This window comes from Phocoena phocoena, chromosome 13, assembly GCF_963924675.1.
Source record: "Phocoena phocoena chromosome 13, mPhoPho1.1, whole genome shotgun sequence".
NCBI classification, from domain to species: domain Eukaryota; kingdom Metazoa; phylum Chordata; class Mammalia; order Artiodactyla; family Phocoenidae; genus Phocoena; species Phocoena phocoena.
The window spans coordinates 64912404-65133125 of NC_089231.1; the positions used below are offsets into that span (position 1 = coordinate 64912404).

At 58.0% G+C, this 220722-nt stretch overlaps 9 protein-coding genes and 1 pseudogene across 12 annotated transcripts; 8 read left to right on the forward strand and 2 right to left on the reverse strand.

The window, feature by feature from the left end:
• Positions 1-7121: 7121 nt before the first annotated feature.
• Positions 7122-7936, forward strand: MIF (macrophage migration inhibitory factor). The gene is made up of 3 exons (XM_065889612.1): positions 7122-7322; positions 7504-7676; positions 7759-7936. The coding sequence occupies exons 1-3, from the start codon at positions 7215-7217 to the stop codon at positions 7823-7825; spliced, it is 348 nt and encodes a 115-aa protein (XP_065745684.1). The 5' UTR covers positions 7122-7214; the 3' UTR covers positions 7826-7936.
• An 18033-nt stretch (positions 7937-25969) lies between these two features.
• On the forward strand, positions 25970-27450 carry LOC136132604 (glutathione S-transferase theta-1-like). The gene is made up of 6 exons (XM_065889496.1): positions 25970-26081; positions 26165-26252; positions 26690-26741; positions 26824-26973; positions 27056-27162; positions 27444-27450. Exons 1-6 carry the CDS (start codon positions 25970-25972, stop codon positions 27448-27450), a joined length of 516 nt encoding a protein of 171 aa, XP_065745568.1.
• Positions 27451-27685: 235 nt separating this feature from the next.
• LOC136133242 (glutathione S-transferase theta-4) lies at positions 27686-35730 on the forward strand. Its single transcript, XM_065890475.1, has 5 exons — positions 27686-28168; positions 29250-29337; positions 33326-33476; positions 34147-34323; positions 35435-35730. The coding sequence occupies exons 1-5, from the start codon at positions 28057-28059 to the stop codon at positions 35630-35632; spliced, it is 726 nt and encodes a 241-aa protein (XP_065746547.1). The 5' UTR covers positions 27686-28056; the 3' UTR covers positions 35633-35730.
• Positions 35731-37704: 1974 nt separating this feature from the next.
• LOC136133243 (glutathione S-transferase theta-1-like) lies at positions 37705-46160 on the forward strand (annotated as a pseudogene).
• A 1741-nt stretch (positions 46161-47901) lies between these two features.
• LOC136132605 (glutathione S-transferase theta-3-like) lies at positions 47902-55380 on the forward strand. The gene is made up of 6 exons (XM_065889497.1): positions 47902-48013; positions 49394-49481; positions 50030-50180; positions 52307-52483; positions 52813-53003; positions 55305-55380. Exons 1-6 carry the CDS (start codon positions 47902-47904, stop codon positions 55378-55380), a joined length of 795 nt encoding a protein of 264 aa, XP_065745569.1.
• On the forward strand, positions 55349-57872 carry DDT (D-dopachrome tautomerase). The gene is made up of 3 exons (XM_065890126.1): positions 55349-55490; positions 55824-55999; positions 57615-57872. Exons 1-3 carry the CDS (start codon positions 55383-55385, stop codon positions 57685-57687), a joined length of 357 nt encoding a protein of 118 aa, XP_065746198.1. The 5' UTR covers positions 55349-55382; the 3' UTR covers positions 57688-57872.
• Positions 57873-64480: 6608 nt separating this feature from the next.
• CABIN1 (calcineurin binding protein 1) lies at positions 64481-158543 on the forward strand. The gene is made up of 38 exons (XM_065889499.1): positions 64481-64484; positions 65162-65253; positions 65730-65822; positions 66866-66979; positions 67609-67743; positions 68516-68696; positions 70854-70983; positions 72249-72398; positions 74133-74419; positions 75429-75597; positions 77337-77473; positions 77969-78186; positions 79291-79369; positions 79877-80064; positions 80803-80955; positions 82201-82395; positions 84926-85168; positions 85264-85420; positions 86391-86396; positions 90057-90166; positions 91820-91981; positions 92693-92899; positions 93081-93226; positions 95283-95544; positions 95932-96192; positions 99115-99266; positions 100751-100929; positions 111966-112148; positions 113332-113663; positions 120472-120585; positions 146881-147044; positions 147913-148009; positions 148770-149444; positions 150402-150476; positions 152915-153197; positions 156214-156378; positions 158083-158309; positions 158400-158543. Exons 1-38 carry the CDS (start codon positions 64481-64483, stop codon positions 158541-158543), a joined length of 6669 nt encoding a protein of 2222 aa, XP_065745571.1.
• A 2583-nt stretch (positions 158544-161126) lies between these two features.
• Positions 161127-167646, forward strand: SUSD2 (sushi domain containing 2). Its single transcript, XM_065890452.1, has 15 exons — positions 161127-161202; positions 162648-162855; positions 163022-163173; positions 163651-163818; positions 164315-164489; positions 164608-164809; positions 165041-165126; positions 165211-165479; positions 165569-165712; positions 165809-165967; positions 166321-166569; positions 166686-166958; positions 167074-167250; positions 167392-167494; positions 167622-167646. Exons 1-15 carry the CDS (start codon positions 161127-161129, stop codon positions 167644-167646), a joined length of 2466 nt encoding a protein of 821 aa, XP_065746524.1.
• A 13956-nt stretch (positions 167647-181602) lies between these two features.
• Positions 181603-197185, reverse strand: GGT5 (gamma-glutamyltransferase 5). 4 transcript variants are annotated; one of them, XM_065889843.1, is made up of 12 exons: positions 196591-197185; positions 189304-189434; positions 188905-189000; positions 188210-188405; positions 187468-187625; positions 186804-186950; positions 185823-185959; positions 185301-185491; positions 184797-184903; positions 184538-184656; positions 184293-184403; positions 181603-182039 (listed from the first exon to the last, which is right to left on the reverse strand). In XM_065889843.1, the coding sequence occupies exons 1-12, from the start codon at positions 196761-196763 to the stop codon at positions 181893-181895; spliced, it is 1713 nt and encodes a 570-aa protein (XP_065745915.1). In that variant the 5' UTR covers positions 196764-197185; the 3' UTR covers positions 181603-181892. The 4 variants fall into 4 exon arrangements, with proteins under 4 accessions (XP_065745915.1, XP_065745914.1, XP_065745913.1 ...); XM_065889842.1 differs by having other exon boundaries at positions 181893-182039; positions 184538-184728; positions 196591-196763; XM_065889841.1 differs by having other exon boundaries at positions 181893-182039; positions 184538-184734; positions 196591-196763.
• Positions 197186-199825: 2640 nt separating this feature from the next.
• On the reverse strand, positions 199826-210547 carry GGT1 (gamma-glutamyltransferase 1). The gene is made up of 13 exons (XM_065889264.1): positions 210385-210547; positions 209685-209849; positions 208931-209061; positions 208696-208782; positions 205734-205926; positions 205344-205501; positions 204261-204410; positions 203719-203855; positions 201188-201375; positions 200880-201007; positions 200673-200785; positions 200487-200600; positions 199826-200146 (listed from the first exon to the last, which is right to left on the reverse strand). Exons 2-13 carry the CDS (start codon positions 209843-209845, stop codon positions 200000-200002), a joined length of 1707 nt encoding a protein of 568 aa, XP_065745336.1. The 5' UTR covers positions 209846-209849; positions 210385-210547; the 3' UTR covers positions 199826-199999.
• Positions 210548-220722: the final 10175 nt, after the last annotated feature.

A 220722-nucleotide genomic window follows, 5' to 3' on the forward strand; every position in this document is an offset into this window, starting at 1 on the left:
AAGACTCTGTTCAAGTCTTTTGCCCACATTTTTAAAAGATTTTTTTTAGAGTAGTTTTAATTTCACAGCAAAATTGAGAGAAAAGTACAGAGATATCCCATATGCCCCATCTCCCACACATGCACAGCCTCCTATTATCAACATCCCCCACCAGAGCGGGACGTTTGTTACAATCCACGACCCTACATTGACACGTCATTATCACACCCAAAGTCCACGGTTTACATTAGGGTTCACTCCTGTAGTTTTACATGCTGTGGGTTTGGACAAATGTATGACGACATGTATCCACCATGATAGTATCATGCAGAGTATTTTACCTGTCCTAAAAATCCTCTCTGTTCTACATGGTCATCCCTTTCCTGCCCCTGCCCAGCGCCTGGTGACCACTTATCTTTCTATGGTCTCTACAATTTTGTTTTCTCCGGAATGTCATATAGTTAGAATCATAGAGTATGTAGCCTTTTCAGATTGGCTTCTTTCACTTAGTAATATGCATTTAAGTTTCTTCCATGTCTTTTCATTGCTTAATAGTTCTTTTTGCACTGAGTAGAATTCCATTGTCTGAATGTCCCAAAGTTTATTGACCTACTGAAGGACATTTTGGTTGCTTTTGGCAATTATGAATAAAGCTGCTATATACATCCATGTGCAGGTTTTTGTGTGGACATACATTTTCACCTCCTTTGGGTAAATACCAAGAAGCATGATTGCTGGATCGTAGGGTAAGAGTATGTTTAGTTTTGTAAGAACCTGCCAAACTCTCTTCCAAAGTGGCTATGCCATTTTAATTCCCATCAGCACTGAATGAGAGTTCCTGTTGCTCCACATCCTCACCAACATTTGGTGTTGTCAGTGATTTTGGCCATTCTAATAAGTGTGTGGTGGTATTTTGTTGTAATTTGCACTTCCCAGATGACAAACATGGAACATCTTTGTATGCTAATTTGCCATCTGTATATATCTTCTTTGGTGAGTGTCTGTTAAAAGTGTTTTGGGACTTCCCTGGTGGTGCAGTGGTTAAGAATCCACCTGCCAATGCAGGGGACACGGGTTCGAGCCCTGGTCCGGGAAGATCCCACGTGCCGTGGAGCAACTAAGCCCGTGTGCCACAACTACTGAGCCTGAGCTCTAGAACCTGCAAGCCACTGAGCCCGCGTGCCACAACTACTGCAGCCTGTGTGCCTAGAGCCTGTGCTCGGCAGCAAAGAGAAGCCACCTCAATGAGAAGCCCGCACACTGCCAACAGAGTAGCCCTCGCTTGCCGCAAATAGAGAAAGCCCGTGCACAGCAACGAAGACCCAACGCAGCCAATAAATACATAAATTAATTAAAAAAAAACTGTTTGGCTGTTTTTAAAAATCAAGTTGTTTGTTTTCTTATTGTTGAGTTTTAAGGGTTCTTTATATATTTTGGATAACAGTCTTTGACCAGATGCATCTTTTGCAGATATTTTCTCCCAGTCTGTGGTTTGCCTTTTCATTTTCTTGACAGTGCCTTCCACAGAGCAGACGTTTTTATTATTTATTTATAAAATGTATATATATTTTTTAATAAATTTATTTATTTAGTTTATTTTTGGTTGCATGGGGTCTCGTTGCTGCATGCAGGCTTCCTCTAGTTGTGGCGAGCGGGGGCTACTCTTTGTTGTGGTGCACAGGCTTCTCATTGAGATGGCTTCTTTTGTTGTGGAGCACGGGCTCTAGGCACGTGGGCTTCAGTCGTTGTGGCTCGCGGGCTCTAGAGCGCAGGCTCAGTAGTTGTGGCACACGGGCTTAGTTGCCCCATGGCATCTGGGATCCTCCTGGACCAGGGTTCGAACCCATGTCCCCTGCATTGGCAGGTGGATTCTTAACCACTGCGCCACCAGGGAAGTCCCTGTATATGTATTTTAAAGTCTTTCCTTTTTAAATTAATTTATTTTATTTTATTTATTTTTGGCTGCATGGGGTCTTCGTTGCTGTGTGCGTTATGTTTCGGTTTCTTGGCCTGGGGGCATGTGCGATCTTAGTTCCTGGACCAGAGATGGAACCCGCACCCCCTGCATTGTAAGGCGAAGTCTCAACCACTGGACCACCAGGGAAGTCCCCAGATGTTTTTAATTTTAAAGAAGTTCAGCTTATGAATTCTTTCATGGATTGTGTTGTATCTAAAAACTGATCACCACATCCACAGTCATCTAGTGTCCACCATTTTTTTTTTTAAGCTGCGCTGCGTGGCTTGCAGGATCTCAGTTTCCTGACCAGGGATTGAACCCGGGCCCCGTGAAAGCGCCGAGTCCCAACCACTGGACCACCAGGGAATTCCCTTATTCATTTACTTTTAATGGATGTCCAGTGGTGCCGGCACTGTTTGTTGAAAAGACCATCTTTTCCCCATTGGACTACCTTGGCACTTAGGTCAAAAAAACAATTGATCATTGTTGTATCGTAAAGAATTTGTCTGGCTTTCAGTAGGAAGCAGTAACCACCAAATCAGCAGAAGCGGCAAGCAGTAGGTTCTCTGGGGAGCGAGAACTCTTTGAGTCGGGGTCAGGAGAGGTCTCATGGAGAAGTCACCTGGAGCTGGCTTCCTGAGGACAGGCCCAGCTGGGGTTCCTGTGGAGGCAGGAGTGTTGAAGGATGGGACTGAAGGCCTGTGGGTCCGGTAAATGCGGAGCTTTCTGGAAGGCAGGTGTCAGCACTCTGGGAGCCCTCTGTGTGTTCTCCCAGCTTCTCTCTGCCACCTGCCCCATCTCCACCTCTGCTGACCCGCCTCCCCAGCTGCCCCCCCACCCTCAGCACCAGTGGCCACCCTGGCCGCTACTGGCCCCTGGTGAAGATTAGTGAGAAAGGATCCATCCCTCGAAATCCCGTGGTGCACAGGCTGTGAGCAGGGCAGGTGTCAGGCTGTGTCCCAGGTCTGGGACTGCACTGGTCACACTTAGGTGCCCTTGTCCCCAGCACGGACCATAGAGATGCCCCCAGCTGGGCCTAGCCCTTGGGCCGTGTCCCACTTGCTGTCCACCCAGCCAAATTGGCTCTGAGAGTGTGGGGTGGGCGTTGCAAGTCCTTGTTGCCCAGGGAACCCCTCAGCAGGGCAAGGAAACAGGGACAGGGCCCCGCAGACAGGAGAGGCCGTGCCAGGAGAGGTGGGGGAGACGCAGCTTGGCCTCAGGTTTGATGGGATGGGGGAGGGGCGGGGGTGGGGAAGGACCTGGCCACCAGGGAGGGAAAGCACAGTCGCCACACTGCCCAGTGCCACCATTAGGGTCAGGCCTGTTAGTCCGTTTTCTGCTCCAGGACACTTGATGACAAAGCAATAAGATCGGGTAGCTTTTACTGAGCACATACTGAATGCAGGCACTTCGCGCTTGTCCTTAATCTCGTTAAATCTTCACACAAATCTATGGAAAAAGAATTCCCCCATTTTGAAATTTTGCAGCTGAGGCTCAGAGAGTTTAAGAGGCTCAGCCCAGATCACCCTCTCTGAACCATGTCTCATCCTGTGGGGGAGAGCTGGCCATGACCGCTAGCGCCCCAACAAGCCTGGGCCCTGCTTTTGCAGTGTGGTGCTCTCCTGGCAGACACCCCTCTTAAAATCCTGTACCTTCAGCTACAGCTCAGGGGGTGGTCTCCAACAGGGATGATGACCCCCCAGGTCTTCTTCCGCTGTGACTGGAGGGGGAGGGTGTTTCCTTTGCTTGTCTTTGCTGCAACTTTTACCACATTCAGCGAACAAGGGCACAGGGACTGGTGCGTGGGGGACAGTCAGGGGCTCAAGGCTGGCTGGGTTCTTGCTGTGAGTGATGAACCGCGAGTGCCTGGGGGAGGGATGGCAAGAGGAATGAAGCTGGCAAAGGGGCTGTGGGAGCCGGTGGTCAGGTGGACCGTCCGTGGACGTGGACCGATGGCCAGGTCCGTGTCAGGGAGAGGCAGCAAGAGGACAGCAGTAGCCCTGCATCATGGAGTCAGCAGGCCCTCCCCCTCCCCATGCACCCCTTCCAGCGTGGGTGACTTGCGTCCTGTCCACAGAGATGTTCAGCTAGGGTGGGGGGCACGGCTGCCAGCTTTAGGGGCCTGCCGGGTGCTCGTATGGGCCGTATTCCTCCTCATCCAGCTGGCGTTTCCCTACATCCTGAGGTTTCCTTCCCACCCCCTCTCTGCCCAGCAGCCCTCAACTGTGGGGTGTGGCCCTCAAGAAGTCCTCTGTACCAGCCAGGAGCTGCCCTGGGGCTGCAAACGTCAGAAACCCTGACCAGTGGTGCTTCAAGCAGAGAGGGACTTACTTTTCTCCTGTAATGTAAAGGCAGCTGAAGGGGCGGGGCAGAGCCGCCAGAGCCCCAGGCTCCTCGGGGTTGCCACTCCCCCTCCTTTGCCTGTGTTTTTCCAGCTCGGGGTTGCCTGGCAGCTGCTGCACGTCTGGCAGTCCTGTTCAGGTTCCAGGCGAGAGTGCAGTCCTGTCCAGGTTCCAGGAGGGGGTAGGAGGAAGGGCGTAGGGTAGAGCCTCCATCTGCAGGCAGCTGCTTCCCTGTGGACCCTGCACATCACATGGGCCGCAGCTACCTCCGGTGGCCATGCCTGGTTGCCAGTGGCTCTGGGGCGGTGAAGGTTCTAAGGAAACAGAACTGGGATGCTGTCAGTGAGGAGGGAGGGGGAGAGGATTTTTGGGGCCAAGGGCTCCTGGTGCGTGTGCGCTGTTGTTCAGCAGGTGATTATAGAGCCCCTGGGGATGCCGGGGGTGTTACTGTTCTATTGCTCCTAGAACAAATTACCACAAATTGAGCAGCTTAAAACAACACATGTTTATTATCTCAGTTTCTGTGGGTCACAATCTAGTACAAAGTGACTGGTCTTCTTCTTTAGGTCTCACGGCCGAAGTCAAGGCGTCTCCAGGTCAAATAGGGAGGAACCCACTTCTGAGCTCATTCAAGCTGCTGGCAGAATTCAGTTCCTTGCAGCTGAACGACTGAGGCCCCTTCATCTTCAAAGCCAGTAACGGCACATCTGAGTCCTTCTGCTTCGAGGCTCTCTGACCACCCCTCCTGCTGCGTCTCTTACTTGAGCTGGAGAAAATTCTCTGCTTTTAAGGGCTCATGTGATTACGTTGGCCCCACCCAGATAATCCATGATAACCTCCCTACTGTAAAGTCTGTAGCCCTAATTACATCTACAAAGTGCCTTTTGCCAAGTAAGGTAACATATTCACAGGTTCCAGGGAATCGGGTGTGGTCGTCTTTGGAGGCCCTCTGCCTGCTACCTAGTAATGGGTCAGAAGGTAGGCCACAGCAATGTCCCCCACCTCATGCAGCCCAGAAAGGAAGCAGTAACTCGCAAACAGATATGGTGACGGCCTTGAAGTAGAGGACCTGATGGAGCCAGGAGCTCTGGGGCTTTCCTGACCAACTGAGCTACAGCGTTCCAGGACCAACGCCCAAGCCAGGAGCCAGAAGCCAGGAGCACAGGCCCCGAACAGTGGCTCACCTACACAGTGTCGCAGGTTACTTGCTGGCAAGGCTTCAATGTGTCACCTACTTCCACTATCAGAGAACCGCCAACCAGGTGCTGGCTCCTGAATCTTCTGGCTGGAGTCACTCGGGTCAGTTCTGTTCACATTTCACTGGGCAAGTCACATGGCCAGATCTGCTGCCAGTGGGTGGGGAGACAGACCCCTCCCCCAGGCAGGCCAGGCCAGGCCAAAGGTGGTGCCAGCTAACTTAGACTAAGGCGGGGTGGGGGCCGGAGAAGTGAGGATAAAGGGACAGTGGATGGAGGCACATTTCACTGGCAGGCGATCAGGGGTGGGAGAATAGTCATGCACTTGGATTTGGACACAGGTAGCAGGACATGCGGAGTTGGCTGCTGGGGCTGCAGACAATGCATGGGGTGCATCAGTGCATCAGTGGTAACAGAGCCCCGGGCACAGGAAGTCTGCTGGGGTGTGGGAGTGGGGAGGGATATGACCTGGGAGGGATCCACATTTAACAGAGTATTTGCACAGCTGGGCCATGCGACCTCCTGCCTGAGGCCACCTGCTCCCACAGGCATGGTGGCCTTGCTCTATCACATGCCCAGTGTCCAGGCCAGTGTATGCTGTGCCACCTTAACCAGACCACACCTGCCAAAGACCAAGGACAGGACCTCCCTGGAGAGCTCTGAGACTTGGCCAAACCAGCATGAGCCAAACCCCCTCGAGTGCCTGCAGAGCTCTGCTCCCCAGCACAGCCCCCCCACCAGGGTCTCCTCAGAGCAGGAGTTGGGTGGCCCTCCTGCCCAGGAATGGCAGGGCCTGCGGGCTCATCCCTGGCCCTGTCCTCTTCCTGCCGTGTCATGGCTAACTTCATTCATTCATTCAGCCAGTATTTAGTCCATGTCTCTTGTATGTTTGGCACCTGCTAGGTGCCCCCTGAGCTGACCAACAGTGGAAGAGAGAGACTGCACCCAGGGCTCTGTGAGAGGGCATCCCCACAGGACCTGGCTAGGGTGGGGCTTCCCTGAGGAGCTCAAGTTTCCAGACCTGCAGAGGGGTTGCCCAGGGGACCGGATGGGGCTTTGGGGTGGGCTCTGAGATGGAGTTGCTGACTGCCTTTGGAACCCCTCCTATTCCCTGCCCCTCCCCTGGGCACCTCCCAGCATCCTTACCCACCGTGAAGAGCAGGGGTGCAGGGAAGGCCTCTGGATGGTGACTCGCTTGTGGCAGCCCCCTCCCACCTGCATCAATGACCACCCCTGCCCATCACACACACACACACGCGCGCGCGGAGACTGCGGACACACAAGGGCTCAGTGGAATGAGCTGGGACTCCATCTGCTTCCCTGGCTGTGATCTGCTGGCGGGCCAGGGGCCATCTGTCCCGCTAAAAGCCGCATCCCCGCTATTCCCGGCACACAGACGTCGCTGTGACTAGATGAAAGGACAAACGAGGGACAGGCAGATTTCTAGCCGCCGCGTGGAGAAGGACTTTGAGGAGGTGCTCAGGGCCAAGGGCCGACTCTGCAGTGGCTCCGAGTTCCACCGGGCGGGCTGGGCCTCCGCAGGCGGTGACGTCACCAGGCGCGAGCGCACCGCGGCCTCGGGGGCGGGGCCTCCGCCGACTGGGGCGTCACGGGAGGCTGGGCCGCAGCCGCACTGGGCGGGGCGCCGGGCGGCGGTCACGTAGCTCCGAGGTTTCCCGGCGGTGTTTGCGCGCGAGTCGGTTGGTTCCTGCATCCCTGTCTTCGCCGTCCCCCGCCGTCATGCCGATATTCCTGGTGAACACCAACGTGCCCCGCGCCTCTGTGCCGGACGGGCTCCTCTCCGAGCTCACCCAGCAGCTGGCGCAGGCCACGGGCAAGCCGGCGCAGGTCTGCGGGGAGGGCCCGGCCAAGCGGTCCCGGGCTGGGGCGGGGGAGGTGGCCCCGGGATGGGGCTTGGGCGGGGAAGGCGGCTCCGGGATGAGGCTCCGGGGGGGGAAGGGATGGGGGCGTCCGGGCCGGCGAGGCCAGGAGGCCTGCAGGCCTGCTGACTGCTGCCCCTCCCCCGCAGTACATCGCGGTGCACGTGGTGCCGGACCAACTCATGGCCTTCGGGGGCTCCAGCGAGCCGTGCGCACTCTGCAGCCTGCACAGCATCGGCAAGATCGGCGGCGCGCAGAACCGCTCCTACAGCAAGCTGCTGTGCGGCCTGTTGGCCGAACGCCTGCGCATCAGCCCGGACAGGTGTGTGGGCGTCGGGGGATAGGGGGCGCGCGGCCACGGCGGCCACCTCGCAGCCGGCTTAGACCCGCTTCCTCCCCCGCAGAATCTACATCAACTACTACGACATGAACGCGGCTAACGTGGGCTGGAACGGCTCCACCTTCGCCTGAGTGTCGCGCCCCGGACTCCCCTGCCCGCGTCCCGCAACCTGCGCGCGGTTTTCTGCCCGCCCCGCCCCAGCGACCCCACCTACCGGGACGGAGAAATAAACGGTGTGGAGACTGCGGCTGCCTCGGGCTTCCTTGCCTTGCGGAGGAATCGGTGCAGGGCTGGGTCAGTGACTGGGGAACCGAGGTCGGGAGGGGTGCCCCCAGAATCTGCAGCCTAGCCTCTCCACGCCCCCAGCCCCCAGCAGGGGGCCCAGCTGTGGTTGGCATCCTGCCCGAGGCCGCAGACCCCGGAATCCTACGGGAATTCGTCGTCGATCGTCCCCCACCCCCTACCTCCCGCAGAGGCCGGACTACCTCTTGGGCTAGGGCTAGGGGGGAAAGGGGGAGGGGTCAGAATCTGATTGGGGGTGGGGGGGGAGAGAAGGCCTTCCCCACTCCATCCAGGGTCACTTTTCGATAAGCTGTTGCCTCAGTGTCTTGACTTGGGAAATCCCGTTGTTCTGGAACTTTGCAACAGTTTTTGGGTCTGGTAGGAGGGAAGGTGCCCAGGAGGTGGAGTTCCTGGTTATGTTGCCCTGTTCACCCCAGTTCTGGGCCTGGGCTCTGCTCCCCTCAGGCACAGCAGTTCCCTGAGATAACACCCCCTGTAATTTGGGTACCATTCAGGTCTTATGGCGCAGCAGCTCTGAAAGCCTCCAGGTGGCTAGTTAACCCCACTATGACTCTGGAGGTCCTGGCGCTGAGGGTACCCTGTGAAAACAAAGTCAGTGTCAAGGTCCAGTGTAACTGGGGTCTCCTGGCCTAGGATCCCTTCTCCAAGTGCAGGGGCTCGCTCCCTCGTGGGGGCAGCGATAGGGCAGCAGGCAGTCCTGGTGCTGCCATGAGGTGCTGCTTGCTCAGGTCCAGTCGCCTTTGGGTTGAACACTTTACTGCCCTGCAGCGTGAGCACCTCCATGGGCCCTGGCAGCAACTCCTTCCAAATGAGGCCTAGCCATGAGCACTGGGAATTTGTGTGAAGGGCCAGCTCCACCCTTCCTGCACTGCCTGCCCTGGGGGAGAAGTCCAGTTCATTGCAGCTGCTGGCACAGAGAAGGGGCTTCTCTGGCCACATGGACCCCATTCCTGGGGGCCTCACCTCTGGATTCCTGCTGGCCCCGAGCCATTGAAACCCTTTGTTCTTTCTCAGCCCCTAAGATAGTCAAGAACATCCTAGATGGAAGTGATTTTTTTAAATTCCACAGAATTTAAGTGAATTTGTTTTTGGAAGCTGAGGGGCTCTGGGGAAAAGGGTTATTACTACCTGGACCAAGCCTCTGGAGCTCTTCCCTTCTGATGCTGGGAGTGAGGAGCAGGCCCACCTTTGAGTGATACACAGTGACAAGGGCCACCTTGTACGTGTGGGGGCCTGGGGTGGCCACGGGTTCCTTCCTTGGGACGGCTGCCAGTGGCCCAGCCCATGTGGCACCCACTGTGGCTTCAGTGTGAACTCCCAGCAGGCAGGGGCAGGAAGCTTTGGGTGCCCATCCCAGGCTTGTAGCAGGCCACACTTGCCCTCTGATTATGGCAACTTCAGAACAGCCCAGGCCCTGGGGCTGCCTAGCCCAGTCCCTTGGCACTTTCCACTTGGACCCACCCCCTACCCCACACCTCTGGGGCAGCCTGACAGTGCCAGCTTGCGCATTCAGATGCCTGAGGGCTGCTCTCCTTCAGTCCAGGTCCAGGGGGCACTCTCCACCCTCAGCCCCCAGTCAGCTCCCTGGGTATTGAGGATTTACTTCCAGGACAGTGGGGATAGTCGTGGCCTTTGAAAGGAGGAGAATCGGTTCTAGGGAGTCTGGAGGGCGTGGCCCATCTTTCAGAGGGGACGCTCCTCTTCCACAGAGGTCTTCCAGTTCACCTCAGTCTCATTCTGTCCTCAGCGAGGGGACTGGAGTCAGTCTCCGTGCTGGGGGAGGGGGTGGGGGGGTGGCATGGCTCCAGCTGCAGCCAAACATTGCTCAGCCTGGCTCGTGGCCTGGGGCCTCCCTCTTGGGTATGAGCACCTGCCCTGTGACAGGCTCCTGCCTTGGCCTGGCCTTTGTCACATCCGCTGAGCTCCCAGCTGTGTGCCCCCCAATCCCCAAGTTCCCAGCACACAGCCTCTTCCCCCTGTTCTTGGCCTTCACCTTGATTCACCACACCACACAAGGTCGTGAGAGCAGGGGCCTAGGTGTCTGTGAGCATCTCATCCGACTCCTTCATTTCACAGGTGAGGACACCATCCCGGTTCCTGGGGTGTGTCGACACCAGGCCACCACCTCCCAGCGTCAGACCTCACATTCCCTCCCATTGCCCCCAGCTAGGACTTTCACCTTGTGGCCTCACATGAGCCATGGGGGTCTCCCCAGCTGCAGGGGTCTCTGAGGGCCAAGGAGGCTGGACACCTGCTGTGTTGGGGAGGATGGAGGGGCTCTGGAGGGCAGAGCATGGCACGCTGCCCCCATGAATCAGGGAGCGCCAGAGGCTCTGGTCAGCTGGGGTGTCACACAGCAGTGGCTCCTTGGACAGGAAAAAGGGGGCAACTGTGGATCAGGGTCCCACATTCTTAACCCTGCCCGCCATGCTCCCAAGCCCCCTGGAGCTAATAACCGTCCCTGCATGCCGAGGAGAGCGGCTGCTGCACCTCCCTCTCAAGACATCTGTCCCCAACCCCAGTCCTCCCCCACCCCCCGCCCCGCACCCGGCCAGCTCCATTTCCTCCGAAGCATGGACTCCGCTGCCCACCAAGCATCCGTCCCTTCCCCTGATGCCACCAGCTGCCCCAAGGCCCACAGGGGTGTCGTCAACCTTCAAAACAGCAGCAAAAACTCATTTCCAAATAACAGCTCGAACTGAGATGTGGGACAGATGCGGGTGGAGGCACAGACTGCCACCTGTTCTCCACCATTGCCCCAGGGGTACCGCATCACCTGCCAGCAAAGACCCCTGGCCTCTGGGGCAACCAGCACCTTCAGCCCCGCTTTGCAGCCTGGCACCTCCCTTGCCAGTGCTGTTCCTTCTGCATCGAATGCCTTTCTCCCACCTGCTCACTGGGAGCCCCACACTGCACCCTTCTAGGATGCCTTCCCCGAGGCCACCCAGTGCTGCACGATGCCAAGTACCCTGTGCTTCGGCCCAGGCCCTGTGAGCTGCTCCTGGGTCCTGTGTCCCCCAGCACTCTCTGGGTGGCTGCATCTGGCTCTGTGATCTTTGCGCCGGTGGCCCGGAGGCCACTCGGGGCTTCTCCATTCTGGAGAGCTGGGCAGTGTAGGCTCCCCCTCAGGCCTCCCACCTTGTCCTCTGCAGGCTTGCCCCACTGCCCTGTCCCCTGGTCTGAGATGCCTGCCTCAGGGCTTGCTTCCCCTGGGAGCCTGATCCGAGGGACCCTGGGGTCAAGAGACTGCTTGGCTCCCCTCTGGGCATCAGTTTTCCCTGTGAAATGAAGAGATTCACCACATGTCTTTCCTACATATTCCCTAAACCTCGGAGCTGACAGGACAGCTCAGCCTCTGATAGGAGTAATGTGGATCACCAGGGGAGCTGAAGTAGGGAGCAGCGGGCCGTGACTGCACACAGGTCTTGGTATTATCTGGGGAGGTCAGCCAGTCCCAGAGCTTAGGAAGTTTCCAGTGTTTCTGGGCCGCTGATGTCCTCCTTGACTCCTTGCCCCCCTTTGCACTAAGTGCTGGCCCCCAAAACTGTGTTTTTGTAAAGCTGTCTCCTGCCACCCAGCCCTTCTTCCCAGCCGTGCAAAGCCAGGTTCCAGCCCTCCAGGCCTCCCAGGGAGAATTCCAGAATGGGCTTAGAAGATGGGGGCGGGGGGGGGGGGGGGGGGGGCGGGGCGTGATGCAGCCATACTGCAAACCCACCAGCCATTTGCCCAGATTTCCCCTCCTAGTGAAGTGAGCACACCTCACTTCTGTGTTTGAAGCCGACATAAAAGAGACAAAAATGGTCAGTTTTCAGAAATTGACTCTGTCCCCTCACTACTGGAGCCTCAGCCCCTATCTGGGGACAGTGGGGTCTGGACTCGATATTCTCATAGGTCTACCCCCTAAACATCCAGACAGGGCTCCAAATCCCCAAGCTACAAATGGGAAGTCTCTGCCACCATGCCCCGCTGCCACCTGGTTTCTTTTCCTAATTCTGCTCTCATTTTAATAGGTAATATATTTACATGGCTCAAATTCAAAGCATTCCAAGGATCCCCAAAGAGAAAGCTCCCTCCTGCCTCCTCCCTCCACCAGGCAGCCCTCTCTCAAATCCCTCTAGAGCTATTTTATGCACATATAACACCCCCTCCCCTCCCCCCAACTTTTTTTTTTTTCCACAAATGGTAGCATATTCTACACTAGGTTGCACTTTTTTTTTTTTTTACTTGAAAGTCTATCTCAGTACCTGAAGAGTCTCCAGTATTCCCTTGTTGGGACTGGCCATGGTTACTCAGTCAGCCCCTATTGAGAACATTCGAGCCTTTTCCATCCCTCCACTCTTAGCTCTGCGCTGTTGGCGTCCACGCGTGTGTAGGTATATTTGGAGGATAGGTTCCTAGAAGTAGGATTAGTCAGTCAAAATCGATGCTGTTTTACTATGGCCAGATGTCCCTCCTAGAAGGGGGTGTAGGGCACCAACCCGCTGGGCACAGGGGCATTGCCACCTGTTTTGACTTTGGGCTTCCTGGTGGGGAAAGGCTTTTCCCCAGAAGGTGTTAATTTGCATTTTTCTTCTTCCGAGATGGAGTGTCTTTTCCTCTAGTGAATAGCCATTACCTTTTCCTTTTCTGGAAACTAGGTCAAATCCTCAAGTCCATTTTTCCCACTGGGTTGTTTTTTGTTTTAGAGCTTTTTATATATCAGAGAATTTAACCCTTTGCCATGAGTTGCAAATGTTTTCCTAGTTTGGGCCCCAGGGCCTCAGATGTCCCGAGTACGGCTTGGATGAAGCGCTCACGGGGCCACATCGATGATGCTAGCAGTAAAAAGGAGCTGCCCCAAATTCCAAAGCTGTCAACTTAGCTTATGAATTAGGACCTCTTGTAGGTGCCAGTGCCCTGCTCCCTAAGGAGCTTCTTCCCTCCCACCACTAGCTCTGCAGGGGATGGGGGGGTGATGACCATCTGAACTGTTACTTTAACACATAAGCCTAGACCTTCCTGAGGATAAAATTGGCCAGTCAAAAAAGCAATGTGGGGACTTCCTTGGTGGTCCAGTGGTTAAGACTCCGCACTCCCACTGCAGGGGGCATGGGTTCGATCCCTGGTCGGGGAACTAAGATCCCACATGCCACACAGTGCAGCCAAAAAAAAAAAAAGGCAATGTGGTGGGGAAATCAGGTGGACTCTGTCAGAACCTTCCAGTATTTCCCTAGGGAGAACCCAACTCTTCAGGGAGCAAGTCTCCTCTTTTTCTCTCTGATAATTCAGAGGATAATATTGATTCTAAAATAAGCCCATTTCCTTCTTGTTCAGAAAGAAGTGAAAAGACCCTTTGGATTTCATGCCTTTCGACTATTCTTTAAATTCTGGTGAACGCCCAGACTTCCACTCCAGCACTGGGAGTCGGGGGTGGGGGGGGGGCGGAACTAGGCCCCTTCCGGTGAGCTGAGTGCACGGCTTCAGAGAAGAAGGTGAGTGACCCTGCCCACCAGCACATGGGGCTGTGACGCCCAGGTGACACTGCCCCCGGGGAAGCAGCCAGGTAAGAGGTGGCAGAAGCCTCCCATCAGCTTGATCAGCTGTTCAGACTGAGTGACTGATATGATACCAGGGACACCTCACAGCAAAGAGCCCAGGGCCTCCACACCACCAACAGCAAAGCACGAGGAGAGCTGTGCTCTGAGAATGGTTCAGGAAGGGAGCCCCATTTCCAGGAATGAATCCTTCGGTGAAGGGCTGATTCCTTGGTGAGTTGCCGCCAGTCAGAACAAAACACAGTGACAAAGCCGAGAAGCAAGTTCAGGCTTTTTAGCCCCCATACCGGCATTTCAAGTGTAGACAAGGATAAGGACCCTGGTGATCATGGGTGGATAAAAAAGACCAAAGAAAGACTCGAAGGGTGTAAATTCATACAAGTTTGACATTTAAAGCCCCTGTTGAGTCACTTCAATACCATATTTACCAGACAAGCAAGACAAAGAATAGTTAGAATACAGTGAAGACTGGTGCAGAAACAGACATTTTCCAGAATAGGATATGACTTTACAGATACCATACAGAACATGACTTCATATGTGCAGAGAAGAGAAGCTGGCCGGGGAGTAAGGGAAACGAACAGTTCGAGAGTATATTGCTCTGTATCAGGGAATGAAGCCAAGAGGTGCCAATCTCTACAGAGCAAACTAACACCCGGGGGCGGGGTGGTCAATGAAGGACCACATAAGTGGGGAGACCACACACGTCCATGATTGGAGGCAGTGTGGTCTTCCCTTCTCTCCATTCTGCCCTCTGATACAACACAGTCCCAATAGAAATTCCAACAGATTTTGGGTGGAATTTGACAACCAAATTCTAACATTTATTAGACTCCAAAGGGCCAAGAGGAGCCAAAACATTTTCAAGGTGGGAGGACTTGCTTGCCAATGTCAAGACTTCTTAGCAAGCTACATAAGGTGAAGTGAAATCAGCATGGGGCAGACATCTACACACACATATGGACCCGATATAGGATCAGGGCAGCTTGGAAATCTGTGTGACAGGAAGCACAGTTCAATTAGCTGTGCAGGGCCACTGGCCACCACGTGGGGAGAAAGCGCAAACTGGACTTCTATTTCATACCCACACAAAAATCAGTTCTCTGTGAATTAAAGACAAAGATCATAGAAGAGAATATCATCTTAATGACTTCTTAAATGAGGTGCACAAAGCACAAATGACTAAGGAAAAGATGGACACATGTGACCTTATATTAGTAAGACACCATGAAGAGTCAAAAGACATGCTACACCTAAAGGGTTCATATCCAGATCATATTAAAAACTGCTACAAATTGGTAATAGACAACCCAATAAAAATTAGCAAAGGATTTTATAAGCCTCTTCACAGAACAGAATATCCAAATGGAAAAGGTGTTCAACCTCAGAAGAGATCAGGGAAATGCAATGAAAGGCCCCAGAGGATGCTACTGCCATCCATCATGTTGGCTGTCATTAATCCGCCCACAATCCCACTTCCAGGTATAGACCCTGAAGAAACCTACATCTGGAAACAACCCAAATGTCCATCAAGAACAGAATGGATAAATAAATTGTGGCCTCTTCACGGCATGGAATACAACACAGCAGTGCCATGAACAAGCTACAGGGACACTTACCACTATGGATGAATCGATTTCATTTATTTACAGTTCAAAACCAGGGAGCCCCAAACCACAATGTTCAGAGGTCCAGACCTAGGTGGTAAAACTGTGATGAAAGTCAGGCAACAATTCCCCTCCCATCAAGACAGTGGGCCGGCTGGCGGGGAGGGTGGGAGCTGACTGGGGCAGGGCACACAGGAGTGGATGGGGGCTGCAGTGATATTTTTCCCTCACTCTTCTTACAAGTGTCTGTGTTATACTTGTTAAACTGTTATGCATTTTTCTGTGTGTATGTTATACTTCACAGTACGAGTGACCACACACACACACACACACACACACACACACACACACACACGAAAGGAAAGGGAAAGGAAGACCATCACCACATACCATGCAGAGGTGTTACCCAGACCCCCACCCCTCTGAGACCTTGCCCGACTCTGGCCCCTGACAAGGGCCGCCCCACTGGCTGCCTGCTCTCCGGCCCACCCCCAGCCTCCCTGAGCCTCCAGCCACTGTGGGCCTGCTGAGGTGGGGGGCCCTTCCCCCTCAAGGCCTCACATTTCCCTGTGAGGTGTTTCCATCCCTAAAGTAGCCCTCCCACCCCCACCCCCCATGCCCTGCTGGCTAGGCCCTCCTGGGCTCTGCCGTGTGCTGCTTGCCTTCTGGCACACGCTGTGACTCCCACGCTATGGCCGAGGCCCCGAAATTGGAATTGGAAGAAAGCAGTGGTATACGCAGGCCCCTCAAACCCACCATGTTGCACACTGGCGTCAAGCTTTGAGTCCACACCAGTGACCCCACACAGTAGCCCGTGTGAAGTCTGAGGCTCTGGGGTTGCCTGGGGGCCTTGGCAGTGCCCCACGGGGTTTTGGTGCTGTGAGCTGATGCCTAGGCTGTGTGGTCCTGATGAGAATCTCTACCTGCTATGTAAGCAGGGTCCTTGTGGGCAGGTTTGTGAGCCGCAGGAGGTCTCGCCTGAGCTCCAGAGAGCTTCCACCTTCTGGGCGGTGGCGGTGGTGGGTGTTCTTCTGGGTCAGTCACAGGGAGGTGGTGGCCCATGAGTTGCTGCCAGAACTGGGGCTGTGCAAGGTCCTCCTGCACCTCCAAGTACATCCGAGGTTCATCCCTGGAGCTGGGAGGCAGAGTCTGCCTGGCCTGCAGGAGGTGCAGGGTTGTTAACTGACACAGCATCCCCAGCAGTCGGGGCCCTTCAGAGAAGAGGGGTTGAGATAGAAAAACAACTCAAGGAGATCACTGCAGACCCCAAAGCTAGCAAGGCAGAGCAAAAGGCGTGAGTGGGAGCCGTCTGCCTAGGCCTCAGGTTCACTGAGGAGAGCCAGAAGGGCCTGGAGTGGTTTGAAAAACACACCCTAGTCTGACTCCCAGAACAGGAGCAGCGGAAATAAGAGGAATGCCCTCAAAAGAACATGGGGTGTCAGGGGACAGCCTGGACAGACATGAAGGGGCTGATGGGACCCTGGAGTGGCCAGGCCAACAGAGCAACTCAGGCAGGGGCCAGCAACTCTCCCTGGGGGGCGGGGGGGGCAAGGCTGGGGACAAGGCAAGGCCACCCAGGGAGCCAGGTGACTCAGAACACTCCTGAGGGGCTGCCGCTCCACACAGAGTTGGGAGAACTCTGCTCAGGGCCAAGATGGCTTCTGTGAGACCCAGAAGCCATCCACGAGCCAGCAGTTCTCAGAGGCTGTGGAGGATACGGGCAAATGCAAGGATGGAACATCAGCACCAAACACTGAGAAGATCTGGGGACACCCTTTGGGACGGGAAGACTGGGGGGTAGGGTCCGGGATCACACGGCCCTAAGGGAACATGTTTTTAAATGTAGGGATTTGGTCTCAGGAAGGCTCAGCTGAGCCCCACCAGAGGCGAGCAGAGCCAGGCACAAGAGGGGCCCCCAGCGGGGAGAGTGGCCGATGGATCGTCACTCTTGGGTCTCTGGTGTGGAGCCCTGGGGCTATTTCAACAGTGGATGCTGTGACCAAGCCGGAGTTGACTGGTTTTTCTTTCTCTTGTCCTGGGAGACCCCAAGAGACAAAATCTAGAGGAATATGTCAGAAAAAGTAAAATGTGTGGGTGAGAAAGTATTAAAAGGAGGGAAGGCACTGGAATCCAACAAAAACGGCCAGCCCTCTGTGTGGTCAGGAAAAGGGATGAAACCACCACCAGGAGCCAACACAGCACAAGTGCATGGGCTCAGCCTGGAGCCGCAGGCAGCAGCACAGCCAGGATGCTCCCAGGGCACAGAGCCTCGCACCGGAAATGAGGTTGCAGAAACAGCTGCCACGTCAGGCCGGAGTATCCCAGATGGAGGACACACAGTGTCCTGAGAATCAACTGGGCAGAGCGGCTGCTCCCTGGTCCTTGGTTCAGGAACCTGCTCCAGGCAGGACGCACGGACACTGGGCAGAGCTCAGCCCTGGGTGCCCAGAGGGAAACCGAAAATTACGAGGTTTTGAACATTCTGGAAGAAAGAAGGTATTGTAAATGAGACCCTACAGCTGGGCTGTCCACAGCCATTTGTGAGAAGGCAGGAGTGGCACAGATGTGCTCAGAGAGGAGAAGGAACACAAAGTTGCTCCCTGCCCCGCCCAAAGCATCCACTGGGCTAAGCTAACCCTCCACCAGGTCCAACCCTCAGGGGGTGGGGTCGGGGGCTGACATCCTTTTTCCTGTCCACTCTCCTTCCATTCCTGCCTGGGTCTTGAGCCAGCAGAAAGAGGAGTCCACATGGGGCTGAGTACTGCCTGGATTCTGAGGACACCCAGCAGCCTGCAGGCTGCCCTAGGGGTTGATTTCCCTGTGGCAGGCAGGGCCTAGTAACTCTGAATCCTTTAAAAGTGGGGCACATGACAGGCTAGCGGAAATCCTGAGGTGTGGAGAGGGACCCCATTCCAGGAGCCATGTGGGTGGCTGGGCTGGCACAGATGCTTGGAGAGGAAGTTAACGGCTGGGCTCTCAGGGAAGGCTTTGGGCTTCAATCCTCGGACCTTAAGACTTTTAGTTTTTATTTCCTTGAACTTTAACCTAAAAGGGCAAAGGAATTTAATTTTTTGATTTGAATTTCACCCTAGGAAATTCATGAGAGAGGGCATTTCTGTGTTGACTTGGAGTATCTTTGTCATTTTATCTCTGTGCAGAACATCTGAGCCAAATTTGGACTTTGAGGCTGGCCCTGATTTAGGACGGAAAGGTTAGGGAGAGAATACTTGGTTTGGGATCTAGTGTGCCCGTGGGGTTAAATGACGCCTGGTTCTGGCCCATCCCGAGGTGGCTGAGGTGGGGGAATCTTTTTTTTTTTTTTTAATAAATTTATTTATTTTTGGCTGCATTGGGTCTTCGTTGATGTGCGCAGGCTTTCTCTAGTTGCGGCGAGCGGGGTCCCCTCTTCTGTGGTGCGCAGGCTTCTCACTGCCGTGGCTTCTCCCGTTGCAGAGCATGGGCTCTAGGGCACTTGGGCTTCAGTCGCTGTGGCTCGCAGGCTCCAGAGCGCAGGCTCAGCAGCTGTGGCTCATGGGCCCAGTTGCTCTGCGGCACGTGGAATCCTCCCGGACCAGGGCCCGAACCCGTGTACCCTGCATTGGCAGGCGGACTGTCAACCACTGCGGAGGTGGGGGAATCTTAACTGCCCACGGGCCCCAAAGGGGAATGGTTGGAATGGGGCCCGCACCTCTCCCCCTGGGAAACGGTTGAGGCGGCCTTGAGGGCCCTTTCCCTCCCACCCCTTCCCACCCACCACTCCGCTCAGCAAGCGGCAGCAATATCGCTGACCCATGAATTTGGGAAAAGAAAGTGGGCAGGTTTGATTCGGCTCCTTTGGGGCCTCTCTCGGGATCTGGCCCAGCCTGCCCTGTGGGTGCCCAGCGGTGCCCTCGCTCTCTTTGGGGGTGAAGGGGAGCAAGCTGCCCAGCGTGGGACAGTCTCTCTCCATCGCCTCAGGCCCCTAGCAGGCGGCTGACCTATCCTCCCAGCCCCACGCCCCGTCCCCACCTCCTCCCTGGCCTCCTCCTCCTCCTCCTCGTCCATGCGGCCTCGCTGCCCTGACCGCTGCCAGCCTGTCCCCAGAACCCAACACCCATGTTCTTGGCTAGAAATGAACTCCAAACTGTCACTTCAGGTAAGCTTTTTTGTTTCTTAAAGGGCTCACTCTGCACACATTGGCAGAGGCAGACTGTGTTCAGATCATGGAGGCACCAGGTACCAGGTGGAGGAAGAACCACCAGGGGGCAAGCGATCAGGCCCCTGTACCCCATTCCCGCCAGTGCCTGCCAGCTCCGAGCTGCAGCCCCCTGCTGAGTTGGACCCCTTGCTCCTCACTGCCTGGCCCGGGCCCCACGGCTGCCCTATCACCGCCTGTGCTGGCTGTCCTCCCCGGTCCCTGGCCTCTGCTGCTCGTCTTCCCTGCAGTCCCTGGAGAGGCAGCCGGGGCTGCACCAGAACAGCACCCCCTCAGTTTTCCAGGCTTTGCCAGCGGCCTGGGGCACTCACTTACTGAGCTTGGAGCTTCCGACCTCAGGCCAGTGCTGTCAGAACCGTCTGCTGCTCCGCCTAAGGCAGGGTCGGCTTTGAGTAAAGGCCGGGGCGGCTTCCCCTAACAGGCAAGGCCCAGGCCTGTGTCCAGAGCCTCCAGGTCTCCTGTCCCCCTTCAGCCAAAAGGATAATAAGGGGCTCCCATGTGAGTGGCCTTTCCCAATTTCCCAAGCAATTTCCCCAGACATTACCTCGTGGTATCCTCACAACCCTGTGAGGTAGGTGTTAGTGGCCTTACTTTAAAGGGGAAACTGAGGCTCAGAGAGGTAAAGTAGGAGATTTCCCCCACGGTCACACAGCAAGTTAGCCGCAGGACCGGTGCCCGTCCTCACCCCACTGCCCATCCTCACCCCACTGCCCTCGCTCCCAAGCCGAGGCCTTCTCGCTTTTCTTCCAATTCTTCTTCTTTTCCTCTCCCGTCTCCCCTCCCGTCCTATCAGAGGACAGGCAGGTTAAGAGGAGCTGGCCTGGGGCTCTGCCAGACCTGTCTGGGACCTGAACGGGAATCAGCTTTGCCGGCTCCCACCACCCCTCGGCCGCTCAGGAAGTGGCTCAAGGATCAGCTTGACCAGCTGTGTGTGTGCAGGAGAGGGCGGGGTGGGCCCAGCAGGGAGAACTCTGCTCAGGGCCAAGGACCCTCTTCCCATCCAGAGGAGGGCTTTGGCGGGGCGGGGTGGGGGGGGGACACAAATGCCAGGAACCTCCCTGCTGTGTGTACTGGAGGAGGAGAGCAGGGTGGGTAGGTGTGGGAGCCTGTGTGTCAACGCAAAATGAGGCAAAATTAGAGAGTGAACCAGTGCCTGGCAATGGTCAAAGGTGTACACTATCTTCCCTTGAACTCTCCGGTGGCACTAAACTTGAGCCTGGCACAGCTGTGATTACTCAGAGCAGAGGGGGATTTACAGCCAAAGTAAACAGAGCTGAAGCTTCAGGGCATGTGCTTATCCCTTCAGGGGCCCTAGCCATGCTTTCAGTTGTCAGGTGCTTTTGGAAAATTTGCAGAAAATACTTTTACAAGTTGGTTGAGGCCCATTGTGTTTTTCCACTGCAAATTTCCTCCGTCACACCTCTCCTGTGAGCATTTGGGCATTTGGGATGTGGCTAAGGGGAAGGTAAAGTTGGGGGATCACTAATGTGTGGGTTGAGTGGGATATGTCCACGGGCTTTGAAGTCACTCCTGTGTCTGCTATCTTGGTGCATAAACGGCTTCCTGGGACACACTTACTGCTAAAGGAGAGGTGGGGGAATCACCTCTTCTGTGTAGGAAATATAATTGTCACAATGAAAGGTAATCAAAGAGTCTGCAGCCCAAAAATACAGGGGCGGGCTTGGGGGAGGGAGTATTTGAAAGGTGAAGGTGTGTCCAGCAGTTAAGAAGAATGTCAGGATATTCTTCTTGAGTTTGTGGTACTTTTTAATTTTTTATTTATTTATTTTTTGCGGTACGCGAGCCTCTCACCGTTGTGGCCTCTCCCGTTGCAGAGCACAGGCTCCGGACGCGCAGGCTCAGCGGCCATGGCTCACGGGCCCAGCCGCTCTGCGGCACGTGGGATCTTCCTGGACCGGGGCACGAACCCGTGTCCCCTGCATCGGCAGGCGGACTCTCAACCACTGCATCACCAGGGAAGCCCGGTACTTGTTTTTAAAATTCATAATTTCTCAATCTAAATAATCGCTTTATATATAAAAAAAGGTTGCTTATCATCTTGAGTGTGTTGACAATGACCCGGTTTTTCTGTTCAGCCTGCTTTTCCAACAGACTCTTTAGTCAAGACTCAACGCCCACCCCCCCACCCCGCCCTGGTGCTTATGGGTCAGACTCTTATTGGCTGTTAACAGGGCCCCTGATGTTCTCCACATCTCTGTTCTCACACCAGGCCATCCCTTTTGCTGCTTTTCCAAGCTTACTGATTCCTGCAGGAATCATCACCCCCAAGTCACACAGGAGGAAACTAAGGCCAAGGCCAATGCTAAGGTTGAAGGAGGTGACAGTGTTGAAAATGGCAGGATAACATGAGGGATGAGGCCAAGGCAATTGGTGAGGACAAGACAGCTGAAGTGCTTTGTCCCATGCCATTCCAGCTGGTGACAAAATAACTGTCTCTAACAGATTCCTGGCAAGGGCTCCTCCCAGACAGCAGCGGCCTTCCTCTGGAGCCAGAAATGCCTCCGTTTATATGGTTTCATTCACAGGCCACCTTAGCTCTACTTAACCAGGAAAGCTGAAATGACTTGCCCAAGATCACTCAGCTAGTAAGTGACAAATCCAGAATTCAAATCCAGGTCTCTGGACCCAGAGCGTGGACAGGAAGAACGAGAGCAAACAGACTGGCAGCCCATCAAGCCAACTTGGCCCTGCTGGCAAGTGGTGGCAGCAGGCCCTGGCTGGGTAAGGTTGGCTCCAGTCCCTTCCTTCCCCAGTGGCTCCCCAAGCCACGTGGACTGGGCTTTCTGGTAACACGTCCTTGCATTACAGGGCCCCACACCCTTTAAAAGTACTTTCAGCATCTCACTAGGTCTCTGTAACCACCTCCAGAGAGGGCAGAGCTGCAATTACTTTACAGATGACAAGGCAGCCTCAGAAAACTCTGGGGAGCTCAATAACCTCCCAACTGTGATGTTCCCTGGCGTTAGCAGCGGTAACTTGTCCTACGGTGCAGGGGCCATTCACCTACGGCCATGGCAGTTTCTATTGGAGTAAGACCACCAAGGTCCTCACCTGGGACCCCAAGGTGCCCTGGCAAAGGATGAACAAAGCATGAACAAGATGGGGGGAGGTCCCGTGTGAAGTCTCCTATTGACAAGGGTTACTGTGAGGCTTCTTGCCCTGACCCCCTAGTCTTAGACTTGGTCCACCTCACCCAGAAGCCCTGAAATGGGTGGGACTGGGGTGTCATGACAGGGACTTCTCTTAAAACCAGTCTCTAGTTCTCACCAGGGTGGGCCTCCATGGTGCTCTCTCCTCCTCCCATTGGCATCCCTTCCTTGCGCTGCTACTGTCCATCTGTCCCTTCCTCTTTCCCCTGCTTAACCCAAAGGTAAGTCTCCCACAGGTAGAGGGAAGACTCAGAGTGGTTGAGAGCTCTAAGCGCCAGAAAGAGCTGTGGTCAGACTTCCACCTACACGTGAAAGCAACCTCTGAGGACCCTTCCTGCTTCAGAACTGGGCTCTTGACTCAGGTCTCCTCCCTGCCTGCTCCCCTTTCCCTGACCGTTCTTCCCCTCCCCTATCCTGTGCGTAAAAAATATTGACCTTCCAAAAATGAGTAGGGGTCTATTATGCTTTGCTCAGCGATGGGGCGTCTAGTGCTAGGGAATGACGCCATGGACTCAGCTTTGTTGGGAGGTCTGCCCAGCTCTGTTTCTTCCACCTCCCCTTTTCCCTCCACTTTTTGAGTCCACCCTCTTCTATTCGCGCCTTCCTGTCTCCCCCTCTGGGACCCGGCACAGTTCCTTCCACTCGACATGGCCGGAGACTGCACTCTCTCCCCTCGCCCGGCGGGGTCTCAGCTCCGAGGCCCCAAACCCTTCCCTTCCGCTGCACAGGGCCCGGCGCTTTCTAGGCCCCCCTCCCGGGTGGTTTTCCCGCCCCTTCCCTTCAGCCTAGGCCGCCGCCCGGCAATAACTGAACCACCCACAGCTCTCGGGGTCCCTGGGCAAGACGGGCGCGCGTGTCACCAGACCGTAACGGTCCAGCACGCGCCGACCGTTGCCATGGCAACACCCCCCTCCCGGCAAGCTCCGCGCGCGGGGCCTGGCAGGGCAGGGGCGAGGGCGGCGAGGTGGTGGGTCCGCCCACAGCACGCTCCACGCTCCCGGCGATGCTCTGAGAGGCTGTGCTCTGAGGGGCGGGGCGGGGCTGGCAGCTCCCAGCGTGCTCCGCGCGGCGGGGCGGGGCCGAGAGGGGTGGCCCTGGAGCCGGGGGGCCCGAGCGTCTGTGTGCTGGTGGTGTCTGCCGGAGGGGCAAAGTGAGGGCTGATGAAATGCTGTTCCAAGGGCCGGCATGAGGCACGCGTCCAAGAGAAGGGCCGTCTGGCGTAATTTTTGTTTTTGCAATGACCTTTTTATTAGTATGGAGGTTTTAATTTATTATTATAGAGAATAGTATACAAGTACTCGTGTATCCCCCACGTGGGTCGGGCTTAAGTGAAGCCCTCGGGTGCTTCCACCTCAACCTCCACGCTTGGGAATTTGGTGTTTGCCGTTAGGTATGTGTTTATAATTGAAGGAAGTCAGAACAGTCACCCCCAAATATGCTACTCTGGCATATTGACTATCTTGAGTCAGACGCTGGAAAAACAGCAAATGCAAGAAAAACACTGATTTTCTTTCTTTTTTTTAAAGAAAAAAAGTTCTTATCTTTTGCCCAGTTTTCTACTGCGTTGCGCTTTTTTCCTTACCGATAGATTCTCAGACTGGTTTCACTGGGGATTTACATTTTTAGGCGTAAACCTGGGGAATTTTCTTGCGTTTCCTCTCCGGTGGCCTTTTCCTGTCATTTGTGAAGAACGCTTCTTATTCCGTGGCTGCATCCTAGCAGGGTCTCGAGAGGACGCGACGCACGGTCTTTAATCATCACAAAGCCTTTGCCCTGTGTTATAGTCAAGGGCTCTTTACAACCAACCGCGAGCCCAAACTCAAACGTTTAGGGAATGGCCCATAAGCGTCCGATACAGCACAGGTGAAAGCACACCATGCTTTCAAGTTTCTCGGGGTTCCCTTACCCACATTTCTACTTTCTTTTTTTTGGCTGCGCCCTGGGCATGCGAGATCTTAGTTCGAGGACCAGGGATCGAACGTGTGCCCCCTGCAGTGGAAGCGGGGAGTCTTAACCACTGGACCGTCAGAGAAGTCCCCACGTTTCTATTTTCAACAGATTTATTTGCTTATAGGTGGGGTGGGGCAGGGAAGGGAGGGCAGTCTCCCAGGGCTCCTTACATGAGAAAGAAGGAAAGAGTTGAAGGGAAGGAGGAGAGAAAGAGAAAAAAAGGAGGAAGGGAGGGAGGAAGGAAGGAAGGAAAAAGAGAGGAAATCCAGAAAGAAAAAGAAAGGAAGAGGGAGGAAGGAGAAACAGAAGGAAGGAAGGAAAGAAAAAAGAAAGGTAGAAAGAGGAAATCCGGAAAGAAAGAAAAGAAAGGAAGGAAGAAAGAAAGGAAATCAAGAAAGAAAGAAAAGAGGAAGGGAGGAAGGAAGGAAGGAAAGAAGAAATAAAGAGGAAATCCAGAAAGAAAGAAAAGAAAAGAAGGGAGGAAGGGAGGGAGGGGCTTCCCTGGTGGCGCAGTAGTTAAGAATCCTCCTGCCAATGCAGGGGACATGGGTTCGATCCCTGGTCCGGGAAAATCCCACATGTGGCAGAGCAGCTAAGCCCGTGCGCCTAGAGCCCACGCTCTGCAACAAGAGAAGCCACCACAATGAGAAGCTCGCGCACAGCAAAGAAGAGTAGCTCCCACTTGCCGCAACTAGAGAAAGCCTACCTGCAGCAACGAAGAACCAACGCAGCCAAAAATTTAAAAAAGTAAATAAATTTATAAAAAGACAGAAAGAAAGAAAGAAAGGAAACCTCTGGTCCTGTGCTGTGTGCACCAGGATGAGAGTCTCGATGGAGGCAGGGCTGAGTCTGGAGGCTGGTGAGGCTGCCAGGCCATCGGGGTCTTGGTTGTGGGTAAGAGGTGCAGGAGGTGGAGGGACAGCACTTGGTGATGGAGGGTCTGGCCTGAGCCTGAGTGGCGGGGGTTCGGGGGGCACGCGAGGAGGGCAGAGGGAGGTCCCAGTAGGAAGTTGGGATAGTTACTCAGAGGGGTGGGGTGGGCATGGGAGTGTGTGTGTGTGTGTGTGTGTGTGTGTGTGTGTGCATGACTCTGTGAGTGTGTGGGGTTGTGTGTGTGGGGTGTGCGTGGCACAGGCATGGTGGGAGGGAAGACAGAAATCCTTAAGAACCTGACATGTGCGTCGCAGCGGACTTGAAGAACAGTGAAAGCTGTCTAGACTGAAGGGAAGTGGGGGTGGGGGTGGGGGTGGGGAGGTGGCCCCCCCAGCTGAAGAGAGCAGGGGTGGGAGTGTCCATCGGCTTGCACCGCCCCATGAAGGCGGAGGAGGACCAGGCTGGGGACCCTGCTTTTGAAAAACCAGTGACCGGCCCCTCACAGGGGCATAGGCCACAAGGTATGATGGCTTGGCGGGGCGCCCAGCCAGTTGTGGAGGGAGTAGGCTTCAGGGAGGGGCATGGATCAGACCATGGACCCCATTTTGGAGGCCTGAGTAGAGGGCCGACGGGAAGCACAGGGATGGTGCTTGAGCTCTTTCTGGACCTGTACTCACCCCCCTGCCGTGCCATCTACATTTTCACCGGGAAGAACAGCATCCCCTTTGAGATGCACCCTGTGGAGCTGGCACAGGGTGAGCAGAGCTAGGTGGGCTCCACGGAGGGGCGCCTAGGGGCCAGACCCTACGCTGAGCCTCCTCTGCTCTCTGCCCCCCAGGGGAGCACCTGAAACCCGAATTCCTGAAGGTGAACCCCCTGGAGAAGGTGCCTGCCCTCAGGGATGGGAACTTTCTGGTGGCCGAGAGGTAAGGTGCCCTGGGTCTGGGGCTCATTGCTGGGGGGAGGCAGAAGGAGGCAGACAGAAAGCTGGTAGCCCCTGGCTTGAAGATCTTTCCAGACTGCTGGGCCCCTTCCTCCTTTCAGCGAATCCAGCTCAGAGGGCTGGGAGCTGGACCAGGGGGCTGCTTTGGGGCTAAAGCTGGGAGCTTCAGAGTGGAAGGGGGTGTAGGCCACCCCCTAGGCCTGGACAACCTGGATGCAACCGGGGAAGACCCAGGCTTGAGGGGAGCCCCTCCCCAGATGTCTGAACATGTCCTTTCAGAGTCACAGGAGCTGGGCAGCCCTGGGGCTGCACTGGGCTCTGAATGCCCGTCCCCTGTCCTCACTTTTTGCCCATCACTAATCTATCACAGTTGTCTTTCCCCTGAGCCTGAATGAAACCTCAGAATCATTCTGAACGCAGAGCCCCAGAGGGCATCGCTGATAAATGGCTGCTGAGGGAGGATGAAGAGGAGGTTGAGGAGGCTTGGAGGGCCCCAAGATAAGCTGTCGCCTCTCTTCCCAGCCCAGTCTCTCCTGCCCCACGTCTCCGGGCAGCCTGTGGATGCTGTGCAGCTGCAGCAGCTGTTGGGGAAGCTGACGCCCGCTTTGCAGCCCCTGGATCAGGAGGTCCTGGCGGCCAGGCCCTTCCTGGCCACTGAGCAGGTCTCCCTGGCGGATCTGATGGCATTCACAGAGCTGATGCAGGTGAGGTTCTCCTGCCCACTTGTCCTCTGGGGCTGCTCTGGGCGCAGGCTGAGCCCAGGCCCCGGCTGCCCTGTCTCCCCAGCCCACTGCCGTCGGCTGCGACCTCTTCCAAGACTGGCCCTGGCTTGCTGTGTGGCGAGCCTGTGTGGAGGCCACCCTGGGCCTTGAGCTCGTCCAGGAGGCCCACAGGTGAGTGCTTCAGCCTCGGGACCCCCAAGAGGCCCAGTGGGACCCCCAGCTGGCCCAGAAGCTTGTGCAGAGGGTGAAGGAGCGGCTCCGCTGAGGGTCTGCCGCGCCCCTGCGCTCTGCCATCTGCAGTAAACACTCTGTGTGCCCCCCCCAACTCGTGTCTCTTTCTGTCCCGGGAAGTGGGCTCTCCCCATTTCCAAATGGTCAGGGGATCTCCTGAAGTCACGTAGCTCAGAGTGAGCAGCACTCAGGCCCCCACAGTGACCTTCCTCTGCCCCCAGGTGCTGAGTCCAGGTGCTCAGCCTGGCCACAGCCGGTCCCAACCCAGGCTGGAGGTTTCTGGGCTCCTCTGCGTGGCCCCTTGAGTCCCCTGTGGCGTCACCCCAATGCCCTGACGGCCCCCTGGGCTCCTGTTTCTTTCTCCCCACCCGTTTCTAGCCACAGTTCAGGCTAGATTGACCTGTGGATATCCCCGCTCCCTGCTTCTGGAACCCTCCTGGGTTAGTTCTCATCCCATCCTCACTCTGGACCCTGCAACGCCCCTTCGATTACGTTCTGCCATGAAGGACTGGCCCTGGGAGCGCCCACGTGGAAGCCCTTCTCAGACCCGGGCCAGGAGTACAAACGGACACCCCCAGGGAGGGGAAGGGCAAGGTCACAGCCACCCCTGACCCCTTGGCCCCAAGCCACAGGCCTCTCCCCAGCCTGTTCCTGGGTTTCCTCAGAATCTTTGCTGCTGTGAGAATTCCAGGCTTCTCGGCCTCATGAAAACGCCAAGTGAACAAGAGGTTCCAGAATGCGGGGGCCTGGGCCTGGGCTGGTGGGCACAGGGCCAGGGCGCAGGCTGCATTTTGGCTGAGGCTGGGTGTCTGCCGGCCGCAGCGGGGGCCCAGCATGGGCCTGGAGCTCTACCTGGACCTGCTGTCTGCGTCGTGCCGCGCTGTCTACATCTTTGCCCGGAAGAACGACATCCCTTTCGACTTCCAGTTTGTGGATCTGCTGAAAGGTCGGCATCCGCAGCTGCCCGGGTGGGAAGGCAGGACACAAGGTTGGGGTATTTCTGAGAAGCGGAGACAGAGACAGAGGAGACCCCCACAAAGTCCACAGGGGCAAAAAAAAGCTTCCCAAGGGAATTGGTGGTGGTGCTCCTGCCCCGCCTGCCTTTGCGGGTCCCCACGGACTCTGCCCCACTGTGAACAGGCTCTTCCGGGGGGAAGTGGGAGGAAGAGGGGCGGAGGGACCCCCACCTAGCACCCCACCTTCTCCTCGAGGGTGCCCAGCACCTCGTCAGCTGCAGCACCTGCCAATTAGTTTGGCAGAGGTCGCAGAGGTGCACGGTTATTCCTCATTTACTTCAATCCACACCCGTTCCCCCGCTCCAAGTGTTCAGACCTGCTCAGGGTGACCCCCAAGCCTGGGTGAGGTCCGTGGCCGCACTCTCCCTCACCACTCCAAGCAGCTCTAAAACCTCAGCTTTCAGAGGCTGGAGCCTCCAGAACACAGAGGAGGAGACCCGGGAGCCCTGGACATTATCGGGGTGGAAGTAGAGCCCCCTGAAGTGTTTTCAGTGGAGGCAGCTGACCAAGGAGGAGTTAAAACTCCCCCCCGACCCCCCCCCCCCCCCACACACATAGGGTTCTCTGTTCGGATCACTTGGATTGAGCGCCTATGGGAGGCTCCCTTTTGGATTCCATCTGTGTGCTGGGCCTGGGGCTCCTGTGCTGGCACCTGCCCTGCTCCCCTTAGAGGGGCAGGGGGTCTAGGGGTGGGATCCAGGCCCCTAGGGCTTCTGTTGATTCACAGGCTGTGGCTTTAGGCCCAGAGTTGGGGGTGAGGGCTGGAGGCCTCCAGCTTCTGTGAGCCATAAAGGTTGTCCTGGTCACGGAGCCTGGGATGGGGGCAGGCGTCCTGACCTGGTCCCTGTTGGGCCGCTGATTTGCCCCCTTACCTGGGGTGAGCCATGGTTTTCCTCTGGGACTCAGTTTCCCTTCTTGCGAAAATGGAGAGAAAGGCATTTCTGCCTCTGGGAGGCCTGGGTCTCTCTTCCCTGGGGTCCCAGCAGCCTCAGACCTTCCTGCACCTCTCAGGTCACCACCACAGCAAGGAGTACATCGAGATCAACCCCCTGAGGAAGCTGCCCAGTCTCAAAGATGGAAAATTTGTCTTATCTGAAAGGTAACGGTCTTCCCTGGCTCTCCCACCATGTGTCTGCTCTTCCTGGGAGAGTCAGTGGCAGCCCTTCTGCTGGTGCCTATTGATTTTTTTTTTTTTACTCTGGAAAAGTTCACACATACACTTAAGTAGAGTAAATAGTAAATAAGAAGGAGTATAACGGACCCACGTACCCACCCCGTAGTTCCAACAGTGGTCCACCCAGGGGCCCATTTTGCATCATCTATACTCCACTCTGTTCCCCTGCCTCCTGGCCACTCCATTCCTTCACCTGTAAATGTTTAGGAATGACCTTCTAAGAGATAAAGTCTCTTTAAAAAAAAAAAGCATCACCACAATACCATGATGACACCTAATAAAATTAACAACAATTCCTGTATTTCATCATATATCCTGTTCATATTCAACAGTCTCTGAATATTTCAGACATATTTTCTTTGCAGTTCGTGCCTTGGAATCAGGGTCCAAATAAGCTGCAAAGAGTGCAACTGATTGATCCACCTCTTCAGTCTCTTTTCATCTCCAGCCCCCTCCACGCCCCACCTTGGACCTTGGACCTTTGCATTTTTGCCATGGTTGAAGAAACCAGCTCCTTTGTCCTGTGGAATTTCCAATGGTCTAAATTTTGCTGACTGCATCCTCATGGTGCCGTGTAACACGGCTTTCTGTCCCTTCATTTCCTGTAAATTGGTAGTTGGATCTCAAGGTTTGGTAAGATTCAGGGTTCATTGTTTCTCAGCCTGCTTCACAGGTGGTCTCATAACTTGAAGTATATCTCCCAAGTGGACCATGGAGGTCTGGGTGGCCCAGGGCTAGGTACATTTCTAGGACTGTTGTAAGAGGGTACCACCGACTGGCTGGCTTAGAACCACAGAAATGTATTGTCTCATGGCTCTGGGGTAGAAGTCCGAAATCAAGGTGTTGGTAGGGCCATGCTCGCCATGAAGGGGCCAGGAAGGATTTGTCCCAGGTCTCTCCTAGGTTCTGGTAGCCTAGGGTGTTCCTTGTCTGGAAGATGGCCATCTTCTCCCTGCGTCTATTCACATCGCTTTCCCTCTGTGCATGTCTCTGTGTCCAAATCTCCCCTTTTTATAAGGACACCAGTCTTTTTTTAAAATTTTTTTAGCTGCATTGGATCTTTGTTGCTGCATGTGGGCTTTCTCTAGTTGCGCTGAGTGGGGGCCACTCTTTGTTGCGGTGCATGGGCTTCTCATTGCGGTGGCTTCTCTTGTTGTGGAGCATGGGCTCTAGGTGCACAGGCTTCAGTAGTTGCAGCACATGGGCTCAGTAGTTGTGGCTCTCAGGTTCTAGAGCACAGACTTAGTAGTTGTAGCGCACAGGTTCAGTTGCTCCGAGGCATGTGGGATCTTCCTGCACCAGGGATCGAACCCATGTCCCCGGCATTGGCAGGCGGATTCTTAACCACTGCGCCACCAGGGGAGTCCCAACACCAGTCATTTTGGATTAGCATCTACTCCAATGACCTCATTTTAACTTGATGACCTCTGTAAAGACCTTCTTTCCAAATAAGGTCACATTTTAAGGTACTGGGTATTAAGACTTCAACATGTCTTTTTTGGGAGACACAATTCAACTCATAACCGTCTGCTCCCTGGCCCCCCCCAAATTCATGTCCTGCTCATGTGTGAAATACATTCACCTCATCCCAGCATCTCCAAAAGTCATAATCATCCCAGCATCACCTTTAAGTCCAAAATGCCATCCTCTAAATCATCCAAGTCAGGTATGGGTGCGATTCAGGGTTTGATTCATGCTGGGGCAAAATTCCCTTCCATCTATGAACCTGTGAAACCAGACAACAAGTTATCCTGTTTCCAAAATACGGTGGGGGGACAGGCATAGGCTAGACGTTACCATTCCAAAACAGAGGATAGGAAGGAATAAAAGGCTCGTGCATCCCCGGCAAGTCTGAAACCTGGCAGCACAAATTGCATTCGGTTTTAGGGCTTGAGCATTGTTAAAAATCAAAATTCAACTGCGTAAAATTAAAGATTCAACAATTCATGAACGGAGCAGCATCCCACCTGGAAAGGAGCTCTGATGAGCTGTACAAAATCAAAGACTTGTTATAGGCAGAAGGAGGCAGGGAAAGGAAGTTTCTAGCAAAGAGTGGATTGTTTTGGTCAAGATCACCTTTCTTTGGGGGAAGCCAGGGGTCTATCAGGCAGTTGACCTCACTAGTGCTGGCCAGGTAACTCCAGATTAACTGGTTCAAGGTCACATTCCTGGGAGAGGCTGAAACTGCAGTTAGGTTAAGGTACTGAGTCTCGGTTTGCTGATGTGGGGCTTAGCACAAGTGACCCCATTTTGGGCCTTTCGTTTCTCTCTTAACAAAATGATCCTCTTTAGCTCCATACTCTGTCCTCTGAGCCTATCAGGGTGTTGGCCCCACCTTTTAGAACCAGTACCCCAGGCCTGTGGTGGCAGGACAGCCCTACTGGCCCCTGAGCCTCCCTCTGGGTTATTCTTTCCTCTTCTTGAAGGTTGAATAGTCCCATCTGCCCATTTCACAGAGGTGTCTGACAGTCTTCGTTCATTTCATCCCATCTGTCTCCTTCAGTACAAGCTGTCAGTGTTTCTGCTGAAATGGTCCCTTAGATTCACAAGTCACCTGCCTAATATCTTTACCAAGTGATTATCCAGCCACACCCTTGGTTTTCTCTCTAGAGCAGGGCCCCCACCTCTGCCCTTGGCCTTTTTATTATGCCACCTTCTCACCCTTCTGGTCCTTCCCTCCCACCTCCCAGTCCTGGGCCTTAAAACAGCTGTGAATCCACTACCATCCCCCTTAGACCTTCTCCAAAGACCCACCCTTCCCCCATCCCTCCAGCCTCCTGGCCCCTCTGCCCACAGGTGTCTATTAGGGCACTGAGTGAGGGGCTAAGGACACCAGCCACACAAGGCAGAAACTCTGCTCAACTAGTTTGAGTTTATTGGGGGATGTGACAAGCCAGGGGAATCTGGGCCTGGCTATGGTGGCACTGATGCTTTCCCCCACCAGCCCACCTGCCAGCTTCTCTCAGCATTTTCTCCTATTCCCACCACCAGCAACAGCTCTGTAGCCTCATCTTTGAAGCACCTGGTCCTCGCAAAACGAGCAACCCCTCCTTCGTGGGTGACCTGAAGTTCTCAGGAAGGACAGGGATGGGCCCAGTCGAGTCACCTGCTTACTTGTGGGCCTCTCACTGGCCAGGGCACTGGGACCCATGACTGCCAGTCACCTGGGCCAGGATCACTGTTGGTGGAGCGGGTCCCTGCGGGAAAAGTGGGGGAAAGGGTGCTGGCCAGACAAAAGGCCAGATGCCCATTCCAGGGTCATCCCAGGGACTGTGATGTGGGCTGGGCGGCTGTCCGCCAGGAGGTGAGGCTCCTCCGGTCACAGTAAGCTCTGGTTCACCCTGGGGGCAGGGGCTGTCAGAGAACGTGCTGGTGTGTGTGGTCCCCGCTTGGTATCCGAGCTCCCAGTGTGGGAGCCGGGAGGGCTGAAGGCAGGGAATAAGCGTTGAGGACTGTAACCTCCAGGTGCAGGATCAAGAGACACGGAAGGTGTGGCGGTGGGGGCGGTGGGCAGTGGGCATGGACAGAGCGGTGCAGGCCATCTCTGGCTGTCCCTGACCTCTCCCCACCCAGCCCGCACCCTCTCCCCGTCACTCATGGGTTCTGCTTTCTCCAGATTTCCCGCGCCCCCTCTTACCCTGTGTTTCCCTACGTGTTGTGCCCTGTCTGGTCTGCCCTTCCTGACGCCATCCACCAACTCCCACCTGCCCCACAGGGCCCCTCCCTGCCCTCGCTGATGGGGGCGGACTGACTGCCTTTCCCGGGGCCCTCGGGGCTCATCCTCCTCCAGGTGGGATGTCAGTGCCTAGAGCCCACCTGTGGCTGGAGGGCCCACATTGGGCCCAGCCCCGCTGGATGGTTCGTGTGGAGGGTTGGGGAGGCCAGAGGAGCGCCCTGACTGTCCTCTCTGCAGTGTGGCCATCCTTTTCTACCTGTGCCGCAAGTACAGTGCGCCCTCGCACTGGTACCCGCCAGACCTGCACACGCGCGCCCGCGTGGACGAGTTCATGGCCTGGCAGCACACAGCCCTTCAGCTGCCCATGAACAAGATACTCTGGATCAAGGTGAGCAGGGCCACAGCGGGGGCTCAAGCAAGTCTCCCTCCCTCCCTGAGCCTTATTTCCACAGCTCCCTTTCCTGCCTGCCTTACAGAGCTGTGGGGAGTGTGAACCACTGAGTAGGAAAGAGCCTTATAAAGACAAGGTGAGGGGTGCCCAGGAGGGGCTGGTATCACTGAAGCCGGGATAGGATTCAAGACATTTCATTCCAAACTAGAAAATATCACAGTTGGGAATTCCCTGGTGGTCCAGAGGTTAGGACTTGGAACTGTCACTGCTGTGGCCCAGGTTAAATCCCTGGTCAGGGAACTAAGATCCCGCAAGCCATGCTGCAAAACACTCACGCCCCCCCCAACAAAAAAAAAACCACCCCAGAGTCAAAGGGCCCATAAAGGCTACCAAATTTGAAGATGACAAATAACCAGTACATGTGTCCCTACTTCTTATCCTGTGCCTGTGACAGATATCAGTAATCAATCATAGGATTCTTTCCTGCTGGGACCTCAAATCCTTCTGAACAAGGGCCCCAGGCAACTTCTACCAACCAGAACTGCTAAAAGAGGTGACACCACTTTACATCCTTGGTACTGTCCACCACCTCTCTAGCAGAAAAGGGTACTGAGACCTGGAGGGTCAGATACGGCCTCCTCTCCCTCCCCTCCCCTCCCCTGGCCAGCTGCTGATCCCGATGATCACGGGTGAGGAAGTTCCAGCTGAGAAGACAGAGCAGGTGCTGGCAGAGGTGAAGAACAACTTGGAGCTCTTCGAGGAAAAGTTTCTGCAGGAGAAGATGTTCATCACCGGGGACAACATCTCCCTGGCCGACTTGGTAGCCCTGGTGGAGATGATGCAGGTGTGCGGTGGGGGGATGGGGGGATGGAGCCTGGACAGAGGAGGGACTCCTCTGTGACCATAACTTTCAGAAAGCCTGGTGAACGGGGAGATATGGGAACTGTGGGAGCCACGCCTGGGTGTCTGGCCTTGACCCGGGGGCCACAGGAAACACAGGTTTTGAATCGGGGAGGATCGTGGTCATTCATGCTTCACCAAGAGTCCTCTGTGGGGGCAGGAGCTGGAGGGCCAGCGTGGGACAAGGAGGAGAACACAGTGTTTCTTGGTCAGTCGGCCAGGATCCTGGACGCCTCCTCCTCCCACTGGACTCTCCGGAAATTGTCCAGAGGCTTCCAAAGTGTCCTTCCAGCCAAAGTGCCTCTTTTCCAGAGCTCCAGACAGATAGTTGTACAGAGCAGCTCCCTGGCTCTGGGTCTGAGGGGCATCCGCTGTGCATGGGGGACACACGTGGGTGTGGGGCGGCATTTATGTGGTTTCTATGTGCAGGGGAGGGTGACCAGTTCTGACCTAGCTGGTGTGCAGGATGCTGTTGAGACCCTGGCCAGTATGCAAAGTGGCCCTGGTCAGTGTGCAGTGTGGACCAGCACCGGGAAAAAAACATTCCAATCTTTCTGTCCCAGGTGATGCAGTCCCCTCAGTTTCACCCCACACCCCTTAAATTTCATTCACAACCCCCCAAACATCTTGTGTGCATGTTTCTTAGGCTGCCTGATGGCTTTCTCGTCCCCGCCCCTGTGCTTGATCACAGAGGGAGGTTCAACAGGGGGGAAAAATAACTGAATTCCTCCCACCCTCATCTGGGGACAAGGGGTTTCCCTGGAAGAGGGCAGGACCCCTGGGAGGTTTCACGCTGGAGAAGTGGGAACCCCTGGGCCAGGGGTCCCTTAGAGAGGGATTCAGGAGCCTTGGAGCAAGACCAGCGACTGAGAGCCCCCAGGGATCTTCCATCCCCACCCACATGTGTTACATGGCCTGCGACCCCCGACCAGGCCTCAGGGGTTAGCCAGCTCACTGTCCACAGGGACAGATGGGGAGAGCCCTGCAGCTGTAGGAGGGACGCAGGTGGGGCTGGTCCACAGGCTGACCATGTCTTCCTCTCTGTCTCTCCACAGCCCATGGCGGGCAACCATAACGTCTTCCTCAACAGCTCCAAGCTGGCCGAGTGGCGCATGAGGGTGGAGCTGGCCATCGGCTCCAACCTCTTCTGGGAGGCCCACGACCGGCTGGTGAAGTTGGCGGAGTGGGACTGCTCCACGCTGGATCCGATGGTCAAGGAGAGGATCTGCGATTTGCTGCAGAAGTTCACGTAGAAGCAGCCCAGCCTGCGGGCCTGGCCAGCTCAGCCCCCGGCGCCTCCTACCTTAGGGGAGACGCTGAAAATCCCTGTTTTTCAGTGAACTGGAACAACCGCCACGGTTGCTGAGCCTGGGACATACATCTGATGTGGTGGGTCTGGGGGGCGGTCACAAGTCCCCCCAGCTTCCAAAAAGAATTTGAAAATTAAAGGTTAAACATGATTAAACTGTCAATAATAAGAGTTGAGACTTCAGTGCTCTACTTTCACTAATGGATAAAATAGTGAGACCAAAGATCCCCAAGGAAATGGATGATTGAGCAACACCCTAAACCAATCGGCCTGTCACTGCACCCACAACACAGAATACACATTCTTCTCAAGGGCACATGTAGTATTCTCCAGGCTAGACCCTTTTTGAAGCCATAAAATAAATCCCAAGAAATTTAAACAGATTGAAATCATAGTGTGTTTCTGAACACAGTGGAATGAAATGAGAAATCAACAACAGAAGGAAAACTAGAAGATGAAATATCTGGAAATTAAACAATCCATTTTTAAACAACCAGTGGATCAAAGAAGAAATCACAAGGGAAATTAGAAAGTACTTTGAACAAATGAAAACAAAACACAACACACCCAAACTTATGGGATGCAGCAGAAGCAGGGCTGTGAAGCAAATTTATAGCTGTAAAGGCATACAGATCTCAAATCACAACCATCAGAAGAAAAGAAATAATAAAGATTCCAGTGGAGATGAATGAAATAGAGAAGAGAAAAACAGTAGAGAAGATCAATGAAACAAAAACTGGATTTTTGAAAAGGCTGTCTCTTGTGCTGTAGTTTTCAGCAAGACCCTGGATCAAACTTCACTCACAACACTCAGGTTGTGCTTTTTTTTTTTTCCTTTCAGCAGACAGTTACCATTTTTTGTTGTTGCTGAGAATAATTAAGAACTACTCAGCAAATTTCAGGTATACCATGCAGTGCTGTTAACTATAGTCACCATGCTGTGCCTTAGATCTCCATAACTTATTTATCTGGGGTATTCAAAACTTTATACCCTTTGACCAATATGTTGCCATTTCCCCCCTCCCCCTCCAGCCCCTGGTAACCACCATCTACTCTCTGCTTATTAGAGTTCCACTTTTTTTAGATTCCACACAGCATAAGTGAGATCAGGCAGTATTTGTCTTTCTGGGCCTGTCTTATTTCACTTAGCATAATGACCTCCAGGTTCATCCATGTTGTTGCAAATGACAAGATTTCCTTCTTTTTAAAGGCTAGATGAAAGATTCCTCTGTACGTGTCAGTGTATATTCTCCAATTTTTCTTTATCCATTCACCCCTTAACAGACGCTTAGGTTGTTTCCATATCTTGGCTATTGTGAATAATGCTGCAATGAACATGGGATTACAGATATCTCTTCCAGATCCTGTTTTCATTTTCTTTGGATATATGCCCAGAAGTGGGATTGCTGGATCTTTCAGTGGGATTGCTCCATCATTTTAAAGGTGGGGAAACAGAGGCCCAGAGGAGGGAAGAAACAAACCCAGGGAACGAGATTGAGGTACTGGGCTGGCAGGAGCAGGAAGACCTGCTGTCAGAGTCCAGGGCGCGCACCGGGGCGAAGTGAGTTAGCCCACCACGCTGACCGTAAGCCCTGAGGCTTTGCCTCTTGCTGGCGCCAGGATCTCTGCAGCTTGTGGCCAAGAGCGTAGATGCTGGAGTCAGACTTTCTGGACCTGTAATCAACTGTGGGCCTCAATTTTCTCATCCGTAAAACAGGAAGTTCTGACACACGCTGCAACTAGGATGAGCCTTGAAGACGTTATGCTCAGTGAGATGAGCTTGGGCCTGGGGGCCCTCTGAGCCCCCCAACCCGCCTCCCCCAGGGGGACCATCCGGAGCCCCCACCCAGCCCGCAGACTCGCCGGGCTTCCGCGATTGCACCCAAGTGCGAGGCCAGAGCGCCAATGGGGAGCTACCGAGGGTGGGGGGCGCGGGCCGCGCTGCTGCTCGTCAGACCCAGCACTGGGCTTGCTGTGTTCCGTATCCCGTGCTTTGCGAGGCTGGTCCGTCCCGCCATGGGCCTGGAGCTCTACCTGGACCTGCTGTCCCAACCCTGCCGTGCCGTCTACATCTTCGCCAAGAAGAACGGCATCCCCTTCGAGCTGCGCTCCGTGGACCTGCGCAAAGGTGGGCCAGGCCCGGGTCTGGGGGACCGAGAAGTCAGTGAGGGACGAGGAGGCTGAACACCAATTGGGGGACCCCTCTCCGAGTCACCCCCGTCCTGGGGCCAGCGCCGAATAGGTGAGCCACCAGGGAGATACGAGATTGGGGGGTCCCCAAACTCTGCTTGGTCCCATGGAATGGACCACGGGGCTCAGCTGAAGCGGAGTAAAAAGTGGGGGAGGCATGAGGAAAGGAGGAGGGACACTGCGAACAGAGGGGGTGCACCTGGGCATAGGGTTGGGGCCCCAGGGAAAGGAGCAGGAGGAGGGGGCTTTAGGGGGGACGCATGGGGGATGTGGCAGAGTGAGCCCCTCCTTTGTGGCCCCAGCTGCTGATGCTCTGGCCTGGGCTGCACTGGGTCCCCCTCTGTCCTTTCCTCCTCCTCCTGCTTTGCCTTCACTTACCTTGTCCTCTGCCTCTTATTCCTACTGGAAAGGGGGGCAGCCGACGGGGAGTTATGGGAGCAGGAGGGGGACTGCAGGGGCTTGGCGAGCCCTGCACTCTGAGCAAGAGGGTTTGTTTCTCTGACGGGTCCCCAAGGTCCCAAGGGCACAGCTGGCATGGCAGCTGGGGCAGGGGACAGCAGAACTCCCTTTTTGCTGGTGGGGCAAGTAGGGCAACTCTGCCTGGCTGAGCCTTCCACCCAGGGCCCCCAGCTCGGTGGGCCTCGCCTACCATTCTGCCTTTTGCACCAGCCTGTCCTTCTGCCTGAATCGCCATCTCTTCCCAGCCTCCTCTGGGGACTGCCCACTTGTCCTGCCCAGGGGTTACCTCTGCAGAGTGTGGGGTAGGGGAGAGGGCATGGGGACAAAGGGATGTCCAAACTGGGCTGTCAGAGAGAGGGTGCAGTAGGAGGTGTGTTTCACCAGGAGAGGAGGGGAGGGTCCCTGGTGAAGGAACAGTCGGAAGGGAGGGAAAGGGAGGAGAGAGAGTGGGGCTGAGGCTGGAGGGGTAAGGTGGTAGTGGATAGTTTATGGCTTTGAGCAGCTTCCCCCTGCTCCCGTGGCAATGGGGAACCACTGAAGGCTCTTGAGCATGGCAGCAGTGATGCTTAAGTGCCCTTCAGAAGCTTCTCTCTGGCTGCATCTGAAGGAGCAGAAAACACTCATATGAGCTTGAGCAGAGGTCAGGGTCCTGGGGGACAGTGGGCTGCACCCTTCCGGGGAGCTGTGGTGGGACAAGAATGCAGAGCCTAACGACAGGGCCAGCTCTGTCCCCGGTGCCCAGGGCAGGGTGAGCAAGGGGACACTCAGGGGCCTGTGGAAGTTGGTTGCAAGTAAGTGGACACCAGGAAGAGGCCACTTGTCTGTGTTTGGTGACCCTACCTTAGAGTCCACAGGGAAAGGGGCACCGTAGGGAATCACAGTCCACTCAGGGCACCAGCCTCCCGGCCCCTGCAGTTGGGGACACCCTGCTGGGGCGCTTGTGATGCTGGCAATGGTGGAAAGGCAGTGGGTTGGGTGTCTGTGAGGGCCCAGGCAAGGAGAGGCCCCACCCTGGCTGGAGCTTCTTGAGCTCTGTTTTGGGGGCGTGCTGTTGGGGGAAGGTTATGCCCACCAGGACCTGGCAAGGGGTATCAAGGTCTTTTGCACCAGCTGGCAGAACAGCCTCCCACTCCTCCCACAGCAGCCTTTCCCACACTGGAGAGCAACCCGGGGCTGGAGAAGAGCCATGAAATTGGGGCCTGGGCCTTGAGAGGGGGGTGGCGTGGGGGGGTGGGTGCAGCCAGGCAGGGCTTGGCGTTTTCCTCCCACCACCCACCACGATGGGCTCTCTGCAGGCCAGCACCTCAGTGATGTCTTTGCCCAGGTGAACCCCCGGCAGAAGGTGCCTGCCTTGAAGGGCGGGGACTTCATTTTGACCTAGAGGTAACTGGGGAGCCGGGGCTGCTACCAGACCTCGCTAGAACCATCTCGTCCTAGCTCTCTATTTTATAGACAGGAAACTGAAGTCCTCCGAGGTGAAGGGCCCTTTGCCCAACATCCTACAGAGAGTCAGGGCTTGACCCCCCGGCTCCTGCCTGTCCACGGTTTCAGTTCACAGGGATGGTTGGAAAAGAATGCATCTGTTTTACATCTGTACCAATCCTGTGGTTGTTGGTGATGGGTCCCCGGGCAGGGGTGTGGGGCAGGGCGGCTTCATCCCCTCCAAGGTTGCCCGCTGGCCAAACTTGTGTTTTGATGCCCCATTGGTTCCATCTCTGGGCTGCCCCTTCCCTGGGTGGGCCATGCCCGTGGGAAGACCACCAGACACGTGCATGTTTTGCATCACAACAGTCCTAAGAAGTAGAAATCTCTTTAGGGAGGGTGAAATTTTTTTCCACTTCTGCCCCCTTCATCACCTAAGTCACGCCTCCCACAACAAGGGGAACCTGGAACTTTTGAACTCATCTCTGGAATCTTGAGGTGGATGCACCCCCAAAGAATTCCTCCCAGCTTCTGCCAGCACCATCTTCCTTCCTACTGCCCTTACTGTCCTGAGTTCTGTGCTGCCCACTGTTGACCTCCCAAGCGTACCTGCCAGGGGCAGCATGCAATCTCTGCATTTCTCTGTCTCTTCTCCCCTATTTTGGGAGGTGCATGGCTCCCAGGGACCTGCAGCCCTCCTCGGAGCTTCCTTGAACAATTAGTTGGGAGCAAAAAGAGCAAAAAGACAAGTGAGCTGTTCAGCTGGGTGTGAGTGCAGGGTTCCCAGTAGGGAACCTAGGCCAGTGGCAGATACAGAGGTTTTCTGCCCCTTTGGCTGGGGTGCCCAGCCCCTGGGGTATCCCGAGTTCCTGAAGGCCTTCCTATGGCCCCAAATTCCCACATTCAGTGCCCTTCCGGGTCCACCCCCGCCCCAACACCAAGGCAGTCCTCCTAACCCAGGGCAGGAAGGGAGCTGCTGGAGCGTTGTCTGTCCTGCTGGTTCATGATCCTGCAGCACCGCCCCCACCCCGCCCCACCCCGTGTTTCCAGCTGGTGCTTTAGGAACAACAAGAAAGCCTTTTTGAACCACCAGGCCATCTGGGAGGGGCTGAATGTTGGATGACGAGAGTAGATGCAGACTGGAAAGAACTGAGCTTCTTTAAGGCTCAGCTTTGATGCCATCTCCTCCAGGAAGCTCTCTCTGGTTTTCCCATCAGAAGCTGTCTCAGAACACTTGGCAGGACTTGCTGTGGGATTTCGCCTGGTGATAGGATGAGCTTGGGTATTAGCCATAGACAGACTTTCAGTTCTGCCACCAAAGGCTGTGTGCTCTGGGCAACACCCATTTCTGTTCTGAGCCCGGCTTCCTTGTCTGGAAACCGAGCAAATACCTTGGCACATGGTCAGGAAGGTTAAGGAAGGGACTCTATAAAGCCCCTAGCTCCATACTTTCCCCCACCCATCATGTCCTCCCCTCCCCCACAGTATGGCCATTCTGCTCTACCTGGCCCGCAAGTATAAGGTCCCTGACCACTGGTACCCCCAGGACCACACAGGCCTGTGCCTGTGTGGATGAGTACCTGGCCTGGCAGCACACAACCCTGTGGAGAAACTGCCTCCAGATCCTGTGGCATAAGGTGAGGTGCCCCTCCCCAGGCGGGGGCAGTGAGGACATCGCCCAAAAGGGCTTGGGCAACATCGCATTTATTCTTCCTTTCAGTTTGAATAGCTTGTATTGACCTGACTTTGACTTCCTAATCCTTCCTTCTGTTTGCTGGTAAGCCCATCTAATACATTCTTTATTCGAGATATGTAATTTTCAGTTCTAGAAATTCCATTTGGTTCTTTTTAGAGTTTCCATGTCTCTGCTGAAATTCACCATCCACTCACCCACTTGGTCCATCTTTTCTTCTAAATTCTTTAACATATTTAAAATAGTTACTTAAAAGTCTTTGTCAGCTAATTTCAACCCCTGGGTTCTCTGCGAGTCTGTCTCTACTGGTTGTTTTTTTATCCTTCTTGATTATGGGCCACATTTTCCTCTTTCTCTGTATATCTTATAATTTATCATTATGTGCTGCCATTATGTATAAAAGGAGAGTAGAGACTGAATACATAATAAGTACCCGAGAAAGGGCTTGCACTTTTCTCTATCAGGCAGTCTTGGTGGGAGGTTCCTCCCTTCCAGCTAGTCAGGAATGGGGCTGGGATGTGGCATTAGTTAGTTTCAGTTCATCTCTGGTTTCAGGTGTCCGGAGGGTGCAATCAGGTTGCTCGCTTTCCTCCAGCAGGGATTTGGAATCTAAGCACCAACTACCACCGCAAGATGGCTCTACTTTTCAGCCCTGCCCTAAGTTCCCCACGTGGCTGCTTCATCAGAAAACTCCTATGCTGATGGCAGGCTTACACCTCGGCTTGCCTGGACCCCAGGGATGAATGTGGCTTACCTAGGGAGGGCTTGTGCCCTCTGGAATTTAGTTCATTTAGTCCAGTACAAAGTGAGATATATGCAGTCTTAAATCTTCTAGTAGCCACCATTAAAAAGTAAAAAGAAACAGTTGAAATGACTATATTTTACTTAACCCAGTGTACTCAAAATAGTAAAATTTTGGCTAATAAACACATGAAAATATGTTCAGTATCACTAATCATTAGGAAAGTGCAAATTAAAACTATAATGAGAAACCACTTCATCCCCACTGGAATGGCTATTACATATATATATATATATATATATATATATATATATACACACATATATATGTGTGTATATATATGTATATATATGTGAACAAAATAACAAGTGTTGGTGAGAATAAGAAGAAATTAGAACTCTTGTGCACTGTTGATGGGAATGGTAAATAGTGCAGCTGCTGTGGAAAACAGTATGATGGTTCCTCAAAAAAATTAAAAATACAATTACCACATGACCCAGCACTTCCACTTCTGGGTATATACCCAAAATAATTGAAAGCAGGGTCTTGAAGAGATGTTCATAGCAACAATATTCACAATAGCCATTATTCACAATAGCTGTGGAAGCAACCCCAGTGTCCATCAACAATGACACTTAACTGCCCCTCAGTGGTTCTGCCTATGTTTTCCTCTAGGAGTTTTACTGTTTCTGGTCTTACGTTTAGGTCTTTAATCTTTTTTTTTTTTTTTTTTTGCGGTACGCGGGCCTCTCACTGTTGTGGCCTCTCCCGTTGAGGAGCAGAGGCTCCGGACGTGCAGGCTCAGCGGCCATGGCTCACGGGCCCAGCTGCTCCGCGGCATGTGGGATCCTCCCACACCAGGGCACAAACCCGCGTCCCCTGCATCGGCGGACTCTCAACCACTGCGCCACCAGGGAAGCCCTTTAATCCATTTTGAGTTTATCTTTTTGTACGGTGCTAGAGAATGTTCTAATTTCATTCTTTTACATGTAGCTGTCCAGTTTTCCTTGCATCACTTACTGAAGAGACTGTCTTTTCTCTGTTGTATATTCTTGCCTCCTTTGTTGTAATTGACCATAAGTGCGTGGGTTTATTTCTGGGCTCTCTATCCTGTTCCATTGATCTGTGTCTGTTTTCTGGTGTGTATTTTACATGCACAGCACATTTCACCTAAGACCAGACATATTTCAAGAGCTCAGTAACCTCTCGTTGCCAGTGGTTTCCATATCGGACAGAACAGGTTTAGGCTTTTTTCTTTCTTTTTTTGTTCTTTCTTTTATTTTCCTTTTTTTAAAGTTCTATATTCTTTGAAGACTTTAAAGAAAAATAAGGTTATTTTCTTTTCAGTGTTATGGTGGGAGCAGTGGTTTTTTTGTGTCATATCCTCATCAGAAGTGCACTCCTCATTTTTGAAAGTGTATGGCTAATTCTGGGTCATGAGTTTTATTGTGTATTCTATCATTTTTTTATATGAAAAAGGAAACATTAGAGAACAAAAGTCAAAAGACCTCTTTGTTGCCCTTGTACCTTCCTGAGGTGCCCCCTGCTCCCCAGGATCTGGTTCAAGTCCTTTCAGTTCACGATTTTCTACATTTATGAGTAGCCATAAAAATAAACTTTTGCTTTGAGTGCTTACAATTTTATATAAATGCTCTCATATCATTCTGGAACTTGCATTTTTCCATAGTGCTATGGGTGGGTCTAATTTATTTTTTTCTAACTACTCTATAGCATTTCCTGATAAGAATAAATCAGAATTTATTTATTACCCTCTTATGGTCTTCTATATTTAACGAGGAATAAAAACACTCTTTAAAACCCTAAGAACTTTGGAACCACCCCATGGGAACAGAAGGGAAATGTAGACAGTCTGCTGCTGGGGTGAGGCAGAGAATACACGGGAGGTGGACTTATGTGGGGTTTGGCAAACTAAGAGCCGTTGTTCCCCCCACCCTCCCGCTTCCCCCACCAAGGAGCAGCTTCTCCCCAGCAGCAGCCTTAGATGCTGTGCTGGCGGCCAGGTAGGAATGCTGACCCTGTGTGGCCAGCACCTTTATGTTAAAAAGAAGCTAGAAAGTTCAGGATTTTTATATGAAATGTCTCCACTTTTAAATGTCAGCAAGTGATCCATAGTTTTAAAAAGTCTGCAGCCAGGGGCTGCCCTGGTGGCGCAGTGGTTGAGAATCTGCCTGCTAATGCAGGGGACATGGGTTCGAACCCTGGTCTGGGAGGATCCCACATGCCGCGGAGCAACTAGGCCCATGAGCCACAACTACTAAGCCTGCGCGTCTGGAGCCTGTGCTCCGCAAAAAGAGAGGCCACGATAGTGAGAGGCCCGCGCACCGCGATGAAGAGTGGCCCCCGCTCGCTGCAACTAGAGAAAGCCCTCGCACAGAAACGAAGACCCAACACAGCAAAAATAATAAATTAATTAATTAATAAACTCCTACCCCCAACATCTTCTAAAAAAAAAAAAATGTCTGCAGCCAAAGGAATGTCATTAGCCCAGCACTGGCCTCCAGGCCACTGGTGGGTGATCACTGACCCTGTCTACCTTGTTGTTTGGGGGAGGAAACAGAAGCCACCAGGGCTTGTGCACAATCTTAGTCCTGTTTACCTTTCCAGAGTCCCAGGCTCCCCAAGCAACTTTACCCAACAAAACACCAGACTGAACATGAAGCTCCCTCCCCTGCTCCACATCCACTGTGTCTCCCTGACAGCTCTGGCAAGCCTGAGGCTGTTGATGGCTTCACCCCAAATGCCCTCCTCCCAGAATCCTGCACGCTACCCTTTCCTGGCTCTTCTCCCTAGTCCCTGGCAGCTCCCTGGGTCAGAAGACATCAGTTTCACGCTTGGCTTAGTCTCTTCTTGGCTGTGTGGTCTCAGGCAACTGTCTGTCTCTCTCTGGGCCTCACTTTTCCATTTACAAGATGAGCCCTGTACTATTATTGCCATATCACAGATGTGGAAATCGAGGCTCAGAGAGTTTGAGTGTTTTGCTCTAGTTCACATAGTTTATAAGCAACAAAGTTGAGACCTTAAAAGCCCATCCTCCTAATTATACTGTATGAGGTACTGATTTTATAATCTGGGGGAAAGAGATTATAAAATAATTGTTCCTAAGCCAGGCCCTCCCTCCAAAGTATGAAACTCATTGTTCAGGTCCCCTCTGAGTCATTCTCAAAGGGGTTTGAGTCCTTCTGTCAGATGCCCCAGGTTCAGATTGTGGGAGCAGGAATAGTTCCGGGAAAAGGAGTCCTTTAGGAATTTCCCTGTAGGAAAAAAAATGCGTGGAACCAGGAGGCAGCTCTAAGGGCAGGGAGACTTGCCTTCCTGCCCCTGAGGCTGGACTGGGTCCTAACCCCCCACTTTGCCTGCCCACCCACCAGGTGATGCTCCCTGTTTACCTGGGTGAGCCGGTCTCTCCCGAGATGCTGACAGCCACGCTGGCAGAGTTGGACGTGACCCTGCAGGTGCTTGAGGACAAGTTCCTCCAGAACGAGGCCTTTCTCGCTGGGTCCCACATCTCTCTGGCTGACCTGATAGCCATCACGGAGCTCATGAATGTGAGTGATGTGGGCAGTTATTGGGGGGACTAGGCAGGGGAGGTCCTGGGTGGCTGCTGAAGTCCTGCTCACACTGCCTCACCTGGCCATGGGACTGTGCTTATGTGTAGAAACCTTCTGGGGTTCTGTGGCCTCCAAACCAAGTAGATGCTGCCATACTTGGCCTCACCCGTCCATCCCCATCCTGTCCCCTGTCTCCCTACAGCCTGTGGGTGCCGGCTGCCGAGTCTTTGAAGGCTGACCCAAGCTGGCTGCGTGGCACCAGCGCGTGGAGGCGGCAGTGGGGGAGGTCCTCTTCCAGGAGGCCCATGAGGTCATCCTGAAGGCCAAGGACTCCCAGGCTGCAGACCCCACCATTAAGCGGAAGTTGATGCCTAGGGTGCTGTCCATGATCCAGTGAGCCGGGAAGCCTCTGCTCTGCCCTTGGCAGTTCACAAAGCACCTTCCTTTCCATGTCCCATGGGAGGCAGACCCAGAGAGCAGGCGTGACTTGCCTGAGTCCCACTGCCCCTCTGCTCCCTGGGCCAGGTCCCCACTCATCTTCCACAGCTGCCTAAAAGCCACGATGAGAATGGCATACCCAAACCTTGTCTCCTTTAATCACTGCATCTTCTTTTCAGTTTGGGAAATAAACCTGGGCTCAGCCTGAGCCTCTGCTTCTAACTCTGACGTGTGGTTTATTTGAACTTCCTTCTGTCCTGACCTTGGTCTTGGCCTCTATTCGAAAGACAACCCCCTTTCCTAGGCCCCATGGATCAGCTTCCCCCTAATGGTTGTCAAGAGTGAAATTAACAAATGCCCCCTTGCCTACTAGTTCTTAGAGAAAGACAGCAGGGGTATCGGGCGTCCACTGGTGTTGGCTGTAGGCATGCCAGCTATCACTTTGCTGGGCCAGTCACCCAGAACGTGGCCCTTTGGCACCAAGTATTGTAAATCACAAGTCCTGCATCTGTCCTGAGGAATTGGTCGGGAGGGGAAATCCAAACAGCAGCTCTCCTGGTCAGGACTCAGTCATGAGGGGCCTTAAATGCCACACTTAGGAGCTGCAAACCATGAACAGGAACGGAATGCTCAGCTTGCATTTTAGAATAATATTCTGCCTGCTGTTGGGGGTTGGACTGGACAGTGGCCAGGGAGGAAGCAGGGAGATTTGGATATTGCAGTAATCCGGCCAAGGGTGACTTGTGGAGGAGGGCAGTCCACTGGAGGGAGTGGAGAACATGGCCCCGCCCTGGGGGGATAGGTCTTCTTTAAACTGGGAGCCTGGGGCCCAGGAAGGCCAAGCTATTCTCAAGTTTTGCAGTAACCGATCCTCTTGCCAAGGGGTTTTCTCTGAGTCTTGGGTTTGGGGACAGGGTTTTTTACCCAGGACGCTTGCTTAGAGAATGAGGGCATCATAGCCACAGGCTTCAGGAGCTCCAGGGTTGTAGTTGGAGGGGTTTGGCCCTGCAAAGGAAGTGGGCAGGTTCCAGGCCCCCCTGCAAACCTCCAGATGGGCCCCACAGGGCTTCTGCTTTGCTGGAGGGATTAGCCGGGAGTGTAAGGAAGGTTGGGGAGGGGCGGCTTCCTGAGGTGTGGACCTAGTCTTTGCTGGGTGCAGAGGTCCACACGCCCTCCCCAGCCTCCACCCTGTGCAGTGGGCCCAGGGGAGGCCGTGGCACCTCCTTTCTCCTCCTCTATTTGTGTTTCTGGGGACACTTAAGTCCCTCCTCTTTCAGCCCCCTCCGCGAGTGGGAGAAGGTGGCTTGGGCCAACACTTTCGACTCTAAATTCACTGAGTGTCTGCGCTGGAAGCGCCCTCAACGTCGTCCCCCCAGTATCATCCCCCCGCCCCATTTGACTCAGGTAGACATTGAGGTCCGGGTTAGGGGACTGACCTGCCGGCGAGAAACTGTCAGAGTCCGTCTCCCTGTACCCTCCCCACCAGGGAAGGGACCCCAGCCCAGAAGCCCTGAGAGGGAAGGCGGGAGAGCGAGGCCGCCGCTGATTGGTCCAAAGTTCTCCGGCACCATCCAATGGGCGGGGAAGGCGCGGCCCGGCTCGATTAATCAGGCTGCGCGCGGCCGCCGGCTGGGTAGCCGGTGGTCCCTGCCCGCCGTTTCTGCCCCAGTCCCGCACTAATCCTAACCCCCGCCCTCGCCATGGGCCTGCAGCTCTACCTGGACTTGCTGTCCCAGCCTTGCCGCGCCGTCTATATCTTCGCCAAGAAGAACGGCATCCCCTTCGAGCTGCGCACCGTGGACCTGCTCAAAGGTGGGCCCGGCAGGCAGGCCCGGGGTCTGGGCCCCTGTGTGCACTTGGACTCCCGGGGCCCCACGGTCAGGCGGCCTGCGCAGACAGACGGCAAGAGACAGACTCCAGTCGGAAACCGTGGCTTCGCCTATAAGTTGTATAGTTTCAGAGTCTTGACCTTTGTTTAGTGAATACTAACCATTCTTCAAAATACAGGTTAGGAAGGAGCAGAGCAGGTAGAGAGCAGTGGGTGTGTGGGGGTGTGGGGCCGCGGGAAGTGGAGTGACAGCTCCAACACCTTCACACCTGGGCTTGGAGGAAACAGTGAACTGCCTCCTCATTCCCAGTGGAAGCAGCCCCCATCTCTTAAGTTTCTGGGTCTGCTGGCAGGAGGAGGTTGGACACCTGCATCTGGTCTCCTCTTTACTCCTACCTATGCCTGCCTAGGTCCCCTCCACTTACACAGAATCCGGGGAGGGGGCAGGGCTGTAACTGGACAGTAGGATAAGCTCTGGATTCAGAGCCCCTCTGGCAGGCCCGGAGGGAGACCCCTGCTTGGCTGAGCCTGCCCACCTTCTGCCTCTGGTGCCCCAGCGTGAGCCACCAGCTGCTTTGATGCCAGCTTGCTCTGACTTTTCAATGCTCCTTGGGGTGGGGGCTGGGCACAGAGGCAATTTCTAGAGGGAGGATGGGTAGGGGTGATTCCGTCCATGCAGTAGAAGGGCAAAGAGGCCCACAGGCGGTCGTACGGCCAGGCTGGATCCCGGCTCCACTGAAGCCCTCCGACTCCACATACATTATTTGGTGTACCGTCTGCACTGGCCCGGGACAGGGAGGTATGCAGATGTGATTCAGACCTGGGAACCCCTGTGGAGGAGGAGCCTTGAAGGTTTGGCACAAGAAAGAAAGAGGAGCTGACCTGCAGGAGGTTGAGTGGCTGAGTCGGGCAGGTATTGCTGGTGAGAGCGAGGTTTGCTGAGGGCCGGGAGCAGGTGTGGCTGGAGCTCTGGGGTGTAGACAGGTCACCAAGTTTGCATAGAGAGGGGGACTGCAGTGGACAAGCCTAGAGCCCGGGGAGGAGGCTAGAGTGTGTGATGCGTGGATGGAGTTGGCTGGGGCTGGGGTGGATTACAGCTGCAGTGAATCACCCTCCTCCCAAGTCCAAGCTGAGATGCTACTTGACCCAGGTTCCAAGGTGGGGCGAGTGGACACAGGAAGGGGGGACCTCTGGCAGGCTCAGCGTGTATGATCTGCTGACCAGCAGAGTGGCCTCGTCTTCTCTGATGCCCCACCTGGTTGGAGGCCTCAGAAAGTTGGTGCCTGGACATTGGGGTAGGGGGTGGGCAGAGACCTCAGAGGGCTCAGAGTTCTCCCCACCTGCCTCACTGGTCTCTCCCACAGGCCAGCACTACAGCGATGACTTTGCCCAGGTGAACCCCCTGAGGAAGGTGCCAGCCTTGAAGGATGGGGACTTCACCTTGGCTGAGAGGTAACGGGTCCCTTGGCTGCACCAGTCAGCCATCTGTGTGTCCACCGTTGATGGCTTGGATCGTGGCTTCTGTGCCCTGAGCTCCTTACCAGCCCGAGGGTGGAGAGTGGATTGAAGTCAGCAGAGCTGCCCAGGGCTGGGAGGGGCGCCTGGTCATCCTCCTGTTGCTGTCCCTGCCCTGGAGATGTTGGAGAATGGTATTGGAGTCGCTCTCATCCTTCGGGACACATGTTGGGCACTGCTTCCTCATGGGAGATTTCTCTGAGCATACACCCACTTTCTGAAATCACATGACATTTTGTTTTTCAGTTGGTGCCCTTAGTTCTGATGATAGGATGGCCCAACATAGAGCTGTGTGATCCTGGCTGTCACTTAACCTCTCTGAGCCTCACACTCCTACTCTGTACCAGAAACAGTGAAATGTTCCACCCCCAGGAGCTGGGGAAAGATGTGTGAGGAGCAGGGACCGGCCTCACCCAGGGCCTGGCCCCTGTGGAATGGTTAAAGAGTGACTGGGGCATGTCCCCTGCACCCACCGTGTCCCCCAGTGTGGCCATCCTGCTGTATCTGACCCGCAAGTATGAGACCCCCGACCACTGGTACCCCCAGGACCTGCAGGCCCGAGCCCGTGTGGATGAGTACCTGGCGTGGCAGCACACGGCCCTGCGAACAAGCTGCACCCGGACCATGTGGCAGAAGGTGAGCTTCGGAGCAGGGAGCCCTTCCTTGGTGACCAGGGGATGGTGCTTTCTGTCTAAAGCATTCCATTCAGACCTGAGACCTGAGAACACTAAATTCTAGAATGCCAGAGATGCTCCAGGGCAACCAACTTGTTTCCCAGAGAGGAAACCAAGGCACAGAGCCTGGGAATGACTCCCCCAATACGTCTTGGTTCCTGAGCTGCTGGAAATTAATCTTCTGCCCTTTTGCACACTCCAGGCTGCCTGGGAATATTGTCTTTTGGGAGAGAAAAGAATCAAACCTTCACTTTGCTACACATGTACTTTCCAGATGGAGAGGTGTTAAGCGAAAAACCTCAAAGTAGGAAGAAATAAGATATTTCACTAAATGTTGATCTGATTTCTGGGTATGCAAGGATTTATAAGCCTAGTAACAGTGGGAGACTTAAAGAAAAGGCTAATCGATTTTACACAAAATCTGTGTAAGAAAAAAAAAGAATGAAAACAAGCAAAACTGGGAAAGATCTTGGCAAAGAAATGTTAGAAAGAACATTAAAAAATTTTTTTTAATTTTTATTTTTGGCTGCATTGGGTCTTCGTTGCTGCGTGCGGGCTTTCTCCAGTTGTGGTGAGCGGGGGCTACTCTTCATTGCGGTGCGCGGGCTTCTCATTGCAGTGGCTTCTCTTGTTGCAGAGCACCGGTTCTAGGCGCACGGGATTCAGTAGTTGTGGCATGCAGGCTTCAGTAGTTGCAGAGTGCGGGCTCAGTAGTTGTGGTGCACGGGCTTAGCTGCTCTGCGGCATGTGGGATCTTCCCAGACCAGGGCTCGAACCCGTGTCCCCTGCACTGGTGGGTGGATTCTTAACCACTATGCCACCGGAGAAGTCCAGAACCCACATGCCGCAACTACGGAAGCCCACGCGCCTACAGCCCGTGCTCTGAAACAAGCGAAGCCACCAAAATGAGAAACCTGCGCACCACAAGGAAGAGTAGCCCCCACTCGCCGCAACTAGAGAAAGCCTGGGCGCAGCAACAAAGACCCAACGCAGCAATAAATAAATAAATATGCTTAAAAAAAAATAAGACGCTCTTAGAAGCCCATCAAAACACAGGAGAAAAATGCGCAGAAGAAACCAGCAGAGATGTAACTGAAGGACAGAGAGAAAGGGTCAATAAATGGATGAAAACATGTAACTTCAGTAAAAATCAAGCAAATGCACATTAAAAGAGCATGCAGATACCATTTTTACTTATCAAATGTGCAGAGATTTTTGAAATGTGAACTCTGAGTTATTATTGGTAAAGCACTTAGTGTCTGGCACAGAGCAGGCTCCCTGCGTGTGTGAGGGAGTGTGAGCTGGCCCCTGTTGCATGTATGGAACCACTGTTCTGGGGGCCCATTTGTTGTTGTTGTTTTTGGCCATGCAGCTGGTGGGATCTTAGTTCCCTGACCAGAGGTGAAACCCAGGCCCTTGGCAGTGAGCGCGGAAGTCTAACCACTGGACTGCCAGGGAATTCCCTCTGGGGGTCCATTTGGCACAAAGAAGGTTTCCATAGCTTTACAAGCTGTGGTGGGGGAGGAAGCCCGGTGCATTTGAGGGCAGAATGGAGAGAAGTCCAGGAGAGTGAGTGTAGATGTTTGCTACTCAGAGTGTGGGCCATGGGCCAGGAGCATGAGCGTCACCTGGGAGCTTGGAAATGCAGAGCCTCAGGCCCCACCCAGGTGTACTGATTAGGACCGTACACTTGAACCACATCCCAGAGGGATCTGCACACACATTCCCATTTTAGAAGCCTGGGGTGGAGTGGGAGGTGGGGTGGGAGAGGATGGCTGCTGCCCTGTGTTGAGGCCTTTGCAGTGAGGGCACTAGGGAGCCATGGAAGGCTTTATGCAGGGAGAAGATATGGGCAGACTGGGATTGCCGAAGTATCCCCCGACTGCCCGATGTGATGACCCAGGAAGAGGTGGAGGCTATCTGTGCCTGAGTAAGGGTTAAGGCCTGGGCTGGTAGTGGCTGTGGGTGGGAAATGGTAGATGGGAGTGAGGAGAAATGCAAAGGATGGCTGATAGGTGGAATGAGAGCAGGCACCATGCTGGGCCTTGGGCAGACCCTGAGCCCTCCCTCTGCATGCCCGCCTACCAGATGTTGTTCCCTGTGTTCCTGGGCCAACGGGTGCCCCCTGAGACACTGGCATCTACTCTGGCTGAGCTGGACAGGTGCCTGCAGCTGCTTGAGGACAAGTTCCTGAAGGATCAGGACTTCCTGTCTGGGCCTCACATCTCAGTGGCAGACCTGGTGGCCATCACAGAGCTGATGCATGTGAGTGTCGTGGGGTGAGGGGCCAGCTGGGCATTGGGGTACCCTTGGAGAGAGCCAGTGTACCAGCTCACATTGCCCTTTCTGGCTGGGGGGCCCTGGGTGGGTCACTTCCCCCTCTGAGCCTCAGTGTCCTCATCTGTAAAAAGAGGCTTAAAAACCCCACCCTGCAGGCTTATTGAGCAGCTTCTCGGTATTTCCTGGAGGAGAACCCCCAGCCTATCACCCGTGTGGCAGAGGAGGGAAAATCCACCAGAGGGATCCCTAAGTTGGGACATGCTGCCTTGTGCTTCTCTGGGTCCCACCCCTCCACCCGGCTTCCTCTCCCATAGCCTGTCAGCGCCGGCTGTGACATCTTCAAAAACCGGCCTAAGCTGGCTGCGTGGCGCAAGCGCGTGGAAGCTGCGGTGGGGGAGGACCTCTTCCAGGAGGCCCACGCGGTCATCATGAAGGCTAAGGACCTGCCTCCAGCCGACACTGCCATGAAGGAGAGGCTGAAGCCCTTGGCGCAGCTTTTGTTGCAGTGAGTACCGGGTGGGCTTGCAGAGCCACCATTGGCGGAGCTCTGTCCTCAGAATAAAGAAATGGCACTGCCTCCCCTCGGCTGTGAGCGAGACACCTTCGCAGCATCCAGTCCACAGTGCCTTCCACACGCCAGTCCTGTGTTCCTTCTTCTGTCTGCCTGCCAACTTCACCCTTACCCCTTGCACGCTGACTTCCATGTAACCTCTGGAAATAGCTTTAGTAAACACAGATGTGACTCTGACCCCGCGGCCCTCTTCTGTTTGAAACTTACCCTGGTGCCTCACTGCCCTGAGGCTAAAGGACTAAGGACGAGTCACTGAACTTTACATTTGAGGCCTTGCCCCCGTCCCTCCAGGGCACCCCCTCTGGTTTCCCCCAGTAGCCCACCATTTTCCTGGCTCCACCCCCCCACCCCAGCACCAACTCCCAGCTTCCTCCTTGGCCTCCTGGCCTTGGCTCAGCCTATTTCTGCTGCTTACCGGGCTCCCTTACCGGGCTCCCCCTCACCCTTCCTGCCTGGTGCTCTTCCTGGTCTTTTGGCATTTGTTACCATGTCCTTCTCCAGGGAGAATTCCTCCAACTTCTCACCCTAGGCCAAGTCAGGTGACCCCTCTGGGCTCCTCAGCCTCTTCAAAGCTTCCCTCCCTCAGCCCTGGCAGGGAGCTGGTTCCATGCCCCCTGGACTGGCACATGTCACAGTTGACTTGGTAAAGAGAGTCACAATCAGGAATCATCTCAGTCTCCTGGGTCTGTCTCCTCCCTCTGGGGTGACGCTGTCTCCCACAGGTGGGGTGCAGGGCTGGTTCATGAACCTCCTTGCAGGGAGGGAAGTATCAGGTTAGTTCCTGGCCCTCCTGGTGCTGCTGAGGGGCTTTGCTCTCCCATGCCTACTCATAACCCCGGCCACTGTCTTCTCCACGCTACATCCTGGGTCCCAGACTTGTCACCTGTCCCTCAGGATGGTCACAATCTACCTGTCTTGTGTCCTAGACCCTCTGATATCTGAATCATCTAATAAAGGAAGGAGACAGGGTCATGGACAGACAGAGCCTCAGCCTGCCTGCCTCCCATAGAGGCTCCTTTAATATGTGCACTTAAATAGAATTTTAGATGTGTAATTGAAATTGTTCATATACACCCATACAATTTCAATTATCTTTGTCATTTACAATTCAAACAGCTTTACAACGTAGATGAGAGTACCATGTTTGGCTACCTCAACAGACTTACACGGTTTTTTCGTTTTAATTAATTAATTAATTTGGCCGCATTGGTCCTTTCTTGCTGTGAGCAGGCTTTCTCTAGTTGTGGTGAGTGGGGGCTACTCTTTGTTGTGGTGCACGGGCTTCTCATTGTGGTGGCTTCTCTTGTTGCGGAGCATGGGCTGTAGGCACATGGGCTTCAGTAGTTGTGGCTCATGGGCTCTAGAGCGCAGGCTCAGTAGTTGAGTGCACGGGCTTAGTTGCTCCGTGGCATGTAGGATCTTCCCGGACTAGGGCTCGAACCTGTGTCCCCTGCATTGGCAGGTGGATTCTAAACCACTGCACCACCAGGGAAGTCCGACTTCCACATTTTAAATAACAACTTTTGTTTCACCTATAAAAACATAGGGTCCTGTAAACATTGCTGGTAATTCTACTGGGACTTGGCGGCTCTCACCCCCCGGTGGGCTGTCCTTCACCGTGAGGTAAGGTTGGCACAGGCACAAGAGGCCACAAAGGTAGATGTCTTTGGGGGCCAGGTAGGGATGCAGGGAGCCCGAGGGTCTCTGCCCAGCCCCACTCGAGCCCACATGTATCACCAGGTGACCTGATCAAGAGAAATGCAGATTCACACATGGAGCGTGAAGTTGCTTGACTTGGAGGCAACCCATTTAAAAATAATTTTAAGCCTCCGTGACGATGTAACGTTTTTAGGGTGGAGACTGGGGAGGGCTTCTACAGGTGTGTGTGTTTGGGGGGGGTGTTCAGACCTCCATCTAAATATTGGCTAAGAAGCAGAAGACCGCAGCAGCGCCCGAAAGCTGCAGGAGACCGGAAACCTCGGCCAGTGTGGCTGGAGCGGGGGGCGGGGCCTGTCGTGTGGGCGGGGCCTGGAGCGGCCAATGTCTCCTGGGGGGTGGGGTTACTCGGAGCCGGACGGGCTACAGCACTTCCGGAAATCAGCGCCGTAGCACGCGGAGACTGTCGGCCGAAGCCGGGGGGTGTAGTCTAGGCAGCCAATCGGGGGGCGCTGTGTACCTGCCCAGCCAATGAGGAGCGGGTTTCCGCGGCGCCCCCCCCCCCCCCGCTCCCCACAGCCCTGCCCTGGAGATCACCCACCTGGATTCCGTGCTTTCTTTCTCCCTGGCGGCCTTTCGCGCGCCTTCCCGCTAGAAATGCCGTTCGTTGAGCTGGACACGAACTTGCCCGCCGGCCGTGTGCCCGCGGGACTAGAGAAGCGGCTCTGCGCCGCCACTGCCGCCATCCTGGGCAAGCCTGAGGACGTGAGTATGGGCAGGGGAGCACGGAGAGGGAGGAGGTTGGCGGATGGAGTCGGGCTCTGTCCGCGCTTCGGCTTCCCCACCGCGACCCTGACTCTTCCGCGCCCGCCTCCCGTCAAGTCTGACCTCCCGCTCTCCAAGACCCCGCGGCTCCACCCGCCACGTCTGCTCCCTGTCGCCTTGCCCAGCCATGACCCCGACGTGACCTCCAAGGACCCCGGCCCGTGCCCCCGGCCGTGATCCCGCGGGGCCTGCGCTCTCCCACTCCGCGCTCCCCGGTCCTCAGCACCATCCCGGCCTACACTGGCCTCAGGCGAAACTTTCGTGTCACCGCAGCGCGTGAACGTGACGGTGCGGCCCGGCCTGGCCATGGCGATGAACGGCTCGACGGAGCCCGGCGCGCAGCTGCTCGTCTCCTCCATCGGTGTGGTGGGCACGGCCGAGGAGAACCGCGGCCACAGTGCCCGCCTCTTCGAGTTTCTCACCAAGGAGCTGGACCTGGCCCAGGACCGGTGAGTAGGGGCAGGGAGAGGACCCTCTTGGGACTGCTGCGAGACGGGGCAGGGATCCGACTTGAGGCCCTTCCTAAGGTTGGGGAAAAAATTAATTCCCCACCCTTCGCTAGAAGGATGTGGTGCCGCAGGGCCCCTTGCGCCCCCCGGTGGTGGGCCCACCTTGAGAGTGGTAGTGGAATTGAGTGAATTCCTGGCTCTGTAGTGGTCCCTGTGACACCTGGGCAAGGTGTGGCCTCCAGGACCTCAGTGTTTCCATCTGTGAAGTGGGAAGGCTCTCCTTTAACCACTCCCTGGGGGTACTGCATGGGATGGCACTATACTGCACCTGCCTTGACACCTGGTAGGGCAGGATGTTGTTACCCTGACAAAACCAAGGCCATTTATCATCTGCCTTCAGGCTTCCCCACATCTTAGGGAAACAGGTGTAATTTTCTAGAGCGTCTCCAAGCTGGTCGAGGAATTCTGGGTATGTCCTGAGGCTGTGACCTTTGGGCCTATAGCCCAATTAGGTCCCAGGTAAGGTTCCTGGGAGGGCCACAGAGTAGTGGAAAGAGCATTGGCCTGAATGTCTGGAGACCTGGGTTGTGGGTCCCATGCAGCTGGATGATCCAGACAAACCTGGAAGTGAACCATCTCTGGTTTGTAGCCTTCTCTTCTCTGAATAGAGAGGCATGGATTAAACGATTCCCAAGAACACCTACAGCTCCCAAACCTGGGACTCTGTGGCAAGGTTAAAGTTTCTTCCTGGGTGAAAAATATTCCTGAGCCAAGTCCATGCCTGCAAGGAACTAAGTATATGAGAAGCTTGAAAGAACCTTCCAGAATGGAGCCTTCATTGGCCCAGAAAGGCTGGTGAAGAATGGTTACTTCTGGGGGGTGCTCAGACCTGGTCCTCAAGCTGGGGAGTGATAATAATTCTAACAACATAAGTAATGTGTAATTTACCATGTGCCAGATACTCCATAGGTAACTCACATGCCTGATCCCATTTGATCCTTAGAAGTTTTGTCCCCCTCTCCATACCCCTCGTGTGGACATGCCATCCCCATGAGGTAGATACCTCCGTTATGCCTATTTACAAATGGGAAAACAGGTTGTCACATATACCTCCTTGGTCCCAGGCTATCCCAAGTATCCTGTTTCTTCACAAGGAACTTCCTATCACTTCTGTGAGAGGGGCACACTCACTCACTCCACAGACATTACAGGGGTGATGGGGGGAATCACCTTGTGCCTGGCCTTCTTGAGCCAGGCTTTGCAAAAACAGGCAGCTTGGGCACTGCGCATGCCCCCATGGGGCCTGCAGTTTGGAAGACAGGGCTCCCCTGTGAACCCACAGACAGAGTATACAGTGACCACAGAGGCCGCCATGTTGAGAGTCTGTTCTTGGTGGGTGATGATGATGTGCAGTCACCATCCCAACCTTGACATGCCCACTGCCCTGTCGGGGGTTGGGCAGAGAGCATTAATGGGTTGAGACAGGCTTGCAAAATGCCTGGTGGGCTAAGGCAGGCTGGCCTGAGAGCCCATGGTGGGAGTACCTGGCTAGGGGTCTTGGAATGTGAGGCATTAGCCAAGGAGCTGATGACATCTTTTTCTCTGTCTCCTGAAGGATAATTATCCGCTTTCTCCCCTTGGAGCCCTGGCAGATCGGCAAGAAGGGGACAGTCATGACCTTTTTATGATCGGCGTGGAGGGCATCCAGGGCATCTGTGAGCTAGCAGCCCCTTCCAGAGAGGCCTCCTGGCAGAGTGAGGGCCTGGTGGATACCAGCTTCTGGCACCCCCACTTGCAGACAGGCCTGTGACCTCACGGTCCTCTTCCCCATCCTTATGACAAATAAATGAAGAGCGTTGTCTCTCAAACATGACTTCTCTACTTCCCTTTACCCTCCTCCGGCATTCTGGGCCACCCTGGGCAGCAGGGTTGGTTTATGAGGTGGGGACTTTAGGGAACCTGGGAGGTGGGATGTTCCTGTCTTCAGGGCCTCTGATTCATGTTTTGTATCTCGGCTGCCCAAATCAGGGTGGAGGGCTCAGCCTGGAGGCCCTGCTCCCGATGCCCATGTTCAGGCTGGTGGGGAGGAGCTGGCAGCTGGTCCAGCCTGGGCCTTCCTGCAGACTCTGCGGACCAGATGTTCCTGTCCTCAGCCTGGGCTTTAGGGACCTTCCGTGGACATTGCCAAACTTCACCTTCTCCAGTGAATCTTGATGAGAATTCAGTGTAGCTGTGCGCCTTGTAAAAATCCATGTCCCAGGGCTTCCCTGGTGGCGCAGTGGTTGAGAGTCCGCCTGCCGATGCAGGGGACATGGGTTCATGCCCCGGTCCGGGAAGATCCCACATGCCGCGGAGCGGCTAGGCCCGTGAGCCATGGCTGCTGAGCCTGCGTGTCCGGAGCCTATGCTCTGCAACAGGAGAGGCCACAACAGTGAGAGGCCCGCGTACCGCAAAAAAAAAAAAAAAAAAAAAAATTCATGTCCCAGAATGGCAAACCCAGAAATGCAACATCTGCTTCTAGAAATGGAATGAATGGGATCCCGCACCCCCATCTAAAGAACATACCATGCTTTTGCATTTCAGAGGATATACAGGTGGGGTGGGGGTAGCCCAAAGGAAGTCACCTTTTCAGTTTCCTTCCGGATGCAGAGTTTACATCTCTGGGTGCTATGTTTCTCTGCACAATTAAAGCTTTGATCATCCTGTGCACCAATGAAATACCAAATTGAGATTTGCAGTCTATGCAGTCCACCTGGTTAATAAGTTAGTTTCCAAAAGAATGTGCCTGTGCCTGCTGTGTTTACCTGACCACCGCTGAGGACTTGTTAAAAGCTATAGCTTGGAGTTCCTTTCCCTGACTCGCTGTCCCAGCTGTTTCTGCTCTCATTCCTTCTGCCAACATGGATGTCTTGCTTCCCAAAGGGGCTCAGGGAATGTTTGTGGGTTGAATGCAAATGAATGGTTGAAGTGCCTAAGGAGGGATTCATGCCTAACCCTTGCCAGGACCATAAGGTAAGATCTGGTCTCCCCAGCTTCAATCTCTCATCCCCACTATTGTGAGTGATGTCATCTGTTTGCTGTGAGGACTGGCCCCTCCCCCAACATGGGCATTACCTCTCCCCGTTGTGGCCCTGAGTTTTACCCCCTGATAACACCATGCTGCATGAGGCTCCTGCATGGCCAGCAGTGTTTCTCGACTCAAAACCTTGCCACACAGCTAACTCCCTGCTGCTTGCACCACCCTTTCCATCTTTGTTCAACTTTCACTCCAGAGCATCTTTCAAGATACAACTCAGTTGTGGGAACTGCATACAAGGTTGCAAGTCATCCAGGAAAGTTTGAAAGCATCTGTTTATGCTGTTTAACCCAACCCTGCCCCTTATACTCCTCTCAAAAATCAAGGTTGGCGATTCAATTATTTTTTTATCTACTAGCATATCATTAAAGCTTTACTGTACTGAACCGTCTATGAGTTCTTCACCATGGTTTTACTGTCTATAGATAAAGTCAAAGAAAAAGCCATAACATTCGTTCTTTAAGTCATTCTTGCTGGACTCAAGCCGCTATGAATGTCAACCAGTGTGAAGCCCTTCCCTAAAACGCTTAGCTCCCAAGAGCGTTACCCCTGTGTCCCAGGCCCTTGTCAGAAACCCGTCAACGCTGGGCCCTCCTTCCGGCTCTGTTCTGTCACTTCCTCCCCGTACGTTCATCCCCCGCTCCCCCTCCCCCTTTTTCTTTTGCTTCAGTAGTTGCTTGCATCTGTGACTTTTAGGTTTCAAATCCTTTTCGGAACGAGGTGAGGTCCAGGTAATGTGAGAATGCTCTTCCGGCCCCGGTTCCCTCCAAGCGTCCCAGGTTTCCACGGCCTTCAGAACACCTGTCGCAGGTTGTAACAGTAGTGCAGCCGTCACTTGGCAGCTGCTGCGGGCCAGGCCCCGAGCTCGGTGCTTCCCGGGTACGACAAGCGGTGGGGAGGGAGCGGGCGGGATTCGGGCAGCAGCGGGCGCTGAGCCCCCAGCCGCGCTCCGGCCGAAGGGCAGGGTTGCGCCGGGCACCTGCAGGGGCCTCGCGCGCCAGCTCCGCGGGGCGGCGCGTGAGCGCTTGCCGACTGGCTGGTGGAGCCGGCTCCGGAGCCAATGGGAGCGCGCCTTGTTGTGAGGCGCGCAGCCGGCAGGCGCGGGGGTCTGGCGGACAGGCGGTTGCCGTGGAGACGCCTGGTGAGTTCGGTGGCAGCGGGTTTGGGGCAGTCCCGGGTGGGGGCGCGGCTCTGCCCTGCCGGGGGCGAGGGTTTGAGGGGCGGCGGTGGCAGCGTCCGGGGCTCCTCGTGGGGAAAGCGAAGCCGGGACCCGGAGCGGCCCGGCTGGGCCCCGCTGCCGCGCGGGCCTCTAGTCGGCTCCTGTTCGTCCCGGGGGGCTGAGAGGGGCTCCGCGTGGGGGCAGGGATCACAGTGGCCGCAGCGGGAGCCGCCGTCCGGTCTGTGGCTGCGGTGCCGGGCCCCGCGCTGACCACCGCCTCGCGTCCTTCTACTTCACCTTCACGGCGGCGCTGCGCGGTGAGCGCCCCTCACGTGTGGAAACTGAGGCCGAGAGGACGTGCAGCCGCTTGTCCCGAGTCCCCGGCTCCCCCGCGGGCCGTTGGCTCCAAACTGCAAGCTTTGACTGCCCCACCGCCCCGAGGAGGCGGACCTGGGCCGGATAGAGCTTCCTGATGCTGGCAGGTGTCTGCACAAGGGGCTCTCGGGGCCCTCCACCCTTAGGGGCCTGGGTTACTACAGGTCGTGCTGTGTATGCGGATTCCATGCGGCTGGGCTTCCTTCTGGGTGACTCATAATCGTTCTTAGAACTGGAGTATCCGAGTAATAGTATTATGTCTTGTGGCTATAGTAAGTGTGAGTATACTTATAATAGTATAAGTATTCGGGTGCTATACTGTACTGAGTACTGTGGTCGCAGCCAAAGACAGTATGTAAGAGAGTGGTGGTGTTTCAATAAAATTTTATTTAGGGACACTGAAATTTGAATTTTATGTAAGTTTTATGTAATTTTCACGTGTCATGAAGTTTTTCAACCATTTAAAAATGTAAAAATCATTCTTTGCTCTTGGGCTGTATGGAAACAGTAGGCTAGTGAGCTTGCAGACGCCTGATTTAGTCCAAAGACTCATGCAGTAGAAGACACTGAGACCCAGAGGGGTTATCTTATGCCGTGTCAGTCACACAGCCGGGTAGTGCCCCAACTGAGCTTAAGACCTATTCTTCCCGACTCCTTCTTCCCGACTCCCAGGCCAGAGCCTGCTAGGAAACATCACCACTTACCACTGGATCAGGGTACGAGGTGCTCAAAGTGTGCTGTTGTTATGTGTTCTGAAGGACATGAAAACTGTAAAGAGTTTGTAAACTTGTGAGGTTTAACTCTGAATGTGCTGTTCTGAGAAAATGCAACTGTTCTGCTGGGAGACTGAGATATGAGTACCAGATACTTCCCTTCTCATCTTTATACAGTAGCTTTTTTTTTTTTTTTTTAAACTCCTTTTTGTGGTTTCTAGGGTTTGTGGTGAATAATATGGCTATGGTCCTCATTCTCACATTGCTTACAGATGATAAACATATAATCTCAAATGGTTATTTCTTTGTGAAGTTTTTATTTTAAACTACTTTGTGTGTTTTTATTGAAGTATAGTTGATTTACAATGTTGTGTTAGTTTCAGGTGTACAGCAAAGTGACTTGGTTATACATATATATCTATTTTTTTTTCAGATTAATTTCCCTTATAGGTTATTACAAAATATTGAGTACAGTTCCCTGTGCTATACAGTAGGTCCCTGTTGGTCATCTATTTTATATATAGTATATATCTATATATCTATTTTATATATAGTAGTATGTATCTGTTAATCCCAAACTCTCAATTTATCCCCCCCACTTTGGTAACCATAAGTTTGTTTTCTATGTCTGTGGGTCTATTTCTTTGTGGTATATAAGTTCATTTGTATCTTTTTTAAAGCGTTTTTAGATTACACATATAAGCAATATCATATGATATTTGTCTTTCTCTGTCTTACTTCACTTAGTATAATAACCTCTAGGTCCATCCGTGTTGCTGCAAATGGCATTATTTCATTCTTTTTTTTATATATTTATTTAATATATTTAGTTTCCTTATTTTTTTGTCTGCGTCTGGTCTTAGTTGCGGTACGCGGGATCTTTTCTTACAGGACGCAGACTCTTGGTTGCGGCTCGTGGGCTTCTCTCTAGTTGTGGTGCGCGGGCTCCAGAGTGCATGGGCTCTGTAGTTTGCGTCATGGGGCCTACCTTGTTGAGGCGCACGAGCTCAATAGTTGTTGCCTGTGGGCTTAGTTGCCCCACGGCATATGGGTTCTTGGTTCCCCCACCAGGGATTGAACCCGCGTCCCCTGCATTGGAAGGCAGATTCTTTACCACTGGACCACCAGGGAAGTCCCTCATTCTTTCTTTTATGGCTGAGTAATATTCCATTGTATAAATATACCACATTTTATTTATCCATTCATCTGTCGATGGACATTTAGGTTGCTTCTGTGTCTTGGCTATTGTAAATAGTGCTTCAGTGAACACTGGGGTACATGTATCTTTTCAAATTATGGTTTTCTCCGGATATATGCCCGGGAGTGGGATTGCAGGCTCGTTTGGTAGCTCTATTTTTAGTTTTTTAAGGAACCTCCATACTGTTCTCCATAGTGGCTGCACCAGTTTACATTCCCACCAACAATGTAGGAGGGTTCCCTTTCCTCTACACCCTCTTCAGCATTTGTTATTTGTAGATTTTTTTTAACACTTTATTTATTTTTATACATTTATTTATTTTTGGCTGCGTTGGGACTTTGTTGCTGCACGCGGGCTTTCTTTTTAGTTGCGGCGATCGGGGGGCTACTTTTTGTTGTGGTGGGTAGGCCTCTCGTTAAGGTGGCTTCTGTTGTCGCGGAGCACGGGCTCTAGGTGCGTGGGCTTCAGTAGTTGTGGCACATGGACTCAGTAGCTGTGGCTCACAGGCTCTAGAGCACAGGCTCAGTAGTTGTGGTGCACGGGCTTAGTTGCTCCATGGCATGTGGGATCTTCCCGGACCACAGCTTGAACCCATGTCCCCTGCATTGGCAGGCAGATTCTTAACCACTGCACCACTAGGGAAGCCCTCTAGGGAGCAGGGGTGGAGGGAGGGCCTTCCTTCCTTAGTCCAGAATCTGGCAGCTGAATCGGTTGCTGTGTAGCCTGATCTGTCCACAATCAAAGGCACGTGTGGAAATCCACTCCCAGAGAAGAGTGAGTCCTTGGGGAAGCTGGTTTGGCCTCTGTAAGGTCGACTGAAAGACACCACCCAGAGTTGATGGGGACTTCATTCTCTCCCTTCGCTCTTCACAGAGGCACTGCCCCTTGAGATGTGTGTGTGTTTTCCCTAGATACAGGGTTTTAGTGCTATAGTTTCTACTTTCATCGTCTTTTTTTTTTCCAGATTGTATGGTGGTCACAGTGCTCATTGTAGTATAGTTTATAGTCAAGCAGCAGTTTCCAGAGTTAATCAGCAGAATTCTTTTTTCTAAATGTGGAACCCAGGAGATAAAATAGCTATCAGCCATGTGGGGTTTGAGTCTTCCTCGTCTGCAAAGAAGACTACTTTCTTTCTTCCTTGTAGGAACCCTTGGAGAACTCAGCCCATCGTGAAGGTCTTAGCTGTGAACTCTGTTGGCAGTAGCAGTGGTCATTTTATTTTATACATGTGGAGCACGTGTTCAGTCTCTGCCAAGGCTCATTTCCCCTGCCTGCTGGGCCCTTCGGGGCCTTCTGCCAGCCTCTCAGGTGGGACTGTTCCTGGCTCCTCCTCTGCCCTGACGGGCTTGTTTGGTGGTGCTGCCTCTTCCTCCCCCGCCCCACAGGCCAGAACCCCCGCTGTTACCCGGCACCCCTGCTGCTCCCTCCAGCCTCCCAGGGGCCCCGTTCTGTGAGTTTGCCTCCTGGAACGTGTCCCCCCTCTGTCCCCAGTGCCACTGCCCCAGCCAGGCTCCCGGCATCTCTTTGTTTAATAGCAGCACGTAGCTCACAGACCATACAGCTCGCCTGTGTAGGGTGTACAGTTCAGTGAGCGTAAGTGTATCCATAGAGCTGTGCAACCATCACCACCGTCAATTTCAGAACATTTTCATCACCCCAGAAAGAAGCCCTGTATGTGGTAGTAGTCACTCCCCATGTGTCCCTCTCCCCTAGGCTACTTTCTGGTTCTGTAGATTTGCCTATTCTAGACATTTTGTATAAATGGAATCAGACAGTATGTGGCCTTCATGACTGGCTTCCTTCATTTAGCGTGTTTTCAAGGCTCATCCATGTTGTAGCAAGTACCAGTGCTTTAATTTTATTTATCACTGAATAATGGTCCATTGTATGGACATACCACATCTTCTTTATCCATTTGTCAGTTGACGGACATTTGGGTTGTTTCCACCTTTAATCTGCCATGAGTAATGCTGCTGTGAACATTCGTGAACAAGTTTTGGTGTGGACATGTTTTCATTTCTCTTGGGGGTGGAATCACTGTGTTTGACATTCTGAGCAATTGCCAGACGGTTTTCACCATTTTTCGTTCCCATCTGCAGTGGATGAGGTTCTGATTTCTCCATGTCCTCACCAATCCTGTCATTTTTTTAGCAGATTTCACACTGGTCTGCCTACCTCTAATTTTTTTCCTTTTATATTTCCCTCCCATCCTCCAGGCCCCCTGCCTCTGCCTCCCCGCCCTCCACCCCACTGCTGTCCCTTCCTGGGGTTTAACACAGGGCTTCCTCCTTTACCTTCCTCCATCCCTTCGAATGACTTGTTCTCCACCTGTTGCCTGTGTTTCTCTTTATTTCATTCAACTTTTGAAAAAATAATTGTTTATTGATCTGTAACCTCTGCTGAGCAGTGAGTCCTGGGGGCAGATGTCAGTCTAACTCCCCTCTGTCCCTGGCCCCTGGTCTGGCAAAGGTGGGCATTCCGTCCCAAGGACCAGGGGCTCCCCGGGTGACAGACTGAAGAGCCATCCCGAGGCCCACTAGCCTGTGTGCCCAGAGCCGGGAGGCCCGTGGGTTTGGACACGGGTTCCTGGTGGCCTGGTGCTTCCCGGGCCCTCCCTCAGCCTGTTCTCCTTCCTCCACAGGAGCCGCGTGGGCTGGCACTGCCCTTCCGGTGCTGGGCAGTGCTGGGCAGTGCTGGGCGGTGCTGGGTGGTGTGCCGAAGCCTCTGACTATGGTATGTGCTGATGCTCACCTGCTCTGCGGTGCTCCGGGGCAAGGGGCGTGTTCTCGGATGGGCCCTGACGGCTGTCTGAATGGGGCAACGTTCCTCCCCAGAGGGCTCTTGGCACCCTCGAGGGTGTGGGTACCCGCTCTCCTGTTGGGTGGTTTGCAGGGCCGCATCACCATGGCTAGAGAGGCACACAGTTATCCCGTGTCGTTGGAATCTGTTTTTCCGATGCCTGGGTCTTCTGCTGTGTCGGGCCATTGCTGGGGTGTCCCCAGCCTGTTCCTGTTGTAGTGGTCACGCTCCCTGAACAGGCTGGTGTGGTTCCCTCAGAATGTCCCAGGCCTCCTTTTCCTCCGCATCTGGGGAGGCCGTAGCTGTTTGAGGCCAAGTGCGTTACAGAGTGTTGTGCGTGTTGTGGGTTACTGAAGAGACGAGACACGTCTCATCTAAAAGCAACTCTTCCGTCAAACCTCTGCTTCTAGATTCGAATCGCAGCCTTAAATGCCAGCTCCACGGTTGAGGATGATCATGAAGGAAGCTTTAAAAGTCACAAGACCCAGACAAAGGAGGCGCAGGTGTGTGGTCAATGGGCTTCTCTGCAGCTGGACCTTGATTCTCATTTCTGCGGGTGGCACCATGTTTCAGATGCATCCCGATGTCTCCTGAATGGGATTTTAGAGGAAAACCCTGTTTACAGAGATGGCCGGCTCTCCATCTCCTGTTTGACCTGCTTCACTTAGAGAGGGTCACGCTGAGGATGGTCACACTGTTTATTCTGAGTGTGCGTGGGCCCTTCTGCAGCCGGGGCTGGCTCTTCACTCAGCTGGTTGTGTGGGCCTCAGAAGCTGGCACACCCAGGGGATGGCAGCACGTCACTTTCCAGGGGGAGGCCCCGGAGGGTGCTGCCTAGCCCAGGTCTCACTGGTGGTCTGTGGGGAGCACGGATTCTTGGTCTTTCCTCTCTGCCACGAGGCCCGGCACCACTTCCATTCCAGCCTGCCTGCCTTACTCTCGCCGGCTCTCCCCACACCTCCTATGCGAATATAACAAGGGTTTGCTCCGGTCTTTGTTTTCCCTGGAATAAGCATACACCTCCCCCTTCTCTGGAGAAGCCAGGACAGTGTGGAGCCCTCACAGACGCTGCTAGTCAGTGGTCCCCGGCCCTGAGGGGTGTCAGTGGGGCTCAGCCTGCCCAGTACCCCCTCTGCCCCTCCCGGCAACGAGCAGGCCGAGGCAGAGCAGCACATAGAAAGCAGTGGAAGCCTTCCCTGCTCTCTCGGAGTCCCTGGGTTATTACGGCTGGTGGGGCCACTCTCCCAGAAAGCGTCAGCGAGGCTCACAGAACCTTGGCATTGCTCAGCTCTGTGCCCTCAGCCTGCCTTCTGCTGTTGCTTAGACTCAGGTGAGCCCGTGCTGCTCGTGTCTCCTTGGGGGGCTGCTGAGGGGCTCTTCTCCCCGTGATGAGCTCCTGCGAGCTTGGAGCGTTAGGACTGTTTCCGGCACAGAGCGTGCAGCTGATGAGTAACATGGCCTTGACAGCAGCCCCCTCTCACACACTGTTGGCTTAAAAAGACAAACCTTTGTGCTGTGTGAAGATGTCTCCTGTCTTGGCTTGCAGGAAGCAGAGGCTTTTGCCTTGTACCACAAGGCCCTGGATCTGCAGAAGCACGACCGGTTTGAGGAGTCCGCCAAGGCCTACCATGAGCTCCTGGAGGCGCGCCTGCTGCGAGAGGTGAGGCCCCAGAGGCCCTCTGCCCCCCAGCTTCCCCGCCTGTGGAGCGTCCACCTCTCTGGCTTGCTCTGAGGGTTGGGTGAGTCCAGAGAAGCATGCAGAACGGTTCTAGGTGCAGAGTAAGAGCTCTGTAAATGCCAGCTGCTCTTCCTACTTGGTCTTCACAGCCACTCTGCCAAGTGTGGGTGCGTTGTCCCCAGTTCACAGTGTGGAGATGGAGGCTTAGCGAGGTGTTGTTGGCTCAAAGCCATGCAGCTAGTGAAGCATCAGAGCTGGGAGTGGCATGCGGGAGCCGCTGGCTGGCTTACCGATGCTGTAAATGTCACCATCTAGGCTTGGGCCCTCAGGCGTGGCGGTAGTGCCAGGAGGGTTCCCTCTGTGTCTTTTGGTGCCCAGACAGCCCGCAAACCGCCTCTTGGTGGTCTGGCCTTTCTCCTCTGTGTGCTCGGAACTGGGGGGTCCTTAAAGGACATCTGGGGCCACGCTTTCATTTTCCAGTGGAGGGTGGCACTGGACTGGCCCAAGAGCCTGTGGCAGAAGCCAGCCCTGAAGCCAGGTGTCCTGCTGACTGCCGGCTGAGGCTTCAGAGCCTGCGTGTCACTTTGCTCCTCTGTTTGCTTTGTTCTCAGGCAGTTTCGTCTGGTGATGAGAAGGAGGGGTTGAAACACCCTGGGCTGATGTTGAAGTACTCCACGTTTAAGAACCTGGCCCAGCTGGCCGCCCAGAGGGAGGATCTGGAGACAGCCATGGAGTTCTACCTGGAGGTGCTCCCCTCAGCCGGGTCTTTGGGAGTTCCTGGGGGAGGGGTGGGGTTGTGGTCTGGTTGGTTGAAGAGTGTGTGGTGCTGTGTCAGCTGTAGTGCCCAAGGCCCCAGGCAGTAGGTGACAGTAGCAAGTTCAGAGAGGGCTGCATGTGTGTTCTTCCTCTGCCACGCAGGGCACACATGACCACGGGTGATTGCTTCATTTCTCTGGGCCTCCAGGTCTACATCGTAGAGTTGGAGTGATATAAAGAGGGTGCTGAACACAGAGCCTGACCCCTGGCACCCAGTACCTACTCAGAATTGTACTGCCATTATTTCTGTCAGGCCGGCTTACCTGTGTGGGCACCTCTGAGGCGCCAGCACCATGCACGTGCTCACCCTCATGCCGTCTGGCAAGGAGGGCGTCTTTATCCTCATTTTAGGGATGAGGATACTGAGGCTGGCGGTCACGCTGCTGGGCAGTGTGGGAGTATGGATGTGAACCCACGTCTGTCTCCCACCCATGCTGTTTCTAGAATCCCAGAAGGTTTCTGTATTTTCTTTTAATTCTACTTCTTGCACTTCTTTTACATATCAAATACGTAAGGAGTACAGGTGTTCAGAGTGACAAAATGTGTTAAGAACATGTTCTGAGTTAGATAAATTGGTCCATGTGACTTCCCTGTCATTCCTTGGGCAGTCTGGGTGGCTGGGCTGGTGCTGTGCCCTCCTGCCACCACGGATGCCCGCTCTGGGGAGCTGACTGAGTGTGCCTCTGCTGTGCTGCTTACCAGGCGGTCATGCTGGACTCCACGGACGTCAACCTCTGGTATAAAATCGGACACGTGGCCCTGAGGCTCATCCGGGTCCCCCTGGCTCGCCACGCTTTTGAGGAAGGGCTGCGGTGCAATCCTGACCACTGGCCCTGCTTGGACAACCTCATCACTGTCCTGTACACCCTCAGCGATTACACCAGTGAGTGGGGTGTCTCTGCTTTCTGCCACGTGCTCGTGCACTGGGACCGAGGAGGGCGGGAGGCCTGGATGAGCTCGGAACCAGAGTTAACACCGAAGGGCTTTCTGCCCCGCCTTCAGGGGAAATGGAGATGCCTTTGCTTCCCTGCTTTACTCTGCTTGTCTTTCTTTCTCGGTTGAGACTTACCCCATGCATTGTAGTAGGAAGCATGTCTTCTGAGCGGTTTTCCCTTCAGTCTCATTTCGTCTCTGCAGTGTCCCACCCTGTGCCTATTCTTATAAGTTGCTGACAGACGGCCTAGCGCCTGCAGCCTGACTCCCGGTGCCGGGAGCTCACTCCCTCCTTTTAGCAGCTGGTCCTTCCACAGAGGAGCAGGGCTGCTGGAAAGATCTGTGCTAGACGGAGCCCTATCTGCCTTCCAGTTGCTTCACTCTCTGACCCCGCCTGGCCCTCTGCTCAGCCCCTCACGGGCTGTCCTGAGGCGGGCGCTGTTGGGGTTCTGGGCCTCTTGGGCCATCTCCTCCAGGCAGCTCTGTGGGAGGGCCCCGGGCAGAGCCAGGTGCAGGGCAGCTGGCCTCGGGCATAGGTGGTCCTGGCGCGGCCTGCTCATTCTTTTCAGGACAGACCTGCTGCCAGCACTTGCCCTCACATTGAAGGTTACAGCTGGAAGGCTGACTCTTGGAGGCTTTTCCTTCTCTTTCTAAGAGCGCATTGAGCAGGTGGAGCAGGATGGGGTAGTGGAGGCTGGGAAGCTGGGCCCTGCCCGCCACCCACGGGACTGCGCCCGTAGCTCTGTATAGTCAGGTGAACCGCACGCAGCACAGGGCTAGCGGCAGGGTCGGCGTGCCCCAGGGGCAGGCTGCTGTGGCCCCTTCCCAGTTGTCCCTGCCCGAGGTGACCCTGATTTCTCCCTGTGTCCCCGGAGCCAGCTCAGCCCTCTGTCGCCTCCTCCAGGTGGGCCCGGGCGGGGGCGGGTGCCTTCTCCCAGCCCCTTTGCTGTGGGGCCTCTGCTGTCTGTCCTCCTCTGCACCCTCTGACCATCGCGTGCTTGCACGTGGGGTCATTTCTGGACTTGGGCCCTTGTGTCCCTCCACGCAAACGTTCTCGGGCGTATCCTTCCGTGGATGTCTGCGCTCGTGCTGTGGATCGCCCGTTTTGACTCCAGTGCTTTCATCTTCGGTGACTATGGGTCCCTCCCCGGGCTCTTCCTGGAGCTTGGGCGCCCCCTGGAGGCCCCAGCCTCAGCGTCCCACCTTCTCTCTGGCACCAGGCTCAGTTCTCTCTCCTGGAGAAGCCGCACTTAATAAGCTGAAGTGTTAGTGGGAAGATGGGTTTGGGGGACAGAGTGGTGCATGTGTCTGTGAGAGCCGCAGAACCACATCGAAGCCCCAGAGTATGAGCAGCCGGTACATGGGCGCTCGAGAGGAGTAGGCAGGCCTCCGGGCGCGGTCAGCTCTGGTGCTGCTGACCAGCCCATCCAGAGGCTTGGTGCCCCCCTCGTTTTCTCTCTGCTCCCACCACCTTCCCAGAGGAAACCATGTCCTCCTCCTCCTTCCGGTTAGGCGGGAACCTCTGGGCCCCCTGTCCCTAGTTCAGTGGGTGGCTGGCGGGGCAGCCCAGACCCCCTCCTGCTTGTGGCGTGGGCACCGCTCTCCCACTGCCCTTCACCCTGACTTCCGCGTGGCATCTCTGCTTCTGCTCCAGCCTTCCTTCCTCCTCCCCCGCTCCATCCTTCTCTGGTTATTCCTGATGGGAGTGCCTTGCACCCATACTCAGACTCTGGAGCTGGGTGGGGCACAGGGCTGGCCGGTGCCCAGGCAGAGAGGAGCTGGCAGCCGTACTCCAGTTTGCCGACAGCTGGTTCCCGAAGGGTTTCCTCAAGGTGGGCTTGCTGGGCTGAGGCTCTGTGTTTGATGCCCATGTTTCCCCAGAAAGGTTGTTCAGCCGTCCTCCCTGGCAGTGTGGGCCTTTGCCCCTTGACCTTGGTATTATTATTTTCAAAAATCGTTCCCGATTGGATGGATTAAAGTGGTGTCTTGTCGTCATTTACCTGGTGTTTCTTGGACTCCAGAGCAGGGACTACTTCCCTGGCGTCACTGGCAAGGCCAGAGAGTCAGAGTGCAGCTTGGAAGTCACGCCTGTTTCTTTCCTGGCCAGCTTGTCTGTACTTCATTTGCAAAGCTTTGGAGAAGGACTGCCGCTACAGCAAGGGGCTGGTTCTCAAGGAGAAGATCTTCGAGGAGCAACCGTGTCTCCGCCAGGACTCCCTCCGGATGTTCCTGAAATGGTGAGTCTGCAGCCCGCCACCTTCTCCCCAGCGGCTGGGGGCCGTTGAGGCCCCTCGCTTGGCAAACGGCTCTGATCTGCTTGGTTTATTGTTTCCCTACGCACCTCATATGGGCGGTGCCTCCGCCTGTCCTCTGCCCTCCTTCCCTGCTGCCCTCCTTCCCCGCTGCCCTGCGGCTCTCCTCTGGGTGCTCACAGCAGCCTTGTTCACCTCACTCCTCGCTGCCCACCCTACCCCTTTCCGAGGCTGTGCTTCCTGTGTTGCCCAGCCCGCCTCTAATCGGGCCACCGTGCCTGCCTCCAGGATGAGGCTCATGCTCAGCAGCATCGCCCAGGAGGCCCTTTGCAGTCTGACCCCCCAGTTCTCCTCCTGCTTCTCCCTCCCCCAAGAGGAGAGCTGTCCCAGGGCCCTGTCCGGTCCCGCACCCTGGCTCCCACAGCGCCCTCACCTGGAATCCCCACCTCTCCCTATTGTGTCTTCGTGCCCCTTCGTATTCCAAGCCCCACATCCCCTCTTGGCAGCTTTCTAAGTTCGGGCTGCCTCCCCGCCCATCCTCCAGTGGAACCAACTCCTGTGCCCTCTGGTATTTCCTTGGCCCTGGGAGCTCACCGGTTGGGAGTTAGTGGTTATTTTGGTGTTTATCCCTCGTAAGACTGCGCCTCTTATTCACATCTGTCCTGACGGAGCTGACCTTCTTTGGAGAGGTGGTGGTTGATGAGCATGTAGGACAGATGATGAGTCCATAAGCGCGTGGCTCCACGGGGGAGCCTTGTGGGCAGGAGGGCACAGGGCAGTGGGGGCAGGTCTCGCCGGGCCACCACAGGCAGAGGTGTGCCTGTGGGAGGCATCCGGGGCCTCAAACTCCCACCTTTCTGTTGATTTCCATAGGCTTTGGTGAGCTTGGCTGGTCTGATAACCTTTTTTGGGATGGGTAGGATGGGAGCGATAAATTCTTAAAAGGTTTTCAGCAAATAATTGAGAGCAGCATTTAATTTTTCTGTGGTTTTTCTGCCATTACTATGATCCGGTTAATACAGATGAAGGTGATGAATTGTAAGCCGATCAAAGGGCATTAATCATTTCCAGTGTAACGTGGGTATTAAGAATGCTAATTATTGCCCTTTTCAGCCCAGACTCAAGTGGTTATTTTATTTGTAGGAAGAATTAATACAGATTAAAGGATATTAACTGCATCCCTCTGTGTAAGATTTCCATCTTGGCTCTAGTGTGACACGGTCACTCCTCTCTGTCTCACGCACTCTCAGTGACATGTCCATCCACGAGGTGTCGGTGAGCGCGGCCGAGTCACAGGCCATCATGGATGAGGCCCTGGGGCTTCGGAGGAGGCGGCAGGCGCTGACCATGCACGAGAAGGAGCCGGACCTGAAGCTGGTGCAACCCATCCCCTTCTTCACGTAGGTCGTCTGGGTCTGGGTTGCCAGTGGCCACTGGGCCCTGCTTGGGAGGAGGCTGAGCCCGCCCGGGCTGCTGCCGTGGCAGGAGCTGGGCGCACATGGGCGGGTGACTGCAGGAAGCAGGCCAGGCCTTCCCCGGTCGAAGTCCCACTCTGTTGCTGTCCTTGACCCACCACCTGCCATGTTCCTGTACGCCCCTCTCATCTGCCCACCCTAAGGGGAGAAGGAAACCAGCATTAGCCAAGCCCTGGATGGGGGACACCAGGACTCAAAGAGGCTAATGGTGAGGGGGGAGCTGATCCCAGGTCCTGGCTTCCCGATCTCTAGTCTATGCTCCCCTGCTAGGGCTGCTCGGCATCCTGGAAGGTGGGCCTCAGCGTAGCCCCGGGAAGGGTGGTCCCTGGAATTGGGGTCATTTAGCCCTTTGGTGAGGTCTGTTCCTAACATCCTGACGTTGACCCTCGTGCCTATAAGTTGAGAGTGTCTCATATGTGGAGGCAAGTCACGTGGTGGCCCGCAGCTCCCCACCGGGTGGGACAGACTGGGGTCCAGCCCTGGTGCCCTCACCGGGTCATTATGTGCCACTTCCTGGAAAAGAGGGAGCAGCATCCCTCTCTTGTAGGGTCATCATGATAACTGAATTGAGTGCTTGGGGGTCGTGCAGAGACAGCACGCAGGAGGGGCTGGTTCCGACCCACGTTACTGCTCCTACTTGTTCATTCCCGCACGTTTGAGTTTCCCAGGAAACTGGAGGCAGTCCCAGGGGTACTCAGTCACCAGAAGGAGGGGCACACGTGCAAAGCTGACAGGCCCCTCGAGGAGAGAAGCACAGCACCGAGAGCTCATAATGGGGTCTGCACTGCTGCGGGGGTTGGGGAAGGCTTAGGGCCAGAGCTGGAGTCTGGCGGAGGAGTGGGCATGGATCAGGCAGAGGAGCTGGGGGGTGTGAGTGGGGTGTTGTTTCCGGGCAGAGGGAAGCCTGTGCAAAGGCCCTGTGGTATGTGGGGGGTGGTTTTGTTTGCAGAACTGAAAGCAAGCTAGTGAGGCGAGAGTGCAGGGGGCAGGCGTGGGGGGGGGGCGGGGTTGCAGCGGTGCGATGAGGCTGGGCGCCACTGAGGGGACAGGCAGAGGCTTTGGTTTTTAGTCTGAGGTCCTGGGCTGTTCAAGGTTGGAAGGGTGAGTACGTCATGCTACACTGTGTCATACCATAACACAGCATGACATACAACACAACACATGACTACAAGTAAAACACAAAACAACAGACAGCATACAACATAACACATGCTACACCTCACCACAACAGGGCACACAACACAACTTACACACCACAAAACACACGACAGTCTCGGTTTGCATCCAGCGAGCCCCGGCCCAAGAGCTGTTCAGCCCCTTTAGACCATATCCCTGTCAGTATTCCTCCCCCAGAAAACCAGACTAGTGGCAACAGGTCAACGACACCGTCGTTTTAAAGATTCGACCTTGTAGGGAAGGGGTTTTTGAGTAAGTCTGTGGTTTCTCTGTGTGCCTGGTAGGTCTGAAGGGGCCTGGGACTGAGATGCCTCAGGGCTTCTCCTGCGGGCAGTGGAGCGGGTGCGGGCTCTGCTCCAGCCCCGGCTGCTCCACCTCAGCTATCAGTAAACTGAGACCACCCCGCCCTCATGGAGATGGCAGCCCTGAGCTCCGGGCACCCCGTGTTGTGTGTTGACCCGGGCGGTGACCCTCTTCCTGCAGCTGGAAGTGCCTCGGGGAGAGCCTGCTGGCCATGTACCACCACCTCACCACCTGCGAGCCCCCGCGGCCCAGCCTCGGCAAGAGGATCGACCTGTCCGACTACCAGGACCCTGGCCAGCCCCTGGTGTCCTCTGCCGTGGTGGCACCTGTCAGCGTGATCCAGCCGAGCCCCGTCAACGCCAACCCCGAGGTGACCGTGGCAGAGCCTGTGCTCTCTTACACCCCCGTGGCCACGGCCAGCTTCCTGCTGCACAGCCCCAGCCTGTTGGAGACGGGCATCCCCGCAGGTGAGCAGGCCTCGGGGTTGGCTTCGGGAGAGACCCCGTCTGCTGAGCAGGAATGAGAGTCGGGGTGCCCTGGTCTATCCATAGGGACGGGTCCTGCTGCCGCTCCTGGCCTCACAGGGGAGCCTCTGGGCCTGCTCGCAGGGCCTCCCTCGTCAGTGGTGACTTCTGCATTGGGGCCCCTGCAGGGAAGGGGTTGGCCTCAGGGATACAGCTCCTCAGACCACTCGATGCCCAGTTGCTCAGTCCTGGGGTAGAGTTTACTCCTGCTTGTGACCAGTGAGCTGGCAGGTCCCCCTGCTTGTTCTGCTCAGTTGCTGGCTTACGCCCTGCACCCAGTGCTGCTGTGCACTGATGTTCAGAGTTCTTTAGCTTTAAGAAGCACTCAGCATAGTTACCGCCGTATGCGGTAGTATATGTTGGAATGGTTTTATTGGTTTCTATTTTCACTGGAGTTGTAAAAGAATTTCAGACTAAAGTTCCTGAGCCTTTCCTTGATTTTTGTGTCACCGATGAAGAATATCTGGCAGTTAAGGAAGTTTCTGAATGAACCTGTATATGATTGTTTTCAACTTTTTAACTTAATCATACATGACACCCCTCTTCTCTCTGTATGATTTATGTGACTCTCTTGCCCACATCGTGTCACTGGGCCATGGCGATGGACAGAGTCAGTGTCATTGCTACTTGCTCTGTTCCATCCCAGGCCAGCCAGTGGGAGGGGCAAGGGGATGGGGCGTTTGACTCTGAGACCCTGGCGTTCTGTAGGTGTGGAAAGTAGCCTTGAGATCTGGCTTTTGGGCTCTGTGAGTTGGAGAAAGGGGTGAGACTTAAGCGGTTTGGAATGGACTTTTCCCAGCCTCCTTGTTAGAGCAGACAGATTTCCTGAATGTCAAAGAAGCCACAGGTTAAACCTGCAGGCAGGGTTATTATAAAAGAAGGGACCGAGTGCCTCGTGGTGCATTTCCCTAGCCTGACTCTTGTGAGATTTCAACGTGCTCTCTTTGTGAAGGTGATGTTTCTGGAGGAGATAAATCCAAGAAAGGGGTGAAGCGGAAGAAGATTTCTGAGGAGAGTGGGGAGACGGCGAAGCGGCGATCTGCCCGCGTCCGAAACACCAAGTGCAAAAAAGAAGAGAAGGTGGACTTCCAGGAGCTGCTGGTGAAGTTCCTGCCGTCCCGGTACGGTGCACTTTTTCTGTTTTAGAAAAGGGAGCACACAAACCTCCTGCCTCCCTTCATGTCTCTGGTTCCGTGGTCGCCCTCCCCTCCAGGCATGTCCTCCGTCTTCCTGTAACATCTGTACAAACGGCCAACGCTCGGGTCTTCCTGGATTGGGGGCTTGGGTTTTCTTGCCTCTCCTGCCTCTGAATGAATGTCCTGAAGGCAGGAACCGTGAGTTTTGTGTCTTTTGGAGCTGGAGGTGACCCGCTCACGCCCCTGGGCCTTCCCTTGTTGCCAGGAGGCCTGGGGCTGCTGCTCCTCAGGTGCAGATGTGGGGACGGCCCGTGGAAGGGACCCCCTGCGCTCAGGGAGGGCACCTGCTTGGCTTCTCCAGGCTCAGCAGGCTTCCCTCGAACTCTGAGAAGGTGGACGGTGGGCTCAGGAGTCATCCCTTGCTTTCACTGGTTCGCGGTGTTCCTCAGAGGAGCCTCCCGGGAGGAGGTGGGCCAGGCTGCATGGAGCTGGGGGGCTGCGCCCCCGTGCTCCTTCCCTAGGTCTTCACCAGCCCCCATGCTTTTGGTCCTTGCCCTGTCACCTCCCTCAGGTGCTCTGAGCCTTCCTGGGGTTTATGGTGCCAGTGCCAGACTTAATGCCCTCACTGAGGGCAGAGAGCAGCCAGTCTCTGCTGGTTGGGCATCTCTCTGCCTTCTAACATTTGGTGGGCATGTCTTGTCCGCTGGGGCTTCCTCTCTTACCCCCTGTGTCTTTGTGAGTTGACTCCATTTTATTCTTCCTGGTTACTGGAGTGGAGTTTGGGAGGTAACCACGTGTGTTACGTGAGCTTGTGTCCCAGGAGTCCTCAGCTGGCATTTTGGCTCGTGACCGTAGGTTTCAATGGTGATGCATCCAAGCGGAGGAGGAGGAGGAGCCAGGAGCTTTAGGTGGATTGTAAATCTGTTTTGCCACAAGGTTCCTGATTTTCCTAATTTGCTGCCTTTCCGTTTCTGTGTGGTGAGAGGGAAATGCTCAGAAGTGGAGCTGTTCTCAGTGAGTGGAGGAGGCGGGCTCTCTGATCAGTTCCTCCCTAGCTGCCCCTCCAAAAGCAGGTCTCCCTTCCGAGGGCTGCGAAGAGGAGGTGCCAAGGGGCCCGAGGACCATTTCCCCATCTCCCCTCCGCTCGTTGCCCCGCCCAGGGCCTTGCTCCCCAGCCCCCTTCGTGTGGAATAGTGTCTACCATCTTTTTTATTCTTTATTTCAACTGCTGGTTTCCTGTGTGGTTTTCACGTCAGCTTCCTCGAATCGTCAGGCAGGGGCACACGGTGGCTTGCTGGGTGTGGTCCCTGGGGCAGAGGCGTGCAGTTGTACACCAGGACGTCAGGAGGCGCCTACCTGTCCATCCTCGGCGAGGTGGCAGGCTCGGCTAAAGTGGAGTCCCTGGGGGGGTCTGAGGTGTGGTGCCTGCTGGGAGAGGCCTCCCTGGGCTCAGAGAGCTATGAGGAGCTCTGGAGGGGCCACCCACCCACCCACTTTCTCCTCGTCCCCCAGACCCACTTTCTCCTCGTCCCCCAGGCTCCCCTCGGGCCTTGGCACCTGGAGGCCTGGCCAACTGTGCTGCCCAAGTGGAGCCTTTCGGCCTCTGTCTCTAGCTCTCCGTGGGGCTGGGGTCAGCCTCGGGTCCGGCTCAGCTCTCCTCTCTCTCAGGGGAAGGTGTTGGAACATGCGCCGTGGCCTTTGCGAGTTCGGTGTGTTCCGTGCAGGTTAAGAAAGCTGGACCCCGAGGAGGAAGATGATCCCTTTAGTAACTACGAAGTCCCGTCAGAAGCCAAACTGGAGAACTTCCCAAGCGTCGGCCCCCACAGGCTGTCCTTCGACTCAGCCACGTTCATGGAATCTGGTAGGACCCAGGCACCACAGGCAGTGCTGTGAGGACTCCTTCCTCCCATTCTCCTGGAACCCGCTCAGGCCGCGTGCTGGGGGGATGGGTCCGGGTGGTTTTTCAAGGGTGGTCCAGGGGCTGCCTGGCTTTGTCCTGCCTGAGGTCTGTGGTCTGCTGGAGGAAGGGGGTGCGCTGGAGTGTCCTGGCTCACACTCCACCGTGCTCCCCTAGGGGTGCGGGCTTTGCTGGTCGAATGGGTACATCGCAGCTCTTGGGTACGGCCGGGAGCTGTGCCGCTGTGCAAGGCCACACCCAGGGGTCAGCCCTCTCGTACTCGCCTGGGCCTTGGAGGTTCAGATAGGTGTGCCCACAGCCGTGAGGCCCGCCCTCAGCGCCCCCCGGGGCACATGGGCTCTTCCCGCTGGCGCCCACTCTCATCTCCTGAACAAAATGGGGCCCCTGGGCACGGAGGGTCCTCTGTTGAAGTCTGGTCACTTCCCCCGCTCCGGGCAGAGAAGCAAGACGTGCACGCCTTCCTGCTGGGGAACCTGAGCAACGGGGGCATCCTGGAGCTTATGATGCGCTACCTGAAGAGCATGGGCCACAGGTTCCTGCTGCGTTGGCCGCCGGGCCTGGCAGAGGTTGTGCTCAGCATCTACCACAGCTGGCGGAGGCACAGCGCCAGCCTGCCCAACCCGCTGCTCAGGGACTGTGGCGACAGGCACATCCAGGTTGGCTGGCCGGGCGGCGGGCAGGTGGGGGCCAGGCATAGGCGGGGGACCTGGGCTGCAACTGCAGGTGGAGGTGTGGGGTTGAGACGGGGGGGCGGATCACGGGGGAGGGAGGTTCACGAGCGGGAGGAGAGCAGCGGAGAGGCTGGAAGGTGGAGGCTTGCTGTGTTCTAGGCGCCAGGGACCGTTGCTACCCGTTTTTTCAACAAGTGAGGAGACAGAAGTGCAGAGGTGGAGGAAGGCTGCCGAAGGGGTGCTGGGGACTGCCAGCTGTGGGGGCCGAGCCTACGCACTGCCCTCTGCAGCCCAGGCTCTTGCACTCAGTGCCTCCCAGGGCCAAGGGAGCCAGGGTGCTTTGGCCCCTTCTCCCATGAGAGGAGGGAGGCCGCTTCTGAGGAGGCAGCACTGGGAGATTTCAGGGCCCCCTGGGTGGTATTTCTTGCTGGGGGCACAGAGGTGGAGGAGCTCCAGGTTCACAGGTCCTCAGGGCCGTGTGGGTCAGGGGCCCCTGGCGGTGCAGCCTCCACTGGGACACCCCAGGGACTGCTTCCTGGCAGCATCTGCCCAGGCCTGCTCCCCCAGGCCCATCTGCTCAGACTCCCCTGCGTCATCCCGAGTCTGTTCCAGTGTAGATCCACGTGCCTCTCCTTATGTCCCAGCAGGGTGGAGCAGTGGGAGGGGCCGAGGCTTTGGTCCCTAGACAGACCAGCTTGGTTATTTCCCAGCTGTGCCCATTGACCAGGCTGGCGCCTCCTTACTGCTGAGTCTCAGCTTTCTGGTCCACCCAGGGAATGACGCGCCCACCCTGGGGGCTGTCAGGGTTGAGTGCCTGGCGCTTGGCAGGTGGCAGGGCTGCCTCTTCCATAAGACAGTCCCCGAGGACTGAAGGCGGGTCTCCCGGGTCCTCCCGAGTCTGTTCCAGTGTAGATCCACATGCCTCTCCTTATGGCCCAGCAGGAAGCTAGTGATTACCACTTATGAAATGGAAAGTAGGTAGAGGAAAACTTGATGTTCTCATCAGAGTAAATTTTAGTTTAGGTTCGTTCCATCCCCTGCCCTTGACCTATGTGACCCTGTTCCTGACCATCCGCCCCCGTCCTGCAGGACATGATGCTGATGTCCCTCTCCTGCATGGAGCTGCAGCTGGACCAGTGGCTGCTGACCAAGGGCCGGAGCTCTGCAGGTAGGCGACCTTCCATGTTCTGTGTGGGGCAACTTTTCTGGACCCTCAGCAGCCGGGAAGGGGCAGGAGTGGGGGGCTGAGTCACACCTACAGGGGGCGCATTTCCTGGGTCAGCTTGTCAGGCCAGGAAAGACCCGGGGCCTTTGAGAAGCAGCTGAGCCCCAAGGGAGCCACCTGCCTGCTTCTGTTACTCAGGATGAGGGACGTGACATTTCCATTTTCTCAGGTTATCACCTGATACTTTACGTGTCCCCAGTCATTGTCCCAGGTGATATGGATCGTTCTGACTTAAACCACCACCTGGTGAGCAAAGATATGCTCCAGATCAGTCTGCCGAATGAGGGCCTCTAGCCCCAGGGTCTCCGTATCCCCATCCAGCCCATCTGGCTCTCTGCTGCTCGGGGGCTGTGAGGCTCCAAGGGCTCAGGGCTGGGGGCAACCTCAGGGAGCAGAAGGGTGTCTGGGCCCCGCACATGAGGTTGACTCCTTTCGGCCGATGGTTTTCAGTGTCTCCTCGGAACTGCCCTGCGGGTGTGGTGAACGGCAGGTTCGGTCCCGACTTCCCGGGAGCCCACTTCCTGGGGGACCTCCTGCAGCTGTCATTCGCCTCGTCCCAGCGGGACCTGTTTGAGGATGGCTGGCTGGAGTTTGTGGTCCGCGTGTACTGGTTGAAGGCGCGATTCCTGGCGCTGCAGGTTGGTCTGTGGTCGGCTGCTTGGGGAGGATGCGCTGGCACCCAGCGGGAGGGGAGAGAGCTGGCCGCATGGTGGAGGGTGTGTGTGCGCATGTGTGGCACCTGCCTGGGCACTGGGCTCTGCATGAGGAGGTGGGATGTGGTGGGGAACGTGCAGCATCTCAGAAATCCCGACGCCCACCATCAGCACAGCTGTAGCGCCACGAGGGGCCTCATGGGCCCCCTATAGACCCAGCGAGGTTGCTTTGGAGCCTTGACCCTTTCCTTATGTTTCCCGAGAGAGCCTGAGCATGTGTGCAGATGGGTGCAGTTTTTTGGGAGGGAATCACTGCCCATCTGTGTGAATGGAGCTTGTCTGGAGGGCCCGGGAGGGCTGGCTGTTCCCCAGCCCCTTGCACACTGTGGCACCCAGTGCCCCACAGTCGGTTCTGGAGCTGGAACAGGCCTGGGTCTAGTCGCGGCTCTGCCAGCTTTGCTCAAGATCTGGAATAGATACTCAGCCTTGCTCTGGTGTCCCGGTGTCCTCACCGCCACCACGAGGGTCACGATGCTCCCCTTGGAGCTGTAGTGTGAATCATTCGTTCATGCGTTCATTCAGCAGATACTTACTAAGCCCCACCCCCTCTGTAGAGGGGATATGGTAGTAGTTGGCTAAAACCACCTTCATGGTGCTCCCAGTCTGGTGGGCTCAGGGGGCAGGCACCTGGTGCAGTGCAGCGAGTTCCCCTCCTCTGCCCAGGGAGACATGGAGCAGGCCCTGGAGAACTATGACATCTGCACAGAGATGCTGCAGAGCTCCGCTGCCGCCCGGGCTGTGGCGGGAGCCGAGCAAAGAGACGTCGTGATCCGCCTGCCCAACCTCCACAATGACTCGGTCGTCTCCCTGGAGGAGGTGAGTGGGAGCTTTTTAATGGTGTTTTCTTGGTCAAAGGCCTGACCTGTCCGTGCGGACTAGGAGAGCGTCCCACGTGCTGAGTAGGGCAGGGTGGGACCCAGGAGAGGCAGCTCTGAGGCACAGGGTGCCACAGACTCGCAGGCACACCCCCTGATGGAGTGCTCCTCTAGGGGCCGGTGGCTGGGAGCCGGGGTGGAGGTGTCTGCCCCTAGGGTGGAGAATGGCTCTTGCTCAGCTCTCTGGCCTGCGTGTGGCAGCAGCCCCAGAGGAACGAGAGGAAAAGCCCCGCAGAAGCAGACCAGTGCTGCTCTGGCCCTGGGGTGGGTCAGCGGTGTGTGGTTCTAATCCTGTCCTCACTGTGCAGCCTCTGACCGCATGCCCACAGTTCCACATCTGTGACTTCACATTGGCTGAAAGCCTTCAGACTCTTGCAGAGTGGTTTCAGGGCCAGGCCTAGTGCAGTGCCCCTGCTGCCCGTATCCTGCAGGCCTCCTGTGAGGAGAGGGTTCGGGGGTTGGTGGTGTGTGCCAGCCTCTGGCCTGGCTCCCTAGGTCTCCGAAGCCCCGTGCTCCACGGTTCTAGGAGTCTGGTTCACTGAACTGTGGCCATGAGGCTGTCTAACTATTTTCACAGACACTTTCTGGAGCCCTTCTGCTTCTGTGGTAGTTTTGTTTTTTGGTATATTTGTTCTTCAAAGACTTGAATGCCTTGCCCTTAATAGAAATACTATTTATAAAGTATTTTATAAGGTATTTACTTGCTGTAAATACTTCTCGGCTGGGTCTGTTAAATGCAAAACTCTGGGGGGCTTCCCTGGGGGCGCAGTGGTTAAGAATCCGCCTGCCAATGCAGAGGACACAGGTTCGATCCCTGGTCCGGGAAGATCCCACATGCCGTGGAGCAGCTAAGCCCATGCGCCACAACTACTGAGCCTGCACTCTAGAGCCCGTGAGCCACAACTGCTGAGCCCGTGTGCTGCAACTACTGAACCCCGTGCACCTAGAGCCCGTGCTCCACAACAAGAGAAGCCTCCGCAATGAGAAGACTGCGCGCCGCAACGAAGAGTAGGCCCCGCTTGCCACAACCAGAGAAAAGCCCGCACGCAGCAGCGAAGACCCAACGCAGCCAAAAATAAAAAATAAATAAAATAAAATAATTTTTTAAAAAAATGCAAAACTCTGGCTGCATTAAGGGAGCCCGTGAGGGCTTGGTCGTCAGGCAGTGATTCTGGGCCTTTTCCAGATCGACAAGAACCTGAGGTCGCTAGAACGGTGCCAGTCACTGGAGGAGACTCAGCGGCTGTATGAGGCTGGCGACCACCGGGCCGTCGTGCGCCTGCTCCGCCCCACCTTGTGCCCCAGTGGGTTTGATCGGGCCAAACACCTGGAGTTCATGACATCTGTGCCTGAGAGGCCGGCCCAACTGCTGCTGCTGCAGGTGTGTGCTGCCCCGGCCCTTCTCCTGCTTGTGCCTTCTGCTTGGCCGGAGTTTCTTCTCCGGGGGCTTGGAGGCAGCCCTGGAGAACGTAGAGAGAAGTGGAGTAAAATCCGCCCCCTCGGGCACCGGGAAGACGTGGTGAGAATATATGGGGGGAGGGAATTGGAACCTAGGGGTCTACTGGGCTCAAGGTGAGCCTGTGCCAGGCTCTGAACTTCCACGTGGCAGAGGGGGAAGGGAGACTAGTCAGGGCTTAGCCATCCATCCACCTGATGGTTCATCTGCATGTTGTTCATTGCTTTTTAAATTAACTATTGAGTACATATAAAATTGATAAAATATCTATACAATGTAAAGAATTAAGAGAAGGTAAATAGTCCCGTAGGATCAAGTAGTTGAAGGAAAGGAACACGAGTGTGGTGTGTGAGGCCCATGTGCCCTGTTGGCTCCCTCCACGCCCCCGTCCTCAGCACGTGAACCCCTGCTGAGAGCTGGCTGGGCACCAAGCCTCTGCTGGGCTGCAATGGTCACTCAGCCTCCCCGCGCCTCAGTCTTGTCTCTGGAGCGGAGATGGTTATTGTCTGTACCTCAGAGGCCTGCTGTGGATTTTCATGAGCTGGCGTGTGTGGGCATCACGCCTGGCATGTGGCAAGCCCCAGATGGGTGCTGGCAGTGACCACTGCCGCCATCCTCGGGACACGTAGAGATGGATGTGGAAGACGATACACAGGATGTACTCAGTGGTGTGGGGTGGGCTTTGATTTATTATCTCACTGGGTCCTTCCTCTTCAGTCTAGGGAGAGAGCCCAGTCTTCTCCCGGGCTTTTTGAAAATTATTATTTTCTTTAACCTTTTAAAAAATTTTTTTGGCCACACCGTACAGCATATGGGATCTTAGTTCCCTGACCAGGGATCGAACCTGCTTCCCCTACAGTGGAAGTGCAAAGTCTTAACCACTGGAACGCCAGGGAAGTCCCCATCCGGGCTTTTTGAACTGACTTTCTTGAACTGGGAAATGGTTAAGAGGTGTGACTGGGAACAAGCAAAGGTGAAAGGGGAAGAATGGGGAGAGGAGGGCAGGGGACGAGCTGTGATGACCTCAGCGCCAGTGGCTGTGAGGTGGACAGCTGAGTGTGCCAGGGACAGGCCAGCTCAGTGGCTCAGGTGGTCTTGCTCTGTGGTCTGGAGCTCCTGGGCAAAGTGAGCAGGGGGGGCGCCCAGGGGAGGGGGCTGCTGCTGGGGAGGCACCACATGGTGCCGAGGCCCGAGACGAGGCCTGGGCTGAATGCTGGGGAATCTGCTGGGTTTTGCTGCTTTTCCTCTTGAGGGGGTGTGTTTTCTTATTGATTTGGAATGCTTTTTATATATTAGAGATATTAATCTTTTTCTCATCGAATGTTTTTTCCCAGTTTGTTGTCTGCTTTTAAATTGCAGCTTGTGCTTTCTTTGACGTACATAAGTTTTGAATTTTTAGGTCATTAAATCTCTTGATGTTTTCAAACAGTGGTGAATTTGTTCATTATGCTTAGAAAGCCTTTTCGAGGCTAGAACAACATTCATCCGGTTGTTGCACACACAGGATGGAGCTCCCACAGTGTGCCTGACACTGGGCAGCGGGGAGGCCCTCTGACGGAACCTACTCTCCACAAGGGAGGCTGCAGGGGCGTGTCAACAGACAGACAGAGGCCTGTGTGCCTTGCTTCTTCCTGCAGCGTTAGGTGTTGGGTACATGCTTGCGTGTAACCCGCTTCACCTAGCTTTTGTAGGGTGGGGGTCTGACTTGGAATCCTCTCTGGGATATGCAGGAGGCTCAGTCTCCCTGTGTAGATGAGCTGCCTGCCACATTCTTCAATGTAAGTGTACAGTCTCCTCATGGTTGTGTTGATTCTTAGTCCTGATACTTGGGGTTGCTGTTTGAGCAGGACGTTTTTGCTGGTCATTATGTCTTCTAACTACGTTTACGGTTTATAGGAACCTTGTTGATTTTTGCGTGTTTATTTTAAATCTGGCCACTTCACTGCATTCCCTTTATTTCTGATGGTTTCTGTTTTGGGTGGATGGTCTGATGCCACAGTCAGTGGTGATCTGCTCTCCTGTTTGTTGGCAGTTATTCTTCTGCTTTTTAGCTCTTCCTAGCCTCAAGCACTGAGGATCATGTCACATTAGAGTGATGGGTCCTTGTCTTGTCTCTGACTTTCTGTCAACCAGCCCCTTGCGTGTTCTGATCAGGTGGGGTTGGCTCCAGCCTGCGGCCTCCACCTCTGCCCCTGTGGGCTTCACACCTCAGCAGCTCCTGCTCGGTGCTGGCTTTCCCTAAAGAAACACAGGCCCCGTTTTCCTGGCAATTAAGGCTCTTGTGTTGGGGGTGGTTTTGATCTGCGTTCAGGCGCGTTTCTGCCTGTCTGTCACCTCGGAGGGCGGTCGAGGTGGGCGGGCCTGCTCTGCATGCCCTGGGCCCCTGTGGGACCAGGCATGGCGAGCGTGGCCATAGCTCTCACAGCGCCTTCCTGCCCCCTCCTCCCTCATGCAGGACTCCTTGCTCCGGCTGGAGGACCACCGGCAGTGCTTCGAGTGCTCTGACGTGGCTCTGAATGAAGCAGTCCAGCAGATGGTTAATGCCACTGAGGCTGCCGCCAAGGAGGAGTGGGTGGCCACGGTAACCCAGCTACTGCTGGGCATCGAGCAGGCGCTCTCAGCAGACAACAGCGGCAGCATCCTGAGGGACTCATCCTCCGCCGCTGGCCTCACCCGTCTCACCAACAACCTCATCCAGGTAGCCTGGCTCCTTCCTGCCCGCCCGCAGCCCGGTTGGCCCTGAGGACGTACCCTGGGGGGAGCTGACTCTGCAGTGACGCCCGATCGCCCCAGGTCATCGACTGCAGCATGGCCGTGCAGGAGGAGCCCAAGGAGCCCCACGTGTCCTCGGTGCTGCCCTGGATCATCTTGCACCGCATCATCTGGCAGGAAGAGGACAGCTTCCGCTCCCTGTGCCACCAGCAGCAGCTCCAGAGCCCCGCAGACGAAGGTGTGGGGACGCGGTCCGGTGGGGATGGCCCTCAGCCCGGTGTCTCTGCCTCTCGTCTCTGCCTCAGGGCCCTGCGGCCCTGTCCAGGCACCGTGAGTGGGCTTGGGCTTGGGCTTGGGCAGTTGATGTTCCGTGGCACTTGGATGGAGGCAGAGGCTCCCCACCATGCGGTGGGGGCGTGGCCGTGGCCTGTGCAGTGTTTCACATCGGGTGCAGGTGGTGAGCACCGTGAGGAGTGGGCCTGCTCTGGGAGCCTCGTGCCGCCAGCTCCTCCAGTCCCTGCGCAGCCCGTGGGCCCTCGTGGGTGTAGGCCCGGGCAACTGGAGGGCAGCACGGGGCAAGCAGGCACAGGTTCCACTTCTTGGCCATGTGACCATGGGCCAGTCAGGCCACCCCCAGCCTCTGTTCCCCCGTCCACTCTGGGGATAGTGGCACCATCTCAGGGTTGTTGGAGGACCTACGGGGCAGTAAAGCCATCGTTGCCACGGCAGGTCAGTGCTGGCACGAGGGGTGCTGGTGCCGAGTGCAGAGGCCGCAGGGGCGAGCCAGGGCCCTGTGTGGAGATGGCACTTGAGCCGGGTCAGCACCGTGGTGGGAAATGTGGTCGGTGGAAGAAATTACATCAAAACAACAGCTAAATGACATTTAAGCAAAGAGTGTAGCTCTACCAAATGGACTTTATTCCTTTGGTTTTCTCGCATTTTCAATCTAAACTTGGCTGATATACGTATACTTTTTATATAGCTATGATTACAATACACGCATTTATGTGTATATTCAACCAGCTTAAAATTGAATTTATGGGGGTGGTTTTCTCAGTCATTTGACGGATCAGCAAAGCGCACAGGAAGGAAAGTCAGCTGTGTGGCCACAACCACGGAGCCCACACCAGCTTGCCTTCCTTCCACTTGCTCTCTTGCTCCAAGTGCTTCACTCCGCAGGTGTCTGTCAGCTGCTCTCTGCTTGTCAGGCCTCCGTGGGTGAGAACCTCTGGCCTGGAAAGGTTCACAGTGGAGGCGACAGACGGGACCACTAGCAGCACCCACAGTGCCACGCCTGCGGCCTGACGGGGGACCGGGAAGCGATGGGGCAGCTGGGCAGGGACCCGGAAGGGCTGGGCATGTGGCTGAACTTGGCAAGGAGCCAGACCGAGGAAGGCTTTCACACACACACACACCCGCTCCCCGCCCCGTGTATAAGCTGTGTGGCTGTGTTCTGTTGTCTTTGCGATGCTAGGAGAGGTGCCCTGCTTTTCCCAACTCTCAGGGCAGCGGTGTTTCTCTCTTACTGGTCATTCTTTAGTCAATACCTCATGCACGCCTTTTTGCTTCTGCTTAATGGATTTTTTTGGATAAATTTTTAGAACGGTTATCTTTAGAGTGCTTGACAAATAGTGCCTCTGTGTTTTACAAAACTTCAGTGGTGAAAAAAATTAAGCTTTACACCTGTAAATGTAGGTGTAAAAAGACTTCTGGATTAAGAGTCTCCTCTTAATTAATTATGCAAGCACAATATGGGTTTTTTTGGTTTGCTTTTTTGTTTTTTTAGTAACAGGATTTCTTTTGTTTTATTTTAAATATTTATTTATTTGGTTGCACCGGGTCTCAGTTATGGCAGGCGGGCTCCTTAGTTGTGGCATGTGAACTCTTAGTTGCGACACGATGTGGGATCTAGTTCCCTGACTAGGGATCGAACCCAGGCCCCCTGCATTGGGAGCGTGGAGTCTTATCCACTGTGCCACCAGGGAAGTCCCCACAATATAGTTTTAAAAAAAACTGCCAGTAAGCAAATAAGGGGAGGAGGACAGTCCAAGGCCATAAACTTCAAAAGGGTGGGATAGGGAAACAAAGATCCTGGTGGACTGGCCGCCGGTGTGGCCCATCTCCTCCTCCACCCCCTGGAGGAGGACTGAGGGGGCAGGGTGAGTGGACAGAGTCCTCTGTTCTGTAGAGAGTGGGCTGGCGGGGCTGCCCCCTGTATTGCCCTGGGCCTTGGCAGAGGCAGGAAGGGCTGCTGGGTCCTGCCCCTCGTGGTGGCAGACTACATGGAGGGCCCTCTGGCCAGCAGTAAGGGGCCGGCGTGGGGCAATGTTGCATGCTGAGTTCCCTGGAGCAGATGTTGGGATGGTATATTAGGAATCTCTGCTCGTGAAAGGAAGCGGGAAGCAGCAGGGAGAACAGGGTGCATCCTGACGTCGTCTCGGCCCCCGGCGGGGGCTCTGTAGCATGTCGGGCAGAGGAAGCCAGGCCTTTGCCCTCCCATCTCACTTCAGTCACTGGATGTGGTTCCCGTGACTGTAGCCAAGCCGAAGGAACTGCTGGCTGGGGCCGTGTGCTGGCCGCACTGCTCTCCCCGGGCAGCCATCCTACCTTTAGGAGATCTCGGAAGAGAGGACAAAACCCTGCTCCCCCAGTGCGGACTGATGCAGCCCTGGTCGAGCGAGCTCCCTTCTTTTCCCTCAGCAGACACAGGCGGCAGAAAGTGATGGAGAGCAACACCTGCTGCAAGCTCACAGCTTCGAGGAAGGGCAGGCTGGTCCTCTTTGTTGGAGATGCCCCAGAAAATTCCTTCATGGTGATTGCAGCGCTGCTGTGGTCCGAGGAGCCGCCCTGGCTGACCATGAGCAGGATAGAGAGAGGTGACATGGCGGGCATGCTGACAGGTCATGGCCCACCCCTACCCCACACCCCGCATCAAGTACAGGAAGGGAAGAAGGAACACACCATTCGAGAGACAGGTGAACTAGGCCTGGAAGAAAGCATACGGCAAGGAGCAGAGGCAGAGGCTTGTGGGTGATTGGCCCAAGAAAATCATTTGTTAAAATTTCTAAGACGATAAGCAGAATGAAATGAAAAGGACAACTGCAGAACTAAGGGAAAACGCTGCAAACCACATCTCACCATTATAAACTAATAAACTAAAACAGCGAGGAGCAGAGTGAACATGACTGAAACTGCGGGAGACGGATTAAGAGCTAACAGCACTGGAGAGAAGGTGGTAGATGTGGAAGACAGAGATGGTCCAGTGTGAGGGTGAATGGGGCCCCTGATGGCAGCAAGGAATCTGATGTCAAATACAGGAAGAGTTCTCTGAATTGTAATAAACACTGAATCTGCAGGTTCAAAGTATATACCGAGAAAAGTTGATATGCAACAGTCTATATCAAGATGCATCCTGGTGAAGGATCTATTTTAGGGGTAAAGACTTGTCAGGTTTCTAAACTGAAAAAACAATTTATCTTAATGGGACAAAGAACAGGGCTCATTTCAGATTTCTCCCTGGCAGTGTTCAGTGCAGTTGGGGTCATGTCCACATGTCTGCAGGGTTCTCAGGGCAGGAAAGTGTGGGCCCAGGCATGTAGCCAGTCATTTGTAATTACAGTGGATTCCAGCTCCTTGAGTGCTTCTTAGAAGCATGGCTGGAGGATGAAGTCAGTAAACGAACATGAGTCAGGATGGAAAAGCCACAGGAAAGAGCTTGCGATGAGTACCAGATCCACTTAGAACTGGAGTCGAAAGAGAGCAGTTGGGCTGATTACGGCTGCAGAACAGAATGTACGTGTTATAACCCTACTGCACTAGAAGCAGTATGTACGACCAGATTGGGAGCTGGGGGAGACGAGGAAAAAGCTACCACAGAGCCATCACTGACCTGATGTAACAGTCATTTGATGCTGTTGAAAATGGAAATGAAAGGACTTCCCTGGTGGCGCAGTGGTTAAGAATCTGCCTGCCAATGCAGGGGACACGGGTTCGATCCCAGGTCCGGGAAGATCCCCCATGCCGTGGAGCACCTAAGCCTGTGCGCCACAACTACTGAGCCCAGAGCCCGTGCTCTGCAACAAGAGAAGCCACCGCAATGAGAATCCTGCACACCACGATGAAGAGTAGCCCCCGTTCACCGCAACTAGAGAAAGCACGCACACAGCAACAAAGACCCAACACAGCCAAAATTAAATAATTTTTTTTTAAAGTACAAAACAAATTTCATGAAAGAATCTTGATTCTGTTTTCTCTAGTACTTTCTATCCTAATGTGTTCTGTCCTAATCCTCTTTAAAAACGTTAATTATAAGACCATGATGGGTTATGGCTCAGAGTTTCAAACACACCAGGGGATATTTAAGGAACTAGTCATAGTTCTAGTGATGAACAAACATTTAACTGAGTTTTGGTAGTTCTTTTTCCTTCTGTAGTAGTTAAACAGACCTAAATATAAGAATTTTTAAGTTAAGCAATGGTATGTGTAGTATGGGTTCCATTGTCATAAATGACTTGTCTCTCTCTTTCAAAATGTCTCATACATGCATAGAAAGATGCTTCCAGTGATGTTCACCAAATGTCAGCCCTGGTTATTGGGGGCGGGGGTGTGGGGTGGGGTGGGGTGGGCAGTGCTGCTCTTTGGTGATGGACCATTGCTTCTGTATACGGTCCTGTGTGATCTGAATTGTTTTTTGATAAGCATGTACTGCTTTAGTAAACCCAGTCACATCATTACTGATTTTAAAAGACAAAAAGATGAAAAAGGAAAGAGGGGGAACTCTGCAGCCCCTTGGTACAGAGAGAGGAGCGGGGCCCACTGCTCCCAGCCGTGCTGGCACTGACCCTGTGTGTCGCCTGGTCTTTCCCCAGTGTCAGCCGATCTGCCCATGCTCCCTTCCTCCCTCATGCTGCTCAACACGGCCCATGAGTACCTGGGCCGGAGGGCCTGGTGTTGCAACTCCGAAGGGGCCCTGCTGCGATTCTACGTAAGTTTTGCTGGGGCGTGTCTGCCCTTCTCTGGCCGTTGTCACCCTGGGTCTAGAGTGTGTCCCCGTGCTTTCTTGCTTTCTTTCTCTCTGTCCCCCTGTCTCTCCCCGCTTCTCTCTTGGAGTAAAATTTAAACTATTGACTCTTTTTTTAGTGATTTTAGTAGGTTCATTTAGATTTTTTCTTCCATGGTCAATTCTGTTTTTGGAATAGTGTCCATGTAAGCATAAAGTTGTTCACGGTATCTGCTGATGATTTTAAAAGTCTCTGTAGTACCTCTAGTTATGCCCCCTTTTTCATTGCTAAAATCATTTATTTATGCTTCCTTTTCCTTTTTTGAAAAACCAGTCTTTTATGAGGTTTATCAAAATTAGTTTTTTCAAACTACCGGTTATTGACCTATTTTTTCTTTGCTTTCTAGTTCACTAATTGACACTTTATTTTTTACTTTCTTTGGATTTGCTTCATGTTTTTTCTAACTTATTGAAGTAGATGCTTATTTTAGTGATCACCTTCTAATACATGTGTTGGAGATTATAAGTTTTCCCCAAGTACATTTTTAGCTGCATGCCATAAGTTTTGATATTTACGATCTTGATTTTTATTTATTTATTTTTTTATGATAAGGTCTTTTATCTGAATTTTTGAATTTTATTTTATTTATTTTTTTATACAGCAGGTTCTTATTAGTCATCAATTTTATACACATCAGTGTATACATGTCAGTCCCAATCGCCCAATTCATCACACCCCCACCCCCATCCCCCTGCTGCTTTCCCCCCTTGGTGTCCATACGTTTGTTCTCTACATCTGTGTGTCAGTTTCTGCCCTGCAAAGCGGTTCGTCTGTACCATTTTTCTAGGTTCCACATATATGCGTTAATATACGATATTTGTTTTTCTCTTTCTGACTTCACTCTGTATGGCAGTCTCTAGATCCATCCACATCTCAACAAATGACCCAATTTTGTTCCTTTTTATGGCTGAGATATTTGCTATCTTTATGTAACTGATTTCTAATTTTATCGAATTATGTTTGGAGGATGTGGTCTGTATTATACCTAGTCCTTGGTATTTGTCGAGACTTGCTTTTTGTCTAGTTTTGGTAAAAATACCGCAGATGCTTAAAAAGAATGTATGTTTGCTAATAGTTGGGCATCATAATGGTAGCCGTTGCTCTGACCTCTGTAGATTCACCAGTTGACGATCATTCACCTCCTCTGAGATCGTCACTAATGTCTGTCTGCCAGAGAGAGGTTCCCTCGGCCCTAACGGGATTTATCGTCTGACATTATAACTCTTTAATTCACACCCCTCCACGGGAGTCTGAGCTTCCCAAAGGCAGGGACAGTGTCTCGATGTGCCCAGCATAAGACGGTGCTCAGTAGATATTTGGGGAGCAGATGAATGTCTAAATGAACAAGTGTAGCTAGAAACTGCAAGAAACTGCCTGCGGTGCTGGAAGGAGGGAAGCTGGGCAAATCCTCAGCACGCCCTGCAGAGCGGGGCCCAGATGGCTCCCAAGGGGGTGGCAGGCCCGTTCCAGGACACAGGCCCAGACAGGCTCCTCAGGTTAGCAGAGCTGATGGGCCCACTGTGCAGGCGGCTGCCGGCCCTCCCCCAGATGCCTCTTCTCGCCCGCCCACCACCTAGGTGCGCGTCCTCCAGAAGGAGCTTGCTGAATCCACGTCTGAGGACACTCACCCATACAAGGAGGAGCTGGAGACAGCCTTGGAGCAGTGCTTCTACTGCCTGTACAGCTACCCCAGCAAGAAGAGCAAGGCCAGGTACCTGGAGGAGCACTCGGCTCAGCAGGTGAGGGCCCCCTGGGGGCGGGGCCTGGGCTCCCCTGGTGCGGGTGCTGTGGTGGTGGTGGGGGTCGGGTTGGGGGGTGGGATTTGCTGCATCAGGTGGACTAGTCCCACCAAAGAAAGTTCTTGGTTTCCTCGCAAGAACTAGTTTCATAAATGTTGACTAATTATTCAAAAATGCAGCATGGCAATTTTTCAGTAGATCTTTTCCCCCCAATTCGATTAATGCAGATAATTCCTTAGAGGGTTTCCGTTTTTTTGGTGTTTGGTTTTCAGACCGCTAGTGGGTGTGTTACCTCAGTGGTCCTGAACACGGTCAATTATTCTTTGAGGGAGTCCATCCCCTAAGGGCGCGCGACTCTGGGCAGGGTCTCCGCCGTGACCCCCATGACATGCAGAGCGCACTGGCCCAGAGCAAGTGCTCGGTCAGTGTTTGGCAGCTAGGTGACCTGCCCTCTGTCATGGCCATGTGGACTCAGAGCGAGCCCTCGGTTCCAGTGTTTGTCTCTATAAAGACCAGGTTTGTGCTAGTTCACTTTTCTGCTCGTCACACACTTGGGTTTGGGGATTGCAGTCGGCGAGCAGATGTTTTAAGTATGTGGGAGTCATTTGAGGCTCTCCTCGTCTACATTGGACACTGAGCGTTTCTGTAGAAGGACTCTCCCCCATGCACTCTACCTGGACCGCACTATGGCCTGCCTCTGCCTTCTTTCAGGTGGATCTGATATGGGAGGATGCCCTGTTCATGTTCGAGTACTTTAAGCCCAAGACCCTTCCTGAGTTTGACAGCTATAAGACCAGCACCGTGTCCGCTGACTTGGCCAACCTCCTGAAGCGAATTGCCACCATCGTGCCCCGCACAGAGCGGCCAGCCCTGAGCCTGGACAAGGTCTCCGCCTACATCGAGGGCACCTCTGCAGAGGTAGGAGCTGGTGTGCTGGCCGTGTCCTGTCTCCTCCAGCACCTCCGCCTGCGTGCCTTGGCCTCTCCCCTGCTCTGCGCCAGCTGGCAGGGCCCTGGGAAGTGAAGGGTCCTGGTCGCACCCTGGTGACACCCGAGTCCCTGACTCCATGTCCCCTCACCCTTGCCCTCTCACCTGCCAGGTGCCCTGCCTCCCGGAAGGGGCCGACCCCTCCCCTCCGGTGGTGAATGAGCTCTACTACCTCCTGGCTGACTACCATTTCAAAAACAAGGAGCAGTCCAAGGCCATCAAGTTCTACATGCACGACATCTGCGTCTGCCCCAATAGGTCAGCCACCAGGTGCTGGGCAGGCCGGCTGTGGGAGGGCTGGGGACTCGTCTCGGAGAGCTCTTCCCGGGGCGGTTTGGGGTTCCCCTGCCCACAGCAAGGAGGCCAGGAAGAAGGAAGGAGAGAGCAGGTGGGCACTCCGCAGAGGCAAGGAAGGGCAGAGCCTTCTTCCCCAGTCCCTGGGGTGGGGGCAGGGTCAAAGCAGGCAACTGTGTCCTTCTGGTCCCGGCCCGCAGCCCTGGGGAGTCGGCTGGGTGGACTCTTGCTTCTTCCACTGCAGTGTCTTTCATTGTGGTTGTTTTCTTCTTTGGGGGCAGGGGAGGGGGGGGCTCCTTCCTTCCTGGGATGCAGTGCGTTGATGGCAGGAGAGCCCATCGTACGTAAGGCTCATGCTTCCTTCCCAGTGGTCCCTGGTGGCCTCTTCTTAAATCGTACTGATTGGCCTGATCCTCATGAAGGGCCTGCTAAGCTCATAAAGTCTGACTCGCTTGATTGAGAGGGCATCTTTTCTGATGGCTGCTGCGCCTAGGAGGGCCTGGGTCAGAAGGGGACCACTCTCTGCTGGTGACCTGTGTCTGAAGGGTCCATAGTGGCCTCCATAGGCAGCCCTCCTGGGAGTTGTCGGGAACAGAGGGCTCTGCCTTATCAGGCAGGACCCACCTGGCTGGGGCAGGAGGGCTGGGGTCTGGGTGGAGCAGCCAGTGCATGACTCCCACAGCTGTGGGAAAGGCTCTCCCGCAGCCCCTCTTGCTCAGCCTGTGGTTTCCTCCAGGCAGGGGCCTGTGTGGTGGTGGCCCTGGCTGTCCTCCCCGTGGTCGCTGCCGACTGGGGTCGTGGGGCCCAGGGTCGCGTGGCTTAGGGTCGTGTGGCCCGGGGTGGTGGATCAGAGCTGCACTCAGGCTGGCTGAGTGGTCACTCCCTGCTGCTGCCACGTCTGAAAAGTGACAGTGACAACACCCACCTGTTCGAGGGAAGGGGGAGCCTGGCTCCTGGCAGCACCCAGAGGAGCGTTTCAAGTTTTTGTGACCATGTGTCTGTGTTCTGCTTGCTTGTATTTGCAACAGGAGATGGTGGTTTCTGTTTTGGTCTCATGCAGGCACGTAGGCATCTGCTGTGGTGTGGAAAGAGCTGCCCAGGTGCAAGGTCCCTGACCATTCCCACCATGCTCTCTCCCAGGTCCCACCCCTGGAGAAAGGGGTGCTCAGGACCCCTCTCGAGGGGGGTCCTGCACTGTCCTCTCAGGTCTCTCCTGCTCCCTCATCTCTGGTCGCTTGGAGAGCAGTGGAAGTGCCTGGAAGCTTTGTGAGCTTCCCAGGTTCCCCTGACCTTGCACAGCCCAGGGATGCCAGGGGCCGGCTTTTTTTTAAGTTTGTGCCTTGGTAGTGGAAGACTTGTCAGTCTGCAGAGGGTAGCATGCCCATGTGATTGCTGCCTTTTCTGTTCTCTGTGCTAGAGAATTCCAGACTCTTTCAAGGGCCCAGAAATGGTCTTGGTGCCTCAGAGAGGCTCCTGCATTCTCACCAGCAGTTTCTCTGGGGTGGTCTCAGAATGATGGGGTCTCATCCATCACATGGTCCCCTTGCTGTCCATCTTGCTGCTGGTGCCTGAGCTGGAGAGGGCAGGGTCCCAGTGGGGAGTGAGGAGCCCGCAGAAGCTAGGTGGCAGGGGTCTCGGGAGTCTGGGCTGCTCCGTGCTGTTGGTCAGGGAGGTTATAGGTCATGAGGTTACACCTGTGGAGCAGGCCCTTTCCTCCCACTCAGAGCCATCCTAGGGGGACGTCCTCCAGGCAGGGGAGCAGAGGGCAGCAGGGTGCCAGCGTCTGGCTATGCCAGGGGCGACCCTCTCAGGGTGGTGCCTGAGTGCCGTGAGGGGCTGGGTGACTTGTGCCCTGTGCTCTTCTCTGGACGTGGGCCTGCGGGCCCATGTTTCCTGGCTCAGGGATGCCCGTGGTGGTGGAGTTAGGAAGTCTGGGGTGGGGCCCATGTGCCCGTGGGCACCGTGTCTGCAGGGCAGTGAGGGCAGCAGTACGTTGAGCCGGGCTGTGTCATGACCGCAGGTTTGACTCCTGGGCGGGCATGGCCCTGGCCCGGGCCAGCCGCATTCAGGACAAACTGAACTCCAACGAGCTGAAGAGCGACGGGCCCATCTGGAAGCACGCCACACCTGTGCTGAACTGCTTCCGGCGGGCACTGGAGATCGACAGCTCCAACCTGTCCCTGTGGATCGAGTTCGGCACCATGTCCTATGCCCTGCACTCCTTCGCCTCACGCCAGTTGAAGCAGTGGAGGCCCGAGCTGCCCCCTGAGCTTGTGCAGCAGGTGAGGGGCAGGGGCGGCCGCTGTCCTGGGGTCCATGCCAGCTTGGTCCCTGGTCTCTGGACACCGGGTCCGGGGTGGGTGAGTCCAGGGCCAGTCTCCTGTGAGCGCTGGTCAGCCACCAGTTTCAGGGCCGTGGAGAAGCTGTTGTCTCTTCCCTGCTCCCTCAGAGGAGCTTGTTGAGTCCTTGTAAAATTCTTGACACTGTGCTCGGAAGTTTGAAGCCCCTCCTGGTGGGGGAATGTTCCCCTAGTGTGGGTGCCGGGTGTCTGGCCCGAGGTCTGTGTGCTGCAGGGGCTCCCTTGGCTCCTTGAAAAGGGACGTGAAGGAGCCACATGGCATGTCAGTGTGGCAGGTGTGGCAGTAGGACACCACGTGGTCTCATTCCAGATGGAGGAGCGGCGAGACAGCATGCTGGAGACCGCCAGGCACTGCTTCACGTCAGCGGCGCGCTGCGAGGGTGATGGGGATGAGGAGGAGTGGCTCATCCACTACATGCTGGGCAAGGTGGCTGAGAAGCAGCAGCAGCCGCCCACCGTGTACCTGCGGCACTACCGGCAAGCCGGCCACTACCTGCACGAGGAGGCGGCCCGCTACCCCAAGAAGATCCACTACCACAACCCCCCCGAGCTGGCCATGGAGGCCCTGGAGGTGACACCGCACTGGCCCCGGGCGGGGACATGGGGAGGGGACGGGCCAGTCTCACTGTCTCCGTGGGGATGGGGCACACGGTCCCAGTGACTTCCCTGCAACCCACTGGAAACTTCTTTGTGTGCAGTTCAATTAAAACAGCCTTTCCTCTCTCTCTCTAAGGGGTGCTCACCATCCTTTCTGGGGGAGGCAGCATTAGCACGCGGCATCCCCGGCTCCAGGGCACTCGCGCCTGCAGCCTGGTCCCCGGGTGCATGGGAGAGCTCCCAGCCTGCAGCGGGTGCCCCGAGTACCTCTCCTGGTGGGACTCAGCCGGGCAGCCGCCGGCCCTCTGGACCCCCGGCTCAGGGTCTTGCGCTGCTCCTGAGCAGAGCGCGTGTGCGCTGCCTGGATTTGCATCTGTGCTTCCACATGTGTGGCTCGGTGCTCTCACTGGTGCCCATGGTGGTACCTTGAGGGGGCCACTGAGGACGCAGCACAGGCATGGGCGCACCAGGCTTCCCAAGGCCCTGGGCTTGTCAGCGTCACCCTTTCTCAGGCTGCGTGTCCACCCCCACTGATCCCCCGCCCAGAAAGGTGCTTGAAATTTGGGGCAAAATCTGCTTGCGTATGCCTTTTTTGCATTTAGGTTTTTTTTTCCCGTTTATTAAATTAATACATGTTAATGGTTAAGAAAAATGTAATAATCAAATAATTCAGAAGTGTTTAAACTGAAAAGTTAAAGTCCCCACTGATCCTAGCTCCTCATCCGCAACAATCCATGTTGACATTTTGGCCCTGTCCTTGTTTTTCTAGACATGTTTCCTATTAACATGTAGACACACAGTAACATTTTCTTACCATCTTTTAATTTGTTCTTCTCATTGGACTAGATGTAGTGGAAGGGGCTGGGGCTTTCTTCATGTTCTCCTGCCCCCTCGCCCTGCTGAGCACCCAGCCCCTTCTTTGTGGGTGTGGCCTCTCCTCCACTCCCTCTGTGAAGGGTGCAGGCTGGGCGTGGCTTCGTGTGTGTGTGTGTGTGTGTGTGTGTGTGTGTGTGTGTGTGTGTGTATATCAGGAAGCACTTTTTTTTTTTGGCCTTGCTGTGGGGCTTGCGATCTCAGTTCCCCAACCAGGGATTGAACCCAGGCCACAGTGGTGAAAGCACTGAGTCCTAACCACTAGGCCACCAGGGGTGTCCCAGGGAGCACTCCTCTGAGCCCTTCCCAAGGTCACGTAACATTAGATCAACGACGGCCTGTGCCTGGAGCCTTGTGGTGATCTGTGAGCCTTGTGAGCAAACAAAAAAGTCACGTTTTAAAGAGTTCGCTTTTTTAAAGTGCTCCATGCTGAGTGGTGTATAGCAGTGTTGGGCCACCTCTGGGGGTTCCTTGTGGAGTGTGGAAGGAAACTTCCTGTCTGGTGCTTCCCCGGCAGCATCCTGGTAGCTGTCCACACAGCCCAGGCCCCATGTCCCTCCCCATCGCATTTCTTTCATGCTTTGCACTTGGGTCAGGAGCCCGTCCTTGGAGGGACTTCCGCTTGGGGCATGTGAAGGCTGCTGCCCAGAGGAGTGGCTGGCGTGCCCTGAGGCCGCTGAGAGAGGGCAGTCAGCACACTCAGCCTGGATTCTCTCACTCTCAGGAGAACGACTGCTCTCTTTTTTCCTGCATGTATCTTCCTTGGACTTTTGGCCTCTGCTGCTGTCTGATAGAACCAGTGAGCAGGCAGGATGTTGGCCCTTCAGGGCCCAGGGCCTTCCGGATGAGGGGCTGAGGCCACCCTCCCAGCACACCACCCGGGCTCTCAGGGGGCAGGTGCTCAGCTGGACCATGTGTCTATCTTGCCTTAAAAATAGGATTCCGGGCTTCCCTGGTGGCACAGTGGTTGAGAGTCCGCCTGCCGATGCAGGGGACACGGGTTCGTGCCCCGGTCCGGGAGGATCCCACGTGCCGCGGAGCGGCTGGGCCCGTGAGCCATGGCCGCTGAGCCTGCGCGTCCGGAGCCGGTGTTCCGCAATGGGAGAGGCCACAACAGTGAGAGGCCCGCATACCACAAAAAAAAAAAATAATAATAATAATGGCATTCCTCTTTAAGAATTTAACCTTGCCCTGGTGAAAATTCCCCTCTGTTGTTGAGCCTTCATTCAAAATACTTCACCTGCTGCTTGGATGACCTTTGCCAGTGGAACACTTGGCTTTCCCCTGAGTTTGGCCACCTGGGCACATATGAGTGCCCGGCATCGAAAAATGGACTTTCTGGGCCAGTTTCTCTGGGGCCCACGGGTTGGCTGGAGGTGGAGGGGCTCTGGGTGTGGGCTCCTCTGTCCGGGGTGCCCACTTGAGAGTGTGGCCTGGGCTGAACCACCAGGCATCTCACCTGGGTGGGTCCTGGCTGGTGTCTGTCTAGAACTGCCTCTGGGTGAGGAGAAGCTGGTTAATCGGGGCCTGTGGCCACAGCAGCCTTCGTGTCGCCCACTGTGCTGTCCGTGGGAGCCAAGTGGCACCCACACCTGGGTGGGAAGGTCAGGCCTGGTCACCTGTGGTGTGTGACACTTCCTGGGGGCAGTAAAGTGCCCTGGGCTCTCCTGGCTGGGGGCCTGGGCCGCTGGCCTCACGCTTGTGAAGGGACGAGTGTGGTGAGGACAGAGGAAAGGAGGGAAGGCCCAGGCCTCACTGCTGCAGCACTGCCTGCCCGCCTCTGTCCGCAGGGCGGCTCTGGGGTGGGGACACAGACAGAAGTCCCGCTACTCGTGGCCTCAGGGAGCCCATGGTGTGGGGGAGATGTGTGTGCAGGAGCTGTCCACTCTCCACGGTACCAGGAAGTGGTGTGGGTGCTGGGTGGGAGGCTGTGCTGGACTAACAGCTGGTGGGGTGGGGTGGGGGGGTGGGCAGTGAACCTCGGCAGCTGGGAGGGCTGCTCACACCCGCGTCCTTGTCCCAGGTGTACTTCCGGCTCCACGCATCCATCCTGAAGCTCCTGGGGAGGCCCGACTCTGGGGTCAGTGCAGAGGTACTGGTCAGCTTCATGAAGGAGGCTGCAGAAGGGCCCTTTGCCAGGGGCGAGGAGAAGAACGCGCCCAAAGCCTCAGAAAAGTGAGTAGCACATGCTCCCGGCGGTTGGGTGGCGGCTGGGCGGTGGGCATTGGGGTGGGGAGGGATCTGCTGAGTCTCCCAGAGCCTGCAGAGTCAGGTCTGGTCCAAGGCTCCCAGCGGCTGGGCCGAGGCCCTTCTGTTGAACCTGAGAAAGAGAGGCTGCTTGTGCGTGCCCATCACTTCCTCGTCCTTGGACGGTCCCTGGAGGAGCTGACTCCCCCTCCCGGCACAGCTCTGCCTGTGTGGATGCTGCACGCGGCAGCCTCCTACCCTGGCACCCTCTGCCAGGGCCTCTCCCTGGGGTGGGGCCCTCTGAGAGCTGCTGCCCCTTCTCCCAAGAGGCCAGGAGGGTGTGAGAGGCAGGGGCTCCTCTCGTGGCACCAGAGAGCTCATGGCGCTGGGGCCCTGATGGGGTTCCCTTGGCAGGCCTGGGCCAGACCCCCGGGCCTCCCCTTGATTGTGGGTCACCCCGGCATCCGCGTCCTGGAGCTCTGGCTCAGCTTGCCTCATCCCTGGGCCCTTGCCTGGCTGGGCACCGTGCAGGCTCTGCCCAGTGCTAGAGAGACCTGCACCCAGGGCCTGTCAGCTATGGGACAGGTGGGCACATGTGCGGCAGGTCACCAGGTAGACACGGTGTGCCCAGAGACTGTAGTCATACAGGGCCCCCAAGGCACAGTGATATGGCCTTTTTGTGATTGTAACTTTTTTTAAACTTAAAACTTATACACATAATACACAAATACATACTAGTTATAGAAAATTCTGGTAATGTGTAAATGTATGGACTAAAACGTGACAAATCCTTTCTCACCCCCAGAGTTAGCATCTGCTCACGGTTGAGTTTCCCAAACCATGTTCTGTGCATTTGCACACACTTCCACGTAAACGTCCAGTTAGAGGGGTTCTTTTATTTTATAAAATCAAGCTCCTGGAGGTGTTGCAGAGTTTGCTTTTTCCCAGCAGCGAGTCTGGGACCCACTCTGTAGATGGTGCCCACTTGTCTGGGTGTGTGTTATTGCAGAGCACAGGTGCGCCCTGCTCTCTATAGCCATTTCCTTGCACGTTTCAGGTGTTTTTAACTTTTCTCTCAACATTGTTGTAGCATATACCCTTGTACACGTGTGAGTGTACAGTAAATCCAGATGTTTGGCCACACACTGATCGGGATGAATTGTGTCAGGCCGTGGGTGTCACACGAAGGGCGCTGACGCGGCCTGGAGGGGCGCTGGGCGGGTGCTTCTGAGGAGGGGTCTCCTGGGCGTGAGATGTGAGCTGCCGGCAAGCGCAGCTGTGAGGGGTGGGCAGCTCCCGGCTGGGCCCGTGGGCCCACCCCTTCAGCCCCTGGATGCCAGAGGGGGTGGGTGTCACCAGAGGCGCTGGGAACAGGGGCCCCTGCCCTGGGAAGGGCACCATCCAGGCTGGCACATGCCCCATTTCAGTGGGCCGCAGGGTTCTGACCTGCGCCCCGACCCTCTGGTCCACAGGGAGAAGGCCTGCCTGGTGGACGAGGACTCCCACTCTTCAGCTGGGACACTGCCGGGCCCCGGAGCCTCCCTCCCTTCCTCCTCTGGCCCAGGTCTGACATCCCCACCTTACACAGCCACTCCGATTGACCACGATTACGTCAAATGTAAAAAACCCCACCAGCAGGCGACGCCGGACGGTACAGTCCCTGTTCTCCCTCCTGCCAGCCCAGGGCGGCACACCAATCACGGGGGCGGGTGCTTCGGGTGATGAGCCGCTTTGTTGTGGTGAGGGGGGTGCCGGGTCTGGGGTGACACGGGCAATGTTGCGGCTGTTCATTAACCTCATGGACTCACGGTGATCCTGTGCTCCCCAGACATGCTCAGGGTCACCACCTGCCCCCGCCCACCTGGGGGCCTTTGCGAGCCTGCATTTCCTACCTGTGAGCTGGGGACGTGAAAGGGCGGTTGGGAGGCCGCTGGTGTCTGCAGGCAGCCCCGAGTGGCCCCCACGTTATTACGGCACGTCCTTCTGATGATTGGGGAGGGCCGTGACTCTGAGTCTGTCACCCTCGGAATCCAGACGGGTTGGTGGTGGGGTCAGCTGGCTCCCCACGTGGGACGGGCAGGTGGTGGTCGGTCACCTACATCCTTACTAACACCGGAGGCTTGCATGCCGGCCTCGCAGCTCAGTCTCTTCATGTTCCCCTCACCTGCACGGCACCGGGCCAACTAGTGGGCCTTGGGGGCCACTAAGTGGAACCCTGGGGGCAGTGACAGTGCTGAAGGCCACCCAGGCCCTCTCTCCCACGTCGCTCAGCTCGGCAGGACCCAGTGCACAGCCCCTGGAGAGCAGGGCTTGGGAGCAGGGCCAGGGCAGAGCTGGTGGAGGGGGGGCAAGGTGGCAAACTAGACTCCTCGGGGTGTGGTTTGTGACCCAAGAGGAGAGGATGCTGGCGGTGTCCCCTCCAGGGTTCAGGGTGGCCTGTGGTGTGTGTGGAGGGGCTGTGGTCTGAGCGCGTGCAGGTCTGAGCGTGTGCTGTGTGTCTATCACCTCCCTGCCCACCCCAGAGCAGGGAGCATGGACCCAGGAGCTGGCTGGCCTGATCTTCCCGCTGTGATACCGCAGACATTCCTGAAACAGGGACCTTCCAGGTCTCACTCACCTCAAGTTAAACCCTGTTCTCTCCTTTTACTCTTGAGAATATTGAGAAAACACTGGAAATAAGTCCTTGCTTGGGAATTCCATTCTGCCAGGTACGTCCTGGAGGAATTAGCACCAGGCCAGTCTCAGGAGGGAGGAATGCCTCTCAGGGTGTCCCAGGCTGGCACACCTGTGTGTGTGTGGAGCCGTGGGGAGCAGAGCACTGGGGACAGGTGCCGGTGTAACATGTCCTGGGCACCTGGTTCTGCAAGCTTGTAGGGGGAGCCACACAAATACGCTCAGATATCATTTCAGTGGTTGTACGTTTTTGAATGTTTGTAAAAACTTTTTATGCAAAGTGATTCTTGTTAATGACATGGAGCCTCTGAGATCCCATGGCTCGCTGTGGCCAGCCCCAGCTGGTTGTGCCTGGAAGCCCTGCGCTGGCCAGGCCTATCTACAGTGCTGTTAGAACTCTCAGCCCTCACCTCAGAGAGAAAGCGGCATCCACAGCACGAGAATGTTTGGGGCCCTGAGCTAGCCGTGGTCTTGGAACGTTGGAACCCTGCTGGCTGCCGGGCAAGGCCCCGGCTAGGGCAGAAGCAGCAGGCTGCTGATGCCGGGGGACGTGCTGGAGCCTCCAGGGTCTGTCTGCACCAGCCACCTCAGCTCCTACCTCCCATGACCAGCCTGGGGTCTCCTGATATGGGAGATCGGGGGCCAGCGTGGAGCCCCTGCCTGGCGAGGAGGATGGCGCATGCCCCCAGCCCTGGTGCAGATGAGAGGGCAGAGGCTGGGGCCCTGCTCGAGGTCGGACGGGGCGGCCAGGGCAGAACCACCTTGCCCCTCCACCAGCTCTGCCCTCGGCAAGGATTTCACTTCTCTGAGCCACAGCTTCCGCACCCGTGGGACGGGGGTGACGTTCTCCTCGTGGGTGTTAAGCGAGGGTGCCTGCGGGTCACAGCCGCCTCCTAGACGCAGGCACCCCTGTCGTCGGAGCTGGCAGGGGCCCCGGACGCCACTGCTCAGCCGGGGGAGCTCAGGTGTGGGGTCAGTCACCCTGACTTTGTGCCCTGACCCTCCAGCTGTGGCACAGCCTCAGAAGAGGGGCAGGTGGCGTCCTCTGAAGTCGGCCCCCGAGGGGCCCTGGTCCCCTGCACCACAGGGTCCATCAGGCTAACTTGCCGCCCGCTGGATGGGCAGCCAAGTGCCAGGCCCTCCCTGGGGTGTGGTGAGGAGACCCAGCCTCAGGGCCGCACTGCCGCACTGCACTTGAGGACGCCTCTGCTTCACCACCAGGAGCCAGCTGGGCTCAGTTCTGACCTGGAGAGAGATTGAGGAGAGATTTAGGAAGATGGCTGCGGCCTATGTAGGGAGCTTGACAGTTATTCATTGTCTTAGTAATTACTTAGCATAGAAGGCCCCGGGGTGCTCTCTGAACCGGCCCCACCTGCACGCTTGAGGCCCCCACACCAGGGTGGGGAGCTTCCTGCAGCCCGTCTGCGGCCCTGGGGAGAAGTCCTTGGAACTGGCCCTCGGGCGGCTGGAGGCGCCCACGGCTGACCTGAGGGGCCCTGGTTGGGCTGAGAGGGATGGAGACAGAGACAGAGCAGGACCTCCGCTCCCAGCAGCTCTGCCTGCCTCACCTCTCCCTTCCATCCGTCTTGGGATTCGCCCGCAGCGCTGAAATCTTCCACGTTGGAGCATGTTGGGACCTTCAGGGGGCTTTCAGAGATCACCGCTCACACAGGCTCGACCACAGTGTGATGAGGTTCCCAAACAAGCTCTGTGCTCCTCCCCACATGCGATGTGCAGTGTGCGCGTGTGTGCGTATATGTGCGTGTGTGTGCATGGGCGCCCCACCACGAAGCCGTGTGTACTCAATCCGCGTGGGACTCCAGGCTGGGTCCTGGGAGTGGTAGCGGGTACCCATCCTCACGGTCGCCCGGCGGGCTTGGCCGTGTGTCCTGTCCCCCATGAGGGAGTGAGCTGAGGGCAGGAGGCTGTGGGGCTAGTTGGGGTAGAGCCAAGGGCACCTGGGGTCTCAGTGTCCTCCCCACCCCGCCCTGGGCCAGTGAGGAGGCCACACTGGGGAGGTCCCCACAGCCTGGAAGGCACTGGATCTGTGTGTCTCCCTATTGGAAGTTCCCTGGTGGCAGGGCCCAGGGAGCGGGACCCTTATAGAACAGCCTGGGCCCTGGCTTGGACTGGCCAGGACCCTCACTGTCTGGCTGTTGTGCTCCACATCACTTTGGAATGTCGGAGCCAGACCCGGAGGGGGCCTCAGGGTGGGGCTCTCCAGCCTGCCCAAGGCCCCGCCCGTCCTGCCGCCCTGTGCCAGGTACATGGCACAGCCCTGGGCTCTGCCCTGCTGCGGGTGCTTGGTACAGGAGCAGGTGTGAATCCGTGAACAGCGGAGGGTCCCATAGAGACCTGTCCTGGTCTCTTGGTGGGTGGGAAGCCTTCCTGAGGGGGAAGCTTAGTCAAGATCTGAGGGGTGTGTTGGAGGTCACTGTCGGGGAGGGGAGGGCAAGCCGGGGTCAGGCAAGCGGGAGCCACAGGGGCTGGGGTGGGTGCAGGGTGCCTGTGTGGCCCCCTTTACAGTGTGAACCATGGCTGCCCTGAGCCCCAGGGGTAGGTGTGGGCCGTGTGGGTCTTTGGGGCAGCCCAGCGTGCCTGTGTCAAGCTCCCTCACGAACATCCATCCTCGCCTGCCATGCCGTCATCGTCACCGTCTGTGTCATGTCCCATCTGTGCTCGTCCTCGCCCACTCGCCCACGCTGCCTCCACCAATATTGCCCGTGCTGCCCCTAACCCTGACCACTGTTCTCCAGGCTGTCCTCTGCTTGTGCTGTCACAGCTCGCTTCAGGGACCGAGCTGACCGCATGCTGACCCTCAGTCCGGCTCCCTGCTTCCCGGTGGCCGGGAGCACCCCTGTATTGCTGTCCTGTGGTTTGGAGAGTGTGTGTTTGATGTGCTTGGCTTCTGCCCCGGCCCATCATCCCGGTTCTGGCCAGATGCACATGCAGCAGTGACCGCCCCGCACTGCCCGCCCGCCTGCCTGTCCTGCAGGCAGCTCAGTCTGTGTTTCCGTTGCTTTATTCTTTCTTGCTTAAAAGGGTAGCAAAGGCAACAGACTATAAGATACAAGGTGTTCTTTACGAGGACAAGGGTGTAAAAATGCTCACCGTGCGCTCTGCAGCCGTGGTGTCCTCGGCCTGGCCGAGGGGACGAGCCTACGCTGGGCTTGTCCTGCACATAGACCTTCTCCTCATGGAGCCCAGGTGGTCCTGCGAGTCCCCACAAGGTGGGACTGGTGTCGGGCCAAGGAGGGAGACTGGCAGAGGGCAGAGCCCATCACCTTCTCTGTCCTTTTCTCCCTCATTCTCACCTTTTAAAAACGTCTTTGGGCCGTAGCTGGTCATGGCATCTGTTAGCGTCTGCTGTGTGCTGGGCCTAGGAGAGGGCGCCGTGGGGAGAGCCGAGATGAGATCTCAGTTGGGTCTGTGTCCCTGGGGCAGTGCTTGGTGTCGTGAGGGAGTGCCATGAGCTGGCTCTGGGGTTTGGTGGATCGGGGGGACTTCCTGGAGGAGGTGGGCCTCCAGAGAGAGCTGCAGGGCCATTTCGGGTGAGGGGCCATGGGAGCAAAGACACGGAGGTTGGAGAGTCCTGTGGCATTTGGACACTGAGGTGACCGGGTGGGTGGAAGAGAGACCTTGAGGGAGCAAGCTTGGGAAGCAGCAGGGCCCGAAGGCCACAGGGGAGTGGCGTGGTTGCGGTGTCTCCCTCTCTCTCTGGCTCTGAGAAAGGCAGGTTCCCAGTCATCGTCTGTTGGAAGAGCCTTCCTGGGAACCCCTCCAGGTAGCTGTAGGGTGCTGCTCTCACCTGACCTGCTCTGCCTCCCCTGGTATCAGGGTCAAGAGGCAGCTGCCCACCTACCTGCCTTTAGGAAAACAGGGCTGCCCGAGGCCTCCCTGGTCAGTGCCTTGCCGGCTCGGGGAGCAGGGTGGTGCATGGTGAGGGCTCAGGGCAAGGGGCACACCGTGAGGCCAGGTCTTCTCCCCATTCTTTTTATTTATTTATTTGTTTGTTTATTTATTTATTTGGCTGCACTGGGTCTTCATTGCTGTGCGCGGGCTTTCTCTAGTTGTGGCAAGCGGGGTCTACTCTTCGTTGCAGTGCCTGGGCTTCTCATTGTGGTGGCTTCTCGTTGCGGAGCACGGGCTCTAGGTGCACGGGCTTCAGTAGTTGTGGCATGTGTGCTCAGTAGTTGTGGCTCGTGGGCTCTAGAGCACAGGCTCAGTAGTTGTGGCACAGGAGCTTAGTTGCTCCATGGCATGTGGGATCTTCCCGGAGCAGGGCTTGAACCCGTGTCCCTTGCATTGGCAGGCGGATTCTTAACCACTGCACCACCAGGGAAGTCCCCTCCCCATTCTTTAAAATTTTTTTTTTAATTTTCTTTTTAATTTAATTTTGGCCGTGTTGGGTCTTTGTTGCTACGTGTGGGCTTTCTCTAGTTGTAGCGAGCGGGGGCTACTCTTCGTGGCAGTGTGTGGGCTTCTAATTGCAGTGGCTTCTCTTGTTGCGGAGCACGGGCTCTAGGCTCTCAGGCCTCAATAGTTGCAGCACATGGGTTCCGTAGTTGCAGCACGCGGGCCCTAGGGCGCACGGGCTTCAGCAGTTGTGGCTCACGGGCTCAGTTGCTCTGTGGCGTGTGGGAGCTTTCCGGAGCAGGGCTTGAGCCCATGTCCCCTGCATTGGCAGGCGGATTCTTAACCACTGCGCCACCAGGGAAGTCCCTTCTCCCCACTCTGAGCATTGGGGGCCTGGCTCCACTGCTACCTCTCTGGGGGTGGGTGGGGTGGGTTTCTGGTGTCTCTTCTCTTGGAGGTCTGTCCAGTCTCCTTGGCCTGCAGGAGGGCACCCATCCCACACCCCAGCCCTACTCCCGGTGGACAAGTCCCTTCCTGGCGGTCATCAGGGCCCGACTGGGGCAGGTTTTGCCCGGTTGAAAGATTTCTCAAAATATTGATTCCACCCAAGTTTGCAGCTCTTAGAAACCAGTTGTTTTCTGGTCGGCAGAAAATTGGTGATGTTTTCAGGGCTCAGCAGCCAGAGTTGCTGCAGTTTTGATCACACCAGCATGCATCTTTTTCCTTGAGCTTTCATATAGCTGAACTAATGGACTAGCTGGCTGTGGCCGTTTCTAGCCTTCCTGCCAGAGCAAATGGAGAAAACACAGCAGGGAACGTGTGTCTTGTAACCAAAGAGCTCTTTCAGGCTGGCCTGCAAATCCTGAGAATGTTCAAGGGATGTCAACTGAGTCAAACCCACATAAAGAAAGCTCCGTTGGGACAGGGGCTTGTGTCACCAGGCCGGGCCCCTTTCCCTCTGCGCCCCCAGCTCTGTTCACTTGCCCTGGCTGTGTGTCCCCCGGAGGTGGTGGTGGGGGTGCCCGGGCTGAGAAAGCAGGTCGACAGATGCACGTCTCTCTTAGGTTCAGAGGAAGGGCTGCGGCGGCCCAGGGGAGTGGAAGTGAACCTCTTGGGTGATTAACAGTAAGAGTGACATATTTATAACCCTGCCTCACGTATGTATTAGTGTGAGCAGGTTCTGTGTGGACAGGTTCTAAAAAAGCGCCCTGGAAGGAGTGTAGGGCTGCCTGTGTAGCCGGCCCTCCACCCCGGTGCCAGCTCTCTTTCCTGCCGGCCTCTAGGCAGCCCACTAAGGAAGTCGGGAGCTTGGGCGGTGGGTGGTCCCCAGGGTCCACCCACCTGTGTGCCTTTCCTGGGAAGGCCCTCCCGCCCAGCCCTGCGGGTCGCCGGCTCTTCAGCTGAGTCTGGCTCTGCCTTAGGACCAGGGGCCCGGAAAGCCCCAGTGCAGCCCCTCCACAGGCCCCCACGTGGGGCCTCACTTGCTTCTTAGTATTTAAAATCAGGATCATTTTCAGCAGTCTCGTGCCGACCCTCTCTGACACACAAGACCCGAGAGGATGGGAGATACTTGGCCCCGGGCCTCCTGAGTCCCCGTTGGTGTGTCTTTGCAGCGACACACTTATCCTCTGTTTCCCAGGCATGAGCCTCCCCCACCCTCTTGCTTCACAGACCCTTGCCTCCCCCAAGCTGCAGGGGGTGCTGCATGATGTGGTGGCCCCTGGGGACTTCTCGGCCCTTTACATGTTCCTGCTGAACTCTGGCCTTCCTCAGGGCTCCGTGAGTGCCCGCGATCACCCTGGGAGGGACCACACGCGTCGTGCCAGCTGATGCTGCTCTCTGCCCTGTCAGGGTCAGCGTCCTAGGTTTTCACCCACGTGTCTGAGGGGTCAGGGAAGCGTGGTCGCAGCCCCATCCCCGCTGGCTCCCTGGCTGACGCGTGTCCTGCTCTGTGGTGGCTGCAGGTGCAGTTTTAAAGGAGGCTCAGCTGAGGCTCCTCTACCTGTCCTTCCCCGGGGAGCGGGTACCGCCATCCTGCCCACACCACCCTCCCTCACCCTCACCGGGCAGCGCTGCCAGGACATTAGTGCATTGGTAGGAAATATCCGGACGTTTGTTTAAGCTGATCCTTGGTTTTCATGATGATCACAACGGGTTCCACCAAATGAGCAGTTCCTTCAGGCCCAAAGCCCAACAACTTGTGAGTTCGTGGCCCATTAGCCTCATGCCGGCTCTCAGTCAGTCCTCCCGCTGTGCTGCCTCCTGGATGCCTGCCTGCTGCAGGCCGTGCTGCCCAGCCCTGCGGCGCCTGCGGCTGCTTGGGTGCTGACAGGGGAGCGCCCATCGGCTGATTGCCAGGACCACTTAACCACAAGCCTGAGTCCTTTGTCAGGGCCGGAGGTGGGGCTGAGGGCCCGGTGGGTTGGTGGGCGTCACTCCAGTGTGCCAGGAACCAAGCAGGCCCCTGTGGGAATCCTGTGTGTGCGTTGGGGGCAGTGGTGGTGGTGGTGGAGGGGTGGGCAGTGACAAACGTGTTAAAGACCATGACACGGAGTCCTCGAGCAGCCCAAGTGGCAGCTCTGGGATTGGAGTGTGGGTCTGGGGCTCCCGGAGCCCAGAGGGTCGGCTTCCAGCCCTGGAGAAGCGATGCCTTCACACTGCCCATCACCCCCATTTGGGGCTTATGGAGCTTGGGGTCTGCCTTGCAGTCAGGGGAGAGCCCCTCGCCGAGCAGGTCCCTGCCGCCCCGAAGTGAGATGCTGATGCCCTGCACTTACTGGGCAGTGGACATGCAGAGGCAGCTATGGAGCTGCCTGAAAGGTCACTGTCCCCAAAGCCTGGTCATCAGTCAGACGTGGGTAGAGAGGTGGAGCCCCAGAGCTGCCGTTGGAAACACAGTCCTGATTCTTGGTGTCCTGTGTGCTGCCCGGCCCACCTGGGACAGTGCTGTCCGGTCAGTGTAAGGAGTGGTCAGCACCCTGTCGACAGGCCCTGTGTCCAGTGTGGCCTTTAGGACTAAACCCTTGTGTGTCACATCTGAGACATTAGAGATGAGATGGTCCGGGTTCTCTGAGGTCATACTGGTGATAGTTGAGCTGACATTTCGTGAACATTCACAGTGTATCAGGCACTTTAATCCTCATAACAGCCCCATGAAGTGGGCACATGTATTATGACAGTTCTACACGTCGGGAAACAAGTGTAAGGAAATTATGGCAACCGCCTAGGCTGTCCGACCCAGTAAGTGACGGAACAGGACCTGGACTCAGAGGCCAGGGTCTCCCAGAGTCCAGGCTCTCGACTTTGCCGGCACAGTTTCCCATTCTGTTGTGAGTTTGCCTGCTAAGCAGCTCCTGCTGTCCTGCTGGCGGCCCCAGGGCACTGCCTACTGGGCGTCTAGGCTCTCCAGCAGCTGCTGTCCTGCTGGCGGCCCCAGGGCACTGCCTACTGGGCGTCTAGGCTCTCCAGCAGCTGCTGTCCTGCTGGCGGCCCCAGGGCACTGCCTACTGGGCGTCTAGGCTCTCCAGCTCCTGCTGTCCTGCTGGCGGCCCCAGGGCACTGCCTACTGGGCGTCTAGGCTCTCCAGCAGCTGCTGTCCTGCTGGCGGCCCCAGGGCACTGCCTACTGGGCGTCTAGGCTCTCCAGCAGCTGCTGTCCTGCTGGCGGCCCCAGGGCACTGCCTACTGGGCGTCTAGGCTCTCCAGCAGCTACTGTCCTGCTGGCGGCCCCAGGGCACTGCCTACTGGGCGTCTAGGCTCTCCAGCAGCTGCTGTCCTGCTGGCGGCCCCAGGGCACTGCCTACTGGGCGTCTAGGCTCTCCAGCAGCTGCTGTCCTGCTGGCGGCCCCAGGGCACTGCCTACTGGGCGTCTAGGCTCTCCAGCAGCTGAGCAAGTGTTGAAAGCCAGACCCCAGAAGCCCCCATGGCACCAGCCTCCCTGAGATGATACGTGGCTGCAACTCAGATGTAGGGAAAGGGCCTTACTTATTCAAGGTCACATGACTAGTGAGCTTCACCTTCAAGTACACAAAGTTCAAGACAAAAACTAAGTGCTATTTTTTAATGGGTTGCCTTTTATCTCTACTGTTGGTTTATTTATAACTCTTTAAAAAATAATGTAGTGCCTGCATTAGGGTTAAGAAAATACATCTTCAGGTGGTCACAGTCTGCGCTTGGAGGACGCGATCCTGCTTCACGTGCAGCAGCGTGAACCTCCCTTCTCTCAGGCTGCTGCTCTCGTTCATTTCATTCTTACATGTGCTGCCAGTCCACGATGCGTGGCTGCTGGTTTCGCTTTCATCAGGAGTTAGTAATAGTTTAGAGAAGGTAAATACAAAAAAGAGAGGGGAGGGTCACCTCTGAGCCCAGTTCTGTTGATCTTTTTGTCTCTTGACAATGTTCTTTTCTGCTTTTGCGTGTGTGTGTGTCTTATACTTTTTATATTGAACTCGAGATAGCGTGTGTAGGACAGAAGAGGTTGAAATAACTGATATTCATGCCTGGAATGGGCTTCACTCTTAAGCTCCCAGGCATCAGGTGGGGAAGTGAGGCTGACGAGGTGGAAGCTGAGCAGGGTTGGGTCTTGCTGTTGCTGTGGTTCCCTTGGTGCACCCCACCCCCAGCCTCCAGTTCCCCCAGTGCTGCCTTGTGCTCAGGGTGGAGTGGTTTGCTGGAAGGTTTTCTCAGCATCTGTTTCAACCTTCTGCTTGCTTCAGGCCCTCTGTGTGCCCCTCAGGTGGGTCTCTCCATGTCCTCACCCCTCTTCCTGTGGCAGAGTGCTTGGCTGTGAGTCTGTGCCTGCCAGCCCGGGCTTGGGGCTCGGCTGGTCCTCTGTTGTCTGGGTGCAGCCTCAGACCTGGCCAGCCGGGTCCCTGTGTCTTGGTGGGAGTGTTCAGGCCCTGGGCGATTCCCTGCAGGTGTTTCCTGTGGGTCTTCACCTGTGCCCTGGAGGCGACAGGGCTATCACCGGGCTTGCTGCCCCTCCCCTGTTGGCTTTGGCTTGCTCTGTCGGGGAGAAAGGTCCAGCCAGGGCTTCACACCCTTCCCACAGCAGCCTGCACCCTGGGAAGATGTCCCCCAATCTCTCCTGCCCCGCCCCCATCTTCCTCAGGAGCAGCTGGGAGGCCGTGGAGAGGAGCCCGGGGGCGCCCTCAACCTGGGGTCTGCAAGTCCCAGTGATCTACTGTCACTGCAGACCCACCACACGTGGCCTTCAGAGACTGGGTAAAAGTGTTGGCTGAGTTCTTCCCCATCGCGGTTACGTGTGCCTGTTGCGGTAGGAATACTGCGCGGTGGTGTATAATCACTACTGTGCATCTCTTCCCAACTCTGCATTCAGATACATCCCGTTGGTATCTCGAAATTGGCCATGGTGGGAGTATTTACACCACAGAAATCAGTAAATGCTACAAACGAAGGCTTTCACCTCCTGAGAGTCAATTGTCAAACACTTACCAGAACACCACTCTTGGGGGAAACTCCGGGAAATTGGTGCCTCTGGTGAGCGGCTCGGTGGCCTCCAGGACAGGCGGGCCAGGCAGTGTCAGAGTGGCTGTGCACGGGGCAGTGGCCAGGCCTCTGGCCGAGAGGCTCCGTGGGAGGCCCCTCTGTTCCCCAGGTGCCAGGGTTCACGCTGCCGCCTCTGTCCTTCTCTCCCCAGAGCGCAGCCAGGAGAGCACGGCCGTGGCGCTCTCGGACTCCAGCTCGACGCAGGACCTCTTCAATGAGCCTGCCATCTCCCTAGAGGGTTCCCAGAAGCCCTACACAGAGAAGAGGCCGCCCGCTCCCAGTTCCCAAGTAGGACCGCCCGGGAAAGACCTTCAGGGGGCCGCAGAGGAGAGAGGTACGGAGACCTGACTCAGCGTGTGGGCGGTACTGCTGGGGTGTCCTGGGAGCCTGGGCAGCGCTGGACAACGTGGGTCCTGGCCTCTGCCCTCATGCCTCTGCTGATGCCCGGGGACCTCGGTTGGCTGAGCCACTCACTTCCCTGGGCCCCGCTGTTTCCCATGTAGGATGGGAGTGATCCCTGGCCCACTCCTGGTTTGTGGGGTCAAACGTGGTGTCTCAGGCAGGTGCGCGCAAGTGCCTGGTATGCGGTGGGCGCCGGTGACACTGTTCTTGTTGTTAGGACCCCACTGTGGCCCCGTGTGGGAGAGCCAAAAAGCCTTTGGGTACTATATGTCACAAATGTGCTTTCTTTTTAGCCTGAACCCTTCCTTTCTTGGGGCAGGCCCTGATCTGGCCCTGGAGTCTGCCTAGCTTCTGTGGGGCCCCCAGGCCCCACTGTGGAAGTCAGTGGGCAGAGCCCACTCCCGGGCTTGCTGGGAGGTTGCAGGCAGGCCGGCGGCCCTGGCACTGCGCTGAGGCCGTGTCTGGTCAGCCGGCCGTGGATTCTGAAAGCTTTCCCACTCTGGCCGGGCCGGGGCACACAGCCACTTGGTGGACAGTAGCAACAACAGCAGCCAGGCCTCCCAGCCTCCCCAGGCAAAAGCACTGGCTGTTCCCTTTTACTGGAGAAGAACCTGAGGTCCAGAGAGGGTCAGTCTGCACCCTTATCCACTACCCCACGCTGCCTCTCCGGTGGGCTGGAGGGGCGGGTGGGCTGGGGGTGCTGAGCGTGGAGCGGGTGCTGCCCTCGGTGGTGGTGGTGGCCACGCCTGCCCTCTTCGGGCTGCTTCCCCATTCACGTGCACGGCCTTGAGGCGGGCAGCCCCGTGCCACCACCCACAGGGACACCCTGAGCCCAGCTCGGACCCCCCTTCTCAGCTGCGTGCCAGCTGAGATATCCTGTTTCATCAGGGAGCAGACTGGAGGCCACGGAGGCCTCAGCTGGGGGCTCGGGGGGCAGAGGCAGCGAGGGCCCACGCCTCCTGCCCCTGAGTCGCCTGGGTCCAGCTCCCGTCCAGCAAGAGGGTGGACCCAGCTATGCTGATCGCTCACCAAGGTGCCCCTGTCGCTGGTGGTGGACTGCCACGGGGAGAGGGCCTAAAGCCGAGGTGACTTTCTTTTCTTTGTTCTCAATTCAGGAAAAGCTGAGGAGTCCTCGGAGAGCACGGAAGGCTTCCGGGCCACAGAGCAAGGCAGCCAGAAGCCTGCTGCCGACCCCCCGGCCTCTGCTGGCACCCCTGCCAAGCCCCCAACTTCGGTGTCTGCCCCGTGGGATGGGAGGAAGAGAGGGGATCCGCTGGGGGAGCCAGCTGCCTTCCCCCCGGGGCTGCCGGCCGGCGCAGAGGAGCAGCGCCAGTTCCTCACGGAGCAGTGCATCGCCTCGCTCCGCCTGTGCCTCAGCCGCTTCCCCCAGCACTACAAGAGCCTCTACCGCCTGGCCTTCCTCTACACCTACAGCAAGACCCACCGGGTGAGCACGAGGCTGAGGGAGAGGGGTTGATGCATCGGAGCTGGTAGAGGTTTCTGGCGGCAGTGGCGGGAGGAATGGGCGGAGGGCCAAGAGGCGGGCGGGCTGGAGGTGTCCAGCCTTCCAGGTGACAGGTGACAGGGGCAGGCATGGGGCTGCTCCCCTAGCAGGACCACATGCTCAGATTCTGGCTTTGGGGTGAGGGACGGGGGACGACAGGCTGTCAGCTCCTCCCTGTGAGGGCCTCACTGGCGGCTCCCTCCCCCGTGGCCTTAGAGCCCGCCCCGGTCCCCCAGGCTGCCTCTTGCACGGACCTCCTGGCCATCACCCTGCCCTGGGCTCACCTCGCCACGCAGCTGCCGGCCTTTGTCACTGGCTCCGCGCGTGGGCTTTGGCACTGGCAGCCTCCTCCAGCTTGGAGGGCAGATGATGTAGGGGCTCCCAGTGCTTCCCAGCCAGGCCTCTCCTGCTGGCGCTTAGTATTTGTGGGGGGAGTGGGGCCTGTCTGCTTTCTTTCACTCACACTTGCCCCCGAGTCGCATCATGACAAACCCTACAGGGAAGACAGTGGGGTGCACACGGGCTGGGGTGCTGCTGCACTCTGGGAAGGTACCCTTATGCTGAGACCCCTAGGGTGGCCACGGGTCCAGTGGGGTTGTGGCGGCTGGAGGGGAGGGGAGGGGAGGGCAGTGCCCAGACAGGTGAGCGGTTGGTGGGGCGGCCTCGGGGGTCAGGCTGTGGTCTCTGCTGACCTGAGCTCAGCAGCCAGAAGCTGCTGGCCCCTGGATGGCTTCTCTGTGGGACGTTTGAAGAACTAGGGAGGGCAGTTGACCTGAGATGGACCCTGGCGCTGGTTGTGATGGGAAGGTCCTGGATGGGGTTCTGTGGGGACCGGCTGGTGCGCTCACGTGACTTGGTTGGTGGTCATGGAGCAGAGCAGGTAGAGCAGTTGGCAGGCCTGGTGGGGGGACCTCAGCAGGGGCTCCGTCTCAGCTGCAGGGCGTGAGGCTTTCCCAGCCGCCCATCGCTGCCTGGCCTGCACTCAGCAGTGCACCTGACCTCCAGTGCCCAGGCCTTCTAGTCCCAGGCAGACCTGGATTTTAATAAAACTCCCACTTGAACAGTCTGTGGGGGCCCTGTGGCTGATGCTCCCCTTCTCCAGAAGCAGTTGCTGAGGCGGGATGTAGGGTACAAGACGCCTCTTAGGGAAGGGTGGCGGAAGTCACAGGGTTGGGTGAGGGAGAGCTGGGCTGCAATGTGGGCCCCACGGAGGCCTGCGGCGCGCCCACCCCCGCCTCCCCTTTAAATGGCTTTAATCTGAGCACAGGAGCTGTGCCCATAAAGGGCTCCACAACCTGTTCCCTTGCTGAGTGGGCTTTTTAAAAGTGAAAAAGAGTATTTATGTCAAAATTAAAGAAAAATTGGAGGGGGGCTATTCATAGTTTTGCCAGTATAACAGAGAGTATGCCGCGTGTGTCTCTTCTCTCAGCTCTTGAGCACTCACACCGTTGACCATCGGGGGTCGTGTCCTCTGCTTGAAGTCAGGGAGCCCGGCTCTGGGAGCCCAGGCCCTGTCACTCCACTGCCCCCCAACGTCCTGAGTGTGTCCATGCTCACAGTTGGCCGTTTGCTCTTTCCTCGAATTCCCCCACGTCGTCCGGGTCCCCTGTGATGGTCTGTGGCGGCCATGGGGTGAGGTGGGGTGGCTGGACCGGGTGGCGGAGACGAGGCTGCCCAAGGTTGTCTGCTCCTCGGGCATCACACCCCATTTTTGCATCTCCTCGGTCACTGTGTGCCCAGATTCGCCATGTGGTTCTCCCAGAGGGTGCATTGTCTCGACGCGTGAGCCCCCCTTTCTCCTGCATCGGCCATGGAGGGCCCCCAATATGCACCCGGGCCTGGCCGTGCCCTGGGGGTAGCGTGGGCTGCCATTTGTTTCATCCAGAGGCTTTGCTGAGCAGTTTGTGAATACCTCACTGCCTTGAGGGCTGAGCGCGGGAACCTGTCAAGGCAGCCGCAGTCCTGGGGGCGTGGCCAGAGCTCTCAGCTGAATCAGTCACTGAGCAGCAGCGACCACTTCCCACGCAGCTGTTGGGTAACAAACGCTTCCTGCCGTGTGGGCTCAACAGCAGCCTGTTTCTTCATCAGATCCACCTGTGGGCTTGGCAGTGGCATCTCCCCGTTGCCATCTCATGGGTCCGGTGGCTGCCTGGAGCAGAGAGGCCCCGGTGGGTCCTTTGTGCTTCAGAGGGCACTATCAAAGTGAAAAGATGATCCACAGAATGGGAGAAATATTTGCAAGTCACATATCTGATAAGGGACTTGTATCTAGAATATATAAAGAACTCTTACAACTTGTTAATTAAAAGGCAACCCAATTTAAAAGTGGGTGGGACTTCCCTGGGGGCGTAGTGGTTAAGAATCCACCAGCCAATGCAGGGGACATGGGTTCGATCCCTGGTCTGGGAAGATCCCACATGCCACAGAGCAGCTAAGCCCATGCGCCACAACTACTGAGCTGGCGTTCCAGAGCCTGTGAGCCACAACTACTGAGTCCACGTGCCACAACCACTGAAGTTTGCGCACCTAGAGCCCGTGCTCTGCAACGAAGAGTAGCACCCGCTCGCCGCAACTAGAGAAGCCCGCGTGCAGCAATGAAGACCTAATGCAGCCAAAAATAAATAAATAAATAAATTTAAATAAATAAATAAAAATGGGCAAAGGGTCTGAACAGACATTTCTCCAAAGAAGACATACAAACAGCCAATAAGCACAAGAAAAGATGCTCCACACCGTTACCCATCAGGGAAATGCAGATCCAATTGCCCTGAGATGCCCCTTCACCCTGCTGCAGTGGGCTAGAGCCCAGGCCTGTGTCTGTTTAGGACTTGTTTGGTTAGGGCTGCCCCCTCCAGGAGGGTTGGCAGAGCTGTGCCCACCACGAGATCTCTGGGAAAGCCCTGACCGATTCATTGTCAGCTTGTGCTCTGCTCTGGGCAGTCCTCTATCCTCTGGGCCACCAGCTCACGTGTGGGACCCTCAGAGCCTCTGAGGAGTGGGCAGGTGTGAAGGGACTGACCCTCCTGCACAGGCTGTGTGCCCTTCTGTAGGCGCGTGTGAGTGATTGGGGCCAGGACCCGGCATCACAAGGGCAGGTGGCCACAGCACAGAGCTGCCCACCTGCTTGCAGCCCTGCTCCCCTCTGGGCACATAAAATGCCCCCCACCCCCCAGCCTCTCCACGCAGACCCCAGCCAGGTTCTTGTCAGGCTTTACTTGTGTGGTTTATAAAGTGAGACCTCGATGTTTTTCTCAGCTTACGAACCTTGGTTGTGCACTTCACAGTCTGCGCCATGTGGTGTGAAGAGTGCTGTGCCTTTGGGGCCAGAGTCAGCGGGACAGATGGGCCTCTCCATGGTGTGGAGCCCATCGATTTGAGTAGGTCAAGCCCTCTGCCAGCCATGTGCGTCACAGATACTGTTGTTCACGTTTGGAAAGAGGGGTGAACCCATCACCACGTCGTCCCACGGCCACCACATGGCAGGAGTGCCTATGCTTGGCGTGCCCTCCAGGGCGCTCACGCATTCCCCAGCAGGCTCCCTGGGGAGGAGAGTGGGGCGAGAGGAAGTGGGTAGGAATGGGTGCAGGAGTGTGGCCGTTTGGACAGGGCGCCTGGGAGGCCTCTCTAAGCAAAGACCCGACAGGCGAGGGCCCAGCGAGGAGCTATCGGGGAGAGGCCTCCAGGTGGACACACAGCCAACATGCATGCTCCGGATGGGGCTCAGCCCGCAGCCTGTGTGACTAGCCGGGCAGGAGGGGAGGGCCAGGAGGCGGCAGAGCTCAGGAGGGCCGGTTAGGTGGGAAGGAGTCGTGGGGCGTCATTCTGAGTGAGGTTAAAGTGTCGCAAGGCTCGGGGGAGGGGGGGACGTGTGTGGCCGTGTGTGAGACTCGGGTGGCTGTGGGGAGAGTCAGTGGGGTGGCCGTGGGAGCCCAGCAGGTCGCAATGGCACCATCCAACCGCTGATCTGAAGAGCCGTTAACGAAGGAGACAAGGGCCTGGGCCGGGTGGGCCGTGCAGGCCTAGGTCAGCCGCAGTGCCCCTGGAGTGTTTGCCCTTTGGTGGCCAACCCTTGGCAACCCCTCAGGGAGGGAACTTGGGAGAGAAGCTCTCTGGCCTCACCCCCACCCCAGCCTCCTACCTCCCAGTGCTGCCTCCCACCTCCCAGTGCTGCCTCCCTTTAGTGCTCAGCAGTGGGAAGGTGGAACAGGGGCGGTGGCAGGGCCAGCTCCTGGGAGAAGGTGTGGGAAGGGCAGGGAGCCCTCCCCAAGGTGCCGTGTGTGTACACAGTTGCTTTCCTGTCTGCATTCCTGGGGTTTGCCAGCTGATGCTAGGTGTGGCCTGATGGCCACCGCCACCCTCCAAGTGGGCAGTGGAGGCCCAGAGAGGCGGTCCAGCTCTCCGAGGCTGCCAGGCACTTCCACAAAGATCCATGTGCACCACCCCGCACCTGCGTGTAGCTCTGTGAGCAGACCTGGACCTCTGAATGCCTGTCTGGGAGACCGGGGGGGGGGTGTTTTCCACAGAACAACCTCATGCTCTGGCCTCCCCGGCTCCTGAGTGCTCAAGCAGTCCTTTCCTGGGCTCCCCGGTGTGCTGAGCCCTGGGTGGGTGGCTGCTCTGCCCCCTCCAGTGCCCTGGGCTCCCCCCTCCCCAATGTGTGTTTCAGTCTCCTTCTTGCCTCTGGGCCTTAGTCTGTCCCCTCTGCTTGATGGGCTGCATTTCCTTCAAGCTCAAACTCTGCCCATCTTCCTTTGATGATTCTTTTTTTTTTTGGCTACGGCCGGTCTTAGTTGCTGCATGCAGGCTTTTTTCTAGTTGCAGCTAGTGGGGGCTACTCTTCATTGTGGTGCACGGGCTTCTCATTGCGGTGGCTTCCCTTGTTGTGGAGCACGGGCTCTAGGTGTGTGGGCTTCAGTAGTTGTGGCACGCAGGCTCTAGAGTGCAGGCTCAGTAGTTGTGGCGCACAGGCTTAGTTGCTCCATGGCATGTGGGTCCTTCCTGGACCAAGGATCGAACCCGTGTCCCCTGCATTGGCAGGTGGATTCTTTTTTTTTAGGATTTTTTTTTTTTTTTTTTTTTTTTTTGTGTGTGTGTGTGTGTGGTACGCGGGCCTCTCACTGCTGCGGCCTCTCCCGCCACGGAGCACAGGCTCCGGACGCGCAGGCCCAGCGGCCATGGGTCACGGGCCCAGCCGCTACGCGGCACGTGGGATCTTCCCGGACCAGGGCACGAACCCGCGTCCCCTGCATCGGCAGGCGGACTCTCAACCACTGCGCCACCAGGGAAGCCCTGGCAGGTGGATTCTTAACCACTGCGCCACTAAGGAAGTCTCCTTCCTTTGATTCTTTTCTCAAACATCTGTCCCACCTTTCTATGGACCCCCTACTGATCTAGACCCTGAGGAGCCATCAGTGAAGAGGTCAGTCTGTCCCTGCCCTCGGGGCTGACAGACAGCGGGGCAATGGACGAGGCTGTTTGAGGGCTGTGGGGGTGAGTGGGGCGGCACGTGGGTTTGGAGGTCAGAAGAGGGGATGGGCCGGGCCTGCTCTGAGGGAGGGGCGCCTTCAAGCAGAGGAGAGCCCCTCACCAGGACCCCTGCCCTTGAGCCAGTGAGGGGCTCCAGCCCGGCGAGTGGGGCCAGGTCACATGAGGCCTGAGAGGGGTCGCCTGCGTCCCTGGGGGAGCGCGGTGCCGAGCACAAGGCAGAGGCAGAGACAGAGGCAGGTCTGTGACATGACCGCCACCCCACCCAACCCCGCGGGGCCTAGGGAAGATCCCGGCCTTGGGGTTCCGGCCTGGGCCAAATGCAGGCTCTGCTCCGCCCTTACTGGCTCTGGACCTCAGGCAGCACTGGAGGCCGCTCACCTTGGCAGTTCCACGTGGTGAGGGTAACAGTCACGTGCTCTGCCTGGGTGGCACACGTCGCCCCACCCCACTGCGAAGCTGCAGGTATGCGGGCAGGTCAGGTGCCCCCGCTGGCCTGTTGCCTGTCCGTTCCCCACAGGTCTCCTTGTCCCCATCAGCTCCATCTGGGGCCTCGGATGTGAACCTTGATAAGGTCTCCTGAGCCGTTGGTCAGTTCCGTCTGGCCCACCTGGGGGCTGCCCAGAGCCTGCTGTCTGCCGAGTCTGTGGGAGGCTGACAGGCCCGCAGTTGGGCCCACGCTGTCTGTGCTCTGCTGGGAAGGCGTGCTCTCCAGTCCATGAGAAGGCCCCAGAGAAGGCCTGGCTTCTCACTGTGCCCTGGGTTCCACCAAGAGGCACCACTGCCCAGAGAGCAGTGGCCTGAGCACTGGACAGAGCCCCCCCTCCCCCGTCCCAACAAGCACGCATCCCCGGAGTCCTGCAGAGCCCCAGGTCTCCTAGGCTCACGGTGGCAGCCGACAGCCTGACAAGTCAGGCTTGACCGTTTGGGCCAGTGGGGGTATCCCCTGGCAGAAGGTGGGGTGCTGGGTCCGTGCAGCAGCTTGTGAAGTTGTCAGGGTGAGGCATCCCTGTCTGTGCCCTCCTCAGGCAGTCTGAGGCCACGGTCTCCTAGGTCAGCTGTATTAGGCAAGAAACCAATTCCTGAAACGCACCCCACAGCCAGATGATCAAAGCCGGCGGCCGGGGCCGCCGGGCGCTGTGGGATGGATGTCTGCAGGAGCTGCTGCTTTGCCCACGCAGCCTGGAAGGAGGGGACCGCCTCCCTTCTCCGTGGGCGCCCAGAGTTGCCCACACACTCACTTCCAACCTACTTCTTGCTTCCCCAGAACCTCCAGTGGGCCCGTGATGTGTTGCTAGGTAGCGGTATCCCGTGGCAACAGCTGCAGCACATGCCGGCACAGGGGCTCTTCTGCGAGAGGAACAAGACCAATTTCTTCAACGTGAGTAGTTTGCCTTGTTGATTTCCGCGGCTGCTGGCTGCCAGCGCTTTTCACGGAAGGAAGGTGTGGGAATGGACCCCGGCGTGGGCGTTCCCAGGACACGGGATGGCAGCGGCCTCAGAGGGCAGGCTGGGTGGCACAGTTGAGAGTGCGCCAGACTCGGGAGTGAGGCCCTGCTTGCCGAGCGACTTCTGGCAGGTCGCTGCCCCCTCTGGGCACCGATTTGCCAGCTATGGGGAGAGGCCTGGACGAGCTCGGTGGTTCTCTGGGGCCGCGGTGGGCAGTGGTGAGAGGGGCTCTAGACCCGTGCCCTGCTTCCCCTTGGGGTCCTGGGCACCTGGAGATTCTGATTGGAGGCTGGTCTGCTGCTGAAAAAAAATGAGTGTGGCCAGTGCTGGGTCTTCAGTGCGCTTCCAGCTCTGACATTCCATGCGAGGTAGAGACCCACCCTCAGGCAAGACATGGCCCATCCCCGAGGCCCCGTAGAGCCCACATCTGCCCCTCCTGGCCCACCCGCCTGGCCTGGGCCTCCCGCATTTGCTCTGCCCTGCACAGAGACCACTGGCCCCTCACTCTGCTGTACCTATGGGTCCTCACCCATCCTCCTCACCTGTCCTCAGCTGGGTGGCTTTGGCATGTCACATGGATCCTCTGAGCTTTGGTTTCTTCTGTATTTTCCTTGCTTCCCTGTCACATCTAGAGAAGCCGAAGGGCAGGATTGGCCTGGACAGGAGCCGAGGGGGTCTTGGGGGGTCTGGAGGGTTGTGGCAGAGGCTGGTTCTTGAGCCATATGGGCAGAGTGAGGTCCCTGCTGAGAGCTGGCCAGGTGGTGGGTGTCTGGATTCATGGCTTTTCTCCTCTCCCAGGCTTGAGCAGGGGCTGGGCAGGGGCTCCGAGCCTGGGAGCCCTGCTCCTGCCAGCCCTCTCCCTATGGGTATTTTATAGACAAGTAGTAGATCAATCTGCATGGTACCAAGGGGTTTGCTGTGAAAGAGATGCTCCCTCCCACCCAGATGTCCAGGCCACAGCCACTGTCCCTCATCCTGCCCGCTTTGGAGCCCACGCCCGGAGACGCACACAAGGGCAAAGTGCACGTGCTCCTGCACCTGGTTTTTCTTCACTTAAGCGTGTGTCTTGGAGGGTGTTTTTTGTTTGTTTGTTTGTTTGTTTGCGGTATGCGGGCCTCTCACTGTTGTGGCCTCTCCCGTTGAGGAGCACAGGCTCCGGACGCGCAGGCTCAGCGGCCATGGCTCACGGGCCCAGCCGCTCCGCGGCATGTGGGATCTTCCCGGACCGGGGCACGAACCCGTGTCCCCTGCATCAGCAGGCGGACTCTCAACCACTGCGCCACCAGGGAAGCCCTTGGAGGGTGTTTTTGAACTTGCTGTTCTTTTTAATAGCTGCCTGGTCCTCCCATGTGGATGTCCAAGGTTTACTAACCACCCCTATTGATGGACGTTTAGGTTGTTTCCAGTCTTCCACTGTTGCAGACAATGCTGGTATATATGTCTTTCCACACGCGTCGGGGGTCCACTCCTAGAATACACTCTGAGAGACAATTCCTGGGGCAAGGGGTTTGTGGGGCCTTGAAGTTTTAGCAGATGCTTCCCTCCTATCCAGCTCCTCCCCAACCCTGGACTTACTGACTTTCTCTATTATTAAATGGTTTTATGTTTGCTTTTCAGTGGGTGAAAAACACTTGCATTCTTTGTGAGTGGGACTGTGATGTCATGTAAGCAGTTTTAATTTTTTCTGTGTAGTTTCTACTCAGGTTCATTTTCCTATTGGATTATTGGCCCTTTTGTTATTGATTTATAAGAACTCTTTCTATATTAATGAAAGGGGCCCTTCTTCAGTGTTCTGCAAAACTTTCTTCTGCAGTTGCTGAACCAGAGTGAGAGTCAGGCAGGTGGCTTGGTTCCCCTGAACTCCTGCTTGCTCTCCTTACACGTGGACCTGAAGAGTGACTGAGGACCCAGTTAGATAAGGGGAAGTGCCTCACTTGGGAGCTGGTGCATGGTCGGTGCTCCAGGAAAGTTTCCCTCTGCCCCCCGCCCCCACATCCCCCCCCCCGCCCGCCCCGTGGTGCTTTGCCCTTAAAGCCTGTGCAGTAATGTTGCAAGGAGGGACCCAACCCCCCTTTCTTCCTTCCGGGTCAGGCACCAGCCTTCCTAACAGCGAAGTTTAGGAGGCCAGCCCCTCAGATGCCTGCTCCCTGCAGCTCCTCCCGTGGTTTCCAGAGCCTTCCAGAAATGAGCCCCACAGGCTGAACGGGACGTTTTGCACGGTTTTGCCTCTTCTGGGTCAGCTTTTGTTTCTTTGTGCATCGCAGTGAAAGGTTAACCTCTGGGCAGAGGGCAGACAGGTGATGGCACCCCCTTTTATGCAGCACCCGAGGGACAGGCACTCAGGCTGGCTGGTGACAGCACGGCCCGTGCTGAACCACCCACTCTGGCTTTGCCGTTGCTGCGGCTGGACCTTCGGGGTGGACGTGTCTTCCAGCCACAGCTCGCTCCCAGCGCCTCAGGGAGTGCTGGCCCTGCACGCATTTGTGGGACAGATCTTAGCAGGAGGGATGCCTCCTGCCTTGTTTACGAGGAGTGTTCAGGGCAGCCCTTGGCTGACTGCTGCCCTGGCCAATGGGCTGGGCTGACAGCTGGGCTGGGGGTCAGGACAAGCAGGCTGGCTCTTCTCCCTTCCAGTGCTGGGGTTACTGCCCGGGCCTGGGGCGGGGGCGGGGCAGGGACTGGCCCTGTGAGCAGGTGTGGGGAGGTGAGGGCAGGGCCATCCAAACCCCCACCACCCTGGGCGGTGCCCTCATCCTCAGGGCCTGGGCTAGGAGACCTGCCTCTTAACTTTTACTGGCGATTTCTGAAAATCATGTGAGCCGCATTGTCATTGGGCCACATCGTCATTGCAAACCGTTCAGACACACAGCAGAGCCCACACCCTTAGTCTCCCACCCCAGGCCTCCTGCCCTCCTTAGAGGTACCTCTGTGAACGGCCGGCTACTCCCTTTTCTCAAGTGTACGTGTACCAAATCAGACAAGTTTGTCGTTCTGCTTTAAAAAATATGCCTGCGTGTATATGTGTATGGGGGGGTGCTTTTTGGTAACTTGGGCTTTTTCGCCGACACTAAGTCTTGGGGACATTCCCTGTAAGGGGTGCAGGCCGCCTGTGGCTGTGTATCCTCTGGGTCCCGAGGAGGCGCTCGCTGTGGGTCTGTGGACCGTCTCCCTGACAGCCCATCTCCAAGCACGTCCTCCTGGTGCGGCCAGCACCGGCTGCCGTGGGCCCTGCCGCAGGACACTCGCGGGCTCGCCCCTTTGTGCTTGCCCGGTCGTGCGGGCCTCTGTAGCGTGCTGTGGGGCACAGGGAGAGAGCGGGACCCTCAAGGAGTCCGGTTGACTGCAGGCAGGGCTCCCACGGGTAGTGGGTGCTGCTTGGCCAGGGAGGGGGCCAGAGGGAGGCCGGGGCTGAGGCTGTGCCGGCCGGGGCTTCTCGGGCAGCATGAGGGGCCGGGCAGAGGGCTGGGTGCACAGGGGACCGGTGGCCTGGGCCCTGCGGCAGAGGCCTGGTGCACAGCGGCCCAGCCATGCGGTGGGACAAGCATCTGAGGGAGAGCAACGAACTTGGCGCATCTCCATCACCCCCCCGCCCCAAAGACTTGACTGAGGTACTGGCTCCCACCCACCCCTTCTCTGCCGTGGAAAATCCCGTCTGTGGGCCATGTGCCGGGCAGGCTGGATCCTGGCCCCGGGCTTGAGTCCGGAGTGGCCGCAGCCCCACCCAAGGGCCCCACACCCCGCCCTCTCCCGACAGGCAGAACGGTGTGGCCTTTGCCAGAACAGAGCCGGGAGTTGTTGGACATTGCTGGTTGAAGTCCTGCGGCCCTCCCCGCCCTGGCACGGCTTGGCCTGGGCCCTGGGGAGGGACGGGCAGAAGGCGTGTGGCCACATGACTCAGCGGTGCCTCCTCAGGACGACTGTGCAGGGAGCTGGGACTCCATGGAGGACACAGAGGCCTAGGTGGGAGGCAGCGAAGCGGGGCTGGACCTGGGGGTGGTTCTCTGAGCCAGTGCCAGCCCTGAGGGGGCTGCAGAGAAGGGCTGTCCGTCCCTGGGCAGAGGAGACCAGGAAAGCAGAGGCCACGGGCTTGTCTCTGAGTGCCTGGAAGTTTCCATGGCTTCCTGGGCAGGTGTGTGCGCCCCTGGGTGGGGGGCCCGTGGGGGCTGGAGCTCTGTCCAGGGCAAACTTCTCTCCCACTGGTAGTTGATTCGGAAATGTTCCCATAGTAACCAAACCAGAGATGGCTCTCCCTCCTTCCCCAAAATGTTTGCTGATTTTAGCAAGCAGGTTTTTTTTTCTTGTTTCAACCCAGTTTCCAGCCACCGTGAAAGAAGCAAAGGGAGCGAGGGCCTGGCCGGCACTGTTCCTGCTTCCCAGGCTGTGCAGGCGTCCGCGGCTGTGGCCTGAGTTTGAGGGAGTAGGGGGGGAGTGCTGGCCTCCGGGGCCTCCACCACGGCTGCTCCCGCCCCATGAAGAGGCCCGCCTCTTCATGGAAAGCAGCCCACGGCTGGCGATGGCTGGTGGCCCCCAGGGCAGGTCCCAGGGCCTCATCGTCACCGAGAAAAGCACAGACTTTAGGCCCCAGTGGGTTTGGCTCCCAGCCACTCACCCCTTACTCAGCCCACACAGGGCATGAGGTTGCTCATTGGCAGGATGGTCATGATAGGTGGACAGGAGCCCTCGGCACACTCTTGGCCAATCACACAACTCACCCTTAGGACAGGAAGTCAGCCTGCGCCGGGCCCTGGGGCTTGTCTGCGGATCCGGTGGTGCTTCAAGAGGGCAGTGCTGGGGACCAGAAGGGACCTGGCTGGAGGGTGGAAGGGCCTGCCCTGGCTTGAGTGGGGCAGCCGTAGATGTGGATGTCGCCATCCCCGCCCACCACCTGGGCCCCCTTCTGTGTGTCCGGGCACTACCGTCAGTGCCTGTGGGTGCGGCTGTGTTCCTCCTTGTCACGGCTGCAGATGCCACTGTCTGGCTGTCCCGGGGCGCCTCTACCCGCCCTCTCCCCCGTGGATTGGTGGCTTCAGTTCTTCACTGGTACAGGAGGGCTGCTTCTCCCCGGTGCCAGGGGCTCCACGACAAGCACTCCTTACCCAGTGCTCCCATGCACGCCTAACGGCTCTGCCGAGCTGGGCCAGGTGCCTTCCCGCCGGCCACTGCCCTGCCCCTCCGGGTACTCAGAACCGAAGGAGACTCTCATTTTGGCCCACCTGTGGGGTGACCAGGGAGACTGGAGCACCTTCCCACACCCAGGCCTGTGCCTTTGCCTGGGCTCTGGTGCGCTCTCCTCGGCAGCCACCACACACCCTGTGGTTCTATTTGTCCTTACTCCAAGTTGCTTAAACTGATGGGAGATACAGTCATCAGGAATCATCTTTGTTTCATTAAGTGTTTGTGCCCTGGAGCCTGGTGGCTCACTGAGGGCCCTGATGTGGGAGGAAGGGCCCCCTGGTTGGGCAGCCAGCTGCCAGACAGCTACCTGCCAGAGCTGGGGGAAGGAGAGAAGGTCTCTAAAGCTCCTGGCACCCCGTGCTTCTTGGCAGGAATCCGTCCCACTGATCCTACTCTGACTTGCTACCGGTTGGCTGTGTGACCTGGGGGGTCCCCCAACCCCACCCAGTTGCAGATGCCGGTGTTAGGGAGGGGCAGGTGCAACGGGCCCACCTCCCAGGCCAGGGGCCTCTGAGCCCCAGCTATGGCCCAGCCCCAGGTATGGCCCACTGTGTAGGCCAGGCCTCAGCCAGCACCCTTCCCCCAGGGAAAGAGCCCGTGGTGCTGGGCAGGGCCTGGCCTCTAGAGCTCAGTGCGCCTGGGCATCCCTAGGTGGGGGCCTCATCTAGAACAGCATTGCCATTGCCCCCTGATGCACCCCCAGCACAGTGCCCGGCAGGCGGGTGTGCCTGGTAAACGTGAATCCCTCCCGCCCTCTAGAGGTCCCTGGGACGAGGTCAGCTAGGAAGCAGCAGCCTAGCAGCAGCCCCTAGCGCGGGGGCGCCCAGCCCTGGCCAGGCCCTGGGGTCTGTGCCTGGGACAGCCACCTCCTGTTGCGGGGCCTGACTCGGCCCCTCTTCCCCCGCCCTTCCAGCTCAGTGCCTGGTGGGCCCGTGGGCAGCCCCTGCCTCACTTGCATACACCCGTTGACTGAGCCAGTGGTACCGCCCCTGGACGCCAGCCTCAAGTTCAGGGCCTTTGGAGGCTCAACCCAGGGAAGAGGTGTTGGTCTCCACCCAGTTAATTATACGCACCCACCCCTGGCAGCGGGGCTTTGTGCTGCCTCCTGGCAGTAAACAAGCCACGCGGCGTGTCCCTGTGGGGTGTTCCGGCCTGCGGGTGCCCTGGCATGGCTTCTCCAGTGTGGAGTCTGCCCGCCCGCTTGGGCCGGGGCCAAGACAGCCAGGAGAGGAAGCGCCCGCCTGACAGCAGACCGACCGCTTTTCCGAAGTTTGTCCCGCCCACGTCACCTTCCCTCCACTCGGGCCTGGCTGTGGACCCGATCACCTTCCACCTCGGCTCGTCCCGTCCCTCTGCCCACACCTCGAGGCGAGTGTCGCCTGGGTGTCAGACCGGCTTGTGCCAGGCCCTGGGCCGGTTGACAGCAAGATCCAGGGGCCACAGGCCAACCCACGCAGTGGCTGGATTATTAGTCCCGTTTCACAGAGGCGCCAGTAGGTGAGGTGCCTTGGCCGAGGTCCCACAGCCAGTCTAGGCCGGAGGAGGGATGTGGACCTTGTGTTCTCTGGTGCTGAAGCCGCGGGTGGCAGCCGGCAGTGCCTGTGAGGAGGAAGGGCGGAAGGCCAGTGCTGGCTCCACACTGGGATTGGCCCATTTGGCGATAAGCAGGATGGTGGCCTGGGCAGGGGGCACGGGCATCTAGCCCTGCCCTGGGAGGTGAGGCCGCGTGCCAGGTTGATGGGGGACCGGGGTCAGTAGTGGCCACGGTGTAGACCAGGGCCTCCCCTGGGCAGCGGGGCCATGTGGACATGGCCTCGAGTGACTGGCTGGCTGGGCCCGGCCACCTCTCTGTGTAGACCCCCAGGCCCACCCTGCTGGGGCTCCCGAGGCACAGCACAGCGACAGAGAGAGGCCAGAGCATCTGTGCCTGGTCTGGCCCGGTCTTGGACGGGGGGCAGTGGCAGGAATGGCGCCATTTACAGGTGCTCACTCTGGTCCCCACAGCACGTCTGTGGTGCTCAGGCACTGTTACTGTCCCCGTGTACAGAAGGGGAGGTTGATACCAGTGGGCATTTTAGGCTGTTAAAACCAAAAGCCCTTTTCTAGTCTCTGTCCACCAGGCTGGACAGCAGAGCTTGTGGCCCTGTTTCCGGGCCCTGTTCACAGCCCCTCCCTGGCTGCCTTGGCTGCTGTGGGTCCTGGGAGAGAATGTCAAGTGGGCCTCTGTACAGTAGCTGCCAGCAGCCATGACAGCGGCCAGGGCCCTGGGAAGGCTGGTTCTGTTATACCCCCTTTGAATGAGGTGCAGGGCCCAGGGAGTAGCCCAAGGTCACACAGCTAACAAGTGGCCAGGCTGGGATTTAAATCCAGGTGTGTCCCACTCCAAGGCCTGCTCCCTTAGCAGCTGTGCCATTCGGAGTTCAGCAGCCACATCTGGGCTCTAGAGAGTGTGGGTGTCGGGGAGGTGAGTGTGGTGGAGGTGAGTGTGGCAGCTTGTATCCTGCGCCTCTGCCCCCTCCTGGGGTGGGGGGGAGGACCCTCGCCCCTCCCTTTCTCTGAGACCTCCTGGTGGCGAAGCACTCTGTGCATGGCCCTTGATTACCTTCCATCATGCCATGAGTGAGGCCCACTCTTGAGGGGCACCAGGTCTCTGGGGGAGGCGACTAGGTGAACAACGGCTGTGGGAGCCCAGAGCGCGCAGTGGGTTTGCCAATCACTTTTGCACACATGCTTTTTGAGACCCTCAGGCCTGAATAAAGCCCCACCACTCTTGGAGGTCAGAGCCCGTAACCTGAGGGTGAGCAGGAGGTCGAGAGAGGCAGAGGAGGTGGCGTGGGGGTGCCTGCACCACAGAGCAGTGGGAGCCGTGGGGTGACCCCGTGCCCGCAGGGACGCACCAGGTCCTTGCAGGGCAGAGGGGCTGGCAGGGGGCAGATGTGACACCAGCTGACGCAGGCGTGCTGGAGGGGCCGGGCTGGGACAGGGCCAGGTGCGCTGCTGGCCTCCACTCCTCTGGGCGGCCGCCACTCATAGCAGCACGTTGCATCCTTAGAACCCACAAGGTGTTGGTCGTGCCATCATCCCTGCCTTACAAAGGAGGAAACTGAGGCCCAGCCACACTGCAAGTGGGCACCTGAGCTGGGATCCAGACATTCTAAAACAAGTCAGGGCCATGGGAACGCAGCCAGTGGACGGACCCCAGAGACAGGCAAGGACGGGCCCAGCGCACCTTCCTGGACCGACAGGGTGACAGGCAGGGCCATAGGGACAGAGAGTGTGAGGGCGCAGGTGGAGGTGGGCCCAGGGGTGGGCCCTGGGTCTGCGTGGGCGAGTGGGACACAGGGCGCCCCTGCAGGCCCACAGTTCATCGTCCTACCATTTACCTGAGGATGGTTCAGTTCCACGTGCTGGTGTCGACTGATTCCCAGAAGAAACTGGGATTCCTTGTCACCAGTGGACACCCCTCGCGGGCCTCTGTTCCTGTCCCCACTCTCGATGGAGGGGGCCCGCCTGCCCCATCCTCACTGAGATCACTGTGGCCGTGCACAACACCGTCCTGACGTCAGGGTAAAGGACACCCAGTCACGTCAGTGGGAATTAGAGAACAGAAAAGAAGGGAAAAGTTTAAATTGAGGAAATCGAACACTGGGCTGTAGTAGGAATTGCTGCTGTGGCGCTATTTTTAGCATTATTGAGTTGATTGATGGGCCGGTTGCAAAAGCAAAGTAAACAAAAGAATCACTTCAAGTTCTCCAAGGGAAAAGGCCCAGTTTTTAAGAGTCTTTAAACGGTTAGCAAGCTTGTGACTTCTTAGCATCACCCTGAGCTCTCCTTCCTTCCCGTGTCCTCGGCTCTGCAAGCTTCATGGGACTTCACAGCCTCCAGCCCACTGGGCCCGGTTCAGCCTGGAGCAGGTGCCCAAGGCCTTCCCGTCTGTAGGATGCCCCGGCCCCTGCCCTGACAGGACCACAGCGGTCATAAATCCCTGCCCAAGCCAAGCCACCCCCACTCACAGCTAGACTTTAAAAACCAATCAGACATAATCAGCCTCTGGACGGGCTGCCCCCACGTGCATTTTTGCCAGGCCCTTGGGGACAGTTTCTGTGTCCAGGTGTGGGCTCACCGTGGTGGCCATGCCAGGATGCCCTGGCAGAAGGCGGCAGTGTGCTTCAGCCCTTAGCACTCTCGACCCCACCGTGATGGTCCCCCAGTGGGGCACGGGACTTGCCCCGGGTCCCACATCCTGCGGGCAGCCTCCACCCCAGAGTTTCTGGCCAGCCCCGGGACAGCAGTGTTTGTATCCGCATCCAGAATGGTCAGGAGCTTGCTGTGCAACATTCCTGAGAGAAGAACATTTTCCAGTGTGCACTGCTTTTCCCACTGCAAGTTATTTCTCAGAGGCTAGCTCCTGGAATCAGTGTCTCCGCTGAGTCTTTCTGAGGCAGGCACGTATCAGGCTCAGCTTCATCCCCCTGGGACACTGCCCCAGGCAGGCTCCGTCTGGAGGGCGGCAGGGGGGCAGCTTCCGGAGGAGGCCCAGGGCCCTCTCGAGGGTTTGGAAAGTGGAGCAGGGCAGGCAGCTGCTCAGACCACGGATGGCAGGGAGCTGCAGGGAGCCGTGGGAGAGGGCCGAGGGAGGGCTGTGTTTCCTGAGGCCACAGGAGCAGGACCCAGCGGGGCAGGGCCAGGAGGAAGGGGGCTCCCCGAGGCCTCGGCTGTGGCAGAGTCACTGGAACCTGCCCTTTGGGAAGGAGGATGCTTGGCTATGCCAGTCTCTGCTTAGTCCTCTTGGCCCATGGAGTTCTGGGGCTCACTCCGGATGCAGGCCCTCCCTGTGGCTCCCGGCCTGTGGGAGGGCAGTGGCTGTGGCCTGGCCCCTGGGCTGAGGTGGGAAACAATGTCAGGGAGCAGGCCTCTGCCGTGGAAGGGAGGCCACAGGGCTTGCTTCCATGGGGCACAGAGGAGCTCGGGGACAGCAGACATTTCCTCCTCCCTGTGGCCCCATGATTCCCATCTCACGGTGAGCAAACTGAGGCCCAGCAGCCCGCAGGGAGCAGAGCTCGGATGCTTCTCACCTCCTGCCCACCGCCCTCCCCACCCAGCCTGCGCCCAGCCCGGCAGGAGTGGAGGTTCAAGCCCACCTCCGCCCTGGGCATCATCCTGCTTGCCTGGCCCTGATTAGCTGGCCCCACCCCAGCCCAGCAGGAGGGACTCTGAAGACCACAAGCCCTGAGCCACAGAGCCAGGGAGTGTGGGGGCTGCGGCTGAGCCAAGGCTCGCTGCTTTTGCCGGGGGGCCGCCCCCGTGGGCCGGCGCACCTCTGACCGAGTCAGGTGCCCTGTGACTGCACAGACCCAACCTCCTCATTTGTGAGATGGGGGATGTGAACGTCCAGCGCTTGGCACTCGAGAGCCCTGTGGTCCCAACAGTGTCAAGATGGCCACAAGCCACACACTGGGCCCCAGGGAGCAGCCTGGTGCAATCAGGACGTGGCCATTCCGGGCCCACCCCTGCCAGAGTGCGTGACTGCCTTGCCATCACGTCTCCAAACACCTGTCTTGACAGTGAAAGCAGTGGGCAGGAGCATACCCCTCCACAGAAGGTTCTAGGGGTGGGAGGGGGCAGGGTGGAGAGCAGCTGAGGGTCCCTAAGGGGTCTGGCAATGGGTAGGGGCATAGGGGAGGGCAGAGTGTATCTGGTGGCCTTTGCCTGTCCCCTATCCCCTCAGGGCACCGTGCCTGTGGCTGCTGCTCATTCACCTCCCCTTCCTTGCAGGCTTCCCGGGTGTGCCCTGGGTAGCTCAGAGTCATCCTGAGCTGGAGTGGAAGCCCCAAGGGAGGACGGCCTTCCTGTGGCGATGGGCGCTGGCCCAGGAGCCCGAGCACAGGGCTGGGCGGCACCCCCATGGCGTGGAGCCGGGGCTGCTGCAGGGGGCTGGAGTGTGGATACCCCAGCGCCCCGTCCACATGGGGCCCGACCCACAGATCTTCCGGTGCGCCTGCTCTGGGCGTAGCCATGCTGCCCTACCTTCGGGGTTTAGCCCTGCTTTTGACTTTCTGGTCCCGACCCTGACCTCAGTTTCCCCATCTCCAAAGGTGGGCCAGCTGGATGAGGTCAGTGGTTTTCCAACCCTTTTTCCAAAAGAGCCCTTTCTCACACACCCCACTGGGAAACACAAAAGGGCAGCTGCTCCCGCAGAGACAGGAAGGGCCGGGCCCACCTGGTTCGGCTGCACCACCATGGCCTGCTCCCCAGAGGAGGTGCATGAGCCCTGGGGAGGCTACGGGGTCTCTGCCCTGCCACCACACTGCCCACCCAGACAGGGCTTCCCCAGCTCAGGGCCCAGGCCATCTTTCTGGGGTGGCTTCAGGCTGGGAATTTCTCTCTCTCTCTTTTTCCTTCCACTTTTCCTATTTGGAAAGTTTGACCAAGTTGCTTCTGAGAAAGCGGCATTGGGTTTGAAATCCAAACCAGAGCTGAGGGCTCCAGGGGCCCCTGCCTGGTTTCCATGGTGATGGGCTGTGGCCACCACGTGCCCCTGGGGGCAGAACATGTACTCCCTCACAGGCCAGGCTGAGGCTACTCAAAGGCCGCCCACGCCCTCACCCTCAATTCTGCTCCTGGCCAGCCTCAGGCCCTGCACCATGCCTGGCCCCACCCATAGCTGGTGGCTTTGGGCGAGCTGCTCAGTATTGGTAAGACTCAGTTTCTTCATCTGTAAACTGGGGCTGACCAGACCCACCTCACGGAGTTATCGAGGATCACGGGAGACCATTACCACATGTGCCCCGGGGCCACTGTGTCCAGGAGAGGGTCCAGGAAGGCGCCGGCAGGAGGAGGAGGCAGCTGGGGGAAGGGACTTCGTGGAAAAGAGCACACAGGCTCACTGGGGTCCGTGGGAAGGAGGCGAGGTGGCTCGGGGCCAGTTGGGAAGGATGTGCAGGAATTTGGTTGATTAAAAACAAATTTTGAAATGTTGATCTCTAATTAGGTATAAGAAGTCTAAAATTAGGGTATGCCAAAGCAGGTGGAGCTTCCCCAGGAAGCCCAGCCCCTTGCCAGGGTGGCACTGACTCTCAGATAACGTCCTGTCACACCCACCCCGCAGCTCCCCATGTGGGGACACTGGCAAATTTGCTTAGGACAGACGAGCAAGGGCCCGCTCCGGGCTGCAGGGGAGGCTGCCCCAGCCCCAGCGGCTCAGTGCTGGGCTTTATTTCCAGAGAGGGACCCGCCTGGCCCTACTCAGAGGAGGGGTGGGGAACCCTGGGCTCCAGGCCCCTCTTGGGTGGGGAATGAAGCCGGCCCTGCAGCAGGGGCACCACGGGAAACCCAAGAGGAGGAGATGGCGGTGCTCGGGCGCAGCGAGCTCTCGGAGGGAGGGCTCGACCTGCGGGAGCCCCTGCCTCAGCCCCCCTTCCTCGGGGCCGGGTGTGAGCAGTGCACCCGGCACCCTGCGTGTGCCGAGGGTGCAGGAGAGGGGGTCGGCCAGCTACAGCAAGGAGAAGGGGGCAAGGTGGCCGGACAGGCCAGGGAGAAGGTGGTCCAGGAGAGGGAACAGAGAGAGGCCAAATGGCACATGAGGGTCGGCACTGGGTGGGGCACGTGGTGCTGGAGAGGGCGGGGCTGGCTGTCCCCAGGGCTGCCCACGTCCATGGTCATCCAGAGGTACGTCCAGGGGAGGGTGCCCTCTAGCCAGAGAGTGATTGGATATGTGCTGCAACGCTGCTTGGCTTGGGTCGTGAACTCAGGCCTCTGCAAGTTCCGCCACCTGCCAGCAGGAGCGTCTGGCAGGTGTGGGGGCCCTGCTCCCAGGGGCCGGTCCTCGTCCTTGTTCCTCACAGCTCAGTGGGAGGCCCCCAGGCCACAGCAGAGGCTGCACGGCGCTCTAGAGGGGAGGAATGCTGCGCTTGTAACATCTCACATTTGTTCTTCTGGTTCGGGGCACCCCTGCAGGTTGGGGACAGAGCCCTGCTCTGCAGGACAAGCCTGGACGAGTTTGTTCCCCTTCTGCTGTTCTACATGAGTGTGAAGGGTTTGGGGGAGGTGGCGGGTTGTAAGCCTGCTTGGGACCTGAATGCCAGTGGAGGCACCAGCTCTGCCTGGGATGTCAGCTTTGTCTGTGGTCAGTGCCTGACCCCCGCCACGCCTTCAGCTCAGCCCCTCCCTGCATGAGGATCCTGTGCTGGTCATCCAGGGAAGACACCTGGCACAGGCCACGGCCACTGCCACCACTTGTGGCCTGAACCTGGCTCCACTTACTCAGCACAGATGCCCCCGGGTCCATAAAGGCCACTCATTAGGAGCCAGGGGTCAGATGGTGGATGGGTTGTCCTAGTTTTCTCCATGTGCACATCAGACATGGCTTTTCTAGGATGCGGGCTCCCCTCCTGAGATGAAACGGAAGCAGCTCAGCAGCCCTCCAAAGACTGGGTTATTCTAGAAGCCTGGACGGTAGCTCTCATTTCCAACCCTGACGTGGGGCGGGCTCAAAGGAGCCAAGTGTTAGCACCCTCTTGCTCTGAGGAGGCTCTCTTGGGCCCCATCAAACACATGCCAAGTCCCAGATCACCCCGAGAGGCATCAAAGCCTGCTGGTGTCTCTTCTCCTTGCTGCCCATTCCCCAGACCCCTGGCAGTCCCTCTCTCCATGAGGCCACGTGCAGCCCCACTGCACACACTAGGCACCCCTTGCCCTCCACGTGGTCCCATTGGCTGTCCCTGATCGTCCCAGCCATCCCCACCCCTGCCGCCATGTGGGGAGATCCCTGTCCAACAGCATCCAGCCCACAGGCCTGCCTCTTCTTCCTGAAGCTGCTCTGTCCCCCACCCCAACCTTGTTTCTCTCCCTCTGAGGCTGGCTCCGCTCCTGAGCCCCCAGCTGGGCTGGAATTGCCAGGTCAGCCAAGCCGACATGGGCCACGGCTGTGTCAGTGCCTGCGCACAACAGCCCTGGCATCCGTGACCGAGACCCTGGCTCCGCCCCATGGTGACTGGGGCCTTGGGCAGGCCCTGCAGGTCAGGCACTGGTGGAGGTGCATGCATACTCGTGTGCTCATCCCCGCAGAGCTGAGCGTGGCATGGGCACAGCTGTCTGCTGAGGTGGATGCTGCCCTGGACTGAGGGACAAGGGTCCTTGCGCCCAGCCCTCTTTGTTTCCCTGGGCAGGTCCTTGTTCCCCACCTGTGTCCTCACTCGTGGGTCAAACAGGCAAAACAGCTGGACTCAGTGACATCAACGATACTTTGCAGCTGCAGAGCATAGTCTGAGCCGCTTCTGAGTGCCAGAGGCTCTAGTGAGAATGAGATGGGGCTGCAGCTGGGGTCTGTGTGCCCGGGGTGGAAGGCGAGCTTCTTTCTCAGCCGTCGGGGAAAGGAGAGGAAGCTGGCTGCCGTGGGCCTGTGAGGCTGGCACGCTCCCGGCAGAGAGACAGCTCAGGCACACGACGCACAGAGCCAGCATCCCATAGCGGGGAGGCCTGCACCTCCAGACCAGCTGGCAGCTCAAAGCTTCAGTGCTGAGAACTTGGACTGTTAACTCTAAGAAGCATTCTTGCTACCTAAAAGGCAGCGTTGGACTTAGCCTGGGGAAGACTGGGGTTAGGTCAAGGTGGGGGCTGGGGTAACGGCTGGTGGAAAGGAACAGGAGCAGCCTGCAGGTCTGCGTTGGGTCAGGTCTTGAGAAGGGTGGCCGTGAGAGGCCACTGGGCCACGTGGTCCCGTGGGCAGCGCAGCCGGTGGCACTTTGGCCAGCAGCTAGCTCTAGGTCTGGGTCTTGGCTTTGCAGGGCCAGGAGCCACCTCTGCTAGGGGTGCAGGCCTGGGGCGTGTGACGCAGAGCACAGGTGCATGTTTCCAAGGAGGGTGTGGCCACTCGAGGGGGCTGTGGTGCCCGCTGAGAGGAAGGTGGCCAGAGAGGTGTGAGCAGGCCCGCCACACGCTCTGCACGCCGCCCCGGGTGCAGGCCTGGGCTCTTGCACACGTTGGTCCGTTAGTCTGGCTTCCACTCCCCAGTCCACCACACGCCTCTTGGCCTTGGAGTCTTCCTTTCCACTTGCATAGGGATGACAGCCTCTACCCCAAGGCTACTGTTTGTCCTCTGCTGCTCCTCACTCAACACGGACGCCTTGAGACAGTCTGGACCACCTTCAGGCCAGGGGCTACTCACACAGACAAGGCTGGAGTCGTCCAGTCTCACCTTCTCTGGCTCCTTCTGGCTTTGGCGGTCACCCCTGGGCTCCCAGGCTCACAGCTCCCCCTCTGCAGCCCCGACGGGTATGCAAGTGCTTCACCTAAGAGATGGTGGCAGAGCAGAGAATGAACGGGGATAGTCAGGTGGGGGCCGCAAGAGGAAAGCTGGCCGCCCGACTTCCCAGCCTGGACACGGGTGCAGCCCCGGCCTGCCTACCTCCCCGCTGGCCGCCCAGGGGTGCTGGGTAGATGGTGGCTGGGGATGTGAAGGTCAGGACTTCCCAGGGCTGGCCCTTGACCGGGGCTGGACCAGGACCTCTCCCTTAGGGCTGAAGAGAAGAAAGACAGGGTCCTGTAGGCAGTGAGGCTGCCCGGGGTGAGGGCCATGTGGGGAAGGCCTGGGCTCTGAGCCGAGGGCAGGAAGGGGCCTGTGTGTGGGCCATTTCCTTCCCCAGCTCAGCCCTGGCCACCTCTTCCTCCTGCTGGCCCCCAGTCCCCCATCTGGAAGAGGTCAACGAGTAAGGTCCAAGGCAGGGGGAGGTGGCTCTCAGGGCCAATTACCTCTTGCCCTTGCCACCATCTTCCTTGTCTTCTTGGTCACCCACAGGTCCTGGGGCTAGAGTGGGGAGAGGGGTCTGTCAGGCAAAGCCCCCGTGGGGATCAAGTGATGTCCTCAGATGTTTGTTTTCTTCTTATGATCGATTGTTGAAGTTTGCTCTGGGGGATTAAGGTTAGGTTTCCCTTGGAGAGGCAGCGGGGCACCCTGATAGTGTGGGGCTCATCCTGCCCTGAGGTCAAGGGGCTTCTCAGGTGGCTGTGACTAGGCCAGTGACAAGGGTGACTCCAGGGGCAGGCTGGAGCACACCCTTCAGCACCCAGGCAAGGTGGCCAGGGACACCTGCCCCCCCCCCCCAGGATTAACCCCGAACAGCCAGCTCACAGGTTAGACCAGCCCCTCCCTGCTCACGGGGGCTCCTGCTGGCCATGGGGGAGCAAGGTCAGGGTGGCCCCGAGGGTGGCATAGTGGTGCAGGAGCTCCCACCCTCTTAGGCCCTCAGGGTGGCCCTGAGGTGGGGAGCAGCTGTTTCTCCAGGGCAGTAGTCAGAGGCCTGTGTCCTGCACGTCCAAGTGCCTTGTGGGCGATTAGGACCTGCATAGGGTGCTGACAAGTGCCAGGTGGGGCACAAGGTTTTCTCAGGCCCCAGAAGTTCTCAGGCCCACCAGTCCCACAGCTATCACAGTGCTGTCGCATGAAGCCCCGGGGGGATCCCCACGTGCACAGAAATGTTTCCCCCTGGGGGGTCAGGGAGGGTGGTCCCCACTTCCTTGTTCTGCGGCCTGGCAGCTAGAGACGGTGATGCCCATCTCTGGGGCTCTGGAGAGGGCTGGGGTGCAGGGTGCCGTGTGGTGCTGGAGCAGGCCAAGGAGGTGGAGCCCTCAGGTGCCAGCATTTGCCCGGGGCATCTCTCCCCAGAGCCCCTGAGCTCCCCTCGCCCACCATGGCCTCCCTCCTGCTGTGACAGCAAGACCCTGAGCCCCGGGCTGCCCCCACCCGCCATTTCCAAGCTGTGTGGGAGGCCTCCTGCACACAGGGGCCTCTTTCCAGAGAACTACCCGTTCCACACACACCGTTTCTTTCTGGCCCAGATGTGATGCCCACACACATCTTCAGCCTCCCTGGGTCTGACTCGACCTGTGCAGGGCATGAGCGTCCCATGTCTGCTCTAGCCCAGGGGACAGCTGGGGGGAGTGTCCCCACCTCTTCTGGAGCCGGCCAGGCCTGGGGATGGCTCTCAGCCATACTAGACTTCCTGCTGTGTGACTCTGAACCTGTCCCCACGTGTGGGTGTCATGACGACATGAGTGTGGACAGTGAACAGCTGTTGTGACTTGAGGACATGCGGTGGGAGCACTCCTCGCCTGAGACCCAGCCCAGTGGGCATAGCGTCAAGGTGGCCTGTCTCCCTGCAGCTGTGTGGCCTCTGGGAGCCCAGGGCCAGACAGAGAGTCCTGATCCTCCAGGGAGTGTGAGCCACTGCCTCTGCGCCCCCCGGAGGGAGGGCAGGCAGGGAGTGCACAGCCCCCTGGCCGAAGGTTGGCCTTGGGCCGATTGGACTGGGGGCACGTGGCAAGCCTGGGAAAGCTGGTGGGCAGGAGCCAGCCGGGGCAGGACAGGTGGAAACTATCTGGCTTGGGGAGATGTCACCAGGACAAGTGTCACCAGGATAGGGACCTGGTGGATCTGAGGCATCTGGGTGTTTGGGGAGGGAGGAAAGAGCCGGGACCTTGTGGTGCTGAGGTGGGGGAGGGATGGTGGGGAGGCTGGTGCCTGACCAGGGGGCTGCGCCTTTGCTCGGCCTGTCCTCAGCTGGGGCAGGAGAAGCAACCAGGAGCTGGTGGGTAATTCCAGGGCGGCCGGCTCCACAGGAAGCCAGAGAGGAAGGTGCTGTGTGCTCGCTGGGGCTGTGGGTGCCGGGGGCGTCCCTCTGAGCCCACTCCTTTCAGAAGGGGCACAGTCCCGCTCCTGGCACCCGCAGGCCTCTGCAGGGCTGCCACATGCCGAGGCTGAGGGGCTCCTGAGCCTGCCTGGCTTCTGCCCAGCCCCACCCCTCCCCCCAGTGTCTTCTGCTCGTGGGGCCTCACAGCCAACTGGAAAATGAGCCCCCTCCCAGCTGGAAAGCCCCGTGGGGGATGCCGTGATGCCCCTGTCCTGCCCTCCCCGCTGAGGATGGGCCTGGGAGAGTCTTCACTCCAGCTCCCACTGCCCCACTGGGTCAGCAAGGACATCCCCCACTCACCCACTCCTCTGCCCTGCACCGGGCTCTCGGGGCACAACTCCAGCGGCCCCGCGCACAGAGCTGCCCCGTACAGGGCGAGGACAGCCCCAGCCCGGCGCGTTGCTGGCCCCTGTCGCCCTGCCTTCCGCACTCCTGGCCGCCCCTACCCGGCTCGGCCTGGGATGCCAGGTCCCACAGCCTCCCGCGGTGAGGGCTGTGCCCCGCGTACCCTCAGCGGCCCGGCCCGGAACCCGCGAGTGTTTGCCGGCAAAGTCAGCCGTGCCGCTGGGCCCGCTTCCAGGCCGAACAGCGAGCGAGCGCCCGCGCCCCGTCCGGCCCCGCCGCCCCGCCCCGGCCCTCCGAGCCAGCGAGCGAGCGAGCCTCCGCGCCATGGCCCGGCGCCCGCCCTAGCTCCCTGCACAGATGCCACGGCGGAGCCGGCGGGTAGGAACTTGCCCGGGGCCGGGGCGGGGGCCGGGGGCCGGGCCGCGACAGTGTCTCCCCTCTGCCCGCAGGCTCTGCGTTCTCCCGAGCTTTGGCTCAGTCCTCCGGGCCGGCTCGCGCGGCCGCCCCCCGCCTGGCCCCCGGCCCGCCCGACGCAGCAGGAAGCCCGCGGGCCGCGGTTTCCCGGGCGCCGCGGCAGAGGAAGTCGGCAGGCGGCGGGGTCGCGGCGCCCCCTGCCCCTGTCCGGGTCCCCGCACAGCGCCAGGTGGGCGGCGGGCGGACCGGGGCGGGGGGGCCCGGGGGAGAAGCCCGCCCGCGAGCCTGGGGCGAGCCCAGCCGACCCGCCGGGGACGCAAGTGGGCGCGCGGGGGTGTGCGCTGCTCCGGCCCCGCGAAAGCGAAAGCCGCTAGCTCGCCGACCCAGCAACTTCGCGGCGGGCGGCGCGGACCGGGAGCTGCGCGGGCCACTACCGGGGATGGTGAGCCGGCCGGCGGGTGGGCAGCGGCACCCCGCGCGGTGCTTCCCCGGCTATAAATAGCTGCCGTGCGGGGGTGGGAAGATGGTGCCGGGGCTTGGCGAGCGCCTGGCCTACTCCAAGCCCCGGGCTGGGCCGGGACCCTGCCCCGCGCAGAGTGGGCGGGAGGGGGCGGAGGGGCTCGGCGCGGAGGCGAGGGGGGCCCGGCGGAGTTGCCGGGTGGGCTGCCTCCGCGCTCTTAGTTGTTTGTCATTTCTGCCTCTCCCCGGAGGGGGAGGGGACGGACGGCCTGGCAGTTCTGGGGATCCCGTGTGCGACATCTCATTTGGCAGAAGAGGCTGGAAACGGGCGGGCACCGGCCGCAGGCAAATTGTAGGCTTCCCCAGCGCTTGCTGGGGACTCATTACCTGTGGATGGCGCGGGGAATCCCTTTCCCTTCGCAGCCCAGCTTGGACGGCTCCTGGGGGCAGGGCCAAGGCGCCCCTGGCGGCCTCTGTGCAACCCTGCGGCCAGAGAGGTGGCTCTGATGGGTTTGCAGAGGAGGCTGCAGGGCTTCCTGCCCCCAGGCGTGTTCAACCTCGCCCGCCCCTGTCGCGCCCTTAACCGAAGGCCTGGAGCAGGATGGTGGCTCCGATTGCTGTGGGAGGTGCAGGGCCCTTAGTTCTGCAGGGCATCAGGAAGATGGGGAGCTGGCAACCTGGAAACGCAGTCCTGGCCCCAAAGGCCTCAGGACTCCACCAGGGCAGTTCCTGGAGGTGATGGAGCCATCTGGGCCGGCGGTGGGAGAGGTGATACCCTGCTGGCCTGCCTGTCTGTGATGTTCACCCTACTTGGGGGCAGGCAGGGCGGAGCGGGAAGAGCTGGGTAGGCTGAGTTCTGCTGCCAGCTCATCTCCCTGTTGGCTGTGTGCCTTGGAACTAGTCTCTCCGGGGGAGGTGTAAGTGGGGTCATGTGTGGGAGAAGCTGGGAAGGTGCCCTGTGAGTACTGTCGGCCCCAGGGACTCATGGGCACCAGATGCAGCCCTGCCCTCTCCACTCTTCTCTGAGTGGTCTCGCTGCTTGGGAGGTTTGCGTGGGCTTACAGGTAACAGGTGTCTCCCCAAGACTGTGGAGGGTGCCGGTATTCTCCCCAGGGCCGCTCTTGACCTCAAGGCCTCACAGTCAAGATACCGACACTTTCTTTGCTCGGCTCAGGGTTGGGCTGCGGCACCGAGGCTGTCCTGGAAACAAAGTTTTTATGCTTCTCTGGGAAAAAAGGCTCCTAAGCTCCTACCCCGACACCCCTTCTTGCTGAGGTGCTCCCTCTCACCCTCCTGCTCCTACAGCCCCCAGCCCACTGCTCCTCGGAGTGGGATGCCAGCAGACTCTCCTGGCCTCGCCTGCTCGGAGCGCTGAGTCACTGCTGCACCCATGCCAAGGGGGTGGGCTGCAGGAATCCCTCTGCCCGGGAGGTGGGCTCTCCTTGGGGTGCTCACAGCATTGTGTTCTCCGTGAACAGGGATGTTGGGCTGAGCGGCTGTGGGGAGGCCTTGCTTACCTGTCATGCTGTGGGCCTGGGACAGGTGGGGGCTGGGAGGGCCTGGGCAGGTGGGACGCTCTCCGCATCTTAGATCAGGAGCTCAGGCACGGCCTCCAGGACAGCACCCGCTGCTGCATGCCCACCATTGTCCCCTCTGTGGGGAGGGGTCCAGCCCGAGGAGAGGGAGAAAAGCTCTGTGGGGAAGGCTGTTCAGCCGACATTCTTCCTAATGATCCTGAAGACTCCACCCCAAATGTCACCCAGGAGGGGACCGAGTGAGTTAGGGTACACCTGCAGGGTGACGCACTGGGGTCCTTTTAAGTGATGGGGAGTTTTTGATGGTGCAGGAAAATACGCGTGCTCCATTACTGAGTTAAAAATTAAGGTGAAAGAATTCACGCTCCTCTGTACCTTCTGCTCAGGACACTTGGGTCACGAGGTCGACTCTAGGGGACTGCCCATTTCCCCTCACTTGGCAGGGGCTCCCCTCCCTCTTCCTCCGGCTCCTGCTCCTTTCTGGCTTCCTCCCTGGCTTTTCCTGTACAACCCCCTCCCCGAAGTTCTTGCTCTCTTAGCTCCTTTTTTCTTATTCCAATCTCTCATCTGTCCCCCCGCCCTGGATGGCAGCCATCTGTGTCTGCCTATCCCACCAGCATGGACCCCTGTGGGGGTGTGCCTGACCCATCCATGTGATCCCCCAGTCCCTGGGATGCACTTGGCTTTCTGTGCAGTTGCCAAGCTGAGCTGCCCTGGGGGACCCAGGGGCCTCCCTAGCACCTGCGGGGGCTCCATCTGGGGTGCAGACTCCCCCACGCTTGACCAGGCCTTGGCTCCAGTGCAGCGCTGGCAACTCCCTCAGAGCCGCCCGAGAGCTGCACCAAGGTTGTGGGGACTTGGGACCAGGGTTTGTGGTCTTGACCGGGAACATTCCTTTTGTGGAGGGTGTGCAGGCCCGCCTGGTGGCCCCCCAGAAGGCCAGCTCTATTCAGGGCGTGGAGGGGCCAGGAAGCAAGAGAGACTCAGCCCCTCCTGCCTGCCCACCGGCGGCAGCTCAGAGTCTGGGGGGGCCGCGCGACAGGATTCAGGCCCTCAGGACTGGCTGCTGCCCACGAGAGCTAGGTCGGCCCTTGACACCACCCTGTGGCAGCCCTTGCTCAGGCTGGGCTGGGCCTGGGAAGGCACCAAGCAGACACAGGCCCTGCTGGGTTGCCTGCCCAGCCACCTGCTTCTACCTCTTCCCGCCCTCTGGCCTGCTGTGGGTCCCCTATCGCCTTTCCCTCCTCTCTTCCTACATGAGGCTCCTAGGTGCAGCAGCTTCTCGGCCTTTCTGGGTGCTCCTAGCTGTCGTTACTTTCTCCTCTGTCCTTCTGTTTGAGCCACACCTGGTGCCCCAGCTGGGCATGACCCCGGTGGCAGCACAGTGGGGAAGGGGCCACATCTGAGTCCCGTGGGTGGGGCAGCAGGGGACAGCGGGAGGAGCCCAGGATTCCGGGAAGACTCCCACAACAGGGCCCCAGGGACTTGATCACAAAGGCTCTGAGGCCCTCAGGGTGCTGGGGAGGGCGCTGGCTCCCTCGTCCCTCTGAGGGCAGGGCTTCCAAGGCCCCGGCTGAAGACTGAAGTGACTTGGTGTCACTGTCTAATTCTCTGCACCCCCATTTCGACGTCTGTAAGTCACAGGTCATGTTGCTGACTCCTTGTTTTTTTGTGAGCCTTCAGGGAGGGCGCAGAGAGTGGGGGACAAAAGGGTCTGGCCCCTGTGTCCTGGTCCCACCCCAGTGTCACTGGGCAGCCTTGGGCGGGGTTGATTACACACACACGGACTGTCCTTGCTGGTGTGGGCATAGGACGAATCCGAGTCTCCACCCAGCCCCCATGGCCTGAGCCTCATCCCCTCCCAGACAAGCCTGGCACCGGGGCTGAGTGTGGCTCGGATGAAGTGGAGCCTGACTGGGCCGTGCCTCTCTCGGCCTTCTTTCCTGCCCTGGCATTTCCCAGTCCCTTGTTTTCCTGGGGAGCCTTTGCCTGGGCCCTTGGAGTGGAGGAGCCTTGACTGAAAGGTGGGGTCCGTGAAGGTGACACATGGGGCCGGGAGCCCCGGAACGACCCTGAAGTATGCCGTGGAGAATGGCCCGAGTGGTGGCCCAGCAGAGGGTGGTTGGGTTTGCCGTGCGAACCAGAACTGTGTCTGGATCTCTGCCCTCCGTCTGCCAGGCTCAGAGTTGGCCCCGGGTTGGATGAAGAGGCTGTGCCGGCAGCCCTCCTGGGGTGCAGGGAGCCGGGGCTCCTTCTGGCCCACACTGAGGCAGTTAGGGAGGTGTGGACTGGCCGGCCAATCATGAATCTGGGGAGAAAGGAGCCCCTGCCCTTCCAGGAGGAAGCTGTCCTAAGACCACAATGTGCTGGAGACAGCGTGAGCCACGGGCCTGAGCACGCCCTTGGCCTGGCAGCCAGGAGCAGTGCTCCATGCCAGTGGGGCCATCTGCTGTCCGTCCCTTCCCTGGGGCACCACCTGCCGAGGCTGCGGTGACCAGAGGCCAAAACCTCATGGCCCTCCTGCCCAGGCTCTGGCCTCGCCGTGCTTCACAGCCCCCCTTGTAAGTGGATGGCACGTTCGATGGTACCCCACCATGCCACTGACCCAGCGTCAGCTCCCTCGGGGACGTCTTTAAGGGTCCCCAAGTAGGGCAACCCACCCCAGCTCCCAGGACCCCTGGCCTGCCCCGCTGTGGGGCTCAGCTGCTGCAGCTCGGTTTCCTCAAGAGCAGCAGGAGGATGCCCGGCTCTCGGGGCTGCATGGAGGGTTTGGTAACTGGTATTAAGCACTCGGCCCAGAGTCTGGGGCTCCATGCATTATTCAGGTGGTTGCAGTCTGTCTCGGTGACCTCATCTGTCAGCCAGGAGCCCAGAGCCGTTCTGATGGGCTGCAGGTCGGCTGGGACACTCCAGATGAGCCTCTTGGCACACGGGTGAGCTCTGAGCACAGTCCTGGCATTTCTGAGTGCTCTGAGGCTGCCGCTGCGCCCCCTGCACCACCCGCGGCTCTCCAAGCAGGCGGCATCCCTGCCAGGATGGAGTGCCTGCCGCCTGGGAGAGGGGAGTCTGGGGGAGGGCACAGTGAGGAGGGAGCCTGAGTCGTGGCCCCCCAGCCCCGCCTGGCACCAGAGCTGCCTCCCTCCCTCGAGGCACCCTGTCCCGGACTCTCCTTGTGGGCTGTCTGCTGCGTGGCTCCTGCTCGCTGGGATCCTGCTTTGGCCTGTCCTTCAGGCCCCCCAGCGCAGCCGCGCTCTGCTGCCCCCGTTCTTCTCCGCCCCAGTGCGCTCCCTGCCCTCCCTGGGGCCTGCACACGTGCCCTCTGGGTGGGTGCATGGGGGCCTCTGCTGCTGAACTCCTGTGTGAAGGGATGCAAACGGGACCTGTCCTGGTGGCTGTGTCCTGGCTGCCCGAGGAGGGGCTGCTCAGCAGGCTGAGTCAGTGGCTGAGGCGGGAGGGGCCCCATGCCTCCGGGCTGGCTGCTGTCCAGCAGTGTGGCTGGGGGCGGGCTGCCCCTTGCTGGCCCAGGCTTCCCACCTACACAGCAAGCAGATTCAGCCAGCTGTCTGCCTGGAAACGTCCGTGATCGTGATGCACCAGACCGTCAGTGCCGGGCGGGGAGAGCAGTCCCAGAGGGTGAGCCGGGCAGCGGGTACTGCCTCCGTGTGACAGGGCAGGTGGCAGGCAGACCCCTCTCAGTGTCACCCGGAAATTGTCTTCATTGAGGCATTGCCTGGCAATTCCCAGTGGGCTGGCAGTGGCGGGAGGCTAGCCCACTGTGGCAGGGGAAGGGAGGGACACCGTGCCGTCCAGGGAGTTTCTCAGCGTGTGCCTCGGCTCGTTTTGGCACCCTCACCCCAAGGGGAAAAAAAAACAGGTAGATGCCTTGTGTCACCGCCCCTTGCAGGCTGTGGTGGGGACCACGGTGATGTCTGAAGTGCCTTGGTGGGGCGGGCCCTTCCTTGGTCTTATACTGCTGGGCCTGGCACCCTCCTGGCCACTGCCATCACACCTGGGGGCGGGGTGCCTGGGCCACTCTGGCTGTCCCTCGTCCTCTCCAGTGGCAGCTTTCCCCGAACTGCTGCAGAAGCCACGCCCACCCAGTAGGAGATGCAGCATTGGTGTTAGTGCCACAGGGAGAGGGTGGCCTCGGGCGCCTGGTTTTGTCTGGACGGGGGCCCAGCCTGCCCGGGTGGGCCCTCCGTGTCCACTGTGAGCCCGGGGACCAGGCGTGCAGGCTGCGGGGACTCAGCCCTGAGGGTTTCAAGCTCCTCTCTTTTTTTTTTTTTTTTTATACATTTATTTATTTATTGGCCGCGATGGGTCTTTGTTGCTGTGCACGGGCTTTCTCTAGTCGCGGCGAGCTGGGGCTACTATTCGTTGTAGCGCATGGGCTTCTCGTTGCAGTGGCTTCTCTTGTTGTAGAGCATGGGCTCTAGAGCGCAGGCTCAGTAGTTGTGGCGCACGGGCTTAGTTGCTCCGCAGCATGTGGGATCTTCCTGGACCAGGGCTCGAACCCGTGTCCCCTGCATTGGCAGCAGATTCTTAACCACTGCACCACCAGGGAAGCCCTCAAGCTCCTCTCTTGCCCAAATGGCTCAGGCCTGGAGGGGCTCTGGCTTCCTTCCCAGGGCTGCTGGAGCAGGGAGGGTGCCGTGGACCGTCCTCCAGCTCCCACGGGAGTAGGGCCCTGAGAGGGGCTCTGCCTGGACACCCTGCCGTGGGCCGCACATTGGAGAGGCAGCGGCGCTCACGGCTCTGTCCTTCCTGGGCAGGAGTTTCTCCAGGGGTCAGCTGCAGGGACCCATCTGGGAACCTGCCCCAGAGATATGGCTCAGAGGTGTGAGCTTCTGTTCACTTGTCATTCTCTCCCTCAGCCATCCTGGGCTTCACCTCACCTTGACTGGGTCTGAGCGGGTGTCAGACCCCATGCTGGTGGGGGGGCACCTCAGGGAACCAGACCTTGGGGGTGGTGATAGGCAGGGTGCCGGGTACAGCGGTGGGCTAAGCACGGCCGGGGGGGAGATGGCAGTGGGGCTCCCCAGAGCCAGTCCTGCCCCCGCTCAGCCGTCAGACAGTGGAGTTAGCCATGGGGGAAGTGCGGAGGGGATCCCAGCCAGAGCAAAGTGCTGGCAAAGGTGTGTTGAGGGAACCCGGCATCCTGGGAGCTGCTGGTCATTTTCGGCAGGCTTGCGAATCTCTGGCCACTGCTGGAGGGAGAGCCATGGGTGGGGCCCAGGCCTGGGCCTGTCTGGCCAGCACAGCTGCCGTGGTATGGCGGCACCTTTTGACCCTCGGCCTCACGAGTTCCTAGAGTTTCCCTCTAGGAACAGGTCCCACGCTAAGTCAGCACCTGTGCAGGAGACGCCTAGGCCCCGGCTTCTCCCAGTCCTGCCATTTGACCAGGTGCAACCCGTTTGCTTCCCGTGGGAGCCGATCAAGTAAACGGAGGCTGTGCAGCCTTTCGGAAGAGGAGGGTGCAGAACTATGCACACGTCCTTGCCCCCCATCTGTGGGAGGAAGCAGGTGGGGGGCCGTACTCCCGTCCCCTTGGGCCCCAGGGCAGGCTCTGGTCGCAGCGGCCCTCCTCTCATGCCCGCCGCGTCCATCCCGCAGGGCATCTGGCGGATCCCCGTGGACGAGATCGACCGGCCGGGCAGCTTTGCCTGGCACATGAACCGCTCCATTGTGCTGCTGCTCAAGGTGCTGGCCCAGCTCCGGGACCACAGCACCCTGCTGAAGGTCTCCTCCATGCTGCAGCGGACCCCGGACCAGGGCAAGTGAGTGCAGCCGCCCGGCCGGCCGGCCCAGTCCAGCGTGCGGTCAGCCCTGCAGCGGCGGCTGACACTGCCGTGGCTCAGAGCACAAGCACGTACTGCCTGGAGCCGCTCGGCCCCGTCTGCCTGGGGCGTCTACACAAGCAGGGAGCCCAACCCAGTCCTTCTCCTCAAGGCCCTCTCTGTCCCGCTGTCTGGAAACCAAACACCAGCGCCCCTGCCCCAGACTCCCCGGGGCAAGCACGGGCTCTCCCCACTGGGTTTGGTTTCCCCACTGAGACTCTGGACAAGCTAGCCCTTCTGCTTCCCCCAGCTCGGGGCGCCTGGGGATGCTGTCAGCTCGTGGGGACAACAGCCAGGGTCCCCAGGTGAAGGCCAGTAATAGTGGGCCGAGCCACAGGGGGCCTGGGCTTCAGAGGTAACCAGAGACCTCTTGGGACAGATAGGACTGAGGGATAGCCGCCACTTGCAGTGGTTGCGGGGAGGGGGGTCCCAGGAGAGACACAGTTCAGACGTGGAGTGGCCCGGCTGCAAGGCCTCCTGCTGCCAGCACCATGCCTCACCTCTTCGCTGTCGCACTCACCTGAGCCATGCCAGGGGCTAGGGTGGGGGCTTCAGCAGGGGCCTGGAGCTCCCTAGAGATGGGCCTGTGGGAGAGAAGCCGGGGGCCCCCAAGCTCACTGAGCCTGGCCTGCCCCGCCCCACCCCTGGGGCTCACAGCCCAGCTCCGGGGGGCCCAGGACACAGTGCTGGGCGAGGAGGAGGAGGCTCGGGGAACACTTCTGGGGAGCAGGCCCCAGGCGGGTGGGACTCAGAGGGGCACGGGCCGCCATCCAGCTCTGATGCTCTGGCCACCCCCGCATGCCTGCAGGAAGTATCTGCGAGATGCCGACCGCCAGGTCCTGGCTCAGCGGGCCTTCATCCTTACTGTGAAGGTGCTGGAGGACACACTGAGTGAGCTCTCGGAGGTACACCCCGCCCACCCTGGGCAGGTCCCCACACCCCCACCTGTGGGCAGTACTCACCTGCCTCCCCAGGTGGGAAGGTCAGTTCAAAGAGGAACTCGCAATCACCTCGTGTGAGGCACTGACGCACTTGGCTAAAGTGAGCTCGTGGTTGGTGAGGAAGGTGGTGAGGCTCCTGAGGCAGCCCCGCCCGGCAGGACCAGCTCAGGAGACAGCAGCTCTCACAGTGGAGCAGATGGCAAAGCCAGTGGCCCCGCACCCTCACCCGCCAGCCCCCAGGAGCTGGTGCACACACGGTCCCTCTTCACAGCTGGGTACCCTGAGGGCCCGGAGGCTGGTCACCAGCCTAGCAGGCAGGGCCGCTGGGAGCCAGGGCCATCTGGCTACAATGCCCCCCTGCCCAGCAGAACTGGCTGGGCCCTGGTGCAGGGGCTCAGGGTGGACTCGGCTCTGCAGTGAGCACACTTGGTGGCCCTGGCAGGTCACTTCCCCGCGAGGCGCCCGCACATAGAGAAGCCATTTGGCGAGGGCCAGCTGGTCCTCAAGAGCAGAGCCATCTCCAAAGCCTCATCGGCCCCCGTCAAGGCCGGAGCTTCAGAGTCGGGAGGGCCTTCCCAGGCAGCTCTCCAGGCCCAGCCCTGGCCAGCGGGCAGATGGGCAGAGCCTGAGTGGCCTTGGTGGGTGGGCAAACCTGGCGCCCAAGGGTGCTTTCTTGTGGCAGAAACACCAGACACACTGAGTCTTACCATTGGTTTCCTCACAGGGGTCAGAACGCCCAGGGCCCAAGGCCTGTGGCTTCCCTGGAGCCAGGATGACTACCGACGTCTCCCACAAGGCCAGTCCTGAGGGTGGCCAGGAAGGCCTCCCGCACCCCAAGAAGCCTCCTCTGGCTGATGGCTCAGGGCCAGGGGCCGAGCCAGGGGGCAAAGCAGGCCCCCACAACCACCGACCTGTGGCTGTGCATGCAGGAGATGGTGCAGACCAGGGCGGGGAGTGGAAGGACAATGAGAGCCCCCGGGCAGGCCCCACAGAGCCCATGGACACGGGGGAGGCCGCCACCCGTGGCTCAGACTCGGAGCGGGCACCACCCCTGCAGCCAGGCCGCCCCCCAAGAGACTGGGGCCCCGAGAGCCGGCCAGCCGAGCTGTCCCTGGAGGAGCTGAGCATCAGCGCCCGGCAGCAGCCCAGCCCGCCCACACCGGCCCCACCAGCCGCCGCCGCTGCCCCGGCCGCCACCCCTGGACCCAGGACAGGCAGCCACCCCGAGGAGGCACCTCCACGGCCTAGCCGCAAGAGGAAGCTCCTGGAGGACACGGAGTCTGGCAAGACCCTCCTGCTGGACGCCTACCGAGTGTGGCAGCAGGGCCAGAAGGGCGTGGCCTATGACCTGGGCCGCATCGAGAGGATCATGTCCGAGAGCTACATGCTCATCAGGCAGGTGGGTGGCCTTGGGGCGGGCCTGGCGGCTCTGTTCCCAAGCGTGATCACGGCCAGGCCGCCCGGGGTGGGCTTTCAGAGTCATTCCTGGTCACCTCTGAGGTTTTCTACTGTAAGCACGAGATAGGTTCAGATATGTTACAATTTTATTTGTCAACTAAACGTTAGTAAACCTGGGGAAACATATACCAAAAAGCAAAAGGAAAACAACATGCTTTTAAATGTTTATATTCACCCATAAAGGAAAGGAAGCCACTTTGCAGAAATCTTGTCAAGTCTGGCACAGGGAGTCGGGGCCCCCGAGTAGGGGGCTGCAGTGGAGGAGCCCTTCTTATTCTGTTTCTTTTTAAAAAACTCCATTAGGCACACGTTTTTTTCTCTATTTAGAGAAAAATAGGTTCTTTCCACAGGAAGAACCCTGCACTGTGACTGGTTCATACAGGGTGACCATCTTGATACACTGTTTTCCCTTTAACTTGTGTTAATTTGCACTGCAGCTCTTGAGGGTGTCTGTCTTATCACCACCTCACAAGCATCCAGCAGTAACTTTTTTTGTTGCTGATAAACTAGAAAAAAAGCCCTGCATTCCCTGCTGGTGAGGGCGGGCCCTTTCACCACTCCAGGCTGGCTGTCTCCCTCATGCCCTGTCTGCTGCTCATCCAGGGTGACCCCCAGGTCTCTCCGGCCTCATTGCCCACATGAGGGGCAGGTTCTGGCTCAGAGTCTGCCAGCCTCAGCCCCCGAGGATGAAATAGCACAGCCACAGACATGAACGTGGCTTGGCCATCTGGGCCCAGAGCAGTGCCCCTGGCAGATGGGCCTGGGAGACAGGGCTGGGGTCCTGGGGGGAGCAGCGGTGGGAGGGCTCACCCTGGGAGCTGTCCTCAAACACCAGGGGCCGGGGGAAGGCTGGCCACCGAGGCCCCTGCCCTCTGACCTTGGGCATCTCCTTGCTCAGGTGGACGAGGAGGCTGCCCTGGAGCAGGCCGTGAAGTTCTGTCAGGTCCACCTTGGGGCCGCCGCCCAGAGACAGGTAAGCGTGACCCTGCCTGTGCCAGCCTCGTCATACAGAGCCCGCCCCGGGCTGCAGGCTGGTCAGGTGGGCCCAGGGGAGATGGGCAGCTGAGCCTCAGGCCCTGAAGGAGCCCCTGACAACCCGCCTGGGGGTGCACCAGACCCCAGCTCTGACTGGGCGTGTGACACGAAGGTCCCCTCACCTCCGCACCTTTTCTCTAAACAGGGAGGATGTTCCCTACTTAGTCCGACTTCAACTGGAAAGGTCCTTCCTCTGCACAGAGGTGGAGCCGGGATACGGGGCTGATAGGAGCAGGGTGGGCGGGGTCCTGGTGTTTGTCCAGCATCGTGTTTTGGGAAGACTCCCTGCTGTTGGGTGGAGAGGGTGGGCTGGGGCAGGGGCCAGGTCGGGTGAGCCACAGGTGGGGATGGTCCCGGGCCAGGTCACTAGGTCAAAGGGCAGGTACGTGCCATTTGGGTAGGTGCGGCCTCTTTGTCCCCAGGGGTGTCCTGACTGCCCTGCCCCAGCAGCAGGCCCGGCCTTCCCAGTCATCACTCTTCTTTGGGCCCCCTGGGGAAGGGTGTCATGAGGGAGTCCAGAGGCAGGAGCTCAGGGCAGTGGGCGTCCAGCTGCAGCCGGGGAGTCGTGTCCTAGTCCCTCAGCGGCTGGCTGCCCCTCGGTGTCCAGATGGGCTTTTTCTCAGTGGAGTGGGGCAGCGGGCCACTACCCCACCTGGGTTCTGGGTCTGAGGAAGCCCAGGGGTTCAACCTTCACCAAGTGGACTGTGGGCCACATAGGTGGGCCAGACCCCCAGCTGAGGGCAGGAATCCCTGGAGACAGGTGTCCCCCTGCCGGCAGTCCCCACCGCCCTGCTATTGCCAAGGCAGCAGAGTTCACAGTGCAGCCACCTCGTCACAACCTCTGCTCCGTGGGACAGAAACGACTGCCCAGTGCCCCAGAGCAGGGTCGGGCCCAGGGGTCCCCCTCCTGCCTCCTCCACCAACCCAGACTGGGGCAGGTGGGCAGTGATCACTCCAGAGAAAGGAGGGCTGTTTCTGATGCAGACTTTTAAGGTGCTTGAAATGATAGAACCACACAGGAAACCTCCAGACAGCTTCCCCCTTAACTGGTCTCTGGTCTGAGGTAAAAGGGGGTGCTGAGCTGGCAGGAGCCAAGGGCAAGGAGGGGACATGGGGAGATGGAGGCCCACGGAGGACCAGCACCCAGCTGGGACCTGGCCTGTCAGAGGAGCCTAGGAAGCGACCTCAGGGATGACAACCATGTCGGTCACAGCTGTCCTGGGCCCGCCTCTGGCCAGTGCTGCGGGGGAGGCGGCCACGGCCCTGGGAGCCACTGCTCCCACCCATTTTGTGTCCATTTTGCTGGAGGCATTTCCGAGTTGCCACACGGCCCGGCACATGCCAGGAGGGTGCTCGGGACATAATTAGAGGCTGAGTGCCATCACCCGTGGCTCCCGCAGGACAGGGACACAGCACCCACCTTCCCCATGTGTCTGCCCACAACAGACAGGTCCTGTCCTGCCCACCCTCCCACTGGAGGTCTGGGCTCATCCCAGACACTCACTGCACAGCAGAGTCGCCGGGCTGACCGCACCCCGTGAAGCTGGGGATGGGGCGTGCTCCCAGCAGGCGTGAGGCTCCCGCACTTGCAGCCCTGGGCAGGGGTCCCCACGGCCCTGGTGTGGGCTGGCTCCAAGTATGGTGGGCCTGGGGCTGGTAGCCTGCAGGCTGGGATGTGGCTCAGGCACTAGGGTGCAGCCCTCAGCTCTGCTGCCAGAGGCCGCGCGGAGCCCCTGCCCCACCTCGCAGCTGCTCTCAGGGAGCCGTGGCCCTCACACCATCTGGGGAGTGGGCTTCAGGTGCAAAGTGGAAAAGGCTTAGCAGCAGAGGGAACTGTGTGCACAAAGATGGGGAGGCCCTGAAGGGCCCGGCTCCCTGAGAACCAACGGCCTGTGGTGGGGGAACCACGGGGCAGCCGAGGCCAGGCTGCCGGCAGGGGCCACGCTTGGGGCCGCCTCGGGTGCTGTGGGTTTGGGGCTGCACAAAGCCCAGGAGCTGACTCTTGCGGTGTCATCCCGGCTGTCTCAGGACCCCTCCACCAGTGGCCTTGGGAAGTCGCCCTCCAAGACTGACCTCCCATACTGCAGTCCCCCCTTGGGGGCCACCGACCTGTGCCCCGGGTCATGGTTGGCACCCAGGAGTGGGAGGGTGAAGATCCCGGCCAGCCTGATGCCCCTCCACTGAGCCCTTGCCAGCGTGGCCTGGAAGTTCTCCTAGGGACGAACTCTGGGCCCCCAGCGGTGTCCCGAGTTGGCAGAGTGGGCCTCCCTGCTAGCATTGGGGCCCAGAGTGGGGCACCATGACAGGTGTCCTGGGGGATAGCGTGGACTCAGGCCTGCCTGGCTGGCCTCCCTCACTTCCCCTTTGTCCTCCCAGGCTGCAGGGGACACACCCACCACCCCAAAGCACCCTAAGGACAGCCGAGAGAACTTCTTCCCTACAGCTGTGGCCCCTGCAGCCCCCGACCCCACGCCGACAGACACCCCGCAGCGAACCAGCGATAGCCACACCAAGCCTCGTCCTGCGCAGGCTGCCACCCCGGCTGTTGTCACCTGTCCTCCCTCGGCGTCAGGCTCTACCCCAGACCCGTCCAAGGATCCCGGGCCCCCACGGCCACACAGGCCCGAGGCCACCCCCAGCATGTCCTCTTCGGGCCCAGGTGAGTCCCATCCCCTTCACCTAGTGGTGAGGCCCGGCTGGGCCAGAGCAGGGCCCAGACCCCGTTGCCAGCCAGCGGCAAGTCCTGCTCATTGCATGGAGAGTGTGGGCGCCTCCAGCCTGGTGATCCCTGAGAAGCTGTCTCCACCCCACCCCACCCGCACAGCACCCACCTCACCATGTTTCTCCTCCCACGAGGATTCAGGAGTGGGGAGGGGGTCCTGACCCCAGTGCACATGAGACCTCTCAGGCCTGTGAGCAGTCCTGGGTACCTGCTGGGCTGTGGGGCAGACCTGCCCAGCCCCTGCGCCCCCGGGGCAAGGCAGACGGAAGCCGGCCAGGCTGAGGCCGGGGCTGCGGAAGGATGGGGCTGGGGGCTCTGTCGGCAGGAGGGAGCCCCAGTTCCTTCCAAATCTAGATGCCACTGGGAATGGGAACGGCAGCCCACGGGCGGGGGCAGCCAGCAGACCAGGGAGGGCAGACGCTTCAGGACAAACACACACGCACACACACCCTGCACCTCTCCCTCTCTGCTCTGCGGACCCGGGGCCGGGCTCCCACCTGCCCGCACATCCCTGCTCGTCCCTGAAGGCCAGGCTCACCTGTCCACCAGGAGCCATCGACATGGAGGGCCACAGCTGGGGTGCTACTGTCCACCATGCAGGCTCGGCCATGTCATTTCCTGACCCATCTGAACAAGGGGACAGTCAGCCCTAGCAGGAGTGCCCGGCCGGAGCCAGACCTGGAAGCCCGGTTAGCCATGACCAGGAGCGCTGCTGACACAGGCTGCTCGGCCCAGATGGAGGCTGAGGGCCCAGGCCCCCAACCTCATGGGTCCCTAGTTTGCTCTGAAGGTGGGGAAGTGCAGGGACCCTCTACCCAGCCAGTCACAGCGGTGCTGACCACGGCCTGAGACAGTCACCTCCCCTGAGGTAGCCCCTGCAGCCGAGTGTTTAGGGAGGAGCCTCTGAGGCCGAAGGACCACAGGTGCGGCTCCACCCAGTGGCCTGGGCATCTCCTCTCTGCTGTCCCATGTGTCTCGCTGTCCACACCCAGCAGAGCAACGGTGGCAGACGGTGAGCACGGCCCTACAGGCGGGTTTTGCTGGGGGTGACTTCACAGGGTGGCAGCAATGACCATCCACGGCCCAGGGAAGCCACTCACTCCACGAAGACCTGGCTGCTGTCCCTTGGCCTGTCGCCGCCCCCGCCTGACTCCTGCCCCAGAGGATCAGAACTTCGGGGGCGTCAGGCCATCAGCTGGTCCCCTGGGCGCTCTCAGGTTGTTGGTGGCCTCAGGTTCTCGCCAGCTGTTGGTTCCTCTGTTCCTCCACTGTGTGTCCCCCAAGAGGGGCCCTGACATTGCCCATCGCTGCCCCTGTCTGCTCACCTCCCTGTCTCCTTGGGTGTCTGCCCGCCACAGGCCAGGACCGGATTTCCTGCTGACGGTGCCTGGCCCATGAGTGATTGAGGGTCCCTCTTGCTGAGGTGGTCAGGGCTCCAGGGGTGGGGAGTGGGGGCTCCAGGCCGTGGGACCAGCTGGGTCAGGACTCAGGGCAGGGAGCACCTGTCTGTGCAGGGTGCCGCCCGCCGGACGGGGTTGAGGGGGCCACAGTGCCGGCCTCGTGCCAGTCAAGAAGCCAGGGAGAGTCTGAGCCTGGGTCAGGGGCGCCTCCAGGACACTGGGCCTTGGGGACTCAGCGGCCAGGCTGTGAGTCTGCCTAGAGAGCAGGGAGAGTTGCCCCGATGGCTCAGGATTCCCGCCCGTCCCCCTGCTTCCACAGAGCCTGAGGCCTGGGGGCTCGGGGAGCCCCGGATAGCTCTTCCCTGAAGGCTGAGGCACCAGGCAGGTCCCCTCCCCGTTGGTACCCCCACCACCGCGCTGTGGTCCTCCTCACGGGGCCGCCTGGCCTAGGAAGCACATCTCCACTGCCTCGAGTGTCCCTCCTCCTCTGGCCACCCATCAAGAAGGGAGGCCGGACCGTGCCCTGGGAGCAGGAGGGACTGATACCTGCCCCCTGAGGGCAGACTTCGCTTCCTGCCAGCCTGGCCTGTAGACTGCTCACAGCAAGGTAGCCCCCTGCCCGCTCCCCTAACCCAAGCAGCCGCTCCAGGTCGCTTGGCCAGGCCCTCAGTGTTGGGCCCAGCCAGGCAGGGCTTTGCCACCTATGGAAGGCCCTGGACCAGACAGCCACCGGGCCTGCATCGCATCGTGGGTGCGTGCCCAGTGCAGTGACCCATTCCTGCCGCGGGGCCCAGGAGGGCAGCTCTGCTCCGCGGGGCCCAGGAGGGCAGCTCCAAGGGGCTCATCCCTGCCTGCGGGGCTCATGCCTGCCTGTGGCAGCTCATCCCTGCCTGTGGCAGTGTGTGGAGCTGGACCCTGGGAACGAAGAGGCTGTGACCCTGACTGCCGGGCAGTCAGAACCAAGAAGGGAGGGCGTGGCTCTTGGCCAGGCAGCAGGGCAGGTGCTGTCCTCCAGGAGCTGGAGCTGACAGGCAGGAGGCCCATCTGTCCTGCCCAGCCAGGGAGGGGCCAGCGTCACCCCAAGTGGGGAGCGGCTGGGTGTTGGGGTCATGGCCGGCGTGGCAGGAGAGTCCGGGCCTCAAGGGGAAGGAGGAGGAATGGGAGTGCAAAGAGGCCGGACGTGGCCGGGGGCCTTGGGGGCAGGCACACCTGTGCCGACTGACCACCTGGCACCACGGAGGCTGATTCCCAGCCCCCTCCTCACGCCTGGAAGGTGTGGCCTGGCGGGAGGGTGCCAGGCCCGCCACCGCTCCATCTACTTTGTCCTTAGCTGGATTGTTCGGTCCAGTGGCCACTCCTGTGAGCTGGGGTGGGGCCCCTGCTGTGTCAGGTTCATAGCATGTCCACAGGGGTGAGCGGTTTCCTGCTGGTAGCAGCCTGGCCCCACCCGGGCGATTGTTCCAGCGGAGCCCCTGCGCGGCCATGGTGGAGGTGGAGGCCCCTATCCCAAGGGTGGGGGGCGTGTCACCCATAGCCGTGCTGTGTTTCCACAGAGGAAGAAGAGCTGGCAGGAGGGGCAGAGGGCACGGGCTTCCTGCCCCAGGAGCCGCGGTGCAGCGAGCAGGTGAAGACGGCCCCCGAGGGCCCTCCAGCAGAGCCGCGCTGCTGGCCAGCAGAGGCGGTCCCCCGGACAGGCGCTGAGCCCACCTGCAGCCAGGGTAAGGCCAGTCGGGAGCAGCCCATCACGGCCCCCAGGGCCAGCAGTCAGCGGGTGCTTCTTGACAGAGGGGCCTGGAGTGGGCCTGGGGGTGAGGTAGACAAGAAAGGCAGGCCAGGCAGGGAAGGCCTGGCTGGAGAGCTTCCTCGGGGGAGGGAAGGGCCCGAGACCCCCCACCCCCACCCCCACCCCCGCCTCACAGAGGGGAATAGCTCGGGAGGTGCTGAGCCCAGGCCAAGGTGGCCTAGCCGAGAGGGAGGGGTGCCTGTGCCCAGATGGGTCCATGGCAGGGGCAGGCGTGGGGCGGGGAGGAGTCAGGGGTGGGCAGAGGGCCGGCCGGGTTGGGCGGAGCCGGATGGGCATCCGTGTCATGTCTGTGTCCGTGTCTGTGTCTGAGTCACAGCCTGTTCCCACCAGCCGCCTCAACCAGCCCGGCCCCTCGGGGACTCCTCAGGGCTGGGGCCTCTCGCAGACCCCACTCAGGACAGCAGGGCTTGGTGCCAGCCTGAGGGAGTCGGGCATGGGGGCTGAGTGAGCCCCGCTCCTTTTAAAGCCATGGAGCAGCGGAAGAATGTGGACACCAGCCAGGCTGCGGCTCCCGGAGGCTGCCAGCCCACACTGCTGCCTCACAGCTCCAGCTCATCCTGAGGCGAGGGGAAAGTGGATGCTGGCTGAGTGGCTGAGTGGCCGGCTCTGGGCCCCAGCATCCTCCCTGTGGCGGGAACGACCAATAGAATGTGTGTCCTAGTGATCTCAGGTGGCCTCGGCCTGCAGCCGCTCGAAGCAGGGTTTTGGTTGCCGGCCAGTGAGCATGCTGAACCCTAGCCACTAGACCAGTGGTTAGTGACAAGGCCCCGGCTCTTCGGCTTTGCAGAACAGAATTCCCATAAAGGCGGAAAGTAGTGAAACAAGTGAAGTGTTTATTAGGAGGAAAAAGTGTACAGTACATGTGGATAGACACACAGGTGGGCTCAGAGAGAGTGGCGCCCTCCTGCTAGTTTGAACCACTTACATGGGGCATTTCTTCCGGGTTTCCTTTGGCCAATCATTTTGATTTGCCTGGTTCCAAGTCCGTATTTGGTATATCTCAGGATCCTCCCCTGTGTGCGTGCCTCTCTTAGCCAAGATGGATTCTAGGGAAGAGACCTATATGGGTAGTGAGCATCACTCCCCTTTTGACCTCCAAGGAGCTTTCTAGTCTGGAAGGTCTCTTGGACTTGAGAATGAGGAATATGTGGCCTGTATTCCTCATCTGGGCAGGGCCCAGCCTCCTTTCTCAATTGTCCTGCTATTTTCATCTTGGAGTATCTGTCCACAGGGAGCGAACTCCAGCTGTCCGCCCTGGGGGCTCGTCTATCTCCTGCCTCACTAGGATGGTCTGAGAGCTCACATGCATGCCTGGGAGGTGCAGGGCTTGCCCGTGTCCCAGCCCTGGGCACCCAGTGAACACTGTGCTTTTGGGGGTGCCCCACAGCCCAGAGACAGAGCCAGGCCCTCGGGGAGGCAGAGAGACAGGAGGAGGCCTGGGAGCCTGGCAACCAGCACAGGCCTAAAGAGAGAGGGTAGGGCGGTCTGACGCTGCCAGAGGAGGCGTCTTGGTGCCTCTGTGGTGCAGGGTTTGCGGGGGATGAGCCCCAAGCAAGGGAGGGGCAGGCAGGCCCCGGAGGCCGAGAGCCCGGCTCAGTCCACTGGGTCCACCCCACAGTTGCCAGCTCCAAGGTGCCCAGTGGTGGAAGTGCCCAGCCACCCGAGGGCCACCCGGGCAAGGCTGAGCCCAGCCGGGCCAAATCACGCCTCCTGCCCAACATGCCAAAGCTGGTCATCCCCTCGGCCACCACCAAGTTCCCCCCTGAGATCACCGTCACGCCGCCCACCCCGACCCTGCTCTCGCCCAAAGGCAGCATCTCAGAGGAGACCAAACAGAAGCTGAAGGTGACTGCAGGTCCTGGGTGGGACACAGGGCTGGGGGTGGGGTGGTGGTGCCAGGCTGCCACTGACCACTGCCTCACCCGGTCTGTGCAGTCAGCCATCCTGTCTGCCCAGTCGGCTGCCAACGTGAGGAAGGAGAGCCTGTGCCAGCCGGCCCTGGAGGTCCTGGAGACATCGAGCCAGGAGTCCTCGCTGGAGAGCGAGACAGATGAGGACGATGACTACATGGACATCTGAGGGCCACTCCCCACGCACCACCACCTCCACCACCCCACCATGCCCCGCCCAGTGGGGTGTCCCCACCACAGGGCCACAGGCCACAGGAGCCCAGCAGGGCCCGCCTCCTTTTTTATGAAGTGATTTTCTTTGTAAACGTGACCGGCCCAGCCAGGCGGCTTCGTCCACCCTCCACGGGCTCTGTCTGGGTCACGGCAGCGGAGGGTCCTTTTTTGGTTGCTTTTCTAATAAAGATGGAACCGTCGTCTTGGCCTCTTTGTCTCCTGGGGTGGCGATCCCTGTCCAGGCTTTCTGGGCCTTCCTCCCCGAGGCCAGGTCAGGGCCTGACCCACAGGCACCCGGGGAGCAGGCAGGAGCCACACGAGGCAGACGCTCCCGGGAGAGACAGCAGCCGGGCCTGGAAGGAGCACAGGGGTGAGGGCACGTCCCTCCAGAGTCAGGGTCAGGAGGGTCCCAGCCGTGCTGAGGAGGTGGCTTGCACCCCAATGTGATGGGCACCCTGGGGAGGGGCCTGAGGCAGGGGGTGGCGCTGACCTCCCACCATACTCGCCTTCCGACAGGACCAGCCACATGAGTCGGGGGGCTCAGTGCGAGATACAAGCGTGGGGCCCCAGCAGAGTGATGTTGGCCCCACCATCCTGGCTCCAAGCCCGTCTGTTCTGTGGGAGCATCCGCCCTTCACAGTGTCAAGCGCCTCTGTGCTGTGGGGGCCCAGCCGCCAGCCCCACAGCTGGGGGCCGGTCCTGCTCTGGGGGCCTTCTCTGAAAGGCGTTCTGTCCGGGGAGGGGACAGAGACCCTTCTTGCTGTGCTGTGCCCCCACCCCCCACTGCCTGGGAAGAAAGGCCCCAGAGGCTGGACACTGCAGGGTCCCCAGCCCAGGCCTGGCAGAGCCATGTGTGAACCCAGGGGGCTGAACTGGCGCTGACTCAGGCCCTTCTCAAGGCTGCAGGGCCTGAGGGAACCGGCAGTTACTCAGCTGAGCCCCTGAGCCTGGCCTCTGGCTCAGGCTGGGGAGAGGAGGTGGCCACCTTCCTTCCCCCGGTCCACAGACCCCCTTCCTGGGAACGGCCTAGCCATCTCCCAGGGCCCTTCCTGGCTGGGGCGCAGGACACCTCGGTCCCTCCCCAGGAGCTTCCTTCCCTAAGCTGTGCTCTGGGCCCGGGCGAGTCCCAGCACCGGCCCCCAGGCTGGCTGGGGACCTCAGTGCCCACACCCAGGGCACCTGCCCACAGAAGTGCTCTGAACACCCAGTAATCCACTTGGGACTTCTGGTTCCGACTCCCGCGGCTGGCTTCCGACACCTGTGGCAGCCCAGCTCTCTGGAGCAGCTGCGAGGCAGCGGTGACCAGGGAACAAGGCTGGCCGACCTCCGCGGCCAAGGCCGGTCATGTGGCCAAAGCCTGTGCCCCGCTACCTTCAGTTCCCTGAGGGGTCCAGGACCCTGTCTCCTTCAGACGTCTTGAGGAACCGCCACTGTCTGCCTGTCCAGACCCCAGGCCCAGGTGGCAGAGCCCAAGTGAGTCCTAGGCCTGGGTTCCCCCCATACCCTAACCTTGGAGGCTCCCAGAAGATGCCTCTCCCGGTGACCTAACCGCCCCCTCCCTGTCTGGGCCTCAATCTCCTCACCCGCACCAATAGGAGGAAGGTATACAAAGAAGAGATTATGTAAATATCGAGAGTGAAAGGGTAGGGGCAGGTGGGGCCGGGCGGCTCCTTTCCTGGTCCCCAGCCCAAGGCAGAAGCATGTCTGGAGCCCTCAGACTGACCCAGGGGCCTAGAGAGCCAGGCCAAGGGGAGACCAGGGTCCTGGCCTCAACTCCCACCCCACCCCCAGGGTTAATTTGCCTGAGGCTAGGCCCCTCCCTCCTCCTTCCCCTCCCCCTCTCTCCCTTCCCCTCCCCCTCTCCCCCTTCACCTCCTGCCTCCTCCTCCTCCCCAACTCTCCCTTCCCCTCCTCCTTTCCCCTTCCCCTCCTCCTTTCCCCTTCCCCTCCTCCTTTCCCCTTCTCCTCCTCCCTCCAAAAGGGATCCCCACGGAGCTGTGTCTGACAGCTCCCACCCTTCCTGAGAGGGAGCCCTCCCCCAGCGCCCACACAGCTGGCCTGCAGCAGGCACCAGCCGGAAGTCACTTGCTCCCTTACCCCACCCGGCTGTGGGGAGGAACTGGGACCCCCTGCTCCCTGCAGGGAAGCTGAGGTGCCAGGCTTGTGGCCTGGGACCCCAGGGGCTGGAATCCTGGGATTGCAAGGACAACCCTGCCTCATCCCCACTGCAGCATCCCATCCCCTTCAGGAGCCTGGCCTGGCTCCCCAGAGCAGGCTCGGGGGTGGGATCCAGGGTCTGAGCTGCAGCTTCCGGACATCCGGCTTCAGGACGTGGGCCCCCTCCCTGAGTCGCGGGCCAAGGGCCAGGAATGTGCTAACTGGGCAAGTAGGGCCCTGCTAGCGCATAGGACACCTGTGGACTTTGAGAGGGGACCCGGGTGGGGCGGGGCGGCAGTGTGGGGCGGGGCCAGGCCGTGGGGAGTGAGCCGCCACCACCTCCCAGCCACTGCTGCGCTGGCTGCAGACACAGGCAGACACCATGAAGCTGTCTCTCCTGCCCTGGGCCCTGCTGCTGCTGGTGACAGCCCCCGACCCAGGCCCCTGGCCTGCAGCAGGTATGCCCCCACGCTGCCCTTTTGTCCCCCGTCTGTCTGTCCATCTGCCCGCTGTAGTCAGACCCAGGGCAGAACTTCCCTGGGCTCAGCCTCTGTCCATCCGTCGGGCCATCTGTGACCATACTAGGGGAGCTAAGAAGAAATTCTGGGGAGCCTAGGGTCAAGGGGCTGCTGGTAGGGATGGGGGTGTCTGGGCCATGCCTACCCTAAGCTGGCTGGGAGCCAGAAGACAGTGGCGGGCTGGGAGGGAGGTGGCCAGGGTGTGGTGAGCTCAGGAGAGCCCTTGGCCTGCACCTCAAGCGCCGATGGAGGGTGTGTTTGTACATGGAGGAGCCCCCAGCCTCTCCTGGCCAGAGGCAGGATTCTGGGTCCTTCTCAGGGTGGGCTGAACCCGAGAAAGTCTAGGGGAAGGCCACGCACTCCAGAGCCGGGACCCTGGCCCCCGGGCTGGGCTGGGCTGAGCTGGTATTTGCCAGCTCCCCAGCCCCCTCCCCGGCCTATCTCCCATCTCAGGGAAGCACCAACACCCTCCTTCCACTTATCTCACTTATAGTCATCACTGGGCCTCCTTCCCCACCCCCTCAAGCTATCACAGTCTTGGTCAATACATATTTGTTGAGTGCCAGGCCCTGTGCTGGGTGAAGTAGGGCCCGCAGTGGTGGCTCAGGCCCAAGCCTGGCCCTTGACCAGCCCCTTTGGGGAATGGCAGGGAAGGGCCGGATGGTACGTGGGCCTGCACCCCACCCCTGTCTCCACCCTCCAATCTACGCAGCCAGGCCAGCTCCAGGGCGATGGGTGCCCACAGCCCCCCACCAAACCACCCTGTCCCCTCTCCTGGCCTGGCTGGGTCCTCTGCTGGAACTGTCCCTCCTCTCCCCTAAACAAAGGGGAGAACCCCTGGCCTTCTCCCCCGAGGGTGGGGCCGTAACCGGTGAGCCTGCACTGCCCAGCGGAGTGAGATGCGGCAAACTCAGCCTGGGCGCCAGCCCCTAGTGGGCCTCCAATGGGACTCTTGGGAGCCATATCCCAGACCCCAGATCGGGCAAGCCAGCGTGGTTCTTCTCCAGGCTGCCAGTCCATTGATGCTTTAGGAGTGGAGACAGGTCCCCGGCCCACGTCAAGGGGTCAGGCACGTGTAGCCATCTGAGGACGCCGTCAGGTACCGGACTTGGTAGCCAGTCTGCCCAGGGGCTCCTCCCAAAAAGTTTTATGTCTGGACACATTTCCCCAAATCTTCCCTCATTCTAGCCAGTCATTCAGGCCAACTGGACTAAGAGTTACCCCACCCCATGGGCCCTATGGGTTTCCACTGGGTCCACGTGGTGGTCAGTGCAATTCCTGGCCAACTTTCTCCTGGGGATGCTTCTAACAGGCTCGAGGGGGAAAGAGATGTGGGCCCTGTACATGGGGTGGCCAGGCTGGGCACTCAGGGCCCTCTCCTCCAGGTGCCCAGGGGAGCTGCTCCCACCGTTGTGGAGTCCAGGATGGGCCGTGCTCCTGCCACCCGACCTGCTTCGGCCTGGCCAGCTGCTGCTCGGACATTCGGGACTTCTGCCTGGAGATCTTGCCCTACTCGGGCTCCATCATGGGTGGCAAGGACTTTGTGATACAGCATCTCAACTGGTCCAACCCCACTGACAGCGTGATCTGCAGGTGGGAGGCCCGAGGGCTCTGTGCACGCTGGGGCTCAGACCCACTGGCTGGTTGGGTGGGGCCCCCGGGACAGAGGACTGGGACGGCTGTCCAGGGAGGAGGCTGGGAGCCTCAGAGAGGTCAGCCCACGCTGGCCCAGCCTCTCCTGCCTCCTCCACACTCACAGCTTTAAGGAGAGCATCCAGACCCGCGGCTTCGTGGACTCCTCGGGACGAGTGCACTGTGTGTCACCCTTGCTCTATGAGACCGGCCGCATCCCCTTCACGCTCTCCATGGACAATGGCCGCTCCTTCCCACGCTCAGGCACCTGGCTGGCTGGTGAGACCCAACATGCTGGTCCAGACTGGAGGCACCAGGCCGCACCCTCCCGGGCCCAGGCTCCTCACAGGGACTTTCCCTGGCGCTAATCTATGCACACCTGGCACACCTGCTCTGGGTGAACCAGTCCCTCTGGAGGCCCGCCCGACTCCCTGGGTGCAGGCTCCCCAAGCTCCTTTCCCCACCGCTGGCACCCATGCAGGAGTTCCAGCCCAGAGGGAGTGTGGCTCGGCCAGCCAGGGGAGGGCAGCAGCCAGGTGGAGGACAGAGGCCTGGGCATGGGTGGGGGCAGGGCCCTGCCTCTCCCAGTTCCTGCCCTTTCCTGCCGCCAGGGGGAGAGCATCGCTCCCGAGGGACTGCTGTGCTTTGTCCTTGGGAGGTCCCCACAGCTCTAAGAGCCGCGGGCCTCCTCCCCTGGACCCCCTGGGCCCTGGGCCTTCACTCAACCCTCACCCCCGCCCCCTGCCGCCTGCCCAGTGCACCCCAGCAAAGTGTCAGAGTCCGAAAAGAGCCAGCTGGTGAACGAGACCCGCTGGCAGTACTATGGCACCGCCAGCGCCCAGGGTAACCTCACCCTGACCTGGAACACCTTGGCTCTGCCCACGAACTCCATCACCGTAGAGCTATGGGGCTACGAGGAGACAGGTGAGGCCAGCAGAGTAACCCTAGGCTGCCTCTGTGGGGCCTGGTGGGGTCAGGAGTTTGGGGCTTGCAGAGATGGGAGAAAGGGGATTCCAGGTGGGGGGAATCCAGGTGGGGATTTCCAGTGGGAAGAGTGCAGGCAAGAAAGGGGAACTGGCTGGAGCAGCACAGGGAAGCTGGGGATCCCTGGCTGTTTGGGTACCAGCTCTAGGAGGAGGTGTGGCCATTCTCCGCTCCTGGATACAAGGCTTATCCTGGAAACAGGAAAGGCTTGCTCTGCCCCATCCTCTCTGAGCCCCTGGATGGCTGGCCGGCCCTGGGCCTGGCTCCCTCCCCAAACAGGGCAGGGCTTCCTATGGTGGTCATCTGTCTACCCTTCTGTCCATCTACCAGGCTGCTCTGAGCACCAAAGACCGGCACCCCACCCCCCCCACCCCATGCCCCAGGGTTCCTCGGACTCGGACAGGCCCAGGGGCTGACAAGGCCTTCTCTCCCCCAGGGAAGCCGTACTCCCAGGAGTGGACGGCAGCGTGGTCATACCTGTACTCCTTGGCCACAAGCATCACCAACTCCGGCTCCTTCACCTTCACACCAAAACCTGCACCTCAAGACTACCAGAGGTGGAAAGTGGGTGCCCTTCGCATTGTCAACAGCAAACACCACGCAGGGGAGAAGTAAGGGCCGCCCTGCAGCAGATGGGCTGGGGCCTGTCTGCCTGCTGCCCCCACGCTGGATGGGGAGCCAGGGCCGAGGGCAGGAAGGGTGGTCCCTAGTGTGCATGTGTCCCCACAGGGACGTGCACGCACTCTGGAGCAATGAGCACGCGCTAGCCTGGCACCTGGGCGATGACTTCCGGGCAGACCCTGTGGCCTGGGCCCGAGCTCAGTGCCTGGCCTGGGAGGAGCTGGAGGACCAGCTGCCCAACTTCCTGGAGGAGGTGCCCGACTGCCCCTGCACCCTGGCCCAGGCCCGGGCTGACTCTGGCCGCTTCCAAGTGAGCCCCCACCCCAGTCAGGGCCCATTAGGGAGCGAGGGGACAGGCGGGGCCAGCTGCCCCAACTAGGCACACGGCTGTGCCGTACAAGGCAGTGCAGGGGGAGGCAGGTAGAGACTTGGGAGGTAAGGCTGGGGTCTGAGGGCCCAGGGCCCCAGAGGGGTTGGCTCCCAGGGAGGGGATGACAGAGTGCAAAGCCAGTGCAGGGGACAGCAACCAGCCGCTCTGCAGGCAGACTACGGCTGTGACATCGAGCATGGCAGCGTGTGCACCTATCACCCAGGGGCTGTGCACTGCGTTCGCTCCGTGCAAGCCAGGTGAGCACGGAGACGGTGGGCAGGGTGCGGGGTGGGGGCTGGGGGCAGGATGCCAAGGCGGCCCTGACCTGTCTGTGCCCCCAGCCCCCTATATGGCTCAGGCCAGCAGTGCTGCTACACGGCGGCGGGCACACAGCTCCTGACAGCTGACTCCACCAGTGGCAGCACCCCAGACCGTGGCCACGACTGGGGCGCACCCCCATACCGCGTGCCGCCCCGCGTGCCGGGCCTCTCCCACTGGATCTACGATGTCATCAGCTTCTACTATTGCTGCCTCTGGGCGCCCGAGTGCTCCCACTACATGCAGAGGCGGCCCTCCAGTGACTGCCACAGCTACCAGCCCCCGCGCCTGGGTGGGTGCTGCCTGGGCAGGTGCTGGCCAGGGCGAGGCCCCAGGCAGGGCGGGGCCAAGGCAACCTGCCTGACCCTCCGCTCTCCACAGCTTCCGCTTTCGGGGACCCACACTTTGTCACCTTCGATGGCACCAACTTCACATTCAACGGACGCGGCGAGTATGTGCTGCTGGAGGCCTCTGGGACTGACCTGAGGTTGCAGGCGCGGGCCCAGACCAGGATGACGCCCGAGGGTGAGGCTGGGCCCTGGGGCTCTGGGTGGCTCAGGGTCATCCCTGGGGAGGGGGAGGCTGAGCCGAGTGGACCCCATTTTGCACCCATCATCCCAGGCTCTCAGGACCGAGGCACAGGGCTGACTGCTGTGGCTGTCCAGGAGGGCAACTCAGATGTGGTAGAGGTCCGGCTGAGGGATGGGGCCGGGGCCCTGCAGGTGCTGCTGAACCAGGAGGTGCTCAGCTTCAAGGAGCAAAGCTGGATGGACCTGAAGGGTGAGTGGGATGGTGGGTGCCCCACTCCCCTGCCCTCCCCGCCGGGGCCTCCACACCTCTCTCTGGCCCTGGCAGAAAGCAGGCGGTGTCCAGGGCGCAGATGGGGAGGTGGAGTCAGGGCGTGAGGGCCGACAGGCAACCCCCACGCACGGCCCTGGTATGGGGGCCCCCTTTAGGGCCTGGGCACCTCAGATCCACCGCCCGGGGTGGTGGAGTGTCATAGCAGGCTGGGCCCTGGGGACACCCTCCCTTGCCCCTGAGCCCATGGGTGCCGGCCCATGCATCCCGGGGCTCTGGGGTCACAGCAAGGTGCCCACAGGGGCGGCCCTGACCCCAGCTCCCCCTATGTCCAGGCATGTTCCTGTCAGTAGCTGCTGGGGACAGAGTATCAGTCATGCTGTCATCAGGGGCCGGCCTGGAGGTCAGCGTCCAGGGTCCGTTCCTGAGTGTGGAGGTCCTGCTGCCCGATAGGTTCCTGACCCACACAAGAGGCCTCCTTGGGACACTCAATGACAACCCCTCGGACGACTTCACCCTGCGCAGCGGCCAGGTCCTGCCCCCCAGTGCCAGTTCCCGAGAGCTGTTGCAGTTTGGGGCTGACTGTGAGTGACCACAGGCTGGAGGGGAGGGGGCACCATGCTGGGGGGTGCTCAGTGGAGGTGTGTGTGTGGGAGCCCCCAGGCCCTCCCACCAGCCAGGCCTGCTGCTGTCTCCCTAGGGGCTGTGGAGAACGCCTCCTCCCTGCTCACCTACGACTCCAAGTTCCTCGTGGAAAACTTCCTGCTCCGGCCCAAGCATGACCCCAATTTCCTGCCCCTCTTCCCCGAGGAGACCACCTCCAGCTCCAGCCAGGAGAGTGAGGCGGCCAAACTGTGTGGGGACAACAATTTCTGCAACTTCGATGTGGCGGCCACCGGGAGCCTGAGCGTGGGCAACGCCACGCTGTTGGTCCACAGGCAGCACCTGCTTCGCGCGCAGAGCCTGCAGCCCGGTGAGGGCGGTGGTGGGTGAGGGCGGCGGGCACCGGGTGCTGGGACACGGCCCCCCAGGCTGGTGGCTGTGGTCAGCAGCTCAGGCCTGTCGTCTGTGCCCCACCCCTGCCCCAGTGGTGTCCTGTGGCTGGCTGGCTCCGCCCTCCAACGGGCACAAGGAGGGCATGAGGTACCTGGTGGGCTCCACTGTCCACTTCCACTGCGACAGCGGCTACAGCCTGGCCGGGGCCGAGGCCAGCACCTGCCAGACTGATGGCACCTGGTCCCAGCCCACCCCGACTTGCCAGCGAGGTGAGGATGCCCCGCCCACCTACCGGCCCCTCCCACCAGCTCTCGGCCTGCCCCCAGCATTGCCCCGCCCACGCGCCCGCCCCGCTTACGTGCCCTGCACGTGTGCGCCCACCCACGCCTTACGCCCTGCCGCCCCTCTAGGACGGAGCAGCGCGGTGCTGCTGGGCGTCATCTTTGGAGGCCTGGCGGTGGTGGCCCTCGTCGCGCTCGTCTACGTGCTCCTACGCCGCAATAAGAGCAACACGTGAGACCCCCGCCCTCCCAGACCCCCGTCTGCCCCTCCTAGGCTCTGTGCCCCTCCTAGGCTCTCCTGGCGTCCCGGGGCGCGGGTGGGACCACCGGGCCTGCTCTAGACCCAGCCTCTGTTGCAGGGCCGTCTGGGGTTCGCAACCCTGAGGGAAGCACGCTTGGCCGGCGGCCAAGGGCACACAGGACCTCCCCGGGGCCAAAGACCAGCCTCCCAAACTCCCAAGAACGTGCACCCCAGTACTTGGATCCACAAATCCCTACCACCATACACCTGGGACACGGACACCTGAACCTGAGCTTTTAGAGCCCAGTGCCCTGCTCTGTCACCAAAGACCCGGACCTTGAGCGGTCACTGTGGAGTTCCCGAGGCTCTGTTCCCCACATACCCCTGACTCTTAATTCCCCAGGCCCGAGACTCCGTACCCGTGAATTCTGAGGCCTGTCTCCCGAGCCCTAATATTCAAAGGCCAGTACCTCAGATCCCTTGCCCATGATGCTGATTCCCAGTATACTGAATCGTGGTGCCCCAACAGGGGGCCCCAGGGCCGAGCTGCCTTGATTCCCAGACCCTGGGCCTGGCCTGAGACTGTAGGTGGGTCCAGACTTGGGTGTGGAGAGTCACCCTCTAAGCTCCAGGCTTGTAATTCTAAGTCTCTGGAACATCTCCTGAAACACCCCTTCCTGCCTGTTGGGGGAGAAAACAAGCCTTTGGTACCCCTTCCCTGGTGTCCTCGTGCTCGTGCTGTGCCTCGGTTCCAGGGAGTCCCACGGTTGCCCTGTGCGGTCCACAGCACCCAGAGCAACCTGGGTCTGAGGCCTTCGTCCACTGGCAGGTCGCCTGGGACCGGTCTCTCCCCAACCTCTGTCTCTCCATCTGTAAAGTGGGATCTAGAACAATGACCACGTTGTGGCGGGGAGGGGAAGGGTTCTCCATGGGGTGCTACGCTGGGCACTCAAGAGAAGGGACAGTGCTGGGTGGCCCACCCTCCCCCAATGTAGGGGACAAGCAAGCTGGCAGCCTGGCCCTGGGCCCCCCACCCTGCCCTGTCACAGTCCCAGAGGCAGTCTGGTAATGGGATGCCCAGCTGGTCCCGGTCCCTGAGCCCTTTGCCCAGGAGTGTCCAGAAGCTAGTACAGGGCCCAGGCCTCATGCCATCACTGCCCCGTTTGTAGCAAGGGTGCTGAATGGGGGCTGTGGGCAGGCCTGGGCAGGGTAGGATGGGGTCAGATTTGCATCATAGGTGTTAGATGGAGAAAGCACCAGGGAGTGTGGGGTTGGAGGTTGGCGCCCCCTGGCCAGGGCAGGCAGCTCTGCCTGAGAGGAGTGAGGGGCAGGGGGTTGCCCACGAGATCTGGAGCCCTGGGTGGGAGGCTGAGTGAAGCCCCTTCACCGCAGCACCAAGAGTGGCCACGTGGGGGCAGCAGAGGGTAAGAACAGTGGAGGCAGAGGCTACACAGGGACCCAGGCCATCAGGGAGAGCAGTGCAGTTGGGCCAGAAGGCTTGTGGTCACAACCCCGGCCAAGGTTCATGCAGACCCACCTCTTCATCTCCCTCATCTGGGGGGGGTGACCTCGAGTCGTCCCCCAGTCTCAGAGATTGCATGGGTTACTCAAGGTCGTCCAGCTGGCACTGACCACTTGGATCGGAGGCCAGACCTCCCTACCTCCTCAGCCTCACCTTTGGCAGAGGGGTGGGCAGGGGCAGCGGCAGATCCCGTCTGCAGGGATTCTTGGAGTGTGCACAGTGGGGCACATTTGAACAGGGCTAAGACGAGATTAGGGGGGTGGGAGTCCTGGGGGTGGTGCTGAGGAGACTCTGGTGGAGGCGGATGGGGTCAGTGCTTCTTGTCCTTCCAGACCCCACCCACCTCCCCCCAACCTCTGGGCTTCCAGCTCAGGACAGGGGGGCTGAGGGCCCACCCTTTGGCCCCTGGGCAGGTACTTTCCTCTCTGCAGATGAGGTAAGGCAGGGCTGGCCTCCCACCAACCTGAGCCCCAGTGCCTCCTTGCCGAGCCAGGCCAGGGCAGGCCCTTGACGGTGGGTGAGGGTCAGGTTCCTGGTCAGAGCAGGAGGGCAGGGGCAGCATCACCGCTCCCAGACTGGCCTCAGAGGTGTGATTGGTCAGAGAGCTTTCCAGGTAGAGGAACAGCCTGGGCAAAGGCTCAGAGGATGGGAAGTGCACTCAGGTCTGAGGAGTAACGTGGAGGGCAGCAGTAGAGGTGCCTCCCCTGCCAGGCTTCATCCTGAAAGTAAAGCATGGCCTCCCTCAGGCCCCCTACCCTACTCTTGTCCCTCTAAGGTAGGCCCTGGAGCTGCCCTGGCAGGAGAAGGGCTCCATTGTGGCCCTGGCCCCAGACGTCAGGCCTTCCCAGTGCCAGGGGCCGGCCAGGCTGGGAAGCCCCAACACCTGGCAGGGGTTTTCCCAGGGACCCGTCGGGAGTCTGGGGTGCTGCAGGGCCTGTGTGAGGGCACAAGATCCCAGAGCTGGGCAGAGACTCCCTAGAAACATCAACGGTAGGCACCCTGGCCTCAGAGAGGTGGTCTCCCCAAACCACAGCCCCAGGGAGTGATGACACCAGAACCCAGCGGCCAGTCCCCTGTCCCTTGTACTAGTTGGGATTTTGAGGACAGTAATCCAGGGACTCGGAAATGCAGGTAATGAGAGAGCTGGGAAGTGAAATAGGAGCCAGCGAGGGAGAAAGGGTGGGGGAGGCCAAGGAGCCAGGCCAGGTCCCCAAGAAAGAGAACCATGCAGTTGTGTGGGGCCCTCACCACAGAGGCAATTGCCCCACCAACAGAGGCCTCTAGCCTCCCGAGGAGGGGAAACACCACTTCCCCTCCAGCCTCCCACTTGGGCCTCCTGTTGGCTGAACAGTGGGAAGGGGCTGATGTGGGGGGAAGGGACCAATGTGGGGAGTAGGGACCCCTCTGCCAGGCTGCTTCCTCCCACAAAGCCCCAGGTGACCGAGTCCCTGCCCCAGGCCAGGCCTCTGCTGGGAGACCCCTGTCCCCATGGTCCATGCTGCTCTGGAGGAGGGTGTGATCGGTGTAGTGCATTGTGGGAGCAGGAGGCCAGGTGGGTGCTTTTTGGAGGAGTCTGGCTCCAGCTGAATTTCAGAGGACAGAAGCCATTAGAGAAGTGAGGTCCAGTAGGTACTCTGCAGCCACGCAGGCCGGGTGCCCTTCCAAAAGCACTGGACTACATTCCCCAGCACCCTTTGCAGTTGGTGCAGTCATGTGACTGGTTTCTAGCAGGAGGGGGTGGGGCAGTTCCAGGGCTGGTCCTTAACACCTCCACAGGCAACCCCCTGCAGGCCCTTCCCCCTGCTCCCGATGTTGCACAGGTGACTGGAAGCCATGCCAACCTAGGTCCCTAGCATGTGGAAGGATCTCCCCATCCCCACCTGTTCACCCATCCAGTACTGCTTTGGGAACAAAAAATAAACTTCCCTTGTGAGTAAGCCATAGTACATTTTGGGGTCTATGTGTTGCAGCAATTGGTCCCCTGAACTATACCCAACAGGCAGAGATGTGAAAAGATGGCCTTACGTTTTTCATCAGTGTTGAAGATAAATACTATGTGCAAAAGGTTTTTAAAAATTCAGTGGATCTTCCAATGTTCATAGCAGCGTTATTCACGATAGCCAAAAGGTGGAGGCAACTTAAGTGTCCATCAGCAGGATAATCAAATGTGGTCTATCTGTACAATGGAATATTATCGGGTCATAAAAAGGAAGGATATTCTGACCACTGCTACAACATGGATGAACCTTGAGGACATTATGCTAAATGAAATAAGCCAGACACAAAAGGACAAATACAGCATGATTCCATTTACATGAGGTCCCTAGAGCAAATTCATAGAGACAGAGGGTAGAATAGAGGTTGCCAGGGTCTGTGGAGGGGAAATGGGGAGCTGTTGTTTTTGGCAAGTTCCCTGACCAGGGATTGAACCCGGGCCATGGTAGTGAAAGCACCAAATTCTAACTACCAGACCACCAGGGAACTCCTGGGAGCTGTCAGTTAATGGGGACAGTTTCAGTTTGGGAACACGAAAAGGTCGAGATGGGTGGTGGTGGTGGTTGTGCAACCATGTGAATGTACTTAATGCCACTGTGCTGGACCCTTAGAAATGGTTAAGACGGTAAAGTTTTTGTTATTTATTTTTTTTATTTATTTATATGTTTTTGCCTGCATTGGGTGTTCATTGCTGCGCACGGGCTTTCTGTAGTTGCGGCAGGCGGGAGCTACTCTTCATTGTGGTGCGCGGGCCTCTCATTGCGGTGGCTTCTCTTGTTATGGAGCACGGGCTCTAGGCACATGGGCTTCAGTAGTTATGGCACATGGGCTTAGTAGTTGTGGCACGCAGGCTGTAGAGCACAGGCTCAGTAGTTGTGGCACATGGGCTTAGTTGCTCCACAGCGTGTGGGATCTTCCCAGACCAGGGCTCGAACCCGTGTCCCCTGCATTGGCAGGCAGATTCTTAACCACTGAGCCACCAGGGAAGTCCTGTGTTATTTGTATTTTACTACAATTAGAAAATTTTAAAACTCAAACAGAGGAATTTACTTAGTCATTCCCCAGGTGGTGGACAGTCTTTTGCTTCTTCAAACGCTGTTGTGCTTGGTAAGTAAGTTCAGGTTCACCTGTAGGGGAAATTCACACAAGATGATGGGCTGGGGTTTTTGTTTTTTTAATTTATTTATATTATTTATTTTTGGCTGTGTTGGGTCTTTGTTGCTGCACCCTGGCTTTCTCTAGTTGTGGCGAGCCGGGGCTTCTCATTGCGGTGGCTTCTCTGGTTGTGGAGCATGGGCTCTAGGCACGCGGGCTCAGCATTTGTGGCTCACGGACTCTAGAGCACAGGCTCAGTAGTTATGGCGCATGGGCCTAGTTGCTCCGCGGCATGTGGGATCTTCCCAGACCAGGGCTTGATCCCGTGTCCCCTGCATTGGCTGGCGGATTCCTAACCACTGCGCCACCGGGGAAGTCCGATGGGCTGGTTAAACGACACATTTGTTTTCCTCCTAGAGTTGTACCCGCTGACACTCACCACCAACCTGCGCGATTGCCAGGCCCCCTACACCCTCATCAGTGTAAGGAGCCTTCAGATTTTTTGCTCTTTGTCAGTTAGTGAAACACACTGTGGGGCCTCCGTCAGGCTGACCGGCATTCCCAGAATTCCCTTCCCAATGTGTTTTGGGTTAGGACCACAAGAGAGATTCCTGTGCAGGATTGGGAGGGCGGAAGGGAATTGGCAACCTCTTTTGTAAGTCACACTCCTTGTGGCGCGCCTGCTGACCCAGCTCATCAAGCACCAGCGGAATCCAGGCAACTACTCCACCTCCTCCCAGTCCACCCTCAGTCCATTCTCCTGGGTCAGGTGTGTGACAAAGCAGTCCAGCTGCTACAAGAAACCTTCGTCGCCCTTGACAACAAGAAGGGATGTGGGCTTCAGCCCATCCTCGTGGGCTCCAGTCAGCTCTGGATCCTCCCTCCACTTTCCATGCATCTTCCCTCCTGACTCTGCCTCATGGACCTCAGGCTGCAGCATCCCATGGGAGACAGTAGCCTTACAGGGACCCCTTGCCCAGTTCCCATGGTGTGGGCCCTGCTTCTTTGACGGAACTCTGCTAAATGAAGTATAAGTTGTAAGCAAGAGAGTGCACTGCTCAGGGTACAGCTTGTGAGCATGCCCAGTGAACCACCACTCTGGTCACCCCTAACATTTTCTCTATCAGACACTGTCCTCTCCCTCCTCCTCAGGTCAACCATCAATTTTCACCCCATAGGTGAGTTCTGCCTGGTTTGTCCTTCACACAGGTGGAATCCTAGAGTTTTTCTGAGTATTATTTCAGCTAATGAATTTGTTTATCCATTTCCCTGTTGAGGCGCTTTGGGGTGGTTTTCAGTTTGGAGCTATAATGGCTAGTGCTGTAAACATTCTTGTATGTGTCTTTTTTTTTTTTTTTTTTTTTGCGGTACGTGGGACTCTCACCGTTGTGGTCTCTCCCGTTGCGGAGCACAGGCTCCGGACGCGCAGGCTCACTGGCCATGACTCATGGGCCCAGCCTCTCCGCGGCATGTGGGATCTTCCCAGACCAGGGCACAAACCCGTGTCCCCTGCATCGGCAGGCGGACTCTCAACCACTGCGCCACCAGGGAAGCCTGTATGTGTCTTTTGACGCACAGATGTGTTACCGAACCAAACGTGGGTCTGCTCGCCTTCATGCAGTAAAGCCAATCTACTGACACCAAGTTGTGCTGAAGGAAAGTGCAGCGTTTATTGCCAGACCGAGCAAGGAGTCTAGGTAGCTAATGCTCAGAAGGCCCGAACTCCCTGACGGCTTTCAGGGAAAGGTTTTATTTTATTATTAATTCATTTATTTATTTGGTTGCACCAGGTTTTAGTTACAGTTTGCCAGCTCCTTAGTTGCAGCACATGGACTCCTTAATTGTGGCATGCAGACTCTTAGTTGCAGCATGCATGTGGGATCTAGTTCCCTGACCAGGGATTGAACCTGGGTCCCCTGCATTGGGAGTGCGGAGTCTTATCCACTGCGCCACCAGGGAAGTCCCTCAGGGAAAGGTTTTAAAGACAGGGTGAGGGAGGGAGGTTTCAGGGTGCATGGTCAGGTCGTGGACATTTTTCTGATGGGTTGGTGGTGAGGTAAGTGGGAGTCAACATCGTCATCCTTCTGGTTCCAACTGGTCTGGGGTTTATGTGCTAGTGGGCAGCATGCAGTTAACTTCTTCCACCTGGTGGGGGTTTTAGTATCTGCGAAATGGCTCAAAGGACATAGCTCAGAATATTATCTGTAGCCCTTGAGGAGTAACTGAAGGTCCTTGACTTTGTTTAATGGCTAAACTATTATTATTTTGTCTTGCTTGGCTATTCTCCTTTCTTTCTGTATTTGTCACTTCTCTGATTAAATGTATTCTCAGAAACTCAGGGAAGGCCTTGGAGACTAAAGTTTTTCTATAGACAGAGAGGCAGGTGGAGGACGTTGGAAGGGGCAGGGTCTATTCCAGGAAGGCCCCATAGGGTCCTGGTCAGTTACAGACATATGCATTTATATTGGGTAAGTTCCTAGGATTAGCATTGCTGGGCATTGCTAGCAGTGTGGTAGTTTTAGTAGGTAATATTGGTTTTCCAAAGTTGTTTTACCAGTTGATGTTCCCACCGGCAGCGAATGGCAATTCCATTTTGCCATATATTTTTATTTTTTAAAAAAACAACCGCTGTATTTGTACTTTGTTTATAGAAGTGGAATGTTAGTGTGGGATCTCAGTTCCCCAACCAGGGGTCAAATCCATACCCCCTGCAGTGGAAGTGTGGAGTCTTAACCACTGGACTGCAAGGGAAGTCCCCATTTTGCCATATTTTTGCCAACACTTGGCATTTTTGGTCTGTTGAATTTTGGCCATTCTGATGGGTATATAGTGGTAGCATATTGTGGATTTATTTTCCTTTTTTTTTTTTTTTGACAACTAGTGAAGCTGTGCATTTCTTTGTATGTTCATTGGCCATCCAGAGCTCCTCTTTTATGAGATGTGTTCACGTCTTTTGCCCATTTTCCGTCAGGTTATCTATCTAGAGCTCTCTAATTGATTTTTAGGAGTTCTTTATTCTGGGTAAGAGTTTATTGTCAGATATAAGCACTGCAGATACTCTTGTATTCCATGGGCTGCCTTTTCACTATTTTAATGTCTTCTGTTGAACAGAAGTTCTTAATTTTTATATAGGTCAATTTATCCATTTTTTCTTTTACAGTTAGTACTTTTTGTGTCCTGTTTAAGAAACACATGCCTTCTCCCAAGTCACAAAGCTGTTCTGTATTTTCCTATAAAAGTGTTATTGTGTGATATTTCATAATTAGATCTGCCAACCATCTGGAATGATCTTTGTGCATGGTGTGAGGTAGGAGTCAGGATACACATTTTCCATCTGGCTATCTGATTGACTTAGCACTGTTTATTGAAACAGCATTCTTTTCCCGTTGCACTGCCGTGTCTCCTCTGTCAGAGGTCAGGTGACTTTCTGTTCTGTCCCATTGCCCAGTTTATTTTTTAAAATTTATTTATTTATTTTTGGCTGTATGGGGTTTTCGTTGCTGTGTGGGCTTTCTCTAGTTACGATGAGCAGGGGCTACTCTTCTTTGCAGTAAGCGGGCATCTCATTGTGGTTGCTTCTCTTGTTGCGGAACATGGGCTCTAGGCACACGGGCTTAAGGAGTTGTGGCGCATGGTCTCAGTAGTTGTGGCGCACGGGCTCAATAGTTGTGGCTCGCGGGCTCTAGAGCACAGGCTCAGTAGTTGTGATGCACGGGCTTAGTTGCTCCATGGCATGTGGGATCCTCCTGGACCAGGGATCGAACCTGTGTCCCCTGCATTGGCAGGTGGATTCTTAAACACTGCACCACCAGGGAAGCCCTGCCCAGTTTATTTTTGCACCAATACCAAATTGCCTTAATTACCATAGCTTGTTCATGACATCTGGTAATGTGAGTCCTCCTTTATGTTCTTTTTTTTTTAATTGGCCATATCTTTCCTTTTTTTAAAAATATTTTATTTATTTATTTGGCTGCACTGGGTCTTAGTTGCAGCATGCGGGATCTTTGTTGTGGCATGCAGGATCTTTTTCTTTAGCTGCAGCACATGGGATCTTTAGTTGTGGCATGCGGGATCTAGTTCCCTGACCAGGGATCAAACCCAGGCCTCTTGCATTGGAAGCTTGGAGTCTTAACCACTGGACCACCAGGGAGGTCCCTCTCCTTCATGTTCTTCCTCAAGATTGCCTGGGCTAGTCCTGGTCCTTGGTGTTTCCATATGAACTTTAGAATCAGCTTGCCAATTTCCACACACACACACATACACGCACACAAACCTGTGAGGATTTTTATTAGGATTGCATTGGATTTATAGGTGAATGTGGGGAGAATTGGCATCTTCACAGCACTAAGCCTTCTAGTCCATGAATGTAGTCTAATCGTCCATTTATTCGTTTTCTTCAAATTCTTCGGTTATATTTTGCAGTGTTCAGTGTAGAGGTCTTGCATACTTGTTAGTTTTACTTCTAGGCATGGATTTTTTTTTTTAAGGCTATTGTAATTGATTTCAGTTCAAAAAAGTGTTTTCTATTTGTGAATGATGTAGAAATATCATTGATTTTTGTATATTTTCCTTGATTCCAGTGATCTTGTTCAATTGACTTAATTCTAACAGTTTACCTGTTAAGTATCTACAAATATTGACAGTTTTATGTCCTCCTTTCCAATTATACCTTTTGTTCTTTTTTCTCACCTTATTGCCCTGGCAAGGACTTCTCTTTCAGTACAGAAAGGAAATGATGAAAGCTAGCAATGCATGTTTCCATCTCAAAAGGAACTGGTCTCAATCTCAAAAGGAAGGCTTGTATGTTTTACCACGAAGTATGATGTTTGCTGTAGGGTTTTGTAGCCGCAACTTATAAAATGAAGGAAGTTTTCTTCTATTTCTAGTTACTGAGAATTTTTATTGTGAAAGTGGGCAAGTTTTATCAAGTGCTTTTCTGCATTTATTGAGATGGTGAATGATTTTTCTTCTTTATTCTGTTAGTATGTTAATACAGTGAATTGCATTGCTTGATTTTGTAATGTTCAACCAATCATGCCTTCCCAGAATAAACCCAAATTGGTAGTGATGAATTTATATATATGAATTTGGCTTGCTCAGATTTCATTTAGGAATTTTGCATCTGTGCATGAAATCACCCTTTACTTTTCTTTCATGAAGTTTCTTTGTCAGGTTTTGTTCTCAGGATTATGCTGGCCTTATTAAAAGTTGGGCAGTGTTTTCTCTGTTCTGTTCTCAGGAAGAGTTTGTGTAAGACTGGTGTTTTTTGTTGCATCAGTGTTTGGAAGCATTCACAGAGGAAGCCTTTGGGCTGGAGCCATTTGCTTTGTCCTGCGGATCTCATTGTTTTTTTCATTGGCGCATTTATCAGTGAGGTTGAGCAATTCTTTATATGTTGAAATGGCAATTTGTAGTTCTCTTTCTGTGGTCTAATGAGTCATATCCCTGTGCATCTTTCTAATGGATACTTGGTCTTTGATATTAAATATTTAAATATTAAAGTAACCAGCCCCAGATCGCGTACTGAAACTGTCTTCCACAAGGTTTTCACTGGTCTTTTGAAATATTTTTCACATCAAAATTTAAAATTTTTATGTGTTCAAATTTCTTTTCTTTTTTTTTTTTTTTAATTTTTTGGCCACGCTGCATGGCATGTGGGATCTTAAGTTCTCCGACCAAGGATCAAACCTGCCCCCTGCATTGGAAGGGCAGAGTCTTAACCACTGAACTGCCAAGGGAAGTCCCAATTTATCCTTTCCTTAGTATGGCCTCTTTTTTTCTTTAATTAATTTAGGCTGCGCCAGGTCTTAGTTGTGGCGCGTGGGATCTTTAGTTGCCTCACGCGAACTATTAGTTGCAGCCAGCAGGATCTAGTTCCCTGACCAGGGATCGAACCCAGGCCCCCTGCGTTGGGAGTGTGGAGTCTTACCCACTGGACCACCAGGAAAGTCCCTTTAATGTGGCTCCTTGATTTTATGTCATGCCTAAAAAGGGACTTCCCTACTCTAAGAACATAAATAAAATTTTTTTCTCCCATTTTTTTACAATATTTGTATGGTTTTATTTTTAACTCTTAAATCTTTGGTCCAACTGGCATTTAATTTGGTATAAATAAAAGGCCGGGGTCCCACTTTACTGTTTTCCAGGTGGCTACCCACTTGTTCTAATACTGATGGTCAGCAATTCATCTTTTTCCTACTGCTTTGAAATGCTCTTTTAGCAGACAAAATCCCATATATTTGCATTTCTTTGTGAACTTTGTGTTGTGGTTGATTGATTTCTGAGGTTTATTCATATGCTCTTTTAACCTACTGTATGTTTACAGTGTGTTTTTAAATCTGATGGCTTGGTTTACTTGAGTTTTTTTGTTTGTTTCACAAAAGCACTGATGCAATTCAATGAGGGAAATGAATGTCTTTGTAATAAATGATTCTGGACTGGCTGCCCAAGCATTTATTTTAGTTTTCCCATTTAGGCCTAAGATTCATCTCGAATTAATTTCTGTATATGGTATGAGGTAGGGGTCAAGACTCATTTTCTCCATCTGTCTCCCAGTTTCCACCTCTGGCACTTACTCCGCAGGGCCCTGGGAGCTTTAGTACATCAGTGCTCTCTCATTGTAAGATGGGCCTCATCATAGCTCCCTTTCATTAGGGAGAATTATGTGAATTAATACATGTAAAGCAATAGAGTAGCACCTAGCTGTGGTCAGTGTCCAACAGATGTTACTGTTGTTTTGAGATATTTATTCATGTTAAGGGAATATCCATTTATTTCCATTTTATTCAGTGTTTTGTTGTTGTTTTGTCTGTGGGTGTTTTGTTTTGTTTTTTTAAATCAAGAATGAGTGTTGAGGGCTTCCCTGGTGGCGCAGTGGTTGAGAGTCCGCCTGCCGATGCAGGGGACGCGGGTTCGTGCCCCGGTCCAGGAGGATCCCACATGCCGCGGAGCGGCTGGGCCCGTGAGCCATGGCCGCTGAGCCTGCGCGTCCGGAGCCTGTGCTCCTCAACGGGAGAGGCCACAACAGTGAGAGGCCCGTGTACAGCAAAAAAAAAAAAAGAATGAGTGCTGAATTTTGTCAAATGCCTCTCCATGGAGAGGACTCCGTGATTTTTCTCCTCTTGTGAAAGGAGTACAAGTCCCTCTCATGGACATTCCCATCAGTAGTGGTGTTGGCCCCACCCGGACACCCTGTCCTTTTGAATGTGTTGCTTGGAGTCTCCTTGCTTGTATTTGTTTGAGGAGTTTTGTGTTGGCCTTTGGTGTGCTTTGCCGAGTTTGGGGCTAGTCCCATGCTGACTTCGTAAAGTGAATGTGGAAATGTTCCTCCTGGCTCTACACTGTGGCGGCTTAACTGGCAAGAGAGGCCTCTGATCCTAAGGGCAGGACACACTTCGCCTGGGAAACTTTCCAGAAGGGCATTTGAGGTAGACCAGTGTTCCTGCCACGTTCTCAGTGTTTTTGTGTGTGATCACTGACATGTCTAGACCTTTGCTCTTTCTTGGACCCATTTGTCATTTATACTTAAGCTTGCCAGATTTAGCAAATAAAAATAAAGCCTGCCCAATTAAATCTGAATTTCAGATAAGTGGCAGTGTTTTTAGTATGTGTTAAGTATCGCAATTCTACTTACATCATCCTAGAAAGTAATTTATTTTGTCAAGTTTCCAAATTTATTTTTATTAAAATGAGTAATCTTTTCTAGTACTTCTAACTTCCTCTATAGCTTAGGTTATTTCCCCGTTGTCATTTCTTTTTTGTGTGTATTTACACGTCCTTCATTTTTACTAATTGGCTAGCTAATAGCTTATGTATCTTTTTCAGAGATCTGTTCTTCTGACTTCAAGTTTATCAATTTCTGCTTCAGTTGTTACTAAATTCTTCCTCTTGCCTTCCTTACTGTTCTGGTTGTTCTTTTACTAACTTGGTATGTTAGATATTTTGTTTTGATTATTATTAATGTAACTATTTAAGGCAATATATTTTCCTCTGAGCCCTGCTGTAGCTATATTCTGTGGGGCCTGATCTGTATCGATGTGAATGTTATTTTGAAGATACCGCTTTGATTTCCTCTGTGTAACAAGATGTTTAAAGAGGCTGTAAGAGTCGCTAACTGGGCTGGGAATGCATCTTGGTTGGCATTACTTGTGGTCCAAGAGGGATGTGGGCAGGGGCCTGGCAAGTAACCTAGGGTGGGATGAGCAGGGAGCAAGAGGAATGGGCTTCCTCCAGGGGCCCCCAGGAGCCAAGGAGGGCTCTGTGTGGCCTCATGGCAGGATCAGGTATGCATTTTCCAAGGCTCATCGCTGTCACGAGCAGGGAGTGGATTGAGGCTGTGGCAGCGGCAAGGAGGCAGAAAGGGACGAAGGGATGGAACCAAGGCCAAGCCACGCATATGGAGGGAGAGGACTGGGTGACTATCATGGAGGGGGGAGAGGGGGGCACCAGAGAACTTCCGGCTGCCTCAGAGCTGGCTTCTGGTTGGGTGTATTGAGTCCGAGGCGCCTGTGGATCCCAGGTGCTCTGGAGGTGGGAGGTGGGCGGGTGAGTGGGTATGTGGGTCTGATGGTCCAGAAACCTGGGCTAGAGCCTGGGCGGGGACCCATCAGTTCACAAGTGGTAACTGAGGCTCCAGGGGATGGTGAGGGTCCCAGGGAGGGCAGAGGGTGAGTCAGGAGTGCAGGGACACCGTTCTCATGCCCTGGGGATGCAGCTGGGAGGCGCTGCGGCGAGGGTGTCTGTTGTCCGAAGGCCCTCAGTGTTGTGTAGTGCTCTGTCCCGGCGGGCACAGGAACAACACCCAACCCGTCCTGTGCGGCTAAACTCCAGGCAGAATGGGAGGTGATGGATCTGGAGTGGCGCCCTTCCGGGCGGAGGTACACCCCTGGGGGATGTTTGGGGTGAAACAGGAACTCCCAATGCTCCCAGGACTCGGCATGGGGCAGGACCCCCCCAGGGAGGGTGGCGCACTCAGGAGCTGGCAGAGCCATCCACGGTGGCTGGGGGCTCGTGGGTCTCAATCGGGGGTGGTTTGGTGACTGGCTGTGGGGGTGGGGTGACACTGCACCTAGCAAGGGGAGGCCAGGGATGCTGCTCCACCGCCTACAGTGCGTGGACAGCACCCCCGCGAAGAATGACTCACCCAAAACATCAACAGTGCTGAGGGTGAGAACATGCTGGAGTTGGGGGCTGGGGAGGGCTTAGGTCTCGCTTCATCCAGCCTTTTCCTGGCACGGAGGACAAGCTCCAGGACGGGCCTGGGCCAAGGGCCCCCAGGAGCCAGGGACAGGTGCCCCCAGGCCACACCCCTGCCTTCCTCCCAACGGCGTGTGCGGAGCCCCAGCAAGTGTCCAGGGGTGGCCTGGAGAAGGCCCAGCCCGTGTCTGGTTTCCCTGGCTCCGTGGTGGTGTGTGTGGAGGGCTGCAGCTCACTGCACGTGCTTTCTGAAGGTCCCCTCCCCACCTCGACCCTGAATCAGGCGTGGTGCAGCCTTTTCTTTAATCTTGGACTGCAAGATACACAGGTGGGGAATGGGGCTTCGGGGAGCGGGGGCACAGTCCTGGGTGAGAGGCCTGGGGAGGTTGGAGGGGTCAGGGCAGGGCCACAGGGGCTCTGGGAGGGCAGGGCTCGGCCCCCACAGCCGTCCGTCTGCTGGGCTGTCCCCACCTCTTGAAGCCCCAGGCTGACCGTCCAGCCAAGGGGTCCAGATTCTGCCGGGCCAGGCTAGCCTGGACGTGAGCTGGGTGGGATCCCAGCTCTGGGGAGGGAGCAGCCTCTTTAGTAGCCTGAAGGCTCCCCACCCTTCCTGGGGTCCGCTGCGGCGTGCACGCAGGCCCCGTCCTGGGACACGGCCTGGACCACGTTCAGGAAAACGGGCCTCTCGGTCTGGTTCTGGCCCCGGTCCTGGAGCCCCTTCTTCACCTCCTGGAGAGGAGAGAAGGCTGGTCATGGAGGGGCTGGGACCCGGGCAGGGAGCTGAGGACCCTGGCCGAGGAGGCGGGACTGGCAGGGGCGGTCGGGAGAGGACAGAGGGGCGCTGGACGCAGCCTTGTCTGCAGGCATGGAGTCCACGGCCTCCCACTCCAAAGGCCCCAGAGGAGAAGCCTGGGCTCCAGGGGATATGATAGGAGGACATCGCCTGGACTAGAAGGAAGCTGAGATGCAGGTTCACTTCTGTCCTGCATCAAGGACACCAGGGGCCTCAGCGTGACAACCAAGGAGTCCGAGGGCTTCTGTGGAGAAGATGGCTTTCAACGTTTTGAGGACCTCGAAAGCAAAGTCTTCTAGAAGGCAGAGCTTGGGCCCTTTGGAGTCCCAGGTCACCCATACATAAGAAAGGCCCAACTCAACATCTGGCTCCTGCCCTGGACAGGAGGAATGGCCCTGGTGCCAGCATTGTTGGCAGCTTAGGACCTGCCATCTCAACACCAGCATGAGAAGACGGGGATCCCAGACTCTCCAGGGCCCCGCCCCGCTGGTGGAGGAGTCAGCTAGAGGCTTCTGCACACCCATGAGTCCAAGGACATGGACCCCAGGCCACAGGCACCAGCGGTCCCCAAGGGTGAGGCGCTGCGAGCACGGGCTGTAAAGGCTCAGGTCTGAGACGGTGAGTGTGTGGAACTGGAGGGCGTCAGGGCCCAGGTGTTGGTGTCTGAGCGCCCGAGTACCTTGCCTCGGGGCCCGGTCCCCACACTTGCCAGTCTGTGACTCTTCACACAGATCCTGGCACGTGGAGACCTGTGTTACTCGGGCCCCACATTCCCACTTAAGGCCACGGACCCCCGCCCACCAGGGCCCTCAGTTCCAGGTGCCCTGCAGTCCCCAGGACCAGGGCCTCCAGGACCTGAGCCACGGGTACGGCGAGGTCTCCAGGCGCTATGGCCTTGGGTGTATCTCTGCCTGACGTGCTAATTACCTAGTGTCCTTAGGTTGGAAGGCCCAGCTCCTCACAGCCACAGCAGGACCTGTGGTCCTCGGAGACTATTCTTTAGCGTCGTAGTGGCCAAACTCCAAGGCCCTGAGGAACAAGGACCCTCCTGGCCTCAGGCCTGGGCCTTGGCTCTGAGGGCCCTTGGAGACTCAAGGTCTCCACCCAGTGCCTCAGATGTTCTCCACGGGAGGTCCTGACCTGTGTGGCCAACACTCTAACCTTCCAGGGAGCTGAGGGCCGTGGGCTCGGGGTTCTCTGGATTCCAGGCTGTCAGGTCCAAATTCTCAGAGTTGAGGTCCTTGGAGAATGGTGTTCACAGAGTAAAGACCTTCAGTCAAGGTCAAGGAGAAGGGCCTAAGAGGATGAGTCCTGGGAGAGCATCAAGTCCTCCTGCCACGGGGAGGACCTTGCACAGGGAGGGAGGGAGGGAGGCAGGCTGGGAGGGAGGGCCTCGGACTCTGAGAGTCTGGGCCTGATGGGCTGAGGTCCTTAGTCTCCAGGCCCAAAGACCAACGTTCTCAGGACTACACACCCCCTTGGACTCAAGGCCCCTCACTCTGTGGTCCTCAAAATTCCAAGGGCCCTGGGAGGTGGCTTTGAGACCAGAGAAGCTCATAACAGGAAAGGCAGCTTTGATGACCTTGAACCCCAGCTGCTTGAGTGGACCCTGGGCATGAAGCTTGGAGTCTTGAAAAGCTGCTAGTCCTTTAAAGTGGGTCCTAGTGAGGGCATCTGCCAGCCCAGAGACCTTCCAAGGAGGCCAGCCATCTGCCCAGGAGGAGGGGAGGGGCTGGGAGTCCCACAAGAGAATTCAGCTCCTGGGCCTGCTTGTGTGGGGAAGCAAGAACCCAATGCCATGGAGGGAAATCCCTCTGCAGACTCCCAGGAATAATAGACTCCTTTAGAACTAGACCCGCAGATAAAAGCTGCAGATCGCACAAGGAAGCAGATCACCACGAGGGAGAGTCTGAGAGGCCTCAGCCGGGGAAAGTAGCTTCCGGATAGAATGGCCCAGAAAGAGCAGGGACCAAGGTGCAGGGGAGCTCGTTCTGGGAGTCGTGTGAACAACACCCTGTCCCCTGCCGTGGAGACCAGCTGCCTGTTGCCTCCCCCACGGAGCTTCTCAACTCCTGGTGGCCCCCAAAGCCAAAGTGCACCGGGCACACTCAAAAGCTGAGGCCCCACCGGGGGCTCTGAAGGCAAGCGCCGAGGCGTCTGTCTAGCGGTCTCTTGGCCCACGGCCTCACCTGGCTGAAGTTGGGCTCGTACTCTACCCGGCCCTTGCTGTCCACGTGCAGGATGGGGGCTGCAATGGCAGCTTGCAGGTCAAGGCCCAGCCACAGCTTGTTCATGATGGCCTGTTTGGGGAGAGAAGGATGCAGGCAGGGAGGGAGGGAGGGGCACCAGCCACCCTCCCCAACCCCTCCCAGGACATGAGGACAACAGGGCCGCCCAGCAAGGGCACGTTCCATCCAGGAGCCCCCAGACTCACCTGGGCCACAGCAGAGATGATGAGCTCCCCGCCAGCCCCGCCGATCACCAGCTTCGACCCCTGGGCTGCGTTGACCAAGATGGAGGGGACCATGGATGAAGGGGGCCGCTCACCTGGAACTGGAGGCCGGACGGGTATCAGTGCAGCCTCGCTTCCGAGGCAGCGCCCCCCCGGGGCCACCCCCTCCATCCCTGTCTCTGTGCTGGGCCTGCCCGGCCTCCCTGCCTTCCCTCCTCTCGCCCCGGGGCATTGTGCTCACCAGGAGGGGGGGTGACTCCGGAGCCCCGCCGGTGCCTCCAGCACAGGTCCAGGAGCTCGTTGTTGAGGAGGATGCCCGTGCGCGGTGAGTACACCATGGCTCCAAAGCTGTGGACAGAGGCAGAGCTGGGCGCAGGCCGTGGGCTCCCGACACACATGGGCTGCACCCCAGCGCTCCAGAAGCTCCTCGTTTTAGCAGCTGTCCTCCAGCATCCTGGAACTGCTCTTCCCTCCCTGGCCCTGCCCCCAAAGATCCACCTTGTCCCCCACCACGGCATCCTCCTGGTTGTAAGGCCCGTCCTCATCCTGGCCCAGGGCCACCCCATCAGCAGCCTTTTCGGCCAGAGGTGTCAGGGTGTAGGACCCTTTTGACACAGGAGAGGGGAAAACAAGGTACCGCTCGATGGACACAGCCAGGGAGGTGCTGGGAGGCCAGGCTGGGGGTGGAGGGCTGAGGTCTAGGGAGTGGAGTGGGGCCTGCCTGCCTGCCCCCGGCCCCACGTACGGCGTATTGATGGTGCTGGTGGCAGACACAGCACTGCCATCCTCCCCCAGCACGGACACGTGGGCCGTGCCCATCCTATGGCTCCAGGTCTCGGCCAGGCTGTAGTGGCTGAGCTGGTGGTCACCTCGGGTGTCGATCTGCTGGTGGATGTGCTGGGCCAGAGCCTCCCCCAGCAGGTCCTGGGAGGCGTTCTGGGGTGGGCAGACAGGTGACAGGGTCAGTGAGAGGCCAGGTGGAGTCACAGAGCAGAAGGTCCCCTAAGGGTGTCAGAGATGCAGCGCCACCACTGCCCTCCCGTACCTGCCCCTCCAGGGCTCCCTTCAGTCCCCAGACTGCTGTACCCTCCCTGCTCTGGCCCACTGCCAGGCCATCCGGTTCTAGAACCAACCATGTACACATCCCGCCAGCCTCACCCGCCAGGCTCTCAGGGTCTGTGGATGGAGCACCCGTTGGCCTGACCCACCCTTCATGCTGAGCCCTGGGGCAGGGAAGGGGGCTCTCCACCAGCTCAGGGCACCTCACCTGGACCTCCGGGTGGCTTCGAGGGTCCCACAGCCGCCACCTCTGCCCCCTAGCAAACTTGAGCGTCTCCACGAGGTGATGGTACAAGTTCACCCTCCCCTCGGGCCTGGCCACTGACTCCGCGGAAAAGTTGAACCCTGGGGAGGGGGTGGGCGCAGGTGGGGGTCATCCTGTGTAGTGGGTTGAGAAAGGTTTGTCCATGTCCTAATTCTCAGAACCTGTGGATACCTTATATGGAAAAAGAGTGAATATTACCTTGTATGGCAAATGTGTGATTAAATTAAGGATCTTGAGAGGAGCGGATTATCCTGGATTATCCGGGTGGGCGCTAAATGTAATCACATATATCCTTATAAAACAGACACAGAGAAGAGGGAGGCTGAAATTGCAGGGATGCAGCCACAAGCCTAGGATTGCTGGCAGACGCCAGAAGCTGGAAGAGGCAAAGAACAGATTCTCCCCCAGGCCCCCCCGGAAGGAATGTGGCCCTGCAGGCACCCTGATTTTGAACTTCTGGGCTCCAGAACTATGAGAGAATAAATTTCTGTTGTCTGAGCCACCAGGTTTTGGTAATTTGTGATACTTTGTTACGGCAGCCACAGGCAGCCCCATCTCTGGACGCTGCCAGGATGCCTCCCGCACCCCACAACCCCCTTGCAGGCTGCAGTAGGCTGGGCCTCAGCCCTAGCTGCACACACTGGACCGGCAGCTCACCACCTGCAGAGCCACTGCACCTGTGCCCTGCGCCGGGGTCACCTGGGAGCACTTAGTGGGTAGATGACGGCAGACTCTTCAGCAGAGCCCAGGCGTGGGCCACACCGGAGGCCAGCTCTAGAACGCACCATCCTGGCCCACTCCTCAGCCCCGTCTTCAGCATCTGAGGAGGGGGCTGAGCTGGAGGAGGCAGTGGCTACCCAGAGCCTGGCTGGGCCTGGAATTCAGTTCACGGGCGCCGGACCCCCTGGCTCCTGGGGGCCTCACCTTTGAGCACATTGAGGACAAAGCTGAGAATCACGCCCCCTGCAGGCGGTGGCGGTGAGTACAGGGTGTAGTCCCCCAGGGGCACCTCCAGGGCGTCCACCACCTCAGGCCGGAATGATGCCAGGTCCTGCGGGGTCAGCCGGCTCCCTGGGGTGAGACAGAGGACTCCATGTACAGACGGGGAAACGAGGTGCAGAGTGTCAGCCAGGGACCTTGGTTTACACAGTGGGGGCCCCCTCGTTCCCTAGTCTTCTAGGCTCAGAGGGGTGGTGCTGGGCCTGTGGGCAGTGGCCTCAGGGCTGGGGGATGGGTGGACAGAGGCCAGGGACGGGCAGGTTGGAGGGGAGAGTGGGAGAAGGTGGGGGAGGCAAGCTGGCCTCTGAGAGACTCAGGGTGGCCAACTCCAGGCCCAGGAGCACCCCTGCAGCCACCGATAGCTCCCGTCTCGTGGCCCTAACCCTCAGGGTCCTGCTCCTCGGGGGCTTTGACTGCAAGGCCCCTGAGACCAGCAGTGGGCATGACTTGGGCAACGACCTCTCCAAGCCCTGGGAGCAGCTGGCCCCTCTCAGGGCGAGGGGAGGGGAGGGCCGGACCCACCCTCAGCCCTGGCGCCCAGACCCCTCTTTCTCTGGCGGAACGGGGCTGTGGGGCCTCACGTGCTGACCTTCCTTGGCAACGTCCTCCAGCAACATCTGGCCCAGCCTCCCTGTGTAGAGGGCCTCTGCACCTTCCGCAGCCACGGTCTCCAGGGTGGCGGCCAGCGCGGGCCACGGGAGTGGGTCATGAGGACTCAGGGGTTCTGTCCCATTGAAGAAGAGCTGCCTGGGGGGTGGGGGGCAGCCTCAGGGTGAGGCCAGGTCCTGGAGGGCAGCCACACTTCTGGAGGGACCCTACAGGGAGGGAGTCCTGGTCCGGAGTCCTGAGGGGCTGTGGTGGACATGGGGGCAGATTCTCCAGGATTGGGTGGGGCTGACACCCCTCATGTCTCTCATCACCCAGGCCCAGGGAGGACACGCCTCCCGACCCCCCGACCCCCCCCCCCCCCACCAAGCCAGCGTCCACCCAGGGCTTGACACCTGGCATTCCTCCTGGTCAGTGGGCTGCCCGGGTGGGCGAGTGGGATGGCCAAAGCCCTCCTGCCAGCCCAGAGAGAGTGGGTTGGGGGGGGAGGGCAGGGCCCAAATCTGCACCCTGGGAGCCCCATCACTTTGGCATAAACTGTCTCTGGCCTGAGCCCTCTGATGAGGTTCTGCCACGTGGAACCGGAGGTCTCTGAGCTGTGACATAGCTCAGTGACATATTGGCCAGCCAGGGCCCCGGCCCCCAGAAGGTTGATCCGCTGGCTGGAGGAGGAGCTGAGTAGGGGCTGGGCTGAGGAGGGGCCCTGGGCCCCCATCGGAGCTCACCTCAGGGACGATGCGTGCAGGGAAGGGCGCAGGTAGCTGCTATGCAGGAAGCGGCTGAGGATGTGGGGCACGCGGAGGCCCCCCCGGAGCAGCGCGATGGTGGGCCTGAAGAGCTGCGCCCAGGGCAGGTGGCCGTGGCGGTGGTGGGCCTCAGCGTAGCCACGGAGCTCCCCAGGCACCCCGATCCACTGGGCACCTGCACGGCATGGGTGTCATGCCCCTGCCCCTGGGCCGCCCCCCTTGGCCCCCGGGGGCCCTCTGTCACTCCACTCTTGGCTGCCTGGCCCCCCAGCCGTGGCAGCCAGAGCGAGCCTTCTGGAGCCCACCTGGGAGCACGGCCCTCCCCCTCACACTCCTGTACCTCCCCATTTCCCTCTGCACAAAGTCCATGGCCAGGCCTGTGGGCCCAGAAAAACTGGCCCCATCCCCACCCCCACCCCCAGCCCCCCAACCTGTCTCCACTGAACCCTCCGGGCCTTCGGCTGAGGTGGTCCCTCTGCTTGGATCGTCCCTCCCAACTCAGAGAGCCCTCCCCCGGGAAAACCTCCGCAGGGGCTCCCCATCCCCAGCTGCCACCCCTCAGTGCCAGGGTGGTTCAGCTGTCCATCAGGGGCGCTGCCCCTTCAGGGTGGGGGGTTCTGGTCAGCCCCAGTGGTCTGGTGGGGTGGGAGCGGGTGGCCCCTCTAGCGCCTCACCTGTGCCCAGAGGCTGGGCCTGCTTGCACTGGTCCAGCAGACCTGGGACGTGGCTGGCGGGTACCGTCTCCCTGGCGTTGATGACCTCCACCTTCCCTGGAGTGGGGCAGGGCGTGTGGGGTGTCAGGGGCACCCCGGTGGCTGCCAGGCCTCACTGCACACCAACAGTCCCCCTCAGACAGCCCTGGCCCTGCTCTCGACCTCAGTTTCTCTCTCTACCATGAACTGGTCTCTGCACTGGTTTAGGCTTTGCAGAGGTTGGGGGGCACCAAGAGACCCAGGAAGGGGCGTGGGTAGACAGGGCAGGTCGGCCACACACTCAGGTGGTCTAAAAAGGACCTCACTGTTAGCACCTGTGGACGAGCCCATCCTCCCCACGGGGGTCCCGTATGGACTCACCTGTGGACGCATTGTAGATAGTGAAGATGACCCCTCCACCCAGGCCCATGCTCTGGGGGTTGACAACCCCGGTGCAGACCAGAGCCGCGATGGTGGCATCCACGGGTGAGCCGTGCTGCTGGAGGATGGCTCTAGGGAACATGGCACAGTGTAAGTGGCCTGGCTCCCCTGCCCTGGCCTCCTGCCCTGGGCTGCTCTGCTAGCATTCACTGGGGAATGGGGACAGGTGGGTGGTCTGCTTGCTGCCACCAACCCGCAGGTTAGTTTTGAGACCACACTGGGCTGCCCCCTCAAGTCCAGCCACTCACAGGTGTACAGCACTCTACAGATTGCAAATTGTGATGCCATTTACACTGCCCCTGGCTGTATATAAGGTTCTTCTCAGTTTACAAAGTGCTCCAGCTGCCGTTATTCCCTAGGTCCTCCCAGCAGCAGTGGCTCATTTACAACAGGCAGAACCAGGCCCGGGCCAGCCCCTCCGTTCCTCCCGGCAGCACCGGGAGCCTAGCCTGGCAGATGCCACTCCTCGTCTCACTGGGGACACACTGGCCCAACCCCTTCAAGACTGGATTTTTTCAAGTCACCCCGGGATCCTGCCCTGCCATCAGGGCTTAGGGCTTGGGCTGATGGGTTCCAACGCCCCTCCCAGGGCCCCACGGTCTGTGGGAATGCTCTCAGGCCTCAGTCTCCCCATCTGTCCACGGGCAGCGAGGGGTGAACCCTTCAGCTCCTAGGTGCTGGTCAGACTGGCCTGTGCCGAGGAAATGCCCGTCTCCCTGGGGCACAGCCTTGCACAACTCACTGGGGGCTGCCTCTTCCCTCACAGCCAGGAATCCTCCCCAGCACCTCAAGGTCACAGATGCGAAACCAAGGCCCAAAGAGGGGCTGGGCCTGGGTCCCCTTCCCCCACCGCTGACCCCAGCACCTTCTCAGCTCAGACACACTGATCCGACGACTCCATGCTGGGCTCACCCCTCCCCGGAGCCACATATCCCTGCTCCTGGCCCACACGTGGGCACACATGGGGGCCACATGGACACAGGTAATCTTGGAATGGGAAAGAGGGCACAAAGACAGAAGTATGAAAGAACTAAGATTCTACATCCAGGCACAGAGAAACACACATTTTAATTAGAATAAAACACCATAAACAAAGGAAAAAAGACAAACTGGAAAAAACTAATTTAAATTCCCATCACAAAGGCCGCATCTCACTTGACCTCGGAAGTGCTCTCCGCACTAGGCTTTCAGGACCCCCACTTACCACACTCCGGTTTTCCTCCCACCACCCCAACCTCAGGATGTTAGAAGCCCCAGGCTCAGTCCTCGGTCCTGGTACATCTATGTCCTCCCCCAGATGAGCTGATCCAGGCTCAGGGCTTAAAATGCAACCTCTGTGCTGATGACCCCCCACATTTGATCTCCCCTAAACTCCAGGCACTTATCCCCAGCCATCCACAGGCTACCTCCCCTAGGCATCTAAGAGGTATTTCACTCTTGACATGACCTAAACTGCTCTTTTTCCTTCCCTCCCACCTCTGCCCCCCAAACTGCTCCTTTGTTAGTCATCACGATCCTAGAAAAGGACACAACCATTCACCCTCAGGCTATAAACCTCAGGGTCGTCCTTGACTGGTCACTTTCTTTCATCCCCATATCCAATGGCCAATCCTGCCTGTTAGTTATACCTCCAAAATACACCTAGATTCCAATCCTTTCTCATCACCTCCTCCACCACACCACCACCCTGGTCTAAGCCACCAGCATCTCTCACCTGGGTTACGGTAACAGTCTCCTATCTGGTCCCCTGCATCTGCCTTGCTCCCATAGGTTTTTAAAAAAATAATCTGTTAACATGTAAAGCAGACATCCTAGTAATGAAAGACCAAACAATTCAGACCAAACTTCCACAGACAACTAGAGAAACCAGACAAATAGAAAACATCTGCTCAAAGGCGTCAGCAGCAGGGGAGAAATACAGGCCTCCGAGTGGGAGGAGCCTGGCTTTTGGAGCCGCTTTTCCCCTCCAGACGACTGCCAGTCCTGGAAGAGGAGGCTGAACGGCCGAGCAGGGCTTCTGACATCCTCAGAAGAGGATCTTGCTGTGGTTTATGTCAAAGAGTGTTTTTCCTGTGTTTTCCTCTAAGTTTTTTTTTGTGTGTGTGTGTGTGTGTGTGTGTGGTACGCGGGCCTCTCACTGTTGTGGCCCCCACCCCGCCCCCCGTTGCGGAGCACAGGCTCCGGACGCGCAGGCTCAGCAGCCGTGGCTCATGGGCCCAGCCGCTCCGCGGCACGTGGGATCTTCCCGGACCGGAGCACGAACCCGTGTCCCCTGCATCGGCAGGCGGACTCTCGACCACTGTGCCACCAGGGAAGCCCGTTCCTCTAAGAGTTTTATAGTGTCTGGTCTTACATTTAAGTCTTTAATCCATTTGGAGTTTATTTTTGTGTATGGTGTTAGGTAGTGTTCTAATTTCATTCTTTTACATGTAGTTGTCCAGTTTTCCCAGCACCACTTATTGAAGCAGCTGTCTTTTCTCCATTGTATGTTCTTGCCTCCTTTGTCATAAATTAGGTGCCCATATGTGTGTGGGTTTATCTCCGGGCATTCTATACTGTACCACTGATCTATATTTCTGTTTTTGTGCCAGTACCATACTGTCCTGATTACTGTAGCTTTGTGGTATGGTTTGAAGTCGGGACGCCTGATTCCTCCAAATCCGTTTTTCTTTCTCAAGATTGCTTTGGCTATTTGGGGTCTTTTGTGTTTCCATACGGATTGTAAGATTTTTTATTCTAATTCTGTGAAGAATGCCATTGGTAGTTTGATAGGGATTGCATTGAATCTGTAGATTGCTTTGGGTAGTATAGTCATTTTCACAATATTGATTCTTCCAATCCAAGAACATGGTATATTTCTCCATCTGTTTATGTCATCTTTGATTTCTTTCATCAGTGTTTTATAGTTTCGTGAGTACAAGTCTTTCGCCTTAGGCAGGTTTATTCCTGGGTATTATATGTTTTTGCAATGGTAAATGGGAGTGTTTCCTTAATTTCTCTTCCTAATTTTTCATTGTTGGTGTATAGGAACACCAGAGATTTCTGTGCATATAGGCCTCAAATTATTTCTAAACAGTTTTAACAATCTTTATACACGCTCACTAGTGCTCAATTAAAAAGGACTAAGCTGGGGCTTCCCTGGTGGCGCAGTGGTTGAGAGTCCGCCTGCCAATGCAGGGGACGCGGGTTTGAGCCCTGGTCTGGGAGGATCCCACATGCTGCGGAGCAACTAGGCCCGTGAGCCACAACTACTGAGCCTGCGCGTCTGGAGCCTGTGCTCTGCAACGAGAGGCCGCAATAGTGAGAGGCCCGCGCACCGCGATGAAGAGTGGCCCCCGGTTGCCACAACTAGAGAAAGCCCTCGCACAGAAACTAAGACCCAACACAGCAAAAATAAATTAATTAATTAATAAACTACCCCCAACATCTTCTAAAAAAAAAAAAGAAAAAGGGGCCTCATTACAGACTCTGGACATTAAGAGGATAATAATGAGAGGACGTTATAAACAATTATATGCCAACACATGACAACTTGCACAAACTGGACAAATTCCTTGGAAAGAACTTACCAAAACTGACTCAAGAAAAAATAAAAACTTGAAAGTCTTATACTTGTTAAAGAAACAGAATCTGTTATTTAAAACCTTCACATGCACACAAAGAACTCAGGCTCAGAAGATTAACCAGTAAATTCTTCCAAACGTTTAAGGAGGAAATAACACCAATCTTAAGAACAAGAAACAACACCACCACAAAACCTATTCTCGCAGACTATGGAAAAGGAGAGGACATTTCCTAGCTCTTTTTATGAGACCAGTGTAACCTTGACACCAACACCTGACAAGGACATGAGAAGAAAGGAAAATTACAGACCAGTACCTCTCATGAATATGAAGAAAAAAATACTACACAAAATATTAGCAAATCAAACTTAGGGATAAATAAAAATGATATTAAATCATGAACAAGCTGGGCTCCTTCCAGGAATGCAAGGGCAGTTTAACATTTATTGCTTTTTTTTTTTTTTTTTTTTTGGCTGTGACACCCGCGGCATGTGAGATCTTAGTTCCCCAACCAGGGATCGAACCCACGCCCTCTGCATTGGAAGTGTGGAGCCTTAACCACTGGACTGCCAGGGAAGTCCCATTGCACTTTTTTAAAGGGACAAAAGTCATTTGATTGTCTTGATAATGCAGAAAATGCATTTGATATACATTTGACAGAAAGATGGGCAAAAGATTTTAACAGAAATTTCACAGACGAGGATACCCACAACGACCAATAACCACTTCCAATCCCTCAGCATTAGGTGTGGAGTTATTGTCTATCTCCCCCCACTGCGAAGGCAAGAGCCTCGACCATCTGGCTACCACTATGACTCCAGGACAATGGCTGGCAGGTGGCAGGTGCTGCAGGTAGCCAAGCATCACACACCTTCACGCATCCACGATGCCCGCCAACATGTACCACGAACACGGTCATGTCAACAGGATGGTACGCACTCGGGGCCACCTGGGTTGGGGTTCCTACTCACCAGGCACGTGCCTCACCCTCCTTGAGCCTGGGTCTCCTCAGCTGTGAAGGGGCCAGTTGTGGCCAGCAGAGAGCTGCGGTGCAGAGCAGTCACACTTCTCTCACCTGCCTGTCCCCAAGGAGCTGGAAGGCTGCTGTCACATACACACTCGGACACGCACGCTCACACATGTGTATGCATGATGCCCAGGTATACAGGCTGTTTCCTCCTGAACCCCAGAGGGTTGTAAGTGCAGTAATTTCCTGGTGAGCCAACCGGGAGTCCAGAGAGCCACTAGGGTCACAAGGGCTGGGAGGGGAGGAAGGGTGACATCACACCATAATCCCGTGGGCCTTCCCCACAGCAGGGTCCCCTGTTGGGATGCCGACCACATCCAGACCAAGCCACTGTTACAACAGGCCAGGGACACCTCCGTGACAGAGGTGCCAACACGAGCCCCACTTCACAGGTGGGGAAACCGAGGCTTGTCCAGAGTCCCCATTCTCCTCTGCACCAAGGGCATGACCCACAGGCCGACTCCTGAATGGGTCTGAAGCAGCTGACGAGACCCAACCTGCAGGGCCCAGCCCCTCCCCACCCCTGACTCCAGGGCCCCACAGGACAAGCACCCTGGGCCCCCCGCCGGCTCCCTCTACAACTACCCACATGGCCACTGAAGCTCTGGCCTTTACGATCCGAGCCCAGGGTCTGGGCAGGCTGGAATCCTGGGCAGAGGGTGGGGACCCTGGGAAGACTCCACCCTCCAACAACCCCGGAGAGATTCCCTCTCTGCAGGGGCAGCAGAGCAGGACAGTCCCAGCTGGGCCCGCTCATGCTGTGACACCCAGCTGGTCCCTTCTGTGCAGGCCTAGTTTCCTCTAAGTCAAGTGGAACTGTGAACCCCCCGCTCAGGATCCTGTGTGGCGTTTCCGAGTGGTCACAGCAGACAGACATCACAAAGCCTAAAAATCACCACTAACCCTGGTCTCGCTAGAAGGCAAGCACTCACGTGGAGCCTTGGAACTCCCAGTTTGAACATGAGCCTAACACACTGGCATCACGCAGGATGGGACGGACCTCGTTGTCACCGTGCTTCTATCGTGTGTACACTAGGCTCGGAGCCGGATCCTCCCCCAGGGGCTCTGGCTGCTGCAGGAGTCCCAGCCCCACTGAGAGAACCCAGTGCTCACAGGGTGGAAGGAGGTGGGGTCTAGGAGGCCCTTGCAGGATCTCCCCAGCCCTGCCAGATCATGTGAGCCTCTGTCCCACAGCAGCTGTGGCAGCTCCAGGCTCTCTCCCACCCCTGGTTTCCTAGAACAAGAACAGGAAGTGGAACGCCGAGGACATGAAACACTTGGGGGGAACCACATCTGCTCACCTCACCAGCGAGGGTTGCAGAGCAGAGACCCCAACCCCCAGCCCTCCAAAACCCCCAACAAAGACGTGGGGAGACACAGCAGGCCCGGAACCCCCTCGCAGATCCGTGGCAGCAGCCCCCCACCCCTGGGGGCCGCATCCCCATCAGTGGTCTCTGGGTCTGAAGCCCCGACTTGTTTGCATCCTTGCAAATATGGGCTCAGGGGCGCAGCGCCTCTGCAGTTCTCAGAGCACTGAGAGGCGTCATTCCCCTCCCGGCCCCTGGGAGCCCTCTGGGAAGACCAAGCAGTCTGCCCCCAACTTGTCCCTGTCATCCAAGAGGGAGCCCTGAGGGAGGGGACAAAGCACCCTGAGAAGAGCCTGAGGACCAGGCCAGAAGGGGGCAGGGCAGGGACAGACGAACAGACAGATGGAAGATGAAGGGAGGAAGGAATGAATGAAACCAAGGGAGAAAGCACGGAAGAGGGGTGACCCCGGGATGAAGGGGGCATGGATGCCATCTGCCCAGTGGTGCCCTGGGTGGGACTCAGGCACACTGCCCCTTGGTCCAGGACAGTCCTCTTTGGTTCACAAAGCACTTCTGATTCTGACAATGGCCCTTGAGGCAGATATTCCGGGAAGCAGACTGAGCCGGCAGGGAGGGGGCTGCTAGCCCAGGCTCCCACAAGCCCAGAGTGGGGCAGGGGCCAGGAGGGGCGTCCTGCGCATCCTGTCCTGGCAGGCAGCGGAAGCCTCCTGTGGGCTGGGCTTCCTGGAAGAGCGTTGGGAAACATCAGTTGGGGCCCCTCTCCACAGCCCCCCTGCCCCGGCCCACCGAACATCAGTCACTCTGCCTGCCACTGGCCTGGCTCCAAGCCTTGACACGCAGAGGGGAGGCCGCAGGGGACATGATGCCATCAGAGGCCAGTTTTCCAGGGCCAGGAGGGGAGCCTGGTCCTGGCAGGCAGTCCTCACACATGGAGCCCCTGAACCCCCTCACCCATGTCCCTGGGGAAAGACACCAGCCTTGGAAAACTGCCTGGGCTTCTCTGAAGGGGCCGGGACCAGACAAGCAACACTGCAGCAGTGCCCTCGCTGGGCCTCCCAAGCCCTGGAGCTAGGATCAGCCTCACACACCACCTCTGCTCTGCCCACACTGTTGTTACCCTGTGCACCCCTGCTACCTGGTCTGTGCAAGGGCCCTGAGGCTGCTTCCTTACTGGAGCCCAAACCCACACGACCCCCACATGCCAACATGCACACACGTGTGCCTTCTCCACACTCTCGCCACTGGTCACAAAGTCTCCGGGAGGGGTCAGCGCCAAGGGCCACCCAGTTCCCACCCACTTCCTACTCACCGTCCAATGTCCGAGCAGATCTTAGAGTCCGCAGCAACCGCAGCATGGGCAAAGGCCTGGGGGCCACAGTGGACACGGTGCCAAGAGACGACCACGATAGGCACAGTGATGGCCAGTGCCAGCCCCAGCCCCAGCAGGACCATGCTGACCATGGCCCCGTGGCCCTGGGCCATGGCTCTGTGGCCCAGGGGGAGAGAGGAGGTAAGTGGGCACACACACCAGTGGGCGGAGAGATACAGAGAGACAGGTGGATGAATGGACAACAAGATGAGCAGATGGACTCACAGATGATGGGACAGATGGACAAATAGACCGGAGCCAGAGACAAACAAATGGATTGACAGCCAGATGGCCGGACAGAGAAGGACGGTCAGATGGACAAGTGGACAGAGTCAGGATTACAGATAGATAGACAGACAGGTTTCCAGGCGAACAGCAGGCAGCCAGGCGGACAGGTGGGAATGTGGACGGGCGGCTGGCAGCGGGGCTGCTGCCTTCCTCCAGCGCCCACCTCAGAGGCAGAGCTGGCCACCCTCCTGGACTTCCAGTTTTCAGCCCCTGTCTTGGCCCTGGCAAGACGCCAGGCAGCAGGGCGTCTATGGGGACTTTTTCCTGCCAGAGAGGAGTCAGCGGCTGTCGTTAACTCCCTCACTGCTGTCCCCACCGCTTGTCCCCTGAAAGCCTTGGTACAATCACCCCTCCCACCGGCTGCCAATGCCCAGGGCTACCCTGTCCCGTCCTGTGTGTGTGAGGACTTGGTGCCTGCTTGGCTTCCCGGGGGAAGCTGGGGCGCAGGGCTCCCAGGACCCCATGGCTGCTCCCCGGTTCCCAGCAAAGCCAGGACAGCAGAGTGCAGGCCTGCCCATGACCCTCCCCTGGATCAGGCTCAGTGGGGCAGGGGGCCAGGGCAGAACCCCAACTCACCTCCTCTTCATGGGGCCCCGCCCAGCCGCAGCTCACCGCAGCATCCTCAGAGCCAGAGGACACTGGGGCTAAAGGGGACCAGAGGCAGACACAGGGGGACCCAAGGCAATGTCAATCAGGACCCGAGTTCAAGTCCCAGCTCAGCTGAAGCCAGGGCAGGGGGGTGGCCAGGGGTGACCAAGAGGGGACTTGGCTTCCCTGTCTGCTCAGGGGAGGCGACTGGAACACCAAGTGCCCAGGACAAGACTTCTGTGTGGGGAATGAAGACAGGGCCTGCGTCCAGCCCTTGGCACACAGTGCCCACCGGACTGTCCACCCCTGGGGCCTGCTGTCCCGGAAATGCCACCGGGCCTCAGGGAGCGGGCTTCCCTTCCACCTGCATCTCTGCCCATCCCTGGTGAAATGTCTGCTTCCCTCTTCCTGAGCTGACAGCACCTCCTCTCCTGGGGGCACCGGCCTGCACCCTGCCCCGCCCAAGCCTCAGGGTGCCCAGCTGGGAGGTGGCTGGGAGAGTGGGGGCTCCCCGAGGTGCCCCCTTTGACGAGACTCAGCAAGGCCCAGGGTGCAGGGGCTGGACTCCCACCCCCAGAGCCCCCACATTCTCCCAGCTTCCTTTCCAGCTGAGCTTTGCCCTCCCCAGGTCTCTTTACCCCTTCTGGCACAGCAGAGAAACTGAGGAACGTGCCCACACAGCCACAGAGCCTGCCAGGCCCCCCTTTCCGAAGCCCCTGCCAGCCTGAGCTGGAGGGGCTACTGGGGTACCCTTGGGGGTTGGGGAGGGCTGCGGTCACCTCCCACCACCCCCACCGGACCCCCAAACCACAGTGACATTGCTCAACCAGGAACCAGAGTGCATTCCTGGGCCAGGGCCAGCCCGGGAGGCAGAGGAAGCAGGGACAGAGAGGTCGGCGGGGTCAGTGTGGAACAACGCCCCCTCTCCCCAGCCTTCCTGGTCAGGCAGAGGCCAGGATGCAGGGACTGCTAGAGCGAAGGCCCAGGGAAGGAACAGGCATTGTGCTGGGCTGGCCAGAAGTACGATCAGGGAGGCACAGCCAGGAAGGGCCCTGGACATCCGTGTCCAGGAGATGAGGGGCGGGAAAGAGAGGGGAAGCCAAGTCTCCAGGCCCCAGGGGGGAGCTGAACCCCATAACGGCTGGGGAACTGGGGTGCACCCTGTCCACGTGCTGGGGCCCAGGGAGTTCCAGGCCAGCCCCCACCTCCGCTGGAGCAAGGCCCGCCCCTCAGGCCTCAGTCTTCTCCCCTTTCCTCTGGGGCTAAAATGAGGGCTGAGGAGAGACCTGCCCACCCCACCAGCTCAGCCTCCATCTTGTCCCCCCATGCCCCAGGGACCCCAAAGGCGCCACCGTCCAGGGCTCAAGGCTCAGCCATGGGGGCACTCTGCAGACCAACACCCTGTCTCACTGTGGGCACTTTGGAAGCATCAGGAGTTTCTGCCTCATGAAGGAGAGCCCAAACCCGGGCTCTCCTAGCCCTGTGCCCCTGCCCTCAGCGGCCCCCACTGGTGCTCACTAGGCAGCGGGATGTCTTGCTGTCGTGCTGGGACGCCCTCACCCCTGCCCGCCTCCCCAGGTCTTTCCCAGCACCTCACCTCGGGCGTTACAACTGTGTATAAAGGATGAGTTAGGAGGCCCTGAGGGAGGGAGGGGCTGGCCCCGCTGGGGGAGGCTGGGTGCTGCGTCTTGTGGTTCTCCCCCACCCAGAGCCACCCTCCCTGGGGTGCTGGCCCAAGCCCTGACCCCTGGGGATTTGGCGACCTCTTCCAGTTCATGGATCCCTGAGAACCGGGCCTCCTTCTGGAACGGATCACAGCTTGGGTTTCACTCTGGGTTTCTGCTTGGAAAGCCCCCTGGGCCTGGCCCTGACCAACATGTTTTGCTCCAGCCTCTTGCCCAATCCCACCCCCACCCAGACCTCAGCTTCACCTCAGTGTGTCCTGGTTATGGTGAGGCTGGACACCCGCCCGGCTGAAGAGGTACCAGGGCTCCCAGGAGGAAACGCCAGGGCCATGCGCCCCCTGGTGGCTCACACTGGGAAGTGCTGCTGCCCAGCCCAGGGAAGAAGTGGCCTGGCTCTCGTCGTGGGGCTCAGGGTGAGGAAGAACAGTGCTTGGCATGGCCCACCCTGGGCCCCCACCCCGGGCCCCCACCCCAGCCCTGCACCCCCAACTCCCGCCCCGTTCCAGTGAGAATGCTGAGGCTGGCTCCAGTGCCTGAGCTGCCCAGACCTCTGAATCCCTTCTCCATCCTTCCCTGCCGGGTGGCCCCACTTCACACAGGATGCTGAGGCCCAGGGAATTGGGAGCTGGCCGGCAAGACCGCCCAGAGCCTGGCACTGCAGCCCCCATTTATTGCACTGCTTTGCCGCTCACAGGGGAAGCATGTCCCCCGAAGTCCCACTCCCAGCCCCCCACCCCCAGCGGACATCTCATCCCTGGGCTGCTGGTCCACCTTGCCTGCCTGAGTACTCAGTAGCCCGCAGGCTCCCCGCCTTTCCTGGAGTCTGAGGCAGCCGCCCAGCCGCCAGCTGTGCGGACAATGGCCTGTACCACAGCAATGAAGGTAGAAGTGACCTCGGTGTGGTGGTGCCGGGTCTTCAGGGCTGCAGCCACTGCCTGGGGGTGGGAGGGAGAGGGAGGCCTCAACGGGGGCCCAAGACACCCCATCTGAACCACACCTGTGTGGGCATGGGTTCCAAAGACACAGGTGGTGCCATTTCTGTCTGAGTGGCCACGAAGAGCAAATTGGGGGCAGCTGGGCCGACTGGGTCTCATCGGAGCGGGTGGCCTGGCCCTCAGAGCGTGGGGTGCAAAGTGGCCCAGGCAGCGGGCATGAGGGTCATCTGCCCCAGGCAGAGGACAGCAGCCATCGTCCACTCCGCACTGACACAGGAGATCCAGGTCCTGGTCCAGGATTCCCAGGGGCCCCCACTGTGACTCAGCACCAGCCCCCAACCTGGTCAATGTCTTTCTCCAGCGTCGTGGTGTTGGGCAAGAGCTGGTTGTGCAGCCGGGGCTCCTCCACCGCCTGCTTCACATCGTAGCCGAACCACAGGCTGTGGATGATGGCCTGCGGATGAGGGGATGGGGTCAGTGTAGCCCAGCGGGCAAGGGGCTGGGGGCACAGGCAGGTGGCACATACCAGTGCCGTGGACGTGGTGATCTGCGTGCCCCCAGAGGCACCCACCACCATGCGGACCTGGCCATCCTGACCCACGATGATCGCCGGGCACATGGACGAGAGCGGCTGTTTCCCTGCAGCCGGCCAGTGGGAGGGAAGGGACAGAGGAGCTGGTCAGCTGCCTGCTGGGACACCAGCCCCCTCCCCACCCAAGCCCTGTGCCCACACCTGGCGTGATGAAGTTGGCCGGCGAGGGGGGCACCCCGAACTGGTTGATGATGTTGGGGGAGCTGAAGTCATCCATCTCATCGTTGAACAGGATCCCATTGGCCCGTGACAGCACCTTGGAACCGAAGCTGCAGACCGGCTGGGTCAGAGAGCTGTGCCCACCCCTGCCCCGTCCCACCAGCCCCACGTACCCACCAAAGTGCCAACACGCGCCCTGGGGAGCTGGGGGCGAGCACTCTACCAATGTGGAGCCCCCCTTCTAGGACACGCAGGCAGCCCCGGCCCACCCGGCCACCCAGCAGCCCTACTAGAGGTTGATGGTGCTGGTGGCCGACACAGCACTGCCATCCTCTGAGACCACGGACAGGTGGGCGGTGCCCCCGTCATCCGGCGTGTAGAACTCAGGCTCATAGTAAGAGACCGGGTGAGTGGTGTCATCGGAGATCCGGGCCCGGAGCTGGGCAGCGAAGAACTCGGAGCTCATGTTGCGGACCACCTGCCGAGACCCCAGAGCTGGCCTGAGGAGGTGAGGGAGGTGGGGAGGGGGATGGGCTCGTGCGAGCAGCTCTCAGGAAGCCCCCAGCCATGGCTCTGACCATAACCCTCTTGCACACAAAGTCTCACGTGGCCCGTCTGACCCCCTTTCCCCAGCCTCTGTCTCTGTTGCTGTCCAGCAACTCTGAATGTCTGTCCGTCCTCGGAGTCCCCACTCTCATTGCATCCAATCATTCATTCATTCAGGGAGCTTGTAACTTCATGCCCAGCACTGGGGGATCAGCAGGGAACAGACACGCAGGTCCCCACCCTCACAGCAGGGAAGACAAAGGCAGGCAGGGATGTGCTGGAAAGAACAAGCCAGGTGAGGGGGGTGGAGTGTGATGGGGTGGGAGCAGAGTGGTCAGGGAGGGCTTCTCAGAGAAGGTAATATCTGAAAAAGCCACCTGAATGGTAATGCAAAGGCCCTGAGGCAGGCCTGTGAGTGACAGGCAGACAGTGAATGGGGTTAGGGAGAGAAGAGGTTGAAGATGCCAGCAGGGGCTGATCCCATAGGTCCTTACAAGCCCTATAAGGACTTCAAAGCCACCTGTGCTTAGGGCAGAGGAGTGATGGGTGTTATCCCTCTGGCAGCTGTGTGGGGGTGAAACCCAACTGGGAGGCTATGATATCCACCAGGTGAGAGATGCTGGGGGCTCACCAGGTGGAAAAGAGGAACGGAGAAAGCCCCAAGTCTTCAGTCTATAGTGGCCGCTAAGTGGGGCAGGTTGGGAGCCTGATTTGGGAAAGGAGCTCGTCGGACCCTGAAGAATCTGTCTCAGGTGGGTGACGGGCCACACCTGATGTGCTGAGCGCATGGGCAAGGCAGGGCGCAGGAGGCTGAGCAGAGGAAATGCCTCCAGAAGGTTCCAGCAACACCCATGAATTAAGTGACTAATCCAAGGGGAAAACGTTCAGCCTGAATCTACTTCCAAGGAAACAGGGTTGAATCCAGGAATTGGGACATCCTAAAAGACAACTGCCCTGGGCCTTAAAATCAACAAAACAGCCCAGGGGGTCCATTGAGGCTAAGAGACGGCAGATGTGACAGCAACAGCAGGTGTGAGCTTGACAGGCTGGGGGCCTCAAGACACGGATGGGACCCTTGGGGAAAGGCCGACCAGACATCTAAAAAGGAAAAAACAGGGAGAGCAAGGGGGAAACGGATGGAGATGGGGAGAGAGGAAGGAAATGTGCCGAAACGTCCATAACCTTGCAAATTAAAAAGTCAAGGGAGGGAGGTGCTGGTGAACGTGGTGAGATGCTGCAGAGAGTGGGCCGAAGGGGAAACGGAGGCTGGTCTCAGGACCTGGCAGCGCAGGTATGGAGGGAGGGAGGAAGGGCGGGCACCAGGGGAGAGGGCTCCAGAGAGGAGGTGGTGGCCAAGTTTGCCCCAATGGGGATCAGAGGGACGGGGAAGCAGCTGGAGGGTTCTGGACCCACAACCATACACTTCTTTCAGAAATGACCCATCAGAAAGGGTAGACTGGGAACCCAGGAGGGAGAGCAGCAGTGTAGGAAGGGCGTGCAGAGTCAGAGAGTGGATGAGCAGAAGGCCAGTCTCAGCCAGGAGGGAGGGCAAAGAGGGGCACGATGCACTGGCTTCCACCACCTCAGGGATGCCAGGTGCTGATGTGGGGAGCAGTGAGTGCAAAATCATCCCCAGGTAAGAGAAGAGGGGCTGCTGAGCAGCTGTGGGAGGTCACAGGTCAGTGTGAGGGGGTCTGCGGGTCTACCTTGCAGGGAGGGGGGGACCCAAGTAGGTAATGAGGGATGTGATCGGGGTGGAGGTGGAAGTCCAGCCTGGAGCCGGGGCACCTGGCGAGTGGGTGGGTCGGGCAGTGCAGGGCCTGGGTGGGGATCTGGGAAGTTAGCTCCTGGGTGTGACCAGGGGGCACGTGGCTGGGGCCTCTGCCCACCTGGAACACTGGTCCCCTCCCCTGAATCCACCCTCCTCCACCCTGAGGGCTGCGATGCCCCTGTGCATTCCTCACCTCGGCACTGACCACTCCAGAGCCTTCCAGGCCAAGGACACAGCACACGCAAAGGCCCCGAGGTTGGAACGTGGCAGAGGAGGGCACTATCACTCACTGACAAGTCTGTCTCTCCCACCCTGTGAGCTCCGTGGGGCAGAGGCTAGGACTCAGGGTCAACAGTCCATCCTAGCACACAGTAGGCCCGAGGGCAAGTCAGTGGCAGAAATAGATGAATAAAGGCTGAGTGAGGCTGGGGTGGCCCGGGGAGCCCTCCTGGCATCTCCACGGTAGGCCCCCCCACCCATCAAAGGCCAGCCCCTGCCCTTTACCTCAGTCATATTGACAAACTTGGGGTCCCCAAGCAGGGTCCTCTTGGCGTAGGCAAACCGGAAGGCCTCCACTATGCGGTGGTAGGTCAGGCCCTTCTGCTCAGGTGTCTCCACGCTCTCCCGGGAGAAGTTGTACCCTGGTTGGGCAGAGCCAGGCAGGTTGGTGGTCCCGGTGGCCCCGGGACATCCCAGCTCGGCCAGGACAGCTGAGTGCCCTGGAGAGGGGGTGGTCCACGCCTCCCTGACCCACCTGGTTCACCTTGAGAAGGGGGACGTTTAATAACCAACAGCAGTGGCTGCTCGGGAGGCGGGGGAGGATGGAAGGAAGCAAGGGTCCCCCAGGTCTGGGCCTCACATGTCAGCCACAGGTCTACCCAGTCCACGGGGTCACAGACGACCACTCAGATTTACCAGGTGTGCCCTTTGGACCAGGCCGCCCAGCATGAACTCTGGCACTGAGAGCCACCCCGTGACCCCGAGACCTCACACGGCTGTGCCCACCCCCAGGACGCTGCTCTGCAGGGCCGCGGAGGGCAGCTGACCTTTGAGGATGTTGAGGATGAGGGCCAGCACTGGCCCGCTGAGCGGGGCACTGGGCACATAGAGCTGGGCATCCCCGAGGCTGATGCTGAGTGGGTGCTCTATCAGTGTTGCGCGGTAGCTGTTCAGGTCCTCGGCCGTCACGATGCCCCCTGCATGGGGTGACACGGAGACGGGGCACACTTCTGGGGGGCCATCAAACAGGGAGCCCTGTCTATCCCCGGACCTCCCTGACAGTGCCACCTTCCTCTGGCCAGGTCCAGGCCAGCGCCCTCCACCTGCTGCCCCACTGGCCTCGGGGTCTGTCGTCTGTCCTCTTGGCGGCCAGAGGATCTTCTCTAAGTGGGAGATATCTGCTCCCATCCCCCACTTCCCCTACCTCCGCCCCCCAGTCCCCTCCTCCTATGACTAATGGGTGGGTGGAGGGAAGCTCTTAATTCTCTAGGGAAATGGCTCCAGACATACCAAGTATTTACAGGCTAATTTCCGATGTCAGCGGTAAAGGTCAACATGCTAATCACCCTCCTCCCTGACACACTGGAAAAACTAACATGAAGAGGCCATGGCTCGGTGAGGGAGAGGCAGCATGGGGCTCCTGAACCTATAAGAACCTGCCCACAAGTTCCCAACCGCAGGCCCTGCATGCAGCTCCTCCCATGCCTCGCTCACCAAGCCCACCCTCATCCCCTGTGATCCTCCTGGAGAAATAAAAGCCTTCTCTCCCGGCCTCAAACTGTTCTCTCTGCTTACAAAGTCCAACCTCCCCTGTGGCTCAGGCACCACCTGCTCCAGGAAGTCCCCCAGGGTCTGTACTTTAGCGCTTCCCCAACCCTGGCTCCTGCCTACACCTGCATTCCCCCCACCAGGGTTTTCTCTCCTGGACTGCAGGGTTTCTCTCAGCTTTGACTTAACCAGGAGCTGTGGATCCGTGTGGCCTGTCATTAACTGCAGACACATCTGTGACCCTCCCCTGCCAGACACTCCCTGAGGGCCCAGTGTCCAGGCCAGGTAGGACCCAAGGACCCCGGGCTCAGTGTTCCCGCTGTGGAGTTCCTGGCCCCAGGCCCCTGAGGTCGCCCGCTCACCGGCCTCCTGGATGTCCTTGACAATCTGGGCCGTGAGGCTCCCGTTGTAGAAAGCCTGAGCGCCCTCCAAGGCCAGCGTCTCGTAGGTGTCGGCCAGCCGAGGCATGGTCACTCGGTCCCCCTCCCGCAGCACCTTCCCATCCCGGCAGAACACCTCGCTGGGGCAGAGGGGGCTCCCGTGAGGCAGGCAGGTGGGGCGGACTCAGCCACCCCACTCACACACACACAAGAGAACAAAGGATGGGGTTGCCCCTGTCCACAGAATCCAGCCCAGGTGGGGCCGGGACCCCACCCCCAGGCTCAGAACAGGCAGGGCTTTGGTCCCTCGTTCAGCGCAGGTTCCTGAAAGTGCCACCCGCTCTTGCCCACCAGTAGGGACCACAGACGTACCACAGCTCAGGGTGCCGCTGGATAGCAGCCTGGCTTCTCTGCAGGGCTCCTGCCAAGCTCTTCCCCACAGGGAAGCCCTGGCGGGCCAGCTGGATGCTGGGCTGGAAGAGGCGAGCCCAGGGCAGCCGCCCGTGCCGCTGGTGTGCCAGCTCATAGCCGCGGATCTCGCCTGGAACCGCCACCGACAGCCCACCTGCGAAGGAGAGGGACACAGCTAGTGGCTCCACACGGGGGATGTTCCAGGCACAACCCCAGGTGGGACCAGTGAGGCTCAGGAAGGACACAGATTTTTGAGGTCACATCTGGACTCAGCAGGCATGAGTGCGGCTCAGTGCAGCTCTCTGATGAGGGCACAGGAGGGAGGGGCGGTAGCACGTGTGCTGGGTCCCGCTGTCCCAGGCCTGGATGCCTGTCTCCGCAGGTGCCACCGTGTCTGAAATCCTGTGCCAGGCCCACGGTTGCGCAGCGAGAGTATAAGGAAGCCAGACCTCACCATCTCTCAGTTTGAGCCTCCTGGGCCACGAGGCCCCTCATCCCATAAGACTCAAGTGTTCCTCCAAAACCCGCAAAGCCCCCGGTGCAAGCCCAGGCCACTCTCAAGGCTGGGCTGGTCCCAAAGCAAGGGGCTCTCTTCCTCTCTTCCATTGTCCCAAATGGGACCTGAGCCCAAACCCCTGCCCTGTTCCCTCTCTGGGTCTTGGTTTCCCCATCTGACCATAAAGAGTTTTGTTTCCCAGCACTGTCCTTTGAGGAGCCATGATTCCCCTGGAAACAGAGCCCTGGACCCTCGTTCCCCACTAGGCCTCACTGCCCCTGCCACACCCTAAAGCCAGCACTGACCCAGAAAGTTTCAGCCACAGCCTCGGCTCCCAGACACCCTCCTGCTTTCAACCCTGAGATGCAGGGTAGGGGGGCACACCCAGGCTTGGCGGCTGCAGCTCTCGAGCTGCCTCTCGCACCCTGAAGTGGGGCGTGAGGTTCCAGCAGCCGGGTTGTTGCGACATCGGCACATCCCGGAAGGTTTGACACCCAGTGCACAATCCCTCCCCCTTAAATAAGTGCTGCCCTGACCTTGGCCAATCAGGCTCTCACACCACACTCTCACCAAGGTCACCAGTGACCCCCACGCTGCCATCGCAGGGTCTCTTTCTCATCTTACCTGGCCCATCACTCTCTCTTCCTGCGTCACTTCTGCATCTCCCTGCCCTCTCCTCTGTCTGCACCAACTCTGGGTGCCCTCCTCCATGTCAGGCTGCAGGGTCCATTACATGCTGACAACTCCCAGACTGACTCTTCGGCCTGCTCCCCTGATGGCCAGATCTGAGGACGCACCTGCCCACTTGAAAAAGGCTTCTCAAACTTAACACCTTGCTGGTCTCTGTAAGGGCCACCCTGTCCTTCCAGGTGCAGACCTGAGACCCCAACTCACCCGAGACTCCCGGGTGAGCGTCACACCCAACCCATCAGCAAATCTGCAGCTCCGCCCTCCAAGTGTGCTCGGCCCAGCCACCAGCCGCCAACTTCACCTCTCCCTGGTTATCACCGTGACATCCTGATGGGCCACCTGACGGGCAGGTAACTTGCTCCTCCTCTTTCACAGCAGCCTGAGGGGGTTCCATCAGAAAGCGGCCAGATCCACCCAGGTCCCCCTTTCGACTCAGGGAACACCTTTACCTCACTCAGACATGATGACCCATGAGGTCCAACGTGACCTGGGCGGTTCTACCTGACCCTGTGTCCTCCTCTTTCCCCCAGACACCCCCACGGCTGCCCCCAGCCCCAGCCTCTGGGTCTTTGCTCACATGCCCTGACCAGAGCACCTGATGAACCCACAAGCCCTCCAACCCTTCCCACCTCTGCTTCCCAAGCAGTGCTGTGGCACATGGCACACCCATGTGTGCTATCTCTCCCTGTTCCACCTGGAATGTGCATTTCACCTGTTACCTTTGTTTCTACTGGCTTAGGGAACAGCCCCTGATGCTGTAGGAGGTGCCCAACGAGCCCTAGTTAAATATGTGAATTCCAAGCATCCAAAGATGCTAAGTCTGTAAGATTCCCACAATCTCACACTCTGAATGATTTCATTTCTACACTGAGTTTCCCAATGGGTAAAAATTCAAAGACTGTGTTGGAGGGGATTCCAAAACGACTGCTCTCAGCACCCTACGCAGGGCTCCACCTGCAGGAGGGGTCCTGCAAAGCCTGCAGGAGGGGTTCAGACCCACTATGGCCTTTAATCCCCACCCCTCCTTCCCTCCAACCTCATCCTGCAATCCACTGGGGTCCTTGCAGGGGCGCCCCCTGGTGGCCATTGATTTCCCTTGGCTGCCTGGGGAGTTGCAGGGATTTCCTTCTTGGCTTAAGGACAGGTTAGAAAAGAGAGACTCCTTCCCATACTCTAGAGAGCTATCCCCACCGATGAACAAACGAACGAACGAACGAATGAATGACTTGGATGCCCTTTAAAAACCCAGGGTTTAGATAGCCTGGGTTCAATCCCAGCTTTACCACCATCCAGCTGTGTGACCTTAATCAGTTTACATGACCTCTCTGGGCCTCAGCATCCCCACCTGTAAAATGGGAATCAACACCACGCTCCCCCTGCCAAGCGTACAGGGAGGATTCAAGGGGCTCATCGGTGAAAAGGGCTGAGCAGAGTGCTGGCCCCAGGACCCCGGCACATGCAAGCTGTTGTAATAGTAATCACTCTTTCCGTGTTCTAGCTCCGTGTGGCCCTGGAGGGACCTGAGCAGAAATAACAGAAGCTCTCTTTACCCTCTGTGATGATGGGCATGACCAATCATTATGGAGGGTTTTGTGGGGCCAGGAAGGGATGGGAGGGGACTGCCAGAGCCACTCCCAGCCCCAGATGGGATGGGGGGAATATGGAGGGTGGGGGGCGGGTGCTCATGCCTTCCAGCAGCTCGTCCTGCCCCTGCACCCACACCGAGCCTGCACTCACCTTCCTCTGACTGCTCTGAGCTGTTGAACATGCCGGCAGAGGCCAGCTGAGGGGCCACCTCTCGAGCATTGATGACCTCAGCCTTTCCTGGAAGAAGAAGCATGTGGGCAGTCCGGACCAACACCAGCCCCTCACTTGTGTGAACCTAGGAGTTGCCCAGCTCTGCCTGCCCAGCCCAAGCGCAGCCTGAGGCAGGCAGCCCCGCCATTCACCTCCCACCCTGCCAGCCACTCACGTGTGGTGCTGTTGTAGATGGTGAGAAACAGGCCACCCCCGATGCCCATGCTGTGCGAGTTCATGAGCCCCACGCACAGCAGGGCCGCGATGGCAGCATCCACCGCTGAGCCGCCGTCCAGCAACGCATCCCTGCCAGTGGCACGTGCCAGGAGTGAGAGCCGGCGGGCTCTCTCCCCTCCGAGATGCGCACCCCTCCACACACCTCCCCACCGCCTGGCCACACTGCCCAAAGGAGGATGGAGAGGAGCCCATAGTTGTTGATTTTTTAATGTAAAAGACTGTTGTATTCTAAAACCAACGGGCTTAAGTGTTCCTCTTTTTCAAGCAAACAGATGTACGCGACTTATAATCGGAAAAAAAGGGGAAATTGTTACTTTTTATTAATAACATCTTTTTTCTGTTTAAGTTTTTAAGTGAGAACTGATCTTTGTACATGTGAGCTAGGGGTCTAAAAATAAAACAGCAGAGTTTATCTGAAGAGACAGACACCCTTGAACTGAGAAAAGGGCTCATCTGGACACTGGGAGACCCACACCCTGCTCTCAGGGCCAGTGTCCCCTTCTCCCCTGACCAGAAGCCGCTGAGAAGGTCCAGGGACAGGATAGGCAGCTCCACGCACACCGAACACCCCTCATCCAGGCAGCCCGTTTACCAGTGGCAAAACTGAGTCCCAGAGAGGCGAGGGTCTTGCCCAGGTCCACTTACGGTGGCTGTCTTCCAGGGCCTGTGTCCCCACACCCTGCCCCGCTCACCTCCCGATCTCTGAACAGCGCTTGGCATCCGCGGCCACGGCAGCTCTGGGGTACACATGGCTGTGGGGCTTGAAGGTCTCAGGCAGCCAGACGCAGAGGCCAATGATAAGGAGCATTAGGACCACGGCCACCAGGGCCAGCAGCATGGACCGCTTCTTCATGGCTCTGCGGGCATGGGGGATGGGAGGGTAGAAGGTCAGGGGGCCACTGCTGACCTGGCCTCGGGCACATCATGGTCCCACAGGGCACAGCACAAAGTCGAGCCTCAGACATATGTCCTCGTGTCTCCTTCCGGCCCCCAGAATGCATGGGCCACCCAGCCCCCAGATTTTTGCTCAGGCCACTCCCTCTGCCAGAAGCTCCTGGTCCTACCTCTGCCCCCCAAATCCTCCTGCTTATCCTCGGGGCCCCCCCCAGTAAGGACCCCATCTCCAGCAGGGAGCACCCCGGATTTCACTTCCAGAGAGGAGCCCCTGATCCTGCAGGACCTTGTCTGTCTCCTCACAGTGGCAGAGCCCTCCACCACCAAGCCGGTCACTCCGGGAGGCACAGGCCTGGCCTGATTCCTTCCCGGCACTGTTCTTGGGTCCCCAGAGTGACCTGCCACAGAGCGTGGGGTTCAGCTTTTGTTGTGTCCTCAAAGGGGGCACCCACAGCCTCCTGAAATTATCAGATGAGCCACCGTGGGACCAGAGCCTACCTTCCTCGGTGGGTGGGAGCCCTGAGCCTCCCAAGGAGGTGGCCACAAAAGATGGTTTTGGCTGAACAGGCCGGAGAAATAACTGAGGTCTCCTTCACGCTCTGCAGGAGCCTGTAGCCACAGAATCTGCTCCGGGGAGACTCCCGGACCACGCAGTCTGCTTGTTCTCCTGAAAATGGAGCAGGTGTCTCTGAAGCGGGCTGGGCCTGGCCCTCCGGGGAGCAATGTGAGGTGTCTCTGCCTCTGATGAGCTCTGTCAGCCACTCCCACGTTGGTGAATATTCCGTCCCCACAGTGCATTTCTCCCCTGCACAGCAAGGGTGTTGCACAGAGCAGGGCAGGGAGCTGTCATGTGACCAAGGGGTGAGGGCCAGTGTGCCAGCCGAGGGGATGGAGCATGGGCTCTGGGGCCAGCCTGCTCCGTCTCACCTGTGTGGGACCTTGGGCAAGTCACTGACCATCTGACCATCTGTCCAGTGGAATGACAGAAGGGCCTGCTGGGAGTATTGTGAAGATGAAGTGGGTTGGAAAGCATGAAGTGTTAGGTAAGTGTTGGCTATGTTGGGGGGGCCTGGAGGTCTGTGTATGGCAGAGGGGAGCCGGTCAGCCTCCACTCACCGTTTATTTCCCTGTTGACTTCCTGCCAGGCTGTGAGGGAGGGATGGAAGTAATCCTTGGGGTCCCCGTGGCAATGGCAGCAGGCGAGGGGTGTGACCCCAACGGGGGAGGAGAGGTGTGGTGACAGAGGCAGGGTGCCTCCTCTCCTGGACTCAGTTCCCTCCAAAGGGCGATGTCTGCTGGAGAGCCCAGGGCTGGGACCCCTCTGGCTACCCTGTCCCTATTCACAGGGTCTCCTAGAGCTGTTCTAGGAATGGAGTCCCACCCAACTTGGGGGCCCAGACCCCAGCACAGAAGGGCTTTCTCCTCCCCAAGCTCAGGGGGCGGTCACACAGCAGACTACCACCCCACACCCCCAGCAGGGTCCATGCCAGCCTCCTCTCTGTCTTGACCACCTTGACCGAATCTAGGCACCACCGTTTCTCGCTGGACACCCTCCCATCCCCCACCAGCACTGCCTGCTCTTCAGTCCTCGGAAGAGCGGTCAGAAGGCAAGGCTCTTTCCAAAGAGCCAGCCAGGTCCTGCCGCCACCGCTGCCCTGAGGACAGGCCATGCCCTCTGCCAGGCCTGACAGCTCTCAGGGCGTACCCCGGGCCCTGGCAGGAGGCCAAGTCAGGGTTCCTGATAGAGGCAGCTGTGCTGGGAGGTCTGTGGGACCTCGGGAGCTGGGCCAGCAACCTGAGGCATCTGTTCCAGACCTAGAACTTTCCCATCATATGCGGCGGGGGGGGCGGGGCAAGACAGGAGCCAGTGTCCCCCTCCCCAGCACAGGCACAGCCCCACCCATCAAGGAGGACCCCCGGTCCTGTCCACCGGGTCAGGCCACGCTGGGCAGCTTGAGGGCATGGCCTCATTTCTCCTGGGCTTGGGACCATCAGCTGAGACCCCACCCCCATAACTCTGGGTCCTCCTCTCCACCCTCAGGCCCCTAGACAAGCCAGCCAAGACCTCCTGAGGTCCACGCTCCAGCCCCCCACCAACCATCTGCTTGTGCCTCCTTCCACCCAAGGGCCCAAGTGGGCTCCCCAAAGGGCAGGGTGTACCCTGTGAGGCTCAGTCTGCCAGGGAGTGGGTGGAGGGGTGGGCCGCACTGACCCATCCCCTTCTCCCTGGGCAGGGCAGTAGGGAGGTCTGACTCAGCCCCCCATAGGCAGCCATCCCAGCCCTGCGGAAGACACCCTGCCGGGTGACTGTGCTTCTGTTTCCCATCCCCCACACACGTTTTTCTCAGCCTCACTAAAACAACGTCCAAGCCCAGAGGACTGGCTCTCACCCAGATCAGTGTCAGGAAGGGAAACTGAGGCCAGAGAGCGGGTGCTTGACCTCCAATAGCGACCCTGCTCCTCCCGAGCCCGGTGGACTTACCTGAGGCCTGAGGGCAGCGGGGGCCCAGGACAGCCCCTGTTCCTCAGAAGACAGCTCTGGGCTGGGACACTGGCTGGGGAGGAAGAGGCAGATTTGTCTGCCTGGGAAGGTCTTGGCCACAGTGTAGGCCAGGCCCCCCAACTCTCAGGAGCCGCCCAGAGCCACGCCTGCAGCCCTGCCTGGGCAGAGCTCCTCTGGGGGGCCTCAGAGCTGGGCTGGGATCTGGGGTGGGGGTGGGCTCCTCCCAGGAGGAGCAGAGGCAGGAAAGGAGCAGGAGTGGCCGGATGAACTCACGTGCTCACGTAGTCCAGGGGGTGGGGGGTGGGGGTGGGAGGGGTGCGGGGGGAGAGGAGGAGAGGCCTGCCGGGGGGCACCTAGAATCCCTGTGTGTGTCAGAATAGGTGGAGAGCGGGCGGTCCTCAAAGAGAGGTCTGGCCTGGCAGGGAGGATAGCCAGAGGGTGGCCGGAGGCTGCTGTCATGTCATGGCAACAAGGAGGCACAGGGACTCGGCCTATTGTCAAGTGACTAGAGTTCACGCAGCCCCGGGAGGGCCCTGGAGGTACGAGGTGCTGTCAGCAGTGACCCTTGGGGTCCCCTGGATGGTGGCAGCAGGCAAGAGGTGTGGCCCAATGGGGAAGGCGAGGTGTGGCGACAGAGACAAGGCATCCCTCCTCCTGGACTCAGGCCCCTCCGAAGGGTGGGTGTCCCCCACAGGCTTGCCCTGTCCTTGTTCAGAGTATCGGAACTCCAGGGCCAGACATGGTGTCCCAGAGATGGTTCCTGAGGCCGTGGAGCAGGGGTGTCACCAGCACCAGAGCAGAACCCAGACCTGAGAGGCTCACCACACCCCACAGCTGGACGGCAAGGGTACCTCCCTGGGGCACGGCCCAGGGCTTCAAGTCCGGAAGGTTCCACCACCTATCCAGGAACATTAGTGCCCCGGGCCCAAGGAACCACCTAAACAGCCTGGAAAGGCAGGGCCCAGAGACGGCCAGAGCGGGTCCAAGGTCACACAGCCCACCACTGCACACCTGGCTACCCCATACCTGCCCCAAGTTGCTGCATGTCCCTGACCAGCCCACCAAGGAGTCCAGAGTCAGGAGCAGCTGCAGACCCGCCCCAGGGAACTTGGACACTGCCCCATCCCCCTTTGGCTTTCGTCAGCCAAGGAGAAGGATCAGCCACTTCCTGAGTCATGCCTCCCTCCCCCGCTCCCCAGCTCGCTGTGCCGAAGCTGCCCAGGAGCCCCCACAGCCCCCGTCTGTGACATCTAATCCACAATAACCCCGCAAGGCCGCACCATTTGATAGGTAGAAGGAGACGTGGAGGCTGACCAGACATTGCTGCCTGCCCTGGGTCACACAGCCAGAACAGGCCTGGTCCTATCACTCAACTGCCCTTGGGCGGGCTTGGCATGGAACCGACCCAATGCACTACCATGAAATCTTCAACCAGCATGACCCTGGGATGGGGGTGCCATGACAGCTCTTTCCCTAGACACCATCCCCTCCCCTGCAGACCAGGGTAACTAGGAAGATGGACAAGGCAGGATCCAGGGACCAAGGCCCAAGACCTGTCCCCAAGGACTGGACACCAGCCAGGAACATCAGGGTATTTGGTCCCGCCTGAATGGCTGCACTGCGGCTCAGTCGGCTGGGAGGGGTCTGCAGTGGAGAGCCACAGGGCTCTGTCTCAATGCCTGAGCCTGCTCCATGGTTTTCTCCCTGCCTGGGATGGCGTGAGACATGGCAGAAGTGGCAGGAAGGTAAGAAGAAGGTCTGAGTGGGCAGAGGATGACCCAGACCCCCCCAGGTGACCTCAACAGGAAAACCCTGAGCTGAGGCAAGTTGGAGGAAGCCCAGCTGCAGGTTCTATGGAGGGGAGACAAAAGCGAAGGTGTCTCAAAGGCCATGTCAACTGAGGCATACATACGTACAGAACAAAGAAAGCCCTTCCTCACATATCAAGTGTGTCACATTCTGTCCCAGTCAGCCCCCCACACCCACATGCAGAGAGGGGACCTGGGGGCAGTGGGTCTGGGCTGGAGGTCTCCTCCAGACCCCACGGCTCCTGTCCTAGGCAACAAAAGGTGGTGAGTTCTCTGCCCCCAGGAATATGCAAGCCTCACCCAGCCAGAGATACTGACCCTGCCATCAGCACCACCCCCTCCCAGCACACACACACACACACACACACACACACACACACACACACACCCATGCTGAATCTAGGCTGAGCGCGCATGTTCTAGGACGCAGCAGAGAAGAGAGCGTGAAGAAGAGTGAGACAGAACAGACAGCGTGGGGTTTCTCTGTTAATCCTCCAGCCCCAGAGTCACAGGGGCGAAACTGGGCACAGCCCCAAACCCATTCACAGGCCTGAAGCCGAGGCTTAGGTAGAAGCGACTTGGCCCTGGAGGCACATGGATGGACAGGTAGGCACCCCTTCACCTTCCTTACCACCAATGCCCACAGTGAGGAGTGATGTCCCTTAGGTATGAGAACACAGCTCTGGGCAGGAAGCTTACCATGACCCAGACCGGATTTGGAAGCCTCCTTCCCCAAGACCTGATAACCACTACCTGCCAGAAACCTGTCGAAATAGCTATACATGCCTGCAATGACCACAAGGGGGCGGGCGTCCCCGGAGTTGTGCAATCACCCCTTGTACTTGTACCGGCCATGCCCCACCCCCACCACGAGAGCAAACCAGAGCCCGAGAGGAGATGTGGCCCGAGGACACAGCACCTCAGCCCCCATCACCACTCACCTCCACTCCAGACCCGCCACCCCAGTGACCCCACCACCACCCCAGGCTGCCCCATCCTTCTGGGCCTCAGTTTCTCCACACTGCCCTCCTCCCTCTCAATCCAAGAAGCCCACTTCCCCACCCTCCTCCACCCACCCCACAGCTGTAGCACTCAGCCAGAAAGCCTTGTCGGGCAGCCTCAAACCCACTTACTGGAAAAGAAACAGAGGCTCCCAGCCCAGACCCAGTCAGACCAAGGGCCTAAGGCTCTGCCCATCCGTGTGACCCCTCTGCAGGATCCGTCCACACAATCCCCACCCCCATCACCCTGAAGGGCAGCTCACTCCCATGACGCAGGTGTATAAACTGAGGCTCAGAGGGGACAGGGGACTCCTCCAGAGCACAGCCAGGACATAACAGAGCTGGGGCTGGAACCCAGTCCTCCAGATGCCCCCGAGAGGCCCCAAGCCTGAGCTCCCCACTCCTACGATGTCCGGCAGCTCAGAGATGGTGAGCTGAGCTTCAGGGTCACATAGCACTGGGGTACAGCCAGACTCCCATCCTGCCCCAGCTCACCTGGCTGCAAGGCTGGTCCTCCTTCGGTACTCCAGCACAGAGCAGAGTCCCCAGTGCCCAGCTCCTCCCCTCCCTCCCCCTGCTGGCCTGAGTGGGGGGAGGCTTTAAAGGCACAGGAACCTTTCCAGGTGGGAAGAGGACTGGTTCCTGGTCCTGTCCCTGGGGCTGTGTGACCTGGGACAGCAGGTAGCCTCTTCAAGCCCAGTGGGGTCCCAAACCCTGCATAAGAGACCTGAGCTTTGAGGGCCTAGGTAGGGCTACATGAGGCTGGGTTTCAGGCAGAGGCCAGTTAGGCCAAGGGTCCTCTGGGAGGAGGAGAACTCCTGGCCACGTTCAATATCCAAAGAGAGGTCCCACAGTGCTGGGGCACAGCCAGATGCCTCCACCAACAGGGGTGGGTGTGTGAGCATCAGAGGCCCCGCCAGGCCCGAGAAGCCTGGTGTTTTCTCTAGAGTTCCTGGTCAGGGGATGCCCTCGCCCCCACCCCCGGGGCTGCAGACGTCCACAGCCTGTCACTCCAAGGACCCTGGTCACCGTCACCAGGACAGAAAGGAGTCACATGAACCGGGGAGTCTTTCCTCATCCCTCAACTTTCTGGGGTTGAGGAGGCAGGCTGATGGAGGATGGGGCCATCTGCTCACACCCCCACACCTGCTCCAGCCAACAGGATGGGGTGGGTACCCCCACAGGGCTGGCAGGCCCAAGCCTGCCCATTCTTCTGAGGTCCACACACAGCCTGCTGCTTACGTGTATTCATCCATCATTCATTCATTCACTCACTCTCCCGTCTGACCCTGGCCCATTCAGATTCTTCTCTCAAGCAGCCCCTAGCCAGACTGAAGATGGGATAGTATAGTCAACCAAGGAGGAAGAGGAGCCCAGGACCCCCAGGGAGGGGCAGAAACTATCGGCGGGGGCGGGGATCCAGATAGCACTGGGATTGGACTGTGGAGGCCAGCCAGGCAGAGGGAACAATTTGAGCCTGGGGCATCTCCGCACCAGTGAGGGTACAAGGGAGACTCTTGACCGCCCTGACCCTTCCTGAGCCCTGAGGCATCAAAGCTGGAAAAGGAAGTGGCTGAGCTCAGACCCTGAAGGCCAGGCCAGTGCATCTGGACTTTGAGAGCCTGGGGAGGCTGGTGAATGTGCCACTGGGCTGGGTAACCCATTAACCCCAGCTCACTCATTAAGACCCTGGTGGGTGACCATTAGCTCCTCAGCCATTCTGGGAGTCAGGCAGAGGGCAGGGGCCATGGGAAGAAGGGAGTGTTGATGGGGCGCTGGCTGGGGGCTGGCTGAGCTTGGGTCTCTGTGTCCCTTCTCCTGGAGGAGCTCCCCTGGGTCGGGCTGGCCTCCAGCCAGGGGAGCTGCCAAGGCAGCATGGGGGCCCCACCCCACCATCCCAAAACCTTTCATCTGCTAATCACCCCTGCGGTGCTGGCACCAGCGACCTAGAGAGTTTGGGGACCTTGGCCAGACAGGAGGCTCAGGCCCTGGACCAGTGGTCAGGGAGGCAGGCACCTGGCCCATCCCCCACTCTGAGAAGTGGGCCCACAGAGGCCTTGGAGGCCACTTTCCCGCTCTAACCGGCTCAGGTCTGCCCCACTTTTACGCCTGGAAAAACAAAGCACTTGTGGGGCAAGCAGGGTGTTCCTGGCACAGGAAACCTCACCTTAAGTAGAAAAAGGACTTACCCAAAGCTACTTGGCAGGACAGCAACCCAGGAAATGGGGAAACACCCGCAAACCACTTCCTACCAGTGGTGCCCCACCCTGCTGTCAGGTCCTGGGAGTGGCTGTGTCTGAGCCCCCAGAAGTGCCAGATGAGCCTGTGCCCCAGGTGGGCCACATCTGGCTGGTAGAGACACAACATCCTGGGCGTTCCCTGGTGGCCCTGTGGTTAGGATTCTGGGCTTTCACTGCTAGGGCCTGGGTTCAAAACCTGGTGGGGAACTGGGATCCCACAAGCCACGTGACTTGGCCAGAAAAGAAGACACAACATCCCAAAATGCAGTTGGGAGCCTCACAGTGAGTGAGCCAGGCAGGCAGGTCCAGACGCCAGCAGCATCTAAGCCATCCTCCAGAGCTGCTGGGCCACCGGGAGTCAGGAAACCTAACATCATCCAAGACATTTTGTGTCCCCTGGTATCTGCACCAAGGAGACATCTGGTCAGTTGGCTGAACAAAAGTTCATCTTCATCAATTTGAGGACCACAGAATCTCAAATGTTTGGCCTCTGAGCTCCCATCTCCATCACCCCAGAAGGGTCGGCTTGCACACCTGCCATGACAGGGAACTCACTACCTCTAAGGACAGTGAGACTGGTTGTTTGGCAGGTTCTTCCCAATGTCAAGCCCCAATTTCCCTTCTTGGAATGCCTTCTGCACCTGCTTCAGGGGTACCTGGCCTAACACTCTGCCCACTGTCAGAGGCCACAGAGCAGGGCTCACCATAACCTATGGCTATTTGGCCACCACCTCTCAGAGCCACACAGACCACACTGAAGGGATGGAAGGAGAACTCGGGTTTGGTGAAGGGGCTGGTGAGGTCCAGTGGTAGTGGGAAGTGAGCTCTGGCCAACTGCAGGCATAGGCAGAGAGCCCCCTGTGCCCCAGACACTCCCTGGTGCCCTTGTAGCGGTTCACCATCTCAGCACCCACCTTTGATGTGAGGACAGAGGCTGGAGCTCCGGCAAGTACATGGGCCTCCAGGGCTAGCAGCTTGTTAACACCTGGAAACTTCCGGCAGCAGAGCCAGTCTGGCACCTGGTGGACCAAGTCTAATTCCCAAACTCAGAGGCAGTGCAACCAAGGGCATGGGCTCTACAGTCCCTAGGTTCAAGTTCAGTCCCAGCCCTGATGGCCCAGGGTCTCCTCTTCCTGCCTTCAGTTTTCTATCTGGAGAGCAGGGATCATTAAAATAGTTGTTGGGCAGATGCACTGAGACGGCCATGCACGGGCTGCTGTGAGCACCATGACCTCCATGGTCCAGCACCCGGGCCTGCAGCTGCCTCTCCCTCCTGGATGAGCAGCTCAGAGCTCAGAGGTCATAAGTGCCCCACTCCTAGCCGCCGCATCCTCCCTGCCTACGGCTCCCTGCATAGGTAGCATTTATCACATCACCTCATAATTATCTGCGGTGTCTGGGAGCTCCAGGGGGTGGGGGAGGAAGGCTGCGTCTTGCCCACACCCCAGCCCCCAGCCCAGCACATGGCTTGGTCTCCCGGAGAGCCGACATACTCCTGTCTCCAGGTGTGTGTGTGGGGGTGCAACGCCCAAGCCCACCTGTCCACGGCTGCCATCCCCCACCCCGTGACCCTGCACAGGGCTAAGTGGATGCGTGGTTCCGCTAATGCCAAAACTGTCCCACACTCTCCATGCACTCCCTGCTCAGCCTGCCTGGGCTTGTAGAAGCCCTGCCCCCACCCCCCTTTTTCAGCACCTCTTTGGCCCCCTTCACTGAAACATCCTGTTGGCTGATGTTTCAGACGCCTTGGATTAACCAACAAGCCGGAACCTGAGCTAGGTAGCTACCCTCCCAGACCTCCACCGGCCATGTTAGCCAGGGCCTAGCCCTGGACAGCAGCCCACGCATCCTCACCGGCCCTGTCCAGCAGCCCCTACCTCTACAGCCCCTCCTTCTCGCCAAACCTGACCCGCCCCCCAGCCCCCCACACCGCCCCCTCTCACCTGGCAACTTTGCAGAGTCCCCAGCCGCTCTACTACTGCATCCCCAGTGCTCTGAGCACATCCCTCCCCCACTGAAAAACGCTTCAAAGGTTCACGTGGCCCTCCAGATAAATTCCTGTCAGCTGGGGCCTGCCCCTGCCTCTGTGTGATTCACCCACTGCCCTACTGCTGGGGCTCTTCCATCAGGCCCCAACTTCAACGCCACCGCCTCCTCATTGAAGCCCTCCTCTGTCTCCTGGTCTGATGTCTTCCTCGGCTCCCGCAGTGTCTGGGACCCCCATCACAGCTCCCCACCTCTGCTGTTCCTTTAACCTCCTGCGTCTTTGTCTCTGAAGTATCCGCAGGGCCCAGTGATCATCACTAATGTAAGTATAATGGCTGTCAGGTGGCTGGGTGGATTCGGCATGAAGCCACAGAAGATTGATTAGAGCCTACACATGCCACGTGCATGTGTGCTAGACGCTTTCCTTGCTGCGTCTAATCCTACACCTTTGCCAGATGGGCATTCTATTTTCCCCATTTTACAGAGGAGGAAACAGTTTTGTAGAAGCTACTGTAGTGGGCTGAATAGTTTCCCCCCAAATCCACATCCGCCTGGGAGCTCCGAATGGGACCCTATTTGGAAATAGAGTCTTTGTAGAAGTCATTAGTTAAGATGAGATCATCCTGGGCTAAGGTAGGCTCTACATTCAATAAGGTAGGCTTCCTGTAAGAAGGGACACACAGACACAGTGAAGGAGGCCTTGTGGCCATGGAGGCAGAGATTGCAGTGAAGCAGCTACAAGCCAAGGAAGGCTGAGAACTGCTGGCCATCGCCAGAAGCTGGCAACGGGCAAAGAGAGATGATTCCCGAGCACCTTCAGAGAGCACAGCCCTGCCAACACCTTGATTTCAGACTTCTGGCCTCCAGAACTGGGAGAGAATACATTTCTGTCGTTTTAAGCCGTTACCAAGTTTGTGGTAATTTGTTATGACAGCCACAGAAAACTAGTACCACTAACTACCTTGCCCGTGTTTATATACCCCAAAAGGGGGCAGGTCCAGGGGATTAGGAGCTGGGGCCTGAGCCTACACCTGTGACCCCCGTGGTGACTCCTAGCCCTGCAGGAAGCTCACAACCTATTCCTTAGAGCCAGATCCAGGGGAAACTGTCTCCATAGACTGTCTGTCTGCTTCCTTCCTCCTAGTGAGTTCCGAATCCATCCTGCATCCTTCTTTGCAGTGGCTGCCAGGAGGCTCAGTGGCACCGGGCTCCTTGCTGAGGTACCATCAGCCCTGGGCTTCCCTGCCTCCTCCTGGGCTTGAAATATCCCACTGGGTGGGTAGAGAAGACGCCCGAAG

What these genes read in the sequence shown, in the direction of transcription:
- MIF (XM_065889612.1), top strand. Translation starts at nt 7,215, where the DNA reads ATGCCGATATTCCTGGTGAACACCAACGTGCCCCGCGCCTCTGTGCCG. An exon ending in CCACGGGCAAGCCGGCGCAG is followed by an intron (nt 7,323 to 7,503) that starts GTCTGCGGGGAG and finishes CCTCCCCCGCAG; the next exon opens with TACATCGCGGTGCACGTGGT. An exon ending in CTGCGCATCAGCCCGGACAG is followed by an intron (nt 7,677 to 7,758) that starts GTGTGTGGGCGT and finishes CCTCCCCCGCAG; the next exon opens with AATCTACATCAACTACTACG.
- LOC136132604 (XM_065889496.1), top strand. Translation starts at nt 25,970, where the DNA reads ATGGTGCTTGAGCTCTTTCTGGACCTGTACTCACCCCCCTGCCGTGCC. An exon ending in AACTTTCTGGTGGCCGAGAG is followed by an intron (nt 26,253 to 26,689) that starts GTAAGGTGCCCT and finishes TTCTGAACGCAG; the next exon opens with AGCCCCAGAGGGCATCGCTG. An exon ending in CATTCACAGAGCTGATGCAG is followed by an intron (nt 26,974 to 27,055) that starts GTGAGGTTCTCC and finishes CTGTCTCCCCAG; the next exon opens with CCCACTGCCGTCGGCTGCGA.
- LOC136133242 (XM_065890475.1), top strand. Translation starts at nt 28,057, where the DNA reads ATGGGCCTGGAGCTCTACCTGGACCTGCTGTCTGCGTCGTGCCGCGCT. An exon ending in AAATTTGTCTTATCTGAAAG is followed by an intron (nt 29,338 to 33,325) that starts GTAACGGTCTTC and finishes TCCTCTCTGCAG; the next exon opens with TGTGGCCATCCTTTTCTACC. An exon ending in ACAAGATACTCTGGATCAAG is followed by an intron (nt 33,477 to 34,146) that starts GTGAGCAGGGCC and finishes TCCCCTGGCCAG; the next exon opens with CTGCTGATCCCGATGATCAC.
- LOC136132605 (XM_065889497.1), top strand. Translation starts at nt 47,902, where the DNA reads ATGGGCCTGCAGCTCTACCTGGACTTGCTGTCCCAGCCTTGCCGCGCC. An exon ending in CCATCACAGAGCTGATGCAT is followed by an intron (nt 52,484 to 52,812) that starts GTGAGTGTCGTG and finishes CCTCTCCCATAG; the next exon opens with CCTGTCAGCGCCGGCTGTGA. An exon ending in TTGGCGCAGCTTTTGTTGCA is followed by an intron (nt 53,004 to 55,304) that starts GTGAGTACCGGG and finishes CGCTCCCCACAG; the next exon opens with CCCTGCCCTGGAGATCACCC.
- DDT (XM_065890126.1), top strand. Translation starts at nt 55,383, where the DNA reads ATGCCGTTCGTTGAGCTGGACACGAACTTGCCCGCCGGCCGTGTGCCC. An exon ending in TCCTGGGCAAGCCTGAGGAC is followed by an intron (nt 55,491 to 55,823) that starts GTGAGTATGGGC and finishes GTGTCACCGCAG; the next exon opens with CGCGTGAACGTGACGGTGCG. An exon ending in CTGGACCTGGCCCAGGACCG is followed by an intron (nt 56,000 to 57,614) that starts GTGAGTAGGGGC and finishes TGTCTCCTGAAG; the next exon opens with GATAATTATCCGCTTTCTCC.
- CABIN1 (XM_065889499.1), top strand. An exon ending in CGGTCGTCTCCCTGGAGGAG is followed by an intron (nt 80,956 to 82,200) that starts GTGAGTGGGAGC and finishes GGCCTTTTCCAG; the next exon opens with ATCGACAAGAACCTGAGGTC. An exon ending in CCAGCAGGCGACGCCGGACG is followed by an intron (nt 100,930 to 111,965) that starts GTACAGTCCCTG and finishes TTCTCTCCCCAG; the next exon opens with AGCGCAGCCAGGAGAGCACG.
- SUSD2 (XM_065890452.1), top strand. Translation starts at nt 161,127, where the DNA reads ATGAAGCTGTCTCTCCTGCCCTGGGCCCTGCTGCTGCTGGTGACAGCC. An exon ending in AAGCTGGATGGACCTGAAGG is followed by an intron (nt 165,968 to 166,320) that starts GTGAGTGGGATG and finishes CCCTATGTCCAG; the next exon opens with GCATGTTCCTGTCAGTAGCT. An exon ending in CGCCGCAATAAGAGCAACAC is followed by an intron (nt 167,495 to 167,621) that starts GTGAGACCCCCG and finishes CCTCTGTTGCAG; the next exon opens with GGCCGTCTGGGGTTCGCAAC.
- GGT5 (XM_065889841.1), bottom strand. Translation starts at nt 196,763, where the DNA reads ATGGCCCAGGGCCACGGGGCCATGGTCAGCATGGTCCTGCTGGGGCTG. An exon ending in ATCTGCTCGGACATTGGACG is followed by an intron (nt 189,435 to 196,590) that starts GTGAGTAGGAAG and finishes CATGTTCCCTAG; the next exon opens with AGCCATCCTCCAGCAGCACG. An exon ending in ACGAGCCCAACTTCAGCCAG is followed by an intron (nt 182,040 to 184,292) that starts GTGAGGCCGTGG and finishes TCTCCTCTCCAG; the next exon opens with GAGGTGAAGAAGGGGCTCCA.
- GGT1 (XM_065889264.1), bottom strand. Translation starts at nt 209,845, where the DNA reads ATGAAGAAGCGGTCCATGCTGCTGGCCCTGGTGGCCGTGGTCCTAATG. An exon ending in AGTTTGTCAATATGACTGAG is followed by an intron (nt 201,376 to 203,718) that starts GTAAAGGGCAGG and finishes GGGTCTCGGCAG; the next exon opens with GTGGTCCGCAACATGAGCTC. An exon ending in TGGAGAAAGACATTGACCAG is followed by an intron (nt 200,147 to 200,486) that starts GTTGGGGGCTGG and finishes TCCCACCCCCAG; the next exon opens with GCAGTGGCTGCAGCCCTGAA.